Below are 242,362 nucleotides of genomic sequence, written 5' to 3'. Positions count from 1 at the left end.
AAGAGGCCAAGAGACGTTCAGTCCAACACACAGAAGTCCTCCTGGTAATCTTTTATAGTGTCATGCGTTGACATCAGCAGCTCAGATGTGATTGTTGCATGGTAAATAGCGCAGCTGTAAGTGGGAGGAAACGGTGTACTTTTTTTTTTGATAATACAACCACCTACTGTCTGGCTTTAGGTGCAAAAATATTAGTATTAGTACAAATTACATTATGTATCATTATTGGGACCCCTCAAAATTTAGATTATTTTTACATTTGATTTGATTTAAGACCTACTTCTTGGTGAAGCTGTATTGATCCACTACTAAAAAATTGTTCCCAACACAAGCTCTATTTATTTCTTAGCTTGATTAAAGACTTGTTCAAGTTTGTTAGGAAATGACGTTGCCCTTGAAAAGTATGCTAATTTGTGGCATTAAAAATAACATAACATTACATATTTAAAAGGAGCCAGTTGGTTTGGAGCTGCCTATTTGATAAATGACACAAGTCATGATGCAACTCTAATCAAGGCCAATACATCAAAAAGCAGCAATAATTTCAAGACGTCAACTTGGTGGTGCAGCTGGTCAGAAGTGTCAACTTATTTGTTCTTATGCAGTGTCAAATCATCTATCTATCTATTTATCTATTTATCTATCTATCTATCTATCTATCTATCTATCTATCTATCTATCTATCTATCTATCTATCTATCTATCTATCTATCTATCTATCTATCTATCTATCTATCTATCTATCTATCTATCTATCTATCTATCTATCTATCTATCTATCTATCTATCTATCTATCTATCTATCTATCTATCTAATTTAATCAAAATCATCAGTCATCATTGGTCACTGCAATGATTTTCCAATAAAGTGAGGACTTTTTGTCTGGTCCTCTGTGACCCTTTTAATAAGATAAATTTTTTTTATTTATCCCACACGGTAATGGACTGTTTGGGGGGTAAGACTTGGTTTAGGTTCTTGGGTTAGGGTAAGAATTAGGTTTAGGTTAGGTTAAGGGTTAGGGTTATTCGTTTTGTTTGAATGGTTAGGGTTAAGGTAAGGGGCTAGGGAATGCATTATGCCAATAAGTGTCCTCAATAGGATAGCTGTACAAACGTGTGTGTGTGTGTGTTCCAGGTAAGACGGATGTTTGTGGGGACCTAAATCTGTTCACACTGTTACATTATGGAGACTTGTTTCCTTATGGGGAAAAAAAGCAAGCAAGACTCTAAACAGGTTCAGGTTTAGGTCAAGGCTTATTTAAGGTTAGGGTGCGTGTTTGTGTTTCTGGAATGTGACATGCTTTGAAGGTAATAATAAAAGTTACAAGTCGACAGTAAAGGTCAGTGGAGTGGAAAATAGTAAACCGAACAAAAACAAACACTGCTTGAAGTCAGTCAGGTCTCTGTCTTGGAGCGATCACCTTAGAACTGTGATCAGCTCATGGAAACTAGAGTGGCCTGAGGTTTGTAACTTGTCTTCACTCATCTTCGTCTCTGAGGAATCCTGAGATTTAGTTAAAGTTCATAAAAATAATAATGATAACGGTAAAAGCATTTACTTCCCTCTTCCTGGAATGATTCAGCATGACAGAGCACTACAGTGATGGCTGCAGGCCCAAAGATTGTCTGAGGATAACAGGAGTGTTTTGCTGTCAGGGGCCATAAAGATACTGCACCACTGTAAAATCTTTCCATCACAGGCTTGTAAATCAATATATCTTGAGTTGACCTGCTCTGTTTTGAAGTTATCTTGACGAACCTGATCACACTTGATGAAATGATGGCGTTTGGCCATCCCGCTCCTGTTTACCAGTAAACCATAGCAATACTGCATGGACGAGTTAGTTCTGTGCCATTCACCATTTACCATATGGGCCACTTAAGGTTTCCATCCAGATTTCATCTTGTCTACAGCATCGCATGTTTGCAAAAAAAGGCTGACATTTGTTTCGGGATATTTAGGCCACAATTGCTAATTTACAAGAGGTGGCTTTTATTGCGTGAAGTGGCCCACAACTGAATGCTATCTGGGTTGAAACCTAGATACACCAAATTGGGAGGGTGTATGTGATAGAGGATTATGGAGAGTGAGGCGTGTCACATGATTAGAGCAGCGCAGCTTGAGTTGACCGCCTGACGTAGCTCGCAAGTGTGGCTCCATTTAATAAAGTCACAAAAAACTGCAAAATAATATATACTAAAATATAACCTAGAAAATGTCAGATTACAATTATATTGATCTCTGACCCATCACATTTATTTGGTTTCCTCCCGACTAAACTTAGAGAGGAAGCAGACAGGAAGTGTTTTATCCAGGAATGCATTCATCCATTAATCTATGTTTCGGACTGACTCGCACCTTTTTCCCTCTCATGTTGGAAAATCAGATGTAAGACTGCTGCTGCTGCTGCTGAGGTGTAGAGCAGCAGGTGGTGTGGTGTGGACAGGTGGAGGAGCACCCTGAGGTGTCTGGTTTCCTCATCACTTTTGTGTTTTATGCATTATCACCGTATCCCCCCCAGTATCTGAGCAATGAGTCCAGAGTGTGAGGTTACTCTATGTCACTGGTTCAGTGTTTAAACCTACAAGTTTATAAACAGTCATATCTATAAGTGAATACAATTATGAACAATATCATTTAGTGATATGAGTAATTCCTGACACATACCACATCCTTTCCCTAGGTTTAGATAGATATATCATACTATAACATGGATATCCATCAAGTAGTGTTCGCGTAATCTTGCTTATAAACAAACAAACCAATAAACAGACAGTGGTGAAAACTTAACCACCTCCTTACACTGTTGTGAGTTTTTGTAATAAATAAATAATACAAATTTAAAATAAATTTTTGTAAAGCACATGTAACGTGTTATGTTAATCAGGTGTCTGACGTGAAATAAATATGAGATAACGGAGACCTGACCAGAGCAATGACCAGTAAAATGCTCCGCCCCCTACTAGGGACTCCCTGGGACGTTTTGTATCTGTGTGCTCAGTGTGTACTTTTTTTGGTTCGTTCTGTGTCTTTTTCTATTTGTTTTGTCATTTGGGTCCCTGACCTCTCGGGCCCACAGGCCCTGTGCCTGGATAGCCAGTTCTCTAATCCATCAACAGTGTCTGATGTAACAGACAACATAGAGACGACTTTGCTATTTCCGGACTCATCCTGGTAAATGTTAGCTTTAGGGTGTCATGGTGACCCAGTGGTCAGAGAACCATACCACAAAACAGACATGTTCTGGGTTTGAATCCAGCCGTGTACCTTTGCATCATGTCAGTCACCTCTTTCTTTACCCTCACTCACATCACCTCAGACTGTACTTTTGCAAATAAATGCGGGTTCAGGGTCAGGGCGTGTGGAAGGCACTGTCCACTGACCACTGACCTATGACCACTGACCTTCTGGGTGCTTGTTCGATCCCTGGCGGCCCTAGGGCAAGACACTGAGCTCTCAAATTACCCCTCATGGTGGATGTAAATAATGTGTGGCATAGGATAAATGTAGCGTTGTGTTTAAATCACAGGATTATAAAGACTGTAAAACTAAATTTTTCATTTCTAAATGCAAAAAAGCTCAAAAATGTCTAAAAGTAGGAAATTTGTCCTCAGGGGAATTATTGTGAAAAATCCTAGCAGCACAAATAACATGAATTAAAGTGAAAGAGTAGCAGCACAAGTTGGACTCACTAAAAAATGTTGCTCCAGTTTTCATTCTTACAGGTTGGATACAGACCAAAGTTTAAAAAAGGATATGTAATATGTAAAGTTAACCCTTATTAACTCTCCACTGCAGCCAGAAGTGATCATCATAAAGCTTCAACATCAGCTTGCTTACATGTTCATTATAACCGTATTATCATGCTGATGCTCAGCAGGTATGTTGATTATGTTTACCATGCTCACCATCATAGTTTGGCAGGACTTGATTGTAACGTTCTCTTTTCCTCCTGGTGGTGGTAGCACCGAGGGAAAATCATCAAAGGATCATCAAAGTCACAAGGATTCAGTCTGGGAAGCGACAATGTCAAAGTTTTGTGGCAGTCCATCAAGTAGATGTTTGAATATTTCACAAGAGATGAGAAGTTGTGGGTCACTGGAGTCATTACAACTTATTGTCAGTCCATCATGACAATTGTAAAAGTTGATGAGATTTGTCAAGCTAGTCGAAAATTGTCACACCACTCATGAGATTTAAACTCTACAACTGTGATTAATAAACATTGACATCAATTTAATAGCGAATAGCATTTGTCCTTATCGGTTCAGATTATTGGTGTTCCATAAAGACGTCAGACTATCATGGATTCGTTGTAAACTGAGACTTAAAGTAAAGCGTAGCAGGCTACACACAGCGAATACTCTAACAACAGTTTAAGTATATTTATACATTATTGTATATTTATAGACCTTTGCTCCAGTCATATACCACGTCTCTCTATCTCTGTTTCCATCTGCCTCTCCACAGGTGATTATCACATAAAGGCAAAAAATAAGAATATTACAAAAAAACATCTAATATTAGAGGAGGACGATAGAAGATCGGCCATTACTCTACGATAAACACAAAGCCAGTATCATCCAGCCAGCATGTTCACAGCCTACTGCCCATCCTTACTAGATGCCCCATATTTGTTTGTTTTACCTGGAAAAATGCACAGAGCACGGGTTCTGCCATTGGCGACTTGGTGACTCAGCAACAGACTCTTAAAAATACAATCTTTGAACTCTGGTGTTTGAGTTGTGGGGTCAAGTAGAGAGATGGTCAACATTGTGTTATTTTACAGCCTTGCCTGGGCACAGACCTTCCCTGCTCACGTGTGTCCATCACCACCCTCACCCAACCCTCCATCCTGTAATATACCTCACCATAGCTTATTACTCCTCAATGGGCCAGCCAATCGGTCTTTGATGTGTTTATTATGAACACAGGTCCATGGATTCCTGGCAAGGAAATAAAATGGCTCGTGATTGTTTCCCTTCTCCTTCCTCCAATTGCTCACAGTATCAGTGTCCCTCAATGACATTGCTGATATGATATGACTGTATGTGAGTTTAGGTTACTAAATAACCAAGTCAGTTAGGCAGCTTCTATCGCAGAAGTATGCTATTGTTATTGGCCAATGCCCCTGGTCATTGCCATAAAATAAAATGAGTAATGGAAAAAATAAGAATAACAAAAAACATCTTTACATTCGTCCCAATGAGCAGCAGCCTCTTTCTGCTGCACGCACATTTGTGTTTATATCCTGGGTTAAATATTGAAAGAGCACAGCCATAAGGAAAACATTCCTTTTGAAACAATCTCTCTGAGGAGTTTGTCGTATGAGACCAAACATGACATCATGACATGTTGTCTGGTGGAGCGTGTGGCTGGGAAGGTTTTCATAACAAACTTGAATCATTAAAGAAAAGTTAATTTTCTGGACATGCACAATATGTTTGGGTTTCGGTTACGTCTTCATCACTTTCATACAATACAGTTTGGTATTTTAGTATTTATTACTGATAACTTGTTGACTATTTGCACAGCCTTTACCTCTTTAATTCTTAAGTGCTTTTCTTGCCCTGTATCTGTGTTTTCAGCATCTAGATATCTAAACGAAGTATCTACCTACACCTACCTATCTATGTACTAACCTACTTACCTACCTATCTATGTACTAACCTACCTACCTACACCTACCTATCTATGTACTAACCTATTTACCTACCTATCTATGTACTAACCTACCTACCTACACCTACCTATCTATGTACTAACCTATTTACCTACCTATGAACTAACCTACTTACCTACCTATCTATGTACTAACCTACCTACCTACCTACCTACCTACCTACCTACCTACCTACCTACCTACCTACCTACCTACCTACCTACCTATCTATGTACTAACCTACCTACCTACCTACCTACCTACCTACCTATCTACCTACCTATCTATGTACTAACCTACCTACCTACCTACCTACCTACCTACCTACCTACCTACCTACCTACCTACCTACCTACCTACCTACCTACCTACCTTCCTACCTTCCTACCTACTTACCTACCTACCTTTGCTAACACGCTGGGTAGCAACACTGTATGCCTGTAAGGATAAAGAGGTTATTCACAGGTTCCAGTGGGAATGTAGTCCTGTATCACCATCTGTTACCTTATCAATGACATTATGGAAATGAACCCTGACATGTATCATGTTGCTTAAGCACACTGGCTGATGAAATGACGACAATGTTGTAGGTTGTGTGTCCAGCACGGAGGTGTTAAACCTGTGTGTGTATGTGTAAACAAGTTTATGTTTTGTCATTCTGGGGGCAGGAAAAAAAAAGAGATGCAGCCTTCAGAACACAGATGTGACATGAGCAGTCACCTGCAGGTTCTGTTACACCACATGTGTTTGTTCATTAGGCCGGAGGTTCAGGGATATTTGCATTATGTGTGTGTTCTTTTGTAAGAAGACAGAAAGAGAGAAAGAGGTGAGGAGGAGATGAAGATATCAACACACAGGGAGACAGGAGGGAGTGGTGGAGAGCAGGCAAGAATGTGTATTGCTCTCCCTCTTCCCTCCAACCACCACCACCACCACAACTTCCTCCTCCTCCTCCTCCTCCTCCTCCTCCCTGCCCGCCAGACACCACCTCAAGGCCAGGAAACTGTTTAAACTCATTTACATAAAGTGATAAAAAGGGGGGGGGGGGGCTGACAGAGCAGGGCAGGTGATACCAAGCCAACAGACGCTGAAAGGAGGGAAGGAGGATCCAGAGCTGCCACTGACACAGCAGAGCTAATACTCTGAGCACACACACACACCCACCTACACAAACACACACCTGTGGCTGCAGCACACTGCTCAGAGCACTACAGAGGAGGACCTCAGCCACTTTGACTTCAGAAGAAAGAGAACGTGTGTTTTGGAGAGCAGTGGGAGAGAGCTGAGCCCAGAGAGATAAAGAGAGGACACACCGACACTCAGCAGGTAAACTTAACCTTGATCCTTGTTGTTGTTAGAATACTGCAAATGTTATTTAATTAATTTAATCGTTCATTTTGTTTAAGACTGTGAATATAACCTCGCTTTTTTTGAAGTGAAAGTTCCCCTTAAACTAAACAACTAATAAGAGACAACAGGATTTATCTGTAATGAATGAGGTTCTTTCTTTACTTTGTGTTAGAAAGTTAACTCAGCGTGAAAGAGCCGGTACATGTGATTTCAACTGACCTTTTAAGTTCAGCATTTTCTGCAGACTGTGACTATAAACTGACTTTTTAAAGTTTAACCTAAAATCCAACGAATAAGAAACAGCGCCCAGACTGATTTATCGACGATGAATGGTGTATTTCCTTTACCTTATGTGAGAGACTGGACTCAGTGAGAGAGAGCCTGTGAATATATCACAGATGGAACAGTTTTAAATTCTAAGTCGTTTTAATGAGACACATCATCCACTTTCTTTACATTGTGTGGGACACTGGACTCAATGTGAAGCTGTGACGGATGGATGAGGCTCATCATGAGTTGTCAGCAGCTCTGCAGTCACGTTTCCCTCGGCAGTTTCTCTCTGTATGCACTCAGGACTCTGCCAGCGGCTACAGTTTCCTGCATTGTCTGCTCTATTTACACACACTATCTGTACACGTTCAGGTTCAGTTCAGTTTAACCAACTGTAACCCACCACCACGCTCACCCCCTCCTGTTCCTCTCTCTCTCTCTCTCTCTCTCTCTCTCTCTCTCTCTCTCTCTCTCTCTCTCTCTCTCTCTCTCTCTCTCTCTCTCTCTCTCTCTCTCTCTCTGTCTCTCTCTCTCCCTCTGCCTCTCTCTCGAGCTGAGAACAGGAAGGGCAACATTGTGGTTGACGGTTTGAGCCAAACATACAGGTGAAGACACACAAGGCTCAGCCCGACACACAAAAGGTTGCTGACAAAAGAGAAAGTGTAGTGTTTCATTTGGGGCTGGGGAGGAAGAAAAAAACTGGATCCAATTTGACTAGCAAACGAGTTTGTCGTAACCGACAAACTGTGATCCGTATACTACTGGGTCAGTGGGACAGGTGAGGATAAACATGCTGATAGAGACGAGGGACCATAAAGATACACCACAAGCAAAGCAGCCTACTGTAAGATAAGATAAAATCTCACGTTTGAAGCTGCAGTTACTATGGGTTTAATATTTGAGTGTGATGTACACGCGACCCCCTCAGATTGGACCCGAAGCCTTATTGATTTTATTTCCTACAGATGGACTCTGGACATTTTTCTTTTGAATATGTGAGCTTTACATTTCACGTTGAAAAGTCTCGTTGAAACAGTCAATTGAACTTTCATTCACTCCAAAGTGACTCTGTAATATTTTGACTGGCTAGTGATAAAGAAACATAATGTTACAATCGCACAATTAGATTAGTCTGAGCAATAAATGAGGCTGTAGCAGCATGACCTCAACTTTTCATTTGTAAAAGGAAGGATAAGTTGTATTCCCTCACTTTAAGTATGACCACATCCACATTATTACTCCGCAGTTTGAGAGCCGTTACAAAACGCCTCATTCCAGTATCACAACACAGGGACAGCTATTTTGTCTGGATTGGCAGAAACCGAGCTGTTTGGTAACTGACGTAAACACGCAACAACCGCTTTCTGATTGGGTCTTAAGTTGGTGATGTAACCTTTGCTGATTCGTCAGGCTCCTGTCACTTGACCTGCTTCTGGCAGAAAAAATAACATCATCAGCCTGGGCAACCGGTGTAGAACAACATAGATAATCAATCACGAGCGTGGCTGAGCATGTTGTCTAAACTCTTTCCATTTCACAAGGATACGACTGACTTTGAGTGTAGCAGCTATTGTTTGATCATTCTGCGACACCAAGTCTGCATGAGTGGTCATGTGATATATCAGGTGCGTTGGCGTGGATGGGAATCAAATCTGATATGGAGCCAAAATGCTTGGGTGGACAGAGATTATATTAGTGTGAAAACACAAAACATAGTAATATGGGTGCAGCCTAAATCCAGTCTAAAACTATATTCTGTTTACACAACAAGTATCACTACAATTCCCCAAAACCTGTCATCTGGACTTTTCTTCATTTTCTGAAACTAAGTAAGATATTCTCACCAATTTATCAACTTGTTCTCAGTGCAGTCATGGATCGTGAATGTTAAACTCTGCCAGAGGGTCAGATCACCGTGTCATAATCATAATCTTTTGCGTTTGTAAATGAGACCAGTAGGAGTTTATACATGGAGCTGTTCAGTTCCTGGATACTTGGCTCCTGCACTGCAGGCAAACCCGCCCGAGGCATTAGAAAACCCTCTCCTCGTAAAGACCTTGTCTACATTTACTGATTAACCTAATTATGGGTGTGTTGAATGAGCACTCACCGTACCTGATACTACGAACGGCCCGAGAGTCAAATGATAATGACATTTCAGCAGAGAACAAAAGGCCAAGCTGCTCCCTCCCCGGCGGAGGTGCGCTCCTGTCTATTCATATTCAAACGACTCGGTTTGAGCAAAACAATCGGCAAACTGTCAAGTAAAGTGCCGAAGCAAAGCAGCGCAAGTTGAGATATCTGTCACAAGCTGTCTCCTCGGGCTCTAGTCCAGAGTTATTACCTCTTTATTTTGCTTCTTTTTGTTGACTCAGTTTTTAAAACTGCTCTCGGCACAAACCAGCCAAAACCAGCAGCCCAATTTGAGATCGAGAAGCAACTGTAACTGCAAGTATTTGAAGGAGTTCAAAGGAGTTCCTTGAATTGCAGAGGTGTTCTGTTTGGTGAGGGGGAGTAAATAAAAAACACAAGGTTTGTCAGGCGTCCTTGTCCGATATCAGTGTGGAAACTGAGTCAGGATCTGTAGGTGGGGTTTCTTTAAACTGATAAGACAAGTGTCATTATACACACAATCTTTCCTCATCCCCCTGACGCATGTTAGGATTCAGGATGAAAAGAGAGAGAGGGAGAGAGGGAGAGAGGGAGAGAGGGAGAGAGAGAGAGAGAGAGGGAGAGAGAGATGGAGGTGGAGGAATTTCAAGGGCAGATGGAACGATTAAGGAGAGAACAAGCAGTGACTTTGTGTGGACGGGAGCACTTGGGGGGGGGGGGGGGACCGGCCCCGAGGGCACGGAGAGGAGAACACCTGTGCTCCGGCCATCCTTCATCCCTGACACACAGACACAAACAGTCCTCTTCACATCAGTGCCCTTTAATACCTGATCCACAACACCAGCATCAGGGTTATTACTACGTAATGATCTCATCATCCTGAATGAGACGAGCCTCAGCCTCGAAGCCCAGAGTCCTGCAGGCTTCTCATTTCCAAACCTCCACAGATCCACAGGGATCCAGAACCTGGTCTATGGTGATCCACAGGGATCCAGAACTTGGTCTATTGTGATCCACAGGGATCCAAAACCTGGTCTATGGTGATCCACAGGGATCCAAAACCTGGTCTATGGTGATCCACAGGGATCCAAAACCTGGTCTATGGTGATCCACAGGGATCCAAAACCTGGTCTATGGTGATCCACAAGGATCCAAAACCTGGTCTATGGTGATCCACAGGGATCCAAAACCTGGTCTTTGGTGATCCACAAGGATCCAAAACCTGGTCTATGGTGATCCACAGGGATCCAAAACCTGGCCTATGGTGATCCACATGGATCCAAAACCTAGTCTATGGTGATCCACAAGGATCCAGAACCTGGTCTATGGTGATCCACATGGATCCAAAACCTGGTCTATGGTGATCCACATGGATCCAAAACCTGTTTGTTAGCTTCTGGGACCCGAACAGGGAGCCTTCCTGGTGTGAAGCCACTATACCATTATATGCAAATTGTAAACAGCAGCTGTTGCATGTAAACTCCATAACCAACATGGATCAAGATATTTTTAGAGCCTTACGGCACAGACGTGGGTCAAAGTTCACCAAAGTTCAACTTGGTTTTGCATGCTAATACAAAGGTTCACCACCGAAACATTTGTGAACGTGTGACCGGACCCGTAACCACGAAGCCTGTGTTACATTTCATGTGTTTCATGTTGCACTGTATTGATTTGACAGTCTGTCACATTTACATGGTATCAGGGGTCAATTTGCTCATTGTTAGCATCTCTACGGATCAGCTCTGCTGTCGATTTCTGCCATTTAGTCACTGTTTAGCCTGCAGCTCTTTCACAGACTGTTCAGTTATTGTTCATATGGAACAAAAGAACATAAGGACATGTAATGGAGAAAAGGGTTATGCAAAATAGCTGAAAATAGCAAGATAGAGCTCTGCACTTTTTCTACAGTAAATTTACCTGTTTGTTTAATCTTTGGTTACATATTGCAGAATCTGTGTTCTGAAAACAAACCAATTAAAGCCCAGGGTGCTGCAAATATGCTAAAACAGCCTTTAGAAAAAAAAAACCATTGTATACACCTGAGGACTATAAAGTTTGCTCTCACAGACTCTGTGCCCAAGACTTGGCCCAGCAGAAAAAACATAAACCGTCACCATGCGGCTCAGCGACTGGGTAATTATTACTGGGCTCAGTGGGAGAATCAGATAATCCATTCTGCAGTGACTGAGTGACCCTCAGTGAAGGTGGGCTCTCTGGGTTCCAAGACATGTTCATGACCGGGACACTGAGTCCCTGCTCAGGTATTACATCTCTAAACTATCAGTCAGTGGAGGGAAATAACTTTTTGTAATTTGAGTGGAATTAAGTTTCTCAACTATAGTTTATTTTGCTGTTCTTGTTCAGGGCTCGAGGCACATTAATACAATTTGTTCAAAAAAAGAGAAATGGTGGGGGTAAACATTTTTTTTTTTTTTTTTTGCTGCTGCTGCTTTCGTAAACACAACTTTTTCATCACACCAACACAAATTACTCATTGACTGAATTCTGTTACCTCTGTAATATAATGTGTGTTGTGAGACGGTAGATCCGGCTCAAAGGTCAACATCCAGTCGGGCCCGATGACTTTACTGATTGACTGCAATCTAGTTACTTGATGGGATTCTTGTTGTCTTTCTGCACTTGCGTTCACTTGCTCCCATGAAAACTAAGATCCATATTTCATTTTATTGTCTTCATCCAGACCGCATAGTCCACCAGAGACTAGACAGAGGAGAGGGAAGGCTGCAGAAAATGGACCGCACTCCTCAGATCTGGACTGTGCAGGGCAACCCCCCCGACACGGGCCGAGAGCTGCAGAAGAGGGTCTCGGTGGCCAACCAGCCGGAGTGCTCCATCTGCTACAACACCTACGACAATGTCTTCAAGACCCCCAAGCTGCTGGAGTGCACCCACACCTTCTGCCTGGAGTGCCTCTCCCGCCTCATGGCCGTGTCCCAGGCCGAGCTCGACAGCAACCGGGGCAGCAACAGTGACAGCAAACACCTCTCCTGTCCCTTCTGCCGCCACCCCACAGCCCTCTCAGAGGAGGGCCCCCCCGCCTTGGCCACCAGCCGCGAGGTCCTGTGCAAGCTTCCCAACCACCAGCAGCAGGAGAAGCCCGTGTGGCTGGAGGGGGGGAAGCTGTGCTACAAAAGCTCCAGGCACAGCACCAGCGTGGGCGCCCCCGAGAGTCCCACGGCCTTGTGCGTCTGCATCGACATTGGGGCCACCAAGACGGCCGGCCCCCCGGTGCAGACACCGCCCCCTAGTGGTGGCGTGCTGGGCCGCCTGACAGACTGGAAGAGGCTGATGCTCTTCATCGCGCTCATCCTGCTGCTGGTGGTGATCGTGCTGTGGCCTCTGCAGTGTGTGTTCACCACTGGAAACATGCGCTGTATACGACAAATGCCCCCCCCCACCCTCAATCCAACCACGTTTTTTTCTACGACCAGACAACCCGGTCTGACAGAGTAATCCTCGGAACACTCGCTGGACATCATTCCAACTGTATTATATTGTATATGAGATTTTTTAATTTTAAATATCTGACACTGAAGTTTTGCTGCATCATTTCAAATAGATTTTGAAAAGCGCACTTAGTGATTGCGACGCACAACTGACAACACTGAACCACAGATGTTAAAGCCACAATGTATAGGCTTTTGAAATGTCGGACTTTAGCGGCCCCCGGTGGCAGATTAAAAAAAGACACCTGGACAGACACGGGGCCGACTCTGGACATCATATCACACATTATCTGGATCATTGGAATTATTGTAAATATTAAAATCATAATCACCTACACAAATCTCCACAAAGCTGCTTTAACTATACAAATAATTAATTGATATTTCTCTTTTCATCACTTGTTCGACATGAGTAAACTGTTCATACAGGCTTGTAAAAGGCAACACTCTCGAATCGTCATGTTCGGTCAATCAAACAGACTAAACATTTGCACTATAACCAACACCTGTAGCTTGAAATGAGACAAAAGGACTTTTCGACTATTTTTGTCAACATCCTTCAAGGATCACACAACAAAGAGCTCAGGTGGGTCAATGTTCCTCATTTCACACAAGCCAAACCGAGATGTTTAAAATGTCTTTGGCTGAAGGACGACATTTCGTTTTAGTAATTAATCAAAAAGTGTCACAATAGAGAATAGATGTGATTCCATTGTGCCAACTGAAAAGTTTATACTGTACAAATGATTTGTGTGTTTCTGATGAAGATATCATTGTTTACAGAACTATAATAAAACAAATGTGAGGTACCAACTCAGATCCTGTTTGTACATGCAGTTATTACCTCAGTATGAATAATGATATCATTTGATTTGGAATTTAATCTACACGTGTTTTCTTAAAAGCTACATTTTACGGCAGCATCACAAGGTGGTTTAATCAGTCTGAGAGAATGTTTCCTGAGTTAGGTTGTAAAACCGTAAAACCATTTACAGAGTAACGTTGATCATTTCATCCCAATCTGATTCCTCAATCTCGACTGTAAAATCTGCATCTTAACAGGAAGTCGCCTTTGTTCATTCCTGGATTTAGCGTCAGGTGAAGGAAAGGTTGGGCTCTGGGGTTTTCCCAAGTGTAGCTCGCCTGTGACAAGGTTTGATAAGACAGTTCACGTTTGTTCAGGAGTGGCCGTCATAAACGTGGAACTTCCTGAAAATAGATATAGACTTCTAGTTAACACGGTGAACCAATATGGATGTATACTTCCGTACAGCAGCTACATGAAACCGTCCATGCAGAGATTTAAACTGCTGAAAATCACAACACTTATTTCAACTCTCAATTTCCCCCCAATCTTTTACTTACTCGTGAGTTACAGAGTATATTTTCTACAGGCCGCTTCAGTCATGATATATATGTGATTATGGGTGAAATTGGTGTTTTTCAGGAACGCCTTGCTTTTCTAGTAATAACAGCCTGATAGGTAACTTGTAAACATTGAGGAATATTCTGTCACGGTGTAGTGTTTTCAGTGGAGCACTTTTTAAAATGAAGAGACAGCTGGAGTGAATAGGACGGAGGGACACAGCAGGGTCCAACACAAACATCCCTTCACATCCCACTGCTCCACCACAGTGAATTCACCCAGAGGCAAAACACAGGAACAACCTTTCACAAAACACCCGAATCCATCTGAAAGCCGGCTGCAGAAGAAAAAGCAAAGCTGAAGAGTAGCTTTAAATAGTGCCATCATAGAGTTTTTATTGAACTATATGATAATAAACCTTTTTAATGCTCATTGCATCAGCAGTTGAAACTTATACAGCGAAAAAGGCGTTTGGGCAGAGCCAGTGCAAAGAGAGGAGGAAAGTGGGGGGGGGGAGCCTCCACTGAATCACACGGGAGCGCTCAGTTTACCACGACTCACTTCAGCCATTCTGCCTCCAACACAAGAGCAAGGAATCAAAATAAAACAAACAAACAAACAAAAATAAACCCTATCAACATTTTGTTCAAGTAAATGTACGAGGACAAGCAGAAAAAACAAACACAGCATCACTACTGCACACCTCCATGCACACAGGATCAACTCAGGGCCACAACATACTAATCAATGCTAAATCACAATAATAATAATATTAATGACACACAATACAAAATGAAAGAATGGATAAAACAATCAATTAGAAATGTACTATTTGAAAAAAAAAAAACATAATAAAACAACACTGATGGCAAAAAGTCGGTGCACTGACAAAAACACTTCAACACACAATTGACATCCAGACAGAGCCTGAGGCCAAAGATTCTGCAGTTTCACACTTTCAAGTATTGATGTTTCACCATATCACAATTTAACCAGAGAGGCAGAGTGAAATACAAAAACAAAACAAACAAACAGAAACACAGAAAATAACAACACCACTAAAGTCATTTGTCATTCATCAGATCTAGATCACAGTTCAGACTGGAAAAGGACAAAGGAAAAACCCCAAAGTTCAAATCAGTTCATCAAGTGTGTGTGTGTGTGTGTGTGTCTTCACTGACACAGGGCAGAAATGCTGTTTCATAAAACATAGCTTTTATTAACATAACGAATCAACCATTAAATTAAAAGGGCAATAACTTATCACAGGGAAAGTTTCAAACCAGAAACAGTTGAGTGGCAAAAATACCGAGATATTTGTGAATTGATGAGAAACACATTTGTGTTATTGTTCCTCTACTGATGAAGCAGAAGCTTAATAAAAGGAATCTGTTCCAATGATATGATGAACGATGAACTGCACAAGGTTGAGTCAAATTACAGACTTATTCAACCAAGCACTGATCAGTCATGAGCCACAGCTATAGAAACTAATAATAATAATAATAATAATAATTCATGATGTGTGTTCTTGAGCAGGTGAGCTGATGGAGGAAGAGGAATGGCTGCACCACCAACAGTTGTCACTCACTCCTAGTTTCTTTTCATGAGACTGAACACTTCATCATTATTACCAATTGTTTTTTTCCTGCAGACCATTAAGTCATTCGATTTTAAACGCGCTGGGCCAGATGTACGCCAGCGTGACTACTTCACTGGGATATTTTGGTGCTGATCCTGGAGGCTAAATAAAGCAGACAATCTGCCAGACAGCACAGGGGGCTGAGTGCTCTGCAACGCCCCCCCCCCCCCCCGTCTTCCTTATCACATCAGTGACGTCGCTCGGCTATCATCAAGCTTGGATTACGGCCGTCTTCTAAATTACTTTTTGGAGACAAATCTATTCTTCAATCTCGGGCAGATGGCCATCTGGCCCGCTGTAATCGGCCCCTTTGCCTTATCTCCTCGTGACGATCTCCCCCGACAGATGTTGAACTGCATCAGACCTGCTGATTGAACGGCCAGACAATGAAGCAGCGGTCGGCCGAGCTCACCTCCAACAACCCGTTCAGGAATCCACTCAACCCCGTTTCCTGTCCAAGGTGGACTTCAAAAAACTATCATGATTAAAGTGTAAATTAGAGCTTCCGGCTGCTGCTTAGACAAGTGTGCTTAAATATGATCTCTTCCACCATTAAGCTCTTTTATAAATATAATTATATTTAAAAAATAAACATCTCATATGTTACACAGCCATGATACCAACGGCATCACGAAGTAATGAAAAGAAGCCGACCACTGGAGGTCACGACAGTACTCCACTAAATGACTAAATTTACTTATTTGCAACAGCGCAGGAAGTTTCTTTCAAAACACTCTGGCAAATCCCCCCAAAAATTAAAAATAAAATAGTCTCCACTTTTACACCGCAAATTAAAATGAGAAATTATTTTTATCTTATAAGAAGGAGTTTGCTCGCCCTTCATGTGCTTCAGAATCCTGTGTTGTGTAATTGCCCTCGCTATCACTCAGCGGCCACCTTAATAACCACCAGAGCTGGAGTGGCAGCGAAAACAGTCTTAGCTTCGAGTTCAAACAACAACCAGAAAAGACAGGGAGAGAGAGAGAGAGAGAGAGAGAGAGAGAGAGAGAGAGAGAGAGAGAGAGAGAGAGAGAGAGAGAGAGACAGAGACAGAGAACAGAGTGGTTTCTGTGAACAAGTGGACAAACTGCTCAGCTTTGACCTCTTCGTGGATCTCGTACAGCTCTGTTCATCTCAAGGGCAAACTTCATGTTCAATATCCGTCTTCCTGAGGAAAAACTGGTTGTTTCTTAATGTCATGTTGGGTTTCCAGGGTTTGGAAAACAGTTACAGTGCAGATGTGACAGCAGGTTTTGGGGAGAAGAGATACAGACACGTCCTGTGTCAAGGCACTTCTGCTGGTTAGGAGAGGGAGAGCTTTGGAGGCTGGAGCGAAAGAGGAGAGAGACGAAGGAGGACAGAGCGGCCCTGAGCGCAGGCACTATGCTATAGAGTCCTCCTCTCTGCGGAGGTCAAGGTTTTACTCTAGACAGAGAGAGTCAGCAGGACGGCAGCCGGAGAGCGCCCCCTTCAGCCCAGGCAGGGTCCACAGTTGTGCGGTGTATTCAGAGCACCACGCTCCCTCCTCCGTTCGAGGGATTTTCAGGCGCTAATGAAGCGACACCTCAGCTGAAACTGAAGCAAACAGACACAGACAAGTTGACTAGACTGTCAATAAAGTTGGACATTACTTCTCCACTTCATCCCACTAGCTATCCTTAATATCCAAGATCAGAACGCCGCCATCTTGTACATTACTGTTCAGTAGTGATGGGGAGAGGAGGCTTGGTGGTGAGGTCACGTGGATACACACACTCAGCCTGTCAATCATGACATTTCACCCTTATCTTCGAATAACTAATTAAACCCCAACTTACTGGAACAATTATGATTTGAACAAACAAATGATTTGATCCATGATCCATCAGTTAACATGGGGGAGAAGGGGTTATGACCTATACTGCAACCAGCCACCAGGTGGCGAAAGGGACACTTTGGCTTCACTTGTTGGGGAGCAGTCATGTCGTCCATCTTTCTTTACAGTCTATGGTTAATACTTGTTAGATATATTTAATAAAGACACATTCTAATCAGTTCATCCTCGAGTCCAATTGAACTTTCACAAGAGCCAGAACATGTTTTGACCTTGAAAATTTACCTTTGACCAATTTATACCAAATTTACAGGAATTCCCTGATGGGATATCTGAGCTATCGGATTCACAAGAGTGGGAAAGACAACACAAATGTACCGGGCCTCTGACTTCGGCTGTCATGTGTGTGGACAAATAAAAACAAACAGAACAACTAAGAAATTAATATTTGCCATTTTAAAATATCTTACAAAATATCTGTTTAGATTCATCTCAACTCCAGACAAACTGAAAGGGGATAACGAATAACATGCAGTTTAAAATACATTCGCTGATAATTAAATCTTTTCCATTGTGTCTTCTGCTGATGACCCCAAACCAGAGCCATGATTCACTCACTTTAACGCTGCTGGATTCCTTGTCTGTTCTATTTATCACCGTGAGCTAGAAATGAATGAGACTGGGAGAACTGAGGTTGATTATAAATGGAACATAAATTGAATCTTTTGTTGCTTCAGGTTTTCTTTTCTTAAGGAAGCTTAAGAAGGAGGCTTCCAGCCCCCCTATAATTCAAACCTTGAAAGTAGGAGAATATTACTCATCTACTTACATGAGGAAAATTCATTTGATTCACTAGACGACACTGAGCTGTCTTCAAAAGATGGAGAAGTTTTAACAGCACGATGATTTTAGATTTTAGTCTGGATTTCAGTTTCTGTCATACATTTAACACAAGCCTTTATTTTAGATCAAATATTGGCTGATATTATTCCAACAAAAGCAATAGAACACCTGATGGAATCCAACATGTTGTATCAGCAACACTTTTACCAAATCCTACTACCTTTAAAAAATACAAACCAGGTAAAACGATGCTCTGACTAAGTTGTTCATATTTGCAGTGGAAAAATACCCAAACCAGCTGATAGTTTTCAACAACAGTGCCTGGATGTGTTCTGTCAAAGCCCAAACTGATATTCTAACATAGTAAATGAAATGAATGAATACTTACAAAGAGGAAGTAAGAGAAATGTGGACGTTCCGACAGTATTACCTCCTGGTGTTACTGCTAAAAGACGTCTGAGGGCTTTTAAAGTTTATGTTCTCGTACACACTCGACGAATCATCATTTGTCATCCTACAACAAGAGAAGATATTCACAGAGAAAACAAATGAACAACTTTATGTGTCTTCAGTTTCACCGGTTGAATTTAAAACTCCTTAATCTCACATGAAGTTAAATTTAATTCCAGTTTCATGGGGAAAGTATGGTGGAAAACCAAAAAGGAAGATATGAGCCGTGTCTAAATTCAGAGGCTGCATTCTTTGGAGGGTGCGTTTGAAGACCAATTGCGTCACAGTGCCGTGACTAGATTGTCCCATTTCGAAGGCTCCTCGAGAAACGAGGCTCCAAGGAGCGGATCCTTTCCAACCTATCTCTGGATTAATTGGACTTCAGTGACGAATTGTTTTTCAAAGATGTAATGGCGCCGGCAAGCGACGACACTTCCAATGCCTGAGTATCACACTTCCACCCAACCGATTGTTACATTAAAATCAAGGGGCATTAAAACTTGCTCGCCAAGTCCAACTTCAGCTCTGTTGCTCAGCAACAGCAATAAAGGCGGAACGAGCTGGTGATGTTGATAATAGAAAGCTTTCTTCCAAAAACGGTCTTATATCAGTTCGGCTTTCGTGGTCCACGTGGCCCACAAAGGAAGCAGTTTTATTGGTTGACTGCGTCCTTCTGAACTATGCAGCCTCTGAATTAAGAAACATTTATGGCCATGAATTATTTAAAAAAAGACCTTTGTAATCAATACATTTTGAGGCCTCTCTTGATTTAAAAACATCATTTGACTTTTCAGTACTTTTCAGATTCCCTTTTTCATTGATTCTCTAATATTGTTCTGTGATCCTGTTTATCAATCAAACCATTGGCTGCTTACCCTTCCCCACTGTACGGTAGGAGTTATACTTACACAGAAGACGAGCGTGAGGATGCCACGCTGGGTTTGGATCTTGAGTTGGTCATCTGGGGATATTTGATATTGGAATATTCCCTCTCCTTCAACTTATTTCTCTGCAAAGCGTCAACATGAGTGAATGAGTCAGATTCAGGCTACAACCCATGTTACACACTATAACTGTCCACATGAGCGTTGCAACTCTGTATCAGTAATAATACCTGTCCATACTAACCCACCTGAACATTTTTATCACGTGACCATTCGCGTATGCTGCAAATGTGTGTATCAATGTATACAGGAAGTAGGTTGTCTACTCTGAAGTTGGCTGCTCAGTTACAGAAAATATCACAAACGAGAAAACACAATTGTGAAAAGTAAGATGAATGGATCTGTAACTGGTAATTTGTGTTTCCATCATGTTAACACTGCTGGTAGTCAGGTCATGATTGATACGACCTATTAATGAAGCCGATGTAGACGACTGCATCATTATTTCCAAAAATCATTTTTTTGCCCGTCTTAGTTTAGTTTTCAAACTAAAACTGGGCCTGCAGCGTTTCCAAACTTTTCTCTTTTAGGCACTCTAGTTGTGTGGGTGGCAGGAGTAAACATAGCAGCAATGATGCATTTTAAAACTAGAACTAGAACGTGGTCGTGTGGATGCAGCCTCAGTTTAATAAAGGACAAGATCCTTTGCAAAGACCTCACCAGCTGTCACGAGTCCAAGACCTGAATGAAACTTTGAACAGTTCCACATTTAGTGGAACAGCCCTTTGGAGATAGTTGTTTGCTTCACTGCTCTAGCTGTCATGACATAACAAATGCTGCCGGCCTTCACACTCTGAGATCAACACGTAAATGTTTTAAAGCCTTCATAACTGTGCCATAAAAGTGTTTTGGCCTCAATCTAAAGTCACCATAGATCTTTTATTTAAAATGCAGTGGAGTACCTGCTCCTCCTCCAGTCTCTTCTGAGCCGTCTCTATGTACTGCTGCACAGCCATGTAGATGAACTTGTACTGGGCCTCGGTCTGCACCATGCCCGACCTCTGCTGCCGTACCCTCTGGATGGTCTTAGGGATATCGATGTCACAATCTAGACCTAGAACACCAACACAGAAACACACATACAGGAATGAGCCCAAACTTTCAAAGTAAAATAAAAAGTCAATTGTGTCGCTTTTGTATATCTAAGAGTCGTACCTTGGCGGTTAATAATATCGATGAGAATGTCAACGACGATAATGGTGCCTGTCCTGCCGATGCCTGCACTGCGGGAACAACAGAGTGGAAAGTCAAACCATGTGTAATCAAAACCCTAAAAAATTATATTAAGGCAATTTTTTAAATATTTTTATCAACACGTTTCATTAGGATCAAGAGCAGAAGGGTTTTCGCAAAACCTACATGTCGATGCAAGGAAAGTTTACGTCGGTGAATTGTAAGTTGGAACCAGAAATAAAGAAGCTTGTCGTTGCGTCAAATATAAAAATGCCGTTAGATCACTCTGAGAACTCAAAGTTATTCTCCCAGCAATAACAACATTCATTTATCAACAGCCCACTGATCAGTGAAAGAGTCAGATGTTTCTGTCACTCTGTCATCACGTTTGAACATCATGTTTTGGTGGCTGGGTATTGTGAGAGACATGGAGCGAGACTGGGCTTTTCTATTCATATCTAATGGGCAAATCTGTTAAATTAGTAACCAAACATGTCTGCTGTGAACGTGAAACACACCAGTGAATGCTTTCTGACAGCAAAACATCTAAATATTTAGACATCTGTTAATCCAGCAGGAATTCATTCATGATGAACTAAATCTGTGTGACATCTGACATGAAAATGATTCAGAAATATTGACAATATTTTTAAACCAAATCAGTAATGATAACTCTGTTCTTTTCTGTCAAGACAAGGTGAACGTTCAGACCATAACAGAGCAACAACAAACTGTCCTCTTTCAAAACGTTTCAGTTCAAGTGGCAACACAAGGATTAAGAGTAATAATTAAGAGCCAGTGTGTTTGTACTACAGAGGACCAGCTTTATGTGATGAGAGAAAATCTTTGCTAATTCTGTTGCTGTAAAAAAGACACACTTTTGAAACTTAATTAAAGTGAATATCACTGATCAATTCAAAGCACATTTAATAAAATGTAAATTTCATAGATTCATGTCAATTCCAGCCAGTTAAATGTCTGTGTAAAATAATCTTATAATATCTTGCACCAATCAAAGGACATGTGTACAATGTGTGTTTTAACTTGATAAGTGAAACTGGATAATTCTATCAGTTGTGAGGGAAATGACCAGGTGAATGGTAATCCTCCTTAAAATACACGCAGGTTCAATTTCTGTTTAACACATTAGTTAAGAGGAGAGTGCCACCTTGTGTTTTGTGTGGGTCTTAGAATAGTTAGTTTTCTTGTTCCCTTGTTTTCTTCTCTTTATGTAGATAGATGTTTAGTAAGTTGTATTATATTTTATTAAGTCCCTTGCTTTTGATCTCTTCTTTTTCCTCTCATTCTGCTATGAACATCAAGAAGCCAATTGCAACCTACAGAGCTTCGCCTAAAGCTACTTTATTGTCTAATGTTGTGAATGTCCTCTCCAGGACTTGTTTTATGTAATATAATAAAGCTGCCCTCATGTTTTTAAAGCTATCATCCCTATGCGTGTGCTTGAGTGTTCAAAGGAGTGCACACAAGATGGAATGTGTTAGTAGATCATCTCACTTATTCTCTCAACCTGACTGAGCAGTATTTACGTTAAGGCTCCACCACTGTCTCTTCCAAGCAACATAATATAAAAAGTGTCCTCCTGTCCCTCCTGGTTGTACCTGCAGTGGACAACTATGGGTCCAGTGTCTGGAATGGTGCTCTGAGTGCGGTTGGCCTCCTCCAGGAACCAGAGCACACCGCCAGGCTCGTTGGGAACTCCGTGGTCGGGCCAGCTCAGATACTGATAGTGCCAGATGTACCTCAGAGGCTCCTTCTATAATGAAGACACAACACACAAAATTATTTGAAGAGGTGGTCCAATTTTTCATTACACACTTACAGTATCATTGTTGTCTATCTCTTTTGTCTCCATTCTGTCTCCTCAGTGTTCATCAAAACACAGAACCTCACTGTAAGACAACACAACATCTACAAGTCTCATTCCACACAGAGCTACACTGTGAAGTCTAGAAAAGCTAATGTGATACCTCAGCAGTTTGATTCAGGCAATTCATGTAGGTAAAAAACGTCTATGTGCGCACTTGAACTATGTTAACTGCGGAGGAATAATCTCTGGTAGTCTGCCACACTGCAGATACACCAGCACTAATCAGTGTCCCTGAATGCAGGAATATGCTTTTGTGCAAAGTGCGGATTGTTTCCTCATTTCTTACAGTGGACTCGGGAATTAATGATTAGGATCAGAAAGGAGGATTAAAGCAGCCGGGAGCCGTTACTATAAACAGTCAGTGGAAAGGAGCTTGGGTAGAATTCTCTGTCTGCTTCAGTCTCCTGCTTGACAGTAACCTTGATTAACTACAATATCTCAGAGAATAAGTGATGGTGGATTAACTTCAGCTCAACTGTGTTTCTCCAACACACAAACATTACGGCTTGACTGAAGCATCACTTGGGGGCAGTCTGTGGAGACATTTTGCCAGGTTGTTCTCAGACAGGCTTAGTAGACTGAGCTCCACCATTGTAGTTTTGAGTAGAATACAGGATTTTTAATAGATATATACAGGATATTACATCTCCACACTCACTACAACAAGACTGGGCATCCTCAAGTTCCACACCATTTTAAATTTCTCCCCGTTCAAGCAAAGTAAGGATCACTGCTCTGATCAGTGCTAAAAAAAAATCTGTGCTAAAAAAAAATAAAAAGCCTTTTATTTACTATTATTTAACTAAAATTTTCAGGTATAAATTAACAGCACTAAATCAAGTTTTTTATTATCTAAAGCTTCAGTGTAAGAAAACCTCTATAAGGATTTGTAAAAGCTTGGGTGAGCTTTTACTTTCTACTATTTCTAAATCTGCTTCTTGTATTCTTCAGGGCCATGGAGTCAAACCTCCTGTAAGCTCAAGCACGTGCTAGATGATTGAGTGTGTGAGTGTGTGTGTGTGTGTGTGTGTGTGCGCATGAGTGAGTGAGGTGAGGTGATAATCTGACCCCAGGTCAGTGGGTCAGCTCTGACTGAGAACACAGTTCTTCCTACCCGGTCCAGTCGGGTCACCTCCAGCTTCCTCAGGATGTAGTCTTGCGCTGACTGCTCATCCATGTTCCTCACTAGCACCTTCCCAAACTCCTTGCTGCCGTGGAGGTCCGGCCAGTAGCGCACACATTTGTTCTGAAACAGAGGAAGTAGTGGGAGAGAGATAGAGAGAGAGCAGAGGGAGGGTGACAGGCATTAGACAATCTAAAGAATCAGCTCATCTCAAGCAGCTTTCCAATCAGCTTAACTGTCATACTATCCTTGTCAGCCGTCTCGCTCTCTCTCTCTCCCCTCCCCCACACACCCCACACACACACACCATCATCCCTACTAGGCATATCCACCCATCTCTGTTGGAATCAGACAATACTATCAAGTGCACTCTTTCATCTGAAAATGAAGAACAAAATGGTTGATGGCATCACAGTTAACCAAGAGAAATGGGCTAAATCCGTGATGTACCAGTGTCAACACAGCTGATTTTATCAGCCCTGTTATGTTCTTTCACTTGTTAAAGGTGGTGATTTATAACATGTTATGTTTAAGATTCGGGTTATTTCAATCCCGCTCTCAAAAATGAAATCTTAAGTGTCCGATTACAAAACTTTCTAGGCCCTGTCCTTTTCTCTCTATATATGCTGCCCCTAGCATCAATCTATGAAAAACATCATATCTCCTTTCACTGCTTTGCTGACGACATTCAAATATACTTGCCCCTGAACCACAAAACTAAGACATCACTGCAGCCACTCCTTGAGTGCTTAAATTACGTAAAATCATGGATGGATTCAAACCTCCTCATATTAAACAACAATAAAACTGAGGTTATCGTTTTTGGACAATCTGAACTGCAAAATGTGGACAATCTTGGGCCGTTGGCTTCTTATGCTCGCCCCACTGTAAAGAGTCTTGGTGTTATTTTTGACAGGGCTTTTAATTTTGATAAACAAATCTCTTCAGTATAGTCAGAGGTAGCTTTTTCAACTGCGACAAATTGCAAAGGTAAAGGCCAACCTACCACAAAAGGACCTAGAGACAATTATACATGCGCTCATAACCTCCCGTCTGGATTACTGTAATTCCCTGTATATAGGCTTAGACAAAGCATCCATTAAACGCCTGCAGCTAGTCCAAAATGCTGCTGCTCTCCTGCTGACTAGGACAAAAAAGAGAGACCATAGTACATCCCTGCTGCACCTCCTACACTGGCTTCCTGTCTGTCACAGGATAGTTTTTTAAATCTTACTTTTAACTTTTAAATCTCTTAACAGACTGGCACCGTCTTATTTATCAGAAATTCTTATTATGCACACTCTAGTAAGGGAACTGCGATCAGCCACTCAACTGCTCCTCGACAAACCTCAGACAAAACTAATAACATGAGGAGATCATGCATTCGCAGTGGCCGCCCAAAACCTGTGGAACAACCTACCACTTCACATTAGATCTGCCCCGTCTTCAACACTATTTAAATCACTTTTTAAAACGCACCTTTTCTCATGGGCTTTCAGTTGAGTAGCTGATTTTATTTTTCTTATCGCATTTATTATATTTTATTTTGTTTTATTATTTGTATTTTATTTTATTTTTTTTTATTATTTTTATTACTATTTTTATATATTTTAATTTTACATTAATAATTGTATTTTATTTGTATTACTTGAACTTTAATGATTTACGTTTTAAATGTCCTTTGGTCGTACCACTCCACCTGTAAAGCACTTTGGTCAACCAAGTTGTTTTAAATGTGCTATATAGATACAATTTACATTGACATTGACAAAACACCCCCCACGGATCACAGATCTCCATCATTACAAATAATCAATATCAATCAGCTCAAAGCAGTGGATTATTGAAACAACGTAAGAAAAACGAATCTACTTTATGAATTAGCTTCCTAGTTTAACAATATATAAGACAGACACATTTCACACCATTTATCTCCACCATCTTACTGACTATTTGCTCTATTTTTAAGCAAAACACTCACCCTCCCTCGCTCTACCTCCTTTGTGGTCATGACGATGACGTGTGTATTCTCCTGATACACCATCTTCCAAAAGTCATTGACTGTGTTTTGGAGGCAGCCCTGGGTGGCGATGAAGACTTTGCAGTCGTCCATGTGGCGTCCCTCTTCATGCAGACTCTGTACAGCGCATAAAGTTATACACTTAATGTAGTAGTTTTACTCTGACACCTTAGAATCCTATTCTCACAGAAAATGCAATGATGATAAAGTAAAATATACAGAAATATAAAAAATATTTCACAATTAAAACAAAAATAAGCTAAAGTACGTGCTGCTACTAACAAAGGAAGTTTCTTTTTGAGACATTATCTACGTTGACTGATAGATTTGAAGTTTTCAATTGATTCTGAACTAAATTATTTTTAAAGATGAAGCACCCCTTTTATTCCACTTATATTGAGTGTTTGCTGAATGCTGTGTATTAATGTTATCAATAGAGCATAGGGGTTGATACAAGGATTGCATGATTCTGAAAAGACTCACTCTGATGTAGTTGGCATTGATGTAATCTGACCCAGGAATATCTGGATCCATTTCCCTGAGTTCAACACGAGTTGTGTCGACTGAAAAAAACCAAGTCAAACCGTCACAACTGCACAACAAAATGTTCACCTTTTTCAAGTCTAATGTCAAATGATAGGCTTTGAATATTCTCTCTCATCTCATCTTCATCCGCTTATCCGGGGTCGGGTCGCGGGGGGAGCAGCTCAAGCAGGGGGCCCCAGACTTCCCTTTCCCGGGCCACATTGACCAGCTCTGACGGGGGGATCCCGAGGCGTTCCCAGGCCAATGTTGAGATATAATCTCTCCACCTAGTCCTGGGTCTTCCCCGAGGTCTCCTCACCACTGGACGTGCCTGAAACACCTCCCAAGGGAGGCGCCCAGTGGGCATCCTTACCAGATGCCCGAACCACCTCAGCTGACTCCTTTCTAAGTAAAGGAGCAGCGGCTCTAATCCGAGTCCCTCACGGATGACTGAGCTTCTCACCCTATCTCTAAGGGAGATGCCAGCCACCCTTCTGAGAAAACTCATCTCGGCCGCTTGTACCCGCGATCTCGTCCTTTCGGTCATCACCCAGCCCTCATGACCATAGGTGAGGATAGGAACGAAGATCGACCGGTAGATCGAGAGCTTTGCCCTGCGGCTCAGCTCTCTTTTCGTTACAACGGTGCGGTAAAGCGAACGCAATACCGCCCCCGCTGCTCCGATTCTCCGGCCAATCTCACGCTCCATAGTACCCTCACTCGCGAACAAGACCCCGAGGTACTTGAACTCCTTCACTTGGGCTAAGGACTCATTTCCTACCCGGAGTAAGCAATCCATCGGTTTCCTGCTAAGAGTCATGGCCTCAGATTTAGCGGTGCTGATCCTCATCCCAGCCGCTTCACACTCGGCCGCCAGCCGATCCAGTGAGTGCTGAAGGTCACAAGCCGATGATCCAATGAGGACCACATCATCCGCAAAAAGCAGTGACGAGATCCTCAGACCACCGAACTGCAACCCCTCCCCACCACGACTACGCCTCGATATCCTGTCCATGTATATCACAAACAGGATTGGTGACAAGGCGCAGCCCTGGCGGAGACCAGCACCCACTGAGAACGAAACTGACTGGCTGCCGAGGACCCGAACACAGCTCTCGCTTTGGGAGTACAGGGATTGGATGGCCCTGAGGAGAGACCCCCTTACCCCATACTCCCGCAGCACCTCCCACAGTTTCTCCCGGGGGACCCGGTCATACGCCTTCTCCAGATCCACAAAACACAAGTGGACCGGATGGGCATACTCCCAGGCCCCCTCCAGGATCCTTGCGAGAGTGAAGAGCTGGTCCGTAGTTCCACGTCCAGGGCGAAAACCGCATTGTTCCTCTTCAATCTGAGGTTCGACGATCGGCCGAACCCTCCTTTCCAGCACCTTGGAGTAGACTTTACCAGGGAGGCTGAGAAGTGTGATACCCCGATAATTGGTACACACTCTCTGGTCCCCCTTTTTGAACAGGGGAACCACCACCCCGGTTTGCCACTCCTTTGGCACTGTACCCGACTCCCACGCGATGTTGAATAGGCGTGTCAACCATGACAGCCCCTCAACACCCAGAGCCTTTAGCATTTCTGGCTGGATCTCATCAATCCCTGGGGCTTTGCCACTGCGGAGATGTTTGACTACCTCAGTTACCCTCTCCAGGGAAATTGACGACGAAACACCATCAACCTCGAGCTCTGCCTCCAACATAGAGGGCGTGTTATTCGGATTCAGGAGTTCCTCAAAGTGTTCCTTCCAACGTCCGACGACCTCCTCAGTTGAGGTCAACAGAGTCCCATCCTTACTGTACACAGCTTGGATGGTTCCCCGTTTCCCCCACCTGAGGTGCCGGATAGTCTTCCAGAAACACTTTGGTGCCGACCGAAAGTCCTTCTCCATGACCTCTCCGAACTTCTCCCACACCCGCTGCTTAGCCTCCGACACGGCAGCAGCTGCAGCCCTTCGGGCCTGTCGGTACCCTGCAACCGAGTCAGGAGTCCTCCAGGATATCATATCCCGGAAGGCCTCCTTCTTCAATCGGATGGCTTCCCTGACCACCGGTGTCCACCACGGTGTCCGAGGGTTACCGCCCCTTGAGGAACCTAAGACCCTGAGGCCACAGCTAGCCGCCGCAGCTTCAGCAATGGAGGCTTTGAACACCGCCCACTCCGGCTCAATGTCCCCTACCTCCACAGGAATGCCAGAAAAACTCCGCCGGAGGTGTGAGTTGAAGATACCTAGGACGGGGGCCTCCTCCAGACGTTCCCAGTTCACCCGCACTACTCGTTTGGGCTTACCAGGTCTATCCGGAAATTTCCCCCATTCCCTGATCCAACTCACAACCAGATGGTGGTCGGTTGACAGTTCCGCCCCTCTCTTTACCCGAGTGTCCAAAACATGCGGCCTCAGATCAGATGACACGATCACAAAATCGATCATTGATCTTCGGCCTAGGGTACTCTGGTACCAGGTACACTTATGAGCACCCTTATGTTCGAACATGGTGTTTGTTATGGATAATCCATGACTAGCACAGAAGTCCAATAACAAACGGCCGCTCGGGTTCAGATCAGGGAGGCCGTTCCTCCCCACCACGCCTCTCCAGGTATCTCCATCGTTGCCCACGTGGGCGTTGAAGTCAACCAGCAGAACTACGGAGTCCCCTACTGGAGCCCCATGCAGGACTCCATTCAGGGTCTCCAAGAAGGCCGAGTACTCTGAGCTGCTGTTTGGTGCATACGCACAAACAACAGTCAGAGTTTTCCCCCCTACAACCCTTAGGCGCAGGGAGGCGACCCTCTCGTCTACCGGGGTAAACTCCAACACCGCGGCGCTCAGCCGGGGATTTATGAGTATCCCCACACCCGCCCGGCGCCTCACGCCCTTGGCAACTCCGGAGAAGAATAGAGTCCAACCCTTATCCAGAAGTACGGTACCAGAGCCGAGACTGTGCGTGGAGGTAAGCCCCACCAGATCTAACTGGTAGCGCTCCACCTCCCTCACAAGCTCCGGCTCCTTTCCCCACAGCGAGGTGACGTTCCACGTCCCCAGAGCCAGCTTCTGCCGCCCGGGTCTGGTCCGTCGAGACCCCTGACCTTCGCTGCCACCCATGTGGCTGCGCACCCGACCCCAACGGGTCTTCCCACAGGTGGTGGGCCCATGAGATGAAGAGAGGGGGGGTGCCACGTAGTTTGTTCGGGCTGTGCCCGACCGGGCTCCGTGGCAAACCCGGCCACCAGGCGCTCGCCATCGAGCCCTCCGTCTGGGCCTAGCTCCAGACGGGGGCCCCGGGCTTCCTCCGGGCTGGGTCCCATCTCCTCTTGTAACGATATTCATTGAGGGTTTTTGAACCATTCTTAGTCTGGCCCCTCACCTGAGACCACTCTGCCATGAGAGACCCTACCAGGAGCACAAGGCTCCAGACAACACAGCCCTCAGGTTCACAGGGACACGCAAACCTCTCCACCACGATAAGGTGACGGTTCCAGGAGAGGAACCGTCACCTTGGCTTTGAATATTATCAAAACCAAATCTTGACACTTAGCGGAGGCCTCTTTATGGTCTGTCGTATATTTGTGTCACTGTTTCCACAGGAAGCTGGAGAGACAGGAAATGGCAGGTCGCTGCTTGACTCACAGGGGAGGATATTCTTGTATCTGTTTTTACTCTTGTTTTCTGGCTTCTGGCCGTCTTTCCGGGGATACAGCAGTTTGCACTCCTGCTGCTGAAGTACCTGAGGGTTGATGAAGAAAGAGAAAGGAGAGCGTAAAGAAAAATGACACATTTTCCAAAGAGGTTGGAAACTATAAAGAACATCCCCTGTAATGTGACTGCTACTGGTGAGGTCATTATGCGTCAACGCTGAGTCTAAAAACTGCATTTGTCAGTATTTGGGGTCAACACTTCAGTAGAATAATTTTCTTTTCAGAAACAAAAACACTAAAATACACACATTTTTGTATGCATATCTGATCTTTTCTATTAGCTGTGATAACTAGAACCAATTGTATGTCATACATATGAAGCCAGATAGACTCATTAATATGTTTGCACTGTTTTCCTGACTTCCAAATAATCTATGAGATAAAAACATACAAGCAACAAATGTAAATTTTTTTGTATAAATTCAACAACCAGACAATGAACAGTTAATATGATCTTATTGACAAACAAACTGTAAAATACTTGTATTGGTTCAGTAAAAGCCTATTAATAATTCATTGCTTAATATGCACTCAAAAATGGAAAATATTCACATTTATAACATTTGTGATTTGTAACAGTTGCACAAAAATGACAAAAACAGAAAGAACACAAAGGAATCAAATCATCCAGCTCTTAAATGAAATCTCATTTGATAAAGGTGTTGAAAAAGGTTGACCAACACTATAAGCTGAAATATCAATATCCCCATATTGGTTTTAAATGATGAGTGATAGCAATAATATTGTTGTTGACAGTTTTGAGGATACATACCTCAAATTCTTCCCAGAATCCTTGTTTGGGCTTCTCAGAGTTGTCTGCTACTTTGTTGAGCTCCCGTACCCGGTTCTCAATGTTGGCTGCGTTTATCCTCGTGGCATTAAATGGCTGTTGTTGTCATGTTGGAACAGGAAATTAAATTTATCAACACAAAAAAAAACTAATTTATTCCTCTAATTAAAAAAAGCACAACAACAAGAACAGCAGAATAACATTTGCGTGTGATTTGAATTAAACCAGCATATTGCAAAACATCCATGCCTTCATAATACTTTTTGAAAAAGATTCACCAGTTTTGACTCATACCTGTTTGAGGTGCACTACAATGCCACTTTTCTCCACCATGGGGTTTTTCTTGTAGTGATCCACCAGATCAGCCAATGTGTCAAACCTCTCACCTCCGCCCACGTCGTATTTACCGTCCTGCTGGAGACAGACATCAACCGTTAAGGCCTTATTAGGGTACATCCACTCTATGTTTTAGTTTTAAAACACATCACTGTTTACTGAAATGTACAGTGACTCGCATGACTTAAATGACCAACAGTATGCTGAGGTGGTGTAATGTCAACTATAACCCTGTGGTGTGTCTTAATCCATTTCAACAAAACTCTTAATAAAGGCAAGTGTCTGTATATGTCAGGGGTTCTGACTGTGTTACCTCACCTGGTAGCGTATCATAACATGTGTGACCTTGGTCTTGCGATCCACGTTTTCATGTTTCTCCTCATTGGTGAGAACCGAGAGGACGAAGTCACCCGGTTTACTCTGGCTCTCCCGGACCAGGAAACTGCCGGCCTTGCCTTTGTCTGAGAGCAGTTTCTCTGCATCTCGCCCAGACAGGTGTCCGTGGTACCACCTGCAGACGAGTCAAAGAACAGACTGTGAGAAACAGACTATAATAGAGAAACAAAAGGGGAACTAGAGCCGGACTGACATATCAATACGAGCTTTGCACAGAAATATGTGCAGGTATAAACAAAACAGAGAAGACATTTCTGTTTACAAATTAAAAAAATTTGCTTAAATGTCCCATTGCTTTAACTGTGTTCAAATCATATAAACTGGCTGTGACTATTAACGTGAAGCTTCCGTACATTAGAGACATAAAATATAAACATACAGCTGGCAAGACGTGTTCAAAAACAGAGTGAATATCAGCGTTCATTATTACAGACTGGATGCTTTCAGCAGCTGCTTCTCCAACTCATGTGGAGATCAATACGCTTAGCCTCTGGCTGGATGTGGTTTCAAGGTAGATGAATTACCAGGACAAGTGAGAGGAGAGCTGAGGCAGAAACTTGACCAAATGAGTGGGAGGATAAGCATTATGCTTCCTGCCTCAAGGGAAAACAAATTTTATATTGGTAGGTTATGGGTTAACATAGCGTCTATCTATATGTGCACTGTGTGAGAAGACGCATACTCATAAGAATAAAATAATCTCTTACATCGATGCATCCTCACTCAGTTGCTGATGAAAAACTGCAAGTCTGGTTGTTTTTTTTCTACCTGTGTGGTGTGCTAGAGCGTGTAGGAGGCTCTGATAACAGATGCATGTAGAATGGAAAAACCACTTAAACCACAGCTATAGATCACAAGTTCATAGACCTAAACAGAAACTGGTATAAACCCACTGCGATGTGCAAAGGTGTAGAAAAATTGAATGTATACAACTCGCTCCGCAGCCGTTATAGCTTTTTTTAAATGTTCAAAATGCTTCCTGTACGTGTGTGAGTGAGAACGTGCATGGACTCCAGGCTTATACACGCGCTGTAATAACCTCACATTTCAAATCAGGTGTGTAGGTGTGATGACGTGTTTATCTGCGTCCAGCCTGTGTATACAAGAATGTTTGATGTTTTCCTGTAGCTGCTAGTGAGCATAAACAACGGCAGCACCACCCACTTTGTTTTTTTGAAGATGAATGTGGGAATATGCCACTATTTATGCATTTGGATGTGAAGTGCATCTAAGTTTATAGTGTGGGTGTGTGTGTGCACAGAATGCGTCCTCTCTACATGAAGTATACCTAAGCACACATATGTAATTTGTGTAAGTTAGGTTTTAAGTGGAATTATATTGTGACAATACCATCACACTGATTCAAAATGTCACAAAATTCTGCTGTTTAAATAGATATCAATTATGTATTTTTTTTTAACGAAAATTAATAACGGATTTTTAATTATATAAAATACATTGGCATGTAAGCTCTACTTAGCGACTATGTCATTTTAGAAATGTGTTCACGTTGTATAGTGTCTTGACAGTGTGCACTCTGAGTACTCAGTCTTTAAAAAACTCAAAATCATAACCATAGTTGCAAATTTAAAATTCAGAAGGATGCTAAGCAGTCGTCAACAACCTTTTTTCTAAGCATAAGCGGAGATCTACCATCATATCTTCCAAAAAAATCACTTACTATTTTTGTAATTTCTGTTAAAAGCTGAATGTACAAACATAAATATACACAAAGAAAGGCAGTGATGGAACTTTATCTATTCAATGAGCAATATTCACATTAACATCAATTCATATTTACAGCATCTGTTCAATGCACAATATTTAGCTTCTCAGTTCAACAATAGGTTTAGCAGAGTTGCTGCAACTGCTGCACAAGGATTTTAAATAGAGGCTTTACCTTGAATATGGCCATAAATATGACTATTTCCTGTAATTTAATAATCGTCATGTCTACTCAAATAAATACCAGTGCTCTATTTTATTTTAAAACGCTTACAGAAAGTGTTGCAACAATTTATTTGTGACATAAATTCAACAGATAAACATTAAAACTCAGGTGAAAGATAATTGTTTCTGTTAATTCTGCTGTGAAACACAATGTTTATCTGTCTATGTCACAAACGTATTAACAACACTTCCCAAACCTGTTTCAAAGTAAAAGCACTCCAGCATTACATTTTCTGAATCAATGCATTTGTTCTAACAGGGCTTTGATTGTTATCAACAGACCAGAAGATGCTCTTTTTCATACCGTAGAGTCCTGGTGTTTAGTTTAGTACATAATCTGACTTGTATGAAGGAAATATAGTAGATAAACCAGCAGCTCTGCCGCCAGTAGCGGACTCACAGCGACAATGAAAACTGTTGAGATGTACCGGTAGATCGCGGTGACCACTGATGTAAAGAGTCACTCTAGTTAAGGAGATGCCTTCAGTGTAGACTAGAGATGTTTAGATATCAGCATTGGAAATTGCATTCGATACTGTTGACAATGCAGGGCCGGGCACGGAGGAGTACTCAAACCAACGTACCAATCTGATACCCGTTTTTGAAGTATATTAAAACTGCAATTTTCTTTCCGGGAATCACTCCTTCATCATCGCACACTTAAACAGCAGTTACGCTGCAAAAGCACTGGTAAATATTGTTGTGGTGAAGAAGAAGTGATCTTTGGTAAAGTAGCAATAGCCAGAGTTGGCTAAAATGGCACCAAATGTTACACTGGACTGCCACAAAATTGAATGGCGATGTGTACTGTATGCAAGACTTCCAAACGGGATGATGTAAGAAGTTATATCTTATTCATTCTATATATATATTTGTTTTTCAAAGGGTTTAACCTGGGCCAAGCCCACATTGATAGCGATCACAACTTCCTTACAGGTAAGTAGCAAAATATCTTATATACTTTTTTAAATGCACTAGTATCGGAACGGTACTCGCTATCGGCCGATATACAAAAAAACCTGGTATTGGAATCTGTATTGGAACATCTCTAGTATAGACCTATGAACTGTTCAAGAAATACCAGTTCACCTGTGAGCCTCATCTTTCTGCACTGGTGATGGCACAGAAATGACGCCACTCACTTGTTCGTATGATAAGATGTAAGATGTTAATTGCAACTCTTCACTGATCACAAAACTGTCTCTGTAGTTTCAGTATGGAATTGCATCCTAATTATGCAAAAACCTAATGCATAATATTGAAAAAGGGCCTTAAATCAAAATTTGCATTTAAATCACAAGTATTCAGTATTTTGGAAAGTTTTAATAACTGTAGGGTGAAAACACCTCACAACTGCATTCAGGCTGAAACAGAATCTGTAACTGCAGTGAGAGCTGGCCTCATAACATGTATCAGGGGGTTTGGCTGCTTCTCATGGCTTTTCAAAGCTCTTGAGTCCGACACTAAAGATGTGGGTATAAAAATAGCCTATAATAATTGCCTATGGTCAGAGAAAACACTTCATCAACAAGTTTATCTGTATTTTAATAGGTTTCATTTCTATCTGCCTGGATTTATCCACATTGTGTTTCTGTGTACGCAAATGTGAGCATATTTGCATGTGTGGGGGCGTTAGTGTCGGCACCTCTCAGAGGTGGGGTCCTTGCAGTTGAGTGGGTACTTGAGCTCGATGACATGGCCGTTCCTCTCGCGCAGCAGATCCTGTTGTTCTGTGTAATATTGGATCAGCTCGGCCAGTGTGGCAAACTTCTCCCCTCCATACAGGTCGTAGTAGTCGCCTGAGTTCTGGATCTTAATGTGGGTCACCTCATCGTTACGCCTGTGGAGGGGGAAAATAAAACACAGCGGGAATCAAGTCACCAGTTTGTTTCCATGCCTGTAAACAGAGGTGGACTCACTCCAAAGAGGCACTCAACGCTTTTTCCGTTTGTATTTATCTTGTTTGCCCGTTCCCTCCAGACACACACACCCACAGTATATGCTCACAAAAAATCAAGATCGTGCACACTTTGTCGCCCACACTCTCTCCCAGAGTACAAATGCACATAAATTACAGTGTAAAAAGGTCCAGTTTATCAAACCCAATGCTCCCATTTTAAAACACGATCTCATATGTTAAAGAATCGGCAATTTGGGTGACATCTTTCATTTGTTTTCTGTTATTTTCTCACATTAATCTACCTAGTTTTGTATCTGCGATAGCTAGGCTTTTCTTATGAGGCTGACAGAGTAATAAGCGTATAACATGTAAATTGAATGAAATGAATTCGACCTTTTCCATCTGTGCCAGAATTGAAATGATAAAATAAGCCACAAGCTATTGCAGGAAAATAAAATGTGAGAAAAAGCTACAGAGACGCAGTGATTAAAAAAAAAAAAATAACAATAACAGATCCACTTTATCGCGCACAGAATATTTTTTCACTTCCACTTCTCAGCAGAAAACAACACAAATCTTCTCAATACACAGTCGTTTTCACTTCTAATGTATTCAGAGGAAGCAGAGCAGGAGGGAAAAAAGATTCACGCAGCTGCCAAGCTCAAAGACCGATAAGCCAGAAAAACATTTGTTACCACTTTACATATTCAAAGTCCTTCGGCTGGTTTGAATAGGTGCACAAAAATCACACATGTATATAGAATTCTATAGGATTTGCCTGGAAGGAAGTGAAGAAAAAGACGAATGCTTCTGTACTCCTGCTATGTAAATCTACTTTCCATTTTCCATCTCAAAGAACTGCGTTAAACATGTTTCCTGAGCGGAGACAAACAAACATCCTGTAAACATATTAACAAGGATGACACACCAGCACATAACTGCGTCAGGGAGCAAAGGGGAGTTAGCCAGGCATCAGTCCAATCTGGTCTCCAGGATGAGATACCACAGTATCCTCTCTTCCTCAAACTGATTATCAGCTAATGGTCATATCAAATGGCACAAACCCTATTTCCCTGCATCACTTTTCTTTTTGTTCTCAAAAAACGCACATTCCTATTTTTTCTTGCTTTTTCCCATCCTCTTACTCAAAATACCGTAAATCCTCTGCTCCATCCTTGCATTCATCTGTCCAATAATCCATCTCTCTCCCTCTCAGTGTTTCCTAGTAATTGCTTTATGGCTCTATTAGCAGCTGTTGGCAAGGTGCCACAGGTCTACGACCGTGTTAAAGGCCCATTTTCATCTCTCAGACCAGAAACCTCTTTCATCTCAGAGTTTAACAGCATTAAACTTTCAGTCACTTCCTCCCTCTCCGTCTCTCAGACATAGATAACCTTTATAGATGAATACTTGTAAAAATACAGGGAGGCAAGTTCAGCATTTGCTCAGCTCTGGCTCAGTAATGTTTGTTCAGATGACAGATTACTTGATGTAATGTCTTTTTTCATCTATGTGTTTTGCCATAAACAGTTAGAATCATAACTACACTTTACTGCTCTTTTTGTCTTTTGCATACATCTGCCAATCTCTGCTAAAATGAATGACATATTTTTGTGTACATTATGTTAAATGAAAATATTAATATCCACAAAGGGCAGTCATTTTGATCCATGTAGGAGGTTTGAAAGATTTAAAACATTTAACAGTGAAGTCCAAGGTTGTTCCTCTTTACTGAAAAAAATTCTGCATTTTCAAATTAGTGAATTTACATTCTCACCAACATCCTATATGGCTGCTACCTCTGCCATGGAGGTTATGTTTTCATGCCTGTCTGTTGTGTTCATCTCTAAAGGCAGATGTATGAGTGCCCATCTAGTTTCAGATGCAAAAAAATGACGATCGGCCAGAAAACGGCACGTCTGGAATAAGACAATTCTTTGGACAAACTAGATTAATCTCAGCTTTACTGTTTTGTTCCACACGATAATCACATAAACCCAGCTAATTTTTCTGTTATTATCCAAAGGCAAATAGTACAAACTTTAGATTAAATAACTACAAATTAAACTGTGAACAACTGTACACGTTCAGCACGACCAGACGAAAACCAATGTGTGCTTAGTATATCGTAAGAATATAATGTGGAGATTAAGTCTGTCTTTAAACATATTCAATTTCATGGTGTGATGGTATCATGATTTACTGGAAAAAGAAACGCAGCAGAAAGAGAGAAGATAATTTTGTCTTTGATTAATCTATGAGCTGGCTTGCATTGATAGTGAGCAGAGGTACAAGCATACGAAATGTTACACAGTCAGATCAGATCACAGCATTGTTATTCTGCTAGTTCAAAAGCCAGAGCAGCAACAAATCATATCTATGAGCAGTATTATGTGCACATTTTTCTCGCAACATTCAAACCAAAGCACTGAATCTGGAAAAAATTGTGTGTTCTAGCAATAAACAGCATTTAGATCACTAACTCATTCACCCAGAAGATGAAGTACACAAACATGGACAACTGGGGAATATATTGCTGCAAAATGCACGTACTTATGCACGTACAAAGTCTAGAATTTCTAAATTATTGCCTGCTTTGCCCCGAAGCCATTGCAAGTAATATTCTTCACTCAACACAGCCTGACACCACTGAGAAATCCCTTTTACTGCTCCCAGTCCACTTTTTAAATTGAGGCAGATAAAGTTTCTATTCCACTCGTGCATATGAAGCAGACTGCTGCACTGGAGCCATGTTTGAAACTGACCTAAAATTTCAAATGTTATGTCAGGACAGCATGTTCTGCTTCTGAGGAGCTTTGGAAAAAGCAGGCATACATCAAGTTCATCATCTGGTAAAAAGATTTTATTGAACTATGTACACTCGATATATTCTCAGCTGTACACTGCCGACTTCTAAAGGCTGACCAAATTGAGACAAGAAGTGCTTGCAAATAAAGGCACCCGAGAAATCGTACTTTTATCTTGTTTGTTCATAAGCAGCAGTAGATATGCTAAGAAAAAGACAAAGGATAAACTGAGCTGATAAAAAAGAAAATATATAATCCGCAAAGGAATGGCTGGAAACACACATCACGGACCAAACAACAAAACTTATCTTAAACATTTCATCTCATGGACTTAATTTTTCATCAAGATATTTGTCAACAATGCATTTTCTCTGTGTGCTAGGGGCGAGGCAGCTCACACACACACAGACACACACACACACACACGCAAACTCAAAAGCGTGATTATACTTCACTCGGGTTGATGACAAAAGGTCAAGTCTTTAGTATGCAAGGGTGGCGGAAACATGAGCAGTCCCTGGAAACATCTGGTGAGAGTGCATCACATACAGCTGGAAAACTCCACAGGTTTTTGACTGTCTAGCTAGTGGTTCAGTATAGTACATTACAAAGCCTGACGCCCTCACACAGGGGCAGAAGTTAATAACATTATACAAACATTAGTTAATGATTAGAAGTCACCATTAGCCATGTGAGTGTTTTGGATGAATTCAATCAAAACGGTCAGAGCATCCCATCATCTAATAGTCATCAATTAGCATAAAATTGTTCCCTATATTCAATTTTTTTTTTATTGAAAATGTATGACTCTGCTCTATTGTTAATTGTACATGCAATAGGAACTCCATGTTCTCACTTGTCAGGAAAGAAGAAACACTGACACAAACATGTGCACGCTTTATAGTTGTGGTTGTTGTGTCTTTGTCCTTGGTGACACGCAGATCTAGTTAGTACCTAATGCCACTGTCAGCTGCGAGTGTTAAACTGGGCCATGTCACAATGAGGGAGGACAGATGTCACAATGCAACATTGACATTCAACACAGAAAGTAAGAAACTGCTGAACCACTCGGAAACGGAGACTTGTGGAAAAATGCAGTTTAAATGCTATTTACAATCATAAATTGGTGAACTGCTCTTTTACTCAACTGTGTAAACCTATAAATAGCCTCGCTGCAGTGGAAACAGATCTAAGCAATCCCAGGCTAGAATTATATAATACAGAGGCTAGGAGAAAATCCATTTGCTCTCTGTAGTAATTTGCCCTGGAGAAAAAAAAAAAATCTTAAAATTGACCTTAAAATTCCTCCTTGGGGTCTTTCGAGTGTATAAAGAGCATGAAAAATGATGGAGAAAACTTGAACAGACAGCTCTGCTTACAGAGTTCGACTTGGATAAAAATTATGGCTAAACTTTCCTGCTTCCAACTTTCTCCTTTCCCTATTTGAGGTTCATGAAACTCTGAATTGATTACTTTTTCAAAACCCTCAAAAAGCTCTCATTAGCATCTTAGATGTCAGGCTCCCGACGCTTTGGAGCAGCTTCTGTTGACCTCATGGACCAGGAAAAAAAAGAGGTGGTGGAGATAAGAAAGGGATGGGCAGAGAGAGGAAGATAAGAAAGAGCAGGAGGGACAACAGAGTCCCTCAGCATCTATTAAATCTGAACACTCACAGTAACTGTCCAGCTCCTAATGGCCACAGTAAGATGAAACCTGCCTCATGACGAGCTAATTAGACTCTCTGATAAGACACTGCCTGTGTGTGTGTGTGTCTGTGTCTGTGATAAGGCTTGCTAAAAATTGCTTCAATTTGATATCTTCAGTAAATTCCAATATTTTCCCATTTGATAGACTTCATTTGAAGCCTACCAGTCAGAGATATACGCCAGTGTAGCCAATTAAGAGTCCAGAGGGAAGAAATGTGTACATTTGAGACACTGGCTGCACTTTTTTGGGGAGAGACTGTGAGTTGGTAAGAAACTCCATGCACATACATGATGTTACTTCATCCAGGCACAGGGACAACAATGCAACCACACCAACGCAAAGGACCAATGGAAGCATGTGGGCAGTGACGGTTGCATTGTTTAAAACAGATCTTTTTGCGTTTACAAAGGCAGCATACATGAGCTTTAACACAGTATTTACATCTATATCAAGCTGCTCATTTGTCATTTTGAGTTTTGAATCCAAAGTGTTGAGGTGTATGAGGCTGAATGTTCACATATCCTATGGCATAAATATAAATATTAAAATCTAACTTGTGCTAACACCAAGGTACACACCACAAACTAATGGTAAAAAATAAGAAAGAGAAAGCGTGCCTATAAGTCTGTTTATATTATGGCCAAAAGTGGCCCAGCTTGTGTGGTGTCAGCAAGGTTTCCAGAAGCCCCGACATTCATATTCGACCCACAACGGCGTGATCTACACCGAGTTTTGAGCCTAAACGGGCAAGTGGGGGGTGCGCGTTAGCATAGCCACATCTGCTATAGTAGCATCATCACTTCCGTTTGCAGACTTTTAGACTTAAAACTTAGTGTAAAAAGGTGCCGTTTAGAGTCAAAGTTGTTTTTGTGGACTCAAACACTGTGTGAATTTTCATTTTTTGGTGAACCATCCCTTTATAGTCTGGAAAGACCACAAACCATGACAATAACTCATCCCATCAACACCCACAAACCCACACATCACACACACAATCCACAGAAAGTGAATGTCAAAGCCCTTACAGGTCCCTCATTCTTCAACATAATTTAAAAGCTAAAAACTGTCTATTTTCCCTCTCTCTCCCTCATGTACTGATACCCACACGCACACACACACACACGTTTCAGACAAATGTCGCCATGCCAGCTAGTCACAGTGTAACAAATGCGTTTGGACTTTCTACCAGACCGATGCATCTCTTAAAAGCTTCCGTTGCCAAGGAAGAGCCACTCTTCCAACTGCCTCTTCTTCTGTTTGTTTCCTGCTCTCTGTAATCACCATGGCATGATGCTCTAAACCCCACTTACCAGAAACCGTCTCTCTGCAACGCACCCGGGCTCTCAATTAACGAGATTAAGATAAATGGGTTTTAGGTATGAACGACAGATATAACACAGAGTTACACTCCTTTCAGCTCCACCCTGATGACCACATTGCATATATTCATCCACAGAATTTTGTTTACATCATATACTGATCCATGGGTAGAGATGTCAAAGACACCTTGCCACCTGAGAGGTGAACACAACCACTTCTCATTCTCAGATTGAAAACTGATTAAGTCATGGTCACATAATTATTAAAAATGTACTGATGTTTGACCTCTGCACTATTGAGCTTTGTTTGTGTGTAATCATATATTCAGACATTCAGATATAGACAGTTGCGTATCTATATATATATATACTTATCACTAACAATGTGTCTAAAATGTATATGTCAACGTCTGGAAAACTGTCAGACTTACCTGACAGAGAGGGTAAAATCCCCAGGATTGCTCTTGCTGGGCCTGGCCAAGAAACTGCCGTGGACTCCCCGGGTCAACAGGAGCTGCTCTGCCTCGATTCCAGTAATGTTGGGGTGGAACCACCTGAAAATGAGGGGACAGAAGAGTTGTTTTGAGCACGTCTGCATGTTGGAAGAATGTCATGTATGCTATCTGTGCCCCATCACACACCATGTGTGTGTCCGTGTCCATGCCTACGGAGACAAAACAGGCACCAACACAATCAATCACCTGAGTTTAAAACAGTATATTAATTTACCAATCTAGTATTTAGCAATTAAGTATGTGAAGGTAGTGTATTTTAGCTTTCACTGCTCAGCTGCTAGACGTGAACATGACATGTTTTGGAGCACAGATTCTCATTCATCGAGCGGCTGTTCAATTTAAATGCTTTTTGGGTTAAGCTAGTGAATTGTTTACAGCAGCCAGTGAGTCTTAATGGAGGTGTGATTAAGGAAGCAGATGTTTAATGTTCATAAGACACAAACCTAGGTAGTAGTTGTACATACTTTTTTTCCAAAGTAGTCAAGAAGATATTCATTAATTGTCAAGTCTATTCATAGACTTAGTTTTCAAGTGAATGGGGTCTTTTCTTTTAATAAAATAAATTGTTAATAGAATTTGCTTGGAAATATTAACCCTAATCCTTCTCTTTTTAACACAATTATCAGCATTTCTAATAGTGGTATCATATCATCATTTACCCTGAATTTATCCCAAAAAACTCAATGTATCAACCCTAAATTAATTGTACTTCAGATTCTATCAGTTACCTGCTTTTTATGGTGTCACATGATTCATGTGTATTGAGGATTTAAAGTTACATTACGGCATAAAACAACATAAACTATGTAGAACTGTAGCAGTCTGTCTGACATTATTTCAAAAGAAAGTTGTATGAAAACAACAGCTATAAATCTAGGGCAAAACTGTAAGCAACTGTAACTGCAAATGTTTTACTATAATATCTCAAGTCGTGATCATGGTAGTGGGTTAGGACATAGAATAGCTATATTTCTATTAATTCAAATATAAATCAACATGTTTCTCAGTAAATCAGTAGATACGTGCAAACCTTATGTCGTGTCCATGTTTGAAAGGGAAGAACACAAAGTTTATAGTACAGCAAAGCCAAAGCTAATAATTACACGTTACTTCCTCTGTTGCAAAACACTGTGACAAATATTTAGCCAGCGCACTTTTCAGGTAGGGTGACTGTTTATCTGCGTTGTGCACCCTCACTGGAGTGTCTAACACTGCGACCTATACAGACTAGAGCATATACATTATTCATTATGCAGAAATAGCCGCAAGACATAAAGTGAGTACATCTACACGGTGGTTTGCATAACCACTCTTTAATGTGTGATGGACTTTATTAGTCTTAAACGAGGCAGTGAGTCGGTAGAGCAGAAATGTTGAAGTGAATGGCTGTAAGTCAGCGGTGTGGAGATCACACATAAACAGTGAATGATCTGATGTCCATCAGTGGCGACAAAATATGTGCAATGGTTCAGGGACATAGGAGTGTGCATTTGGGGTCGGGGGGGCAGGTGGGATTAAGGCTCAATGTAATCACTTTGGAAAAAGTGCACTGGCTGCTTTGTCCTTCATGTGCGTATTTGGAAAGCTGCAGATTACTACTATTAGGAAAAAGTTAGTAGCAAGATTATTCAAATACGAGAAGAATCTTTAGTTGCAGCCATTGTTAATGTCTATGATTCAACAAGAATGGAAGATATATCCGACACTGACACATAGGCATAATGACTCATGGAAATGATGCGTTTCCCGTCCCAAATTTTTGCCATTCACAACAACCCCCGACACATAACACAGGACGTATTATTGATTAATATATCCCAGTGTAGTGCAGGCAGCAGGCAACAGAAGAGCTCCTTTATGTAGCTCGTGCTGAGAAGATAGTATCTGAGACTTCAACAGTGGGCGAGCATTCAGCCGTTTCTGTTTTTTCTCACTGTAAAACACAAACCCAGAAATGAGACTCATGTGTCAGCTCAGCAGATCTTGTGTCACCTCAGAGTTTCAAACACACACGTGAATACTGTTGTGGTCCCTTCCCGGTGCAAAGGTCTGAAGCTCTGCCCGTTATGTGATTAAATGCTTTCTATTAATTTCTTCTATAAACATTAATGTGATCACTGTGTAATGAGAATATTTAGGCCTGACATTCATACTATCAGCCGCCGGAGTTTCTGTTGGACAGAATTAATTAACAATTCAGAACAAAGGAACTGAGAGTGACATTTATTATAATTATATTGGACAAACAAATCAAAGTGACACTGCTTGTCAAGCACAACCTGTTTTTACAATGACCAAGTGAAAATATGAGAAGAGTGGATGAAGAGACAGGTGAATTAATAATGCTAAATGTGTGATGGGATTTGTACACGAGGGAGTTCAGTCCAAGATATAACAACATATCTCTAATGTATGTCATTGAGGATATTCAATTATTGAAGGTTCAACTCTAGAGTAGTAAATCTGTCACATTATAGAAACGTCATCAACGCTCCCACTCACTCTGGGTGAATCCCCTGGAGGGTCTCTTAAGCCATTTTCAGAAATGACATGCGGGTAAAGTTCGTAGAATTGGAGACAGAGTTTACCGCAGTTTGCCTTTCACATATGCACAATGCAGCGGGGGGTTCTTTGCACAGACGCGTTCACAACAGCATCAAATCCTCCACATTATTCAGGTAAGAAGTGCAGCAGCCGGGTGCAGCAGGCAGAGGCAGGAAGTGACGTATTAATTCCGCTGTGTAGATCACGTGGTTTTCTTTACAACACAGAGTACCGCTGTCGGCCCTCATGGCCATAAACTCTCTTGACATCTTCATCGATGTCTTCTATGTGTGTGTCACCGCTTTCTCAACGGGAGATATTTGTTTTCCTTTTGTTTAAAATGTTGTGTCTGTCACTTGTTATAAGGCCTCATAAACCCCTACATCGCCGGATCCCCTGCTGTGTTCTCACAACGACTTCTCAGGGATTTCTAATTTATACTATGAGGCGAAGCAGATAATCCAGAGCCTCTCACACAGACTCTAGAAAAAATACAGAGGATCTGCAGGGTTCAGTGCATGTCTGTCATCTGACCCCAGACAATACTGACCTGCTGCACCATCTCTCATTGCACAAGCAGAGGAAGGATATCAGAGGAGGAATTTCACAAAAAATGTATTGTAAATGATCACTGGGGGATTAGTCACATATATGTCTAAAATGAGAGAGTGATCTAAAGTCATATGCCCTATATGACATTAGCGGAATCTCTGAAAAAACTATGGGGGAGGTTTGGTGGTTAGCTTGACCCATTTGGTGACAAACAGGAAATGATTCGAAGGCACTGAAAGAGTGATACATGTTTATCCACAACACTCGAAGTAAATCCCTCTGAGATACTACAGTACATGCATGTTTGGCGCAGTATCTTGTTTATAAAAATACTCTACTGACATTTGGCTCATTGAGAAGAAAACAACGACAAACACAATTATATTAACACAACTTTTACATACAAGATTTTTGTTTGGCAATTGCTCAATGTTAAATCAATTTATACTGCCGTACTCATTGGGTTTTTTTTTGTCTACATTTCTAATACCTTATAAGGGCAAGTTCCGAGTCAGTCTGATTAATTTGGGAAAAGTCTTCTTAGCTGTGGACCACAACCTTAACGTTAACAGCATCACTGTTTCTGTGCTTTGTTACTTACAAACTGGTTAATGTGACATGCTTTTATTCAATCTAACCAGACTATATAAGCCAATTCATGCAACTTGACTGTTTGCGGTAGTCAAAGTTACAGGCAGAATTTATTTGAAAGTTGTTGTTATCAATTGGGCATTTCCATCTTTTATTTGACTTTATGTTTCCACTTGTCACAACTGTCTATCTACAATAAAACCCAACCTGGCCAACGTATTTAGGTTACCGTAGTACTAGGGAGCCAGTGACAGGTCATGGGTGTCATCTGGTGGACAGATTACTTGTGGTATTGTGTTTAATCCTACACAGATTCATACAGAAAAATAATAACAGAGGGGCGAAATGCCTTATGTCACTAATCCATATCTAATCCCTCATCACAGTGCTGCTGTCGCTCGTAAAATAATCAAAACAATGGAGACGAGATGGAACCAGACACAAACATGGGACTGCTGCTTTAAACACAAAATAGAAGCAACTTCTCTACAAGGCAACTTGTCAGATTAAAGGGTAGCTGAGGGCCGGGAGATCCCTTCTCCACAGTGTATTGGCATGCAAGTCAACAACAGTCTTTATAACTAGATTGTACTCTTTGCTTCTTCGAAACAAATTCTCCTGAAATATCCACCTTCAAGTGGAAGAAGGGGGTTGAACTTATACATCCTCATAGTTTCTCCAGTTCACTTGTTCTCCTACAGCACTAGAGTCTGTGTATTTAATTTATTCAACAAGGAAACAAAGCTGTTATTTGTGGAGAGAGGAGTTCAAAGTGTTTTGAGGGTTGTCCAACAGCAAACACCTGAATTAAGATGAAAAGGGATTGCTTCTACCCTACCTTACCATTCTGGCCGAAGCCTGACACAGCCCCTCGCTTCAGCAGCATCAGATTTTAGTAATCCAGCACTGGGCACTGTTACACAAGGGAGGATGAGAGGGAACGAGGGAGATATAGGGACAAAAGGGTGAGGGAGGGGGCTGGGGGGGCTTGTAAAAGAGTTTCTGGGTTAGATAGAGTAAGACATAGACAGTGAGAGGAATGACAGAAAAGTGTGTGTTTGTGTGTATGTGAGTGTGTGTGTGTGTGTGTGTTGTGGGGGGTGCTTTGCAAAGAGTGTTAGAGAGCGAGTGAGTGTGGGGCGGGAGGGAAAGCAAGCCCAGGAGGCGGCGGCCTTTTAATCTGGGATTTGGACGAGCGTGAGCAGGCCATCAATGCTATCAGGCGTCCCCCCCACATTCCCTACTTTCTAACTTCGGATGCATGTGACAGACACTGGCGGACTGCTCCACCACCCTTTGCTCTCCTCAGTCAGCCTGACCCTGTCTCCTACATACCCTGAGAGGTCAGGGGCTGTCAAAAGGCTGCTCCCTTACGCCAACTCTGTGATCCTAACGCCAACAGAGCTTTTTCCGGCCGTAACACAGCCCCGGCCAAGCCAGAAGATCTGGGTGCCAGGTCTCTGGGAGCCACAAGGCCCTTGCTATCTTGTTGGAGGCTAAAAGCAACAGCTGTGTTGCCCGTGCCTAGAGATTACACCTAATCATGCAAGGCGTAGTTACATCGGATCATAGTTAGCCCTTGCAATCCAGCCAATTCAGCAGTACGCCATTAGGCTATTAATTTTGCAAGGGTGGGTTACGGATAGTTGTAGATGAGATAGAAAAATTAATGCATTGGACAAAATCCCAAGTCTGTGGTCACCTCAAAATGAACTACAATGACCCCTTGGATTATACCACTATTACAAAGGGCACATACTGTAGTGATTCATTCTACTTTTCAGATATATAAACACAAGCAGTCCAGTCCACTACTGGAAATGGCGAGGCTAGCAGACGTGGCCTCGGGCAATAGTGTGTGTGGTTCTCCAGAAGATTTATTTGGTCTCAAACACTCACCCACTCCTCCATCAGCATAGTGTTGAGAAGAGAATAAGTGAATTAAAAATGTTCAGTGAACTATCACTTTAAACAAATTGTCACTACAGTGTATATCAAACATCTAGTAGTGTAGCTTGGTATCAGTAATATATCGGTTGCTAATTTAAAACACAGCAGGAGGTTTTCTGCACAGACGCATTCAAACAAACTCTCTTGACAGTTTCATCGTCTTCTTCGTGAATGACAGAGCGCTTTCACAGAGAAAAGGCTGTGTTTCCTAACTTCTCAATTTTAGGTGCTCACAAAATCCAGAGTAATATGGATGGCAGGCATAAACGTAGCAACAGCGATAAACTAAAACATATTGTTGTGGTTGTAACCTACGAGAAAGACTTTGGTTCAATAAAGTCATTAGGGTTTATCCCCTGGGTACCTTAAATGCCTTCCATCTGACAGTTGTTGAGATATAGTAGCCTGGATGGTAAACCCACCAAGCAGGAAAACAATGAACAGACCAACACTTCAATTGCAAGAGTTATGCCTCTAGCGTAGCTAAAAATAGTATAGACATTAACTGTATAATGTTGTAAACCAAGTGTACAACCCAAGATGCCTTAAGCTGTATTTGTACCAAAAGCAAACCGCTACTAAGGTGGCAACAACAAACCAGAATGTGTTTTGCTCTGAAGTCACTTGACAAAACTGTGCATGGATATAAACGTGCCATACCTGCTTCTGCAATGTCCTTATGGGATCCAGTATTGTCACAGGAAAAGGAAAGTGTCCAATAGACATGAATGTTGCATCATGAAGCTCCCTATGAAGCTGGCAGGGAGAACAAGGCAGCAAGTGTTTTTTCTCCCAATTATTTTACTTCAATGACGAAAGAGGAAGCTGGAATATGGGTGAACTGATGTTCTGATTCTGACTCTGCTAAAATAACAACTTTTCTGATGGTTTTCTTTTCTGGCTTGTGTCAGTAACAATGCATTGGTTTCCTATTTTTTCACAGGAGTCATAAAAGAATGAACAGCTTTCTTACTCTACCTTTTGGCTTAAATGCACCACTGTGAAAATATAAGATTTCTGGGTATATATCCACAAAAATGTAGTTACAATTTGCAACTATGTGGGGCCACCAAGATTCAAAGTTGTTTAACTGTAACACATCAGTATGTTGTATTAATTCACATGTTTATAAAAAGATCCTTGCACTGTTTCACCTCTGAGAGCTGCGGTTCTTTTACATTGTAATGAAATACTTACAGTACTATTTTGATGCACTGCTTTAATGTTTGCCTCTGATTCAATCACTCCTTTTCACACAGGGTAAATTAAACAAGCCATTTTCTTTTTAATTACAAAACTGTGTTTCTGTAAATGTCACTTATGCAATCCTGGCTGCAAGGCTCTTTGTAGGTTTTCTGGGAAGCCTTTTTGCGATTTGCAGTGAAGCTATTATTAAGTGATTTGGCTGCCTTCGTTGTCACTGGTCAGGACAAAATGTATTTGCCGTCTCTCTTTCTGTGTGTGTTAATCTAGTAAATAATTAACTTTTAGGTCATCACTCAACAGGAAAACCATGTATAGACAGAACAGTAGCATACAGAGTCTTAAGCTGCTTATTTGCTAACAAATGTTCATGCTCCAATTTAACCAGCAGTGGATGTAATTTCCATAACTCTATATCTGGGAACAATGTAAAAATATAAATTGTTTTTTTTCCGGTGACAGAAAGAGCTGATTTAATAACATTACTGTAATCTGCCAGGCATTGATTATCCTATTACAGAGCTAACATGGCTGTAGGGTGTCAATTTAAACACATTTCTCAGATTTTGGATCTCTGGACTCTAAAAACAAAAAACAAAAAACTCCCCAAATCTATATTTAAACCTACCAGGCTTGTTTTTACATAGAGCAGTGTAAAGAATATCTATAACAGGAAGTTCAAGTTTTGTACCTTTTACTGGACCTACTTCATAATAACTGACACTCAGAATTTATGTTTTGTCCAAAATACATACATTTCTGGATTACCAAATGGTCTATCTTTACACTTTTACAACTAGTCTGCACAGTTCCTGCAGCATCAAACTCAGGAGATTATTTTGTCCTAGAAGTTATTTGTAGCCTTTAAATTCTACTGAAAAGATGTATCTGTGTAGTACAGTCCAATTTTAGTCATTGTCAATTTCCAGAGGTCTTTCAAACAGAGTGAACAGCATGACCTCTTGATACAACCCTATCCATAATCCCTCTCCCTCACCTCCTCATATCATGACCACAGGAGCAAGAGTGACTCAGGGCTTTCCAAGAATAAGATCCCCCTTGAAAACCACCAGGCGCCCCATTTCCTTGCATCTGGCCTTGGGCAGCGAGACAGAGGTAGAGATGGAGGGAGAGACAAGACAAAAGAAAAGGAGATTTCAAATAGAATGGTTTTGTGGGATGAGGCATCCGCAGGGAAGAGAAAACGTAGTGTTGGAGAGAGCAGGACAGCTGGGAGCTGCAGGTGAGGCCCCAGGCTGGTTGAGGGGAAATGGGCCCAGTGTGCATCCAGCCACCAATCTATCCTCTTACATCATGTCTCAAGTTCAATATAGCCCAAGTGGGCTATTTAAAGCACCCCTGTCTAGGCCGACTGACAAAAAGGTGATATACTTAGTAGCCGCAGCGCTGCATGAAAGCCTCTGCTAGGTATATATTGGTCACAGGCAAGCCCTGGGGTGTGGGTTTTGGTAATGTTGCAGCTATTTTAAGCCCGGCCGATGAGTCGGGGTATTTACATGGGGCACAAACCTCGCACACACCCTATCGCTGAATATTTTACTTTTCTGCATGTGCAGCACCAAGCAGTCAGTGTAGTAGAATTAGCTAAATTACTTTTTGACTAGGTATGTGCATGCAGTTCGTTTTCAACACTTACAACATACAATATGTATAGGCTGAATGCTAGCAGTGACAAATAAGGCTAGATAGATATTTCTTTCAAGAAAAAACTAGTATCCAGACTTTCCTGTATTTTTTATTTTCATGGAGTAAACAGGACTAATCAAACACAGAGTAAAAGGGGTTCCAGGCAACACTAGTTAATAAGTAACTCCTGTTTTCTTGCCATGGACACATCCAACCTTTTATTACTAGACATCGGGAAACGCTATGGGAAATTGAAACTAGTACATACTCACTAGACGTCTTCCTAGGAGTGGCAAACCCAGATTTACCCCAAAACTGTGCATACACATAATTACATGATAAGTATTCATCATTTTAACCATTTTGAAAAGCACAAAGAAATGCATTTTCTAAAGTGCTGGTCTTTGCACTTTTGTCTGATATCTGTGAAAACATGGGGAAATATGCATATGCATAAGATTAAAATAAGGAAATAATCCCTGTCTCAATTTGGATTGAATGCTTTACGGGGGAAAAAAAAAATATTTTTAACATAAAAGTTATATTTTTGTGAACAGTGTGGAATGCTCTTATGCCGTTTTTCCCCTTAGCATGCAAAACAATAAGAGACAGGACATTATAGATGTGGTTTAGTTAAGCGTTGAGTTCACAGGAAAATGTTACTTATCTCAACTGAATTGTTGAATGCAAATCTATGGTGGTGTGTGGATTTTCCATATCTCATCTACATTGCAGAACTAAAAGTGTTTCCCCTTATATGCAGGCGTTACTCACACTGGTGAAAGAAGAAGAACGGAAAGAGCTCCATACCAACTCTTTAGATAATAAGCTTGTATTATTTTCTATGTATATCACAATTATTTCAAACTTTTACCTTGTTTAAGATTATCGAACGATTATTTTATGCGGCCACGTCACACCCTACCCCATGTGTAAAGTGAGTGCAGGTCAGAAGGGGAGTGAGGAGGGCGGGAGGACATGCAGCAGGGTAATACAGCTCAGAATGCAGAGGAATCCCGACTCATGCATCCACACATTGGGTGAAGTATTAACTGACAACATTTTCGGTAAATTGCCCAGCCCTACATCCAGGCCAGTCTAGCCTTGTCATTACCTTACACAGGTAAATTAATACTGATGATGCAACAGTCTGGTGAAGCAAGTTCATTCTGGAAATGAAAGTTAAGGAAGAAAATTTGGAACAAATAAGAAAAGTGTGTTTCCCTAAATCTTGAGATGTCAGATATCAGAGAGACAGACATTTCTCCTTCTCACAACTCTGCACAAATGAGTTGCGTGTACTTAAGGCCTCAAGAGTCTTCCTGGTGTCAGCAAATACAGAGATACCTTCCAGCACGTGCACAAAATATGAACATTTTCACAGATGCTTCACCTCTGCTGCTACAACTGCATCCAGGTTAGTTTTAATGTAGTTTAGGACCTACATGTAGAAAGTAACAGAAAATTAATGCTTTTCACCATTTTAGGTCATCAGAAAATGAAGATAATTGGATTTAGCTTCCAGTTGAAATATAAGCAAAAATAAAATTGCTAAATTAATTATTATAAACTTATTGATGTGATAAGTAGGTTTATATATCTGAAAGAGTGCAGGACAGCTCTTTTTGTTGATAAGGAAAAATATGAATTAGTAGGACTTTTTGATGTGTATTGTGTGACGACGGGGAAAAAAAGCTTATCCCTCGATAACTAATATTATTTTTTTTAGTGTCACAAAATGTGCAACACAAACAATGAATGTTTCACATCATTCCAAACCATAGACTCCAGCCAGCCAAGACAAAACAACGAGCTCATACATAAAGGAGAATAGGTAATAATGGTCATTTATTCATTGAATCTACAGTCAATGTGCATTGTTCATATGGGTCATTGGTCATATCAAACATCCCTAATTATTAGTTGCAGTACTTATACTTTGAAAGTTGTCCCATTTGAAGCACTGAAACATTAATTTCTCAAAGTATCACCTTCTGTGACAAACTTTTTATATATGAGCATTGACCTCTCAGCAAAGAGAAGTTCTTAGTTCACTTTGTTCCTTTATACCAGCCTTACTTGTTTCACCAGTCAAAGAAAGTGAGAGAACGGCACTTCTTACTGAATCCAGTGAGCGTGACTTTAATACTCAAGCTCTTTTCTCTATAGAGAGGATCCAGAGGCAACAGCAGGTGTTTCAGCATTAACCTCACAACAGCTAAGCTTGGATTTACATGGCTCAGTCTGAGAGGAATGTTGTTCTGATACGTCAAACATCAAATATTCCACATACGCCTGGTAAAGCATGTCTTGTTGTCCTTTATAAGCACCTTGCCATTAAATGTTTAAGCATACATGCCTAACTCGTATGATCATAACTATGATCATACACATGTGAAGATGAACAGTGTAATGCTTTGTCACAACTCACAACCGTGTTTCTAAAGGGCACTCCTGGAAATGTTGCCGGTGTTATCTTATTCCTCCACATGGTTCTGTTGTTTTCCTGTCGGCTTATCGACAAAACCGACTCACTGTTCTCAGCTGGTCAGAATGAGTTCCAGTGACAGACGAGCTCTGCTCCGTAAACAAAGAGGAGCAGAGGTGGTTTCCAAAAGTGGAAACTTTGTCATAAAGGAAAAAACTGGCAAAGTAAAAATGGAACAGCAGCGTAAGGTGAGTCTGCGTCATAACGTCTTTCTCTGTGCCAGCAGTTACACTGAACACATAACAATGCTTTATCATTGTTGACATGGTACTGTGACAATAACTTAGCGTGCGAATATTGATTTTATGACTAAACTGCCATATGTTCACGACAAGAAACGATGAAGTGAATTCCTTCCTGAAATGAGGATCTGAAATGACACACTCCCCAGCAGAGCAGGTCCGTCTCATCGAGATGACACGCACAGCTGTATTGTTCCCCTGTGGTATTTCAGCCCAGGAAGTAGAGAACAAGCCACAGAGCAGCAGCAGTATGTGCTGTGGCCGGCGACACACCATGGAAATTGGCTGACAAGAAAACAGCTTTTAACTTTGTCTCAGTGTTTCCGCTATCTCTGATCTCATCCTGCTGGTGGCTTTGGCCCCGGGGGCAACTCGAGGGATAAAGTGAGGAATTATGGCAAAAACAGTTCTTACTCTCCACTATTCTTATCCATTGTTTAACATTTTATCCACCGTGAGATTTTGACCGAGAGGGCACCACTTATACAATCTACGGTTTACTGTTTGCATCTTTGACCCGAAAGCAATTTATTCCAGTAATCTGAGACACACAAAGTGTTTTAAAGTGAAAATAAGAGTGAAATTCGAAGTTTAAGGAAATAACCCCAAAGTTCTAGTCAACTTGGATGATGGGGACTTTTGCAGAAATGAGAAACCCACTTACGGTCAGCACACACAGAATTCGATAAAGCTTTTCATCCGTGTTTTCACGTACACACAAATTAAGGGAAGTTGAGAGGAATTAGTGACACACAGTATCAATTAAAAAATATTTACTATGAAATGGGTTTTTCTTGAATGCCACAGCCAGATTGGCCGCTTTACTGGTTCCGATCTCCCTTTGAAGTAATGTGCATTAAGCCAAACCAGCTCAGTTCTATTATGAACAATGCTCTTTTGCTCAAAAACTCAGGCAGAATCCAGCAGTCTTTGTTCTGTCAGAGTTGAAATAACTTGCCTTTGTGTTTTGTGGAGCTGGACTCAAATCAGTACAGTGGCCTTTTCACCTCCACATCATTATTTCACCACTGCTTCACCTGGCAAAGGCAGACCATGATCCAACAGTCATGTGTCCAACATCATCCGGTACAACAACACCTCTGCTACCTTTTCCACCCTTATAGATGCAGACTATTTGTATCAACTGTAAACTCTCTAAATTGCCAACATTGCATTTTTTCTTGAGTCCACAGCAATCGCAATGGAACAGGGGACGAGCTGAGTTCACATTTCAGAGGTCACCTTGCACAGAAATCTCCACCATCAACGTTAAGCAGGCCACTGAGTTTTTAAAGTGACCGGGGCTTTTTCTGCAAGGACTTCCACTCTTTGGAACAATCTCCCTGAGGACGTCCGTCTGGAAAACGTCTTACTCTCTTTTAAATCGCTCTTAAAGACACATGTTAAGAGATGGTTCTGATCATTTAATCATTTTATAATGTTTTATTTTACTTTTACATTTTGTTTTATTTCTGCGTCTGTGCTGTTGCTATTCTTGTGTGATCTTCAAATTGCTTTTGATTGTTCTTTTTATTCACTTTTTAACTGATTCCAATTGTTTGCCTTCAATTTCTTAACATGAACTTCTAAAGCACCTTGTAACAGTTTTTCAAAGAGGTTTTACAAAATAAGTATTATTACTATAATTACTTGTATCAATATTCCTAAAGGTGCTACGACCGTTTAACTAAGCAATAGTATTAATTGGTCATTTAAAATAGTGAATAGCGTACACATTTATTGTTTTTAAGTTGCAGTTACACACTCACTTGTACACATGAGGTGGATACCTGACACTAATGTGGCTGCAATGTTTCTATGAAAACTTTCATTTTTGGAGTTTCGTTGAAGTGTCCTATTTTTTTAGTTTTTGTTGTGTGTTTAAAACAATGTGTGGGATTCAGATTCACAGGAAGCTGTAAACCAGTTTCCTGCACTGCACACACACGCACACACACACACACACACACACACACACACACACACACACACACACACACACACACACACACACACACACACACACACACACACACACACACACTGGGAGGACAGACACAGAAATAGCCCATAGCACCAGACTGACTGGAGAAGTAGACTTTACACCACAAAGCCTGTGTGCTGTGTGGATATAAGTACATTCATATTAAAAGACTTAGCTGCAGCTCAGACACACACACACACACACACACACACACACACACACACACACACACACACACAGAGAGAGAGAGAGAGAGAGAGAGAGAGAGAGAGAGAGAGAGAGAGACACACACACACACACACACACACACACTGTAAATGCACTATAACACTTTCACCGTTACCTCTTGGAGCAGCAGCTAAATAACACTCAACTCAAAGCGCGTCGCCCTTTGTGTTACTTTAAGTGTGTTGTATAAGAACTAATGCTCATTCACAAGCAACAACACGGACACACAAAGACCCACAAGACCCGACAATACGAGGAGACAAGTGGGTGAGTTCTCTGTGTTGCTGGGACGGTGGAGAGAAAAAAAAAGGAAAGAAAAGTTGAGGCGCCGCTGCTCAGACTCAGAGAGAGAGTGTTAAATGCTCCGGCGCCATGACACACGGGGTTCGAACCCTCACACACACCGACCCGCTGGTGCACTGTACCTGCGAGATGTCATAGCAGTCTCTGGAGCTGTCACGTGTCCTCACGCTGCTGCTGCCTCCGCTGAGCTCTCTCCAGACTGAGATCACCCGGTGTCCGCTCCGGCTCGACCTGCGGGCTGCTCGCAGCCACGCACACTGCTTCCGGTGCGCGCCTTCAAAACAAAAGGCCCTGTGAGAGGAACACGTGAGTTTTCATGTTTGTAGCTTTATGATTTTTTTTTCAACACGAGTTAATGAGAAATACACGTACTAAAGAATTACATGATGTGAATAAAAAACATTGAAATAGAAAATATGTATTGTCTTCGTTGGTGCAGGCATAAACACAAATGTATCCTTGCTCACATGTGCAACCGAGTTATAAAAGGTACATTAAAACACTATGTGTAATAAATATGTGCAATAAATAATAAACTTAACAACTTTGCAGCCAAATAGTCTTCAACAACTGACATCCAAAATATTTAATTTGGTGCTCTGACCAATACTTTATTCTGTATTACTCATATCCCCCTGGTATTTAATTATTTTTCTTTATTCTGTTACATACCCGCCCCCCCCCTTGCAATACAATACAATGTGCAGTACAATGTACAAACTTTAAGCCAACATAAAATACATAAATCATTTATTTAAATCACAAAAACAACAACAAACAAAAAAACAACTTTCTTTTTTCACAATAACAAGGTCAATGGCCAACCAAAGGAACAAGCAAAATTATATTTTATATTGTTATCATTAGTATATATCAGTAATAGATGTTCATTTGTGATTTAGTTTTGTTCTTTTTTGATCAATCATCAATCAAACGTTATATTTATGATTAATCTATTTTATTTAGATAATATTGATGATCTAAGGTAAGCTACCCCCACACACATACAGACAAACACACCCCCCCCACACACACACACGGACAATCACACACACACACCCCCCACACACACACCCCACCCCACCCCCCCCCCCCCCCACACACACACACACATGTAAAGCAAGGGCTAGCACTGAGATCAAAAATAAATAGAAAAATTAAAAACATTCATTAAAAACCGGAACTGAGGAAACGCTATATCACCAATTGTCAGGACTTGTACTTGTGCCCTAAGAAAGGACTTCCCAGCCCCAGCCATCCAAATAACCTCTGTGGGTCTTTTACCTGTGTAACCAAGGAGGACCCTCGGACAAGAGGCGAAACATCCCCAAGAAACACAAGCTAGCCCAGCCGCCATGCACACCTGCACAACTGAAGATACCAACAAGGAAGTACATGAGACAGAATTTAAAAAAGAATAAAACTCCAATAACAAAAGGGAAACATCTTATGTGACAATTTTACTCTTATGTGTTGCACCCCACGTTTCCCTCCCTGTCCTGTTGGTGCAGCCTGGAGAACATTCAAAGTTCTCTGCAGGGCTCATGACCTGCAGGGTACCTGAAACATGTTCATAACTAGATCATTACGTCCTCACTAAGGTTTGAAACAGAAAATAAGAGCTCACACAAACAGCGTGTGATCATACTGTTAGCGATCATATGGTCTATCTATGTTAATCTATCAGTAACCTTTTTTTATAGAGGACTTTTCAGCACCAATTACAAAGTGCTGCACACCAGAGAAAAAAGGTTAGAATACATAATTAATCAAATAAATAATAATGGTGACATGATATTGGAGATAAAAGAACAACAATAACCTGGCACCCGAAGTAAATTCAGGATAGTGCTTTTTTGAAAAACTTTTCTTTTAGGCGAGATTTAGAAGTAGACACCTTTTCATTTCTTCCTGTAATTGACTTATATATCCCCAAAACAAAACCAACAGACTGCAAAGCCTCAACGAAACAACATATATCATAAAACTAGAATGGCACTCGTTAGAGTCCCCTAAAAACCCATTGATTTTTACATTCCTACCATTAGATAGATAGATAGATCGATAGATAGATAGATAGATAGATAGATAGATAGATAGATAGATAGATAGATAGATAGATAGATAGATAGATAGATAGATAGATAGATAGATAGATAGATAGATAGATAGATAGATAGATAGATAGATAGATAGATAGATAGATAGATAGATAGATAGATAGATAGATAGATAGATAGATAGATAGATAGATAGATAGATAGATAGATAGATAGATAGATAGATAGATAGATAGATAGATAGATAGATAGATAGATAGATAGATAGATAGATAGATAGATAGATAGATAGATAGATAGATAGATAGATAGATAGATTATCAGTAATACATAAAAGAAGAATACAAAGCTTAAGTGAAGAAAACTGATGAGACTGGTTTGAATATGATGCTGCGGTCATGAACTTGCCGTGTTTTGCTCAGTGAGCTTAAGCCCTGCTATTGTATTACGCAGGTCTCTACCTCATCATCTGTTCTCTCGTAGAGTCATGATGGGACAACCTCCCAGCTCAGGAGGATGACGGTGGTGGTGGCGGGGGGGGGGGGAGAGGAGTAAAAGTGAGGCAGGGCAGCGCTGACGTCACTAGCCTGTGGTTATCAGTGGAGGTTAATCTACTGGGGGATGGATGGGCTTATGCAATTGTCTGTAAACCCACAGGCCTCATGTCTATGGATTTGCTTTTCCACTGTTTGACCTAGTGTGCTGCTGGAGCCTACACACAAACACTGAAATCATGCAGTGGGAATTTCTCCTCTCCGCGGAATCTCTCTGCGCCAAATGCAATGTGCGTCAAACAGGATAGATGGGTTTGAACACAGGGTTTATTGTTTGGGTCGGGTGAGCAGCTCGAATCATCCTGCTGTAGAACGGGAGGAAATTACTGTCTGATCGAGGACTTTGTGGAAATTGGTGAAGAGGGAGAGAATTAGCTAAATATTGTAATAAACCCTGTGCATATTAAGTGTTAAATGGTACACGTGATTATAATAGATTGGTTGTTTATCATTCATTGGGTGGCTTGGACCTTTGTATGTTATGTGGTGGTTTAAAGGATGATGGGAAACCTTTTTTGTGCTGCACCTATACGTGCACATTTCGGGAGGTTAAAGGGGGGATATCAGCACATCAAGCTGTGTGTTACTGAGTGTGTGTGTGAGAGAGAGTGTGTGTTTTTCCATTAGGAAAGAGAAATCCTCTCGGCCCAAGTCATTGAAATTGTGCCCATTAGGGATGGTCCTTTGACTAAAATGGAAAAGATAATGTGCTTTAATTAAGGTGAAGTATTGATGTGGCCATAGGCTCTATAGGAATGTGATGGAGAGTAGCTTTCACCCTGATGATCAGTTCTTTACCAATTTAAGTGCGTATCATTTTGAAAAGACTGTATCCCAAGAATAATAACTCAAAAAGCTGTAGACTTGATGCATTACACAAGTCAAGTAAATTGTCCTAAGTAAGAATGTCCTGGTTAATGTTCACACCATTCAGAAACAAAGTGGAAACAGTGGATGCCTGAATTGAAATTCCAAAAGAACAGCCGGATTTGCCTGTGATGCAGAAATTATATCAGTTGTAATGAAACTGCTGATACATGAAACACCATGGTTACGGAGCAAAAACAAGTATTATCACAAACTGTAGAATTGGTAAAGTCAGGGACGAAAAGGATCCTGGACTTGCAACATTCACTTTTTATCACGACGCACACTTACATCCTGTTGAGTCTGACAGCGATAAATAGACTCCAGAGCACAAAGCCTAGTTTCCCACCCAGGGGAATGGAAACCAGGATGTTCCATCTACCCTGAGGTGGCTGCTTCTATGGGCTCGTGGCCTTTGACCCCCTTTGCCATGAGACTTGCAGATCTGCCTGTGCAAAGATAGAAAAAAACTTAACAGGGAACAAAGGGGACTTATACTGGGAGTGATGCAGCTGGACAGCTGGAGGAGCCTTGATAGAGAGAAAGATACTTTATTACCGCTTGGACTTTAAAAAAAGCTGAGAGAGGAACTTTGTTTCCCAGAAGGGACTGAAGTGTGATTATGCATTAGGGCTTTTATCTAAGGGCAGCAACTGCAGTTTCCAAGGTTTGGAGAAGACATTCTGGTGATGTCATGTTCTTGTCCAAGACTCTCGGGCCTACGTTTGGCTCAGGATGGAAGATTTGATGATATTTCATCCAGAGAAGGCCTGAATTTGTTGCATAATTCAAAGAAATTCCCTTCAACCATTGAAAAGACTGCATTCCCAGAAGTGTGATAAACACACACACTCACACACACACACATCTGAAAATGTTCTGGATGACTCAGAGCCTCTCTCACAGGCCGGCGGTTGCTCAACACATGAATCAAAGTGGGCTTTCTGTGTGGCCTTGCTGGGTGAATCCTATATCCTCTGAAAACAAAAGTTTAACCGTGAACTGCCTCAACCCTCCAGCTCCCCCGAGTGTCATCCCAGCAGCGGTCCTCCATTTCATTCATTATTTAGTTAAATATTTAGATGTCATATTTTGTGTTGTTCAAAATTCCCACGAGACTCTTTAATCAAAGCACTTACTCTTATTAACTTGAAAGCGATCTCTCCCCAGAAGGATTCCCTCAGTGGGCAAAAAGATCCAATCTACAGCATTTCATAGAATTTTAATTAACACAACACAAGATTCAGTGTCCTTCACTGTCATTAGCGAGGAATACATTAAACTTGTTAAATCTTTCTGAATGAAAAATGCTCGGGACAGATATGGGATGTGCTGAATGATGTATAAACCTAATTTGTTTCCCTCTTGAGTTCTAGGCTTTCAATTAGCAGCAGGCGACCAGAGACTGCTGTAAGTGATTTAAATAATAATGACTGTAGCCAGAAATGCTGTTTATTGATGTGTGTATGTGTGTGAAGATTTAAATTGCTTTGGATTTGGAAGAAACACAGTTTGTCTGGACTGAAGTATTGACTTGGGACTTCCTCCATGCAGGTGCCTCCAAACTAACAATGACTTGGAGACTGACACTGTGAATTCATAGCAGAGATGACCATATAAAAAAACATACAGCTCAATGGGCTCACTTTCATTTGCTTTATTGCTACATCCAGTTTTATATGATTATCACCACTTGAATATATTATTTGACTCATTTTATTAGAACTTAACTGTTGCAGGCAAATTAATAAATGACGAGCAGAATAATACTGTAATTTTCTCCAACCATTGATGAACAATGAACAGAGTTTGCTGGCTTGTAACGGGGACTGAAGGATCCAGAAATTATTAATTTATCAGATCACATTACTAAGGCCAAGAATAGACTTTACGGCTAAATAAACAGGCAAATTGGTCATTAACACAAACCTTAACCAGAGTGGCACCCAGAGAGCACATACCTCCGCCAAGGCCCAACAACTTTAATTGCACACACAAAACTCTATCCTCTCAACTTGCTAGAGAATTATTCTCTGAGAAATCAATGAAAACGTTGAAAAACTCTCTATTTCATAATGTTAAAGACAGGAGATTTTATTTTTTTATAAGGGTCCACACCAAAATGTGATGCATTCCTACCCCATACAACTACCCGGTTTCCTGGTGATCCATCCAAACAACCGGACAGGGGTGGAAACAGAACATTCTTGGCATCCGGGTAATAAGACCACCCCTAACCCCAGAAAATGACAAAATCAAGATGGCTGACAAGAGTGGGATCCATTTGGTTGACATTTTATTTCATGGTGGTATGAACACAAGACAAAGGTCATAAAGTTAGTAATGTTCAGGTCATGCCACGCTTACTCGGTGCACTGCCCTTTGAGAAGGTTTTCGCAGTCAGACAGTAGTTTACAGAGGCCGGACATGGAGGCTAACCCACATGTAGACATAAATAAGAAAAAGAAAATAGATTCAGAAAACAGTAAATAGAGGATTTTTTTTTTTTTTTTTGTAAAAAGCTAGAGGGGACATTTGCAGAGGCCCCCTGGGATTTTGTCGTGTATGAGCATTATTACTAATATAATTATTATTATTATGCTTTACTCATTTACATTATGGGGATGAGGCTAATACACTGGCTAAAGTAAGGAAACAGTTATATGGATGACGTCTTTATCACCTGCTCAGAGTCGAGGTGACCGGTTTTTAAGGCAATTCATAGTTTCCACCCGAACCATAGACTGTTGTTGTCTATACTGTTCTCCAGTCCATTCAAATATACAAGACTCCCTCCTCCACCTGAACGGGTCAAATTGAAACAGTTGTGGTGAAAATGAGACCAGTCTAAGGTTGACAGGTTGAAATGTGTCTAAACCAGAGGAGATTTTCCTGGGTCTGGCACAGACACTTGATTGAACACAACACAGTTATAGCTCTCGGGCTAACCCTCCACCATGTACATTAAGTATATCATCGTGTAGGTGAGCAGACAAGTCAGACATGGTTCCAGTGTATATTACTAAAAACATAAACCTCCACAGAGCAAACATTTGCTAAATTGACACTTAAAAGTCGCAGGGCTGTACAAAAACAGGTTGCTTGATGATTGAAGAAGGGAAACATAATTAAGAACGCAAGGAAGGACAAAAAAAACGAAAACAGTACAAGACCATTTGATACTCAACCACAAACAGGCATGATTATGTCTTAGAATATTGCCAAAGATTCTCATATCAAAACGAGAGTGTCTTTAAGTCAGTCAACGCAGATTATTGTGGTCCAGCAAAGACGACTCCACGTTGCATCAGTTCACCGATAGTTACAGAATTCGCACTAGTAATACAAACTCATGCGTCGCTATGTTAATTTGCAAGTACTGTAGGATTATGTATCTTATTCCCATTTTCCCGTGGCTGTTATGGCTTTAAAAGGTCACAACAACGTCACAGTCTCTTTCGCTCGCCTTCTCTCTGCCAACAGACTCCTCCAGGAATGTTCCTAGATCAAATACGAAAAAGGAAATCAAGTCTTTTTTGAAGCATTTGTGTTGACTGTTGTTGGACAGGACACTCCCAGGAGTAGTAGTAGCTCTCCCCATGATAAGATCTCTCCTTGCTTCCTCTCTGACTGTCCTTTTCTTCAGTCTTTGCTCTCAGCACCTCCTTAAGGTCAGATACGGTAACAACTCTTCCCCTTATTTGCACCGTTCAAGGTCCTGCTCAATTAACAGATCCCAAGTAAAGAAAAAAGAAACTTGACCAAAAACCAAACAAAAACACACAGGGAATGAACAAGCATAAAACATTATTCAGCTCTGTAGTTTCTGAAATTACATCAGTGGAAATAAGAGAATAAAAGGAACCTGTTTAAGTCAAAAAAGACAGAACAAAAAAAACAAAACAGTGACATTTTTTCAAATTATATTGTTTTTTTGGAACAAAATGGATAAAAGAATACCAACAAAATCCAGATTCAAACCAAACACTGCAGAAGTGCATGCATTTATAGTGGTCATCATTAATTCATCTGCTGATTGTAAAACAGAACGCACAATAGTACATGAAAAGCACAATTCTCCAAAGAGAACCCATCGTACATATTCACAGTCTCAGGTATTATTTATATACTCTATATTTATAACATTTATTCATGTTTATGATTAATGTCTTGACTTATGACTAATGATATGCGAGTCATCGTGGAACGCAGCGCTCTCTCTGCCGTGGCAGTTTGCAGTGTTAGTAAGTCATATTTCAAAACTAAAGCCTCTGATGGAATTCAGATCGAGTGGAGAGTTTTTCTTCTTTTCTTCTCTTTCTTTAAATATTTTTCGCTGTGAGATGGGGGCTGATCGAGTGGTTATGACTGTGTACTCTGTCACTGCAGCAGCTTGACTGATATCTGAAAAGTCCCATTAGTTAAATACAGTGGACGACCGGGGGCTGAGAACAGAGTCATGATGGTAGACATGAGCCGGCTGCACCATTAGAAGAACTGCGCCTGCCGAGCTACAGTGGTTGGCCGCGTCCAACCCTCCCGGGGGTGGGGGGGGATGTGTGTCTATGTGGTCATGGATGTGTACGCCATGCTTGGGGGGGAATGTGGACGATACATATGGCACCAAGACAAGGCAGCAAGGTCCACCAGTGTTCAAGTAATGAGCGAGGAGACGGAGCAGGACTTTTGTTTTTTTCAATGTTGGTGTTTGTTTTAAAACAACAAAACTGACAAGAATAAAATCTCTTTTTTTCAGAGATGCCTGTTTTTTTTTTATCTTTATGAAAAAAATAAAAATAGAAGAGCCAGGGTAGTAAAGAAAAAAAAAAACAGTGTGTTCTGTGAACAGAGGTGCGGAACAAAACATATAAAACAAAAAATTAAAACACCATATTAATTTTCTCTCCTTATAAAAAGCAATGAAAAGTATACAAAAATAGAAAATAATTACAGCAGGAGACATGAGCGCTATGGAGGGAGCGGGTGTCGGGAGGGGATTTCTTTCCCCATTTCTCTCGGTATATATTTGTCCCTGCTGGGTTATTTGGCGGCGGAACAGTGTAATATTTTGGGGCTGTTTAAGGCGTCCTCCACCAGGTGGAGCTCCACGCCATCCACAACCACGTCTTTGATGCAGCCAACAAAGCCGGTGCTGTAGGCCTTGGGCAACCGACGGGCCACCGCCAGCTCCTCCAGACCACCTGACGGGAGACAGAAGCAGAGGTTAATGGGACGATGAATCAACTCACACTGAAGAGCAGGCATCAGAGAATAATTACTACAAATTGAGACAAGCTCTACTCTTTGACGTAGCAGCGGCTTTTATGTATTTGTAAGATTTACTTCTACTACATAACAGCACTGTGCTAAACTCCACGCTCCAGGCTTTCTAAAAAAATATGTTTAATTTCAAAGGTCAATCCATGAGATCCCTTCATGACATCTTTATTATGTCGGCTCGTCCAGAGGCACAGAAGACATTTCAACAACTCGTCTTAAGTGTAAAACACTTGCCCCTTTAAAAATGAAATACCGGAATGCCTTGTTGGATTTCATAACAAATCAAGCCTATCAAAAGGGTGCACCTGAAATGTTTATTAATGGTATAAAGCAGTTACACGATTGCATTAAATGCTTTGATTTTTTTATTCTGCGTGATCACACCTAACTGTAGATGATGGACGTGACAGGATGACACTTTATACGTGAAACCAGCGTGATCAAAGGAAGCCTCTGCAGACACTTGAGTTAAGATGCATGAAAGAATTGATAATTTTCAAACTTGACAAGGTGCACAAATAAACGTGCTGCACATGAAAGGTGGTGACAGAGTATGAGATTATGAGTATCATCCTCATTATTTTTAATTTGTTTCTATCTTTGGTGCTTAGTGCCCGTTGCCATGCTTTGAACTCCCAAGACATCATCACCTGTCTGTCAGGCAGCAGGTTCACAAGTCTGGCAGCTTTTCCTAAAGGTGGAACTTTTTTACAAGGTCAGCGCTTTTCTCTGGTGCTGAATCCCTGGCAGCTAACACAGCTTACTTTACTTTACTAACTCAACTAGTATAGACAAATGGCATGCAAAAAAGTAATAATAAAAAGGACCAAACAAATATGAGGTCATGGGATAATCAATATATGAAAACAAATGTGCCATATAAACTTGATATACATAATTATTATGGAGAATTAGTTTCAGTGGTTAAATGAAGACAATATTTCCCACACCCTTTTCTCCCAGTTCTTTTTGGAGCCTTATGGAGTAAATCATCTGCTCTAAAAGGTGTTAATGTTTAACAATATTGAGGAAGTAGCCAGCATTAGGGAACTCTTTCGTTAATCCAGGATTTTAATGACTTTTTTAACCGCTGCCAACAGAACCTACAAAAGATATGCGTCATCTTTACTGAGGCCATCTGGGATACGTCCAAAATAGAGAGATAATGATAATTGCTGTTTCCTTCCAACTTTGTTAACTTGTCTATTACCAACTTCAAACTTTACAAAGGTTATTAGGGCTATGTTGAACAAAAAAACCGAATGAGGTCTAAAGATTACCAAACTCAAGTTGTAATTTAATGAGAAAAAAGTTTTGTTGGGAAATACGCAGCAACCAACAGATCGGGCAAGAGGTTCCTGTGGGTCTTTCTTCTGAATAGACACTTTTTCTTGTACAGTTTACTTATAATGATGAGGAGCCGATGAACCAAAACATTGAGTATTTCATTATTTGTGAAGCTAATACCTTATACCTTAATACGATAAGCTGCATGAATCTCATTTATACACAGGCGGCGGACTGATCTTTCCCCTCTAAAGTGACACATACTGTAGCCTAAAATTACGACTTAATTCTCAAAATATTATGACTTTTTTCTAAAAAAATAATGGATTTATTCTTTATTATGACTTTTTATTCAATAACATTACAACTTTGTATCTCGTAACATGAAGAATTTATCCTTGTACTATTATTACTTTACGTCCCTTAACATTACTACATTATTTCTCGTAACATAACGACTATATCCTTGTAATATTATTACTTTATTACTCAAAGTTCAACCACCTTAAAACTAAACAAAGAAATGCATTTTTCTTAAATTGTTTTTTTTTTTTAATCAAATGCTTGTTGTGGGCGTCTGAAAAGTAAATATTATTTTCCTCCATCTTAGACTTATATTCTGGGTACGATGGAGGTAAAAACTTCAAGACCATAGCACAGGAGTTCATTGAGAAAATGTCCAATGAGCTGTTCAGTGTATCTGTGAACTGGAGGTGACATGACTCACTTGGTTTGTTATCTATTAGTCACGGAGAGAATAACAAAAAGGGAAATTATTTCTTATGAAAAGACCATGGATTTCTACTTCAAGGCAAAAGTTTCTGTCACTTGTGCTTTTCTTTCTGCTTTGGCTTTAACATTTTTCTTACACTCTCAAATCATCCGAGCCTCTTTTACTGTTTTTCTTTTCTTAACTAAATCTCATAAAGTTCTTTTTAGGAGGCTCGATGACCTAATTGCAGGGTGTGTGGCGGCCTCGTTCTCCTCCGTGATGGTGTTTGGAGCTTCTCTTTAAAGCCGGCACACCCAAACTAGTCATTAGTGTCTTTCTCAATAAATCAGCATTAAACGTCTTTATTCTGAATTTCTTCTGTTCTCCTAGGGAGGAGGCTGACCCTGAGTTCTGATGTTTTATCTGCTGCCACTCTCTCACTCCTTCCCCCTCTCCGCTCTGCCAGAATCCTCCTGCATCCTCATCCCCTTTGTGTAAGTCTAACTCCTTTTCCCAAACATGTCTCCATCTCTTCCGTGTTTTTCTCTTTTCCCTCTGCTGGGATGAGAGAGTTCATACCCCTGTCGAGCTCTCTACATCCCCCTTTAAGTCGGATTGTGTGCCTCCAAATCGGGGATGGACAGGGCTAATTTCATGCGAGTTACAGATGAATTAATGATGAACAGCGAAAAAGGGGATTTAAAAAGGAGAAGAGCTCTCGATGGGAGGCCTGTGTGAGGATTATGTATTCTTGCTGCAGGGCTCGCTCAGCACCTGTTCCCCTGCACTGCCTCCCTGAGTGTACATATGCGTGTGTGTGTGTGTGTGTTTGTATACGTATTCCTGACTGCACCAGTGCACCTCTGACGTCTCGGCGTGTGTCCCTTAAATGTCACTCAGGCGGCTTCTCCTCTTCCTCGCTGCGCGCTTTGCATTTTAAAGAACAGTCCTGACTTTATTTCACCGGCTCGTCCGCACTGCTATAAGTAATTATTAATATAGAGTGTTCGTTCCTGCCGTGCCATGTGTGTTCGTTCAGAAACCATTTCTTTAAGCCAGGTTGAAACCAAATTGAACTGGAGGTAGATAACTGGCTGAATTTGGTCATTTTCAATTCAAGGGAGCAACTTTAGAGTCAGTCAGATAGCCTTTCATTTCTCAACTCAACACCTGAATAGGCCCGGACAATCTTCTTCTTTTTCTCCCCCTGCCACAGACTTTTGCTTATCCTCTGCAATGCCAATGAGTTCATTGCTCATTTTTGGCAGCCTTCTGCCAGTGGCTCGGATGAAAGAGTACGACAGAATTACAAGTTTTCCCTGGGCTTGATGTATGGCATTTGTAGACACATTCTCAAGTTTGAATGACAGTTTTCTTTTTTCATCTCTTTTCTGCATGCAGGCACCTACCCAGCCACAGGGCTCCGTCCGTGTCCAGCTGTGTTGATGCCAAAGGCGACGACCCTGTTATTGCTGCCTCGTTGCCGACCTGCAGAGATCCGTCTCTAAGTGCTCTGAGGAGGAGAAAGAAAACCAGACAGATGTAGTTGGAAGTTGCTCTGACGCACGTGCATCACACTGAATCGCAGCAAATCGCAGTTTCATTTAATCTGAAGCATGGAGACTCCATTGCTGGGCTGCCAGCACACTAAGCACTTACAAAACTCCCTTTGCCAAGCAGCATTTTAAATGTGCCTGTCTACCCGTTAACAGACGCCGGTGCAGCACCGCTCATTTTAGGTGGCTCTGCGTTATGCATTAGCAAACACTTAAGAATTGGGACGGCGGGGCTAATTTGAGCCCCCTGAAGTGCGGATCCAGCCGAGAGAGCGTCGTTAAAAGCGAGCGGCAAACACAGATAGCTCCGTAAATACGCGAGCTCTGTGCCACATGCCGAGATTTACACCATCATCAACATCCAAAGGATGTCATCTTCCAGCAACTCATGTGGTCTCCCTGTAAGCCTGCCTGGGCTGAGATTTGGCCAAATCCCTCTTTGAAATGGATGCAGCAGCTTTTCGAGGATTGATTATTCCTGCCTTCAATGATGAAACCAATCTAATTATCTCCAACACTTTCATTCTCGGCAACGTTGAAAGCTAAAGTTAAGCAGCGATAAGGCCGGGATCACACGAAAAGGTATTAAGTGGGTCATTTTCAAAGATGAGGCTGCTCAGTTGCTTCTAATGAAGGAATCCGTTAGTGTGACATCTCTGTGTTTTAAAAAGTAGTGCATGCCTTTGATAGTATGTCTCCTTCATGGGTCTTTATATTTCACTGTAGAATTTTTTTTTCCACGTATGTGAGATAGGGTGTTCTTCAACACATTTTCGTTGATTTCTCAAAGAATAATTCATGGGTCCTTGATCTCGTGAATACAAATTCTAGTCTGATAGTTGTTCAATTCTAGTTGCCCAAGGCACATATGCTGCATATAATTGTGATTATTAAAATTACCATACAACAACTTTGAGGAATACTTCACTATACACTTTACTATTTTAACCTATATTCTCATTTTATTTCCCCTTTGTCAGAATATCTTCAAAAATAACTTCAAAAGGACCAATTTTCGACAAGGATAAGAAAATGTTGTTGTACCAACTTTAAAAAGTTATTAGTTGAAAGAACTTTTAATTAATTTCTGTTCAATTTAAGTATTTCCTTCAACTTTTTCAGTGTATAACCAGACTAGGTTCATGCAAGTTTACTGAATAAGAGATGAAAAAAAAACTATGGAGTAAAATGAGACCAACTCAATATAACCTGCACACACGTCATCGGCAGCCTTCAGTGATATTTGGTTGCAGAGCCGATTGGTAACAATGGCCGCCTCTAAGTGTTTCTCTGAGTGCTGCCATCCAGAGGCAGCTTTCACCTTTCTGCCGGTAGTTTCTGTAATTCCTCCATTAGTGAGCTTTTTTAAGTTTGCAGTCCTTTTCACAACAGAAGATTTCCTTTCTCTGAAGGGCTTCGATAGGATTTAGTTCAGGACTCATTGCTGGCCACTTTTTTTTTTTGAGCATTTTTCTCCTGAACACTGGACCTTCAACTCAAATTAAGTTTTTCTGACAATAAAAAACAGACTTATTTTAAGCTTGAATGCCTTGGTAATCTACTGATTTCATCACTCCAGGCTCCACAGCAGTGTGGACCCTCCACCATGTTTTACTGTATGTGAATGGTTTCATTTCATCACCTATAAATAAACTGATGCACAACATTCCCAGAGAGCTCTACTGTGGTTTCATGTCTCCATCCCACATTAGACTCTTAGACCCTTTCTCATGTCTTCTGTCTTTCTTTAAGTATTTATGTTCTTATTGGCCTTCACCCTCACTTGGTTGAGTGTGTGGAGTATAATCCACCACTCGTGATTGCACCAGGTCAACATGAAGCTCGACAATTGTTGTGTTGTCTCCCCCAACAATCCCCTCCAACCTTCTTCAAGTGCTCTCTTATTGAGTTTCTAATTGGCGCCGCATTGCGAACTTTTAAAATAGAGATTTCAAGAACCTTGTTGAACGAGTTGTTATGTTCAGTGCTGTCTTTTCTTCACCGCTGTGAAACAATTAGCCCCTTTTTATGAAGTATGACTTATAGAACTTACACTTTTGTTCGATGCTAAATATATATTTTACATTACTATAATTTATTAGGAAATCATGCAAAATGTGCATTTGCATTTATGACCATTACAGACATTTTGAATTATATGTTTATTATTCAGGGCTAATTCAGGACTACATGTGTTAATGCAGATACTGCTGTTAATTTTTAATTATTTTTTTCATTCACATCCTATAATATACCAAAATATGTTTGGATGCTGCCACACATTCTTCCTGTTTGAACATTCATTAATGTGCCTAAGCAATTTGATGTGCAATATGTAACACTCATGCATGACCAGGCGTGAAAATAACCTTAATCTGAAACTAATCAGAGTCATCTCACTGCAAGGGATCACTGTGCCGCAGAGGATTTATGCAATAGATCACACAGTTTGCATCAACACACATAATACAGTATGGAGGAAGACTAATCCTGGCCTAACTTTAAAAGCTTTCACTCATGATTCAACACTACCTGCCATATCCCATCTTACCTGCTGGCCTTGATGCGTATCCAGCGGTTAGTGTCGACTCGCACGGAGGAGCGCAGCACCACCGGCTTGGAGCCCAAGTCGTAAGTCATCTGGACGTGGCCGTCCACGATGGCCAGGGCGATGTAGTCTGACCGTTCCACGCCCTTGCCGCTCCACAGCACCAGGCCGTGGGTCGCCTCCGTCCGGATGCTCAGCTCAAACTTGTTCACCAGCAGAGCCTTCTCACTGGAGAGAGCGGAAAACACGTTAGTTAGCTCGTGGTCGAGAATTCATCAGAAGCTATTCCAATATTTGTTGCCGCCGACACAGCTCAGTCGCTGCTTGTGTCATTTGTCGCTGCGTATGTGGAGCGAGGGACTTCATGCCGTTGTCTCGTGGGTTACATTACAAATGACTCAAGCATTACGTATGGTTCTGTTTGCTCGCACATTTAGCCAAGAAAGCTTTGTGGCTTGAGCTCGGAAGCCCCAAAATAACAGAGCTGCAGTGATCTTTCAGGAGAATCAGGAGGCAGACGGAGTTTAAGAGAGGCAGGGGGCTGTTTGGGTATTAGCTTTCCTCCATCCTATTGAGCCGGAGCTGCAGTGCTGCTCAGTGCTTCTCGTGCTGCTTTATGAGTGTGTCTGTGAGTGTCTACGAGTGTGTGTGTGTGTGTGATCCATCTATCCTTAAGAGGCACTGTACGTCACTGATGTGCGAGTCGAATACACGCCGTGATGTGACCTGACTCTACACCATCGCACATCCATCCCTGCATACAAACAAGCTTAGGTCAGACTAAAAAGTCCCTCTGCTCTCTGTGAGTCCAGCAGAGATACAGTGGAGCTCAGAGAATCCCACCTTTAATTTGTGTGCGTTTGTCATTGTGCGTCATCGATCAGCATCTGTGCAACTGTCTGCACATCTGCCAGATGGAGCTACCTCCACATTCTTCAAAGTGCATTCAAACACAAAGACATAAACAAGGTGACAACACGCACGACAAAGTGTCGATGAGACATTGATTCAAAGGAAAAAAGATCAACAGCAGCATGGAGCCGTAGATAAAGTTTAGACAAGACAGACAACACGACAAGTATAGCAAACAGAGAGGCTCATGGGAGTACAAACAGGACAGGAAATGGGAGGGGATAAGGGGAAATTTAGTCTTGGACCTTCTTTTTCATATTCAATAGTTAATGGGAATAAAACAGAAGCGATGGGATGATATTTAACCTTTTACAGCTAAGACCAAAAAAATCCTGGTTCACCTCAGCAGACAGGGAGATTAAAGACCTGTTTCTACTTCCTTGATATCAACTGAATCAGCAAAGGTAAACAAGAAAACCGAAAAAAAAGTAAAAAAAGGCATGACCTAACAAGCGTCACATTCGTTTTTTCTCCAGTGAGAAAAAACTCCACAAATACAGATCGGTGAATCCTCTCCTGGCAAAACCTCAAAGAGCTTCCAAGGCGCCATGAATCACCATGTGAGCGGCGTTTCAGAGATAAGGTCAAGGTTATTGAAAACACTGAATCTATCATGAGTAAAACAGCACAGTGTTGTAAATCTTACATTCACCACTGGCTCCTTAGATTTTTAGCGTGTTGCTGTTCCTCTTTGTCAACACAGGGATTTTATCTGCATAGATGTATTCACATTCTCAGCAGGCCTCCAGGTAGCAGTGCTCCTTTTTCCCTCTAGGTGGCAGTAGTGGTTAAAACAATAATAATTAAAAGCCATCAGGGAGGACAGGGATTGCACAGAGGCTGCAGCTCCGAGTGCTTTTGAGCTGTTATCAGAGCTCAGAACTTCTGAATTAATTGAAGCATATGCAGCAGCGGCTCTTTTTGATTGGTATTAGTAACTCTATCTCAATAATGGAAACAATGTTGTCTCTGCGGAGGAGGATTTAGCCCAGTGAGAGGTCGGAGAGGGGTTGCCTGGAGAGGAGGGAAGGATGGGGAGGCGAGAGGCGAGCGGGCGACACCAACGTCTGAAAGCTTGGAGAGACTCACCTCTGCTCAGATGGGTTCTCCAGGGACTCGGGACTTAAGGGAGCAGGGGGAGAGAGTCGACGGCATGCAGAGTAAGCGCAGGAGGCCAGAGGGAAAGAAGGAGGGAGGGGAGGAGGGTTTCGTGAGTTCACTGGGTGACTCACAAAGGTCTGGTTTAGGTGTGGAGCTGCAATAAAGCTGAAACTTATCTGCTGTACTGCAACATCTACCGTGTCAACAGTGGATAACAACTTTTTGTGTGATCAAAGGAAGTGTGTCGCTTAGCCCCGATCACACCACGACCATAAAAGGAGGTTCCCAAGGGTACCGCTTGGATCATGATGGATGATTTAATGCAACAGAATGCCCTCTGGATCAAACTTTTTTTTTTTTAAAGTAAGCATCAAGATTTGGTACATTCATGGTTAATGTCAACTTTAAGTCAGCGTCCAATTATTGAATACCTCCTCTGTATTTATGACGCTGCACGCCAAAGTGCAGCAGCAATTACCTTCTGTCTCGAGATGAAAGAGGTGAATGAGAAAAAATTGATACGTTTTCAAAAAATGGGGTCAAGCACCATATCAGCGGAGTGTCATGGCCAGATGTGATTTGTCACAGAAATAATGGGGCTTGAACAAATCGACCTGAGCTTTCAGAGAGAGGAGAGGGAGGTGAAGGAGGAGCGAACCAAAAGGTTTCTCTAAATAGGAACAGAAACATTAACCCAAGGTGAGCGTTTGACATTCTGGCCTCATCCAGCTCTTAATGGCCTCAACAGAAACGTATTAATTTCCTGAACAAAATCAAACCGTGTTCTGCTTTGCTAAGATTCACGCTCAGTTTTGCTAAATGCTACATCCGTTTAACTTTTGACAGTCGGGCCCGAGGACCACTGTCCCCTCCTGCTAAGTGAGATGGATGCCCGTGGCTGCACACTGCAGAGATGTCTCAACTGGAGGTCTAATCTACAAAGGGAGACAAATCTGTGATTAACATGTCGCTGCCTCTCTGTGTGACCCACTCTGCAATTACTCACAATTACAGTGAGAGATCTGGCAAAAGGGAAATGAAGCCCTAGTATGGACTGGAGCTCTGGCTTGAGTCCAGTCGGCTTAATTTTAGTTAAACTCCTTTTCGTTGCTTCTTTTTTTTAGGTTACTTACTAAGCTAATTAGCGTGAAAAAAAACCCTTAAACACTCGGTCATGACCTCGAGCTTTCCCGAGCAGAACCTCCTCAGGCACCAGAAACTAGGTTGAGGGGTATTTAGTATATCTTCCATATGCAGTTTTCAAGGGGTCTCATTCATTTCCACATAACAGATTATGCCATTCAGTGTAAAGTGCATGGCAATTCATTTTGTTTATGAAGGACTTACAGCCATGCATAAAATATTGCACATTCTTAGCAGAGCAATTCATTTTCCTCTGGGGGTTGAGCACAATGCAGATCATGCACTCATTCATGCTTCCCTTTGCACTGGGGAGAAAAAAGAGAGGATCTAATGGCACTGGAAATAATGAAATCTGTCAAATTAAATTATGGTCATGGAGCTTGAATGTACAATATGACTTTAATGATAAAGATGATTTTTTTCCCGTGTGGAAATTATGACAGGAAACTGAATGTACTTAAATCTCTTGAATTGGGTTAACTATCAAACATGGCTTCTCTGTTGAGGTTAGTTGGGCTTGATTTGAAAGTGGGCAAATGCCCACTCGGAAATTCTACTTACTCTGGGATCTCATTGGTCAGTTGGCTTGAGTGAGAAGGAAAGACAGTGAAGGACATTTACATGAGACAAGACGTGGGGACAAACAACAAGGGGGGGGTTCAGACTTAAGGGACAGGACAGGAAACTGGAAACGCGGATAACAACAGCAAAGACACACAGAAAGACACACACATGTATACAAAAGATTTCCAGCGAGTGAGTGTGATTTATCTGCGTCTCCTCTGCTGATGTCAGACATGCATTGAACTCCGGAGAACATCCTACGGTTCTGAGAGGCTCCTCCGAACTTTCTGCAGACTCTATAAAAGCCTTTCTCCGGTTCCTGTCTGATAAAAGGCTCATGAGAGTGTGATAATGATGTGCAGGCCATGGCCCAGTTTTCACACTCTCTGTGTTTGTGTGAGGAGCTGTGAGACTCAGATACAGAGCCATATGCTTGGTCTCTTTTTCAGGTTCATCACGTTAACATTTTTCTGTCGATGCCAACCTGAAGGCGCACTCTTGGCAACCTCATAGATGGATGGAAGAGTAAAAATGTCTCATCAGCTGCCTAAAGGGACAGGATTCCTTCTCTTTTCTCTGGAAAAACATCTTACACTGCCGCATCAGCCTAACGTGGTGCATTATGTCTCCGGATGCCAGTTTTATGGAGAACAGTGATTAACACTTTCAAATGACGGTAACGAAGTTGAATCGTGCATGTGCCCTCATTGTCCAGCGTAAGCTAAGCACTGGACCACAGAGTGAACTAAGCGCGCCGGGGGCAACGCTGAGTGTTAACCGTCTTGCTAATTAGAGAAATCCTGTCAAAAGAGCAGGACTGACACAGACACGAGGGATGAGCTATTAGCCAAGCGCCTAGTTCACCCTGAAGACCTTGCACTGATGATATCATCAGCACTGTCATCACAGCTTACCCAGGGAGGGGACGGAGAGACAAAGGGCTTATTTAGCTAATAGCTATCACAGTGGAGATTTGTTAGATGAAGCCGAATAGATGAGGATGTTCCCCTTGTCCTCTCTCTTACCTCTTTGTGACGGCGTTGTGGTACTCGATGAACGTCCGCCCGTCAAAGGCCACAGCCTCCGTCTCCCCGGCAGACTTCTCGTAGATGGCTGTGAAGATGAGAGGGGAAAGGAGGATGAGATCATCGCAATCGATAAGACAGAGGGCTCGGCTATCATAGCTAAGGGCAATGGAGTGTGAGCAAAAAGGGCGCGGAGGGTGGGGGTGGAGTGCGGGCGCGTTTGCAGTTTTAATTAACGTGAAAGGGACGGCCGGCCACACACACAAGGTTAATGGTGAAGACGGATCAGGCCGGAGCGAGCATGTGTCGGGCAGAGTGACATTAGGATGATGATGAAAGGGACGTGCAACTCTTGAAAAGAGCATTTCATGAATATTCAAGTGACATGTTTCATCATTTTTATAACTACGGCCTTCATCTGAAACCACTACATAATAACCCCCCGACATAAAAGGGACTGAACATGAGTAATGCCAACATTCTTAATTCTCCTAGGCAAATAATAATAATAATAAACAATAAAGAAGGCCATTGTAGGCAGATATAAAAATCTATCTAGTAGCTCAGCATCCACTGATGCAGGCCAAGAACAGACTGTGTTCCAAAAAAAGCCCAAGTGATTTCATTCCCACTCATGCCACGCTTTGAACGCAGCCAGGAAGCTGCCAGGTATCCGATTGGAGTACAACCAAAAAATGTGGAATGAGGAAATAGTGTGCACAGTTAAGATGACTGACTGCGAATACACAGCCAATGGAAGGTGATCTCAAGCCAGCAAGTATTGACCGATCATATATGTCTGGGCTGAGAAATGTGTTTAAACGTCAGGATCTGAGCCAGCTCATTGACTTCTAGTAGAGGGAAGACAAATGTGTAAGGAGAGACAGCTGAGACGAGAGTAAAACTTACTGTTCTGACAGTGTCCCCCTGAGAAACCGTTCAGACAGAGGCACTCGTACGTCTCCAGCTGGGGGGTGCATTGCCCGCCGTTGTGGCAGGGGTCCTGAGAGCACGGGTGGTGCTGGAACATGGCTACGTTGCTGGAGCGCTGGGCGTTCTCCTCTCGGAGGATGGGTGTGCCCATCAGAATGATCTGGGAGCAGAAGAGACGGAGGTTAAAGAGGCCACACACTGAAGTCAGGTCTAGGGTTGCAAAATTGCGGGAATATTCAAAGTTGGACATTTTCCATGGGAATTAACGGGAATTAACGGGAATTAACGGGAATATACGAGAATTAACGGGAATTAACGGAAATTAACGGAAATAAACTGGAAATGTTGTGGATTATTTATACTAACTGTATTTACCTTGTCATATACAGACATAAATATAAACATTTTGTTTTGTCATAGGCTGATTTGAGCCCTGAGGAAACTTTGGGCACTTGACTATATGCTTCTGCATCGTTGTGTCATTCTTAACATAGGTCTTTGCACAGTCTTTGCAAATGTATAAAGCCTTTCCTTCTACATTGGATGGGGTGAAATGCCTCCACACATGAGATGGATAAATTAATGGAAATAGGCTAGATGAACAGATGAACAATCCTCAATCAGCATGCTAATTTATTTCCCCAGTAATATCATCGAAACTTACCTGACTAGTCCTGCACACTACAGCAGGCCTCAACAGCCCTGCTGTAGTGTGCAGGATGCTGGGAGTTATCTGTGCATGTGATGGAAGAATGCACAGTGCAGGGTTGAAATTCAACGTGCAGTGTGTGCTGCATTCCATACATCTTTAAAATAGAGTTTTGAATGATGTTTTTAATGCTCAGCGTTTAATAATTAATTCATTTTTTTTTTTTCAAAATTCCCAAAATTCCCGAGCTAAACTTCCCATGGAAAGTTTCCGGAAAGTTTCCAAAAATTTACCGGAAACTTTCCGCCCCTTTGCAACCCTAGTCAGGTCACTCATCTCGGTTTATTTCTACGGAGCCCGTGTAAACAGTCTGATCACGCCTGAGAGAAGAACCCCTGTGATGTCATAAGGTGTAGTTTCAGGCTTGGGTTTGGAGAGCGTGCATGTACACAACAGAAAGCTTGCAGTGAGGCGTGGGGTTTGAATAACTAGCTTTGTACCAGGAGGTGAGGGTTTGATCAGATGTAACAGCGGCGTGGCAAACCCCACAGCAGCCCTCGCTGCATTTTAATTCAAATGTTGCTGAATCCTGACTTGTTCACAGAAATATGCAGCATTCACTTTTTTTCCCCCAACCGAGCCTTGCACACTTCAAACTAAAGCAAGGAAAAAAAACAAGGAACCTGTCAAGTGAAACTGTGTGTTTATGTAGGTGTAAGAAGAAAATAACAGTATCTTTTCATGACCTTGAATTCATACAATATGTTTGATGTATAATAAAAACATACTTTACATAAGATAAAAAAAATACAGACTCGATTTTTACTTAACAATTACAAATGTGTCTAAACATGTGGTGATGTAATACATGAATTATTCATTGTTTTTTTTAACCTTTCTTTAAAAGGGTCACCTTCATGATTCTCTACTTGTTCATCTCTTACCTACATTTCATTGCTTTCTTAGTTATTGCTTTTGATCTGATTTACATTTTCTCGATTTAAAAACACTTGATTAACATTTGTTTCAAATCTGGGCTGTTAAGCGTTACGCAGCCTTGTGATTTTTCCATTACAGTACAGTGTTATAAGGAAAGTGATGCTGTAGATAAGATTATTTTCCTCTGAACATGAATGTCACGCTGTCAACATTTGAGAAAACACCAATCAGGCGTTGATAGGAGACACATGTTAAACCATACATCAAACCCAGAACACATACCATCTTTAATTAACTATTCCCTGCAAGCCGATAAAGACAAACGCCACATTTAGTATTTTGATTTGCACGAAACTGTCGAGGGAAAGTTTGCAGAAGAGAACTAACGACTAGTTTTGCGTAAACAGAAACATCCTGCCTTTGTTCTACTGAGTTATTTTTGGCATTCCGAGATGAGGTTTTTTACTGGAAAGTGGAGAGAGAAAAAAAAACTGGAGGGCTGTCAGGCAAAGATCTGAGAACGGCAAAATGTAGGGACTTCAAAAAAGTGCAATCTATTATTAGAGCATGCTAATCCAAATGAGCAGAGCCGCTGCCCGTCACTGTGCGAGCTGCTAATGGAAAATAGCTAATGTGTGGGTCTGTTGTGTGACAGCTGGGCAGCTAATAAGTCATCGTCTGACTCTGTGACTGTACGTCTGAGGGACACAGGGACCCAGAGTCATTAAAATAACACAGTGTATCTACACCAGCCGAATTCATAAGCAGAACACAGTGCTCCGACAAGAAACAGAGGCGTGTAAACATTTACCTTTTGGATTGTTCCCTTGAAACCCTCCGTGAGAGCGGCGACTCGTGCCAGGCTGCTGTAATCAGGAGCTCCCCCGACGAAAAGCGACTCTTTCAGGTTAAGATCCACATGCAGATTCTGATGAGACAGGACACAAAAGGGTTTTTACACAAGTAAACCAGAGCTACCACTTACTGTGCATCTTTCAAAACGCCCAGTTTGACCTTTTCCATACTGAACCCTCACTTTCATTCAGGGGTTTTCTTTTCAGCTCCTCCTGCTTTATGGTTTTTACTTTAGCTAGTCATCTGTTTGTGTCCAGAGAGCCTGGAATACGTTGTGTACTTGTAGTTGAGGTAATAAAGTGAGATTAATTTGCTACATTTGCAGACATGTCACAATCATATGGATTGCCACAATAAAAAAGAGTTATTCATATTGTGGATGGCAGACGCTTTAACTGCACTTCCTTGCCTTCATTCTGTGTCAATACACTTGATACATTAAAACATAATTGATTCGATGTCTCTCAGACAGAGTGGTCAATTCGACTTTATCTGTGAAACGTAAAAAAGAGACTGCAAAGGGAAATCAGGAGCCGGCCGGACTGGAGATATGGATGATTCTTTACACACATTTCTAATGAATGGAGAATTATAAGCACAGACCTTTCAAACAGTTGCGTGTGGAGACACATTAATTGCAATTCATTTGCGCAACAGACGGCCATGAAATTCGATTCTTTCCACCGAACCTCTGAGGAAGATTGCTTTGCATCAGCAAGGTGCAGCTTCCTTCTTTTTTGCACAGAGGAGCCGAGGCAAGGAAGGAATTAATGATCTTTATTTTATGTAGGGCGGTAATTGCCAGAGGGGTAAAGTGGAGTTAATTGCTGGAAAAAAGACGGAAGGGGCCAAATAAACAGGCTTTGTGCGGGCAAGCTGGCAGCGGCTGGGCTTTTATATAGGCTGGGATCTGGAGTGCAGGAGGCAGCGGTGCTGGGCTGCAGCCCGAGGCCGGGTCACTGCACCTTGAACCTCTTCCAACTGAGACGGGATGGGGACCTTGGCCAAAGCTGCTGGACCCGGCTGCGGCTGTTGCCTCCAGGCTTTACCCTAAAGGCCGGCGCATGCTTCTGCAACGCAACTGCGGCTTTTCACACAGTTGTGACGCAGGACTCGTTGTCATTCATGGTTTTCCCAGCGTGTTCGAAGCAATTCCCCGCCAGAACACTAGGCGGAGTAATGTTTTTTGTCGAAGTCGGCTCTTCTTCGTGTGTGGCACGAAGAAGAGCCGTTTATTTACATCGCCACGGCGGCTCCTCAGAGCCTTTTTCTGGCGGACAAATCGGCCGGTAGGTGAAGGGTTATACTAGTGGTCATAGTTTCGGATCTCTTCTGCCAAGTGCTCTTCTATTTGGTCCATATTAATTCTTCTAAATCTTCCGTGGTTTCCGCCGGTATTATCGGGCATGAACCGGAAATGCGACTCCGGAAATGATGTAGTTAGCAGACCAATCACAGCCTTTGCCGTCTAGTTAGAAAAATTGGGCGACGCACGAAACGCAGAAGCATGCGCCGGCCTTAAGAGTTGAGACCGACTGCAGGAAGGAGTGGGCCACCTCTGTCTCTGTTACTGCTCTGCACATACATCCACACTACTAAAGTTTTGCATCAACTCTGATACGGGTACGTCTTGCAATCAAACTACACCGGAGTATTAGAGCCGCTCAAATAGGAAGTTTAGAAAGATTTTAGATTTAAAACTCCGGGGGGTGCATTTTAGTCTGGACAAGCAGAAATTGAAACATTTGGAAACGATGACGTCAACACTCATAACCGCTTGCTGATAGTGTCAAGACGTAGCCTTTGCTATAACAGCTCACATGCTCAGGAAAGTTATTATTCGAGCAATCTGCGGCAATTCCCATGTCCACGGAAACGCACATGCCTAGCGTACGTGTGCGTTTCCAGGTCATTTAGTATGGACAGGGATTCAAACTGATACACAGGCAAAACACTTGTGCGGACAGATCATTTTAGCTTAAAAACATAGCAGTATGGATGTAGCCTGCAACTCTAGTTCTGCATCTAAAATGACAGGTGCATAGTGGCTGACGATGGTTTATGTCCTGTTCAGTCACTTCTTCACGACTCTAACGTCAGATTTCATGCGATGAGAGGAAGCTAAGGTGTTCTGACTTGGCTCACGCAGGTGACAATCAGCATGTGGTGAAAGAAGACAGGTGGTTGCATGAGTGTGACTCGAGACGCTCGGTGACGCTCGGTGAGTGTTGTTTGCGTTCTCCTGATTGCGAAAGAAGTGAGAGCAGATGACAAAAGAACAGCCCGGCTTGGCACCTGGCCGTCTCCTACAGTGTAACACCCCTTCCCTCCTCCTCACTGCGCTCGCCTCACGTCTTCGCCTCTCACTGTTTGGACGGCCACGCAGCGCTGGCGTGATATCTCCGCCCACACCGGCCCTAATGAAGACGTTCCTTTGTTGCTAAAAACAATGGCAGTCAGGAAGATGGCTGCATTCTTTCCTCCCACCTTTCCACCCCCACAGCAGATGGGCCGAGGTGAAAGCCAAACCGTGTTCTTTAAGAGCATCTCTACTTCAGTGCTCTGTGAGTGTGTGTCAGTGCGTGTGTGTGTGTGTATGGGCTTATGAAATGGGAAAGTTCTCCAACAGAGCTGACACTTTCAGAGCTGCCCGTCGCTCTGCAGAAGTACCTGTTTTTTTCCTTCAGTTCTGTGCTGTTGTGTATGGAGAGATGAGGGTGAGAGGACATGGTGAGCGACTCAAATGAAACATGGGCGAAGGTGTGACTGGGACTTGTCTCATTACCTTGCGTGATTTCTTATTTTCCAGACAGCACATCATAGAGAAGGACAAAAAATAGGGAGGAAGAGAGTTAATAGGGGAAGACTAGTGTGTGTCTGTGCAGAGAAAGGCATGCCGAGCTACAGTAGGCAAGTGCAAAACACACACACACACACAGCCTCAAGTGCACGTACAGTACACACACCAACACACACACACACACCGGTCGCATCTGTGGAAGAATTAAACACAGTCGCAGCGTAGACATACACAAGTGAGGTAAGTACATGTAATCACAACACAACAAACCCACTTTCTTCCGCACATGCACCTTTGTATATGACAGCGTTCACATGCACATACGACCACAGAGCTGTGTGAGTGTGTGTTTACACTAAAGAGAGCAAACTCCAACAAGACAGCGAGTCTAAGGAGGCCATGCATGAAGCAGATGGTGTCATTAAGAAAAGATGAAAAAGAAAAAGAAAAACTTCACGGATGAGAGGCTGCGAATGAAGCCACTTAACCCAAGCTGCTCATTTAGAGAGGAGAGGAAGACTTTCACATCTTCTATCCGTAACTATATGCTTCTGACAGGTGTGTTTCCCATCTTTGACATGACGACAATATCCCGGCATGCAATATGTATTCATACACATGCGTGTGTGTGTGTGTGTGTGTGTGTGTGACCACCTTTGATATTCTATAGGCTTCCATGAGCAATGTGCACAGTAAGGTTCTTCCAGTTCTTAAAGCAGGACTGGGAGAGAGCCACACTTGATGGGGTCGCGGCATTGAGCTCCATAGCTAGTCTAAGCTCATCCCTTGTGCCCCCCCCACCCATCCCCTCATCCTTTGCTTTCGCCTTGCTCCTCTCTTTTAATAAGATTTTCTGCCTGTGTTGCTGGAGTAAAACACAATTACCATACAGAGGATGGGAGGCAGTGGGGGAAGGACAGCGGCGATAGGAGAATTTTTATTTTTTTTTTTAAAAAGAGGAGCATTGCGTCTCACAGGACGAGGATGGAGTTGACAGGGTGCATGTTCATCATCACAAATTACACAGTTTAATATAATTGGATGACTTACAAGCTTATCACACTATTAGATCGCCTTCATTTGGACGCATGCACCTGCCTCTTATTGGTCTAGACGTGGATCTGAAGAGTTTTTATTACGATATTCCTGCTTCTGCTGTTATCTCCTCTATCTGCCTCTGCCTCTTCCTCAACGCCACCTCAAAGGCTGCGTTTATAAAATGGACTGTCCACCATTTCTGTGGCTTTCTCTATGCAACACCAAGTTTTATCTCCAGCATGTCAGCAGCAGGATGAAAGGCTGAGAGTTCCTTTTCTCAGTTTTTTTCTTCGAGTGGAATCATAGGGCTTCCAAAGAATGAAGACAGGTTGTCAAACTGGCCGTCTACATCTGGAGCTCTCTCTCTCGCCCTGATGGAGGCTGGGAGATAGTGGCGTATTTTCAGGTGTGAAGCGTTGTGTAAAAAGCTCAATAACAAAGGGGCAGAAGTTTGAGGAGTCAAGTGTGCCTCAAGTAGCAAGTGGAACCACTTCAACAGGGACACAGAGGAGAGCTGAAGCCAGAGGTCGGGGGGGGGCTGGGGGAAGAGACGATGATCATTCACAGGCAGGTGCTAGCTTGCGGTTTCTTACCGGTGCCTCCCCTCGGACGGGGTCCTTCTTGTTCACCATGATCTCTCCTTTGCGGTTGGAGCGCTCCAGGTTGATGGTGTTCCACACGTTCAGCTGGATTGGTTCTTTACTCCTAAAACACACAAATACACACCGGAGACATTCACACGAGTCATATATCAATTGGTTTAAACATTTTAGCTGTCTGTTGGATGGAGGATTGAACTTCTACTAAGAATTTTTTGTTTTGTATCAAAGGGTTATTTCAACCCAGTTTTTGGTGAAGTGTGAACTTTGAGACTTCAGCGCTGGGAGGCGGAGCTAAGAGACTTCATCTAGCCATGAGTTATGACTCCAGTAGCAGCAGACACTTTTCTGCAGAAATGGCGTTTGAAGCAGAAGGTTCTCGCCTCCAGAGTTTCATGACAGCCAAGACCACGGTTGTCCCGAGCCGTTTGAATCGCCGGCGCAGGCTGCTGTCTCAGCTAGCAAGTCAAATAGTGTGTGTGTGTGTGTGTGTGTGTGTGTGTGTGTGTGTGTGTGTGTGTGTGTGTGTGTGTGTGTTGGTTTTCAGCTCAAAAACACATTGAAGAATGCAGATTCACCTCAATTTCCCCGAGTTGTCTTTACTGTAACACTCTTGCACATACTAACCGGATGGTAGCAGGTCCCTTGCCCAGGTCGTAACGGAACTCCAGGATCCCGTTGTTGAGGGACAGAGAGATGAAGTCTCCTTTCCCGTCCGTCTTTTGGCCGTTGTAGAAGATCACACCGTTGGAGTCGTTGGCCATGAGAACCACTGTCATGCTGACCTTTTGACTACAGCCACCGAAAGAGACGAGTCAGTACACACACAGTAAGAGTCAAACAAATACCTGAGCCTAAGCAGAGTTTGCTCGGTGCTGGTGCTCTTTCTACAGCATGCAGAGACATATATATATATATATTCTACAGGCTAAGGCCAAGATAACTTGTTATTTATGTAACCCTCATTGTTAATTCAGCTCAGGCTTAGAGAAGAAGCTCTGCCCTGGGCGCAGAACAAGCTCTGTGAAAACCTACACGTTATCCAGCCTTCAGTAACACAACCTGCACAGGACTTGGCTGTGTGGATTTCACACAGGGACACGGGACTTACCGCAGATCGTGCCCGTAGAGATGCAGCCCCTTTAGCTCCAGGTACGAGTCTCCGTTGAATAGCGGCAGGTAAGCCCCTCTCCTCTCAGCCACTGAAAAAACAAAGAGACTACATTCATCCTCAGGTCGCGCCTTCGGTGCTGACAGAATCAAAATTGAGGGGTAGTCGGTGCATCTTGCAGGGACCTGTCAGCATTATGGAAAGAGATGGATTTATGTTTTTACAGCCTTTAGGATTAAGACTTTTTCCTGACAGATGTTCAAAGAAAAAAATATATATCAAAAAACCCTACGCCAGACTGATTACACAGCCCGCCACAGTCTGACAAAGAACCGTTGGAGACATTTGGAGAGTTAACACCACAGTCGGGAACCATTAAATAATGTAGCCATTGTATTCTGGCAGGCCTTTATACAAATTCATGTCTTTGTAACGGGGTCTGTGTCGGGCTGTCCCGTCTCTGGCTGACTGGAGTGATTAGAACAGGCTCTGTGCCATCACTCTAACAAGTGGCCTGACATTAAAAACCATCCAAGTGTCACCCCGGGGTATGTGTTCATGGTGTTGGTTGAAAAAACGAACATTATTCAGCGGCGTCTGCGAGCTGCTAACACACATATGGACACAAACACACACACGCACCTATGCAGCCGGCAAGGAAGCTTTTATTTTGTAATTGGCTGGGATTAGCAGAGCCGAGTCGAGGATGGAAGAGGCAGACGGAGATGAGAAAGCTAATTAGCTATTTTGCGGGAGGCTGCTAATGATGATGGCGCGCAACATGGAGGAGAAGAATGGCTCTAATCTATTAGAGTAACGGAGCTGCAGAGAAAAGAGTTCCTTATAGGGGAGAGCGAAGGGTGGTGGTGGTGGTGGTGGGGGGGTGTCTCTCTTTCACCCTGTGCTGAACATAAAAGCTCTGTGATCAATATGTCACCAGAGGTCCAAGCATCGGAAAGAGCGAGTGACCAGGAAAACCCACATGACGTATGAGAGAGATGCTCCAGGTCGGTGTTTGCTGACTCACTCCACAGGTAATTCTGTTTATAGTAAAGAACTGTTACCTGTTGAGTGTTCGCTATGAGCTCATTAAACAATATCAAATGAAAAACACCCACTCATATATATCGGGTACTTCTGGGGCTTCCAATTTATATATATAGATATAGAACCTTTGATCTTTATTGAATAATTATCCTTGAGAGATATATTTATGTAGATGTCTGGTTAATTTAATGACACACTGCTTATTTTTGTATTGAGCTTGATGTTGTTATTATTATTATTATTGAAATACATGGGTTATATGTGCCCTCACTTTTCTGGGTCATTTTGTTATAGCCCTTGTGACAAACATTTGTGAAGTTTTTTTATAACGTTGTAAAATAAAGAAAGTCTAAAATTAAGTAGACAAAATGAACAATTTTGGTCTGGTCTGGAAACTGGGCTTTTTTGTTGAACTGTGAATATCGCACAGACACACACTCGCACACACACTCAGGCTCAGACTCACACTCGTCCTTGGCTTAATGTCACTTCAGGGCGGAATGTAAAACCTTGTTAAGATTTGAACTCTCCCCTGTAGTTCGTTTTGTTGAGGGAGGGATTAGTCTAAGTGATCCAGCTTTCATAACTAAAGTGTATTGATTTAGTCCATCACAGGCAGAGAGCACTGAGGAAAGTAGGCCATTCCATACTATTGGAACACCATTGAGAAAAGCCCTTGATGGTGATCTTATAACAGTGCCAGCCCTGAAGAACCCTGTTGGAATTGAAATGGAAACCCCAGCTCAGACACACACACACACACACACACACTTTATATTATGACTAATACACCTGCAGGCTTCAGATGAGTGGGCTCCAGGCTACAAGTCTTTTGAACTGTTCTCAGTTCAGCCCTCAGAGGGTTTGTCCGCCCGGCTGCCATCTTATCTCTGAGCTCCTGTCTTGGGCCGACACTCCGGCTGAGTGACGCTGCCATTAATCATCCCAGGCAGGGTGGACTGATGCGATTAGTCATCTCATTGATTCCTGGGAAAAAATAGCCTTTTGTAATGGGAGAAGCTCTCCCTCACATAGCATTGATTTTGGTTCACCTCAATTTACTTTAATCACCTGCTAACCGGGACTTGAGGCTCAGAGGGAGGTTGTTCCCATCTGGTTCTTCTAAATTCCCAGAGCTATACAAGAGTGCATGGTTGTCTTTTGTCAGGCATGTGCATAACTGTGTATTCTCTTTCATTCCCAGTTGATCGTAGTTCTGCAAAGACTCCTGACAGCATCTACAGGTGCAGGGAGGGAGGGGCGACCTACGGGTAGAGTTCAGAGTGTGACACTGCCAAAAGAGGTAATGATGAACATCCAAAGCTGCTCTGGTCCGTTCCCCAGCCGAGGCCTGACTCTGCCGTGGTTGTAGCTCAGCAGCAACAAACACGTTTGAACACCACACCTGTGGGCGGCCGGGCAGGGAGAGAGAGAGAGGAAGAGGAGGAAGGCTGCAGCCTTGCTGTCACTTAGCCGCTAACAAGCACCGCTGAGTCAATGTGGCGGACGGCCCGATGGGGCCAATCATCTCCCTTACTTCTACATGCAGCCCACCGACTCACCGATCCCCCCCCCGACCCTGAAGGCCCCCCACCTCTCTGTGTTTGATCTCTCTCCCCAATTCAGGATGGATGGAAATGTCACAGAGCGGAAAGAAAACAGGAGGAAGAGAGGCTTAAAGGTGGGAGGAGCCGCAGCTCGATGAGCACCGGAGAGAACAATGGAGGCATGAGAGACAAGAGTTAAACCAGGTGATTCAGTCTTTAGTCAAATGACCTTTTTCACAGTGCCTTCCTTCACGCCCCATGGGACACTCGCACTTGTAGCCTCCTTCTGGCAGCGCCTGGCACTGGGAGGATGGATGGCACCTGTTGGGCTCACATGGGTCGTGGACATCAGCACAGGTTGGACCTAGACACACACGGGAAAAGGATAAATGAAAATTATGATAACCACTGACATTTTCAACCACTTTCTCCCTCTGAAAGGAGTGTGTGTGTGTATGTGTGAGTGTGTGTGTCTGGATTTCCTCTGTTATAGAGGTCATGTCCTAATAGGATATTCAAATATTACACGTCCAGATTAAACAGTGGCGAGCATCCCTGCCATGTGGCTGTGTGTTCCGAAGCCAACCCCCCCCCCCCCCCCCCCCCTGTCTGGAGGCTGATGGTTTAACTCGCTGCCTCAGCCCATCTAAATTCACCCGTCATTACTTTAGCAGTCGGAGCCTGTTGTGAGGAGAGCACTTTAATGAACCCCCTCCCCGCTGAGCTCACAGGGCTCCCCCGCCTTTTCTCTCCTTACTCACACCATTTGGAATCTGTCTTTTATCCCCCGCTCTCTCACTTCCTCCCTACCACGGCTCTTTTTTTTTCATATCGCTTCCTCCTTTCCCATCTTTTTTATCTTTTAAAACTCTCTCACCTCCCCCATTCATCTGGCTGTCCTGACATGTCCTCCGTCTAAGTACACCTCTCTTTCCCCATTTATTCTCTCTTTTTCTGATCAATCCGTCTCTTTGAGACCAGACAATCTTGACCACTTTCTAAATTGACATGATGACAACATTAACTTGACTACCATTCGTTCTGCGTCATGTTGCAGACACAAGTTTGATTACAGCCATGCCTCTTCTTCACAGCAGAGGTTTATCTTTCATCCTTCTCAGGTCTCTCAGTAACAAATCATAAAACTAGATGAAAGGTAATAATATTGTAACATGATGTTCTATTGATCCACAGTTTAACTTTAAGGAAAATCACTCTTTTAGGGGAAATAGTTTCCCATCACCGCCGAGATGTGCGAGTGTAAAATCCTTTACTATTAAAGCATAAAAGTTAACTCTGACAATTTGTCTGGTTCTGGAAGGAAACTTTTTGCAGTAGCTGTGGAACAACTGGGCAGGGGTACGCTTGACTGGGCCCTGAGTCTGTCGGCTCTTCACTATTTTCTCCCAGAGTTGCTTGTTAGTCGGCATCGGCTGGAGGGAATAAGAGAGGAGGGAGGGAGGGAGGGACGTGCAAGTAGAGACAGGCCAAAGGCCAATCGCTGAGGATTTGGAGGAAGTTTCCATGTTTTCTCTGCTGATTCAACATTTAATCATCTCGGCATTGGACACTCGGATATACTTGGATATGGTGGAGTTGGTGTTTACAAAACGTCCACCGGCGCTCCTGCTGGGTGCAGAGCTACACTGTCAAATTAGGCTGTCAAGCTTACTTAGGATTTGTGAGTAAATCATGACCAGAGTGAATCCATGAAGAGAAGGCAAATCAGAGATAAAAACATGACTTTAACGACGAGGTGTTAGAAAAGTCTGAAAAGTACTTCTGACTAAGAATTATTTTCTAAGTTTCCTGCACACACACACACATGAATTAACTTCTCAAAACCCCATGACTGAGACAAAATCCCAGCGCAACATTAGAGAAACTGCTGAGTTGCACCTTTCGTTGGCGTCTTACCCCAGAATCCTCTGCTGCACTTGCAGTGGAACATCTCGGCCTCCTTCACCTGGCACGCTGCGCCGTTCTTACAGGGATTGGGCTGACAGGGGTTGTTGCCACACTCGCCCACGCCGCTGCCGTACAGACTGTTGCCGCCGCTCTCTTGCAGGTTGAGCACCCGGTTGTTGACGTCCAGCAGCCGGATGCAGCCCACCAGACCTGTGGCCACCGCTGTCCTCTCCTTCACACTGAGGATGACACGGCAACCAGTGAGAATGTTTCTTTCAACACATGTACAGATAGGATTAGCACACTGATCACACTCACTTGATAACACAGAACGTATGGTCCAGATATGCTATGTGCTCAATATCCCCAGTGTTGTTAATAGGGTATAGGGCCAATTAAAGACATGTCAAGAATAAAGTCACAACATTAAGAGAATAAAGTTTGAACCGTTGGTGACTTATGTCGTTATTTTAGGCTGTTTGTCATTTTAGAGCAGTGATAACATAAGATTTGCCAATTTACCCAAATAATGAAATACTTAATCTTTCTTCACATCAGCTTCACATTATCACAAGTATCAGGATTTTGAAAAAAATTTTTGTAAGAAACTTGTCTGAAGAAAGAACTACTCGGAGTTGGAGGAAATTGCTTGTTATGTGGAGGAGGAAATGTTCGGTAGTGGGCAACTGTGAGGACATTGTTAATTACGTGTGTGCTATTCAAAGAGGTTTCATTGTTTCTCAAGAAACAATGAGATTGGAGAGGAACTTATTTATTATTATTATTTCATATATATAGTTTTTCTCCGAATTTATTTTTTCTTCAATATGGCCGTAATACTCTGTGTATTCTTGCTGAGCATGAAGCAATTATATTCATTGGTATATAACAGTAGAGGATGAGGCTGAAGTTGATGGATTCCAACACCTAAGACAAAGATGTTGTGTGTACCGAACTGTAAAATACTACAGATCTAACGCTGTATTATCCTATGAGACCAATAAATAACAGTTAGCACACATCCAGAAACCTCTAATCAAGTATCTATACATAAAGCTCAACTATGTTAAGAGTTAGCCTAAGTAAGGCTGGATCACCGCATATACTCAGTAACTAGAGTGATATTTTGAACACAAGCATTGTTAAAGAGCCTGTTCCCTTTCATTTCCTGCCATAATAGTTATCATAACGATGTGGAACTGCCGATGGAAGGTCTTACTCCTGCTTCATCTCCTCAGTCACTCCTCCGATGAAGAGGTTGGTGTCCAGGTTCAGGCCGTCGGTGCCGCGGGGACTCTCGCCCTCGATGTGCGGCTCGTTGTCCACGCTGAGCATGGCGTTTCTCCGATTGCGAGTCACCACCAGCTGATGCCAGCGGCCCTGATTGATTTGCACTTTGCTGACCACCGTCCCGGTGCCTGAACCCGTGTTGAACCTGAGGAGAAGGCGGACAAACACGTGTTAGGCGCTCATTCCGTCAACTTTATACCCGTGTACTTTTCAAACTTCATATCAGATTAAAGGTCTGGAGGAGGTTGTTTTTCACACAATGTGTTGGTTCTTCATCATAATGACTAGAAGAAATCTGCTCAGGTTGCTCAAAGAAAGAAAAGAGGAGGAAATAAAGAAGGTAAGAGACCTACCATTTGGGATTTCACTCATGTGACAGGAATGAGCCAGTGATTCATTTAAGAAATGTCTTTCATGCCCTCTTTCTTATTGAACTAGACAAAGGCCATACCTTCACAGGGAGAGCTGTTGTGTATGTGCACCCACACATACACAAGTATGAGCTCAACCTGAGAGCAATTATTTGCAACAAATAATTAGCTCCTCTCCCCACGTCCTCAGATTTGCAGAGCTGTTTTGCAGTAATCTCACAGCTGTGTTTCTGCAATAGAGGCAGAGCTGCATTTGAAAGCACAAGTGACTAATGATCTCTTTTAGTTTGCTATTGATTTTACTCTGAATAGAGAAGTCTAGCGTGGCCGGGTCGGGAGGAATTTAAAGGACTTCGAGGGTCAGGCTGAGACAAAAGACATAAAATGATTAAGAAAGCGGATGGCGTTTGAAATAATAGGTCCATAACTGACGTGCGGGGGGGATTTCTAATTAGCTCCTTTGCGTTTCTTCTTAAGGAGAAATTACGCAGTTTTTCCGGGAAAATATTTTTTATTCATACAGTTCCAGGACAGAGAGGAGAAGTGTCTGAGGCTGTCTGACAGGAAGATTGCCTAATTTAAACAGATTCAACTGATGAAACTTTCTGTGGCTTTTAGCTTTGATCCAAAACTGATACTGTGCCGAAGGAGGGAAAAAATGTATTCTTCTTCAACTCCTACCACACATCTCCACTGGGCATGACACCAATTTAACACTTCTGCATCAATTTACCAGTCGTGAGGAGTGACACTCAGCGTGGTTTCGAATCTAAAAACATTTCACAGAAAGTCTGAGTCACTGTAGCCATGGTGATTAAAAAGATGTGTCTGTACACCAGGCAGCGGGGGGGTCATTGCTCAGTCTCATTATGGAACGTGTCCAGTGTTTCTGGAGCTTGACTCACACACATCAAGATATCCTGGTCCCTGCAGCATTGATTTTGTCCTTCCGAGTATCAATAATAATCACAGAATGACCAATAATGACAGAAACTTGCAATGACTTGGGAGATAAAGTACTGTTTTAATGTAAATGTTATTTGATATCATGATAATAATGAAGGGCATCTCACAGAAAGAGGATTTTGGATCTCATTTCTTTCATGTTCTCCTCGTGTCTGCTTGGTTTTCCCTGAGTACCTCGGCTTCCTGCCACAGTCATGCAGGTTAATTTAAAATTGATCGTAAGTGTGAATATGATCGTGAACAGATTTTTGTCTCTGTATGTCACTCGGACACTGGCACAGCTGTCAGGGGCAATTAGGGGTTCCACACACGGAATGAGAGAGACTGGGATTGAAGCACCAACCACATGGTTAGTGGACATTTCACTGTGACTCCTGAGCCACATTTCTCACAAGATAAATCGTCGTAGAAGTAAACTAGAATGGCACTCCATGGATTATTCGTAGTGAAATCAGGGAAAATGTTGAAAAAGAACCAATATCACAATGTTAAAGAAGGTGAAAACAGGATCAGGATCTGCCCCCAATGCAAACCTGCACCGGGATGTAATGGGTTCTGCCTTTGGTTAATTGAAAGGTATTTTTCCCGTAATCCTGCTAACAAACGAACAACCAGTCGAAAACATCCTCAGCAGAGGTAACAGGGATATAATTCACCATATTCAAATTCAGAAATCTCTAAATATTCCACCTAACGAGACAATTCTTATAAGCATAGATCTACAAAATGTATTTCCGTTCATTCTATTTGGTATCTTCAGTCGCAACTGCTCATATCTGTATGTAAATCCACAGGCATTCAAATGCATTGGTGAGTCAGATCTGGACCAGTTTCTATACGTCATTGCCTCCATCTGTAAATGCATATATCCCACTCGTACGTCAAGCCCCATCTCTTAATATAGAGCATGTGATTAAAAAGAACAAAACTCAGATGTCCTGCGCATATTTCCGTGCATATGTTCCCACCATCTGTAATCATGAGACGTCTGAGCATATCTCTGAAAGAACCGTATCACAGCTCTAACCTGCGGATCTGTCAAGTCGCTTCTGGGTCTGTGTTATTTCTGGCAGCGTGGCTTTCAACATGTTTACTTGCTGTAATTATTTGCCTCATTATCTCTGGTGCTTGTGTTTGCTTCTTATCTCCGTCCTCTCTGCTGCTGCTGCTGCTAATGCAATGACCCTGTTTCCTCACGGCGAGCATTAAAGCTTTCATCAGATGCAATCAGCCGACTCTCACCTGAGCTCCACGTGGCCGTTGACCAGAGCCAGAGAGATGAAGTCCTTCTTGCCCTCCTGGCCGTTGTAGAGCAGGATGCCGGTCTCCTCGGACGCCCGGAACTCCATGGCGATGCGGACTGTGTGGTAGGCGCTCATCGTCTGGAAGGCTAAGTAGGACTGGCCTCCAAAGGACGGGATGAAGTACTTGATCACTGTGGAGGAAGGGAGACAACAAGCCAATGCTCACATTACAACGTGATTTGTTTTACTGTGGCATAACAGGCGTCTAATGTGCTTGATTAAGGACGAGAGCTGCTCGTCGTGATGATCTCTCACTTTGGTTTAAGATTGATGATCTTCTACAACACACGATAAATTTATCACACGAAGGAAAGCTGAGAAAGAGGAGGGGCTGAGCTTTTCACACTTTCTACCTCATACACACTCACACACACACGAGTGCATGCACTACTTGACAATGATGATTTTTCTCTCCCAGCTCCCATTCTTTCTGTCCGTCTCTCTGAGGAGAATGGCAGCTGATGAGCTCCCTCTATTCAAATGATTTGATCGATCTTGGGGAGGCTCGTGTGTGTGTGTGTGTGTGTGTGTGTGTGTGTGTGTGTGTGTGTGTGTGTGTGAGAGTTAAATGTAGCCACTCTAACTCAAAGACACACACCGATTGTCACCAGCTAATCCCCATCAAAGCAATAAGTGTCAATTCTCTTAAGATGCAGCTGCTTGAAGTTGCTCTTGTCCCCAAACATCCAGAAGTAGGATGGAACAAAAGAGTTGAGCTTCTCAAGAATAACTTCTACTGCAGACGAAGAGTTCTCTCTCACTACCTGGAAAAGCTGCCGTTAAAATTAACAATCTGCCGATGTGAAAGCCCATCTGGCTTTTAAAGGGAATGGTTTAAATCTATATGGTTTATTGCAGCCAAAACACACCATGATTCATTGAGAGACCAAGTAAAAACATTTTGAGCCATGCACCTGCTGCAGCAATCCTTTTTTTTGCTGTTATGGACGAGCTAGTTCAGGCAGTAAACTGGAGCGGTACCAGTCTCATCATGTGACATGCCTCGTGTTGGCAGACTGTTTAAGCTGCAGTGATTTTCCCATCTCTCCCTCTGCTTGTCAGTGTCTCTGCTGCCCTGCGTCAGTATCGCTGGCTGATGATTCAGATCGCCCTCCACCACATGAGCCTCCACCTGTAGGTTCATCACTCCCCTCTGTATCTATGTGATCACGTCTGGGGAAGTGGCTAATATTATTGAAATGGAGCCCTCGACTTTTTTTGCTCAGGTTGCAAAAATTAGAAAAGGAATAAACATGAGCTTTTCCCTGAGCTCAGATCTCTGTTGCCATGTTGAGCTTCAGATGTCACAATAAATCCACATCTGGGAACATCTGTCATTACCAGTGGTGGGAAGTAACGAAGTAGAAATACTTTGTTACTGTACTTAAGTAGATTTTTCACATATCCGTACTTTACTTGAGTATTTCTTTTCCTGACGACTTTTTACTTTTACTCGCTACATTTGAACAAAAATATGTATACTTTCTACTTCTTACATTCTCAAACTGGCTCGTTACTTGAGCAGCGGAGGTTGGCACCGCACGCCTCTACGCACAGCACACCTCTCTCTCTCTCTCTCTCTCTCTCTCTCTCTCTCTCTCTCTCTCTCTCATCTAGGGTTCAAAATTTGTAAAATTATAAATTATATACATTATATTCATATTGTTGTTATAATTTTTCAGTCAGTTGAGATAAATCTTGAGGGCAAAGTGCTTAAAAGCACTTTGCATTTTTAATGTTGGTACTTGTACTTTTACTTTTGATTCTTAAGTACATTTCAACACCAGATACTTTTGATACTTAAGTACTTTTAGTATGAGCTACTTTAAGACTTTTACTCAAGTCATTTTCTGATGGGTGACTTTTACTTTTACCGAAGTCACTTTCAGGTAAGATATCTCTACTTTTACTCAAGTATGGCTTTCAAGTACTTTATACACCACTGGTCATTACTCAAACTTCTAATCAAGTTTCACCTCTTTGTTTCAAAACTTCTTCCTTATTCCAGAATAAATATATTTTATTTATAACCCCCACCCCCCCAATGTACTCTCACCAACCCTCCAACATGCCTGACACTCAATTCCAATAACCACTCACCGGTTGAAGTACTTAAACCATTGATCCTCACTCCAGTGTTCGCCAGATCGCACCTAACTTTTGAGGTTTTTCTCGGGTTCTCTCCACTCTAATGGAATCACTGCCTGCCCTGCTCAGCCTGTGAGGAATCCTGGCTCCAGCTCCACACCTCTGTATATCCCCCCAGCAAGATTACATTTTACAATAAGAACCTAAAAATCTTGTCCGTCTCGTGTCCTGCATTTTTAGTCCAGTCCTTCACAAGCTCTTCACACAAAACTGCCCAAAACCCTCCTCAATCCTTTGCTGCAAAATCAATATTAAGTCAAAATCGGCCACTGGTGGTTTCTCTGAAACAGTAAATTCTGACAGTAGCGTATTGTATTCAAACTCTGTTCCAGCTCCTTTTATTAGACGAGTTTGAAATAAAGTCAAACTTGATATAGAAGTTATAACAAATATTGGAGAAGAAATAAAGCTCACCCTTCTCACAGACCGAGCCCCCCCGCCCGGCGGGACACTTGCAGCTGAAGTCATTGCCCTCGTCCTCGCAGGTGCCCCCGTGGAGGCAGGGGTGGGAGTCGCACGGCTTGTGGGCCTTGTGGTGAAGCTTGCCCCTGATGTGGGAGACGGTGGTGGCTGGAGGCTGGGAGGTCGTGGTGACGGCTGCTGTCGTGAGGAGTGGCGTGGTCGCCGGTGCTGACGTCGTGGTCGTGCGTCTGCGGGTGGTGCCCGGCGGCCGGCGGGTGATGTAGGGGGAGGTCGGCGGAGGCCTGGTGGTGGTGGTGGCGGTGGTGGGAGCAGCTGTGGTGACGGATGACGTGGTGGTGGTCGTGGTGGAGAGGCCTGCGAGTGATGCCGGCGAGAACAATCAAAATTAGAAAAGGAGAAAACATGTATTAAAGCATGTTGAGCCTGAGGTGCTGAGATTTCATTTTTCAAAACCCTTAAACCCTTCGATAAATCACCTCATGAATAACTTAAACCCCCTTTTCATTCTGTAAATCCCTACACACTACTGTATTACCATAATTGGTGAAGCGAATATTCTCGTCCTCCGGCTTCTTCACAGCGATGCTGGTCTCTTTGGAGGCCTTCAGCTGTTTCAGCAGGGATCCTTCGATGTCCTCCACTGTGTATCTTGTATCTACAAGGAAGCAGAGGTAGAACCACTCAGGACAAGTCTCCTGAGGAACACTCCCAAGCAAATAGAGGGCCCGAGCTTCCTTAGTGATACACTGGATACTATCGGAGAGCCTTGTGTAGGACAGGTGGAGGCTCTCTGGGGACCGCTTGTCCTCCACCTATTGCTTGTCTGGCTTTGTTCTAGATGAATTACCCTCATAACCTTCACTGCAGATGCTCACTTTACCGGCCATGGAGGAGTGTTGCTGTACAGCGTCCGGTGCCCTGTGTGAAGTGTGTGAGGGATGCTAAATGACGCTCATAAAAGGAAAGAAAGAAAAAGACAGGGGTGGTGTTGTTTGTGTTGTGCAAAAGAAGCCTTGTAAATGTACGGTTGTTCCACATCAACTGGGGCTCGAATTTTAGACATAAAAGATTCTAATTTAATGAATAGAAGCACATTGAAGTGTGGCAATTAAAAAATACAGCCCATTGGTCAAATAAACAAACCTTTAACAGATTAAAAAAACATGAGCAACTCACATCTAGTTGTTGAATTGTAAACTATTATAATAATATAATTATAACCTGATATCTTCTTTACAGTGGATGTTATGCACAATCCAACATTTTTTTTTCCATCATTTCAGATGAACTTATCCTGGCTCTGATCAATATCAGACACCAATCTCAACATCTACAAAATCCAAATTGTTGCAAGCAAGCGAATAAGTTGGCACTGAGATAAAAACTGGGAGAAACATTCAGTGCCTCACAATATCATGAGCCAAATAACATAAATAATGATAAAACACTCAAATGGTATATACTTCTGCCAAGGCTTCAAAATACTATTGAATGTGTGGTTATAATAATCAGAGTGAGGTGTAGATGTTTTTAATCTGCAGCAGCGCACAAGGCAACAAAAAACAGATGATTATTGTGAACGATACTTAAGACCTGGTAATGTTTTGCACATTGAGGAACTGTGGGAGGTGAGGCATAAACACTGAGACACGGTCATTTCAATCAAAGTTTTTACAGCTGTAGTACCACTTACTGTTCAGTTAAGTTCCCTGGATTACTCTGAGTGGATATGTGCAAGTACAGTGTGGTTGCTACCTTCAGGAATAATGGGAATTCATGTCAAGCAGGCCACTGATACTTAGATTTAAGTAATAAGTTTTAAGAGAATGTGATGGCTTTTAAACTGTGTGTGGAATTTGCGGAATTATGGAGCTCTACACAAACTCATCTGTGCATGAGAAGAGGCTAAAAGTGAGGAGTGAAAAGTAAATAAAGGTTATTGCTTAAATATTGGTAACATACTGGCTTATTCTGCTTGGCAAATGGTCTAACTTTAATCCCAGTTTCATTTAAATTATGTAAATAATTTCTGAGATAGCCTGCTTGCTAAAAGACAAAGGGCGACGAATCATAACTGATTCCAAACACATAGAGTTTCTGTGTCTGTTTGCAGTTCTGCTCTCACCTGGTCTGAAGTGAGCCTCCACAAAGGCCAGGATGGAGTTGCTGGGCGCCAGGTTCCGGACGCGGACGCTCATGAAATCTTTGTGCACCTCCGACTTCCTGAACAAGTCATTGAGCTGGAGGGGGACACAGAGAACGAGAGAGAGAGAGAGAGAGAGAGAGAGAGAGAGAGAGAGAGAGAAAGACGGAGAGAACAGACAGAGAGGAGAGATGATAAATGGGGCTGGTAATGAGCCCTGTGCTTTCATAGCAGCGGGTAGAACACCAGAAGACTCCACTGTGGCTCAGAGGAAGAAAAAGAGACCCTCCTAAATTGGAGCGCAGAGAAGAACTCTTTTGGGTGTGGGTGCACAAAATGACATTTAGCAGCAGCCGTGGCATTAATTACAAGAACAAGCTTTTCGGGAGGAGCTACGATAAATGTCTAGCTACCCTGACATGTGTTCGTGATTGGTTTTGCTTCTGATGCCCCTGCTGAGTGCGTGTTGGAACAGCCGGCGGAGCTCCGCGAGGACTCGTGCATTTCTTTAAGCCAACAGTGACATTACAGAAGTCGCACTGAAGTTGCCTTCAGCCCCAAAATAAAAATGGACCAATTTTCATGCTAGAACTTAAAACATACACACGCTCAGCGGCGGCGGAGGATTAAAATCAATCACACGACGAGCTACAAACAGGCAAATCCTTCGCTTCGTCCTCGCCGCCGCAGCAGCAGCTTGTTAGAATCACAGGAGCCACAGGGCCTGGTGGTAACCCACTTTACCCACTTTACTGCAGCAGCCTCTTCATGACTGCCTCCATTGTTCCCACTGAGGGTCCTTCCACACTGCTCATCTGCATTTCTAAAGCCAGGCATTGTCCGCAAAATGATTCTCTTCTAACAAAATCAGCAGGAACGTGTGGTGGAGATGACATATTATTTTGTTCATGCTTTTTTACCAAAAACATATTACTGAGGCTTTAGACACAAGTGAACGGTTACATTTATAATCCTCTGACTGGGGCTTAGAGATGCAAATGGTTGTGGACAGAATCCCACACTGATTTACTCCTTGCTCTTTCTTTTCCTCTTCAACTTTGCTGTCGCTCACATGTTCCAATTTATTAACTCATTGCTGCGGCTCAATTCTTTATGTGTTTGGACTGTATATCTGAGTGTGTACTTTGTGTGTGTGTGTAACTGTATGTGCTCCGCTCACTTTAGGCATTCAGTATTTGTCTTTGTTCTCTCAATGAGTTTTCACTTATAATGTCAGTACAGCACTATTTTTTAATTGTCTGTAGACATTACAATGATGTCATCGTTGGTTTTACTTGTGTTTTGCCTAAGAATTGCCCTCTGGGGACAAATAAAGTTGTTTTAAATTTGAATTTGAATCTGCTCAGTGTGTGTGTTGGGAGATGGGGAAGGAGGGGTTGCTGTCAAGTGGCACACCAGGCTTCAGAGACACACAGGCTGAGAGCGCTAACGAGGCAACACACACAACATGCGCACACACACAGACACACACAAACTGCTGTGAGGTAGCAGATTAGGTCCCAGTGGGGGCTAGTGACACCGATACAGCAGCTGTTGGTGTGTACTGTGTATACACACACACAAACACACACACGCACAAACAAACATACAAACACAAACCCCCATTTCATCTGAGGAGTGAGGCCCTGGCTTGACATCAGAGACATGTTTTCAAAGGTCTGACCTCAACAAAGAAAAAGGGAGAGTGGAGAAATGCGAGCAGAGTAAACCGCACCACAGTGATTACCGCACAGAGGACTGGGCTCGTGAGCAGCGTCTGGATCGTGACCATCCACACTCGACTCATATCCAGAAATAGGACTTGAGTTGAGCGTTCAGATATCTGAATCCTAATTAAACTCACACAGATTGCTGCTTTTCGATACTGAGGCGTTTGGCAGGGAATCAACAAATTAGTCTTCGCACTAGTCTGCAGAGAGCACTTTTTAAAATATCATAATTCCCTTTTTAAACTTAACAAATTGCTGGAAGCCTTATGTGATATATATTTATATATATGCTAACTCAGACTAAAGTTTGGCTGCAGTGCATTGAATAAATAATAAAAATCTTAATTAATCAGCAGTATACGTGAGGAATATATATTATCCTGTTTATGAAAAATAACTTTTGGATAGTAGCGTCCAAAACACTCACTAACATCTGCAATGAGAATGGATTCAATCAGCATTCACTCCCAGGTCAAATGTCTCTGCAACAGACAGAGGTTTGTACCTGGGTGAACGCTCTATTTTCTTCTTCTTCTCTACTATTCTGGCAGTCTAGACACTGACACAGTGTTATGATGCGCATTGAAATTCCGTGCATTTTCGCCATGAACCATTATTAGCGTTTTGGGAGAAACAGAAACCTTTTTTTTCTGAGCTTCTCAGCTTCTGGCACATTGGTCACCGGGAACACGACGCAGCAAACTCCTCTACTGGAAATAGGAAATTAGTCTAATGCCTTCTTAGCAGGTTCACCTACTTTAAAAAAACCTGCGTATACCTGCAGAAAAAATATTATTAAACTGCCATGAAAGTCCCTCTGATCCACTTTATATGTCAAACACTGGTATTTAATCACTGTAAAAAAGGGGATCATCTGATTAAACGGATTTCCAACATTTATTAAAAATCGATGACATTTCTCCCTGGCTGCAGCCACTGACTATGTTTTTGACTTTTTATCATTGAGGTTAGAAACCACAACAGCCCAGTTTGCAGTGAAGCTCGCCTGAAGGGGCTGGGAGAATTCGATTAGTCCGGCTCTCTTTGAAGAGTTTTGTGTCTCATGATTCTCTGAAATGTTGACTCAGAAGCTTTTCTACTCTTGATGAGAGCATGCTTAGGAAAGCACAAAATGTGCAGCCCGACCATGTCAGTGTTAATCGAGTTCTTTTGGACACTCGAGGCCATTAGAACAAAGTGAAAACACAACATATGGCATTTTATCAAATTACAAAAGGTGCTGTGGTGAACATGTCGGCAAGTTATTTCTTGGTTACACAGGTTTTATGGCCACCTGAATCAAATCTGAGTATAACTCGATTGTTGACTCCACTTTCAGCTGTGTTTCGATATCATCAACCTACAGTGTCTGTCAGTTTGTCAAGTTTTTTAAAAGCTGAAAACAGGGGTCTTTCTGGAAATGGTGAGTGATGTTTGTGGAGCTGAGAACCAAAAGAAAGAGCTTAAAGACATGTAATGTCTGCTGTGCACCAGAGGATTATCAACCCGATGTGGGGTCTGATTCAGCCCCTCGAACAATAGCAGGGGAGTTGAGGCTGATCCCAACAAATCATCTTGCCAAATGATCATGTAGCGTGAGGGGTTTACAGACTAAGTCTGACCAACTGAATTAGACCCTTCCAGGTATTTGATATCTATGAGGGCTTGTCTAGTTTGAGTTTGATTTGGCGAGTGAACAAGTGTAAAGAAACCCACACAACTATATTCCAACAATTTACCTTATTCAGAAAATACATTATTTTGATTATGGTGTTTATATGAGTTGCTTATAGGATATTCCACATGTTACAGAGCATAGCCTGCTTATGACTCAGGCCCTGCTTTCTTTCTCACTTTGCAAAAGCTACAACTCCTTTCTATTTTTCCATCTTGTTTACACCTAGAGCATGTGTCAACAATGAATTAGTAACTGTCAAAACAGTGCTTGTTGTATAGAAACTCCAATTGGGGCGTTACAAGGCGATTAAGACGTATACATTTTCACATAATGTGTCAGAATACTCCATATCTTGATTTCATCATTGCTTATTCCCGAGTATGACCTTATTCTGGTGAAAATAATAAACAAATGCTGTTAACATGGCTCTGTCACAAGAAAAACCTTTCATGTTACATAATCATCTGATTACATTGCGACTGGTGAAGCTTTAAAACGTTGTCATCATGGGACCAAGTCTGAAACTACAATCTAATTTAACAATGGCAAAGGCAGAGAAGATTCATTAAGTCTTTGAACTGATTCATTATTTCTTTGCACATAACTTGTTTTACATTATATTAACTAACATTAGCCACCATTAGCTCTTGGCTGTTGGTTAATATCAGACCACTTAAAGCTGTAGAAGCAAAACCCCTGAGAATAGAAAAGTGAAACAAAGGTATTTTTTAAGATAGATATTCATACGTTAAAAGAAAAGGACATGTGGACATAATATTGTTTTTATTGCTGATTTAGCCGGGAAATCATTCAGAATCATTGCTGGTTAAAATGTGTTCCATGCACTTACAGCGCTCTCTATGCTGCGGGCTGTCTCTCCGAACAACTCCGACTTGGGGTCCTCCATCTCCGGGGTGTAGAAGATCTCTTGGCCCTCCACCTGGTCCAAGTGCAGGAAGCCACTGAACCTCATGGTGGCTGGAAGGAGAGGAGAGGAGGGAATGAAGATGTGATACTGAGACAGAAGAGCTCAAACCTTCTACTATCACTACTCAGATCCCACTGCCTTCACACGGTGCCCAGTTTTGGGGTGGTGCCAATTTCGGGTTAGTGATGGATTGTGTGTTTGTGTGTGTGTGTGTGACAAAGGGAGGCGGAAGTGAGTGTGTTGCTGATTGAGTGGGGGTTTGAAAGGGAGTTCGGCAGTTACAGGTGAACATAGCGGAGGTTGAGGTGGTGGAAGTGATGGACTGTGAGGTATGGGAGAAGGAAGGAAGGAACATAGAAGGAAGGAAAGTCGGGGGGAAATTGGGCCAGTTTTACCAGACGGAGACGTGTCCCAAAAGCTGGCCGGGGCATGGAGGGCTGGGTAAAAAGACAACAAGTTAGACAGACACACAAATACATGAAGACAAAATCAGCACACACACACACACACACACACTAAAGAGGAAAAACAGCCCACAGCCATTCGGAAAAGTGCCTTCTTCAGCAAAGACAATGCCTCCCAGTGCGACCTTGGGGGTTGTGTTGTCCACCATCTATCAACTCTTTATACGGTTTCTTCCTACTGGCGCCAGAGGAGAGGACTTGAAATAAAGCTGAAAGTGGAGGGGATTGGTGTGTGTGTGTGTGTGTGTGTGTGTGTGTGTGTGTGTGTGTGTGTTTGTGTGTGTGTGTGTGTGTGTGTGTGTGTGTGTGTGTGTGTGTGTGTGTGTGTGTGTGTGTGTGTGTGTGTGTGTGTGTGTGTGTGTGTGTGTGTGTGTGTGTGTGTGCGTGCGAGGTGAGGAACAGAGGAGCATGTGAGGCACCGACGCCGGGCTTCCACGCTGCTCGTAATCAGCAGAACAAATTGCCCAAATCAATCACGGCTGCCCCTGCCTGAGCAACACCAGGGAGAACGGGAAGAGCACTTGTATGATTATCGTGAAAGATAGCCGTAATTGTCTCCTTAATGCCACCAGACCGGTGACTGACACAGCCTGGTTAAAATTGCATGAAACGGACAGCAGTCACCACACACACACAAACACACACGCACGCACTCGCCTTTACTTTCACGGGCTGCACACATTGATTCAGATGTGATGGCAGACATAAAATAGAGGCAAACGGCCGAGGTTTGGCCGATAAGACTGAGGGGGGAAGAAAAGAAAAAGAGAGGTGGCGGCGAGAGAGATCTTGACTTTTAATCTGCAAAGAAGACAAACATCAGAGAGAGTGATTTTCTGGCCCAGTGCCGTGACGGACATAAAGAGAAGCAGAGAGAGGGAGTGATAAAAGAGGGACAGAGCCATTTGACTATCAGATTCTGCCGAAGTGGAAATTATAATGGATTTGTTAGACTTCCCTTAGCGTGCCATTAACTCTCACATGAGCATTTGCTAGCCATTATATATGATGTCATATTGCCCTGTGTGAATGTTACATATGGAAAGGCCTACGTTAAAGCATTAATCTCAGGGAGCAGAGTTCTCAGAGGAAGAAGAACGGGTGAAAACATGGCCGACCACACTGAGTCTGGCTCTGCTTGAGGTTTCTTCCTGTTAAAAGAGTGTTTTTTCTCTCCAAAGTCGCAAAAGAACTCTTGAGTTTCTCCATAATATTGTAAGGTCTTGACTAGGGTTGCAAAATTCCGGGAATATTCAAAGTTGGAAACTTTCCATGGGAATATACGGGAATTAATGGGAATTAACGGGAATTAACGGGAATAAACTGGAAATGTTGTGGGTAATTTATACAAACTGTATTTAACTTGCCATATACAGACATAAATATAAACATTTTGTTTTGTCATAGGCTGATTTGAGCCCTGGGGAAACTTTGGGCACTTGCTTCTGCATCGTTGTGTCATTCTTAGCATAGGTCTTTGCACAGTATTTGCAAATGAACACAGCCTTTCCTTCTACATTGGATGGGGTAAAATGTCTCATCACGAGATAGGGCACGTGGCATTGTTCTGTAGAATAAGATTAGAAAAAAGTTTGTAAAAAAACACTAATGCCATGTGAAGTGCCTTGGTGGGAATGTTGTGATTTGACACTATACGAATAAAGTTGAATTGAGTTGAGTTAACCATGCCAATAAATTGTACGCTACAGTGAGATGGTGGCAGATAGATATTCTAGTATGAAGGACGTGTCATTTCACTCCTAATGAGAAGGGGATTGGCTCAGCCCTTCTCAGGGGAAAAAAGATCCGGCGTATTGATCTGCCTATAGCGCTGCCTGCTTTTATTGGCAACACTTGAGCTGAATGAAGTATTGATCGCTGCTGTGCCGTCATTGTTGGCTGAGATAAATATTTACAGGCTTTAGGGGATTTGTTACAACTGTTGTCTTACAGCTAAAATCTGTGTCTTTTGTTGTTTGGATTTGGGGCCAAATGCCTTCAAATCCAACCTTAATCGACATGGCCTCACCTCTGTTTCCTATGAGTTCTGTGAAGGAACTAAACAGCAGAGGGTTGTGGAATCGCTGTGATGTGTGGCAGAGAAATATCCTGGTTTATTGGAGGCGATGGGATGTTCATGCCAGAAAAGAAACTCGGCGCAGCTCTTTCAAGTCGTGACCTAGGGCTCCTATGGGAGTCGGAGAGAATCTCTCCTTTCACTATCAGTCAGACTTACATAGCTGGGACAAACAGAGAGCAGATTTCAACAGAGGAATGGCGGGAAAGAGAGATAGAGAGGCAGCGGGGAGAGAGAATCCCTTTATCTTTACGGGCCGAATCTGGCAGAAGGCACTGATTGGTACACCAGCGCTTGTCGGCTACTGGTAGTCCCTCAACTCTCTCGCCTCTCAACTCCAAAGAGAAATGAACTGATGCAAGACTGGATTGAGACTTACTGGGTGGAGGGGAGAGAAAAGGACTAAGACAAAGCTCAAGAGGGAGATAGCAAACGGTGGCACTGGCTGATAAAGAGAAGGGCTCAGTGCAAAAAGAGGTGGGAGATTACAGGAAAAGAAGAGAAGGTGAAGTAAGATAGAAAAAGGCAGGAGTAAAAACATGAATGGTTATTTACACATCAAAGCACAGGGCCCCCAAAATATGATGTTAACTCTTGAATCAAACTAGGACTGGGGAACCTACGGCCTCCGAGTCGGTGATGCATTCACAGTGATGAAAAAGGTCAATTTTGAGCATCATTACAGCTGGAAACATGCAGCTTAACTGGATAAGTTGCTGAGTTTTGAGAAATAGTAAATGCTCTTTGGCTGAGATTTGATGCCCAACAAGCAGAATTCACAAGAGTGCATTTTTACAAAGAAAGTGTTCAAGTTCTGTGGCATGCACGCTCATAGCTTGGAGCTGCTAGAGACAGGCAACATCAAATTGTTCCAAAGTTTGTTTTTTGTCCTGAAGAACCATCGCAGAGTAGCTTGGCTCAACATAATAAATTTAGTTCCAATCAATATTGGTGAACACCGCAAGCAATTTCCACTTTGTATCTCAAGCCTGTGGTGAATGTGTGATTGGGATCTCTGCAGAGGTTAATACGACGGAAGCATTCCTGTCTCTGCAAACCAAGTGTGTCACTCATGGTTTGTTAGAACAGTTGTTTTGGCTAAAACCAGCTGTGAGTAGCATTATCACTACCATCTGACATCAGACTCCAAAGGGAAGCAGCTTCAGGCATCACACTATTGAGATATAGGTGTCAACAAAATTTGGTTTATGGCTCACTAAGGAGAATTACAAGAGGAATGAAAATGTGCTTTGAGTGTTGCAGAGTATGACTCATATCAGAGTCACACTGTGAGGTGTTGTCAAATTTATAAACCCAAATTTCTTATGTCAGACTTAACGGTTCAATGTGTATTTCTTTTTTCTTCCACTCACCAATATGATCATTTACATATGAGGGAGGTGATTAATGAAAGCACTGCTGCAGAAAAAATAAAACACCTGTCCATCTGGTTGTTGGAGGCAGATGGCACAATAGCACTAATGCCAAAGTAAACATTCCATAAACACATGATGATTCTTGATATATCAAGAAATTAAGTTTATAAATTTAATATATGAAGAGTAGAGAGTAATGTAGATGAGAAATAGACAAACAATCTGTGCTGTGCCACTCTATTATAATTAGTTATTTACATGTTTGTGATTTGAACACTGACACATGAAGAACGACAAAAGGCCCAAGTTTATCTGAGTGTTCAAGGATCTGTCATGTTTTGTTTTTTATCATCGCCAAAGGAGGACATGTTTTTGTCTGTGTTTGTCCGTCTGTCAAGGCATTTCTTTTAAACATTGTGAAATAATTTCCCCCCTTTATTTCTCGAAGAATAATTCTTAATAAAGAAATCAGACCTTTGTAGGGAACTACTTTTGTTTTTACAAAATATAAATATATATAGTAAATGCGTGTATTTATTTCTGGATTAAGGAGGCTTTGACAAACAGTTTCTACACAAGCCCAAAGGAATTGAAAGCAAAAGAAAAGAGTAAGAAGATAACAAAATAGTAAAGACCTAATTTGTTCTGTTTTTGTACAGATTAAACAGAGACGCAATTAACAAGTGTTGGTGAGCTTTAGAGGTGCAGTTATATTTCTATGTGGGAGAGAGGCAAGCTGTTTCCCTCTGTAACAGCTAACCTTCAACATTTTAAAAAATTTCAACAGTGGTGAACTATTCCTTCAATGATTGCCGTTGTTGACCAATTATTTGTTGTTTGAATTTCCTAAAATCACAAAGGGTTCAGACATTAATTCTCGCTAATCGCTTGAGCTGTAGCAGATACTGTTTTGCTGTATCTGTGAAGATGGATGGTGAAACCTAGGAACATATTTCTCTTTCTCAAAAACACCGTTGCCTCAGTGGAGATTTACGCTCCTCTGCTTCGCTGCATTCAGTCACAGAAGCTAGTGGAGCAGCAGCTAGTGTGGAAGGGATGTCAGGATTCCAGCTCTTTTATCATATCTCATCACAGAGTACCAACAGAGAGGAGAGGGGGGAGGGACAGCTGGGTAAGAAGGGGATTTCAGAAGGGTCTGGAGGGGTATTGACTTACAGGGGCAGTTGGCGCCCTCTGGAGTGTTGGATGGCGTCTTGCCGTCGGGACAGCAGCCGAACTCCGTGTTGTCGCAGGACGACCTGACTTCAGGTGAGGGAACAGTCGTGCTCGCCAGCGTGGTACCTGGGGGCGATAAACAGGAGGCTCATAAAATTAATAATCGCAGCATTTGGCAAACAGCTTATCTCAGAAAACAAGGGGAGAACTGGAGGTTAGTGAGCACTGTGGAGGTGCTGAGGACAGGAAGTGTTTCTCAGCTTCAAATCTACAACTTCCTTTTGGTTCTTTTGGTCTGACCTCCTTGCAGGTGGCTCCGTGTTTCCAGTCTGCTGAGCACTGATCTGATAAAGGCATTGTCAGGAGTGATTGTACGGCATTTTCATGGGAACTGATTTTACACCTGCAACTCATTTCGTCCGGCAGAGAGCACATAATGACCACTGCTGCCAGTCATGTGGCTCAGGGAGCACGTTAAATGGGTCGGGGGGGGGGGTGGGGGGGGGGGGGTGTAGTCGCCGTTCCCTGCTGATTGGTTGGCTGACAGTTACCTTCAAGGTTCACCGAGAGGAGGGGGAAAAACCATACAGTCGTTTGTGTTCCAGTCACTGTATATCTGGCTATCTTGGGACATAAAAGTGGCTGGTCGTTCTCTCTGAAGAATGAGTGTGGAACAGGAGCCCGACCCGGGTCCTCTCTAATGGCGGCGCTGGCTCGGGCGGCGTCCTGGTCGGAGCGGCGCAGTTTATGGCCACACTGAGATTAGAAATAATTGCGGAGGCAAACAGCTAGCGGCTAAACAAGTCGTAAAGACGTCAGAGGCGAGGGGACGTCTCGCTCAAGGACTCGCGGTCAAAGGATGGGAGAGGAGGGAGGAGGGGTGGTGGGGGGGGTGGTTTATAGGGCATCTGTTGGCATGTGGTCCGCAGATTTACAAATGCTGGGCTGAAGGGGGAGAGTGGCGGCCGTGGGGGGGGGGGGGGGGGGATGCTGCACAACTCCACTGGGAGCCATGAGGCGCTGTCAAATAAACACACAAACACACACACACACGCACACGCACACACCTACACAGAGAGCTGGAGATGCAGGAGGAGAGCAGATTTCAACAGAGCATGGATACAAAACGTTAAACCACCCACCTCTGACCTGCTCACATTTATATAGTCAGACAGTGATATGTGCACTCGGAATCGGTCAAACTGAGGAATGGAGAGGGAGATAAGGGTAAAACACACACGCACGCACGCACACAGAACAAAGATAATACTCTGATACACACAATGTATAAAATACACAAACAGACTGCAAAACTAAATGTGTATGTTCACTAAATCTTAACTGTCTAATCTCCTAATCTGCTCTTAAACAGGTATAAATATAAATATATATATATAGAAACATATACCAAAGCAAACATCTGTAACACACACACACACACACACACACACACACACACACACGCACACACACACACACAGCCATGAGACACTGGGTCTCCTTGGCAGACGAGCGACATGCTCCTCGCGTCACTGAGCTCTCTGGTCGGCCGCTGACAAGAGAATAAATCTCTGACTCTGGGAGAAGGAGTGAGGAAGGGGAGGAAGAGGAAGAGTTGAGGAAGAGCGCGATGGGGCCATGCTGTTCCATCACTGCTATCCTGTTATGGCGAGCTGTCAGCCAAGGTGGATGGATAGACGGAAAGCAACAACAGGATAAAAAAAAAAGTTGTGATTGAAAAGTCTCAGTCATCCCTTGTTGTCCGACCACAGGCCCACAAACCGCAGCTGGCTGTTACTGTCAGGAGGGCATGTCCAGATAGATTTGAGACTAGTCATGTGACAAGGTAAACAGCCTCCACACACACACACACACACACACTCTCTCAGTCGCATCAGCCTGTCAAGTCGGACTCGTGAGATCCCCAGATGTGGGCCAACAGTTTCATTTGGCCTACACACAGTGTATTTTACAGAGCCTGGGTTTGTTTTGAGAGCAAGCGCTGGTGGAATGGAAGAAAAGAGCACGGGTGATCTTTCGACACTAAACCATGCGAATACATTCCTTTCTCTCTGAAATTGAGAGATACATCTTCTGCAAGATGAAATGACACCAGCAGCATCTGTTTACTTAGATTCACCAGCCTGGCTTTGACATTTCTCTCTCCCAGCTGCTGCAGCCAGGAGGGAGAACGTGGAGAATACATAAATACATAAGCCTGCGCTGATTCCCGTGTAACTCTCAATCAACAGATGATGGCATGAATGTGTTATGATATCAGCTAAGAGATGTGTGAGGTGGTCACACATCCACAAACACCCAAAGCATTGTGGATAATGAAGTGAAAGAGCAGTGATTTACCGACAGTCTCCTCTGCCCCACTGGCCTCGGTGGGAACGCCACTTCCTGGTTCCAGCTCCGGCTCGTCCTCTTCCTCCGTCTGGTCGTCCCCACTCGGCTCGCCGCTGCCCGAGCCCTCGAAGGAGGACACTGCGGCGGAGGGAGGGGGGCTGCTGCTGCGGGATGAGGCGGTGGTGGAGGGAGGTGGCTTGATGTGGATGTCTGGGTGGTGGTGGTCGTTAGCTCGGGAGCGGTTGTGGTTGGGAGCAGAAAATGAGGTGGTGGTGGCCGGGGGCCGCTGGGTGGTCTCTGTCTCGGCCGTCCTCGGAGGTGGGATGGCCCACACCATGTTGGTGGGGATGGGGGCTGCGGTGGTGATGGAGGCGGCGGCATTGGAGCTGGGGGTGGTGGTGAAGGGGTTGGGGGTCGGTCGCTCTGCCGGCTCGGAGATGGTTTCTGGTAGAGGGAAGGGCAGGAAGCAAGGAATGGATGAATGACGGAGCAAAGATGGAAATGTTTGATTTTAGCCAATAAACCACATCGAAGCCTCTTGATGATCATTACATCCTAGTGCTGACCATAGATATATATAAAGACTAGATGTCAGCACATGGCGGCCATCTTGCTAGGGGGCAGCTCGCTCACCCATAGCATTGTGTTGGTAGTGGTAAATAACCATAACTTGCTCAATTTTCAACCGATTTTTAAACGGTTTGGTTTGTTATAAATGTCAGAGATGTAGATATGCCACTGCATACTTATGAATAATTATGTTATTTTCTAAAAAAATCCAGTATTTATGCAGTGTCATAACTACATCTCTGACGTTTATAACAAACCAGACCGTTTAAAAATCGGTTGAAAATTTAGCAAGTTATGGTTATTTAAAAAGTAAGTACCACTACAACACAATGTTATGGGTGAGCGAGCTCACTCTAGCAAGATGGCCGCCATGTGCGGGCGTCCGGCTCCGTCGAACGAGACATCTAGTCTTTATATATATCTATGGTGCTGACCACATCTTTACCTCTACGCTGTCGGAATGAATATGGCCTTGTCGATCCTCTAACCTTTCTCCCTGATGCACAACAACGTCATTATGAAATTACATAAAAAAATAAAACACAGATATGCTCTAATTAAAAACCTTGTAACGGATGAGATGTCTGGAACCTTTACTTGAAAAAACCCTGAGGAATGAAAGGGCATTCATACAGAAAGTGGTTATGGGACATGCCAAGAGATGACATCATGCAATCAGAGTTCTATCCAATGAAGTGTGCTCCAGCTTGAGATGAGTTATGTCGCCCAAACATGGCCGAGCTACTCCAGTTGGTGTCAGTGCATCGTATGTGGTGCGATTGTGCGTGAGCGCATATGGAATGCATTTGTTTGTGGGTCCATGTGTGTGTGCTGCAAACATGCTGTGCCAATGCCTATGAATTATATATCCATATTCAAATGCTGCCCTCCAGTAGCAAAGCTTTAATCACCGACAGCCAGTGCCTCCGGTGATGAATGATTGATAGAAATGGGGCAAAAAAAGCCGGCTTTAACTTCGGCTTCAAAGAAGGCAGACTGCTGCTCACAGAGAGCGTGAGCATCCGTCAGCGCCACCACAAACACACTCCGCTGTCAACAGACTCACACAGACACGCACACACACTTCAGAACAAGAAAAAAAGAATCCCTCCAAATGAGGGAGAGGCTCTCTGCAGAGACCATCATTACCAATGCAAAAAGCTCTGGTGCAAAAGGACAAACTGCCTGCGATAAAAGAACGACAAATAGGACAAAAACTCCTGAGGGGGGGAAGTGAGTCGGCAGGGAGACACTACGCAAGTAAGTCCTTCAGATTTTGCAGAGGCACGCCATTCCCACTTTAATTCATCATGTACCAGGAATATAGATATGTGTTAGCATGTAGGTGAAATGGAAAGGAGATTACAAACAAACCCTATACCATAGATTTCCATTTTATTAGGATTTACCCAACATTATGTATAGGCTTTAATTACACAACCATAATCGCCTGTTTGATCTGCAATTATTTACCGAGGTGTGAAATGTGATAGCTCCTGAGACGGCAGAAAGCCTGGGAGACACACGGGCTGTCGGCTTAAAGCTCAGCAGATCTCTGTTGGAAGAGAGATTCTGAGTGGAGAGCGAAGAAGTGTGATGCTATCGCCGAGGAACGGTTGGCATGCGTTGCCTTTCCTCATGGCTGCACCTGTCAGTCAGGTGGCCAGCTCAGCGTCAGGCTGCTCGTGGATGTCACACCGCGGTGAGGTTTGTCTTGTCTTGGGTTTTTGTCTCGTAACTTCCTGTTTTATTTTGAAATCCTAACTCTCCTATCGTTTCAGGTCACTTGCCCTTCCTCATGTGTCACCGGTCTGATTGTCTCTGATTGTTTCCACCTGTTCCCTTCACCCTCATGTGCTTATAGTCTGCGTCTCCCCTTTGTCTTGTGCCAAAGGGTTTCGTCCTTGTCCGTGCACCTAAGCCCTTTCCACAGTCATTGTCGTGTTTTTGCCTAAGAGATTTGCTACGCCACGTAAGTTGTTTTCTGTTTCCTCCTTGAGAGTGATTTTTGGTTTGTTAAAGTTTTCTTCCTCCCTTTTGGAGCGATTTATGTTTAGAGAGTTTTAGTTAGTTTGTTGAGCCTCCTGTTTAGGTGAGCCTTTTCTTTTGTACCGTTTCATAGTAGTTTGATTTTCCTCCTTCGGGAGCGCTTTTGATTTCTTGCTCTAGCCCTTTTGTTTGTCATCCTTCAGGAACTATTTATGTTTTGAACCTTTTTCTAGTGTGTTTTGAATTTATTAGGGAGTTATTCTTTCCCCCAGTTATTATTGCCAGGTCTAAGATTTATTAAGTGAGTTTTTTCATAGCCCAATTGTTTGTCACTCTTCATTGAGGATCTGAATTCAATAAAGTGTGCTGATACGTTTAATCATCTGCATCTGAGTCCTCATTTCAGTCCAGGCCTGACAGTGGAACAGAGTTAAGAATGTACTGTACTTATTTTTATTTATAATTTGTATTTTTCAAATTTTATTTTATTTTGTTAATGCTTCCTGCGGAAGTGATGTTGCTGGGTACCACTTTTTGTGCTCCCCGAAAGTTTGTTACTTCCTGTCGGCTCTTCCTTCCCTCAGTGTAGTCCTGTACCACTGATGGTAAGTCACCTGGGGAAAAGCTTTGCGGTGTTTTATAGTTTTCCTTTATAAATGTCCGGTCTAAATTTCATGTTGTGTATATATAAGTACCTTGCACTGTTGTTTTGAGTGTTTATATGTTTTGGCAATGTTGTAATAGGAAGCCTCCAGAGATGTAATTTACGTAATGCGGCCGCCATTTTGTTTTCGCCGTGTGGATTTCGGCAGCCTTTGATGTAAATGTATTCTATCTTGACTTTTGTCTGGAGAAAAAGGAGGTTTTCACAGTGACCCTATGTGGGTTTTCTTTCTGATTTAATAACTGTTTGCCCAACAATTTGTTACTATTGTGTGTCGTTTTTATGTAATTGATAAGGGTGTGTTTACTTTGTTTTATATACTGGAAGAAAAATATGGAGGGTAGTCCTGTATCACTGAGGACTTTTGTATGGAGAAAAAGGAGGTTTTCACAGTGAACCTATGTTGGTTTCTGCAGGTGTTTGCAGGTGAATAAAGACCCCAAAATCAAGTCCTGAGTCACGTGTCCATGTCCGTTACACTCGCTCCACGGAAGGTGTCTGATGTGAGTTTGATGCGTGCACATCTACCAAGCAGTGAGCTACTGTGACGTGTGAGAAGCAAAGAAAAGAAACAACACAGCACACAGTCTGTTCAGCCGACGCGTCTCTTAATTAGGTTTAACAGTCCATTTGCTTGTGTTTCGGCTTTTTTTATACGGACGGTCGTGCCACGGGGGAGGGAAGAAGAAAATCACTGTCATCATGGCCTGTGTCAGCCGTGTGGTTATCTTTGAAAGGTGCTTATTAAGATTGTTTGTGATGTCAGCCGGGCTCAGTGCGGAGGAGGAAAGGGGAAACAGGAGACCGGAGCAGAAAGACAATGGAACCACACAGGCAGGAGGGAGAAAAGGATGGAACAAACTCTCTCAAGAAAAGGGATTAAATCAGAAAGAAAAAATAAAAATAGGTTAACTAACTCTGCAGTGGAAGACTACAGGCAGGGTAAGATGACTGAGGGATTGAAAAATGGGAGAAAATCACCGGACACGGGAGACAAATGGTGAAGGCAGCAGAACCCCGGCTAACACACACAGGCGGGGGGGGGAGGGGCTGCTGGTGCCATATGCTGACACCCGTTGCCAATTTGCTGCAAACCTACAGGTGATGACACCATATGGGGGGGGCAGGTCTTTGCCAACTCGGTGGTCACTTCCCCCATGGCGCTCGAATTTGCTCACTGGCCCACATGCCCTCCCTCTGGTGCTTGGTACAGTAGCTTTTCCCTTTCTGGGCTGGATGTCTCAGATATCGCTTCATCTTTCGCTGAGACGCCCCCCCCCCCCCCCCCCCACTCTGTGGCTGCGCTGCCTTTCAGCTCAGAGACTTCAGAGAGCCGGGTAACATCAGAACGAGTTGCAAGTTCTCTGTCACAGGCAGGCAGATTTGAAGGTGATTCTTTTTAATTTAGCGTGCCTATTAGTGGCAGAATGTGCAGCTTGTTAACACGAGGCACAATCTCTCCAATATCCTGAGCCAAAAAAAAGCCTATTTAAACATGTTAAACATCATTCAATTAGATAATAATAGTTAAATTGCACAATGCGCCTGGTAGACCGTGTGAGCATTCAATTGAAATAGTCCTCAAATTGTTTACTTCTGCCTAAACACTTCCTGTTGTGGGGTGCCTGTCCAAATAAGAGTGAATGTAAGTTCTTAAACTTTTGGTAACAGCGGAACCTGAGGCTGCTCTCTACCTGATTGTTGAAGATCTTCCATGGGGTATTGATACAGGTGGCAAATTGGTCTCATCTTTACCAAAACACCCTTTTACAAGGCGTTGAATCGAGGAACAAAGTTATGTCTTGCTGTTTCAAGGTGTCGGCACGGAGGTACTGCGGACAACTACGTGGGTGTGAGACCTACAACATCTCTTTGAGAAATGCAACCAGCATGAAAGTTCCCACAGTCATTTAGACAACACAAGGTTGCAATCTTGCGGCAGGCTAGGCATTGCTCAGCAGCTCGATGAAGGCTACAGGACCGGCATATTGAATGTTGTTTTTTAGTCTGGTTTCAGTTTGTTTGTCCCCCCCCCCTCCCAGACTGCGGCCCCCACAAATAAATATTATCACCGTACAGCAGGAGTCCCGCCCTGCGGTATAATAAAAACTTGTGAGGAACCAATGATGTTAAAAAGAAAGATCAATATTCACACATTAAGCCCTTGGCATCGCTGGCTTTTCAAACTACCCAGCAGCTTGGTGAGCATTAGCATGCCACAGCGCCGAGGCCGGGCGTCTGGAAGCGCTGCGTGTAGGCAGCGGGGGGGGCGGGCGGGCGGGGCTGCAGAGGGGCGAGGGGTGGAGGCAGAGCAAATGCTAATTCGCACCCAGCCACACGTGAAATGAGCTGGAGATCTAACCCCCGAGCCGACAGCAGCGGCGGAGCAGCTACCCGCCGTGCAACCGTGTCCGGGAGAAAAAAAAAAAATTAAAAGATCCTCTGTGGCTGTCGGTGGTCCCGCCCCCCCCCCCCGAGACCTGGATAGAGAACATGTCTGCTGTGAGGCATCTTCGTGCCTCCGCGGAGCTGCGATGTTCGTTGAGGGATTACATACAACCCACATCCCTATTGCCAGGCAACAGAGGAATGTGAAAACCAAACTGGATTTTTGGCACCTTTTGCTGGTAACCCACGGCACTGAATCTCTAATAACCAGATGTTCGGGGACTTATCAAAGCCTCGTTGATCTCTCGCTGAGCATATTTTTTTTCCTTTCTTATTTGTGTAGCTGCAACGGCCTGTGAATATGGCACAGTTCAGGTTTGACAAAGAGAGATGAATGAAAGGGACTCTCTGCTTTTTTCCATGACAAAAGTATTTGGTCACTCGAGCTCTTCCCACTGAGCGATGAGGTGAATGGACACTTTAGCAAACCCCAACATGCCAGACACCTGGCAGTGGCTGGTGGCCAGAGCCACACAGCTGGCACCCCCCCCTTCCCTCGCCGGCGGCATCTCTAGAACCCTGTTGTGATGCAAGCTGGCAGACGGCGCAACAACTTCGCCCGACATGGAAGCCGCGGCCCTGGCACATGTCAGAGCGCCTACTACACGGATCCAAACAATGTCCATCGGCATCTGGACCAAGGGGCGGGAGCTGCACCTTTTAATCGGTACACGTGTGCCCTACATCCACCGGTGCACACGGAAGCAGCATTGTGCTTCTGCCAGAATAATGCTGCGAAGATGAAGCCAAATCCCAACAGAGGTTCAGCAAAGCAAAGAGGAAGTGTCACTGTTATCTACTGGGATCGCAAAGTTCAAGCTCCAGTCAAACTGCAAAAACGCCTGGATTTGAAATGCCACAGCATCTGAGGCTTTCTTGTTCTCATGTTTCCTCCGTGTCGCACATGATGTCGCTGTCATCCGACCGCTCACGAGAGGAAGTCGGGGCTTATATCACTAAACTCTATGCAGGGAAATGAGCTAAATATCTCCTGTTTGAAAATGTTAATCATAGAGATTTTAGAAACTAGGAAAAGCAAAATTCTCAGCAGAGAGCGTGAATACTAAATGACGAACGGCGAACATGTGACTTTGAGCTTATCCGCTCGTCAGAAATGTGTGCGATGAAATGAAATACTTGGATTTGCCTAATCTCAGAATAGAATCACTGCTCAAAGTGCTGGTATGTGCAGGTAACTTCTCGCAGAAAGGAAGCGATTAATTCACGCTAAATGTTCTTTCACTTTGCCGTGTCTTTACTTTCTGGGACGGACACGGAGAGATGGAGAGGAGGAGAAACAGCAGGAGAGAGATAATTTGAGGTCCACAGCGCTGCTTATCATCTTGTGAACGGGGGGGAGGGGGGGCTCACCTGTGCACTGTCCGAAGTGTAGCACTGTGATGTCCTTGTCCTGTCTGCAGGCGATGGTCCTCAGCTGGCACTGGTCGGCGTAGGTCACGCCATCGGAGCCGCACACCTGCTCCACGGTGACAGAGATGGCGGGAGAGGGTGGAGTTTAGAACACATGTTGAGTCGCCACAGGCCACTGACACAACGTCTCTCTGATTTGATGCCGTGTTGCAAACTCGCTCCCACCTTGGATTTGTTTTTCTCGTCGCAGTCGGGGGAGGGGCACTCGCAGTGGGCCTGGTCGTTCACCTCGATGCAGGAAGCTCCGAAGCTGCACACCAGCTCCTCACAGGAAGTCGGAGCCTCGGGACCTGCGGAGCACATGAGAGTGTGTTGTTGGCTAGGGTTGCAAAATTCCGGGAATATTCAAAGTTGGAAACTTTCCATGAAAATTAACAGGAATTAAAGGGAATATACGGGAATTTACGGGAATAAACTGGAAATGTTGTGGGTAATTTATACTAACTGTATTGACCTTGTCATATACAGACATAAATATAAACATTTAGTTTTGTTATAGGCTGATTTGAGCCCTGAGGAAACTTTGGGCACTTGACTATATGCTTCTGCATCGTTGTGTCATTCTTAACATAGGTCTTTGCACAGTATTTACAAATGCACACAGCCTTTCCTTCTACATTGGATGGGGTGAAATGTTTCCACACATGAGATAGTGCACGTGACATTGTTCTGTAGAATAAGATGAGAAGAAAGTTTGTAAAAAAACACTAATGCAATGCCAGATATATAAATAGTTAGCCAAACAATTGGAATCGTCTGTAAAAATATTTTACAATTGATGGATAAATGAATGGAAATAGGCTAGATGAACAGATGAACAATCCTCAATCAGCATGCTTATATATTTCCCCAGTACTATCATCTGAACTTACCTGACTAGTCCTGCACACTACAGCAGGCCTCAGTAGAGAAACTGCTTCATGAATTCTGACTGAGGCAGTTGTGCGAAAGTGTGGAGCTCAATTTAAAAAATAAAAGTTGCCTGCAGATTTAATGTCTTAAAATTACAGGACTCTTGCTCACTTTTATTGAGCGAGCTAAAGTTCTGCCTATAAACAGCCATTAAAATGGTTTCTCAAAATCTCTACAGCATGATGAAATGTGAATGTAATCACACCAAATACGAGTCCTCGCTATATTCATATACACAGCATTTTACTAATGCAGCTGCCGTTGCTTCTGAGCATATTGCACTTTTTTGTAGAATGTCACACTTAAGATTTCTGATTCAGACAAAAAGGGGGGGGGGGGGGGGGGCTCCTGCTGGTGTCAAGCTCCACCCTCCAATCTAGACAGTATATAAAGATAAAGATAAAGGATATGACTGCTCCCCAGAAGTCAAATCAAAGAATTGCAATGGCCCCTTTGTGGCTGGATACAATATAGGTCATGAACCCTGTCTCCTCCATGTTAGTGGATGTAACAAGGACCAAATTAACAAGTCATAGTTTCAAATACATTTTTCTCAAAGATGGTTTCCATCATTAGCAGTGGTTCCCTTTCAGGTAAGTCTGGTTTTAATTCTTTTTTTTTATCACTACTGTGCAGCCTGTAGCTCCAAACGACATTATCAGCGTTCATATCTGGGACATTTTGGCTTCATTTATGAAAAGTAGGAAGATGACACATGTTGTCCATCTTTATATGGACAGTGTGTCAGCATGATGTTAGCATGTGTGACTGTGGTTTGGGTTCAAAACAAAAGAGTTGCATTGCATGTAGAGAATATTCCCGATAATAGACAACATTTATGTTCTTGATCAACTAATTTAGCATGTGTTGGCTTGACTTGGGGGAGTGGTAGCACTAGTATTAGAAGCTAGGGTTGTAGATAACCACAACATCATAGTTGAGTTTAAGCTGTGTCAAAAGGTTGGGGACAGGCTGCAAATCGGTACAACAGTACAGCAGTGGTAATATAATCATAAAATTGTCTAGCTACCTTTATGTCACACAGTGTGACTTACACCTGGTTTCATAGACCGCAGCACTTTCCCTAAACTATTTTACAGGGGTAGAAAATATGAGTAGTGTTTAGTTTTGTGTAAAGGTGTGTGCTCTCAGGATAGTTTGCCTTTGATGTCTTGGAGCCTTGGAAGTTTCCGCAGCAGGAGCCGGAGCCGGGGAACCTGCCATCGACCGGCCAACTGTGAGCGTGGGGTGTTTGCATTGTTGCAACATTAAAGAGGCTTAGAGCACCCCCCCCCCACTCCCTCTGCTCCTGCTTTCATGTGCCACCACCTTTTCATCTGGCAGGGTGTGTGGCACTGTGCACCACCACTGTGCCAGGATGGCTGGCTTCATTAGGCTTTTGACTTCCTGTCGATATCTGATGGTGCATCTTAATCAAGGAGCAACAGGCTCCCGCAGCATGAGCCCAACTCTGCCTCAACTTGATCTTTGCTAGTGCAACCGCTGGAGCGCTTTTAATTATTAATCCAAGTGTAATCAATAGTCCTAACATGTGGAGTACAAACATCCACGTTCAAGCAAATGGTCCAAAATGGAAGATGATGTAAAGAAAGTAAAATATCAATGGGTGATATGTCATGTGTCAGCTGTACACTCAAGTATTTCCCTAATCAGTATTGATCAACCACCCTGGAGCCAGTTCTTCTTGTGCCAATAGAGCAGATGGATGTGAAGAGCAGACAGAGGAAGACCTGGGAGCTGCACGGCTGATCCAAGGATCAGAGGAGTGACAGAGGAACACTTAGGAAGTGTGTGTCTGGTTATGCGTGTGAGTACGAGTGTGTGTGTGTGGTTTATGAACGCTCCACTGGTTGCCTGGGCACGCTCTCTTATTACCTTTGTCGCAGCCGTTCATGCCCATCTTGCTTCCATCTGGACACACGTTGCACTTCATGCCTTTCACTCCCGTCTTGCAGGAACACAGACCTGACATCTGCTCACAGTCGTCCCGGACCGAGCCCGTGGCGTCGCAGTTACATGCTGCCGTGGAGAGGGAGAGGAAAAGAGGGGGGAGAGGGATTGATGAGGAAAAAGCAGCAATTCGGGACGGTGACAGTAAGAGGAATTATTACGTTTAAAGTGTGTCTGAGGCGACCTGAGCCTCTGAACCCATTACATTGTTGTTGGAGAGTCAAGGGTTGGGAACAGTTCACCCTGCCTCAGGGGAAACCGAGAGAGGAGGAGGAGGAGGAATATGTAACAGAAACTCAAGAAAACAACCGCAGGGAAGGACATCCACCCCATCATAGAATCAATGATGTGTGTTGTTTTTTCTGCTCTCCAGCTCAACCTGGTATTGGTGCACTGTCTGCTGTGTTGTTGGGTGAGTGTGTGTGTGTAAACCTTGTTAAGGTCAGGCCACGGGTGAGGCAACTGCAGGCTTCCCGCTGCTGACTGAAAACACCCTGTGGCTTTGGAAGCGAATGTCCTATGATACCTCAGTGGCAGGGTACGAGCCGGTCACCATATCGCATTACACCAAGACAAACAAGGGTCCGTGACCCCAGTGTTCACTTGAATACAAATGAATCCAGACCGTTCAGTACAGTTGTGACATGACTTAAGGGCATATCAACCACTCTTCTTTTTACTGTGCAACACTTTACAGATATTTATCCTAATCTTGAAGTTAACATTTACAGTCTACATGGTATAAAATATAGTGCTGTCAAATGATTAAAATATTGAATTGCTATTAATCGCATTTATGTCGTAGTTAACTTGCGATTAATTACAATTAATCGCAATTAATCTATTATCGCAAATTTGTGTCTATTCTAAATGTCCCTTCATTTATTTTTTTCCGTTGATAATGCTCTTATTAACATGGAAAAGTGGATTGGCTTGCTTTATGCAAATGTTTTATTTTATTGAAAAAAAACATTGCCAAACAGATATGATCCTAATCTTGAAGTTAACATTTACAGTCTACATGGTATAAAATACAATGTTTGCACTTTATGAAACGTGACATTTATTTACTTAATATTTCAGTTCTGATTGTTTGTATTGTGGCACAATGGCGCAACGGTTTCCCAGTTCAAATCCCAGTTTGGGTGTCATCTTTCTGTTTGAGTTGTTCTCCCTATGTCTTTGTGGGTTTTCTCACACATACAGATTGGAGTTAGGTTAACTAAAGACTGAATCTACATTTACCAACTGACTGCTCCTGCTCTTGGAGTTGTGTAACAGTACAACAATGTGCACATGCTCAGTCAGCACACACACAAAGAGGGGATTGCTTACGCGTGCAGCCGCTCATGTTCTCCGTCACGATGCCACGGAAGTTCCAGAAGCCCGGCTCGCACCGGTCACACTTCTGTCCCCCGACGCCCGGCTTACAGGAGCACTGTCCGCTGGCCGGGTCACATGTTCCCTTGTAGGAGCCGTACGGGTTACACTGACAGGTACCTGAGGAGAACAACACATGTCACTCTCAGCTTCTACCGGTTGATTCTTGACTGACTCGGCTCCTTTTGTAACTGGCAGCAATGGAATAGTGTTTACTATGATAGATAATCTGTATTAAAGATTTATACTCAGCTCATCTGATGGCCAAGCATTATTCCAGAAGAAAAACGCTTCCGGATAAAATGTGCTTAGGTGACTTTCCTCTTTACTAAATGTCTGTATATACTTCTTCATGTGTATGAATTTTCCCCCGTCCGTCTAACTGCAAAATGCAGAGTTTTCTCTTTCATTTATCATTCGTCAAGATCATCAGTCATCAGGTGATTTTTATGTTGATACAGTGTGAGATTATCATAATTATTCCCTTGGATTAAGATGAAACGTTTTTTCTGCTCTGCATTTTTCTAAATGTAAAAGTCAAGGACAATAAGGCCTGCGTGCTGAAACAGCCTGATAGTATCTACGTTTTTTTTTTCCCCCTAACGTGAGCGAACACGTCAACAGAACTCGGAGAAGACGTCGGAGGGTCAAAGTGAACGAGGGACTTACTGGGACATCCAGCCAGTCCGACTCCCGAGGCAGCCGTCATGTTGTCGGAGCAGCAGCCGTACACAGACACACTGCAGTGCTGAGGCGCTTTCAGCACAGGCAGAGAAGTGGCTGAGATCACTGATGAGGGAGGAAGGAGAAGTAGAGGAGAGATAGGGGGGGGGGGGGTGGCACAAGGAGTGGGAGGAAGAACACCAACATTTGATTTAGACGACACAATCTCGGAGAAACGTGCAACTTATTGCCAACAATGAGTTTGGCTCCGAGGGGGGAGGCAGAGGTGGTGGAGAAGCTGGCAGTCGGCTTCAAGATAACGATTCTATTTTCTACTTTCCCCACAATGGCTCAAAATCAGGCAGAAATGATTCTACTACCTCCAGTGAAAACAAACAATGTGCGTTCGCTAGTGAATGTGCCGGAGAGGACATTCACCACCCACTAGGAGGCATGTTCTCTTTCTCATTTGTTCTTGTGTAATATTATGGAATTGTGCCGCTGCCCCACAACCTTCCAGAGTTTGTATTTTATATATTTTTAAATAAATAAATGCTGCATAATGTGAAGGAATGTGCCAAGCAGTTCTCTGCCTGTGCACAGGATGTGGAGAGCCTCTTTGTCTCAGGATGTGCCAGCCTTCACACCCGTGTGACAGCTCCGGGTACAAAACTACATTCAACAAAACAAAAAACAAATGTGTTCCCGAAACCTGGCACCTCTTCTGAAATTGGAAGAGAATAACAGAACATACAGTGGGAGGATAAGGGCGTCTGTTTAATGGCCGAGGCAAAAAGAATATCATTGTGCGTGTTCTCTCAAGGCTTTGGAGGGAAGAAAGTGAAGTTGTGGAAACAGAAAGCCGAAAAGCCGAAATCTTCCCCTTGTCTTTTTTCCCCTCTGTCTCTTTCCATTCCCCTCCCGATCTCTTTTTCTTGTGTTGCTCATCTGAGCATTGGAGTTCGGAGGCTGGAGATACCGGGGCCATAAATCACGATGTTACTGGTGTGGATATGAGCCTCAGCCTAATGCTGATGACTCGGCTCACTCTTTTTTCTTTCTCCCCAGAACTTTCCCCACTCCAGAGATGGTCTTTGGACACAGTTCATTAAACTTGCCACTTTCCTGCGCTCCATTTAGCTATCTGTACTGAGCCTATTAGAACAAGGAGAACTTTTAATTTCATATGTTCTTCCACCCCTCAAGGGTTTTTCCTCTCCAGTAGCCACTGTCCGGCACAATGCAGCTCATTGTGATGTACAATATTGCCCTCACGTTTTCCAGGTCTGTGCTTTCTCTGCCTGGAGCTAGACTTTCTTATTCCTCCGAGGGAACATCTGCACGTCTGCTTGTCTACTAGACCAATGAGTTCTGTATTTCTTTGGGTTTCACAGAAATCCCTGACCCAGATTTGAGTTTGCAGGCAGTTATAAAGGATGGTTTGAAGCGCTATAAGAGGCAAACTTTACATATGTGTGCGCAGCAGATGACACTGTTGACGACAAACCTGCCATCGTTCCAGGTTTGTAAAAATCAGAAGCTCTTGGTTTCTTTGTTGCTCCGCTAGTGACAGGTAGCGTGTTTTGATTCTTTTCTACCGGAGTTGAGGTCAAGCGAAGTTTTCTCCCTCCATAGTTAATGTGGAGGGCAGTGAAATTCCCAAAGATCTGAGTCTTTCTTTTCCATCAGCCAATAGGAGAGGAGAGCCCAGAGGTCTTGTACCCATAGAGGGCTCTCCGAAAGAAGGATTGATTATCCACGGATGGTAGAGAAGCGTGACAGTCAGTGCCCAAGGAGGCCAGCTTAGGAAGGAGAAGAATCTGTAGGGATGTGTGTGAAAACACAGGCAGCTCGCTCATTCTCACTCCCTCTTCAACTCTCTCCATCCTCCTCTCTCTTTTAGAGCCACGGGGAATCAAACAGGCCGCAATGATCACACAAAATCCCTTAAGTGCATTTTGCTCTCCCCCCCGACCTGAGCTCGCATCGGAGGCAAAGGCTCGCGAGGAAGAACGAACCTTCGCCACTTAACCACAGATCTGACAACTGTTCTGCATGATAGATGGCACTCATTTACATTCACAGAGTGTTTTTTTCGCTCTTTTTTTTTAAGTAAGTGGCGTAAAGTGGTATCCTGAGGGTTAGGAAACAAGCTTGTGAGCACAAGTTTAATGGTTTTGAATTGTCAGAATATCTGGCAAGGAAAAAGGCATCATTATTTGTATGTGTATACATGGGCCTGTGAGAGAGATTCTTAACTGGCCAGCCTCAGAGGAGCGGCTCTTTAACCACAACCTTCTCTTGGTTGATTTGCTTCAGGCTACAGTGGTCACACAACAGCAGTGCTGTCAGAATCATAATCCTTCTACACACTCTTTCTACCCCGTCAGTGGATGAAATGAGTGGAGAAATGTGATGTCAATGACAATGAGTCTTGGTGAGGGTGCTTCTTTGCAATGTCACTAGCTGTGAGTGGTGTAATGCACCAACCTGCACACGGTCCCTGATTCTGAATCAACAAGTGCTCTTGATTCTCACATCTGGACTTCTTCAGCTCGCACTCGTTGCTGTAGTTTTTGCCATTTGAGCCACAAACCTGCAAAAATACAAAACAAAGTTGGATTCTGCACAACATGCTGTTTAATCCACAATTCAACATCCTTCTTTTAATGTGAGATTTAATTTGAGTGCAGGGAAAACAGTAGTTTGTTTGTAACAATTAATATGTATAAACATTTTAAACAGCATTTTATGGTCTTCACAATCATCACTCATTTTTTTTTTTTATGTGATCAAAACGTATCTCCGTGACAACTGAGAAAATGACTGCTGTGGTTTGGAACAGGACCAGAAAGCAGATCCAGGATTTTGTTTGTCCAATTCAAAACCAATCGGAACAGATATTTGTTATATTTGATATCTGAGTGTGAGCAATTTGGTGCAAAACCAAATAAAAAAAACATGGATCTACTGAATTTAAATGTGGGGCATAAGGAGGCTGCTGCGCCTCTTTGGAGGTGTATCTACTCCACCAAGTACCCTTCTGGTTTCAGGATAAGTTGTTCAGAAGTACCATTAACTGGAATGTCAATTTTGCGCAATGTTTGAGCACCATTTCTTTCCCCCTTATATGTTGAATATGTTGGTGATCTTTTGAGTCAGTGAGTCATTTGTAGGCTGCATTTAATAAAATCCTATAAATATTGTAAAACTTACTTTCAATAACTAATAACCTAAATTGATTTATCCTTGATTAACTGTGGAGACGCAGTCATAACACTATGTGTCTGATGTTTGTGTGTCGCACTTTGTTACTCTCAGACATAATTTGGACCCTAATTGCATCATTTGCATTGTGTTTAGGGAATTATCCATGTGAGTGGTTGTGGAGTGGAGCTGCAGGCAGCCGTACCGGGTTGTGAGGAACACTCTGGCAGCTGAAGTCACACACGCACCGGTCCTCCTCTGCGTCCTCATCCCACGAGCCTCCGAACGTGCGGCAGCGGTCCTGCTCGCAGCTCTCCACTCCTGAGCCTGACCCGCCCGAGCCACAGTCTGCTTCAGACACCATAAATACACAAAATCAAATTAATAAAACATACACAAGCACACGGGGGAGAGGCCCCCTTTTATCAGCACATCAGATGAAGTGTGCTAGTTGCTTTTCTCTTTATGTTACAGCTTCATTTATACACCGGGAACATCACAAACTGAAGATCATTTACATTTCCCTCACGCTGGCTGCAGAGAGAGAACCAGAGGCGCTGTTGGTAAAACAAGATAATGACCCACCGTAGTAAGGGCAAGAGACTGACTAAATAAATTAAGAGCATCTCTGCACCACCAGCGAGGCCTCCTTTTCATTTCAATTCAATCACATCCGAAAAGGGGAGGGGATTATTAACTCTGGCCTCCAAGTGTGCAGGGAGAACTGGTGGCCTCCTTTATGGGTGCCTGCTCCCTGATATGAGACTGCAGCTAATTGCAAAGTCAAATCTAATTATCTCCTGAAAGTTTCACGAAAGTTGTCCCGGCTAATATTTAAGAGCAGCCCTAAAAGGCCTTGTATTTGTTTGAAAAGAGAACTCCTCTTGTTCCTGGTGAAAGAGGCAGCAAACACAAATCACTAATCACCATGCAGGATTTGTGCCTTCACAAAACTGCCGTCATTGTTGACCTGCTGTGCAAACTTTAGAAAAGATAAGGAGAATAGATTTGAGACGGAAAAAAAAAACTTTTCCAGCAGCCCTGCTTGATGTTTCATTTATGAAAAACAAATCGGAGACTGTTGCCGAGCGCAGGCGAGGAAAGGGGGAGGATCCTGCTTTTGAAGTTGCAAATTTCACCTACAGTGGAACTCCTGAGGGAGATGGTGGTGAGCGGGTGTGAAGGCAACGAATGAAAGCAGTCAGCAAGAAAGATGGAGAGAATATCAGACGGAGAGAGCGAGAGGAACGTTGGGGGGGGCTGGCAGAAAAAGTTCATCTGAAGCAAATTTGTTATTCAAAAAAGGAAAGAATGCAGAGCAGCTAAAGGCTGAAAGCAAGAGAAAGGTAATCAAGGTGTATCTTCCTCTGTCTGTCTGCTTTTATTCTCTCATTCCACTCTGTATCGACGCGCCACTGCTAATGGTGAAATCAATGTCGTAGTGATGGAAGTTCCACTTAGCATAGCCCATCTTCTAAAGCAGATTATGGAGCAGGTCACAGTGCAGCTCTGGTCTGGTCTTTGACATGGGTCAGCAGGAATGGGCTGTGACAGCTCTGAGGGGGTCGATACAGTGGGGGGGGGGGGTGGGGGGGTGGGACTGGTGAGGCATGTGTGTGGTGCTTTACAAAATTACATCACATTAGTTATAATAACATTAGTTTTGTCCAATAATGAAGCTGGAGCTTTTTGTGGTCAGGCCACAATCTCGTGAAACCATCAGAACTCGTTAAAGATTCCCTCTTTCTCCATTTCGAAGCGGCTGCCCCCCCGACCCTCTTCCCTGAGCTTGTGTTTTGCTCATGCAGCTCATCGATTGCGAGTCCCAGTTAAACATAACATTTTGTGATGGGGCTAATGGTCGGGTTAATCGCTCCCAACTGCCACGGACGGTATCGCAGGTTGTCTGGCGTGCCATGCGACTTGAAAGGGAGACGTCAGCTGACTCCAGAGCAGAGGAATACGAGCCGAGACCCTCGGTGCTGAGACCCCCGACTGGGTCTGTGTACTGTACGCCAGCTCAGCAAGACGGCAACAAAAAGGGGAAATGCAGGAGCCGCCAATTTCTATTCCGCTCAGGCCCCCATACAGAGACGAGATAAATAAATAAAAGAGGTAAGATATTAGAATGGAATAAATAAAAGTGAAGGGCAAAGAGGGGTCCTAATTAGCTGTTGCTCTTTCATGTGCCCACCACCCGCGCCGCCTATGAACCTTTCAATTAACTCATCCCCAGCTAAGATGCCTGTATCAGCTATTCTCTCTGCTCTGCCCATCCGTTTTCCTTTTGACTCAATCATGACAGGAGCCAGAATCTATTTAGCCAAGGGAGCTCCATTAAGAAGACAGGATTCAGCGGCGGCGGGGGGGTGGGGGGAGAAGGGAAATGAATAGCATAAGAATAATGTCCATGAGAGACGGAGGAGAGAAAAAAACATCACAAGGATTTGACGGCGCAAATAATAGAAGAAATGATGGAGAAGAGGCTTTTGTCCAAGCTGTCCCAGAAGTGTGTGTGTGTGTGTTCGAGAGAGAAGGAGAGAGAGAGGGTAAATAGTGGAGGGATGGCAAAGAGGTGAACCAGATTAGCTGTGTCAACATCAGTGACTCCAGAAGTGACCGGTGTCCTCACGGAGCCTCTGTTGTCGCGACCTGTGTGAATGTCAACTCGGGTTTTATCATTTGGAATTACGGCAAAGGATCGAAAATGACAGCTGCTATTCGCCGAGGGAGGCGGTGTGGAGCCACTCTCCTCTGTTTTCTCTCCGTCTATCACTCACTCACACCAGCACCTCTGCACAGATGTGACAGTGAGTTTATCCAAATCAAAGTTCCCAGAGGAGAGAGAGGGATGGAGCGTCACCAGCCGGGTGGCGGCTGCTTGAAGACGGTGCAAATCAGTCAAGTTTAGGAGAATCTGGGAACCGGTGCATTCCTTCTTACAGAAACCATAACTCATCATCTTTTTCTGGAAGGGGAGGCCTGACTAACTTTTTATTTTATTTTGTTTCATTCTATTTATTTTATACACGTCTCCTGTCATCCTGCTGATTGTGTATGTATGTATGTTTGTGTATACATGGATGTTTATGTGTATGTATATATATATATATATATACATATGTGTAAGGATATATATTGCAGTGCTCATTGTTAGTTTGGGGTGGAACTTTTTTGTTTTGTTTGTTTTGTTGTCTGTTTTGTTTTTCTAATGTTTGTACTCGTAAAACGGTAAAAAAACAATAAGAAGACTATTAAAAAAAAAAAAAAAAAGAAGAAGGCACAGGGAGAGGAAGAAGCTTGCTCCCTTAGCAGAAGGTTACAGGGCATGTGATGGATGGAGCATGAAGGTAAAATCCGCTGATCTCACGCCAAGGAGCTCTCCCCCCCCAACCCCTCCCGGGCTCACACTTTACTTCTTTTGTTTTTACCCCATTAGGTGTTTTTTTTTTGGAGCTGTGTTTATCTGATCGCTTTGATTTGAGGAGCGGGGGGGGGGGGGTGTGTGGGCCGTGTATCTCTGTGTGATCCCGTGCTCATAATCTTGTTTATTAAATGTCTTTTCAATTAAAAAAAAGGTCTGAAAACCCCTGTAGGTGATGCACTGCTCTCAGCCGCCACTTTGTCAGTGTCGAGGAAAAGGAGCTGAGGCCAGGCCTACCCGAGTGTGAAATTAAACAGGTGATAAATTTCCCTGTATGGCCAACAGTGGGCACACTGTCATTTTTCATTACTGCTAAATAAAAGGCAGGAGAAAACAACTTCCATTTTTATGCTCTGTGTCCCCCCTCCCCCTCTCCGGCAAGACTAATGAGGATGGTTTTTAAGTCGGCTCTAAGTAAGAGAATTAATCACGTGTTCACTCCCTCCTCTGGCTTATCTTAGATATGAAGTATGGAGGAGGAGGAGGGGGGGGGGTTATGCACACGGATGATGTAGAGCTTTGCTGCTGTCTACAACAGAGCCAGGAAATACAGTCTTTGCTATTACATTTTGCGACAGGGTGCTGTATTAAACAATATGGACGCCTAATTTCGACAAAACCGAGGGGGAGTATATCAACAACAAATCCTTTCCATGGTATGTAGCCGAGAAGTATCCCTCATAGAAACATAGTCATTTTTAGGGGAAAAACAGCAACTTGATTTTGATCGTTTAACAATCACACCAGACTTCCTGTGGAGGGTGTGCGTCAGAATGTAAAAGGATTGAGGACAGAGCCTGCAGAAAAAAAAGAAAGAAACATGACTAGCCGACGCCCCTAGGGGGGAATTTATCGATTTCAGACGATCCCATATCCCACCCCCATCTGTGAAAGCATCGGTGCCCCTTTTGTCGAGAGGCCCAATTTCGATGGAGAGGAGTGCAAAATGGAGAAAGCCATAAGGGGGCGGGAGGCATGGAGCGAAAAGAAGAAGAAGACAAATAATCTATTGTATAAGCCAGGTGGTTTTCTCTCCGAATCAAAATGAGAAAGTGATGGAAGAAAAGGAGGACGTTCAGTGACATATGAGTGAGGGAATAAAACAGAAAAACTAAGCCATCAGGCACCCCAAGCAAAGCAAAGCCTCTGGGTGGAATCCAGCGTCTCTGCCTGATACCACACAACACAACACACTGAGGACAGAGTGTGTGTGTGTCTGTGTGTATCTGTGTGTGTAGTGACAGTTTCACATTTCTTCATGCTCCAAATACAAAAAAAGGTCACTTGTCTCCGTCAATGAAACAGTGCTAAATCGACCACGAGGAGCTTTGGTGGCACCATTCGGGCTCACAGGCCCCGGGCCAGTGTGACAGACAATGGTGGAAAGAAAAAAAATGAAAAGAGAGAAACACCCCCCGGCTAGCAATCAAAAAGGAAGTTGGTTCCTCTCATCTCTTTCTGCTGTGTTCTCCATCTGCACCCTTTTCTTCTCTCCAGCCATCCCTCCCGCTGGCAGGTATAATCTGCTCCTCTTCACACCTTGTCAGAGGATGGTTTCTCGGAGACGACCCAGCAGCCACAGGGGGAACGCCACCGCCGCCGTCTGCATGACAACCAGCGGTTCCCTCCAGAGTCGTCCCCGAGACGGGAACCCGGGCGAGGGACTGTGATATGCTGCCTCGCTCTGTCAGCGCTGATCAGGACGTGATTTGCACGGAGAATTAGAGCTCATTTATAGAGTTGGTGGGGGGAACGACGGAGCAACAGGCGTAGAAATCAGTGGACGCTCACATTAAGAGCCATCGGTCACACACGTAAAGCATGATTGGATAGAAGGGCTTGATGAAATACATAACGTCAATTCTCAAACATGAGCTGGTATTCAATAGCTGTGACAGCGGCCCCTAATAAAAGCCAAGTGAAACGACTTGGGTTATCAAGACTCATGAGAAATGTCTGCTGAGTCGCTCCCCTCTTCAGAAGAATTCCTTTTGATTGGTGAGTTCTCCTCAAACAGTTCTACAATACACTGTCACTTGTTACTGTTTGTGAGCTGGACGTTGAGAGCTCGATGATTCAGAGTGAAGTTAGAAAACTTTGTGTTCATCCCACCTGGTTTATCTGCAATTAAATTAAATTAAACTGAATTTGCCATCGCTATTCAAGTGTGTGGTTTACATTTATGTTTGAATGATTTACTGAACTGCCTTTATTTTTGCAAATATTACATATTACAACTTTTCAAAATAAAAGCTCTGTGGTTCAGCTTGACATTAAGCATTACAGCTGGAAAAGGAACATTGTGCTCTTAATTTTTAAGACATACTGAAAAACAGAAAGTGATTCTTGGTTAAATTATTGATTGAATATATGTGTCAGTCTGATTTTGTGAAATAAAAAAAAAAACAAAAAAAAACAATAATATTTATAGACCTATTATATTTTGGGAATTAGTGGGTAGATATTGTTCTCACTCTCCAATATACCTTTCTAAGTTCTGCGTCGATAATTACTCGCATTGTGCTTTGTATGTTGGAAAGTTCATTAAAAATGTGACAATGTAAAATATTTTAATAAAATTGTACCAGAAGGGTTTGAAATAGAGGATTTGAAAGGAAACAAAAAAAGCTAATAAAAATGGAGGAAGTATTGAATTGCATTAACAAGAAACAGCAGCCAGAGAGAAGAGGAAGCAGAACAGAAAACAGGGAGGCTTGTTATGAGCTTGGCTTTATGTGCTCTTGAGGTAAATAAAGAACCTGGCTGCTATCTTGCCTCTATTTACGGCAGCTGAGGAAATGGAGTATGAGATGCACTGATACACAAACAAACAAGACAGGCAAAGCATGAAGATTATCATCTCTAAAATATACAGTTGACCTGAACTTAATCAGCCAGAAGTCATTTCTGTTCCAGTACCAGGTTTTTTCGTCTTTTTATAGCCACACAGTGACTCTCACTTCATCTTTTGCTGTGTTAAGCTGTTGGCAACCTGCTGGTGGCATATGCAGCCATTATGAAAAATCCACAGATGACTGAATACTGTATCACAGGTCAGTTGATAAAGATAATTACACCAGCGCAATGGCCGACTGGTTAACATAATTACTCCATTTCAAAGTCCATTTCCTACCTTCGTCACAGCTGCCGGTTTTAGCCACATCAATCCTCCTCTTCTGCATGCAGGAGATCACTCCGAGTTCACACTTGTTGTCGTAGGTGGAGCCGTCGCTGCCGCACACCGGCATGAAGGCCTCTCCTAGGCACTGTGGGCACTCGCACTTGTTCTGGACACACCTGGAACCCCAGGCACAGACAGTGCTGCCACATGTTTCTGTATCACACACACACACACACACACACACACACACACACACACACACACACACACACACACACACACACACAGCAGAGGGACGATTCAGAACAGGAAGGGAACAATAAATATATTCATGGAGCTAATGGATTTTATTCTCACCAGAACTTAAAATTCATCTCTGGAATAGATATTCAAATGAGATCAGGCCACTTCTTTCTTACACACACATGTTTCCTCAGTAATTTCCCATTTGAGATTTTGGTTATAATATGACCTGCTAGCCTGCAGCTTTATAAGTAACCTTATTTTGTTATCAAAATTGTATTCAGAGCCTTATTAAAAAGAATGGAGTACATCTTTGTCTCAACTTAGGATTCATGCTTAAAATCCTTTATTACATCCATTAAGGAGGTTATGTTTACACCCCTGTTCTTTTGTTTGTTGATTGGTTATGTTTGTTTATTAATAATATATTGCTCAATAATTTTGCTTTCTTTAACATTGTGAGAAGCGTTTATTTGACATTTTGTCTGATTTCTAAGGGGAATAATCTTGATAAAAAGGAACATTTGGGCTATTGCTTACAATCAGTTAGTGCAATTTGGTGCAGCCTGCTTAACTTAAGAGTTTTTTATCTGATGTTGATACTAAAAAAAGAAGATTCCATCTCTTTATGGGACACATACCATATAAACATGCACATTACTTACTGCACTCTCCTTGGTTGATCACTCTGAGGTCCATCTGTTCTTTGCAGGCTCGAACATGCAGCTCACACTCGCTGTTGTAGGTGGTGCCGTCGCTGCCACACACAGGCTGGTGGGAGTCCACACACTCCGACGTGCACACACACTGTTTGCTCTGGGCATCACAGATTGCCCCGAAAGAGCAGTTGGCACAAGACTCATCTAGGGGAGTGAGAAGGAAGAAGGAGAAAGCTCAGTGGCTGTGTCTTGCTGTGAGCGTGTTTCAGGTGTTATTAACCCTCTGGTGGCAAGTTGGCTTTAATATATATACCATACATTTGGGAGATGTTAGGTCACTTTTACACTTTTCATGCTTCTTCTTTTGAGGCAGATTGAAGCAAATTTGAACAAATTAATTTTGTGTCATTAATCTGAAAATGCATTGAAGTGGATTACCAACTAGCTGAAATGGATATTAAGTTGGAAAGGAATTAGCTTTTGCTATTCTTTGGTCAGCTTTGCTCTGTGAATCTTCACATTATGACTATGGTCACCATGGTAATCTTTATGCACTTTTTTGGTCAATGGAAAAATCCTCAGTGTTTCAAAATTCACAACATAGACTATTGGTCATAGAACATATAAATAGTTAGAATTCGCTGTTTTCTTTACTGTTGCTCTTGGCAGCTGGCTCATGGGGTTTAATGCACCGCAGCAGCACAAATACAAGAAGTGTAGGGATGCAACGTTTCCATACTGAGTGTAGAATCAGTGTAAAACTTTACTGGATAGCAGATACAATTGATTTGAAATCCTTTAGAAAGGCACACACCTGTCTGTTAAAAGGTTCCACAGTTCACATGCACGTGGGAGCTAAAAACCAAGCCATGAAATTCAAAAAAAAATTCCCCACAGACAGAGTTCTAGAGAGGAACAGATCTGAGGAAGAGGATAAAAAGAAAAATGCTAAAGCACGGGGACGTTCCCAGGAGCAGGGTGGGCTCCATCACAGGAGAAACCACCCAAAACACCTTTTTTTAGAGAGCTGAAACAGAATAACTGAACACACAGAGCTTCAGAGGTTCTCTGCAAAAAAAAAAGAAGAGGCTGCCAGAAGGACAAGCGTCTCTGCAGCACTTTATGGGAGAGTGGTCAGAACTGAAACAACTCCTGAGGAAAAGCCGCACGACAGGCCGGCTGGAGTTTGCCAAATGACACTTAAAGGACCCTGAAAGCATAAAGGAAAAAGATTGTCTGGCCTGATGAGACAAGCATTGAACTTTCTGGCCTGAATACCAATTGCTGTATCTGGTGAGGCAGGTGCTGCCAGGTACTCCTCATCACCTGGCTACTGACGTTCCTTTGGGGAGGTATGGAAGAAACGTTGCCAACATTATCTTTCACGGATGCCTCTGAGCACCAGGTACTAGGAAAGTGGACAGACATGAGTGAGAAAAGTTTCACTTTCCTGTTATTTACCACTTTGAAAGGTTTTTCATATCTATTCTACGATCCGCAGCGATCCTAGTGTATCGGGCAGAGGATTTCTACATTTGCTCTCCAAAAAAACTGCCTTGAGATACTGAAACCACTTGAAGAGATTTTTGGGGGATTCACTTGGAGCGTTTTGAGGAACTGCCTGCAGGTAATAGCATAGCGGGCTGAAGTCACACGAGGGCAGGAGATGAAGGAGAAAACAAACATGAGGCCTCGCAGAGAGAAAGACTCGGCTTGCAGTAGACGCACCTCTCCCTCTGACACCAATTACTCCTCCAAGACTGCATTAGCGCAGCTCACTATCACATTCAATTAGGGCCAGCCTAATAGCCGCTGCTGATTGAGCACTAATTGAGAGAGGCGAGGCTGGCCGCTGGAACCTTCCACATTATTAATCTGTTTATTACTCTTTTAGACTCTCTCATTTCATTCATCTCTCCATCTAGGGCTGGCACCCGCTCCCTTCCTGGATTAACAGCCTTGACTTTGAACTGGTTATGGTTGTATATGACACTTAAAATATAGTTCGCTGCATGTAGAAGCAATAGACTGTATATAAGCAGAATGAGACCGTCCTATGACGTCAGACCTAAAGAAGAACAAGATGAGTGGAGTGTACAGGATCAATGTTTCCTCTAAATCAACTTGTTTTTTTCTTTGAGGCAATTAACATGGTCCATTTATTTATTAGTTACAATTGAGGGAACTCCGATGACATTTTTTGCAAATAAGTGGCAACAGTGCTGGAAGTCCCTTTCTTCTTTTAACCTGACAATGCCTCTGTGCAACAAGCCAGACATATACAACTTGTTACTGAGGGGTTTTCTGTGACAGAATAAATACATATAAAATGTAAGGGTCTTGAAAATGGGGGGGGGGGGGGGGGGTGCTCTGTGGTTGCGGCAGCTATAAATCGGGAAGTGGCGATAGTGAGTGTTGTCCTTTATCAGGCACCGAGTCCTGATAGGAGCCTCGCTTCTTTATCAGCTCCTGGCCCTCGCACCTGGCTCTCCACAGTGCCTGATCCTCCGGAAGCATGCATCGCAAACAGACAGAAATGGAGGGGAGCTTCAGTTCAAAGGCGGGAAAAAAGGGGTGAATTATCGCCATTACTGTTATACTTTATTAAGATGTCCACTTTCTGTCATCCCATTCAAATACCTCACACGTCCGCCAGTGTAAGAGCCTCTGCAGTCTAACACCACATCAAAGGAAAAGGCTTCTCATGTCAGGTGTAATAAAAACGACTACTTTATCCCAAAATTGAGCTGGAAGAGTAAACTAAAAGAGATTTGACCCAGGTTATCACCTTGTTCGGTTCAACTGCAGCTGAGCCGAGCTTTGAGCCGACACAGGAACACTCCTGAGTGAATATGGGAAGATATTTGTGAAATGTTCATCACAGTCCTGACGTGAGTCTGGCAATGTGGGGTATCAAATGTATGCTGCTGTTGTGGGAAACCATGGTGGTAGTGGGAGAATCTATATTTCTTAAGGGTCTTAAGCTGTACTTCAAAAATTGAATTCAACACTGGTCTTTTTGTAGTTAAATTCAGCACCTGCTGATGGGCCCACAACACATCACGTACATGAGATGCAAAAATTAGCAAAGTGAAACTTGGTGGTGCCAAGTGAAGTGTTGGGTGCTTACAGTGGTGCAATGATTGTAAATAATAAAATGTGTTGTTTATGATAAGAAATAATAAATTAAGTAATTACATGAAGCTTGGAAATGAGAGTTTTTAATACAAACACTTACTTTAGGTTTATATGGGATAGATTTAGAGTTAAGGTCTAATTTAAGTGTTTAAAACACAAATATTTCAAAACCACCACAACTGAGTGAATGGTTGTATCACTTATTGTATATGAGAAGTAATTACACAATAGGTGACTGCATCATGTAATTAGGTAATGTATGACAATATAACACAAAGAGGGAAGTTATTTTGACAACCTGTCTCATCTTTCCAACTTTCCTCTTGTGTCACTCCTCTAACTATCAAACCAAATTTATTTCTTCAGCTGAGGACCTGCTGAATTTACCCAAGGTCCCCCAGAAACAAACACTAGTAACTTGTGATGCCCGGTGACAGCTCCCTCTCTGGTGTTTGATGGTACCGTTTATGGATTTGGAAGCGAGCGTGAGGAACAGGGGCAGGGTGCTATGAAGAGTGGCCTTGAAAGTATGAAGGATTGAGTCATTGAGGAGTAAGAAAAAAAAACCAAAGGGCCTCCAGCTCTGCAGCGTTTTGTTGATATCCTCGGTGGGAAAACTCTGAATTGTGGCCGAGGGGGTCTGAGCGGAATATTACCTCAGGATTAAGCAGAAAGAAGGAGGCTGGTTTGTGTTCTGAAGGCTTGCGAACATGCCTGGATGATAACTACTCCCCTGTCGATGGCTGCCTGGCCAACAAACCATTAACTCTGCCCCCCACTTCCTCTGCTCCAGCTCATCTTATTTACCTCCATCTACTCCATCGCCTCCCTCCATTTATTACTTTCCCTACCCTTTTTTCCCCTCTGCCCTCCATTTTACTGCCGTCTCTGACCGCTCTCACGCTGCTGGTGTGACCTATATCTCCTAGTCAACTGTGTATATCATATCCAACACCTGTGGGGGGGAATTTGTTATTCCCTTTTTTTTTTTCAAAACGATTCTGGCACCTCTGCTCTCATCTGTTTGGCTAAAGCTATACGAATGGCCCTTTTATCCGAGGCAACTGATATCCAGCTGGGGGGGGGTCTATTAACCGAGCGCACCTCTAGCAGCCCACCTCACAAGGTCGCCTGCCACTCAGACGTGGCAAAATCTCAGAATAATAAGAAATGTCACTCATATCGCTACTGGGTTGCATCTGAGTCATTAAGATAACCACTATTTTTCCAGCCCAGAGGGAAGGAAATTAAATCAAAGCAGCGGCCATGAGAGACTGTGGCTGAACACACACAAACACACACGGCTTAACATGGAGTGACATCATATCCCACCTTCTGCTGCCCTCACCCGCGTCTCCTAAGATCATAGTTTTGAGTCATCGAGCCATAAATATTTTTTTATAGTGCATTTGGAGGGAAATAACAAAACAGAGCCAGTAAGCAATATTAATATTTTTCTACGGCTATAAAAAACTACAGATATGAAAACATATAAAGACTGATTTTATGTGGCAGAGAGAAAACGAAAGCAATCAATCTGGACATGAATTAATGCCAATTAACAGTTAGTGATATTATTTAGTAGTATTAGTATACTGAGTAGAGTATTTGGGTGTCACAGGAAATTCTATCTTTATACACCCCTTTCTTCCATTGCTCCTGCCAACTGTTAGTTCCAATGCTCAGAAGGCCATCTGAAAGTAGAATATATTATCCTCCTCTCTCTGCTTTCCTCCTCTATAAACATGAACAGAGTGTTAGTGATGGGAAGAGCCTGTGATAATTAAGTGAGATAATAGCTGGAGTCAGTCCGTTGTTATGGGGCTGAATAAGGTCTACTGAAGCTGTGCAAACAGCCCAGAAATAACCCACATCATCATAGCCATCATTCCTCGGCCGGCTCCAGCCCGGCAAGCCGATGCCTCAGCACTTTTATGGCGCCGTTGCACTGATGCGGGCCTGTTCCTCTGGGAGCCGAGAACCATCCACAGCGCTGGAATATAGAGAGGGCCTCACACTCCCCCAGCGCTCTTTGCCTCCCGCTTTTTAAAATAAAGACTATTCATTACTTCAGAAGGACCCGGGGCCGACAGACCTGCCATCCACCTGCAGTGCGGCGCACCAAATTGAATCGAAACACGCTCCTGCTCCATTTCCTGTTGGCATATATTCTCATGTGCTAGATGTCATACGTGGGCAGGCAGGGAGGAAGAAGAGTCCATCGAGGACCTCTCTATCAAACACACATGTCATCTTCTCCTTTCAAAAAGAAACTCAAACTGATGTTTGATTTTAGGAAACAATCTAAAGTAAAAACGAGCCTCAAACTGTTTGCAGGCTTAATACCAACTGACTGAGACAAATTATGGTTTATCAAACAGTTGTATTGATAAACCGTTCCCTGCTCACCTCATCCACAAAAACAGCAGCTCAGAGGCCAACTCTGTTTCATTCTCAATGTCGTGGGCTTGAATATCCAGATACAAATCTGTTATAAAAACTGAGTGAATGAGGTAGCTGACAGAGGCGGGTTGATAACTCCTGCACTTCTGCCCAGTGGGTGTGAAAAGCGAAAGGCTTGATTGCAGACGAGGAAAATATGCTCACTCAACAATTACAGTTCACAGGAAACCTGGCCTTGAAAGATGGTATTCAACCATTCAGAGTATTCAGAGCGGGTTCACCGAGCTTTACAAATCATTCTGAATGGCTATGAGCTCGCACAGCAGGTCTGAGGATATTTTTTTCCACTTGCGGCTCCGCTGTCACTGGTGTAATAAGGACTAGATGATACTCCGACACCGTGAGACAAAGCCAAGTGACTCATGAAGCCAATTAGAGACAAAATAGTCTGCGCTCCATTATCTCTGATAGAAAAGTGCACCTTTACTAAAAGGTAAAAACAAGTGAACCCTGGTGTAGAGGGGCTGAAGAAGAGCAGCAGAGCAGAGATGAAGAGTACGGGACGAGGGATAAGCAAAGTCAGACCTGAAGAAGTGTTATCTATTGGTTATACTTCGTTGGGAAGCCCCAGGGGTTCACACATGAATAACTCCACATATATTAGATGTTCCAATCTGTGTATTATAATTCTTATGGGTAATGTAGCACTACTAATTAAATTGAGCGAAATTATATTCCACAGGTTGAGATCTTTTCCTACCTGCGAGATATGACTCACGTTTCATATTCATTACGTGACTGCACTGTTAAGCTGTTTTCAGACAGAAACTCAGCAGAATGTCTTCTCCCCCCCCCCCCCGTTGGATCCCACAGACACGTTCACAACAACACAGGGACCTCTGGAGTGTTAAGGTCGGTGCAGCGGCAGAGAAATCTCAAATCTCGTTGTCTTTCTAATCTTTGTTGGTGTCTTCTACGTGTGTGGCCCCTTATCCTGACATGTTTGTTTTCTTTTTGTTTCTTATTGACTTGTGCATCCATTGCCCGCTAGAAACGTTAATAGACTCGCTCACTGTGAGTCTCCTACTGTGATCTCACATGGGCTCCATCAGACACTTGTGCTCTGACACACAGCCCCTGTGGAGAAGGTCAGGAGACTATCTAGAGTTCAGGGCATGTTTGAAACCATCTTCAGACGTTGTACACGAGTAAATGGGCAAGTTGGCTTGTTAGTGTTTGTGTGTGAAGCACGTAGGGTTGCAAAATTCCGGGAATATTCAAAGTTGGAAACTTTCCATGGGAATTAACGGGAATATACGGGAATTAACGGGAATAAACTCAAAATGTTGTGGGTAATTTATACTAACTGTATTTACCTTGTCATATACAATGGCATTGTTCTGTAGAATAAGATGAGAAAAAAGTTTGTAAAAAACACTAATGCAATGCCAGAGATATAAATAGTTCCAAACAATTGGAATCGTCTGTAAACATATTTTACAATTGAAAAATTGATGGATAAATGAATGGAAATAGGCTAGATGAACAGATGAACAATCCTCAATCAGCATGCTAATATATTTTCCCCATTAATATCATCGAAACTTACCTGACTAGTCCTGCACACTACAGCAAGCCTCAATCAGCCCTGCTGTAGAGTGAAGGATGCTGGGAGTTATCTGTGCATGTGATGGAAGAATGCACAGTGGAGGGTTGAAACTCAACGTGCAGCGTGTGCTGCATTCCATACATCTTTAAAATAGAGTTTTGAATGATGTTTTTATTGCTCAGCGTTAAATTCGCGTAGTTTTTCCCCCCTCAAAATTCCCAAAATTCCTGAGCTTAACTTCCCATGGAAAGTTTCCGGAAATTTACCGGAAATTGTTCGCCCTTTGCAACCCTAGTAACACGCCCAATTGTACTCCTGTACAACCTCTGAAGGTGGTTGACTGAAAATCTTGACCAGATACTGTATGTCTGTATGTGACAGGAGGAATCGGTCATCGTACTATATGTCTGTAGCTGTACGGTGCTCAGCAGTGTGGATACTCACCGCAGGGTCCTTTGTGCTGGATCTGGATGAACTTCTGAAGGGCACAACCCATCGCTCGCATCTCGCAGGGGCTTCCGTAGCTGTGGCCGTTGGATCCGCACACTGGGTCGGAAATTTGTGCGCAGGCCTCGGGGCACTCGCACACCGGCTCGTCGTTCTTCACCACGCACACCGCCCCGTGCTCGCACTGCTTATCCAAGCATGGGCTTGGTATATTGAGATCTGGAGGCCCATCACCCAAGAGATAGAGAGACAGGTTAGCGGTTTAGCTATGAACTTGGAGTAATATCAAGTAGAGGTTGGAGAAAGGTCTGGGGCTGGAAAGGGCAAAGGTGACAGGGAGGTAGGTTAATAGTATATCTACATGGTGAGCTGGGGGTTAGAACGGGTTTGAGGGAAGGGGAGAAATTATGGAATATGCAGTACGGCCCTATTCCTGTGACTCCTCTGCTTCCTCAGCTTCCTATATCACTTCCTCCCCTGATACATCCTGACTCTTTGAGGAGTCAGTGGCATGAGGACAGCGGTTAAAAACATGGTCCTGTGGCATAATATAAATGAAACAGCCTACAAACAATGGTCGCAGAGCCTTTCTTTTTTTTTTTTCAGGCTAGTAAACGGCTGGATTAATTGGCGTTCCCTATGTGCCCCTTCAAAGGCTTCCATTTGCATCTCAGTGAGAGCCACTGCCTCTGCCAAAGCTGGTTGAACTGACATGAAGGAGCAAGAGAAGGAAGAGCACGAGGGGGAGAGTGTGTGAGACAGAGAAAAAATAAAAAAGAGAAACCGGCGAGGAGGAGAAGAAAGAGCCCTCTGCTTAATAATTCACAAAATGGCCAGCTCCTGCGCAGAGGCAGATATGGAATTTGAACATCACAGAGCGGTGTCTGCTTCAGTCTCTCCCTCTCACCACCGGCGCCAGCATGACTTCATTAAAACCAAGACTTGATTTTTGCACCTATGATCCTCGGCAGCGGCAGGGCTGATATAACCCGACTTGATCAGGAGCGAGAGGAAACCTGTGAACACACCTTTGATCGCAGCCTTCCCCCCCCCCGACACAATCAATTTGTTATGGCTTTATGTGTCTATGAACAAATTCCGTGGCATTGTGTGTAGACGAAGACAGGCTGCTGCTGTGAGTGTGTCAGTTTGGAGGAGCTTGACTTGAGAATGAGAAAATTGAAGGCCTTGAGTGAGGATGGCGTACACTCTGGTATCAAGAGTGAGTGAGAGGCGATAGCCGGGCTCTGTGATGATTTTACACTTGGAAGACTTGGAGCATGAGGCACGGATCACTCAGCTAAATGCGGTGTGCCTGCAGATTAGTGGCAAAAGACGACGGAGGCATCAAATATTTTTTCCTGATGATTGACGCTGGGGAGAATTGAGAGAGGTGCATTTTACACCCAAACTCAAACACAACTTCCTCCTCCTCTTGAGTCGACGCTACACCTCTTGATGGGTGGGTGCTGTCATGGAAACTGGCCCTTGTAATGACACCACCCATGGCTCCATCATTATCGTGACCATTATGGAATTAGATGGCCTCGCAGGGGGCCAAGTTGGCGAGCTCGGAGCGCCCATGATTCATTTATTAGCTCAGAAGCGTTTGCTGGTTACTCAACTCAAAGCAGTAACTCTGTGGGTTAGTTATCAGCTGATAACACAGACGGAGGAAAGTAGCTTGTTTCACTTCACATTTAAGTGATGGAGGGTGGAAGTAACACATGGATGAATGTCACCTGAACACATTCAGACAAACACTGACCGATATAGATATTGAAATAGTGTTAGAAGAATTGTATATAAAGTTATCATGTGCTGAATGTACTGCTGATGCAAAGTGTGACAGTCTGACTCAGAGGTGCAGTTTAGCACCTCTGAGTACAACAACATGCCTCTCAATAACCACAAACAGTGTTGATGTCAGCTGAAGTATGTTTCCTACCATATAAGGAAATGTACCCAAAACAGGAAACAAGTGAAAACTAAGCACTTGTCTATGTGTGGTGTTTGATTCAGTGTTCTTAACAGCATTGTTATATGTCTGGGTGAAATTCCCTCGACAAATAGCCAAATCAGGTGATTGTATAGGTTGTCCACTACTCTCCTGGTGTTTCCGACTTAGTTATGGCTGTACAGTACGTAAGGAATTCGTCCGGATGTCGAGCAAGGACACAGACTCTCCAGTTTGGAAAAGTGAAAGTCTCAGATTAGAAGGTGGAACGCAGCTATTGATTTCTGTGTTGCGATGCCAAGCTGCCGTTTCAGAGGAGCTCGGAGGTGCCGCATAAATACGTAAGCTGTAGGGTGCCGCTTAATTTGGTACGGCTTCAAAAACAATTGATTCCTCCAGATCTCTTTTCAACACCTCGCTTGTGTGTGTGTGAGTGTGTGTGTGTGTGCGTGTCTAACACTTGTAAGCTTGTGATCTGAGCTTAACTGTACAACCTTGGCCTCCATAAAAGTTCACCAGCCCACTTCCCAAGGACAGGCTCCTAAAAACACAGCTGCAGTCTCCGATAACGCCTTTGTCTCCCGTGCTCTTTGTTTCACACACATAAAAAAGATGAAAGAATTCCCCTCCAAAACTAATTTTTTTATCATCCTTCCTCTGGGGGGGCACACATTTTCGCCTGATTTATTAACTGGAGGGAGGGGGGGGTGCGGGAGAAAAAGAAGGAGACAAAATTCCTCCAAGTGTAAAAATCTTGTGACACAGTTGAAAACCAAAGCTGTCTCTTTACTTTCTCTTGGATGCTGGCGGAGGCTTTGAAATGGCAGCCTGTCACAACTAAGGCTTGTGGGATGGCGTTCACGGGCGTTCGAGGGCCTGTTCCAGCTTCTCTCTCTCTCCCTGGTCTGCTCCAAAGCACTAACTTCCACTGTCTCCTGCATGTATTAGTGTTTCTGTCGAGCAGGTCCAGAATAAAGCAAAGTTGCTGCAGGGGGTTTAAAGCTGTTTACGCTTGAATATTAGCTTGTTGAATGGGAACATCGGTTATGTCTCATAAGGTCACAAGGAATTGTTTCGGTGGCCGTGCAGGTGCAGTGAGTGGTCTACTATAAGTAATAAGAAACAGCAGGAGATAAAGACTTCAAATATGAATGAATAATTCCATTTAATAATTCTGCTGTGCTGGTGTATTCTGTACTAACTCACCGGCTGAGAGAACTTTACATTCTCTGTGTCACCCAAGTTGGTCTCCTCTCAGCCGCTGTGTGACTTTTTCTATTTTAATGAGTCTGGTATTTCCAGGGCACGACCCAGAGGGGATTACTCCAGGCGAGGCCCCAGCAGGGGGTCCGTCGAATCCTGAGAGGACACGTCCCGCTGATGTTCTGATGTGTGCCTTCCTGTCTGCCTCAAGTATCACTCCTGCCTGGTGCTCAGTGGTGTTATCTGACAAAGTGAATAAAGTGGCCACAATGCCACGGTGTAACTTGTAAAGCGTAACAACCCCCTTGTCAGGTGGGCGTGACGGCAGAAAGAGAGCGAGCTCCGGGAGGACTCGCTAAGCAGGCGCACACTGTTAACCCTCCGTAACATGTCGGTAAAATAACGCGGAGATTATTTTGGCTGGAGCGTCCTCCTTTCTCCGCTTAGCTCATACATATGCTAATTGGACTTTTCCCCCTGGGGCGCCATGTGCAATTCCAAGTCGCTGCCTGTATTATGCAGGGCAGTGAATCAGTGTAATCCAGGTGATGCTTGCAGTGGCCAACTGGCAGCGGGGATCACCTGCCACTGCAATCCATTACAAGCAAGGCCTCCAATGGGGCACAGCCAATCTGCAGCAAGCTCCGCCTTCTGTGTTCCTTCACCTGCAGGGCTTTGATCCGACTCCCTCTCGCCTTCCCCCCCGCATTCAAAACATTTATGTATCATATCAGTCGAGGGAAAAGGATTTGCAGAGAGAAGAGTGTATTAGCATACAGCAAAAGGCATACCCGCGGGCTCTGTCTGTCTACTGCTGAATACTTATCACAGGGTGGAGGTAAGTGGAAGCCTCTTTGTGCGTTTACCCCGACAAACGTGTCGCTCTTCACAATGAAGACAAGCGCAGAGAAAAGCGTGTGGGAAAGAAGAAAGACGATGGTGACACGTGTCTATCAGAGGTGAGACATTGTTTGTCTAATCCAAACAAGTGTCGTTCTAACATCAGGTTGTGTGAACCACAGTGAGCGATGAACACAAAAAAAAGAAACAAGTGAAAACGCAACCATCGAGCTGACAATTTATTATTCAGTATCTCACTAGTCGGGAGCAGCAGCGTGAGGGAGGGCTCAGAGGAAACAGAAGATGAAATGAAAAATGTATAAATTGAAAAAAAAAAAAAAAACGGGAAAAAACAACCGGCGTGGCAGCTCAGAGCCCGACGGCACGTAACGCCCACAATGCCTTGAGTCACTCCTGACACTCTGTTGACCCACATTTCTCATGCAACTCCTGCACGGCGAGTAAGTAAATATATTTATATTCATATATATATAATACAGCAGTAAGTGGACCCACGCTCCCCGGCTGCTGTCAATCCGGCTCCCACGGCAATTCCTCTAATTAACTTGATTAGGAAAAGCAGCACTGATGATGATCTCAGGATCCGACTTACATACTCAGACCCCACAACTGTTTGTGAGTCCAATCACCGCAGCCGCCACGTGTCAGCGCGCCGGCGAAGACACTCATCAAATAAACATGCAAATGATCAAATATTCTGCAGTGAGTCTTGACACCTAAGGTGACTGATTCTCCCTTCCTGCTTTGCAGAGCTCTTTGTCAATGACAATGCGCGCAGCACCGCTGAGTGATTCTGTGTTAACCTCCGAAGGCGACAGGCAACACATTTCAAGCACCAACTTGCACAGGTTTCTCTGAGCGCACACACACTCTCACACACACACACACACGCTCAGTTGTGTACACACAGGAATGACAAAAGAGCTGTGAATAAAGAATTTGTGTCTGCAAAACGAGCTTTTCCATTTGTTCACTTCTAGTTTGTCTGCCAATGCATTTCTCTCAGAGTGTGTCTTCTTCAGTGGTTTTACAGAATGATCCTCCTCTGTGCTCTCAAGTCACGCTGCTACTGATTGAGAAACTCCTCTTCTTCTTACTCTAATAGCAGACGGGGGGGTTTTGGTTGAGCCACTTCACACTCCCACTGTCACCTCCATTGATTCGGTAGAACTGATTATGCAGCACATTAGTGTGAATTGGGCCAAGGTTTAATAAAGAAGAGATTGTTTTTTAAATATACTTTTTCTGAATAAATATAATACGTTTTACATACAACAGTCCATCTATTTGATTTTTAAATGAATAGAATTTTTAAAATGTCTTATTGTCGAAAGAAAGTTTCGCACTTCAATTATGGGGAAACAGGAGAGGGACTAGAAAATCAAAAACTACAAAAAGAGCTCCACCCACTGTGCAAATTGCAATCAGTGATTTATTATACTGCAAGGTTTCTGTACCAGAGCTTCATCAGGCAAACAGTTTCTCAGTTGAAAGTGTCTCTGAACTTTTTTTTATTTAAAATGATAAACCCTGTTATGTGGTTTTATATCTTTTGTATTAACTTTTACCATCAGATGGGTTTTAGTCCATTGCACATTTGGTCTCTTTCTTCACTGTAGAGCTTTTTGCTGCTTCAGCTCACTGGTAACACTGCTGTCTATTACACACACACACACACACACACACACACACACACACACACACACACACACACACGCACAAACAGTGACTTTGCGACACATGAATACTCAACCAGCAGCTTCAAATATACAGCATATTTATAAAGCTGCAGGCAGAGAATCCCGGGGGCCAAGCCCGAAAAAAAAACATTGTGCAGAGTACATTACACAAAGGTGACGACACATTCATCATATTTTAACAGCAGGAAAATCCTGTTGATAAATATACTTCCTGTTGAATATGATGAAGATAAATGAAGTCGTCGTTACATATCATCCAACTTTTCATGGGTTGAAGCAAAGTGACCTTTTGTACTAACTCTGAAATTTGTTCCTGCCTTTTTTTTTTCGTGCTAGTTTTCATAAATAACGATCCTTTAGTTTACAGCATGTCTCAAACAATAGAAAGAATAACAGCCTTTGAAATCATTAGCGTGCCAGTGCCACCCACAGTGCCCGGTCCTTTAAATATACAGCCACACAACACTTAGCACACTTCTAATACAATGGCTCTGTTGTGCGCTCACGCGTGGTTGTGTGGTTTGTGTTGGTGACCTGCTGTGCTGACAGTCACAGGCACATGGGAGGGAGAGGAAAAACAAGATGTCCCTGCTTCAGCCTCAAAATAATCTTTGTGTCTTCCACAACTATGAGACATTTAATCAAAACCTCTCGCAAAGCATTTACAACCAATTATAAGTTTTACCGCAGCAGATATTCAATCGCTTTTTAGTCAGACACTGGTCCAGGGCAGTATTTGTTCAAGTGTGAGGCTGAAGTGATGATTTAATCAATTCCTGTAGTCGGATTGGTGTGTGTGTGTGTGTGTCATGGCGTCGCAACATGGCAGCAACTCCATTGTGAAGTAGGTGATGAAAATTACAGCACAATCAATCATCATGACGGCAAACGTGACGGAACTATAGAGTAAGAATAGGAACCACAACAAAGATAATATTTTGTAACAGTTGAGGAGCTGTGTCGTTTCATCTGCTCGTGTGTTGACTACAAACGACTCATCCCATTGTCACACAACTCTTATATTCAGGCTCACGATCGAACTGGTCCGACCTATTCACCCTCTTCCTTCCCAGCAGCCGGCTCTGACTCACTTACAGGAAATCCTTCCCTGGCTCACGTGTTCTCTCGGACATCTTGAAGATCCGTGACTCCGCCTGGTTGTGCCTTAATCAGTTTAATGAGTTGCAAGAGCTTTAGATATCAATCAGATTGTTTTCTGTGAGCGGGACTAGACAGAAGACCACAGAGGTGAGTACTCTGCATAACCTTTTTTTTGTGTTTGCGGGTGATTACAGACGGGGGGGGGGGATTGTGGGAATGACATGAAAAGAGATTGATGACAGCGTCAGAATGCGGGAATTTTATCCGTTTGACAGCTGGCAGGACGATGGATCACCCTGCCCCCTGCACCACTCAGCCAATGAAACCAGAAGAGAGATCATTATTTATCGAGTAACGATAATTTCATCAATCAAACCTTTACTTTTTAGACGTATAAAACTTTTCCTATCTCTTGTGTGTGTGTGTGTGCGTGTGTGTACAATGATGACACAATTCTCCTTGTGCTGTTGCCGTTTGACAATGCGAGTCAATGTGAGACCACAAGCACAATGGAGCAGTGTGTCTCACTTTGTGTCTGCGTGTGCTCCTCATCACACAGACACACACAAACACACACACAGACGCTGCATGCATCCCTGAGTGTCTGTTATCTCTGAAGTCTCACAAGTTGCAGTGTTATTACAGGCAGGCACCTATAGCTCAATTTAACTCAGACCTACCAACACAATGGAGTGAAAAGAAACTTCAAAAGAACATAAGGGACAAAGAAAGTTCTAACATGTTCACACACAGACTCACACACACACAGAAACACACACATACACACTCTCTCTCTCTCTTTGCAGGGCACATCATCTGTCTGACTAAACCAGCAGTCTCAGTGGGCACCTATGCCTGCCTCTTTTGATGTTTAATTAAAACATGGTGGTGTTTGTGGCTCCCTGTTTTGAAAAATATGCAAATGTCAATAAAGAAATGCACATTAAAGAAACATGCTACCAGTCGCTGACGGCTGGCTGCGATGCGCGAGGGAAGAGAGGAAGGAAGAGGAGAGAGGGGGAAGGGGAAGAGGAAGGAGAAGACGAGGGGTGGGGGTGTAGGATTCAGACACTATTTGCCAGAAATAATGAAACGGAGCAAAACACATAAACGCTCACACTGTCATTTCCATAACGTGAAATATGCACAACTCTGAGGGCTGAGTACTGCTAATGAGTGCCTGGGCCTCCAGATGCTGACAGCTTGACACACACTGGGTGTTAGGCTCCGCCCTTGAGTCGGCAGGACGGACAGATCTCTCTCGCCTGTGTCACAACAAGGATCAGAAATGTGGACAGAAACTCCGGCCAAAATTACGCAGCGTGTCTGGATTTGTGGATTTGCTGACTGAGCAACTATGACATGAAGCAGCACGAGCAGTTTACTCAGGCTTCAGCAGGTATGCTGGTTTATCAGAGGCTTCATGGGAAATCGTTAAAATAATCTCCTTGAGCATTTTTGTTATTTCCCATGAAACCTAAAATAAAAAAAACACCTCCAAAAATGATCTGTATATGTGATGTCTTAAGGTATACACGTAAATAACATTTCCACTAACAGACCTAACAGGGAGACAAATTTGACCTTGTCTACACTACTACTTTTTTAAAACAGATATTTTACAAAATATCCTCAGATCAGAACAAGAAATGCACCAACAAACATGCCGGGCCAGTAGGTGGCGATCAAGTCTACATCAACAATCCGTCAAATACCGGCGATGGAAGATTGCGAGCGTGCTCATTGAGCATCTGCTCCTTCGACTGTCATAACTTTAAAATAGAGTAACTCATTATATCTGTTTCCTCCATTTATCCAATAACTGTCAGTCACACAGCCTAAGGTGATATGGTGAATCAGAACCGGTGGTTCATATTCATATGGTGAATTGTTTGTTAATTTTGTAAACCGGCATATAACATGGTTGGTGTTTCTGGCGCATGTTTATTACAAATGACAACAATGGGCATGTGCAAAGCAAGGTGTGACGTAGTTGTTTCTCAACTCTCTGTTTTACATGTGCACACAGATTCACAGAAACTTCAGTTTTTCAAAAAAATCTACACTTTGGAAAGTGTTTGTAAACATCTGAGTTTTAGGAACTCAAAACGCTGTTTGCTGGTGGACGAGTCGAAGCCGCGTTTAAAATGGACTAAAACAACAATCATAAAATTGGATTTTTGACTTTTGAAAATCAATTTTCATTTGTGTGCCTACATATTAGAAACCTTCATCACTAGTTTTAACTGAGACGATATGATTGTTTGGGTGAATCTGTCGATCGGTTAACACTGGGAAACAATTTTGAAACAAAAGTGCCGAGTGCAATATGGATATCTTGGGATATAATTTGAAAATCTGCCAACTGTTTTCACATTTATATTTATTGAAGTCTGTGCTGCCCGGGCTTTGGTTGTGGGTTAATACAATTTGCTGCTGAATCACATCCCTCTTCATTCTTCTTTTATTGGAAACAAGAAATTTACAATGTAAAAGGGCAACAGGCTTCTTGATTCTTAGCACAGACAAATTGTTGACGTTGGGGTGAATAATGATCAGTGGCAGTATATTCTAATATTTAAGAACAATTGATTGTTTTAAATCAATGCATGGCAGCTACGGTGTGGTCAAACATATGGAGGGATTATGGTTGTGGCAAGTAGTTTAGGAAACTGAAACAAGTGATTAAGGTACGGGATTGATCGTAGATAAGGATAAAAAGAAGTGTAGATTAAGTGTTGCTCTGACGAGGGACACAAGCCCCTGACGTCCTTTCTGCCTAGTCACATAAAAGACTCCCTTCTTTCTTTGACACTGAACAATGGTTTTGAATGTAAACTACAGTCTGCAGTGCAGCCCCACACTTCCTCAGGTGAAGAGAGTGCTGACTCTTCCATTTTACTGGTTAAACCAGCAAACGTCGCCGGCTGCAGATGACATCAGCTGGAGCTAATAAACATAAACATCAGGAGCTACTTGCCCAATATTCTACTGTATGTAGTAAACATGCTCCCCATTCGCCAGAGTTTATACAAAGCCATTAAATGAAATGATCCTTCTGATTTGTTTACATCAATTTTAGGGGCTTAGGATCCTGCAGTTACACTGTGGTGCACATGATACGACTGATCTGAACCCAATGGGTGAATAAGGGAACTCCAGCAGGGGCGGATCCAGGTGCGGAGGGGGGGGGGGCACATGGCCCCAGCGGAAATCTGATTGGCCCCTGAAGTGCCTCGGTCCTGTCTGTAGTCTTTCTTTTACAATGCACTTACTGATTTTACTGTTAATACTTAAAAATAAATATGACAATTTGTTAAGAATATTTATTTTCTACGATTTCTTGATGTACGATGTACTTCGGCTTTCCACCATTTTCCAGAATGCACAGACGTAATAGTCTCTCACATGTTTTCATTTACTTTTGAAGGTTTCTATGTTCACTTGTAAAATCCTACTGCTCTGCAATACAAACAGTCATATAAATACATATAAATTGTAACAATCATATAAATGTGGGTAATTCCGGACCTGGTCACCTGGACTGTTGCTCATGCTCTTGTTGACATGCCCACTGACCCTGTCAAGTACTCACTACTGCCCCAGACCTTTATGAGGGTACTGCATCTAGCGCACGCTTCACGTTTCTTTCTGAGGATATGCAGAACCTAAGCACCAATCACACACAGGATACTCAAAGCAGCCATCTTGCGTACACATAGAAAGTAGTCAACCTTCTCAGCCGGCTAAGGCCAAACCTTTGTATTTGAGTTGTTTTCAGGAGTTCAAAGAAATCCTAGAATGATAGAATGTACGGCATTCAAAAGGACTTAACAAAACACAGTTAAACTTCAACTCTAGTGCTGCTTCCAGGGTCACAAATGGTAAAAAAAAAAAAAAAAAGAGCTGCGTGCATTCATCGAGCAGATACAAGCTTTTATGAGATAGTCCTGTTGATGGAAAGAGGGACCGTTTTGGGAAGCGAGGTTGGGATGTGGCGTGCAAGACTGCATGCAGAGAGAGAGAGAGAGGGAGGAGTGCTTCTTCGGCAGTGAGGAACAGGTGAAGCCTTTTTTTTTTCTCGGTTAGACAGGGAATAACACACAGGGAGCAGGGACAGAGGAAGACTTCTCCAACCTCCAGTTTGCATCTTTGCAGGAGCGTAAACAGAGGGGAAAGACATAAATGACACAGAGACACACACAACGAGTGAGAGGAGAAAGGGCAGCGGTACAAGACCCCTCCTGTTAGGTCCACACGGAGAGAGGGGCAGGGCTTCACCCCTCCGAGTCCGCCTGATGAGGTCGCCCACCGGGTGACCCCACGGGGTGACCCCACTTTCCACCTGCAGCCACACAGCCGGGAAGACGGCCACACGGACAAAGAGAGACAGACAGACTGACTGACGCACTGCAACAAGAAAGAATAGCTTTTTTTATACAAGAAAGGCAACACACATGACATAGAGACAGACAAAGACAGAGGAGGGGGGGGGGAAAGGAAGAGAGAAGCCACCGGAGTGGAAGAGCAGAGGAGGAGAAGGAGACAGACAGCGGGGTGGATGAAATATGAAGGTGGGGTTTCAGTTTGGGTGTGTGGTGTTTTCGAGATGGGGGGATGGAGCGTGACGAGGGTGAGGAGATGAATGGCGGGTGAACGAGTGGAGGAAGGCACACCCGTCCTGTCTGTTTGAGTTACCAACCCCCCCGCCCGCCCCTCAGAGATCATTTACGAACCATCTCAGACACTTCTCAGTAAACACAGTGAGCTGAGGTGACACAGAAGGAGAAACACGCTGAGCACACGTTACATAGAAGCAGAGAAAGACAAAGAGGGATTGAGAGAGTCAGTGTTTTGTTTGAGACATCCTCTCTCCCATCCTCCGGCGCCACTCACCACAGGGCCCCGGGTGCCTGATGGGGATGAGGCTCTTGCTCAGACACTCGGCCTTGCGTCGGATGCAGTCGTTGGTGTAGGTGTGGCCGTCCGTGCCGCACGTGGGCTTGTAGACGCCGCCGCACTCGATGGGCTCGCAGGAGCACCGGGCGCTCAGCTGCTCCACCAGGCACACAGCGTTGAAGAGGCACTCCTCCTTGCAATCCTCTGAAATGGTAGAAGGGTAAAAAACTAGTGCTGTCAAACGATTCAAATATTCAATCACGATTAATCGCATTTATGTCATAGTTAACTCAAAATGAATCACAATTAATCGCAAATTTGTATCTACTCTAAATGTCCCTTCCTTTATTTTTTTTCCATAATTGCAATAATATAGGGAAGCACTTTAGTGGGGAACTGGTAAGGCCTACTGTAATTCACAAAAAGTTCACTCACTCACTCACTCAGTCACTCACTCACAAAAATTGACCTCAAAATGGGTTTGCGTTAACGTCATTAATAACGCGTTTAACTGACAGCACTAGTGAAAGCACAAGTGAATTCGGTATCTGTATATTGTCTATAACCCCTTAACCCGAACCTATGTCCAGACGTGCAAATCTATTAAGTAACCCCTCATTCCAGATATGGAAGAATCCGCAATTATAATATTTGTGCAACTCAGTTATTCTGTTGTTTCCTGTTTTCTGTCACCGGTCTGTACAGACACTGATAAGGCTTTTTAGAGCCACATGCATCTGCCAGTTTGGGACAGTGTGGCGGATCCAACACAGAGGAAAGGACAACAGAAGAACTCAGCAAGCGTAGAAAAAACAACATTTCATGCTAGCAGGGTAGTGACAGAGAGATGAGTGTTGGTGCCGTGTGACACCGCTGGTCCAAGCATGGGGAAATAAATCAGTTTTCATCCAAACAGTAATTACATGTTAGACTGGACTGATGTCACCAGCAGCGCGTGTAAAAGCTTTTCTTTCCCGCGGCAGAGGTTAAGCCTTTTGTGGAAATACCTGAAACTGAATATACATTTACGACAATTAATTCTCATTCAAAGAGGAATCAAAGGGCCTGTTCACAGCTGTGGAGAATAAATATCCCAACGGTCAGACAACAGAGCACCAGATTGTTTGTCGGTTTCTGCTTTTCTGTCCTTTTGTTCAAAAGGCATAAGGAGAAAAGCAAATCAGGGAATTTGTTTTCTTCATTTTTGGAAAATTAACTTTGTTCGATGATGAATTTTATCAGAGCTCTGCAGCCGTCAGAAATAATTGCTCTCTCAACACAGTGAACTGGATATGTTCTTTTTACCTCGGTTCGGCCGTTTGTTTGTTTGTTGCTTGAAACTGGATAGGAGGATACATTATGTGTCAGGAAACAAGATTAATTTAAAGATCTTGGTTAAAAAAAAAAATCTGGGAAATTTAGTGTGCTTTTGAGTGCGAATCGAGGTCTGTCATTAGTTTTATTACAATATTTTTCATCGCAAAGAACAATTTTAACAAGGAAAACCCCAAGCACACTCTGTGAAGTGAAACTTAACATTGTGGATGAAGTTATTTCATGCTCTTTGGTGATTAGTAACTTATGACAACTTACTGGAGATAAGGTTTTCCACGCTCCCATCTAACTTTAATAATAAAGTTCCCCCATAACTTTATTCATTTAGGGAGCTCGAGAAAATTAATTTCAGGGTCAAGTTAAAGTCTTAACTATTTGATTCATTACATTTCGACTCACTAAGCAGAAATCTGCGGTATAAATTAAGAAGAAAGAAAGAAACACTGCTAATGTAAAAATGGAAAATTTAGCATTGAAGTGAGAAAATCCAATTTGAAGCAGGCCTCTGTTCTGCAGGCGCTCATCAGGCTGCGAATATATTTCATTCCTGATCAGTGGATCAAATTTGTACAGCAATTCAATTGCTTCTTCTTCTTTTCTTTAAGAACCCGTCATGCCACACTTAATTACATCGCTGCTGTATCTGAGTGAGAGGGCTACAAGGATGTGCAATGTCATGGTTACAAGTCGAAATGGCCATTTTCATTAGTTACCAATTTGTAATTTGCTTAGGGGTGCGATTTCATGGATCTCTGTTTCAAATTGAATTATTCTTTGATTTGAAACAGGCAGAGCAGTAAGGGTGGTGAGGAGAGAAAAGAAAAAGAACCTTAATCCACTTGCCCACAAACACACAACGCACAAAACCGACATGGAAACACAAACTCACAACGCTACTTAGGCTGTGCAATTTAAAAACCCACACACTCCATCAGTCTGTCAAGCAGAGCAGGACGAAGACCCGGGGTGTGTGAAAGAAGTGTGTATCAGCCCTCACTGTCCACTGAACCTAAGTGTGTCCAGAAGTGATCTATTCTTGTCTTTGCCGTTGTCAGAGGTCTCACTATATGGACGGGGGGGGGGGGGGGGGGTCGACAACGCAACGGCAAAATTGGATTTCCTCCGATGGCTATCAGACATACAGTAAAAGCTGACAGCCCTTTGTTGACTAAGGCTTGAGGCGCGTGTTCTAATAGCACAGATAACAGCCCTGGAGGCTCTTATCACACTGGAGGAGGCGACTGCTGGCATGGATACAGTACCGGTCCGTAGACCTGAGAGTCATTTGTCACGGCACCGCAGTCAGATTTTAATTCCAGCTCGCCTGGTCCTGCTCAAATCTAGGACAGAAATCACTTGCGATATGTAAAATTACAAGATTACATGTATCATAGTGTGATGCAGATGCCTCCTGATTGTGTTTTTATTACTATATGTTGATTGTTGGCCAGAACGTTTTGCTCAATCCTTCAAAACCCATCTCACTACTTGTTGTATACAAACAGATATGTTGCCATATTTCAATGTTATCATTTGTCTCCTCATATCATTCATCAGGACAATAAGAAGAAGACGACAGGAAGGATCGGCCAAAAAACAAATGTGCAAGGTATAATATAGGTCTTCTAGGTCTGCTACATCAACAACAATGTACGATATTCTCTGGATCTGAATCTTAATGTAGACTGAAACATTCACAAGTGATCCCAGGTCAAGATCTCATTGCAGCTAATATTTTCCCATGAGTTTTTAACCCCCCTTTAAAGAAGCACAAAAGTTGTCCTTACCCAGCCTCCTGCAGCGTCCTGCGTGGATCTTCCTGAGCTTGAGGCCTTTCTGGATTCCCCTTGCCGTCATGGCGCACTCGCTGGGGTAGGTTTTACCGTCACTGGCGCACAGAGGCTCTCTGTCCGGAGGGCACGACTCCGGCTGGCCAAACATCAAGGTCTGGCGGGTGTGAGCCTCCACTCGGCACATTGTGCTCAGACTGTTCTCGCTGTCTTTGCACGGGTCTGGGGAGACACAGGAACTCATGAGTACAGGATGTGCTGCAGTATATATTTGCAGAATATGTAGTAAAGTTTGATCTTGAAAATATTTATGCCGGTTATATAAGAGAGCTTTGGGACTTTCAGCAAAAACATCTCCTGGTCTGCTGGAGAAAACTGAACGACAATATTTGGCGAAATAAAACTGTGAAAGGGTCATATTTGTCCTTGCTTAAATACTTCAAAATACAGCAACTGTGGGTTTTATTTCCTAAGTAAAGACCCTGTTAGATAGATCGTTAGTTGTAGTAATCAACTGAATGCAATAACAATATTAGTCTTGTAAATTCAGGGACTTGATAAGAAGAAAAGAGATGAGAGTTGAAGAAGACGAGACATGACCCTCCATCACTCCTGCTCAAGAGATACCATCAGCTCTGCTCGCAGCTGAGAGGAGGGGGGGGGGGACCTTGGATGTGAAAGGGGAAGACAAGGAAATGGATGAAGAGACTGTCGGTTTGATTTGCTCCCTGGCACCTCGCTCCTTCCAGGGGAGCGCGGGTCTGGCACGTTCGGCCATATCGGCCCGCCATCATAATGGAATTGCTTTGTGGATGTGCAGGACAGGGGTGATACTCCGGGAAACAGAGACCTGGGCTCTATCCTCCTCGCCGTGAATTCAACGCGTGGGAAGGCAACGGATTCATGTAGCATCGCAATATATGAAATCACTGCCAAACTGCCAGGCGTTCAAATCGCACCGAGGATGAAAGACGGTATCATCATGAAAGGAGAAGAAAGAAAGAGAAAGAGAGAATAAGGGGAAATGGTTTCCAAAGAGCTATGGAAGACGTACAAAGAGCAACTATGCTGGGACATGAAATGGGACAGAGGAGCTTGGCTGTTGGGGGGGGGGGGGGGGGGGGGCGGAGTGACCAGGGCTAGCCAAGCCCTAACCCTAACCCTAACCCTAACCCAGACCGTTCTCCATCAGCACAACACAAAGCACACGAGTAACCAAGCAAGCTGGCCTTTATCATAATGCATGCAGTGTGTTGGTGCTTCTCCCGCCAACCGGACCATTATCTGTGAGAAAGACCATTACCTCCCATTAACTGAGAAGAACAGGATCCGTGCTTCCTCTGGCTGAGCAAGTAGGGTAATTACAAAAGGAACGGCCTGTTTGCTACAAAAACTAGCAGCGCGGATAAATCAACAGCATGTGTCTGGCTGGAGCCACCGACTGGAACTAGCCAAGGCTTTAGATGAAACGGCTGCAGGAAGATTTAGAGGCCCATCAGGACCGGCTGGTCCCTTGAGCTCCGACCCCCCCCCCCCAGGGAGGACGGGGGCCACTTGGGTCACTTTGGCCGGCTCCGGCTGGATTTATAGGACCAACATTCCGCCGGCAGACCTGCACATCCATCACTCATCGCCCACCAAGCCGCTCTGTCTCCCAGAGGCTCCCGCTGCTAAGAGACAGTTTGTGTCAGACGGTTATTCTCCCCCATCTGGCTCAGCGCAAGACAAAAAAAAGCCTCTAAAGTTGAGAGCCTTGGGAGTAAACAACCACTGGCTGATGATAACAAGGATGTGCAAGAAGACGCCAGCACTGCACACCCACTTGGAGAAAACAACAATTCACACCTGCATGGAGCAGGGCAGCCTGAATGATAAATGAGAATTAGCAGAGGCGTGTCGTCAGTAAGTGGAGTTTGTGAGGGAGAAACAATAAAAGTCAGAGCTGGTAAACAGTGAAGAGGAGAAAAGCAACGAGACGAAGGGAGAGAGAACAGGAGGAAGAAAAGTCATTGAAGGTTCTCTGCTTTAACCTGGTATCATTGCAGAGACAAATTTAAAAAGGGGAATTTTGGACTGTCAGAAATCATGAGGTGCACTTTTCACTAAAACTGGACGATTAATGAAGAATGACGTTTTTCTTTATGGGTAACCGGTACTTTGCATTTTGGATTTGGTACGAATTTGGAGCTGAGTTTCGGTTCCCAACTCTACTCTGGGGGGGACACAGTCTTTAAGCGGCTCAGGCTAAGATGGAAAGTAATGGAAGTGTGACACCCGGTAGAATGCGCTGTCCTCTTCTTCCTCTTCTTTATTTAAGGCATTCTGGATGCTTACACTGAAGATTTTCACACCTTCCCACGAATTGAGCTTCCGGGCGTTGGTGCGTAAAAGCCACAAACTACGGAGTATTTATTGTTTTTCTACATCGACCGAACCATGTGCGTCAGTGATTTTTCTTATCGTGCAAGACGCAACACCGAAAAGGCAGTAAGGCTTCCAAAGGATTTGTGACTTCAAACATTACGCACCGGGGGGGGGGGGGGGACAACTGAAAGGTAAACTCCTTCACTGGCAAAGGGAAAGGAGCCATTTGCCTTTGTTTTGTGGGTATAACCACATTTAAATAAACATGTTTACCCACTAACTTTGTTGTAAAAGAGGTATATGATGGCCCTGCAATGGAGTGCAAGGTGGTTTATAGCTAATAGATGGATGGACATGAGAGTGAGAGAGAGTGAGAGAGAGAGAGAGAGAGAGAGAGAGAGAGAGAGAGAGAGAGAGAGAGAGAGAGAGAGATATCTCACCACAGTGCCCTTGGGAGTGCACACGGATGTTCTTCTGGCTCTTGCAGGCGTGCTGATGGAGCTCACACTCGTTGCGGTAGTCCTTCCCATCGCTGCCACACACCGTCTCCTCGGCCTTGCCCTCGCAGCCGAGCGGGCACATGCATTTAGCCGCCAGGCCGTCGGTCGACTGGACACAGGTGCTGCCGTAGCTGCACTTCACTTCACTGCAGGGGTCCTTCAGAGCTGCAGGGACACACATCAAAACAACACTGGGTCAGAAACAGAGGAGTTCTTACTAGGGCTACTGAGGCCTGCTGTAGTGAGCAGGACTAGTCAGGTAAGTTTCGATGATATTACTGGGGAAAATATATTAGCATGCTGATTGAGGATTGTTCATCTGTTCATCTAGCCTATTTCCATTCATTTATCCATCAATTGTAAACTATTTTTACAGACGATTCCAATTGTTTGGCTAACTATTTATATCTCTGGCATTGCATTAGTGTTTTTCACAAACTTTTTTCTCATCTTATTCTACAGAACAATGCCACGTGCACTCTCTCATGTGTGGAGACATTTCACCCCATCCAATGTAGAAGGAAAGGCTGTGTACATTTGCAAATACTGTGCAAAGACCTATGTTAAGAATGACACAACGATGCAGAAGCATATAGTCAAGTGCCCAAAGTTTCCTCAGGGCTCAAATCAGCCTATGACAAAACAAAATGTTTATATTTATGTCAGTATATGACAGGGTAAATACAGTTAGTATAAATTACCCACAACATTTCCAGTTTTTTCCCGTTAATTCCCGTTAATTCCCATTGAAAGTTTCCAACTTTGAATATTCCCGGGATTTTTCAACCCTAGTTCTTACATTAAAGAGTGCAACCTTTCAACCAGCTGCACTCCAGGAAACTCGCTGCCACTGTACACTGGAGTGAATCCAGGCCGCCTTTTCTTAAGAGGCTGCAGGGGCACTAGTGGAAGACCAGCACAGTTCCTCTGGGTTTGGGGAACGACTCAACACCCCTGGTTAAGGAGCCACTGCCACAGCTGTCTCCTCGGCCAAGTTGAGTTTCATTTTCGCGGCGCGGAGTGAATTGAATTAGGAGCTTTGCATTCATAACACATTCTCTTTTGCTATGCTCGGGCATGCTTTAATCGCCACGGCTGAAAAGCGACTCTCTGAATATTTACTTTTCTACAAATGAGAGCAAGCTAGAGAGAGAGAGAGAGAGAGAGAGAGAGAGAGAGAGAGAGAGAGAGAGAGAGAGAGAGAGAGAGGAGGGAAAAGGGAGAGAGCATTACCCCACCTCCGCCTCCACCCCCTGAGGTCTTTGTTTCCACCCTAATTAAACAGCGTGCCACTTGTCGCTGAGTGACTCATTCCAGTGATGGGAGAGGGTGCAACTTTTAATTTGGTCTGTGTTCGCCACCGATGGGAGCTTTTCTCGGGTTTCATATGCTCGACAAAAGGCGGCCACCAGATTACAATCGCTGTCATCTCGCTGCATGATCCATATTTATGACTGTCAGGGACAAACATGGTCTCCCGCGAGAGAGGAGGCGAGCAGCGGCAGCCCTCTCATTTCCTAAGCCTGCCTCTTTTAGAACAGATATTTACTCATGTTTGATATTATACCCTCTTTTGTTACAACCAACATCAATGAATTTAATTTAAAGGAGGCGGGAAGGGGGGTGCATATATTACATTTCAAATTCTTTGCCGTGCATTTTGTTTTTTGTTTTTTCAAGTGAATGAATTTCCACATAACATTCCTACACCTGCCTTCCGGACGGCATGGCGCTGGCTTGTTAATAAGAGACAGGAGTGTGTGCAGAAATATATTATAGATGTGTAAGGAGACAGCAGTGCTACAAGGAGTGCTCTTGATCAAAGGATACCCCCCCCCCCCACCCGCCTCCCTTTCCTCATCTTCGTGACACATTTCCCCCTCCTTTCTTTTTCCACTCTCTCCTGTCGAGTCCTTTTGAGGTTCGGTGCGTTCGACTCGTTAACTAACGCTTTTTTCTTCTCCTTTCCCATTTTACATTTGTGCCGTATTGCAGCAGCGAACTTTGAAACTGACTCCACGCCTAATTTATGGCAGAGACACCACATAAGTAACTTCAAAATAAAGTGCCGAATTACTGCTGGAACTTAAGGAGACTGAAGGAAAGTGTGAGCCTGTGACGGAGTGTTTGACTGGCGGCCAATTCAGACCAGAGAGCGACTGTGACACTTCTCCTCTTATTTGTGTCTCATCATATGAACAATGAGACACTGATGGCCTGTGGGAAACAGCGCTGCACTAAAGACCTTGTGTTCTCTCTCGCAGCAGGTAAAAGGTCAGTGCAACAACACGCACAAAGTCACACGGAGAGGAGGGAGAGGAAGGAGAGGAGGAAGAGGAGCGAGAGGAGGGAGAGGGGGTAGAGGGGGGAGAGGAGGGAGAGGAGGGAGAGAAAGAGGAGGGAGAGGAGGGAGAGGAGGGACAGGAGGAAGAGGAGGGAGAGGAGGAAGAGGAGGGAGAGGAGGAAGAGGAGAGAGAGGAGGAAGAGGGGGGAGAGGAGGGAGAGGAGGGAGAGGAGGGAGGGGAGGAAGAGGAGGTAGAGTAGGGAGAGGAGGAAGAGGAGGGAGAGGAGAGAGAGAGGAGGGAGAGGAGGAAGAGGAGAGAGAGGAGGAAGAGGAGGGAGAGGAGGAAGAGGAGAGAGAGGAGGAAGAGGAGGGAGAGGAGGAAGAGGAGGGAGAGGAGGGAGACGAGGGAGAGGAGGAAGAGGAGGAAGAGGAGGAAGAGGAGGGAAAGGATGGATAGAAGAGTGAGGAGGGAGAGGAGGAAGAGGAGGTAGAGGAGGGAGAGGAGGGAGAGGAGGGAGAGGAGGAAGAGGAGGAAGAGGAGGGAGGGAGAGGAGGAAGAGGAGGAGGAGGAGGGAGAGAAGGAAGAGGAGGGAGAGGAGGGGGAGGAGGAAGAGGAGGAAGAGGAGGGGGAGGAGGAAGAGGAGGGAGAGGAGGGAGAGGAGAGAGTTTGCTTTGTGACAGTAAACAGCATCCACCCCACACTTCTTGATCTCATTAAATAATATCCCTGCTTTCTCTCTCTCTCTCTCGCTCTCTCTCTCTCTCTCTCCCCCTCTCCCTCCCCAGCCTTCCTTTCTTCTGAGTGAAAGGAAGGCGTGTAGACAGGCAAAGAGGGGGACGGGCACCAGGGCTAGGTAGAACAGGACGGGGGGGGGGTGAATGCTAACAGGCCGATTTGGATAGGACGCTCTACCCTCGGAGGGGTGTTAGTGCAAATAAAAATCTCTTCCCAGACTCAGACAAGCAGGAAAATTGCCTCTGCGAGTGTGATCGGTGTAACAAGAGCACATTAAAAAAAAACACACACTAACCACATTAAACCTCAGGGAGTTCTCTGTTATATTTTCTCATTTTTATTACGTGCAAGGTGGCAAAAGAAAGGAGAGAAAGCGAGAGGCTGAAGGAGTCGGCAGCGTCGCCTCCGTTAAATTAGAATGATCCTGGATACCAATTAGATCAGCCTCCCTCGCTGGAGTAGAGCTGGGCGAGGTTTCGATGTAGGAAGATAATGAGTAAAGAACACAGATAAGGAAACAGATAGACGAGAAGATAGAAACGCAAAGTGACACTGAAGCAAAGGCAAAGCGGCACAGATAGAGAGATCACATCTCCAGATCGTGACAAGGGAAGGAGAGGACACACCGAGAGGACAGGCGGCTGTCTGAGGCCCAATTAAAAGAATATTCCCTCATGTATTCACATGTATGATTTCAAAGACCTGTTCCAAACATGGCTGTTTACTCGGTCTGGGGGGGGGGAGCTGCTTGAAGCTTCCTCTCTGACACTGTTTTCAGCATCGATTTTATAGCTTTTTTTTTTTTTATAAAATGAAACTGAATCTGCTTTATTACTGTTCACATTCCGCTACATCAAAACTCTGTTAAGCAACTGACACAAGTTCACAACGTTTCAAAAATAAAATCTCTGTAATTCGGCTCGATATAAAGCATCGCAGCAACAATCAAACATTGTGCTTTCACTTTGCAACAGAAGTGATTATATAAATGTTGCCATGACAGAGATTATCTTATTAATGTCTGCGTCAGTTTGAAATGGTGAAATACAAATAATCACATGATCAAAATGCTCTGGTGGGACAAATATTATTGCTGGCAGGCCCGTTTTGACCCAACTGTCTGCAAGAAACTGGTCGACTGTTTATTAATATTGAATATAATTTGTGTCCAAATCATACCAGCTTCAACACTTTACATCCCTGAGTTATCAACCATACATATATCAAATCTGCAGCCACTGCGATGAACGTTTCTTGAGATATGAAATCCCCATACAGCGAACAGATGTAGGTGGAATCGCTTCTTATAGAATTCTATTATTCTTTTCTATTCTTGAAAGCCTTGTGAACTCTTTTCTCTCCCTTACAGCTGATTTAATTGCTTGTTCTTCCTGAACAATCGCTCTAATTCTTCTAATCACCGCCATGCAGCGATTGAATGGACACACCTTCTGGAATATCTCCGCTCAGCGCTTTCATTTGGATCCGAGTGAAAGAGGCATTGTCTGCCCACCAGGAACGTACTGTGACTGCACCACCCGCCTGCCAAATTGGGAATTCATGTGCCGCGGCAATTCCTGAATACACACGTTCACACATCAGGTGTAACACATGAACATCCCTGCAGCTGCATAAATAAAGGCACAAACTGAGACAGAAATCAGTCTGGTTGTCATGTACTATGCTGTAGCTGCAGAGGTAATACGGATTCCAGCAGGTAACTTGTGAGAAGAGTTAAATTTTAATGTGTGTTCAGATTGAGGGCAAAACCAGGCAGTGTGTTACAGATGCAAAGTGGAGACGAGCACAGAAAACTTCATTCTTCTTGAACGTGCACAGAAGAAGGAGAGGAGATGTGCCGCAAAGAGAAATGATGAAAAGACGAGCTGTTGGGGATTCTGTCGACAGATGAGCTGTCTAACAAATACAGGACAGGCCCAGTCCACACAGACATCCTAACGAGCTGCGCTGAGCATCATCACAGTGAAGAGAAACAGCGAAAGTCAGAAACTCCACTTTGCTCTAAATCCGACGCCTCTTTACAGTCAGTCGTCCACAGCCCCAAACAAGAGGGAAGAGGTGATTCCATGGAGGTAGAGCGGGTCGTCCATCGAACTGGTCGGCCAGGTTAGATCCCAAGAGGCTAAATACTGAACCTCAACCCCCTGCTGACTGTGTGACTGATATATGACTAGGGTTGCAAAGGGGTGGAAAGTTTCCGGTAAATTTCTCGAAACTTTCTGGAAACTTTCCATGGGAAGTTAAGCTCGGGAATTTTGAAAAAAAACAACTACGCAAATTAAATGCTGAGCAATAAAAACATCATTCAAAACTCTATTTTAAAGATGTATGGAATGCAGCACACGCTGCACGTTGAGTTTCAACCCTCCACTGTGCATTCTTCCATCACATGCACAGATAATTCCCAGCATCCCTCACTCTACAGCAGGGCTATTGAGGCCTGCTGTAGTGAGCAGGACTAGTCAGGTAAGTTTCGATGATATTACTGGGGAAAATATATTAGCATGCTGATTGAGGATTGTTCATCTGTTCATCTAGCCTATTTCCATTCATTTATCCATCAATTGTAAGATATGTCTACAGAAGATTCCAATTGTTTGGCTAACTATTTATATCTCTGGCATTGCATTAGTGTTTTTTTACAAACTTTTTTCTCATCTTATTCTACAGAACAATGCCACGTGCACTATCTCATGTGTGGAAACATTTCACTCCATCCAATGTAGAAGGAAAGGCTGTGTACATTTGCAAATACTGTGCAAAGACCTACGTTAAGAAAGACACAAAGATGCAGAAGCATATAGTCAAGTGCCCAAAGTTTCCTCAGGACTCAAATCAGCCTATAACAAAACCAAATGTTTATATTTATGTCTGTATATGACAAGGTAAATACAGTTAGTATAAATTACCCACAACATTTCCAGTTGTTTCCCGTTAATTCCCATATATTCCCGTTTATTCCCGTATATTCCCGTTTATTCCCGTTAATTCCCGTATATTCCCGTTAATTCCCATGGAAAGTTTCCAACTTTGAATATTCCCGGAATTTTGCAACCCTAACTGAACCTCAACCCCTCTGATGACTGTGTGACTGATGTATGATAGAGAGACACTGTCAGAATGTGTCGGGAAATAAAACTGTGCTGTAAAGCGCTTTGAGTGGTCACCAACAATAGGCAAGATCAACAAAAACAGATAAATACAAACCATTTACCATTTAACTATCTTCACAGCAATAACTTTTCAGTAAAACTACATTTACTTACAGCTAAATAGACTATTTGAAAACTGAAAAGTACAGAAGCATTAGCACAGCACCAAGGAGCTGGGGGTGAGGTTCCTCTGGAAAGTGGAGCAGAGGGGTTTTGGAGGATGGGGGGGATTACAGTGATCCCCCCCCCCCCTCTGATCTCTCCCTCTGGCAGTGTGCAGACAGCCAGGCAGGTGGGGGGGGGACCACTGCTGCTCTCTGATCCACTGTTTTGTGCTGCAGTTTATTAATGCTTCATTAGGGACAGGGAGCTGTCAGCATCATGCTGGCTTTACCTTGCCACAGCACCAGCAGTGTGTGTGTGTGTGTGTGTGTGTGTGTCTGTGTTTGTGTGTGTGTGTGTGTGTGTGTGTGTGTGTGTGTGTGTGTGTGTGTGTGTTAATATAAGCCAGTGCACGTTTACAGGCAGCCGTGGAGTTGTGATAAGTCTGAAAGTGAGATTGTGACGCGCATGTGTGTGTGTGTGTGTGTGTGTGTTGCTACCTGTTGTGCTGCCAGTGATAAGGGAGGGAGCAAGGGATTGGAGCTAATCAAATGCAATGATGCGATGTCGGGGGGGAACTTGGCGACGTGTGTTCTAATCAAGCAACCCCCCCCCCCCCCCTCTATCACCAGCAGGAGAAAAGGGAAGAGAGACAGCGAAAGAGAGAGAGGGAGGGAGACAGAGCGAGAAGATGTGACAGAGAGAGGGGGAGAAACAGAAATGGGGGAACTCAGTTTAAATGTTGTTTAGGGACACAGCAAGAAGAAGAAGAAGAAGAAGAAGGAGAAGACATTCAGACATTTAAAAAACAGTTTGCTATTTTAAACTCATCCTTCAAAGGAACTTCTACAGTTGACCCATTTATCATTTCCATATCCTTAATTCAGTGCTAATCTAATCAAGCTAGATATTTAGAAGTGTTAAAATAGGCTCTTTCAAATGTTGTGTTGCTTTGTCAGAGGCGACTCCTCTGTCACCTTACGGGTTGTAATGTATTGGTTTATGTGTCCAGATTGTGTGTCTGTGTGCTATATAACACCTGCTGGTTGGTTTGAACGAGAAAAAAAAAGGGGTCGGCCATTCGAGGTAAGACTTAGAGGCTGGGGAAGGAGAGCGGTGTTATGGAGAAGTGTGTGGAAGCGAGATAAGAGAAAAGGGTGAGAATGGGAGAAAAGGAAAAGGCATCAGCGAGAAAATAAAAACAGTCGACAGATGAGATCAATATATAGAGATCTAGGAATTAAAAAGGGGAATGGATATGTGCTGCCAGGTATAAGTGATGAGGAGCAGGAGGTAGGGACTGAGGGAAGGCCAACAGATTAACACACACACACACACACACACACACACACACACACACACGCACTTTGAGGCCAATTGCTGGAAGATGATTTCTTGTGTTTGATGTAGTTCTTCAAAGAGCTCCACTGAACTACAGCTGTTTCTCTCTTTGACATGCTTTGCTGTTTTACCCTTGAGAATAGAAAAGGAACCAAGCTAAAGCCCTGGTCCCAGTCCAGTCGCCTGGCCACACTCACAGCAGAGCCAAGGACAGATTTGAATTCAAATGTCCGAGCCGTGGTCAATGCAGAACCGTGACTGGGAAAAAAAATGGTTTAAAAGGACAAAGGACGAGGACGTAAACTGCTGCACTTCATCTTGGCAGACAAAAGGACATCGTCCCACCCAAAATAGATGAATGTTGAAGAAAAATATAAATAACATCAGATAAAATACTAAAATGTTACAATTCGGTGAGGTCTCACGATTCCAAAATAGTCCAATTTGTTCGCAGGCTGTCATTTTTCAAGCGCCACATATCTCACGCTTGAAAGCCGCAGTAAAGCACAGGTGGGGATCTGAAATGACTACACAGGAGCCATTTATTCTGCTGAGTGACAGAAAAAAGCCAGAACGAGATTAAATCGTCTGGATGTGGCATTTATGACAAACACAGACAGAGATGTACAGGTCCCTCAAAGGGACAGCGTATGATTTCACACAAACCACTTCACTTAAACACAGCCTTTGTAAAGGTTGTCTGCTAAATCCACCGGTGTTTACCAGGTTGTTTAAGCAAACTGTTTGCTATCTGCACATCAGGCAAACAAGGAAAAACAATGGAGTCGTGTTCCAGATGGGTAGAAGGAGTGTAATATTCCACTTTGAGCTGATTGGGTAACAACCAACTACTTAAAGAAGCCAAAGATGGCTCTTTAGTCACTAAATGTGTCCTTATGTTCACCGGCTAGTTCCTAACTTTGTCTTGTGCTGAGCAGGTAGCGTACTGTCAGTTTATAAAGAAACAAAAGCAGCTGCTTCTGCTGTTGGAATTGGAGTTGATGAAAACGCTAAGAGGGAACAAAGAGAAGTTCCGAGCAGTAAAAACAAGCAGCTGAAATATCCTATATCCCCAGGAGCTGAGGGACCTGCAGCGTTAGTGATACTTCTCTGTGTGGTTTGCATCAGCATCCCCACCTTCACCATAATTAGTATTTAATCCTTTGTAAATATATAAATATACCTACTCATTCCACAAACGTCTTTCTGTCTATGTGGCATATCTCTTACACTGTTCATCGAACTGGCCTCACACTTTGCTTTTCTATTGTAAATTGCCAGAGAGGGACCAGAGCCAGGTTTGGTGCAATTTGGACATGCAGCATGTGAAATATCAATCAAAACCGAATAAACTGGGAACCAGCAGGCAGTGGGGGGGGGGGGGGGGGGTTGTGGCAGTGTGCCGTCAGTCTGTGGACCGAGTCGAACAAATACAGCAGTGGTCAGGAACTCAGTCCAACTGTGAATCAATGGTCTGTTTTATTTCACCACATCTGACACAGACATGCACGGGCTGACTGATGCTGATCGCCGTCATGGCAACAGCATTCCCAGAATCCGTATGAATGCACGTATGTATCTCCATGTGTTTTGTTTCATTATCTGTGGAAAAAAGAAAAATGGCTTGCACTGCACGTCCTTTGTGTTCATTAAACTGTTGCACGTGATGGAAGTGATGATGATTTAGTTTGCTGTATAATCAGTGCAGGGTTTGGAAGAGTTCCTGTGAAGCTGCAGTGACGGTGCCCCCCCCCCTGCTAATGCTGCACACTTGTTGTGCTTAGGTCAGACGAGAGTGTGTCCTCAGAGTCTTTCTGAAGGACCCTCGTGATGATTACACATCACGCGTCAAGCCATCCGCACGGCTCGAGTGTTACAACTCACTTCATTTCAGAGCTCAAAGAGATGAGAGATAAGAAGAAAAGACTGACGACCCTCACTGATGGACAGACTGTTTAACCTCACGGCCTGCCCTGTCACGTTGGCTGCCTGTGGGATAAGGTCAGTATTACCTATTGAGAAACTGTCAGTGCTTGGACCCAGAGCGGTGTCTCCTGGATTAAGGCTGAAGCTTGTTGAAAGCAACAAAAAGGGGCTTAAGTGCCCAAATGAATCAGGCAGCAGAGAAAATGTGATTACCTGCTTGCTTGTTTACCTCTTTAAGAATCTCACATAATCAATAGTGCATTTATATTGTCTTCAATAGTTGCATTCTGCACAGGCCAGGACACTTGATTCAAGTGATATGACACTCATTAGATCCAGTTAGCATTTCTGCAAACATTTATACCACAGCTCTGGTTCGGGGATAAAGGGATTTCACTACGCACACTTAGTTTAAAAGCTAAAAAACATCACATGTACAACGCACAATCATGCACACAACGTGACGTCAAACTGAGAAACTGGTTTTATTTAAATGAATGAACTTCCATCAGGGAGTGACGCTCAATCCTGGCCCCAGAAAGAGGTGCAGGGACTCGAGTGGGCTAAGTGGAACATATGCCACAAGCTTCCTTTCATTAGCTGCTGTTTTAGTGGGAGCCAGTGGTGGTGAGGAGCCACAATCAGCATTAATGTGCAGTGTAGCGTTGGTTAATCACACTTAGCCTTTGCCTCCAACACAGATTAATAAGTGATGGGCGTTAGGCACGAGATGTTATTCTCATCTGCTGAAAAGTCAGCTACAGTCGACGTTGGTCCATGTGTGAGATATGAAAGACCTGTTCAGACTCCTGACCACTTGTGGTAGGATCACTCAGGACGGCTGTAATACCAGGTCTGAGTAGGGTCACAGTGGGATAAACGCATCAAAGATGTCTGATAATTATATTTCTGATCATTCTAACTCATTATCGCTCTTCTCAACTGTCCCATGTGAATAATTAAATGTGAAACGGTTCTCTGTTATGAGAACAATTACATCTACAGCCATTTCAGGGAAATCTATACTGAAGATAAACATTTCTGTTGAAAGAAATAAAGTTTTCTTCCTGACTTTTTCCTAATGTAAATGTGAAACACATTTTTGTGTAACTAAGATGTTGGCAAAAAAGACGACACAAAATATTTTACCTCATTTTATGACTAAAATAAGACCACAAATGTTTGAATTGAATAAAGTATTTACTTATTTTTATTAACCCAGGACTCAATGATAAAATGCAGATGTTACACCTCGGTTTGAAATGCTCACTGCTCAGACGTCAGCTTGACTGTAAAAGGTCAGATGCCAAATTCTGAACAAGCAAACAAACTCATGACTTTTTCATTTCCTGTGATTATTTTTGTAATGAAGCAACATCTTTGGAAACCTCATCAACGGAAAAGACAACAAATGATCTCTTGTAAGCAGACTGAGAAAATACCACGGTGATAATTAGTACCAGAGATTGAGGCTCGATAAACAAAACAACAAAGATCCGATGGATTATAGTTTAAAACTCTTGCGAAAAAGGCCAAAGTGCTGTTTATGAACTTCTAATTATGTCTCTCTCTTTCAATTTACCCTGCTAGCACGAGCACGTTGCACACAAACACACACAGATAACAAACTCAAATCAAGCAAACCCCTTGCAATATAGGACCCTGCTTAACATGACAATAGTTTAATTGAAGGTATTTTGATGGACAGCATGAAGCTTCAGCAGGAGCAGAGTGTACTGCCATTTCTTCGGATGAAAAAAACTTGGTTTGATTCTGTTCCTTTTCTGGCAAGCATTATTACCACATGCACCGAGAGCGTGCATGTGTTTCTATTATTCTAATTGTGAATAACACTTTAAGATCCAGAAGTACGAAAACAAGCACACTGGCTGAGGAATGAGTGCACGTTGGCCTGACCTCACAGAGTTAGGACGAAGTTAATGTGATTACAGTGTAAACAAGAAACAAAGTAGAACTCTCGCTGGTGCCAGAGAAAATAAAGCTCACGGTCAGCATCACCCGTCAAGTGACTCTGATAAACACTATGAAACTGACCTATTCAGTCTGCTGAGAAATTGCTTTTTAACAGCATTTGGTTTGTGTTTATTTCACCATGAACCGAACGTCGTGTTGGACACACAGCAGAGATGACGTGTTCAAAATCGTCCAGGCTACACGACAACAACCAACAGGCAGGGACGGCTGAAGGCTCCTGGTGTGGAAAAACCTTTCAGCCTGAAGAGTTCTAACTAAAACTCTCACTTTCAGTTATCGGGATTTTCGATGTGTCAGTACGATCACTACTGTGCAGACTCTGGCACCTATATATATATATTCTGGATATTTTACCTTCATTTTTGCACAACGGGAGGAAATTAAAGTTTAAGAAGAATAATACTAGCACACTGGATTTATGTTACCTATTTGTAACTTGGGGGACGGCTCCAGCGGCAGGGGGGATTGTCCACTTAAACAGAACGTCCCATGCCGAAGAGACTGATAGAGAAAGTGCTGCACATAATGCACTGTATAAATGTGTGTGTGTGAATGGGTGAATTGTACAGTAAAGTGCTTTGAGTGGTCATAAATACAGATCATTTACCAATTATACTTGCATGTGTTTCCACATTTCAGTTTGTTAATTTATTGAATATAAACTGATCTCAAGGTTAACCGATGGCATTGGAAATATTAAAACTTAATTAAGTTTCCACTAATGCAAACCAAACATTTCCTGCTCCCGGAGCTTTTTATTAAAACTCTTCAGCTGCTGCACCACAGAGGAGCTTTTATTATGAAGCAGCCACAAGAAACGCTATTTATTTGCCACCAGTTGGCGCTGGTATTGATTCCCGGCCGTGACAGCCGGCCTGGTATTGTTTTCACCTTGTGAGTCCCTGACTCTTTTCACCGTGCCCTGCTGTGAGAATAAGCGATCGCGGGGTAAAAAAAACATTAACACGCCATTATTCTGTAATTGTCGCTCGTGGCCGCTGCTCAACGGAGGTTATATCGTCTCGATTTAGGTTTCTGCTCACAGAAATCACTCTACGTGCAGTCAAAGGGGGTTAAAGCATGAATTGTCAAGGGAAGAAGTGCTCGCTAAACCTATTTCTCTTGTGCTGTGTCCGAAATGAGACACTGACATAAACCGGCAGTGAGTAAACGCTTTGCACTACAGAGGAAACAGAGTGATTTACACACGTCTGTTTCCAACAAGCGAACAACCTCTCTACATATTCTCTCCTTTGGCGTTTGTCTGTGCGGCTCCTGAAAACAAAAGGCTGCAGGGTTCCTCTCCTCCCACTCAGTTAACATTCACAATCCAGCCCAGGTGTAAACAGAGTCTCCACAGACTGCTAACACAGGCACCAGCAAGACTCGGAGTCACAAGGACCTGGATCGATGAACCACTGCACTGTGTCGTTTGGGTTTCGAGACGAGACAATGCAAGTGGATTCTCAAAACATGCGCGGCTACATGTGGCTGAATATCTCCACGCAAGGTTCTACCTCCCCACAGCAGGGGCAGAAGTTGGAAACATCTGTTTGCACATTTTTAATCAGTGGTGGAGGAATTTACGGTCAGTCTTCCACCGAATATAAAGACTGTGTAATTTACCCTCTGCTACAAAGCAAACACAGAGTTATCTTGAGGAGTGAATGCAGTTGATATACTGTATTTTCCTTAAATGAACAGCATGGCAGGAGTATGTGCATATAAAAACGTTGAAAATTACAGATATTCTTTAGATATTTAAATATTTTAGAGCTGTTGAATGCTATCGTTGATACTTCTGATCACGTTGTGTTGTACATACTTTAAACAAACGGCCCATGTTTCCCGTTAATTATCTAGACATATTCTAATTTGTTAAACTGGAGTTTCATAATGAACAAAAACATTCTCGTCATTGTGTGTAAGCACTATGGTCCATAACGTTTTTACTGTCCACGCAGTCAGACCTCCTATTTTCAGCTGCAGTCGTTGATCTTGTCTTCCACTCTCAAGTCTGTGCACCTGTAGCTCAGACTGACCTTTGTGCGAGTGCACCCCCGCTATTGCCGTCAATTGAATTAATTCTGTAGGTAACACGGAAGGGATGAATTAATTAATGTGTCTGCATAATGTAACAACTCCGCACTCACACTATGTGTATATATGCAAGCGTCTGTTGGCTGGGGACCTGTCCAGAGTTCAGCGGGTGTGTGGGTGGATGGATGGATGGAAAAACAGAAGTATTCTTTAGAAATCTGGATCCTGACAGTTGCCACCATTCTTATTCCACAAAAGTACAATAACATATCCACTATTGTCTGCCATGCGGCTTGTTATCCTTGCATTTACAACATTGCTCTGCTTTTATTATTTTCACTTTCCAATTCTCCCAAACTGTACGCAGGGAAAATAACAAATAATGATGTATTATTCAAGAGAAACAAAATGCATAAATAGATTAAAAAGTCTCAAAACACACAACCTCTTGTGGTATTGAACAGGTATGCGTGTGGATGTGGTTGTGTGTTTTTGTGTGTCTAATTGTGAGTGTGTTGCCTGCAGGTTTTAGAAAAAGGTGAACGTTGGTGAGAGAAAGCGATGAAGAAGAAAGGATTTGAATCAGTGGTTGCAGATGAGAGGAACAGCAAGTAAAGATGGATCGAGCATTTCAGCAGAGCCAGTATCATCTCCCCCTGTGTGTTTGTGTGTGTGTGTGTGTGTGTGTGTGGTTGTGTGTGTGTGTACATGTGAAGGAAGATAACAAAAATGTATGTTTTTCAACTATCTGTTTGCAAAATGCCTGCAGTGTGTATATATTTCACTAAGTATACTTGTGTGTATATCCGTGTAGCATTGAGGAAGCATAAATACAGTATCATTACATACCCACACAAACACACACACATACTATCAGTCAGTCCGTCAGGTTCTGCATGTTATGGTTATGAATATCAAGCAAGAGTCAATACCCCGGGGAAATGAAAGCACGAAAAGCAAGTTATTTAGAATGACCTCTCGCCCTCTATGTGTGTTAGTGTCTGTGCGTGTGTGTGTGCCCATGCACATAAATGTGTAATCACCCTGGAGAAATTTGATTCCTCTGTGTTGGTGTGTGTGTGTGTGTGTGTGTGTGTGTGTGTGTGTGTGTGTGTGTGTAAGCATGTTGCGACTGATGAGAGGCGCCTCGAGAAACAGAAAGAAATCTGGTCTTAAAGTCTTGAAGAGGTAAGTGCAAGAGAATTACGGAATGAGATAAAGTGAAAGAGCGAAAGTTGCAAACCTTGGCTGGTCTAAAGCAAACGAATGAAGAAGAGGTGAAATAAAATGGATTTAAAAAGGAAACAGGAAAAGGGAGGTAAGAAATGGATGATAAAAAAGATTAAGGGAAATGGGAGAAACAAGAAGAAGAGGAGAGAGTGCAGGAAAAGAGGAAAGGGAAGATTAGAGAGAGGAAGGTAAAGGCAAAAGCAAGAGGAGGAATAAAAAGAGAAAAATGGAAGGAAAGTACAGAGTAAAAAGGGGAGATGCAGAGGAAGAGATGACTCCTTTGACTGTGCAGAACACTGTTATCTACTCTGGCAAAGCCAAAAGTCATCTCCGCCATCTACAGCTATTACCACCACTCCACTGTCACCGGGGGCAACCGGGCTTGTCACCGAGGTTACAAAAGGCAAGATCAAAGCACAAACAAAAATGGTAGCAGAGGGAAGAGAGGAAGGGAGAATGCGGAGGTGAAGGCACGGGCAGGTTGGCTTTCATCTCCTCCCTCGCTCCAGCTCGGTTCCAGAACGAGCCATTTGCTTGCAGGAGATTTCCTGAAACGTTCCTTCCCAGCCGGCTTTAGGCTCTGTGAGAGGATCAATCTGGGCTTTACTCGGCCCGGCCCAGAAACCTTAACAACCGGCCAGACCAGCACCGGACAAAAGACAGAATGTTACTACTGAGACCGCTTGAGCTTCACTGGGAGAAACAATTTAAATACATCGACCTTTCAACAAAAGTTAACGAACAAAAGAAAAACTAAAAACACAACAATTAAGAGGAAGTAGAAAATGTTACTTGGTGACAAACTTGTTGTCCTCCAAATAAATGTTTCCGCCTTCTTCTACTGCCTTCTTCCAATGCAGTACAGCAACAAAATATGAGTGTGTTATTAAGTTTATATGAGCAACTACAGTGCACTTTGCACATATAAAATATACAATGTAGAGATAAACAGTGTCATTAAAGGAGTTAAAGTCAGTGACTACAGTGTCTCTCTGAAAAATAACCGGGTTGATGTTTACTTCCACACCAGACACCACAGTTGTTGTTACCATAAGCTGGCATAAGGCAAAGATTAGGGTTTTTAGTAAAATCTTCAAAAACATGCCCCATGTTATGCATCACGGCAGCGCTGGCTTTTGAATATTTAACCGAGACCATATTCTTTCCGAACACTAACCAAATGTTTTGACGTTTCCAAAACCATAACCCTAAAACTCTATCATGATTTAGTTGCCAGGAGGGAAACGAATCCAGATACAGTGAGCAGTTAAGTTGTTAGAAGCTGTAATCTGGCTGGTGTTATAGTGGCTACAAAACCCACTTGCAAATGCAAATGAGCTGAACATGAGACAGGTTTAAACCGCTCACAGTAAAATATACAGCAGAATTATTGCAGCTGAAGAACATCACTTAATAGCTCTGGAAATGTCTGTATCTTACAGCCCTAATACCACAAGTTGCACCACGTACTTTATGTGTAAGATGGGGAGGTACTCGTCCCTGTGGTGTCGGGTCTGAGTGCCTGCAGTGTGTTGGAGCAGATAGAGCAGCAGGTGTGGAGTACTGATGCCTTTCTGCTTTCACTGGGAGGACACAACAGTGTGTCGGTGCTGGAGAGATAACACGCTCTCTAAAGCCCAGAGTGAGAGAGTGCAGAGAGGAAGTCAGCGGGCCGTGCTCATGGCCAACTCCGCGCGCACACACACACACACACACACACACACACACACACACACACACACACACACACACACACACACACACACACACACACACACACACACACACGCACACGAAATCAAACTCCATTGATCACTCACCAGAACCCCCCAGTCACTTCACCCACGCACACACTTTCTTTTTTTTTATGCAGTACTTGTTGCACTTCTTCAACAAGAAAAATAAAAAAAAGTGGGAGAAAGATTTTCAAAAAAAAGAAAAGAAAACTCCACGTTCCACTAGAGTGGCCACACAAGATGAGTTTTGCAACACTTCTGTGGCTCTCTCTCTCTCCGGGAAGGGGAGGGTATTTACCACTCTGTTCCAAGTTCAATATTAGACGAGCCAACACGGTGCATGCTCCCTGGCCAATTCTGGTTCGTGCATGCCCGTACACACACACACACACACTCTCATACACAGACACACAGAGCCAAATGTCTCTTGTCTCTCTGAACCAGAAAGTGCTTCTGCTGGCTGTTTCGCTCTCTCTCTCTCTCTCTCTCCTCCTTCTTTTCTGAAACGTACGCTTTTCCTCCTCGCCTAATGTTACCGGCCGCCCCTGCTGGGCCAATTTCAACGCAGCTTCTCCTTTTAATTTCGATGATATCTGAGGCCGTTATCTGCTCGCCGCCTGCCCACTTGACCGGACGACCGCCGGAAATCTAACCCCCGACAATCCCAAATCATCCATCTAGAACAAAAGAGAGATAATGAAGAAACCGGGGCCGGAGACGGTCCAAACCATTAAGGTTGCAGGTTATGTGAATATTAGAGAGGAGCTCTGGGGGCGACTAAGTGCCCACGCCTCAACAGCAGGTGGGTCGTTTTGTCCAGCCCTTGGAAACTTGGGCCATCAGCTCGGCACATAAATGTTGTAATAACCAGTTCAGTGTTATGAGTGAAGTGTTAAGTGAATGTGGGTTTTTTCTGTTGAGCCAAACTGAGATAAGCTGAACTGTACAGGCAGAAGAGTGGGAAAAGACAAGTATCTACAAGAGAGGGTCAACAGGGGAATGTGGTGACACTGCTGCAAATTTCTGACAAAGTCCAGGAGTCAAAGCCATAGGAACATGCGATATACTGTATGTCGGTATAACACAGGAAAAATGTGCGCACACCAGGAGGTTAGAAGCTGTAACTTGGACTGTTCTCTTCCAGGTAACGGGGGGGGTTATTGAACTTTATCTCAGCTAAGTCTCAACAAATCTCAACAATTCACTTCATGACTACATGTTGTAATTACCAACAGGAGCAAAGGCCAAAACTATGAAGTAATACAAAGGTTGTACAAAACCAGAAATTAACAATAACATGTGTACACATTCTTTTAAATGACCAAAGAACTAATGTGCTCTGTGGCAACAAGTGTCCAATACAGGATAATGTCAAATGTAATGTCAAATCAAACTGTAATTTGTGAGTTGTTACCCAGCAATATTGATTTTAGCCATTAAAGGCTCCTGGTAACATCAGACCAAGCAGCTGTAACAGTCAAATCTCTGAGTGTTTGACGTGAGCAAGGCTGTACCTTATTGTTGATCTTTCTAAGGCTACACTGTCTTTCTTTATGAAAGCGGCAACATGCAGAGGTGTCAGCATCCGCCAGATACCAGAGATCTGCAGTTTGATGTTCCTCTCCCATTGGAAAAAAACCGACCCCAGGGCCCAGACGTGTACTTAGTACTAACAAAACGCTCCATTTAACTCCAGTCCCTTTAAAAGGGGGATAATCTGTGAGGAGAAAACTCCTTTTGTGGTGGCACTCCTGAGTGCCAGATAAGACTCCTGAGTTGATTTGCATTGGACATGACGGCTTCTCAGAACGGAAGCCAATTCACTTACCCCAATAAAAACCCGCCATTCAAATCCAATGAGTCAAATGAGGCTTTGCACAAAAGCAGCAATCCCAGCGTCCACACTATTCTTTAAGTTAAAAGCTCTCTCATTCTCTCAGCTCCCTCTGGTCTTTCTCCATCTCCTCCTCTTCGTCCTTCCCGTCTTTGCCTCTCTTTTCCTCCAACCGGCCTGACAACTTCATAATGTGAGCCAGAGTGACCTGCCCAGACCCTCCGTGCCGCCTGAATTTATTGGAGGCTGAAAGAGAATAAGAACCTGTCACTCGGCTAACCTTGTAACACGCTCTCTCTCTCTCTGTCTCCCTGGAAGTCGGGCATGTAAACCATCCCGCTGGCCGAAATCAAAAATCTATCGTAAAATCAGGAATCCACATAATTGGATAATTTATTTTTTTGCTTTTACTCAAAAAGTCAGCTGATTAAAGGGATCTTAATCAAAGGTCAGACGGAAAAGCAGGCATTTGAACAATGCGTGGATCACATTATAAAGCATGGTCTGCATTACCCTTGACGGTTGTATTAATGTTGTTGAGTCATCTCATTTAACTACAGATCATGTGGGGTGTTTTAACACTATAACCTGTAATGTGAGAATAATAATAATATAACAGCAAAGTATCTAACTTTGACATGATCGTTTAATATCTACTTTCTTATCTATTTCTCCAACGAACTTTGTTTTCACATTTAAACATTCATTGCACTGATTGCAGTGGTGACATTAGGAACTAGTGTGATCTTTGTCAGGCCTAAAAATATTAAGAATTGAGGTAGGTGTGTGAACAAGGCTACTCCAGTGGTCGCCATGCACTGATTACAGTATGAATATTTGAATATAAATAAATAATAAAACATCCATAACACACCTGTCTGCGAGCTGTCAGGATCTGTGTTCTCTGTAAAGTAGTCTGAATCGATAACGACGTGAAAGATTCAGGAAGAGAAGAGATGAAAAGAAACAAGACTTTCGACTTTCTGTTGTAGATCTGATCTGACAAGAGAGAACCTCTCTGTTCTGGTGGTGTGTAAGTAGGATTCTATCAGCAATACTCTCATTAGTATCGTCATTATTGTGTTTCTGTTTTTTTTTAAATAGTGACAGCTTGCCGTTGCTTCCAGTGATAATTATGGTTCTTCTGATGACACTGATGACCCATCATTACAGCACTAGTACCGCTTCTCTCTCTGGATCTCTGTGTGCACCCTTTCACTCACTTGTATTCCGAAGTGCGTTTTCACTCTTGAAAGTCTGGTCAAGGGTTCATGTCTGTGTTATATTGTTCACATTGGATCAAGCGAGTTATGGTTTCATATTGACATTTTGGGAGCACTCTTTTTTTATTATTTTTATTTGACATGAGCCTCTGATGTCAGCATGTTGTCAATTCAGAGGTTGTAGTCTTTCCGTTTGAATGGACAAACTGTTTATTATCACTGTAATATCATTATGATATGACTACCCTCATCAGCAATGTCATTTCAACAAAAACTGCAATCTTGTGAGCTGCTTCCACTTGTTTTTCTTCTTTAGCTGTTTATTGCTGTCCTATCCTTACTGCAATCTGTCAAAAAATTGGAACTATCCAAAAATGTGTTTTTACACTGTGGATAAACCAAACCATGGTTCAGTTTGATCCGGATCGAGACCACCTCTTTTAGTCAGAACAAATGTTGGTCCATTAGTCCCTCTGTCCTCTCTCCATCCTTTCTATCTCTTCATTCCTTCTCTGCCAGTGGGGAACAGTCACCAGGCTTGTTATTAGTGCCGGGTTGAAGCTGGTACTGTAATCAGACCCCTGGAATTAGCCGACGGCCCAGACTGGCAGCCAGGCACAATGCTGACAATTCACTCTAGCTGTTATTGAGGTTGCTGCAATGTTGCAGCTTTGGCAGGAATCCGCTGCTCCTCTCAGAGCCCGGGATCTTGATGGGCTTTAACTGAAGAGAAACAATGAGAGGTACAGCAGGAGTGTAGTCACCCACCTGAGGCTGACGGATAAAACACACACTGAATGGCTTCCAAGGGGAGCACTGAGTGGTACACATTTTTTTTGTGAGAGTGCAGGTGGCTTTTAAGCACTGGGAACCCGGCCATATTGGAAAGACAATAGATTGGACATAATAGGGATGTGTTTTATTATTGGCAGATAAAGATAGGGAGGCAAAGCCTGCTGTATTAGGACATGGTGTAATAGAAATCCATTTACTTGACAATAACAAGCAATTTAGTGTCACTCAGGGGCTAGCAGCTTTGTGTGTGGCTGCTAATCTTCTGTCCAAAACATCAAAACATCCCAAGTCCTGTTGGTGTTTGCTGAAAACCCCCAAGTGATGGTGCACCATGCTTTAAGCAGGTGTTTACTTTACATCCCAGCCTTTAAATTCAACTCTCACAGCAGGTAATGGAGAGTGTCACTCTCCCAATCGGATTGCCTTTAGGAATTCTTCACATTCAGTGGTCTTTCAGGGGTTGATCTTTTATGACTCAAAAGCACCAAATTCATCTCTCAAAATGTATAAACCCCATATATACTAGTGGTAACACATCAAAAAACACGTGCTGACATAAAAAATCATGCCAGAAACCTTCCATCAGTGTATTTTTTCAGGAGACACAGAATGCTCAAATCTCCCCAATCTCTTATGTCTCCAAAGGGAACAAATGCACAACTTCTGTTCTTTATAACAATGAGCATGAGTATTTAAATGTCAAAATTTAAGCTGAGTCTATTTTCTTTTCGTTTTAAAAAGTAATTATGTCTCACAGTCCCACTCTAAAAACCCTTGAAATAAGATGAGTTCACTTCACTGGTGTTATGCATTGAAAGTGAATGAAATTATCTCAAAAGACAACGACTGACAATGAGATGGATTTTGCTGTTGAATGGACATTTTCTGCCTGTGTCTCCTAAAAGGGTTTTTTCTCAGGTTGGTAGGAGATGGTACTCACAGCACGGTCCCTTGCGCAGCACCTTGATGCGTCGCTGCGTGTTGCACTGGGCCTTCTCCAACTCGCACTCGTTGGAGTAGGTAGACGAGTCGGATCCGCAGACAGGCGCCACCAAGGATGGACATTCCGCCCTCTTGCAGACGCACTCGGCCTGGGCCTGGTCAGTTGGGTCCCGCTCACATACAGCACCGAAACCACACAGCTTTCCTCTACAGCCTGCAAGAAAGACAGAGAAAGAGGGGAATTTAAAAATGGGTATGTTCAACAATAGATCTCAATATTTGTTGTATACATTTCGAGTCGAGTTGGCTCAATGGTGTCTGATCACACACCTTTTCCCTAATGAGAGTTTTCCAGGCATTGCATTTATCCTGCATGAACTCATTACGCTTTTGTTTTTTTTCTACCTCTTAGAGGAGTTTATGTTGTGTTATGTTTTTGCTTTAACACCAGACAGGCACGTCCAAACAAATGAATCTCAATACGCGTGAGCCGTCGGGGTCTTTGTGCAGAGCTCTGCTCAGTTCAGCAACACAAATGCTCCGGGGATTAAATGTGATCCTAGCGTAAAGCACACAGATGCTCTCAATTCATCCAGGAAGAATCGGTCCACCCATGCAGAGCAGGCACAGTGTGTTGCTGGCTGTGCTGAGCCCTTTGCAGAATATGGAAAAGCTCCAGTGTTAAAATTTTTTAAAAGTCAGCAACAACATCAAAATCAATCCTCAGTGTTGTTGCAGTTCCTTTTCATGCTCTGAAGGGACAGCAGACTTTAAAACATCAATGATCTACCGTCCAGGGAAACATGAACGGACGGAACCAACGGCACGAAGACAAACCAAGGTTAGCTACGCCCCCTTAAGGCTTCACGAGGGAAACAACAACAACTCTGATCCCAAACTTCCATCTGACTCCACAGCTTTGATCAGACGTGAAACAGAAAACTCTGAACTCGCTTGATGGATAAGTATGTTGTGTTGTGTATACACAACTTCAACTTAGAGGGTAATTGACCTGCATCATGGCAGCTAAAGCTGTTGTGGGTCTGCACCCACTGTGAGGGCTGTTGGGCAGCGATGGCGTGACATCCCTGCCTCACTGGTGGCGAGGTGGTGGGAGGGCGCTCACAGGGAACCAACCGGTCGAATTCAACAAATGAAAGAATGTAAAATATAGAAGACTCTAAAAAAGTTGTCTCGTTTAAACAGGCAAACAACAGTGTCACTGCTGCGGACGTGTCACCCACTTCCCCACAAACAAGAACTCGCACAAAACTAGTTCTTATCGCTGGCACCCAGGCCAGGACTAAACGCAAGGCAGCATGTCCACTCACTGGCAGGTGGCTTCCTGCCGAACTGGATAGACCAGCAGACAGTGTGATAGACACACACACACACATTTACACACATGTACGCACACTCTTTGTGTGCGGCACAGACAACTGGTCCAGCATCTGCCCAAGGCATCTCATTCTGTCTGTCTTCTCACACCAAAGCACACTGTGTGTCTGTGTGTGTGTGTGTGTGTGTGTGTGTGTGTGTGTGTGTGTGTGTGTGTGTGTGTGTGTGTGTGTGTGTGTGTGTGTGTGTGTGTGTGTGTGTGTGTGTGTGTGTGTGTGTGTGTGACAGGCGAGGAGGTGGTTTTTGACTTGCCTACTGTTCCCTGTGGGAGAGCACCTGACAGCTACCTGAGCTCACTCTCTTTTGTACCAGGGGGAAAAGAAGTGAGTGCCAGTGTGTGTGTGTGAAGCTATCCATGGATGCATCTGTATTCCTGACAGCGTGTGTGTGTCTGCGAGGTGTTGGCATTAGGTGTCTGACTTCCAGACTTGTGCACGCACACACTTGCACACACACATGCACATGCACACGCACACACACACACACACACAGTCACTCACACTCACATACTCACACGCGCAGCCAGGTGCTTGCATGAAGGCCTTGTCATGACTGGCCCACTGCTCTGCCAACACTTCACACCACGCGCCGTGTGTTTCTCTGTGTGTGTGCATGCGAGTGTCAGTGTGTAGCGCAGAGTCGAAGCCACAGGAGCAGTGACAAGAGGTGAAATGCAATCGAACTGTGTCTCATGTGTACAAGAGACAGGGAAGGAGAGTGTGTGATAGTATGAAAAATACAATCTACAAAACCGACTGAGGCTGCAGTTAACAAAAGCAAAATAGGCAACAGGAGTAAATTCCAGTGAAGTCATCAAGCAAATGACTTTATTTAGACATTAAACACTGACAGTGAACACACCAACTGAAGAGGCAAAGATCGTGATTGCCCGCGGTGATTTGTAACCACATCTCTTCTGCAATGTTTTCCTATAAGAACATCTCACTCTAGCCTGGAGCTTAGCTGACTGACAAAAGACTGACACCAGAGCTGTGGGCTGTGTCAAAGTGAAGGTATCAAGTGCAGGCTCTCGACCTAGCATCCAAACTGCATAGTACTTATGTGGGAGTTCTTTCCTGGGAAAAAAATCCTCCTGCCACCTAAGGAAAGTTTATCTTTAGAATGGAAAGAAGCCCTCTGTGGTAAAATATGTACCGAGGTCAGAAAACAAAAGAAGACCACACACAAAAACTTTGTGTCAACGGTTAATTCCAACAGTACCTGACCCAGATACTATAATAGTTGAGACACATAGGCATTACTTTACAAGAACAACAGAAGTGATTAAAGGTAAAGCTTCTTCAGTGTAAAGCTTTTCACTGGGACAATGGCTCCAGCAGACTCCAGGAACGTCAACTGAGCTCTCTGTCCAGAAGAGCACAGTATATATTTATAATTATATATTTTTACATATATATTAGGACTACTGACATCAGAGCAGTAGTTAAAAACAATTTAGCATGGCTATAGCCTACATGAGTTATCAAAATAGAAGCTTTATCCTGAATCTGGTGGTACAGTGCCAATATTACATATGGCTCTGAGCTGTTCACTGGGACGTAAAGGTGAGTCATGGATGTATATCCAATAATATGTGTTTGACGGATTGGATGGTTATAAATTATAGTGCATCTTTCAAACAAGTTATTTTCAATGTTTGATTTGGAAGAGAATCAAAAAGTATTTAGATTAAATATTTTTTTTTCTAATCCAATGGAATACAGTTGGCCTTCTATTTAGAAAAAATGCCATGTTATTTGTATTCAGTAACTGACTACATCTCAAGGTAAACTGCCCCAGCTCTTTGTACATAACAAAGCCTATGTCTGCTGTTGTGTCCAAGCAAGACAGCTGCCTACAGCCGAGCTGAGGTGAAGACGGTGAATACTATAAAAAAATAAAAGCCTTTTTAAAGATGGATTGGTTGGCTGCACTTATATGTTCTTACACTGTGCAGTGTGGACACTGTTGACAGCGTGATGCTGTAAAACTATAGAAATACAGTAGGACAAAACAGAGAATAATAAACCACCCAGCAATTATCTATCATCTTTAAAACGTATACATCACATATTTACGTCTCTTAAGAGCTATCGAGAAACACTAAGCTTTCAAAGGTATGTGCTTCTGTTTGGGTGAATACACAGAAACACTTGAGAGTTGTCCACAATGACACCTGGTGAAAAGAAATACATTTCCACAATGAAACCTTCTTTCATTGTGGAAGAGTCTTTCAGAGTGCAACGAGTGCATGTGAGTCGGTCCATGTAGGTGTGTGAGGTATAATCTCCCTCCAGCCCTGTGGCGTTTAAAGCTTCACATCCGTGCTGTTTTTTTTTCCTTTCTATTGCAGACAGGGGAAGAAAATCCCATTGGGGAGAAAAGACAGCGTGTCCAGTTTGTGCTTGTCAAGGCAAACGTCTTGCCCAGGTAACACTTCCTCCCATGTTTAGACATCTCATCCATTAAATATGACATGATGTCGTAGCTCAAGGACGCTCTCAATGCATCAGCGTGTTATGAGAGGGAAGGGACGGCGCTGTTGTGATTAAAGGAGCAGTGAAGCAAACGTCACGGTTTGGGGAGTTGAAAGAGAATCGGACTCTTATGGCAATTTTCCCCCCAATTTTGTTGTTGTTGCCAGTTCTGATACTTCAGGATTGAGTGTTGGGCTAAAATGATTCACATGATATTGTACAAAATAATCCTGCCATGCACAGTGGAGGAATATATATTTATTTAATATTAATTATATCGTACGTGTGTAATATGTTGTGCTGGTTATCTTGCTTTTCAACATTGATTCATGCAGTGTCAGAGATTCAATAAATATTCCAGAAAGCAATAGATCCTATAACTCTTGAGATTCTTCCTACTCTGTGAAGAAAATATCCCCACAGCCAGTTGTGGTCAAAGTCATGTCTCTTTGTTTGGCTGCCTTGTTACACTTAGCTCGGACAAAGTGGAAAAAAAGGGGCAGAAATGGACAAACCTAAAATGGCTTCTTTAGGAGAGGAACACTATTCTCTGCAGGGACTAGATACCTGTCAGGTTTCAATTATTTCACTGCATTCCTGTTTGGTTCAGCCGGACAAGGACTGGGACCAGAGGAGGGGAGGGAAGGAAAGGAAAGGGAAGGTGCACATGAATAATTAACAGACCTGAACTTTACATGGGTGACAAGAATAGTTGCTGAATTACCGGGAGAGCCGGGGCAGTGATGCACAAATGGCAAATGAATAACTGGTTTTTCGCTGAAGCCAGTGGTGCTCAGTTTATAATCGGAACACCGTGGTTTCAGCGCTGATTAATGACCTATCGACTGTCAGGAAATCAGGGAACTGAAGTTGATGGAGGGAGATGCAGCTCAGTGGCATTGGGGCGACTTTGCGTTAGCGTTGAATGAGTCTAAATTCATTACGCTCTAGCACTCCTGAGGGACATCTTCCACTCTCTGGCTAATAAACGGAGCCATTCTTCTCAGCTCAGGCTAAGTAATACAGATGTGATCCTCGGGCGGGCCACCTTTTAACAGTCCTCTCTCTCTCTCCCTCTCTCTCTTCTCTCTTTAAGAGGGCTTTAGCGTCTACATCGGTGTAGATGTGCCAGAGGACCTTTGCGATGAGGGGACAGGTTACTATGGCAACAGCAAGTCACGCACTCGGTGCAGAGCAGCTTGCCTCATCCGGCTGAGTGTAAAGTTTCCACGATGCACACAGGTGGTTGGTATAGAGTAGGTGTACACGCATTTGAGGCTTCTGTGTGAGTTCACTGCCCCTATATCCCCCCCTCACAGCGCTTTTTAGAACAATATTGTTCAGTATAACAAGTATAACTACAATAACAACAATACGTTGTGCCCTGGGGGGAGAAACTGCTTCAGACAATCTAATTCTCTCACTATGGCCAAGTGCAGCACTGAGACTGAAGGGGTACTGTGTGGTTGTGGAGAACAGCAACACATCGGTGTGATATTGATTAACAGTTGCTGAGAAGTTGCCTTCCTCGCGTGTCGATAACAGGGCAGTCGTCATAACAGTCATAGGAATTACGGTGTAGTGAGTCATATCCTGTTTCTGGCAGCTCTGCATGTGATTTGCCCAATATCCCTTTTCCAACGACCAGGACCAGGACCAGGTTCCAGTTCCGGACTGGTGCTCGTGCTGGTTCCCAGTTGCTTTTAAAGAGAAGTTTACTGTAAGATTGATCAAAACCAATTTGCTAAACCTTTTGCTATACTTTTCTTCATAGATCTACAGCAATGCCTATATTTCTGTTCATTGTTTAAAAAACTATTGAGCATTCTGGGCCATAATGTATTTGCTGTCTTATGGCTCAAGTCAAATGCTACATTCTAATTTAAATATATTTATATGAATGTATATTTTATAAAAAATTGATATATTTATGTAATTGTATTCTTTGAAATATAAAACATGAATATATAGAGTTATATAAAATACACTTAAACATGTATTATTTCCAAGCACACTTTAAACTTATAATACAGTATTGTATAACATTGTCTTAAATAGAAAACTACATACAAATTCATCTCGTGTGTTAATAAATGAGTTGGGAGATTTTGCTCCCTCCCAATGTTCCCTTCATTACTAAGGCCTTGGTTGATACGATTATTTACAGGAACGAGACCTGAGTTCCAAAGTGATGTACTTTGTCTTTACAAGGGATTGAATTAAGAGAAAGACACGGCGGGGTGGTCAACAGTTACACCTGGTCAAATCTGTGAAGGGAGAAAGCAGCCCTGCAGGGCCTCTATTGATCCCTGGTGTGTGGTCGTCAGGGGGCCGATGCAGTCAATTATTGATCCTCAGTGCAATCATACAAGGCCCAGCGTGAAATAAAGAAAACAGCTGCTCACAAAGGAACAGCCCACCTTACCAGCTCAATATGAGAAAAAAGCGGTTAAATGAAAAGAAAGGGGGTGAAGGAGGGAAAGAAAGGAGACTCTTTCAAAGCAGTTCCAGAAGAAAACAACTTTTCTCTTGTCCTGCTTTTCCAACCGTGCTGTTTTTATCAGGGCAACAGCAGAATGAACAAATTGTTCCAAAACAAACTGTAAAGAGCTATTCGTTTACTTTCTCTTTGCCTTTAGCTGCACTTCTTCGCTTGAAGATGGAGGGTCCTCGAGTATGGGAGTATGCCTTTGCATGTGTGTGTGTTTGTTTGGTTGTGCAAGCTGGTACAGTATTTTCCCAATCCCATGCATAAAGGGAGCAATCAATTCCGCTCTTCTCCTCCTCGCTGAATGCAACACATAGGCTGGTACAGCGGAGCGCCTGGGTCCTGACCTCACTAACACGCAGGATGAACTCATTTACAAACAGCAGCTTCTCGCCGTGCACACAGCAGAACTACACAGGATCCCAGAGAACGAGAGATAAAGTTGGAGTCAGAGAGTCAAGCCAGGGAGAGGGAGGAAAAGGGAGGCAAGAATAGCTTTTCCTGAGAGAACGCGGGAGAGAAAGAGAAGTGAGGGGAGGTTAAAGAGACATTTGAGGGGCAGAGGGAAAGAGCCTACATTTCAAGCACGTCCGAGTTTATACACATGCCTCATTCAATCCAGTAGGTTAAAAAACATGAGCTGCAAATACTCTCTAGGCCTTAATTGATTCAGAAACAATGTGCAATCGTTTCTTACTAACAAAATAAGAATATAAAGTTCCAAACGTACACCCACTGTGTCTTCGTACAATTGGCTTCAAAACAGCAGAGTTAGTTTGCTTTATTTTCCACTCTGCATGAAAAACAGTAGGTCTTATTTTAAATGAATTGTAACTCTGCTTGTTACTGACTTTGTTGTTCAGTCACCTCAGTAACTACTGTTGCTGCTCCTCTGAGGTTTTGTCATTGCTATATGCAGTCTCCCCTGCCTATGGTTACTTTTTTTACCTTTAATGAAGTCCCACTGGCATTAAGCATAAATAAACACACCACACCAAAGCTACAGTGAATAATACACAAAAATATGTATTCTTTAGGTTATTGTTTTCAGTTTGGGCAGATTCGTATGGGAACAGTTGGACTCCTGCAGAGAAGAACTGAGCAGAAATAGTTCAAAGTTGTCACAATACAGTTAAAAACAGCAGCAGTTGCATGTTCAAGAGACAAATGAGTGAAGACTTCATATAGCTCTCAAGTGACAAAGCCCAAAAGAAAGTGATGAAGTTAAGCATAGATAGGATGTGAGGGTGGATAGATGAGCCAACAAAACATCTGACCCTAACGAGCGTGAAACTGTTCATGTCTCCTTTCCAGTTTTATAGCACAGCCACAATTATTTCTTAACCCTAAACACATGTTGACAATTGTAACATGACGACAAAGGTTCCCTTGCCTCAATGACGCAATCCTTTTTAACCCAAGCCACAGTCTTTCCCAATTTTGTACCTAAATATGACCAAACCTAAACCGGAGCAGATTTCCTTTTAAATTACAAGGCAAAGACGCATGACATCAAAGAAATGGCAGAAGCTGATTGACTTTTAGTTTAGCGTATAAGGGTAAGTATTTAACTTAAGATGACAAATATCTTGAGCTCAACTAGCTTTCCTTGGGGCAAAGTGGCAAGTCAATTCATGGCGAAAAACACATTTCTTTGCACTCACACACTCGGGTGTGAGAAGCCTGAAGTTGTTTTTCTTTTCGTTCACACCGTTTCGGGCTTTTGAGAACACAATGATTGCCAAAGCAATTAAACTGAGACCTTGATGAGAGAGCTCTCAAAGTATATTACAAAACCAACCCTGGAGCTACTTATGGTCGGTGTATGATCAGCCAGCCATTCAACCCACATAAAGTGGATAATCATCATGGGTTGTAGCCACTGTGATTTATTGATTATCTATTGACCCTTGTTCATTTAGCCAGAATGATGGCGGGAAGACTTTAAATTGTGCAGTGCAATAAACCAAAACCACTTAGACCAGAGTAAATACAATGTGGGTATTGAAATATGTTAACAAGTTATTGGTCTTTTCCAATCTTTTCTTTTTTTTAACTCATATGTTTGAGGTCTCAGAATATAGCAGATGCTGCGTCTTCATAAATCAGGCCTGAAATACGACAGCTCCTGACAGGTGAGAACATCTGCCTAATCACGCTTGTTATGGGAGAATAATACATGAAGGTTATTTGAAGAAAAACATTTGGTTAACTTTCACAATCAGGACGGGACAAGAGCGACAAAACTAAACAAAAACTTGGAGGAAAGAGAACGATGTTGTGAGTATGATAGAGTGAACGTGACCAACACAGGAAACTGCACTCCTCCTCATTCTGACAGACTTAGAGACCATACTTGGCTAAAGAGCTTCATATGAACACGACCTATGACTGCTAAGTGTCAGTGGTTTGCTCTCACAAACTGAGTGGGCGCCATGTGGCAATCACATCACAGATACCCCAACGGGTTGACGTCAAGAAAAGTGACACATCCAGTATTATAACGTTTGCCATAGATTTGTTTTCATAAAAGCCGCGAAACAAACGTTAGCTACGCCTCCTCCTCTGAGAATTAAAATGAATATTTAATGGTAAACCTCCTGTGAATACAGCACCTTGGGCTCTATTTCCCTGCATGTACAAAGACGACGTAGGCACAAATGCAGCTTTTTTTGCAATTTTCCTTGGGCACAGGTCCAGTTTTTTTGCGTCTCTGTCTGTTTGATCATTTCTTGCCCTGAACTAACGGCTTTCTGCTGAGGTGGGAGGAGAGGTGCAGCTCACAGGCTGGGTTTCTGCTTATTAGACAGCACAGTGGAAATTTGGTTGAACTTGAATTTTGCGTGAAAACCGGCTCATATTTTTTATCGGAAACACATTCGTTCTTACACTCTTGGTATGGGCGTGCAGCATCTGAATACCATATCAACTTAAAAGTAAACCTTGAAAACACATCGGAACTGAATTCATGGCAAAAAATGAAATGTGAAACTATTCACTGAATGATTAAGTCATAATTTAGAAAGATAAAACAAGCTATTGTTATTTACATGAGTGCACAGGGTCCTTTCTTTGTGTGATGCAGCTGATACAGATGTTTGACAGACAGCAGCTCCGGTCTTCTTTGCTTCTGGTTCATTCCAACACACTTGGCCCAGGCTGCTGTCTGTTCAGCAATACCTGCAGTTTCATCTCCACCTGAGAGCCAGCTATAAACTAAACAGGTCTTTGTGCCCACAGGAGGATTCCTCATGCACACGTACGGCCTTTTGTTTACGTCAACTCTATTGAATTCAAGATCCAAAACACTTGTACACCAAGTATCTGGGGTGTGCAGATATTGAATCACGAATCTGCATGATTTATTTATTTGACCCAACTCTGTAATTCTTTAACTCTTCCACGGGAGAAGGATGGTTGCTATAGTTACAGTGGCTATCCATTGCCCATGCATTGTATGAGCAGAATGTAGTGTGTTCTCAACAGATGTTATTTAGCTGGGCCCGGTCAGTTATGAGTGAAAATGAAGTCAATAGGTTTCAGCGTTGGTAGTTTCGCCCTGTGCTTCTTATTACTAAGATGTGTTTGGTATTTATTGATAGGAGAGATTTAAAAGTGTCACAGGGCAGAGAGTGCAGTGTAGATCACGGTCTGATCCTAACCTATGGAGTTGCTGAGGACTGAAGCCTCAGGAGCCTCCAATATCTCAACTGGTTGAGTGGGTGCTCCTGTTTTTCTAGTTCTCTCTCCAAGCTTCCCTCCGCCCAACCTTATCAATAATAGATGGTTTGGTGGCAGAGCCTTATTCTGTCACCTCACATCTTCTCCAGAAACTCAGCAGCAGGCAGCCAGAGATTCTCCTCCAGCGGAGATTACAGCTGCTCTGCAATATACATGAAGAAAACCAGCATGGCTGCCTGCATGCTCCTGAATTCAATTATTCAGCTAAGCCACTATTACGAGGAGCGGAGCCCTCTTTTGTTCACGTCTCCGAGCTCATTGTCTGAGCTCACCGTCATCTTCCAGAGACCTGGGATGGGCTCCTTATATAAAGACCTGGTTTTCCTATTAAACACACACTCACAGCGGAATCTTTATGCTGGCTAATTGCAAGTAGGCATTGTGTGGGAGTGTGAGGGACGATTCACTTTCAGACATGCGGAAAACGGATGCAAAGACACGCACATGCTGACGCATGTAATGATGCACGCTGAAGCACACACACACACACACACAAACACTGATCACACCACAGTGGCTACAGCTAATGCCGTCTCATGTTGTTCACGCCTGTCTTCTATTCTCTGCACTCTTTTTCGCTCCATCCCACACCAACATCATTAAATGTTTCATGGTTCCATTTCCTCTCACGTTAATACATTATAAAAGGAGTGTTCATGAGGAACGGAAGCAGCAGACACAACACACCTCTACAGTTTCTATGAGAAAAACTAAAAAGGGATAACTAGGCAGCCATGCCCACTTTGCCCAGAGCTGTCGGCTTCACCTCGCAGCCACAGCCAATTAGGAGAGAGACAGCGGCTTTCCCCAGAGGTCATCCGCCAAAATTAGGCCAGGCCGTTTTCACTAAGGATTTGAGTGCTACCAGAGTTACAAAAAAACAGATATAAAAATGTGAGGCACCTTAGACTAACTTTGGGACCCTCATCCCAGCAGACACTTCCCAACAGGTCTGACTGAGTCATAGACAAATTATTTAATTGTTTTCTATCCATACTTTTATTTCCTGCATTAAATCCTCTCTATCTGGGCATTAAACATCATACCTGCATCGACAGCTCTTGTAATTGTAGTAAGCCATAAACAAAACTGAGCCTTTATATAATAAAGCAGGAAGTAAATGTCGCAAACAAAAGTTTTCTGCTCATCAAAGACCATTTAAAACACTGGCTTTGGCGCTGACTGGAGGTTTGTCTAATATTTATGTAGCATGTGGCATGACAGGCGTTCTGATGATATTCCGTGCCTGTTGACCACATCTGTATATAAAGATGGATGACTTGCATCCACACAGATACGAATTTGTCTGTCTTGCACAAATGACCTTATTTAAAGCCACAGTCTGCACAGCAGTGATCAGCGAATGGAGCCATGGCATCAAGGGTCCACCGATTCATCTGATTTATTTAAGTGTTTTCTGTCCCATCTGCTAACATGGAGAAGGCAGGAGTAATGAGTTCCACTCCTGTCAGCCACCAGGGGGAGAGTGAGACACTATTCCTTAACTTTTTAGGAGCTGTCGTGTCATCAATTTTTTATACAGGCTATCCGGTTAACTTGCATTTTTAGTGTTAAGTGTTTTCTGCAAAAGTCCCATTCTGGCTTGTTTGTTTTTACCCATAATGCATCTCTTTGTCAGGCTGGAGTTAGCAAAGAGAAACTTTGTTATATTCTCTGGGGTTGCTAGGTCTCTCTCCATCCCAAATACTTGCTGAACAAATTTAACACAAATTTATACAAATTTAATACAAACATGTAATTTGAGATGATTCTGTAACAAGCTACAGACGACCACAATTCAGGTTCTCCAAACTGTGAGTGCCGGCCAAAGGAGCTAATTTAACGCATTTTGAGGAATTATGGTTCTTTAAAAGTGACATCTCTCTGATGGCAAATACTGCCTGCATGCCAGATTGCTTTATTTAACTGAATTTCCCAAACACCTGCACTTGTAATAAGTAGAAAATTATGTTTTTCATTTTAAATCAGTAAAAATGAAGCAGCCTAGAGTACCTGAGTTATTCTATGATTGCAGCTTCAAATACACAAGGTTTTTTATACTTTGCATGCCATGTTCTTTTTGCTGCAAAATATCAGTTCACATCACTTGCTGAGTGAGGGGCTTAGCTTTTGATGGTTTGAACATGTGACCACTTCAAGCCACTTATTTGAACCGCCAAATCACTCCGCCAGATATTCCCATACGACGATAAGTCAGTGTTTCTGGTTGCTGTTGCTCCAGGGGTCTCAGGCCGTCGGCAGTTTCCTTTAAAGCAAAGAGCTGGAGAGGAAGCCGAGCCTCCATGCTGGCTCCCACCATGGAGAGTAGAGGGTGCTCCTTTTTTTCCAGGATTTCTGGAGGGAGCCCAAGTCGGTGGCAGATGGCAGCAGGATGAGACTCAGAGACAACCTGGGGAGAGCTTGGAAGGCGAGCCAGGAAGTGGCAGCTCTCAAGTGCTGAGCTGGTCTGCGCTGAATAAAAGGGAGATGGCCGGCTCCATATGCTGCGTATCGCTATGCCTAATCACATCGAGGTGCCCATGGACCCGCTGCCATTGTCACTGGAGGGAATTCAGGATAGTTTAAAAATAAATTACCATTTTTGTGGGCAAAAGCATGTTGAATTGTGTTTCTAAGCAGGAGTGGGAGCCAACTAGCCTTTTGCCAATTGGAATTAGTGCCACCATATGGGAGAAGTGAAAATAGGACGGGGGATTCTTCTTGATGTCTACATTTAGAAGGGAATTTCAGGTCCAGGAGGTAAAGGACATTATCTTCCCCTAAAGCTTATAGATTAATATTGATGTGCCTGGCTGAAAAGCCCCGGGAGGAAGTATCGAGCGTAAAGAGCTTCGCCCAATCATAAGGGGGTTGATGAATGCAGCCCCTCAAGGGAGATGCCTTGGCCGGCTGAGCCATGGGTGCCCTGGTTTTGTACTCATCCATAATGATCCCTATGGGTCTAGCCGTTAGTAGGGTTCCCCCCTTTCTGTTGCTCTCTTGGGCAGACAGAGCACTATATCATTTCCCTCTGCCCCTCCCTTATCCCCTCCTCCCATCCTCCACTCCTCCCCACTCACTCTCTGGTCAATAGCCTTTACCCGTTGATCGATAGAGTCACAAATCACTTCATTTTATTTTTCTCCTCCTTCCCTCCTCCCTCTTCCACTGGTGCCCATTATAGCCAACGATAGGGCACATAAAGATTAGGGATTGTTACCTCATCTTAACTGCTGGATCACTTGTTACTTGTGCAAACATAGAGTAAGAAGCAAATAGAGCCTATTAGAAGACCATCTGTAATTCAGACCAGCCCAGCTCCTTTAAATCCTGTCACCATTGCTGTTCTACATGCACACACCAACTCACATACACACTTCTGGACACTTTCATCACAGCCTCTCTCTGTTAATAGCCCTGAAGGGTGAATGTAGCGTATGATTGTGTTATTTCCAGGAAATCAAAGTGCAGTGTCGGCTGCCTATTCATCATGTAGAACTTTTTCTCTGAGATACCTAAGAGGCCAAATAATGTTCACACGTACACACACCCACACACACGCACACACACACACACTCGGAGTGGATGGGCAAATGGATGAAATCTAGAGGGAAAGAGAGCCTGATGTAGATTCAAATTTATAGGCAGCGTCCATGCACTGCTGGCTCTAGCATTAGTATTATAGCACCACAGGCCCCCCCCGTCAGCCGCCGCTGTGGAATTAATTGCCAGTGACGTGAAAGTAGCACAAAAAGTGCCACGCTTTTGCGCTTTTCATTACCGTACAGAGGGTCTTTCTGTGTGGCTTTGTAATATTTTCTCAGGCGAAGGGAGGAGATGGAGGTGGGGGAAGGGGTGTGGAGAATAAGTAATATGGAGCTGACTGGAAGGGTGTTTAGCTCCCCTCTGTTCATTTGTCTTCATTCCCTCTCTTCGGAACGCTTAGCCCATCCTGACCCACACCGCTGTGTCTCCACCACGCAACAGCTGTGCGCGTGAACACACAAGTGCCCGCCCGCACACACACACACTTGTGAGCCACGGACAGTGTGCAGCTTTGCACATATGCATTTACACTCACAATCAGAGCTAGGCAGTCTCATCATACCGTGTGAACCAGTATACGCCTGTTTGTGCATGCCAGAGAAATAAAGTGGGAAGCAACACACACAAACACAATCCCGGCAGAGAGTTTGAAAAATGTTGGCAGGCTGGTGGACAGGCTTGGGTTCCCAAATTTGACAGAATGGTCAGCATATTCTATTTGTTTATAATGGAATGATAATTGTGCTGTGGTATTGTGCCCCATATTTAGATATGAAAAAGTCATATCGAGAATGGTAAACATTAAAGTGTGTGTGTGTGTGTGTGTGTGTGTGTGTGTGTGTGTGTGTGTGTGTGTGTACGTGTGTCTGCAGTGTGTGTGTCACACGTTGCTCCACATGAAATCACATTTCACTCAAAATAAATGGCAGTTTTAAAAGGTAATGGAGTAAAAGTAGCTCACTATATTTAGACTTCCACATCGGAGGGTTAGTATATTTAGGAACAAGAGCGGCTCTGTCATCTGTCGCTAGCGTCAGATAAAAGCTTTTTCTCTCATGTGGAGATGCTGAAGATGTCTTAAGGTTTTAAAGAGTTCTTCGATGTTCACAATCCCAGGGGTGTAAAATTTAGATGGAGGTCTGATTACTGCTATTTATGGAGACAGCTAATCAAATGCGCAACTGCAACTTTGATGTTGTGTTGCAGTAGTAAGAACAAACTTATTTAAATATTTACATTTTTAATACACATTTATCTTAGAATATGGTTAGACAGAGCGAAGACAGAAATCCTCAATAAGAGACTTCACAGTTACAGATGATAGTCAAACAGAGACAAGTCTGATAATTTAACAGCTCGATGCCCCTTTGGTGCGACTCCCTCTCTCCTTGACTTGACCTACAGAAGTCCCCCCCCCCCCCCCCCCCCATCAGAGTGTATAGGTTCCCTCTGGTGTTTATTAACGCAGGCAGGAGCTTCTACACCCGAGGCCAGGTTTGTTTCGAAAGCGCACATTTTTAACACAAAAAAAAATGATTGTTTCCAATGCCAATAAGGCCAAATAAGAGGTTTGACAGCAATGCAATTTGGTTGCCCGGGGCAACTGGGCAACTGCTACCGTTGAACCCAGTGCACATTCATATCGCTCCTTCCCTGCACCCCCCTCTGTCTTTGAATGTGGCTTGGCATGCCAGTGGATGCGCTTATCAAATTACTGCACATTCCTCTGCCAAAGTGCTGCGTGTTTCCTACACAATAAGACATGTGTTTTAACATTCTGCTCCACCTGCACACATAAATATGCATTCACTAACTCCAGACAACTGGGAGGGTTATACACGGAGGCTGACTCGAGAAGGCGTTTTTGTTCCTGCGGAGATGGAGGGGTGTTTTGTGTATCTGTGACAGTCACTATACAGCCGTGATATGCGGGTAATATTTTACAATTTAAGTGGGGGGGTGATAAAGCAGGATAGTGACGAGCCAGGATACGTGAAAAAGAAGGCGAGGATGAATTTATTTTTAGTGGTGCGGCATATGGCCTCCGTGACACCAATATCCTGTCTTTCTATTTAGACACACACCGCATGGTCTAATCCAGGCATCTTTACAAAGATCGAAACCTACACACATTACAAAAAAAAAAAGAAAAAGAAATATCAGATGCATTACCAAGGGCTCCATTATGTTAAATCCACATATCCATTCATGGACTGTATGGGCAGATAAAGAGAGCAGAGAATGTGCACTGCTCTTTAATGAAGCTCATCTCTTAGGTGCTGTAACACTGGAGAGCGGAGGCTCTGCTTAATGATATCATTAAAGCCATAGTGACATTGGACGTGTGTGTGTGTGTTTGTGCGTACCTGTGTGTTTCTGGTGTGTGTGTGTGTGTGTTTGTGTGGTGAGTGTGGTAGCTGGTTCACTGCAGTAATGCAATAAGATGCGGTGTCTGGTCTTACATGCTGTGAGGTCTGTGTAGCTTTCTATTGATTCATGTCTTTTGTTTCAACCTGTCCATCCTGTGGGACATCAGAGAGCAGGCAGAGCGACATTAGGACTCCTGGTGGTTACATAACAAAGCCTCAGCGAGCCTCACAAGTCATCGGTTCATGTATTTGCACAAACACATTAATTCAATATAAGTGGATCTAATATAATTGGGGAGATGATTCCAAGAGGTCTTAGAGTCGTGTCGTTAAATCCACAAGGTCAACTCTGAATCACAGCCGCCGTGATGTAATAACGATGGGATGCTGTGTCGCTCCCTGTGGGGAACCTCTCTGTGCTCAGGAGATTACTGGAGTTCAGTGAACATGTGTCACCTGGCTGAAGGAAGGTGGGGTCTGTTTCCAATACGTCACACACCACTGCACACACGCTTCACTGCAGCTGGGTCACCCGTGACATTAAGTCCATAAACTATTAAAGATATATAGTTAACCTCACTGCAACATGTAATATCATTTATGATTAACGACATTAATGTTTAAATATGATGAAAACTTTATCAATGTAAGAGATTGAGACTGAATTTATGATAACCACTCAACAATGAACCAATTCGACAACTGAGAAATAATTTCATAAGCAACAAACATTTGATGGTCAATGTCTGTTGTGTGAATTATATCATAACCAACATATTATTTACAATCAATTGCAGTTTCCAAGTTCTCAAATTTAATGTATCTGTTTTTTTATGTTAGTTAGCAGAATATCTTTGGCCTACGGACTCACATCTGAAGATGAGGAGATAAGTATTTTCTCAAATTTAATTAAGAAAAGAATTAGGATTAGTTGATAATGACATTTGCTATTAATATGTGGGATAATGTTATTCAACTCAGCGCTGAAATAATAACTCGCCATTCGATGGAATATGGAATATGTAGAATTACATATAATTGGAAACATTTCCTGATTGTCTAATTAACATTACTGTAAATCAAATCAGTGCTTAAACTCTGAGAATGTTACATTTTAGTTTTGATAAATCTGAATAAATAATGAAATGGGTGATATCCTTTCCTACTGCAAAACAAATGTTTCTGCATAAAACAGTAAAATATGATTGTGAAGCCAGGCACCATGTGTGCACCGAGGCCTGAGGGGAGCCTGACAAATCATTCAGCATCAATCAAGCAGCAGTAAGTGGTGTTGTTCTGGAGGAAATCAACACCCGTGTGACAAGATGAACTACAACCAGTGTTTACATTAGGCTTTGGTTCTTGTTTAAAGGGTAGATGGGTGGGAATACTAACAGATATACATTTATTACCATCTGTGCATCTATTCTGTTTAATTATGTGCTTATATGCACAATAGGATTCTGCCCTCTTACATATGCATAAACACACAATCCACCATCTCACTCAGTACACAGCCTGTTGTCATTCATTCTCCCTCTCTTTTTCTGGCTCAGTATTGGAGTGAAGGAGCTGATGTGTGTCTGTGTGTGTGTGTGTGTGTGTGTGTGTGTGTGTGTGTGTGTGTGTGTGTGTGTGTGTGTGTGTGTGTGTGTGTGTGTGTAAAGCAGAAAATCTTGCAGCAAAAAATGTCAACAAGCTCTCTGACTGACCAATGGATGGCTGGCTTGTAAAGAACATAATTAGTGGCTGCCACACTGTTCCCCTTTCCAAGACAATAGCTGCCTGAGACAGTAGAGGAGAGAGAGAGAGAGAGAGAGAGAGAGAGAGAGAGAGAGAGAGAGAGAGAGAGAGAGAGAGAGAGAGAAAGACAGAGAGAGAGAGAGAGAGAGAGAGAGAGAGAGAGAGAGAGAGAGAGAGAGAGAGAGAGAGAGAGAGAGAGAGAGAGAGAGAGATGTCTGTGTTAATGGTGTGGATCCTGGCAATTAACACTGACGTAGGGCAAGTACAGTAAAGTGTGTGTGTGTTTGTGTGTGTGTGTGTGTGTGTGTGTGTGTGTGTGTGTGTGTGTGTGTGTGTGTGTGTGTGTGTGTGTGTGTTGTTGACATCAACCAGTGACCTTACTGTGGCCAGTTTGGTCTAAATGTGCAGTCAGTGCCCGTGGGGTCTAACAAACAAGGCAGGGAAGTATTGTAAAATCAATTCAAATGGCCACACACACACACAGTGTACATGTCTTGATTCACATGTCCACATATATTCAAATATTTTGAGTGGATTAATCTGATGATTAAAATAGTCACTCAATTAATGCAGTCACACATTCAGAAATCAAATGGGTGTTGATAACCTGACTATAAAAGGATTTGATGTCACTGAATAAATTACCACCCAGCCCCACAGTTACCATTAACAGCAATTTTAGTAATTAATTTGTTGTTAATCAAGTGAAAAGGCGGAAAATGTACACCTTTAAACTTATAATTTGAGAAGATTTGTTGTATTTTCTAACTTTAATTGTATTGTTATTATCAAATAATTGTTGTTTTTTCAATATTTTCTATTATTGACTTAACAGTCAATTGTTACAATTAAAAACGAACAATAGGTTAATTAATTATGGAAATATTCAGCAGTGTGAAATGACTGTGTACTGCAACCACATTATATTGTTGCCATGATCTATCACAGGTCGAGGGAGGAAAGACAAAAGAAAACTACTGAACAACGGTAAATCGCCTTAAAATCAAAATGATTTAAATAAATGAGATGTGCAATACGACCTTAAAGGAGGGAGGGATAATAAATTAATATAAAAAACAAAACAAACAGGACCACCACACTGTAAACTAGGAGTTCCAGCTGTTGTGCTTAACAGTCGACCAGCAGAGCGTTTTCAATTCACATCAGTGACAAGCTGTCCGTTCATCTGCTGTGGAAGAAGGCTCAGTAACTGTTTTCCACTGGAACAGGCAGCGGACTTGTTCATTAGTTCACCAGAAAAAACTGGCAGCAATTTCGCAGAGCAAACCGAACTCTCGAAGAGTCAACCTCACCGCGGCTGTAAAGTTTCACTTGAGCTAAAAGCAGAGGTTGATGGAAGGAAGTCAGCCACAGCGGATGACTTTCATGGCTGCTGTGTTCATCCGACAAAATGTACAATTCAGCAAACTGCTGGAAAAGAACAGAGCAGTGGCCGAGTGGATCCATACTCCGGCTGAGCAGAGGGAGGCTAAACAAGTGCTGGAATGAGTTTCCAGTGGAGCTCAGATGTCGGGTAAATTGAGGTTGCTCCAACTGGCACATTACAATTTGTGGGGAAAAGGGTTTAAGTCATCCAGGTGAACTTACCCTCCGAAATTAGCTGACAGCCCCACCAATGGGTTTCAAGAAATAATGGGTATAAAGAGCTAGCGCTACTTTCGTGAGTGGATGGAAATCATATTACCTGCATCTGGTTGATTTATGCCAAACAGATATGCATTTCCCTCTGCAATTTTAAAATAAGAGTGCTATCAGCGACGCCGGCTTTATAAACCACACTAGATTTCTTCTTACCAGTGGTGGAATGAGAGAATTTCATTCAACACACACACATAGAAGACACACTTTGTGAATGCCAAGTGAAATTGTGCCCTGTGACAAGATAGAAAGTGGGAAGGCGATGTTTGCCTCCATGTCCATTGGAGCCTCGAGTGCTGGGTTCTTCTATGTAAGTCAATGTAGGTCTTTGTGTGAGGGTGCATGAGATCTCATTCTGTACCGAGACAAGACAATTCAGTCCAAGGCCTGTGTGTGTGTGTGTGTGTGTCTGCGCACAAAAACAAGTGAGCTCTATCAGCCGGGTGCTACCTGCTCTTTTGCAGTTCAGTGAAGTTTCTATTTCACTGTGGTTGTTTGACCTCGACAGAGATGAGATCAGCTCCGAAGGAGAAAAACTATTAAAATAACGAATATATCCCCCAAAAATGAACAGCTTTTAATATCCCCTCTGTTGTGGGATGCGTCTCCCTCTTTGTTGACAAGTGTGTCAAAATAAAAATGCAAATGTGCGCAGACAAATATTCACAGACAACGGCTCCTCTCCCCCCCTCCCGTTCTGTCCCCGTTCACTCTGGGGCTTATCTTCTACACCGTACACCAACCAATTTATATGGAAAATACTTCTAATGTGTGGCGACAAAAACACATTGCCCACCAACGTCTTTTAAAACATATGGCAGGGCATGTTTCATCTATTAAAGGCTTTTTTGGCCGAGCAATTTAGAATCTCCCAATGTGCAACACATATGGAAGTGCTGATAAATGCTTCTCTTTGTCTCCGCAGCCCGGCGCTCGCTCTCCTTCTGTGGCCGCCTTTTCTCTCCACCTTTGGGAACAGAGTGGGAAGAGGGAAGGTATTCATTTCTGAATCATCATCGACTCAACCGCGCGATATGTTTTTTTTTCCCCCCCAGAGGGCACGCTAATGATCCTTAGCTTGAATGACATATGTCTGAGGCCGATTAAGACGCTGCATCGTGACAACACATCACCGGGGCTCACGTCAGGCTGAATTAGTTCAGCTCCAGCTAGGTGGGCTGCAGACCAGTAAGGCAAGGGAGACAGGTGGGATTACATCACATGGGAGGCGTTCATGAGCAATCGCCTCTGAAATGAAGCCTGGAACCAATGTGATTTCCTCTGTGCTGGTTGTTTTATCCTCGAGCTGCAGAGTAGCGATTACAGACCAGTGAGAAATGTTGGAATTTTCTAAACCAGGGGTCATGAAGAGGCCAATATATATATATATATATATATATATCAAACATCTATACACAATTCCTGATCCAGTCAGATGCACATTTAAGTAATTCCTTGTTTACAGTTAGCTCTATAGCTTTGAGCAAAGTCCCAGTTTTTTTGAACATTTGGAAAATTGGTCCTTGTTCAAGCTCATTGTGTGCATCTTAAGCATCTTAACAAATCGTCATATTTTGTTTTTTAAATATTGTAAGGAAGTGACTAGTTTTTTTTTTTTTTTAGGCAGCTGATTGGACAGGGGCACTTCAGGGGCAAATCAGCTCAGGCCAGTGCCCCCCCCTGGACACTGGGACTATGCAAGGCATCTAAGGGCTGAAAGTTAACCTCACAGAACAATATCCTGTCCCAAAACCTTAATTTTGGTTTTGATAAGAGCCGTCCTTGGCCTTGGAAAACACTGCTGCATGTGTTTTCCTTGCCAGCCTTTTGTTTTCTTTTCATATGGGGAACTATTTTGAAATGATTTTTGCTGCTAGTGTCTCACACTTCCAGCATTCCTCATAAGCTTCTTTCGCTGGAGTTCACACACTGTAAATATGGTTCTTTTGGATACAACAGTAAAACGGACCCTGTAACAAAAGCCTTTTTGACTCAGTGGCTGTTGTTTTATTTCAGACAAAGCTGCAGCTGAAGAAAATGGAAAAAGGTGAATAAAGCTTGCAACGTTGTCTTACATTTTACATAAAAACCACCACCAACACATCATTAAATATAATCGCAGGTATTTTTTTTGATATCCTCTCAACACCATAAAAAAAACAAATCTCAGCAGTTTACGAATCTCACTACGTTATGACTCATACGAGCCATTTTCTCGGCTTGTTCGTTTGCGCTCAGCTCGTAATTATGATATCTCTGAAAAGCACTTAAAGGCAGAAGAAGGTGACAGCAGCATGTGGGCTCGCTGCAGCTAAACTAAGCACACGTGTGGAGAGTTTGTCATCGGAGAGGGAGCCAGAGTGTTTGAGGCGAAGCAGCATTGAAATTTAGATTGCATCAGATTCTCTTTCCATTTAATGGAGTGCCAGACTGCCTTAACATGAATCACTTACATGAAATGCAGGGCTATTCATATGGTAAATGTTGCTAAGTATGGAATTTCTACAGTGTGCATTTATGGATATCTGCGTAGTAAAGATATGAAAAGTAACAAACGCCTTCGTCAGGAGAAATAAGAGAGAAACGGCGAGAGAGAGAGGGACCCAAGGGTCTTGATGCCCATTACGTTTGAGGCATTTCATTTCCATACGCGACAGCAAGAGATACAAGTCAGCTGGAGTGTGAGTGAGTGAGTGTGTGAGTGTGTGAGTGTGTGAGTGTGTGAGTGTGTGAGTGTGTGAGTGTGTGAGTGTGTGAGTGTGTGTCTCACCTCTGGTTGGAGCGTCCATTACCGTGCTCGCTCCAACACATGCTTTATTTCACTGAACAATTAACACCAAATGATGAATTTGTTAAGTGCATTACAGGATTTCATTCTCTCACATTCACAGACAATCTCCAGCGGAATAATATCCCTGTCGTTTAATACAAAGAATTTCCACATAGAACGCTGCTTAAGCTGCAACATATAAATACTAATGTCCAATAACCAGCGCCCACAACAGATTAATGTTAATGCTTCTAATGCTCAAATATTCTCATGGGTTTAAATAAATAGAATACGCATGTTGTGTCTGTGATGAAAACAAAATGCAGTTCATCAGTGCACTACAATACATTATATGTGCCATTAGTATAAAACCCTAACATGGTTTTTAGAGATTGATTGAATGGAGAGTGACTTCATTTGTTGATGTTATTTATTATTGAATTACTTTTCAGGGCATAAAGAAGTTGTTCGCTCATTAACTATAGCTAGCTTGTTTATTAGCAAGCAGCCGCCTACTTACACATTTAACACAAACTAAAACATTATATCATATCCACAATCAAATGGAGGAAATAAATGAAGCGGTTATTTTTATTACCACTGTAGTTAAATTAAAGTGTATTACCAGCATCACCACTGACCTTTTATATTGTGTATACATGTTCAGATCATCGTGAGACTGTGGTAAAACAAATATTATATATATATATATATATAGTGTAAATGTATTAGCCTATATACAATGCACATGTAGGGTAGGTATCACACTTCTGATGCTTTTCAATGTACTTTTGCCATTTTTACACTAAAACACTTCATAATTATGTATTGAATGGTGCTATGTGAATAAAGGGAGAGTTGTTTTGTTATATGGTGGCAGCACTAGCAACCTTTTCATATTAGACTGAGTTACACTGAGCAAATAAATGAATGCTTTGTTGTCCCATTCACTCCAAGGATTTTTAAATGACTCTTTCTACAAGGAATTCTCCTTCATGCTGTCAGTAGGCAAAGCTTTCAATCTCCCAGCACAGTGATCTCTGCTGCGATCAATATCAACCTGCAGTGCCCGGCAAAGTGGGGCAAAATATTTAGGTTGCAGAGTTAAAATAAAACGACCTAGAAGTCTAGATTTGCAACCATACTATGAATTTGATGTAGTATTAATTGAGTTTATGTTTCAGCCCAGGCAATCATTGAGACTCATGTGTTTCCACATGTTCTTTACAGCAGCTGGAGGCCTGGGTTTCCCCTGCCATCATAACACTTAGGAGCAGAACTCTAGCCAAATGAAGAAGGACAAAACACAGAGAGCAGGGAGAATGCAGAAGAGACAGTGAGCCAGAGGAAGTTGACTGAAAAGAAAAAGTAGAAATGAGATATTTCCATCTGCTTTGTTCCCATTTGCTGTTTTGCACTACCACCGCGTGCTTGTTAAACCAACAGCAAACTGTTACAGCACACAAGGTACAAGGAAACTGTCTGCATGTGGCCCTTTATCTTAGTTTGCCACAAATCTTAAAATGCGGCAAAACCTTGTAATCTTGTGGCTGAGACAAACCTTCCCCCTGTGTACTGTACAGGGACACCACAACATGAGTTAATAAAGGAAATCAAAGTTGATGTGTGGTACCTTACACAACCACACATTTGCTCATCCCAATTTAATCCACCGAACCATCCCTCCGTCCGTTTGCTCTGTTGCTTTTTCCTTTTTCCCATCAAGCTTTCACTCGATTCCGTGTTTTCACTACTTAGCTACTTTGCTTCATTATGTGAACACGCTGCCGTGTGCACAAGCTCACTGGGGCTTGGACTGAAACGTTAACGGCAGAGACAGTAAATGCACCTGCCTGAGCGAGCCAGAGGCCACAAGTTGGACCGGTCTAATAATGGTCGAGGTGTGTGTCTGTGTGTGTATTTGTGTGAGTGTGTGAGTGTGTTGAGGATGGAGAAAGGGACTAGTGGAAAGGTTGTCATGAATAGTACATGAGGGTGGGTGGGGTCAGGTTGTTCAGTGTCCATCACCTCCCTGCAGATGATCTCCAGCTGGTTTGGGTGGGGGAGTGCGACTGGCCAGACACTAGTTGTGTGTGTGTGTGTGTGTGTGTGTGTGTGTGTGTGTGTGTGTGTGTGTGTGTGTGTGTGTGTGTGCGTGCGTGCGTGCGTGCGTGTGTGTGTGTGTTTGTTAGCAGGGACTCGTCCATATTCATGCTTCAACCTTACCCATAAGTATTCAGCTCCACATGCGGCCATTTACATCCTGGAAATTGGGCCAGAAATAATAGGACATGACAATGGGGGTGGGACTCTGACTTTTGACCCCAGCTTTGTGAGTGTGTGTGCGTGTGCATGTGTGTGCATAGAGCAATAAAGACGCCTTATTGGTGTAGATGGTGTGAATTGAAGCCTTGCATATAAAACCATTACCGCGGAAACAACACAGATGGCTTCAACAAAAAGAGTCGTTCTGAGAGCTGCCCCGTCGATTACATTTCAATCCGGCTTGGTTAGTGAGGACATACAAACAAGATGAACAGAAGGATGGATACCGCTCCCAGTTTGATCCAACTGTCATGCACTGAATAGTAATAACTGTCAGGCAGATGAGGTAGACAGCTCCAGCCGTCCGTACCTTTGCTAAGATGAGACCAATCAGTTAGCAGGGCAGGGATTAGACCTGTGTCTCCACATGCAGAAATACACAGGAAATTGCACCAGGGATATGAAATAAAACTGATTCAATGCGAGCAGCCGCTTTAGTTTTCCGAGCGCTTCTATCCGAATGCAGGACATGAACATGAGTAGAATTTGTTTTATTCTCTCAGTTATCACCACAGATGGTACAATGGTGCCTATTTTCAAAAAAAATGAAAATTTGAATGTTTATTGTCATAACATTACTGGGGAAAGTTATAATGAATTGGGTGTCATTTTACCTGACTACCTTTAGTGAATGTAACAGTAAGAAAATAATCAATAAGAACAAGCAGTGCTGCCTCTTACACATGATGAATGGCTACACAAGGCGGAAGCGCACCATAGTGCAGCAGTACTTTGTGGCTTTAAAGGGGCACTCCACTGTTTTCACAAGTCAAGTGCTGTCAGCTCACAACTGGTCAGCTGGTACTACCTAGGTCACAACCGTATTGCATTAAAGCAAACTGCTCTGATTAGACATTTTTCTGTTTATGGTTACCAATTAATATCAAACAGATCAAGACTAGTCTCCTTCAAAAGACACAATAAGAAAAACTGTGTAATTCAGCTCAGATGTGATTGCCTCAGTGTTATTTAGTATCATTATTTTTGGTGTATTATTATCGCATTTAATTGTTTCTTTGTTGCATCGTATTGTGTGGTTTCAAATGTAATGTATTTTGTATCTTTTAATGTTTTATGTGCTTAAAGTAAGACCCCAGTCAAATATGATGCTTAACTTAACTTATGTTATAAGATATTTAGCTAATAGGGATCTTGATAAATGAACAAAAAACATGTTGCATTAAGGGAAATATAGGCCAGTATTTGGGGAGTTGGACCCATCACTGTCTCTGTTACATTGTGTTATAAAGTAAAATACAGAATCAGTGCATTTTTCTTAATTTTCTCATTTACATAGATGCTGGGTCCTTAACAGTGGAGATACCAAACACCTGCTGGTGGCAACAAGTGTCCATTGCTGCGGTTTAAAGGTTAAGAAAAGTTTTATTTTATCCAAATACACTCAGATGTGAGGGAGTCATAACCGTTTGCACTTGTTTTGATACCCTATTGAAAAGTAGCACATCGCTGTTTTATAGCACTCTCACTCAAACAAACGGTGGGATGGTCACAGTTAATGGGGAACCGGTTCTCTCCGATAAATAGCTCTGGAAACGGATGTAGTTGCCGTGTGAGAGAACAAATGCCCGATCGGAGCGGAGGACGAGAATTATGTGCTCGACTCAAACACTCTCACCAGCCGACTAGCAGGAGAGTCCACTTTGAATCCACGTGTGTGAACGAGGCCTAAATCACCTCTCTCTGCATTCACTCCCCAGCTAATACAGGAGACTCAGTCGAATCCAAACTTACATCATTTCAAAACTTTCTGGCCGCACATCTCTGAGTCTAAAGAATCTGTAAACAGCAGTGACGTTTAATGAACACTTCAAAAGGAAGCTTGCCGCAAAATACCCTGTCAGAGACTGTTGCTGAGATTTCATCACATCATTTGAGGGATGAATGGAAGCAAATGAAATCACTTCATCGCTGCGACTTGAAATACAGAGATAATGGCTTAGTAGAGTGTCAGTGAGCTGAATCCAAACACTCAAAATCGTCATCTTCAAGATAGAAGGATTTTTCTAATATTTTCGAGCCAGTCAAGTGTCAGTGCTGAGGAACAGCCGAGCCTCGAGTTTACTTTACATACACTTCCTCACACGTTGATGTCCTGCTCACGACACCTTTTCCAGTTGGAGGCGGTGATGCACTACACATGTGTTTGCTAAATGCTACAAAGAGGCTGACACCTGGGGGGGCATGTACCATGGCAAGGGGCAAGTGTAATAAGAAAAGGTTGAATAAATCACAGAACCATATGGCCATGGAAACAAGAATCTGGGGTCTTATCTGCTGCATTAGCTATATGTACACTCTTCATGGTCAAATGGTTTTGGCTGCAGATAGATGTCGGCATAGGGGCATTGGACCTTGGAAAGAATCATCTCAGGAGAACAAACAGGCAGAACATACCCCTACACACACACACACTCCATCTGTAATGTATCTGTACTGACTGCGTTTTCTCTCATCACTCTATTTATAAGCCCTTACACTGATTCTCTCTCTCTGTCTCTCTACACACACACACACATTCTACTATAGGCTACTATTGCTTATTAACACTGAGCCAATTAATAAAATGGTGTGATGGAATTAGAGGTGTGACATGTGTCAAGGCAGCATCTGCGTATGCCATTCCTGCCATGCTCTTCCTCTTTACATAGATCCGTCTCTGTGATGCTTTAAAGTGGATCAACAATCCCTTCCATCTTTTACACTGAACAGCGAGGCTGGATCAAGGCGCAACGAACACACACACACACACACTTCAATAATTGATATATTTCCCAGCACTCTGGTTAAAAATAGTCTGATCAACATTGTCTTATTCACTCTCAATGTTTCCCCACAAGCACCAGATCCAGAGTCAAAGGTGGAGTGGAAACTTCACACACAACGGCTGGAGCTGTAATCCATATCCGACACACACCAACACACACATTAATCCTTTACTCCATGGAGGTGAGAGAGATAATAAATGAAGGGCTGAGGAGGACTATGTTGCACCTGGGATACTAATAACACAGAGCTTCCTGCTCAGCACTCGCCCCTCCCTGAGACAGCATGTGGCCCCACCAACTCCCAGACACATACAAAGCAAATAAGAATCTACATTAGCTCGTCCAATGCAGAAACAATCACACGTAATCCTTCACTGCCCTTGAGCCTTTACCCCAAAGTGGACAATCTGATGGTTTAAAGGCCTGACGGAAGCCTCAAGGACATGTTAGTGCGGTAAAAGCTTGAACCGGAGGTGACAGAGGCAATTATATCAATCAAACATCCAAAACCAAAAATAAAATAATGTAGGGAAATGGTGAAAAGCCTGGGAGGATAACCGAGAGCACCCACTGCCCTTTCTAAAGCGCTGACTCTATAGCAGGAGATTTTTGTTTCTTACAGGTGCTATTTCAACACTGCACCCTCCAACTTCCCCTTAGCTGCTTTCAGACATGCACTTAACTCCGGATAATCTCCAGAAATTTTCCAGAGGGGCTGGATATTCTCCCAAGTTTATCCTTCCAGCCGCTGACCATGAGGTGCCATACACGTAGAAAACACAACTTGGAAAGACAACATGTTTTTGCCAATAAGAGCTGACGCTGGTGTTGATGTGCTGTAAAGAAACAAACATGTGATCTCTGCAGTGGGATCAATATGTTACTTCCTGTCTGTATGGCGAGCCGACCCTCGCCTGAACACTCTGGACATTTCAGTGTTGTTGTGAACATGCCTGGGCAGAGAATCTCCTGCTGCGTTCCTCATATATGAAAGGCCAACACCAGGGAAACTACAGACCCAATCGTGCTTGTGAAGTTCTATAAAGAATATGTTCATGTGCTAGCTGGTGTCTACATTGGTGTTGTGTCTCCACCTATTCAAGTTGGAATGTAACGATACAGAAAGGGTAAATCGTACCAGAATATTTTACTTATCCAAGGGTGATGGTGTAATTACACTGCACAAAGCTCCAATTAGTGCTTTATCTTTCCCCGAGAGGTTTAAAGTTACACATCAGTGTGAAATAAGCTTTGTGGTTTTATTCTCCTTGTGAATCTCTGTAAATTCAAGCTCATGGCGAAAGCTGTGAATGCAGATGATGAACGTGGCTCGGTCTGTGTGCTTGGGTGTTCCTGAGAGCAGAAGGGAAGAGAAATCCAGATACTCACTTTTGATTCTGCTCACTGATACTGCCTCTGGTCCCAGTGCAGTTCATATCCAGTGTGTGGTTGTGTGTGTGTGTGTGTGTGTGTGTGTGTGTGTGTGTGTGTGTGTGTGTGTGTGCTGTGTGCTCACGGTGCAACCACTTTAAAGACTGTAATATATCTCTTTACGATAGGCTTTCCAAGTGTGCGGCACATCTCAGATGACACCACCTGAGTTATGGCTTCACTTCCCACCTGTGCCTACATATGTTTGCATTCACAGTGCAGCGAGTAAAGCTGAGTCTCACTATATGGCAGTGGTGCACGATGCTGCTGCTCCGTTTACAGAACTCAAAGATGCACAAGCACTGACACACATGACCTCTGGTGTTGGTCTAAACTTAATTAGATGCCACTGCACTACTTCTGTCAGAGAGTAATTTCCTGCAGAAGGATAATTTCAGCACTGCAAGCATCATGACACATGTTTGTGTTTAAACGTCTGGTGCATCTGTTACCTCTGGACACCTTAGAGAGCCCCCTAATTACATATTTCTACATAACTTAATCCATCAGTATAAATGAGAATTAATGCTGGAGTCTTGCGTTTGAGATGTACAGTGACAGAGGTTCCTACTAATGAAACGTCATCATATAAATAATTCACGATCAAGTCACTAAAGCTGCTTTCATACACGCACGGGACTCTGCAGTTCCTCCGCAGCTACTAGAGACTTTCTACACCTGACCTCCTCGTATAATGTCCGTGGAAATTCAGGAGAAGTCAGCACGACACCGACATATATGTCAAGAGGGTTTGTGATGATAAGAACTGTCACGTGATCTGCGCAGCAGAGTTAAGACGTCACTTCCTGCCTCTGTCTGCTGCACCCGGCTGCTCCACCTTTCACCTGAATTATGCAGAGGATGTTTTGCTTTTTTGAGGATGTCTGTCCAGAGAACGTCAAACCAAAAATATATTTGCCAAGGCTTAGATGATGAAATGAAGAGATTTATAATGTGTTTGACAAGGATGTGTGAATACGTTTGCAAGCATGTATTTAAATATATATACACACATATATTTGTGCCTTTCATATGCCGCTGCATTGTCCCACTCTCCTGGGAAATGACAGATTCACTGTGGAGATTGAATCAGACGCTTTGAGATTTTACATCTCATCAGCACAGCCACGTCTCCCTTTATAAGGCAAATAGCATTAGTGTGAAAAAGCATCAGTGTGATAATCTTGTTTTTCATTGTATTCTATATTAGCTGTGTTTAATCTAAAATTGAAAACAACTGACAGTTCTTGTACCTGCATATAGCTCAGAGGAGCAGTGAGCTGGGATAAAGTCAAGTGTTCACTGTCTCTGTAAGCTCATTAAAACTTGATGAACCTGAACACTCCCACTAAAAGCAGCAGTGGCTCTTTGACGGAGTCGGGCTTGACTCCGTCCATTAGCATAATGTGTTCAGTGATGGAAGTGGTGGAGATTGTTAAGACGACAGGATTTATGTAAGTTAACCTTTATGCCGAGTAACTTTAAATAACGCCCAAACCGTTCTGGACAAGTTATTCCAAGTTGTTTTATTTCCTGCCACGATTTATAGACAATCATAATGATTAATGCTGCACTTAAACACATTTATATTATAACAGGAAGCTGAATTAGTATGTGCAGCTGGTGTCGCTAATAGTGACCGTTCTCATCAGCATCGTTTCTATGCGTAGCAGGCGGCTGCTTTCAGTTAGATTAACCCACTGTACACTACCTGCTACTATATTTCATAAAGCAGCACTCGGAGAATGCAAATACACTGAATGGTTATTGCTGAGAAAATGTGGTAGTGTCTCAAACAGGGTTTCATACGGTTTATTATCTTTTCTGCTAAAAAAGGTTGATACTAGAGTCTACTGTTGTATCTGACTATAACTCTGCAGTTCTTCTGTTGGCTACAACCCCGCTGCAGATGTGTGTAAGACGCATAATTTCCTGTGTGGCAGCGCACTTCCCCCCTAGTGATTAGAACAAATGTAAAACCTATGATGATTGGATACAGGCTGAATAATTCAACATGTTACCCCGATGGACGGGGAGCAGAAAGAACAAGAGATGAATTCATAAAAAATGTCGCAGATTGCTGTTGAAATTGTAAAAGTTTCTCAAAGCTGCAGCTTAGATTTTAAGTAGGTATGGCTGTTTGCAAAATTTAACTGTAGGGACTTTGCAGTGGAAACCGCGATCCCCAGCACACACTGTTATTCTCCATGTATCGCTGTTTACTCCCTATGCACCAGCTTAGACAGCAAAAAGACAATTTTGAGCTGGTTTTGAATTTGCATGAAAATGTATTTGGTCAGTGAGCAGCAGGAAAAAGACCAGATATGATCTCCTACTTAAGTTGGCTTTATAGCGCATCCTTCGACAAACACCAATCCCTGTTTGTTTACCTGCATTGACTAGAGGGTGTGCTGATGCATAATAATGACAGTGTGTGTGTGTGTGTGTGTGTGTGTGTGTGTGTGTGTGTGTGTGTGTGTCTGTCTGTCTGTCCATGTGTTAAGTCCCTGAAGCTAGGCTCCTCCTATCTCGAACACCATATCTCATCTTTTGCAGGAGGACCACTGTGACCAATCTAACACTGCCCCAGGAACAGAAAGTGTGTGTGTGTGTGTGTGTGTGTGTGTGTGTGTGTGTGTGTGTGTGTGTGTGTGTGTGTGTGTGTGTGTGTGTGTGTGTGCATGTGCTCGCTCGCTGCCATCTGCCCCTGTCACTGGCCTGTCTCTTTGTCACAGCTCCTGACCTGTGCTGCCGACTAACAGGCAGGGCTGAACCGGGCTGCCGACACTAACAGCTCCAGTTCAGACACACGGGCAAAAATGAGCCGGGGCTAGAAAAATACAGAAAAGCTTTGTTATCTGGTGGAAAGACAAAAAACACAGGGCGTCACATCATCACCCAAACCAATCCGTGTTGCACTCGGCAATAATGGAGCTAGTCAGGGGGGTGGGGGAGGTGATTGAATCGTAGCGTGGCATCAGATGAACCCAGCATGGCACTAAGGTAATTGCACATTCTTTTTTTTTCTTTGGTGCTTCAGTTCGCACATAAAAGTCTCATTTTGAACAATGCATTGCCTCTCGGGGGATTGATGAGTGTTCCATGGCTTCGAGACTCTGAATTAAGCCCCACCCTACGTGGGCGTAAATGCATTGACCCATTGCCGTGATTAAGTCCAACTGAGAGAATACACTGATGACCGTCCACTTGGCAAAACACATTTCTGCACCGCAATGATTTATTGACTTGATCGAGCTGATTTTGATCTTTTATTTAAAGCTGAGCTGTGGAATGAGCAATGCATTGTGGGACCATTCAAACGCTGAATGTCTGTGCTCTGAGCAGTGCTGTGTGAGAGGCAACATTTAGGCCAACCTGTTTTATTCAAAGTTCTTTGCTATTGATGAACACACACATGCAAGCACGCAGATACACACACATTTCCTTTCCTTCACTTCCTTCTTAATCTTTGTTTCCCTTGTCCCTATTTGTCCCTCTGTTGTTCTTTCCCCTGCTGTTCACTTCCATCTCAGTTTTTCTCTTCCTACTTCTTTTCAGTGTTACACTAAGTGATACTTTGTCAACTTGAAACGGTATAACAGAAGAAGGTATATTTATAAAGTGTTTCAAAGGAAGAAAAAATAGGACGAAAAGATTAGAAATAAGCAAATATGAGGGTTAGGTCCAGAAATTAAATGTAAGACAGCAAAGAAAAAAAGAAAAAAAAAAAGAAATCTATATATATATATATTTATAAAATGACAGATGATCATTGTGGCAGTGCTGCTCAGGTTGGAAACGGCAGTTTTCCACAGCGTCGTCAGCTGTCAGCCTGACTGTCTCTTCCTTCCTCCTCCCCTCACATATTTCCAGCCGGTCCACCAGTGTTACAGAGAGTCAGTCCCTCCACAGCAGCTGTAGTGCTGCTTCATGCATGAGCTGCCTGCACAACTAATGGACTGAATTAGACGCGCTCCTTATTCACTTGAGCCCATATGCAGGAATTTGTCCTCCACATTTCCTGCAAACCAAAATTCACCTGCAGGTTGCAGTCACCGTTTGGGGGGGTCAGCGTGAGTGTGTGTGATGAGATTATGCGTGTGAGTGTTTATATGTTACTTTAGAGTGAGTAAAAGATGGAGAGCATATACGTATTAATAACAGGAATGCAAAACTAGAAAAAAAAAGTCCAGGCAGGGACTCTGTTAAACCATTTTGTCCTCAATCATTATTTGGCCGCTATCGAGCTGATTAAACAACCCTTCAATGAGGCCTTCAATCAGGCGTGAGTCTAAAAAGCAAGTATCTCAAGTACTGCCACTCGCAATCGTCAACATCTTGATGAAGTGGCATGGAGCGATCCGTCACTTAATTCAGAAAATTTGTTAAAAAGCCATTAAAATGAAGGAAAGAACGAGTCGAGCTGCAGACGAAGAAGCAATAATAAGTGGATTGTTACAGTGAGATGACGTTTGGCTCTGTGGTGACAGGAGACAGCTGTGGCAGATGAGAGCCGTCTGACACCAGTGGGAAATGTCACAGCTAATCCACATCACACTGGATGCCTTGTGTTCTACAAGGTGTGTGTGTGTTTGTGTGTGTGTGTTTGTGCATCTGGATGTGTGTGTGTGTGTGTGTGTGTGTGTGTGTGTGTGTGTGTGTGTGTGTGTGTGTGTGTGTGTGTGTGTGTGTGTGTGTGAGCAAGAGTGAGGGGAGTATGAGCTCACTTGCAGTGAAATGTCACATGTGTGCAGCACATGTTGAATGCATACAACCCAATCTGAGTGCTTTGCGGTTATTCGATACACAACCCATTCAACCATCTATCAAGCAACACTCGCACATAGAACTCTTCACTCCGGGCGAAGCTGACGTGTGTGCGTACTGGAAGTGTGTGTTTGCAGGTGTGTCTATCGTCAAGGATGTTTAAAACAGATTTACTGGAGCAGAGATACATTATTCTCATCCTCGTATGCAACAAAACGTCTCAGACAAAATAAAAAAAAATGTCTTCTGGTATTGTGTTTAAAGAGATGCTCCAGAGATTTATCGCTGCACTATCGTAAAGTTGGGGGCTCACATGAGATGTATTAAAAAAAAGAGACTGGTCAAGATTGAATAAGCAGAAGCTGAGAAGGTTTCATAGACTCAAGTCGAGAGTAAAATGCTGCATTTCCCATAATGCATTCAATAGCATCTTTTAATTACCACAACGTATTCTTATTCTCACTGTTAGAAAAATTCTGCACTACGTCTCCCAAGTGTGAGATAACTTGCTAAAGAGTTATTCATGCATTTTTGCCTGTAAACCTTAACCCTGATTTTAACAAAGGGTTGGACCCAACCATTTCCAGTAAATAGCAGCAAAAGCACACACACACGCACACACACACACACACAAACAGACACAAACAGACACACACAGACACACACACAGTGTTTGCCTTCAGTGACATCGACCCCTAATTATAGAGTTACAGACTGTACTGGGGTGCATGAGACTCCAGTGGAAAAACAAGCTCTGCAGAGAAGATCTGCAGACACACACCAGCCTGCCTGTGGGATTATTATAGGAAATATTTGACACTTTCTATACGGACTTTGTGCTCATTCCATCGCATGCATTCACACAAGATAAATCCTGTTGGAAAAACCAAATTACAGAGCCACAAACACCTAGAGGCACATACGTTCATATGCTGCGTGCAATCAAGAAAAGACACAATAACCTCCCTCCTTCGCTCAAACAATAAGCAGAACAGCTAAATTGTTCAAACTGTTCTCAATTCCTTATTCTATTTCAATTTCTCTCCTCCCCTTTTTCTTTCTTTCATTATGGAAATGAGAAGGCAAGCAGACATGCAGACCCAGGCACTCTCCTTATTTGTTCTCTCTCGTGGATGGCTAAAAAAAACTGAGAGTGATGTAAGAGAATGATGTGCACAAGAAGAGAAAAAAGCAATATACCCAGCTAACATTTGGAGGTAGGGGGGTAGGTATAGGGAGGGATGGAGGGAGATAGGTAGAGAGGTAGCTGGGGAGGTGTAGGGGCTAGGTAGTAGATAAAGGTAGAGAGGGAGGTATATCTACCTTTATATAGATGTCTATATATAGGCTTTTTTTTTTAAGTGCAGGGGAAGTAAAAGGAAGGAAGAAAACGTACTCAGAGATCGAGATGGATCATCTACAACTAATCATTGTGACACAGTTTTCTTGTGCATAACCATTTATCATTACCATTACATATGGCATTTATTACATCTTAAGATGTTGGAACAAGAGGCAGATTTAATATATACACTAGGTGTATATATCCATCCATTTCCACCGACATAACCTTCTACATCATTTAATTGGGGCTTCAGCACTGAGGAATGTTAAAAGAGCCTGAGTAGGCAGATTGTGAGGAAGTGTTATGGGGAGAAATGACTCAGGGTCTGGTTAAAAAATGAGGCCGATATTTAGAATAACATTCACAGAGCCAGGTGTATATCTGAGACGGATTGTGTCCGCCTCACGTGTCAGCGTCAGGACAAAGTCAGAAGTCAGTGCTCCTCAAAAGTCACTCCTCATTATTCCTGCCACACAGTGACAGTGGCAGCTCAGCCTCATGTGCACACATGAGTAAACCATTGACCAGTGGAGGGAGAAGAATCAGCAAACCCTGAACATACAAACTGCATAAATGCAATAGTTGCATGCATAAATGATCATTTAGACTTTGACAAGTGGATAAACTTTACCCTCCACTCTACCACTGACTTCTGCTGTGTCCCACTGTGGCATATAATGTGTTGTCTCCCTTCACTCCCCAGGCCACAATATATAATATAGACTGTATATGATCTGCATTTCTATGAGTTTCCTTACACTGTGGGAAAAGGCCGACCAGAAACACGTCTTTTTCTCTCCCTTTCTTTCTTTGTCTCACCAGCTTGTGCCTCCTGTCTCACTCCGTGCTATCATAAATCTTATTAAAGCACAGTGACAGGGCAGCGATCAGCATGCTACACAGACACAGACACACAAATCAAAGCACAACTTGATGAAATCCCCCCTTCTGACTTGTGTGTGTGTGTGTGTATGTATTTTGAAAAAAGGGGGAAAAGACTAGCGGGGCGTAAATGGTGTCGCTGACATGCTGCTGGGCCATGTGTCAGTGTGTTGTAATTGTGTCCAGTGGAGCCTAACACATATATTAATCTCACACACATAAACACAAACAAACGCACACACACAACCACAAACACCCACATGCTTCTTCTCTACGTCAGGTCCAGAGGCCAAATAAAACTCCATGACGACAATAGATATAGGAAAGAGCATCCCACTCTGTGTGTCTGTGTGTGCATGTGTTGTGTGTCTGTGTGTGCATGTGTTGTGTGTCTGTGTGTGCACACTTGTTACGGGCGGGTATTTGATTATATTTCCATTGCAGCAGATGGAGCAAGCATACCAGCAGTGAATGATGAATAAAATCTTTTACCAGCATGTATATTGGGGCTCTTCTGTGACTTCATTGGACGGGTCCACAACTAGTTCCACATCTGGTTGCCATGACAACCTCTCATAAATGTACTGGTACAGAAATCAAGCAAATACACTAATGGCATCTCGTGTTACACTCCACAAAGGAATTTATTTTCAAGGCATAGTAAAGGGTGTGCATGTGTGTTTGTGCAGCTATCCTTAGTAGGACTTCACATGAACTGCCAAACCGTAACCTTATCCCAAAACTTAACCTTGACCAGTTCGTGCCTGACTCTAACCTGAACCTTACCACAAGTCCCATCTTACCCCCAGACCCTAACCAGCAGCTCAGACATGACCGTTTGCCCCATTAGGATGAGTTACACTGGTCCTGATAAGGTCGGTGTTTGTGCTGGGAAAAGTCCAAAAGAGGACAAAAACAAGCAAACACACACACACATACACACACACACACACACACACACACACACACACATTTAGTGTCTCGTGAACATTTCACCCCTTACCTCTTTGTTTTTCTTCACTTAGCCAGAAACATTGATTTAAGATTGCAGTTGAACCTCAGGATGTGTGCATGGACACACACACACACACACACACTTTACAGAGCCCCTTACATCCGATTTCACACTTTTTTTCCATGCCCGTATCTGCGTGTGTGTGTGTGTGTTTCACAGAGCAAGAGAGCACTGAACTAAAGATGCCTGACCCCAACAGAAGCCGTCACTTCTGCAGGAAACAGAGACATGCTCAGGATCAGTGTGAGCGGGGGTGTCACTACACTACACAGCCCAATGCTCCATTAACTTTTGTTTCTCAATAAGCCAAACAGCGGCTGGGATGCAGGACTTGTCTAATAACAGGATATCACAGCGTAATATTTTACAGCAACTAACTGACACGGCGTGCCACTTACTTTCCTCTAATTAACAACCTGACAGTGAAACTCTCTGCACCGGTGACGCTTCCCGGTGTTGTTGTTTTCTGACTGCGCCTCCCAAGAATGAAATGATGGTCTGCCCATCACAGCTTAAAGTGGAACCACGTCTGAAGTCACTCGCTGTTGTTGTTGTTAGAGAGAAGGAAAGATGACGCAGCCTGGCACCGGTGCCGGATGGCTACCCCCCCCGTCCCCCCCGTCACCGTGAACAGAACATGGAGCGCTTGTTTAAAAAGACGTTAGATTGTTGTGCATGATAATAACATCCAATACATGAGGAAGAGATGAGAACAGGTGGGCTTTCAACCAGCTCTCTGCACTGTCATGCTGAGTGAGAAGAGATTCGATAAGCAGCTAGAAACTATTAATTAGCTCCCATGGTTTAATACAGAGTTTTGTTTACCCTGCTAAAGACATTATTTCTCTTTAGTTTCAGGGACTGGACATCTGGAAATGATATTTTTCTATTTCATTGTTTGGGTTGTTTCTTATTAAACCTCTTGCTTTAAATCTCTGACACTTATAAAGCTGAATTGGAGCTGATGTGTGGATGGCAGCTGTGCAGATCAGTAAGGTTTCTATATAACAGACAGGCCTAGAGCCAAGAAGTCTGGACGCAGTTATCGGGGGGGGGCGGCTGACATCCTCTTGATCACAGCCACCGATATCTCAGCGTGCCGTCCGTCCGTCCGCATCAAAGGACTGCTGATCCTCACAAGGTCCAAGGTCCTGGAATAACCTGCAGCAGCGGTCGGGGGGGGGGGACCTCTCAAAACAAACCGGCTTCGCTAACCGTGTCAACTATTACTCTGTGTCACAGGGAATCAAAAGCAAATAGTGCTGCACTTTACAGCTCCGGCCCACTCGGCTCTCTCCTCCTCGGCTAATATTTTTGTTTTTGTCTCCCCGGACGACCGCCTCCGACCCGTCCGGGCAGGTCGATACCGAGTGAGCTGGGTGAGATGGGGCGAGCCTCAGAGGGAGCGCCGTCAGAGATGGACGGTTGGATGTGGGAGGTGAGGGGACGTTTGACTTTGCCTTTGACCTTCCTCCACGAAAAAAAAAACCATCACTGAGTTCTACAGATGCTCACAAAAGCAGAGTCCACAGACGCGAGGGATACAGAGTCCAGCCGTGCACTCGGAGAGCTCTGTGTACTTTCAAAGGGCAACAAACTTTCCGTTGATTAAGTCAAGGCTGCCCGCTCTGCTCCCCCCCCCCATGCCTGCACACTAGTGGGATAACAAGCTGCTCTCCGCTAACAGACATGACAACTCTTGTGTGAAATCGCAACGGTGGAGAGGCAACTTTACACAGTGCACCTTTGATATCTTGATGCGAGACATTCTCAGCCGGTACCCCCCCACCCCCCGGCTTAGAGATGAGGTAGATATTTTTGCCTCTGTTGTGTGAAATCTATGATGTGAAAAGATTTAATTAAGATAGGCCGAGGAGTAATAATTAATTCTGCCTCTCTCAGAGTCAGGCTTACTGTCAAGAACACAGGGAAAGGCTCTGGCCGAATAAATTACAGGAGGGTTGTGCACATACGTGTGTTTGTGTGTGTGTGTGTGTGTGTGTGTGTGTGTGTGTGTGTGTGTGTGTGTGTGTGTGTGTGTGTGTGTGTGTGTGTGTGTATTATCCCCCCCTTCTGAGGGTGCTATGAGTGTGGAGCATTTACTGTGTTCTCCCAGAGCTGACAAAGAGTTATGTCAGTTCTTTAGGAAGTGCTGCTGCTCTCAAAGTGTAAGTGAACCCGCTGGCACTTGTTTTCCACCATCTTTAATCAAATCACATTACAGTCCAGGAGTTGACTTTGTCTGTCACTAGGAGCATCCTCTGGGGAACGCTGTCAGTGACAGACGCCAAATTGAAGGATTCAGAGCGAATGGGCTCCTGCCAGGCAGTAGGGTGGGGGCTACAGTCACAGGAGACCTCTGAACCGTCTGATGCTCCCCTCCTCTATTACGCTCTCTTTCTTTTGAGTCACCGGGCCTATTTTGGATGGCGTCTGACCTGTGTTTTGTCATCTAAGGTTGTAATATGATGAAATGAGGAACACCTCCCGGGAGTCGTCTGCACCTGATTTCCCTCTCAGCCCGTTAGACCTTGAAACAGATTCCAAGAGGTGATTCTCTTGTTTGTCCTTGTTCAGTTACGACTCCATTTGCTATAAATCACGTAACATAAATGTCTACTTTGGTAATAACTCCTCTTAAGTCTCTGCTAAAATACATGCCATAAATAAACTTGCATCTAATCTCTATCAAACATGATTACACCCTCCTTCCTGTGTCCTTAGGTGGACAAACATGTAGTGTTTTCACTGAGTGTAGACACTGACAACTGGGGGGGCCAAGAGCCTCATTTATGAAGCATTTCTGGCAGTTGACCCCTCCTCTTAAGTCCAACATTAATCCCTCTTGCTGCAAATTCTCTGAGCTTTGTCGCGTCGGCCAAACACGGAAACGACTGTCTTATTATCAGGAGACGTCAGGCAATAATGAGCCGAGCAACCGCTGCTTTGAGCTTTCAGAAGAAGAGCCTGATTAAAGGCCTCTTTGTGACTTTTGTCACTTTTTTTTGACTGGTGATTATAGGCTGCTCAGTGAGTAAGCTATTTGCGGGTGGCGCGCACCATAAATATCTTCTGAGAGCTTTGCTTATGTTGTGCCGGAGCTGCAATTTTTTTCCCAGCGAGTCCCAAGATTCTTTCGCTCTAATCTGGAGAACAAATTTCTTTCTACTTTCTGCAGAATCTCCTCGTGCTAATAAGGACGTCTCATCAAACGCAGTTCAGAGACAAACTAGGCTGTTTAAAAATGCAGAGTCCTTGGTATCTTGTCTGTGATTTCCTGTAATTAAGTACTGGAGAGTGGAGCGTCCTTGGCGCTGAGGACAAGTTCAGTAGAAAAAGGGGAAAAATAGCCATGTGTTCTTTGGAGCAGATTTGACTAATAGCAGAGCTGCACCAGCCCTCTGCTCGTCGACAACATCTTCTAAATTGCGCCTCCACCACTTCATAAACCATCCATCTCCAACAAGTGGCCTACTGTCGTATTTGGGCCAACTCTAATTGTCTCACTAATCTCTCCAGCGTTAAATGACCCAGAGAAACTGCGTCCCACAGGGCAGGCTTACCCACTGATTGGAGACTTTGCTTTTTGTTTTGCTTGGCATATTAAAACAGCATAGGCTGCTGATGGAAAGCCTACAGAACTATTGCAAATGTAATTAAGGGCTAGCAGCGGCTTTTAAACGGTTGACTAGTGCAGAAACAAACTGTGCCCCTAAGACAGAACCAAAAAAAAAGTTTAATACTTGGGAAATGAGTGGCTCGATCGATAAGCAGGGCGTTAGTTCTTTTGTGGAGGAAAATTCGATGGAGGACAGAAATGAGCAGCTTCACTGCCTGCATACTGTTTCCCATTTTCCCTGTGGAGAGCCAAAATTTATGGCAACATTTGCTTCGAAAACAGACAAATAGAGACCTCTCGGTGAGATTTAATGATTTGTCAAGTCAATTTCATCTGTCATTAAAACAAAAACAAACGACTGCTTTGAACTCTGCCAGCTGCAATTGAGTCTGCAGCGGTTTCATGATATGAGGCACAAAAGGGGAAACATTAGACTCCTGATGTGTGGAGGTGAGGCTGAAGTTGAAAAATGCTCCAATCAAAAGCAATTATTGATTTATCCAAGTCAAACTTGAGAGCCATTTCACACAGACGGCAAAAGAGCCTATTGTCCCCGATGTGGACAGACAATCGCGTTCATAATAAACCGCCTCTAATTTGAAACATTCTTTTTAGGATGACATTTTTGGTAAATCCGATTTTCCCCAAACAAGCCCATAGAGCAATTACAAGCCACAGACTCAGCGAGCGCCCACTGTGGCCTTTTGTCCCCGGCATCAGCTGGACAGCTCGCATCATTAGAAACATTCTCTCCTCGTGGTTTCCTCCCAACAAACCTCTGGCTTTGTAAAAAATCCGCACAAGCAGGAATATACAACACCTTCAGATCTAGTGGGAGCCCGTCCCCGTCAGCGCAGTGAAGAAATACGACGCCCGAGTCTGTGACACTCGCTGTGATGCTGCTGATAAATATTCATGACAGCAGCCTGAAAACCAGCTGTTTTCCTCCAATTAAAACTTGCCGAGCTCCACCGTTTTGGAAATAAATTGCTACTTTCTTTATTTAACGGGCGGATGTTACTGGATCAGAAAACGGCTGAAACAATACAGCGCCAATTGCAACGATTTATATATAGTGTGCGTGTGCGTGTGTGCATATGCGTGTGCGTGTGTGTGTGTGTGTGTGTGTGTGTGTGTGTGTGTGTGTGTGTGTGTGTGTGTCAATCAATCAATCAAATTTTATTTGTATAGCCCATATTCACAAATAACAATTCGTCTCATAGGGCTTTAACATGGTGTGACATCCTCTGTTCTTAACCCTCAACAAGAGTCAGGAAAAACTACTCAAAACCCTTTTAACAGGTAAAAATATGTAGAAACCTCAGAGAGAGCCACATGTGAGGGATCCCTCTCCCAGGACGGACAGAAGTGCAATAGATGTCAAGTGTAGGAAAACATCATCGGGATTAAAGATTTTTAGCAACATCGATGAGGGTAAACATTTTTGAAGGATAACTTCAATACTATATGTCAAGTAGTCCTGCTGCAGTCTCTGGTCAGCAGCCAGCGAGATCACGATCCAGCATCAAGATAGGATCCACTATAGTCCACAGTGTGTGTGTGTGTGCATGTGTGTGTATGTGGGATGAGAAAAGCACAAGTGATAACAAGGTGGGGTGACGGTTTTGCTTTGAGCCTACAATCCCTCAGCAGTCTAAAGTAACGTAGAACACTCTGGGACAGGGGGGATATTATCCTGTTAGACCCCATCAGGCGGATGTGAACGCTGCCACGGTAACAGGTATTGAACAACCGGCCCGATTGGCTGATCGTGGAGCAGATCAAATCAAGTCATCAAAAGATCTTTCTCACATCAAAGCCCCCCGAGCCGACCTGGCCACGTGCCCGCCATACCAACGGGCCGTGGACACAACAAGCGGGAGCAGCCAAATCTGTGCCAGCGCAGCCAGACGCCGGCCCACTTCAAAGGAAGCGATGACCGTCTGAGGTCATTATTTGCAGGCCCCCCCCCCCCCCCCCCCCCTAAACACCAGTGGTCGGTGAAGGGCCGGCAGAGAGGAATCACAGAGGACTTACCATCAGGAGGCTGGGCCGGTGTGAAGTGAGGAGGCTTGTCTGAAAGAGATAAAAGAGAGAGAAATAGGTTTTTAGTTTTGGGGGGATTCAGAGACTCCCCTGGGGTGAAGGCAGTGTAATTGAGTTGCTTTAAAAAAAAAAAAGAAAAAGACCCATGCCTGACTTTTCTATCTGACACATTCTAATGCTGTGACTTGGGCCCCTGGAGGAACCGGGCTGAGCTAATCGACAGGGCCACATGTCGGAGAGAGCAGTCTCATCATTGTTTCTATGGTCTCGTCTCAAACCACACTGCTGGACTCTTGTTATTATAACACATGAGAATTGAGAACACTGGTGTGGTTATTTGGGGTTGAAAAGTGTGAGAGGGGAGTTGAAATATCAGTGATGACAAACAGTCGATGGAAATGACTTCCCAGCCCCCCCGGCCCCCAGCAGCCATGTGCAGAATGAATCAAAACTTGTTTCCTCTAATATATCAAATGACATCATGCTTTCTCTCCTGGTCAACACCCAGCAGACGATGACATAAGGCTTTGTAGGATTGTGGGAACCATAAGACGAGACCTGCAGTGTCAGATGACTGAGTGTGGAGCCAACTTCCAGGAACAGAGAGTACTCTGCAGTTCTTAAATTTGGAAGTCAATGGTTGAAAATGGAGACAAACAAGGAACATGAACCGATGAATGTTTATGTAATGAAGGTGGACAAAGAACATAAACTTTGTTTTAGGTTTTTTTTGCAGAGACAAAAAGTACAAGCAACAATTTTTTAATTAAGACTGCAAGTAATATTAATTTCATGAATTTATCTTTCATTATAATTGTTATTCTTGGTTAATCTCGGGTTTTATTTTTTGGAATATGACAGTTTAGGCTCAGAAAAATGTCTCAAAAATGAAAACAACGAAAAAGCAATTTCCAACAGCCTGCGGTGACGGCTTCTTATTACTTACATTGTCAGAAAAACAATATGAAACCCTCAAATATTTATTCTACAATGTGAAGCAGAGACAAACAGCAAACTTTCATTTTATTTAAGAAAATACTATGCTCCTATAAAATTCAATTTGTGGCTAATGTATTTTCGGATGATTTCCTGATTGATTTAACAACTTATCATTTCATCACTCAACAGAAAACATCGAGGAGAATCAGCCTCTTGGTGACCTCTGTGGTTCTACAGCTGCAGACACATAGACACACTGGGGGGGTTGATGACGCTTCTTTGGTGGAGGGACTCAAAAATAAAAAATAAAAAATATATATATTGCCGCTAAATAGCAGGGAAGACACTGACGAATGAGACAAGAGCCTTTGTGGCGATAGGAGTAGACGTCGGTGTTAATACGTAACTTCCTGCCTCTGTCTGCTGCTTCTCTCTTGAATAAAGCAGAGGATGTGTTGCTTTTGTGAGAGGAGAATTGTTGCTTTTGTGAACGCATCTGTGCAGAAAACCTCTTGCTGTGCCGTGCATGTGTGAAAGGCAAACTGCGGGTAAACTCCAGAGCCATTTCTCTGGATTTCTTGAATGAGCAGCCTTTCACAAACAACACCATGTAGCACTGGTCACAGTTTACCAGAGCACCACAGTTCTGAACACAAACCCAAACTAAACCAGCATCTGCACACTCACAGTCAACCAGGCTGTCGGACTCACTAAGCCGAGACCTGATGAGTTGTCAGAGCTGCCTGCGTTTGAAACAAAAAAACACCAAACACACACATTCAGAATAGACGTCGTGCAACCACCCGGTGCCGTCTCTCCCATGTCTCGGCATTGTGAGCGATAATGAGGAAGATAACATACATCACATCAATTACGCCGCTCACACATTTTTCTGGGACCCCATCAACCACCGCGCCGGAGCCTTTCCCGGGACTTCTGCTACACCCGCCGGCCCCCCCGAGACACAGCTGAGTTTTAAATTTAGGCTCACTTAAAATTGCTTGTCAACAGCCAGGCTTCAGGGGAGGAAGAGAGAGAGAGAGAGAGAGAGAGGGAGGGAGGAGGAAAATGAGGAGAGGGGAGAGGAGAGGTGCAGGCTGGTGATACATGTGAATAATGAAGTTGGCCTTCTCCCAGTCAGTCTTGGTGGTAACTGATTTCCATCTTGGGGGGGGGTTGTGGAACAGACATGCACAGGGGCTGCACTTCCTGTCGCACAATCGTGAGCATGTCTGAACACACGCAAACAATCAGACGCAGGCAGAACAGAAAGAGAAGGTGGAGCCGAGATGTCGGGCGCAGCGAAATGATTTCATCACATTTCCACAACCAAAGGACGAGATAAGGTCTTTACATAAACATATCAGGGTTTCCCATCTCTCCCTGCACCTGGAGACGCCTGTGTGAGTTCCTGTTCCTGTGTGAATGTCACAACGCAGCCATCGTTCACCCTATATCTCCAGCAAATCAATATGTGTTTCACTTTGACATTTAGCATTGTGCACAGAGACAGGCCTGTGTGTGTGTGTGTGTGTCTTTGTCCGTGTGTTACCTTCCCCTTTGGTTTGCTTGATGTATGGTTGAACAGAATGATAAAGTGAGTCTGTTTCTATGTGTGGGCTTCCATTGGCAGAGGTCTGAGGGTGTTGCATGTGTGTGTGTGTGTGTGTGTGTGTGTGCGTGTGTGTGTGTGTGTGTGTGTGTGTGTGTGTGTGTGTGTGTGTGTGTGTGTGTGTGTGTGTGTGTGTGTGTGTGTGAGCGGGGCGGAAGTGCTTCACCCCATATGGTGGAAACTGAAATTGCAAATCTGAGGTTGCTTGACTCCTCTAACACCCCTCCTCCAAGCGCACACAAACACACACAAACACACACACACACACACACACACACAGACACACACAGACACACACACACACACACACACACACACACACACACACGTCACCAGTAGCAGCACTATCACTATCCCCCTCCAGCTGTCCTTGTGGCCACATGGCGAGGGCACTTGGCAGAATAACAGACTCCCTTTTACTTCATCAATTTCACCAGCACGCATTTCTTTTCTCTCAGCCCTCTGAGAGGAGAAAATTGCTTTAACTGAGTTTGTATTTTACATCTGTGGCAGAAATTGATTCTGTTACATGACAAGGCTACAAATGAACCTACTGGTCAAGCACACCCATCAACTAAAATGAGGAGGACAAACTGGTAAATATGAAGGAAAGAGACAAACGTAGAGGTGACTGAGGCACACTGTCATAGAAACAGAAATGTGAGGACACAACAGGCTGATAACAGACTATAAGAGAAAGACTCAGGAAAAGGGAAGACGTTCAAAAACAGCCATGCCTGAAGAGAATGAACAGAGTCTCTCCCTTCGACGTGAAAACAACTTCAACCCGAATTTGTCATCATGAAAATGAAGGTGCTTATTTCACATATTCTTTACAATTTGTAAATGATTATGTGGCACAAGTCCTGCATAAATAAAATCCCACTTTGGCAAGTTGAGAGTTATTTACAGTTTAAAACAGTCTGAACAGGGAAGGCTCGAATGGCTTGTGTAGGTCTGTGAGAGAGTCAGTCACTACGTTTACATGATGGCAGAAACCCGATTTCGGCTGAAGCCCGGTTTCTCTATCCATGGGGGGGTTAACTGCTCTATCTCAGGGTACATGGCACTGAGAAATCCGACTCTTGTCCGAAAGCATTTCATACCCCGCTACGATAGGTGGCGCTGTTTATTACAGCTAGTGGTGATCCTGCCATTTCCGCTTGACCTCGTCACCACTACTAACAAAAAACAACAACAGCCTTCAACTCAGCATATGAGAAAGATGACGAACGGAGAGCAAGGTGAAGCTAAGTCCCTCTACATGCTGTTGTGCATGTTTACTCTAGGAGTACTGCGAATGCGAACGGCGCATTTGATTAGAATGGTTTGTTTGTTTGTTTTTGCCGGCCGGCACCGGGCAGCGACATTTTATCTAACTGTCGACTTCCGGGTCACGGCCAGGGAGGGAGGGGGGGGGGGCAGGATCTCAAGCATGCGCAAAGACCTCATCTCCAGTTGTTGTCTAGCTTCCAGAGTTACATGCGTGCGTTGTCCGATATACAGCCAAATGCGATCTACTTATCTGGGGGTGGTTATCCGACTTCAGTCGGACACAAGAAATCTAGATTTGTGGAGTTACATGACATGGATCTTCGATTGAAACCGGACAACGCCAGAAATCGAGTTTCAATCGGACACATGTAACTGCAGTGACTGTTATCGTAGACTGGGGAAGCCTCAGGCAAGTGTGATGCTGGTGATGTTAAGAAAAGGTTGCACATTGTTTACAAGTGACTGTTGAATTTCAGTTGTATGGAAAACAATTGGCTCTTTGAGTCACAACTATAAGTGGGTAGAAGATCTGTATATGTATATGATATAGGTCCCTAGGTTTTAAATATCATAAACAGGTATTAAAACAGATTCTTCTGGACATCACAGACTATGTTCACCTGATTTTAACCATCCCGTCGTGAGAGATCCAATCACAGGTGGATAGAGTTAAGGTTTCCACAATTTTCACACCTGGCTTTAAAACAAGTCCTGAATGCTTCTCATGTGTGATTGGCTCTTACTTCCCTGCTCTATATGCAAATAGACATGTCTATTTATACCGATTTCTCTTCGCTAATTATGTTGCTTTTACCCAGTCTGACTTTACAGATGTTTCCAATGTCACTGTGCTTCAGGGTGTTTTAACAGTTTTAAAGCCCGGGGACAAACCCTGAAGGAGGGGTGGGGGGGGGGGGGCTGTGCCTCCAGCTGTCTTGATGTCCCTACTCAAGTGCAGATAAGGCTGTTATGAGAGGTGAGGTTGAAACGAAAAGGACATTTAATGCAAGCTCTGTTTTTATGTTTGGTGCTAAACCTTTTCTGTCAAACTAAACTTTGACTGAGAGGCAGCGCTAATGCTTCAAACCAGGGTTTATGGGGGGGGTTAGGTTTCAAATCCCAAACAGTGAGTAGTGCATTTAGGTATCACAAAAAATGCACTCAAGACGAGAACAGGTGAGAACTCGATTTCGTTCAGTATCGTGATATTTTGCGCCCGCGGTTATATCGATACTGTAAAACAAAGTATTGCAATATTAACATTAACATTTTTTTTTACAATTATATATGTAACAGCCCCTGGCTGGCAAAGCATGACGAGGAGAGTTTCAGAGTTTAAAAGATACCTAGTGTGTCTGCTGAAAGGATGTTCTCCACTGCAGGAGATATAGTAACGGCCCAGAGGAGCACTTTAACATCTGAGCATGTTGACCAACTCCTTTTTCTGAACCAAAATGCCAATATTCCCAAATGAATTTAACATTTTGGGTCATGACCTTGCAGCCAACTGGACTGGACTCTAGTAGTACACATTTTTGTTAATTTTTCTCAATTTGATTGAAGCTCTAAGTTACTCTTATTTATATGATTATTCTCAGGTTTATGTTACTCTATTATATCTGCTTGATGTTACTGTATTGTATAATTGTAAGTTATGTGCTGGGAGCTCAGCGTTCATGTGAGAGGTCTCCTATTCAGAAAATAATTACAAAGGTCCTGTGTCCTGAATGTTCAAGGACAAAGTTTTTGCACTTCAGTTAATGTGTAGAAGACAATGTTGTTCACAGAATTAAATGTGACATTTGAAGTGAGTTGAGCAGTCTTATTTTCCTAATTTTTTGTAATGCCTTTGAATAATATGGGGGACAAGAATCGCAATATATCGCAGAATCGAATCGCAATACTTTCAGTATCGCAATATATCGCAGAATCGAATCGCAATACTTTCAGTATCACAATATATCGCAGAATCGCAATACTATTGAATCGTCACATTTTTGCCAGTTCCCGCCCCTAGTGAGAACCCCGGTAAAGTTGAGTGTTGTGAACCAAACGTACAGTTGTTGAGGAACAGGAGCACGGCGAAGCCCAGCGTGGACGTGGCCAGCAGGATCAGACAGATGTTGCAGGGGATCATGAAGTAGCGCACCACCAAGGAGACCTTGTGCTGGTACCTGCGATCCCGCTCCGGCGGTGTCGGCGAGGGGTAGTGGCACCCGCTCATGCTCCACTCTAACGACCCCCTCCCCTCCAGGGCGGAGGAGGAGGTGACGGGGCGAGCGGGGCGGCGAGGGGTGCCCAAAGACCCGTTGGAAAAAATGATGGCGGTGGGATAAGGACAGGGGATGGAGATGAAGAGAGACTACAAAGCAAAGGAGATCCGTGATGGTCCGTGTCTCAGCTGTGGTTCCAGCTGAAACACTGACTGTTCCTGGAGGAGAAGCGCGGCCGCGAGCTTTCAGCGGTTTCCAAGTAACACATTTTTAGAGATAATAACATCCATTTGAGAAATGAGGACAGACAGGGGGACAGGGTCCACGAGCTCCTACACCCCCCCACCTGTCCATGCAACCTCCATGGAGCTGTGTCTGCTGGGAAAGAGACAAACCGATGGGCTCTCAGTGTGTGAGTAAGTGTGCGTATTCTGTGAAGTGTGTTATACTTACAGTGCAACTATGTGTGTGGATTTAAGTGGGTGTTGGTAATGTGTTAGTAAATGTGTGTTAAAGCGCTCTTGGCATTCATGTGTGTGAGATGCTTCTGAGCCAGAAATGTGGCCATCGGGATAATGGGTATTTTAGGATTGTCAGATATCCACAAGGAAAACACTTCCACAGGAGACTGGCGGTAAATCCACAGAATGAATCTTCTCAGTTCTTCCCAGTGACCCTGACTGGTAATTGGCCGGAGGTGGAAAGGGGTCTGACAGCTCCGGCTCCTCGGGAACTCCCTCTCTTTGTCAGAAGCCTTTTGAAAACAAGCCAAGGTCTGGTGCTCACCAACAACATGTGGTGTCACAATTATTTCCCTGCGAGCTGATTTCTGAGCATCTTCTCCAGCCTCCCTGTGGCTGCTGCCTACCGGGGCAACAATGCTTGTCTGCTCTCCTCAGCGGTGATTTGCGTGGCGCTCCTCTCAGTCAACACAACTGCGTCTGTGCATCCGAAGGACTGACTTCTTTACCGGATGGTTCTGGGAGTTCCTGCCACGCCGAACAGATAAACGACCACGGCCGTCACCGGAGCAACTTGTGTCTCCTGCAGCGTGATGAGCCGGATGGCTGGAAAGCAGCTGGCTGCCTCTCGCTAAACCATATGCTCCCGGGATCACAGAAATGGATTGGGCTCCCTCCCCTTCTCTCCCGTGTGCCTGCCACGCCTCCTCAGATCAATAACCTTCATTCCCCGGCCACTCTCATGGAGTGGGTAAGCAACCACACGCTGCTGGTGTGCTGGGACCGAAAGCAGGTCAGCAGAAGTGGAGGAGACGGGAAAAAAGTTCACAATCCCCTCTCCACCCAACAGCGCCGACCGGTGTCCTCCCCCCAAGCAGCCACGGATGAGCAGGAAAATACAGAGACACTCTGAATGAATAACTCACAGAAAGAAGAGGAAAAACCTGCCCGATCAGAAATCAACCAAGAAGCTGGAGGCGGAGATTTGTCAGGCTTTCTCCCCCCCCCTGTGTCAGCACCCTGACAGAAGATCCCAGTCTAATAATGAGAGGAGATGGTTCCCATTGGGTCCTGATCGTAGTGAGACTTGGGTTGATGTTCTATCTTCTGTTGCTGCCTGTCAGCAAAGAACTTGTCCTGTCTTTTCTGTTTCCCCTGTGGTTTGTCGTCTCTCTGTTCCTCGCTTAATCAAGCATCCAGTTCCCTCTCTCCCTCTCTCCCTCTCTCCCTGCCTCTGTCTCGTCTCAGTCCGGAGGCGCTCGCCGTGTCCCGGCCACGAGGATTTATGTTCCAGCTTCTGCTCTGTGGGGATCAAACATTCACCGGCAGCCAAAACAACAAATTAGACTCCGGGTATGCATAGCGTGCTTAATCCCCCAGACATCAGGTAGTGGTCCCAGTGTCGGCGCACTCAGTCAGCCAGCTGAAGCAGGGAGGAGTGAGTCAATGAGAGAAGTCAGCGAACAGACAGAGCAATACGAGAGAGAGAGAGAGAGCGAGAGAGAGAGAGAGAGAGAGAGAGAGAGAGAGAGAGGGGGAGAGGGAGGGAGGATGTAAACAGGAGGGAGGAGGAGTGCTCGCAGAAGGAAAAGCAGCTCATGACACTTCAGTCCACCTTTTTGTGGGTCTCCACGCACAGCTCTCAGCCAGCGGAACGGATGAGCGCATAATGAGTGAGAGAGAGAGAGAGAGAGAGAGAGAGAGAGAGAGAGAGAGAGAGAGAGAGAGAGAGAGAGAGAGAGAGAGAGAGAGAGAGTAGGAATGAGAGAGTGAGATACGAGTGGGGGAAGTGGATGAGGGGCTGCCTTTAACAAAGAGGCGGACGGGAGGAGGGGGTTGAAGATGGGTGAGGGAACAGGAGAAGAAGAAAAAAAAAACGAGCAAGAATAAAAGGCCTTTGGGGAATAGTACTCAAGTCCTGTCAGAGGGGGGGGGGGGTGGGGGGGCTGGGGGGGCAGCAACAGTGCAGCAGGAACACAAAAGAGGGCCACGGTCCTGGGAGATGTCAAACCAACTCCTCCATTTGTTTATAGCCTAATCAAAAGGAAAGTCTCCTCCGCTGGAGCTGGAGAATTTCCACAAAGATTTAATGAGGCAAACTGGGAGAAAAATAGGCATGAGGAGGAGGAGGAGGAGGAGGAGGAGGAGGAGGAGGAGGAGGAGGAGGAGGAGGAGGAGGAGGAGGAGGAGGAGGAGGAGGAGAAGGAGGAGGAGGAGAGAGAAACTTAAAAAAAAAAAAAAAAGATTAAAGTCACTCACATATTGAGTCCTTACTCGTTCTTGACCGATATGTGCAACCAGTGCAGAAATAATCCCGAGAAGCTTCACATGCGTTCCACACAAACAAGCCAATTTTCAATTAATTAACAATCCCATTTGGATGCTTCTCCCTCACTTTCATGGCAACAAGGAAGAGGATTATTTTTCTCCCACCCCCTAAACAATATAGAAAAAAATGAATATTCAGCAGATCTGGCAAATGATCTGAGGCAGAGGCAATTCTATAAAAACTATTTTATAGAACCTCTTCTTTTTTGCCCTTTTTAATGCGGTGCATTATTTCTAATGAGAGAATGAGGTCAGAATAGAGGGGTGGGGGGGGTTACGTTGTGTTTTTGCAAGAGCCTGCATCAATATCTACTTTGAACCAACTCAACAGCAGCAGATGCAAGGCGGAATCCATCATCAATTATTTATGTTTTTTTTCTTTTTTGCTCTCTCTCTCTATCTGTGCCTCCATCTCCATCTCTGCCGTTCACTCCCCCCATAGAGGCTGCATGCATAGCATATTGCATGAATTCACACACAATTGTCTTTTCCCTCAGATAGAAATGAGCACACACACACACACACACACACACACACACACACACACACTAACACACACACACACACACACACACACACACACACACACACACACACTAACACACTAACACACACACACACACACACACACCAAAATGGCTCCTTCTGTCTTTTGGTCTCTGTTTTCAACTTACAAGGCAAACACTTGAAGTTGGACACACGTCTGTACACATAGGCACACAGAAACAGGCACACACACACACACACACACACACACACAGGTATGTGATCTTGCTTCCCACCAATGCCATTTATCTCGTTGGACAGAGTGCTCATTCCCAGAACTTAGCTGCGCTCCATGGGGGAGACTCTAATACGAGGGGGCCAGGGTCAAGAGTTCAGTCCCTCATCATCAGCAACACCACCCACCCAGAGGTGCCCCCCCCCCCTCTCCACTCTGTCCGGACACGATACCCCATCAGCTCTCACCTTACATAACAAAACCTGATTGATGGACTGACTGAAAACCAACAGGAAACAGCTGCTGTCTTATTTGTGTCGCTGCTCTTTCGTCCTCTCTTTTCACTTTTATACATAACAGTGTCTTTATCCAGGAGTTGAAACAACTGCAAAACAGAGACGTGCATAACATCTCAGCATCACAGGTTGTTACCATGAAGTGAAATGTCAACTTCCCCCAGCAGAGGGCGAATGGGAGTCAGCTTGCCTGGCACTCTGCTCTGTTGCCTCGACCCAAATAATATCTTCCTTTGACATCAAAGCCGAGCCGCTTTGATTCATTTTTAATGCCGCAAGTATCACACGAGGTTAACATCTCTCTCCGAAGGCTTTGAAATGGCAATTTAAGAGCCAAAGGAGCTAAACTACTAATGGTGTGTCAGGGGTAAAAGTTGATGTGTGTGTGTGCATGCGTTTGTGTGTGTGTGTGTGTGTGTGCTATTCTTTTAGCAGAGGGGTAGAGATCTGTCACTTTCAATAACTGATTGACAGTTATGCTTCAATCAAAGTATGTGTGTGTGTGTGTGTGTGTGTGTGTGTGTGTGTGTGTGTGTGTGTGTGTGTGTGTGTGTGTGTGTGTGTGTGTGTGTGTGTGTGCGTGCGTGCGTGCGTGCATCCCAGTGCACTTCCCGGGCTTCTGGCTGACCAGCATTACTCTATTTGATCTTTTAAAAGAAAGAATTTACTGTGAAATTATGCGGAGAAACATCCTCTACCAAATCAAACATATAAAGGTGAAATGTTCTTCATACATTTTTCATACAAGCTACAGTACATTCAGGCTGCACTACCACTTGCTCATGGGCAGGTCAGATATTTACTATTGTTGAAACTTTGCAGGGATTAATGATATCGGAACTGTATTGTATTAAAAACACTTTATCAGTATTGGGTCGGTGCTCCGACACAAGAAGCAAGAGAGTAGTTTCCAATTTAACAGATTAAATGCACCAATGCTGCAAAAAATCCAACTGACTGTAAGGCTTTTAAATGTGGAGCCGATTTACACTCGTTTGTCAGAGATTTTAAAGATGACTAAGCACACAAGGGAATGCACTTCTCAGAAAACGACTTTCTGGTTAAGTAAGAACTGATGAAATAAATGCAAAACTAAGTCACTCAGGTTGATGATATTATAGGATGTCAGCGGGATCTTTAAAACCTTTTTTAAACTCACTAACAAAGAACTATCCTGAGTCAAGAGATACTCAGCCTCAGTTCATTCATCACCTCCTCTGTTTGGGAAACACCATGTGTAAGGACCATTTGCTAAAATGCAAAAAGGGCTTTGTTCATTTGGGTTTGTATCAAAGCTTCCTGTTGATGAATATACCAACAACCCATTAGAGTACGTTTCTGTCCATGTCCTAAAGCATTATCACCATTAGAGATCATCCTTCACTGTTGTCCATTGATGGTTTCATGATGCTGATTAAAAGAATACGTTAACAGATTCCTAACTTGTTGCAGTGACAGTCATTGCAGCCAGTGGCATCTCAAAGCTCAATCAAGGGCAACTGACTGCATGTTATTATATGGACCTGTTGCCCCAAATAATAACAAGCTGCAATGTAAGGCCACAAATTCAGCTGTCAAGGGCCTGAGGTCACCTTCATGAGGCCATGTCGAAGTCATCATGTGTACCAAGCCGTGCAGAGGCTGAACCAATTGTCTTGCTAAGATATCAACTCCAATCATCACAGGTCAAATTTCCCTGAACCCTCCAAAGGATTCCCAGACTTTGCCGTCATCAGGTCTCCGAGGTGAGGAGCAGCCAGGGCCAGGCCCTCACAGCTGTGCGTGGCTAACAACATTAACCTCTGTGGATTGGAGATGTGAGAAGAGAAGAGTGGGTGGTGCAAGAACAGATGATGAACAAGATGTTACTACGACAACTAAACATCAACACTACAATAAATGGATACCAAAGAAAAGACAGTTCTTCTGCAGACAGAAGCAACAGCTGGGAGGCAAATAAAGATATTAAACATGAAATGTCTTTGTCAGGTGTTGGGCCTCAACAAGCACCTGCAACACTGCACTTCTCAAAGTCTGTGGAAGTTCTTAAGACTATGAGCAAGAATTTACAAACTCTGGAAAGTTTTCATATTGCAGTGAATGCGTTCCATCCCATTGTGCTTTGTTGCATATAATTTGCACGTCTGTATATTGGCCTGGCTGCATGAACATGGCGTAACAAGTCACTTCCAGTTGAGTTCAGTTGGGCTGAGATCCAGTGGCCAAGAAGACCATCAATAGATCAAATACTATTTGTAAAGCCCATATTCAAAAATTCACAATTGGTCTCAAGACTTAACAAGGTGCCACATCCTCTGTTCGTAACCCTCAACACGAGGAAGGAAGAAAACATAGATGTGAGGAATCCCTCTCCCAGGGGGATCAGGACAGAAGTGCAATAGATACTCATCAGACCATTACCTGAGCAATTGTACCCTGTGCAGATATTACAATTTATTCTGTCTTCATACTGATTTATTAGTATCTTTTTATTGTTTATCTGCATGACTTCATTAGACATGCCTAGTCCTTACCCTTGACTACAGGGGATAAAAAGCTGTCGGCATACAAATCCCCTTTCACTCACACTACTACCTGAATTCGATTGTTTTGAGTTTTCAAGTTAAAAGACGAAAACCTGTTAAAATGTGTTCTGGCATTACTCAATGCTTTCCCACTTTATTTAATATTAGTTCTGAATATTCAGATAAGAAGGTTGGTGTTGATTCAAAGTCAATATACGCTGTTGCTGACTCAGCGTATGACGATGGTGCAGCCTTCACATGAGCATGACTGAGAGAGTTGCCACCCCGGGTGGGCTCCACACAATGTGACTCACAGTGTGACACATCGTCCAGTATTCAATGTCAACTGAGTTACACCACGACGCTAAAAGCAATGAAACGCAGCCTACAGCTCAACATGAATGTTCACAAATCCAAAGGTCACAGCCCACGGGTCATCCTGTTGTCCGGCTATTATGTAGAGTAGAGTACATGGATGGTTAGTGTAATCTGTGCATTTTATGTTGTTTAGACCGCCAACCAGTCCTCCAGCTGACGCTGTTTAGCCATCCAGGAGGAGAAGGAGTCAATGGTTAATAGCATCCACCTGGCAGCATTTGCCTCCTCCCTCCACTCCATCCTGCACCGCCATGACCTGCTTTTTCAGTGGGCTCGTAGCCTGGGGCCTCATCCAGGACGTGTCCACTCACTGCTAAGCATTCAGTTCCCTCTCATCTGGTGAGGACTGTATTCCTCGCCTCGGGGCTCATCTGGAAACGTGGCCTGAGGGCTGATGTTCTAAGGACCACTGCCCATGGACCCTCCTCCTTCCTTTTCCACCACTCTAAATAGAGACGGACTAATCTACAGTGGAGCGACTTGTTATTAGCAAGCTCTGATTTCTGGGCAGCCCCTCATGCACATCAACACCCACAACAATAATGACTACAGGAGGTAATATCCTCCCTACTCCACTGCCTTGCCCTGTTATTCAGGACTTCAGCAGCAACAATTTTCCCTCAACAGTGATGGAGGAAATTATTCCAATGGACGGGCACGGGGAGGGAAATAATGAGAAAGAGAATGACATTGCTAAAAAAAGAAAAAGGTAGAGTGACAAACAAAGAAGAGGTGTGAGGAGGAGAAAGAGAACAACCTGACAGCTTGGCTGTGTTGGGTAGAGATAGTGGAGAGTGACACATATCCATGCGGTCGGCATATGCAGCCAATTGTGGCCGCAGCACAGGAAAGCTAGGAGGGAATGATAGGAGGAGTGGCCGGCTCTGACAGGAAAGGTAGGGCTAATGAAGCTGAAGGGTGATGCAGATGTCTGTCTCTGGCCAAGTCAGCCATCTGTCACCGGGAACTGGCCAAGTCACACTCTGGCCCCATCAAGCGGAGAGAGCGGTGGGAGACTTGCGATGACCACTCATTATGAGTTGGGAGCTGTCCTCTGAATATGGCCGATGCCCAACTGTGGCTTAGCTTGCACTGGTACGGACAGAGGGCACATACACATACAAGGGTGCTGGGCTCAAAGGGTCAGATATGGAAACTTGGCAGTGGATGTTCAGATTCTTAGTCCTTGATTCATTATTATTTAATTGATATTTCCCAACTGAGAAACTTAAGACAGCAAATTGTTGCCTTGACCGTCTCACGGGTTTAAAAGTAGAGTATGTTTCATTTCCCATTGTCATGTCACCCCAAACAGCCAATGTATGATGCTTTATACACATTTAGTTACACAAACAGAGTGATTTTACAAATGTTTAACAAAAAAACACCAGTTCACATTTGTAAGTGAACTCAGAGGAGGTAGTGAGTGGTAAAGGAGAACAGTATGGGAGCTCCAATTATTACTATTCAGTGAGTTAACATTAAAGTCAACGAATCGGGGAAAAGTCATTTCAAAAGCTAACAACGCTAAGGCCCTGGGATTATTCTGCTGTCCACAAATGAGGAACGATGGAAAGACGGTAAGTAACAAATTCTATAACATTTCTGGCAAATCAAAGGTTTCAGTTATTTAATGAGAAGCATATCTGAAGCACAACGTTGTCATTAAGTACAACGTCTGGAACTAGATTTATTCTATTTTAGATTCCAGCTCCATCAAAGGATTCATGTAGTGTACGGAGAATCCCTTGTGTGCTGCATTAAGACTCCTGCTTTCTCTGAAAATAAAAGGGTTGGTACCTTTTGCTTAACTATTGCATGACAGATCAACACATATACACTCCACACAAGCCAAATGAACTGGCCTTTAAAGTGACAGTGATACACTGGGACCCTGTCATTTGGTTTTACAGTAATGAACCCCCTCTCCCCCTTTCCACTTGTCTTTCTTTTTTCTTTTACTCTCAGCCCATCACTGGGCGGCTGGCTTCACATGGAGTTGGATCTTCTCAGATAGAAGGGCAGAGTGGGAATATTAATTGGCGAGCAGTACCTCCTTTTTGAGACGCAGCTCATAACTGAAACAGCTATAAATTATTTATATGCCTAATCAGACAGCATGTGCTCAAGTTATTCTTTCAAACGCGACAGGTTCTGTGCTATTCCAATTCCGTTTGATAGGACTGCAGTCAGACTGTGTGCTGGATAATGAATATATGGAGCCACAATGACGAAATAGCCGTTTTCTGGCTGAAATCACGGTCAGGAAGAGGAATGACCTGCTTAGCACCAGGTATTAAATACACCCTGTGTTTGGAGGGTTTCATTCTGCTCGACCAAAAAAACAGATACAATGCAAGTGTTAATGCAGGCAAAGTTCACTGACTATTATCAATAACAGCATGCAGCTGTCATGTAACAATAAACAAAAAGGATTTGCACAGGGATCCAACTGGGGAGAAATCTGACCGGTGACAGTTTTAAAATGTATACCAGTGACACATTTGGCTGGTATACAGTTTAAATTGAGTGCTCAACATTACATTCATTGATAAATGGATGGAAAAAACACAAATCTGTCCATGACCCCTAGAACAGCACATAAAAACATGTTCAATCAAACAAACTCTATGGACAGAACAACTTTAATGATGTGAAAACACTGTTACAAAAACAACTGGAAAGGTCATGGTTTGGGTTTGGAACCTCCATCACCATGGTTATGATTCAGCGGATAAAAAGGGCTAAGTATTTTACCTCAGTACCTGTTATAAAATAGCATAAAATGGTTTCCAGCCGTCACGAACACCACCAGCGTTGTAAGAATTCTGCCGGTGCAGAGAAAGTAAAGTGAATTTCCCTACTATTGGTTGGTCTGCTATCCTGTACCATGAGCTCAGGGGTTAGCAGGGTCAGTGCAGTCATAGGTGGTTTGCAGTTAGAAGGAAACAGCCCTATACCCTCCTGTAACCCTAAGACTGGCTGTCTGTCAACCACACATCTTTAGCTGCCTCTTCTCCAGCCACACAATGTTCAGAGTCTCTGCAACAAACACATTTCTACAAGATAAGTGCAATGACATGGCATTCACACACTTGCTCGAGAAAACTATAGCGACAGACCCACATCTTCTTTCAAATGCTACAAGGTGCCGCAGGGTTAAAATAAATGGACTGTCACAAAATTTGCAAGAAAAAAGAGGGGGAGAAGTAGGTGGTTCAATGGATGCTTTATAATTCCGCCTTCTTCAAAAAAAAGTTGAAGATCAGACAAAAGGCTCTAGCAAGTAACTGCAGGGATTTCTGCAAGAGTCAGTTTAAAGGACTCACTGATGTTTGCTGACCTCCCTTTCAATGCTTCAGCCAAGAAGTCATTCACAACACTCACCAACACTGATTAAGTGCACACCCCAATTTTCAAACTGCTGTTTTGTCAAACATCCAGCAACATTCAGCTTCTAAGAGCTGTCCTGTAGCTCAGCCTGACCTCTGACCTCCATCTGTAAGGGTCAAGGCAAGAGTATTTCTCTACATGAAATCAATAAAGGACAATTATTCGTGCTGCTGGGTTACAGCAGTAAAAAACTCCATCTTTTCTGTGACTGGCCTCAAGGTACAAGGTGTCCTCAAAGAGCGAGGGAGATTTAACAAGCAGTAGATTCATTAAAGTTGTAATAAAGTATTTCCCTTCTGTTGGCTGAACTAAATAAGGCTTGCAAAATCACGAGCACAGCAATAAAAAGTATTCATGAATTTCTACAGTTTGCATTGCTCTCAGTGTAGAGTTCATACCGAATGCTCCAGCCTCAGTAATATGGATTTCCTCTGGAAGCTCTAGTCTGCAGTCTTTGGACAAACACAGATGCCCACTGGTATACAAATGTTGTTTTACTGTGAGTGTGTAACCTTGGCAATGTATCTGTTCAATGTGCTTCCTTGCTTTTCTCCATGTGCTGGGTTGATGGGTGGATGGAGTGGTGGATGGATGGATCAATCATGCCGAAGAAAGCCATTCTATGTAGGACATGGTATGAGTAACCAATAATTATCTAGTGTGAATCAATGAAGGGGGCAAATATGCACTTCTCTGGACCCCCGACAAGAACATTTTTGTCTTTGTGTGCAAAAAACATGTCCTTCAATCATGGCCTTTCTGCTTCATCTTCATCAGCTTGTGCGGAACAGCCAAGACTGAATCACTGCAGGGGCGCTATGTGCCGATGTGTCAACTCGTCTGTCATTCTGAAGTGGTGGGGGAGGACTCGGGGAGGAGGCGGAAAGGGAAGGAGGTCAGTGGACATGGTTTTTGCGAGCAAACGCATGACAATGATGAGCCTGGCGTGTCGCCGAGGCAACACGGCCTCATCCATTATTCATCTGGGTAACAAAGTGATAAACGAGGTAAATGAAGAGGAACAACGGCCGCGGAAATCATGCCGACTGACCGAAAGAGACATTTAGAAGCCGGCGGCACCAGCAGCATCCTGAGGTGCATATTAATCTGCGAGGTAAACAACAAATTCTGGACACAGGGGTCAAAGCACAGCCGCTCTCATCCTTGAGAAAAGTAACGTGGAGCAAGTCCAGAGCTTTGGAAAGTGGGATGTTTTCCACACCAAAAATAGAAAATGTGCACATGCAGGTGTTACACTGGGGGGATTTGGCATCTTTGCAGAATGTATGGTGGCTAATTTTCACATTGTCAATCACCCACGTACCATTTACACCCAGCACCCTTCACACCAGACATGTCACTGCTTCCATCATCAGGAAACAGACGACTGATCCCTCAACAGCACATGTGAAGCTCCAGTTGCACAGGTAAAGACAGCGTGAACGTTATCACGGGTCTCATGTGTCATGCCAAATTCATGCAACACGATCTGTACGAGACAGCAGGGGGAAGAATTATTGCCCAGTTGCTACGGTAACGCCTCGTATGCTGAAAAACACCATGCCGTGGGTTTGAAACATTTTGATTTGTTGGATTTCATTTTGAAAAACCATCCCGGTGACGCGGGCGAGGAAGGAATAGAAAAGGGGGAGGAAAAAAAGGCCGATGTGGAAAGAGGGAGAGACAGATAAAAGATTCTGATATGGTGAGAAAAAGGCAAGAGGAAGAAGGAGAGAAAAGAGAGCAATTCAGAAGCAGTGCTTGAGACAATCTGGGTCACTTCTGTCCCTGTATTTCTATAAGGCGAGTGAAAACACCTCATCTGCCACTCACTTCCATTCCAACACCTGCAGGCCATTTGCATTCTGCCAGTTGTACCTCTCCTTTTCATTTCTCCGCATGCCACTACATTTCCTGAATGATAACACACTGGTAATTTCTACCCCGGTGTCTAGCATGGGCCAGGACACGACACCAGCTGCATCCAAAGCAGGAGCAAAACGGTGATCCCTTTTCCAATCTTGTCTTTCTTTCTCTTTCTCCGTCTCTCCAACCTGGAGTCCCAGTCCTCCGCTCATGTTTCCACCAGCCAACCCCCCTCCCAGCACACACACACCCCTTGATCTAATCCAGATCTTTGCCATTTGACCCTTATGAGTCCTTGCAAGGCCCAGTGACTCCCCGGGGACACAAGGTTGGATCGTATGTCTCGCCTTTCCTCAGCAACAAATGAACAAGGCGCTCAATAGCTCGCCTGATTGGCTGTCATGAGAGCGGTGCCATCAGTCCTAATAGCGGAGAACCACAGGGCCACAGCGCCCTCATATACTAGTATTCCTGGCAATTTGTAGCAGAGCAATCAAACAGCCGTGCCGATCCGAGCAAGTTTCATCACAATCAATTTTTTTTTTATCCTGTTAGATTGAGGACCAAACCCATTTTTAACCAGTAGCAACGAATGTGAAAATGAAAACTACTGTTGTCTCAGGGAAGAGTCGCTCTACTCGTCAAGGCTGATCCATCATGAGAAATACAACACAGCAAGAAAATAGACCTCAAAAAGATCCTTTCATAGGCATACGGGTGGGATAACTGTATATGCTGCCAATTGAGATATTCACAATGCATCCATATTCATGAGAGTTTAAGAAGCACTGTGCAATTATTACACACCGGGAGCCGCGAAATGTCACAGAGATAAAACTGTTTTTTGAATTTTGTGGATTAAGAACCTGCATGCAGCGCTTCATGTTTACCTATCAGGCCCTTCCATAGAGTTACCAAGGGAATATAAAAGATAATAAGGATCTAACAGTGGCCAGCTCGACTATCTTATCCAGCACTTGCCCACCGCTGTGTGCGAGACAGGATTTCAACTCCAGTGATAATCCCTTGAATTTCTTTTTCTTTCAACTTTACATTATGAAGATTGCATTTATTTCTACCGTGCAAACAGCAATGTCCTTTTACTTAGATTGTCTGTTTCGATGGCATTCAGTTTTTCTTTTCGTCTGTTTAGCCTTGGTGACCATAATTGCTAAAAGTAGCCACAGACCACTTCCATCCTGAACACACAAAGAGCATCAATCAATCCCAATACTTCTCAGGATTCTCTTCTGAACGATTGACCAAACATCAATGCACAGACAGAGAGAATGAAAAAGCCTTCAGGTAGATTCATGACCCTGTCAAAAATTTGAAAAATACTTTTCAAATGTATAAACATGTTTTGTTCACTAATGACCAGGAATTTACATTTGAAAAGGATGCAATCAGTTATTTTCATTATGCCCCAATGTTGATTATGTTTTTAATTTGATGAGTCAATTAATCTTTCACTTCCTAAAATTCCACTTAACAATAAATCACCACAAACTCCCAAAGCCTGCAGAGACATCTTCATCGGACCAACTCAGAAATATTCAAACTATTCAATAGAAAGCAACATAAGTAATTGGTAAAGGAAATCCTTCAACATTTTGATAATTCCTTGTATGCACTGCACTGCATCTGGACTATAAACAATACTGTTAGTTCAAAGGTTCTAGTTGACAGATACTGTTTTAATTTAGCTAACCGGCTGTTGGGTGCAGCTTCTGGTATGTGGGAAAGTCGTATGAGTATTGTAAGTGTCAAACTGTCCCTAGTTGATAATTTGACAGTATAATACTGTGACTGTTTACTTTTCTCAACAAAATTTGATAACTTTGATCTGCTGATGATCTCATCTGTGATCAGTATTTGAGATGTGGTTAAACGATTGTGAAAAAGATAAAAAAAAGTGGAGCCTGAGCAAAGATCAGTTCAACTACTTCAGTTCAACAAAGAAATTTCTCGCTCAGCTCAAACGATTATCAAACTTGTTCAATAATTGTATGTCATCATTATAGCGATGCAATTTCTCTTCCAGTTTGACAAACTTAGATTTTGGCAAATGGTGCTTGTGTGAAAGCCTGGCAGATTTGGGCTGATTAGACAGGTGTACTTCTGGGGTAAGAATTGTGCCCTGAACAGCTGTAACAACATGTGCACATACCCTGGGAATGTCTGTGTGCAAGGGGGGGTGAGCATGGCAAACCCCTAAAGTGGAGAGATGGCGAGAGAGAGAGAGAGAGAGAGAGAGAGAGAGAGAGAGAGAGAGAGAGAGAGAGAGAGAGAGAGAAGATCATCAGAGCCATTACTGTGTGATAAATGATTTGCTAGCTGGTGAGTTGCCCTCAGGGAGGTGGCAGGGCAGAGTGTGTGTGTGTGTGTGTGCGTGTGTGTTTGTGTGTGTGTGTGTGTGTGTGTGTGTGTGTGTGTGTGTGTGTGTGTGGGTGTGTGTGTGTGGGCGGTTGGGTCGGTGAGTGGTTAAGGGGGGTTTAAACCTGTGGCTTACTTCTACCAAGATCCCTTGGCACCCATGTTCTGCTAATGCAGTCTGTTTCATTAGAACCAGCGAGGGGGGTTGAAGGTACAGTCACGTACACACATCCACCCACACAGACACACACACACACACACAACTGAACTCTAACTGTATGAATTTACACTTCCTGTCTTTTTCTCAAATGCACATATGCACCCGCACACACAGTTTGAGCTCAACTCTGTGCACTTTCTATCAGAGACAGGGACACACAATCAAACTTTTCCACACACACACACCACCTCACTCTTGCTCTCACACACACTCTGCAGGCAATCACATCTCAGGGGAGAAAAGGAGCTGGAGCCATGGCCGAGCCCAGAAGAGGAGGAGGCAAATTAGTACAGAGTTGAAAGAGCAGGGTGGTAGACCGAAGGAGAGGGAGAGATTGGGGGAGGCGGGAGAGGAGGGCTGGTGGAAGACAGCAACGGGAGAAGAAGAAGTGTGAGTTTTTAAGATAGCAAAGGGGGAGCGGTGTGAGAAGAGAGGGAGATACTAAGGACAGTGAGGTGCAGGTGCAGTAAGCACTGCATGTAATGTGGCAAAGGTGGATGAACAGAGAGAGAGAGAGAGAGAGAGAGAGAGAGAGAGAGAGAGAGAGAGAGAGAGAGAGAGAGAGAGAGAGAGAGAGAGAGGGAGAGAGAGAGAAGACAGAGGAGAACCAGAATGGCAGCCAGGAGTAGAAAGGGTGAGAGTAAGGGTGAGGCAGCGAGAGGGTAATGACTGGTGGGATAGGTGCGTGCAGCTCCTGCCAAGATAGAGCAAGAACAAGAGAGGGAGAGCAATTGAGCAG

The 242,362-nt window shown here is 43.4% G+C and overlaps 3 protein-coding genes across 5 annotated transcripts; 1 reads left to right on the top strand and 2 right to left on the bottom strand.

Moving 5' to 3' along the window:
- The first annotated feature begins 6,739 nt into the window (after positions 1-6,739).
- LOC133005471 (RING finger protein 223) lies at positions 6,740-13,684 on the top strand. The gene is made up of 2 exons (XM_061075158.1): positions 6,740-6,989; positions 12,100-13,684. Exon 2 carries the CDS (start codon positions 12,150-12,152, stop codon positions 12,870-12,872), a length of 723 nt encoding a protein of 240 aa, XP_060931141.1. The 5' UTR covers positions 6,740-6,989; positions 12,100-12,149; the 3' UTR covers positions 12,873-13,684.
- Positions 13,685-16,036: 2,352 nt separating this feature from the next.
- Positions 16,037-56,027, bottom strand: ptpn11b (protein tyrosine phosphatase non-receptor type 11b). Of its 2 annotated transcripts, none has more exons than XM_061074381.1 (16): positions 55,929-56,027; positions 41,991-42,113; positions 35,472-35,666; positions 31,799-31,991; positions 31,439-31,558; positions 31,127-31,240; positions 30,287-30,383; positions 26,611-26,690; positions 26,089-26,244; positions 24,099-24,230; positions 22,716-22,870; positions 21,079-21,146; positions 20,826-20,977; positions 19,888-19,988; positions 18,918-19,043; positions 16,037-17,448 (listed from the first exon to the last, which is right to left on the bottom strand). In XM_061074381.1, exons 1-15 carry the CDS (start codon positions 55,940-55,942, stop codon positions 18,956-18,958), a joined length of 1,788 nt encoding a protein of 595 aa, XP_060930364.1. In that variant the 5' UTR covers positions 55,943-56,027; the 3' UTR covers positions 16,037-17,448; positions 18,918-18,955. The 2 variants fall into 2 exon arrangements, with proteins under 2 accessions (XP_060930364.1, XP_060930366.1); XM_061074383.1 differs by having other exon boundaries at positions 31,439-31,555; positions 55,929-56,026.
- Positions 56,028-61,566: 5,539 nt separating this feature from the next.
- Positions 61,567-228,975, bottom strand: agrn (agrin). 2 transcript variants are annotated; one of them, XM_061074735.1, is made up of 35 exons: positions 226,905-228,975; positions 221,012-221,050; positions 178,612-178,827; positions 157,197-157,421; positions 154,390-154,614; positions 151,265-151,471; positions 139,544-139,765; positions 131,956-132,153; positions 131,060-131,260; positions 124,708-124,853; positions 123,786-123,891; positions 121,302-121,421; positions 120,588-120,752; positions 119,178-119,321; positions 116,535-116,659; positions 116,310-116,415; positions 109,277-109,711; positions 106,916-107,041; positions 101,745-101,872; positions 97,469-97,583; positions 95,879-95,998; positions 95,335-95,697; positions 92,711-92,903; positions 90,061-90,276; positions 88,851-89,080; positions 87,163-87,297; positions 84,340-84,430; positions 83,856-84,020; positions 83,223-83,334; positions 78,748-78,864; positions 76,325-76,508; positions 75,416-75,503; positions 70,674-70,898; positions 67,976-68,079; positions 61,567-64,488 (listed from the first exon to the last, which is right to left on the bottom strand). In XM_061074735.1, the coding sequence occupies exons 1-35, from the start codon at positions 227,068-227,070 to the stop codon at positions 64,328-64,330; spliced, it is 5,919 nt and encodes a 1,972-aa protein (XP_060930718.1). In that variant the 5' UTR covers positions 227,071-228,975; the 3' UTR covers positions 61,567-64,327. The 2 variants fall into 2 exon arrangements, with proteins under 2 accessions (XP_060930718.1, XP_060930719.1); XM_061074736.1 differs by having other exon boundaries at positions 124,708-124,850.
- Positions 228,976-242,362: the final 13,387 nt, after the last annotated feature.

Source organism: Limanda limanda, chromosome 7 (genome assembly GCF_963576545.1).
Source record: "Limanda limanda chromosome 7, fLimLim1.1, whole genome shotgun sequence".
In the NCBI taxonomy this organism is placed as follows: Eukaryota; Metazoa; Chordata; class Actinopteri; order Pleuronectiformes; family Pleuronectidae; genus Limanda; species Limanda limanda.
Note: the sequence above shows the minus strand (reverse complement) of the source record. Positions and strands in the feature narration are given on the sequence as shown.

Bases quoted from the DNA above. Each gene is read 5' to 3' on its own strand.
- LOC133005471 (XM_061075158.1), top strand. From the start codon at position 12,150: ATGGACCGCACTCCTCAGATCTGGACTGTGCAGGGCAACCCCCCCGAC.
- ptpn11b (XM_061074381.1), bottom strand. The intron at 24,231-26,088 runs GTGAGTGTTTTG...CCTCTGTTTCAG, and splicing joins AGGAGGTAGAGCGAGGGAGG to AACAAATGTGTGCGCTACTG. The intron at 22,871-24,098 runs GTAGGAAGAACT...TCTTCATTATAG, and splicing joins AGGTGACCCGACTGGACCGG to AAGGAGCCTCTGAGGTACAT.
- agrn (XM_061074735.1), bottom strand. From the start codon at position 227,070: ATGAGCGGGTGCCACTACCCCTCGCCGACACCGCCGGAGCGGGATCGC. The intron at 132,154-139,543 runs GTGAGTATCCAC...TCACTCCCCTAG, and splicing joins CCAGCACAAAGGACCCTGCG to ATGAGTCTTGTGCCAACTGC. The intron at 101,873-106,915 runs GTAAGTCAATAC...CTCTCCTTCCAG, and splicing joins AGAGGGCGCCAACTGCCCCT to CCACCATGAGGTTCAGTGGC.